The sequence below is a fragment of the Nuphar pumila genome, chromosome 2, assembly GCF_984573655.1.
Source record: "Nuphar pumila chromosome 2, dmNupPumi1.hap1.1, whole genome shotgun sequence".
NCBI classification, from domain to species: domain Eukaryota; kingdom Viridiplantae; phylum Streptophyta; class Magnoliopsida; order Nymphaeales; family Nymphaeaceae; genus Nuphar; species Nuphar pumila.
This window is the reverse complement of record NC_143250.1, coordinates 34,570,719-34,859,076: the sequence shown is the minus strand read 5'-3', so window position 1 is coordinate 34,859,076 and position 288,358 is coordinate 34,570,719. Positions and strand designations below refer to the sequence as shown.

Below are 288,358 nucleotides of genomic sequence, written 5' to 3'. Positions count from 1 at the left end.
GCTTATGAGTTAATTGTAGCATATGTATTATACTGTTGAGATTAACAGAACAATAACCCAATTAGATAATGCATGTTGATTTGCATAATAGTTCTTGTATGAAGAACTCTTGATTAATTAAGAATGATATAAGAGACTAAACAATGTAATAATTGGTCTTCCTTGGTTGCCCTCAGAAATGATGGGATCCTTAGATAGAAGTCATGAGAGACCGTGAGGATACTGAACATCGTATGCATTGCTTTCCCAAAAAAATTGATGATTGGTTTGTGTTCTCAGTCATGATTGTAGAAAACTTTTACCACTTTACTTGGGGGCGGTATGGTTTAGCTCAACTACAGTGATTGGTATACCAAGAAAAGTGGCATCGAACAATGATGATGTTCTTATCGTCTCAACATTAGGTGATGATTCCTAATGTTCCGATTTAAGGTGATAATTTTCGACATCGGTCGAGGAACATATGTGAGACCCAATTAATAAAATGCAATTGTGTAATAAGATACCATTGGGGACTCTCGATTTTAGTATTCACAGGTTCTATGCAAGGTGAAACTTAAATGTGTTGCATTAAGTAGGGACATGCATTCAAAAGCAATATTTGATAATTGAATTAAAAAGCCAAACATGAAAGTTGCATTGGTGTATGCATCCCTAAATGTTTACATAGCATATAGTTTTGGTTGTTTTAAATTAAACTGGTTTGTTTTGCAAGCATGTTTAAGTGTGAATTGCTTGTTAAAGTCTTCTTAAACTTATGTTTGATTTGATTTATGTTATCTTTCTTACTGGTAGATTTTGAGAGGGTCTTATACGAGAACTTCAGTTTTTACCTCATTTTTAAAAACCTTTTTCAGGTACTGAGACTCAGTGATGGCGAGACCAACTTGCTAGAGGGAGCGATGGTTTATGATTTGGTGGACTGAATTATGATCGTTTTAGTGGTTTATGGATTTTGGGAAACTTGTTGAACACAAAATGGAAACTATTCAATTAGATTACATTCAATTTGAATTTATAGTTTGAATAAATTTATGTTTGGAATGTATAATGGTTTGTCGATATAAAATCTGTAGTATGCCCTGGATCCTTGAGATATCTTTCCGCAATGTTTTAAAATAATTTATTCGTTAAAAAAACATTTTACAAAATTTTTAAGGGTCAATTTGGGATCGTTATAGAGTTGATATCAGAGCTGGTTAAAATTAACACCATAAATCAGAATCTTGCACTCTAGAAGCAGTCTTCGTATCTCTGATAAGAAGCATTTTGTGAATTTTGATTCATCATTTTTCCTGCAATTATGAAAATTGTTATTGTGCAATGTGAACTGTTATAATTAATCAATACATTATGATTAAATTTGTATGGTTGATGTTACTATTTTCTTCGATATCAGAATCAAGCCTAAAGGGGTAGGTTTGATCTATGAGTATAGTCTAATAACAAATTTGTTGTTTGGGTTAATTTTTAGATGTATACTCGTGCCCGAGCAAATGCTCATGAGAACTGGCACGAACAAGACTTCTTGATGAATGCCCTCAATAGCTTGACCGAGATAGTCACTACCCATATTTAGGCCCACATTGCTCAACCCACACCAATCGTGACCCCACAACATTCACAGCCCCTAATCCGAGTGTGGTGACGTATGAGAAGTTTATGAAGTTGGACTGACCAACTTTTTATGGGAAGGTCAACCCTGAAGCCGCCAAGAGCTAGGTCGAGGAGATAGAGCATGCGTTTCACGTTCTGGCTGTGTCGGAAGATAGACAGACTAACTTTTACACCTATTGTTTGAAGAGCGATGCCAAGAAGTGGTGGGGCACGGTTCAAAAAGTTAAGTTCGCCATGATAGAGTCCATATCCTGGAAGACTTTCTGAGAAGCATTCTTGGAGGCTTACTTTCTCTCGTTCGCTAGGAAAATGATGCAACAGGAGTTCCTCGAGTTGACTCAAGGGGGCATGAGTATGGTGAACTACACCACTAAGTTTCGGAGTCTCGAACGTTAATGCCCCAACCTGTTTGTTGATGACAAAGAGAGGGCATTGAAGTACTGTGAGGACTCAAAGATGGGCTGCGAGTTTGTGTGATGATTAGTCATCCTACTATGTTCAACAATGCAATTGAGGCAACTTCAGTCCTGCACAAAGAATGAGAGATATTCAAGGGAGGCCAGTCCAAGAAGACGGATGGCAGCAACAGTGGCAACGACAATAGTGGAGCTCGAAAGCATCCACCCACTGGTGGTAAGGCATAGTGGGCGTAGTCCAAGAAGTAGAAGACCCAACAAGGGAAGCACTAGAATCGCCATCAGCAGAAGCCGCCGCAGGAGGCAAAGGCTTAGCAAATGTGTCAGCAGTGCAAAAAAAGTCATCCTTTCGGTGTGTGCCCACTTTTTACCAACATTTGCTATCAGTACAAGCAACCAGGGCACATTACACAATATTGCTCAAATAAGCTAGGAGCTTAAGGCAACCAACAACAGCAGTAGAGGCCTTCATAACAACAGGCATAAAGGAAGACCAACGGGTGGGTGTACGTTGCTACAACTGTAGAGCGAAACGATCAGAGTGATCTTATCGAAGGTATTATCGTTATTGTCGATCATCTTGCACGTGTTATGTTCAATTCAGGTGTAGTCCATTCTTTTATTTCTTCTTTTTTTACTAGATTGCTTGACATTTCACCGTCTAGCATAGAGACTATGTTAGAAGTTATGTCTTTTTTGGAGGTATCAACTCGGTATGCTGAGTATCTTCCCACAGTTAAAGTAGTTATTAACGGGTATGAGTTGTCTGCCGATCTAATTTTACTCAAGATGACGTTTTACAATGTCATTTTAGGCAAGAATTGACTATCTTGACATTATGAGACTCTTTAGTGTCGAGGCAAGAAGGTGAGCCTATAGTGACTTGACCTATCAACGCTAGTATTTCAGGCAACAAGGCCTATTGGCGAGGTGAAGATCGTATCAACATTGAAGATTTTGAAGTACTGCAAGCACGGGTGTACTATGTTCTTGGCTAGTGTGCCTGTAACTGATAGCCAAGAGTTATCATTGGAGCAGTTGGATGTAGTTCATGAGTTTATCAATGTATTTTTAGAAATTTTATCAAGATTACCACCTCATCATGAGATCAAGTTTTTGATTGAGTTGATGCTTGAAATGGCATTGGTGTCGAGAGCGTAGTATCGTATGACATCAGCTAACCTTATGGAGCTAAAAAAGCAGTTTCATGAGCTTCTTGACAAAGGGTTTATTAGACTGAGTGTGTCTCCTTGGGGTTTGCCAGTCTTATTTGTTAAGAGGAAGAATAGATCCATGAGTCTTTGTATCGGCTATCGAATGCTAAATCAGGTAACAGTGAAGAACAAGTACTATTTGCCCATGATAAATGACTTGTTCAATCAATTATGCACAACAAAAGTGTTCTCGAAGATTAACCTTCGATGGGGATATCACTAGTTGCAGATCAAGGCAGAGGACATCCCAAAGACTACTTTTCGGTCTAGATACGAGAATTATGAGTTCTTGGTGATGTCTTTTGGATTCACAAATGCCCCATCGGCTTTATGGACTTGATAAATTGAGTCTTTCAGTTATGGTTGAATCAGTTTGTGATATCGATGATATCCTGATCCACTCAGAAAGCGAGGAGGAGCACAAAGAAAATTTGAGGATCATGCTAAAAATACTGAGAGAACACAAGCTCTATGCTAAGTTCTCAAAGTGTGAATTATAGCTATACAAGGTTATGTTCCTTGGCCATGTCATCTTGAGCAACAGTGTTGAGGTAGATCCGACGGAGGTGAAAGCATTGTTATCTTGAGAGCAGCCAAAAACTGTCACAGAGATCAATAGTTTCTTGAGATTGGCTGAATACTATCATAGATCTATCCAAGATTTCTCTCATATAGCTACCCCAATGACCAAATAGTTGCAAAAGAGATTAAAGTTTGTATGAACGCCTTGTTGTGAGGAGAGCTTCTAGGAGCTGAAGAATAGGTTGACTTCAACTCTAGTGTTGACTCTGCCATCAAGATCAAGAGGTTTTGTAATATACAATGATGCATTGGGAACCAGACTGGGCTATGTCTTGATGCATAACGGAAAGATGATTACTTAAGCTTCTCAGTAGCTGAAGGTGCATAAGAAGAATTACCCAACGCATGACTTGGAGTTAGCAGTTGTTATCTTTGCGCTAAAGATTTAATGCCATTACTTGTATATGGAGTAATTTGAGGTTTTCTCTGATTACACGAATCTCAAGTATATATTTACGCAGAAGGATCTAAACTTAAGAAAGTGCAGGTAGCTAGAATTCTAAAATTAAGAAAGTGCAGGTAGCTAGAATTCCACAAGGATTATGAGTTCTCCATCGCTTACCATCCAGGTAAAACGAATGTTGTAGTCGATGCACTTAGTAGGAAGACTTTAGTTTCAACCACCAATCTAATTAGGCAAAGTTTGGATATACTTGAGGAATTCATCAAGTGGCAGTCGTTTGTGGATGAAGTTGGGCATATGTATTGTGCATGAATAAGAGCACGACTTGAGATCATATATCATATTGAGGCATTATAGTCGGTTGATCTAGACTTCGAGAAGACGTGTGAGAGTGCTCAAAAGCCGAATACGCAGTTTCACCGTGAGGAAGACAAGACCATTATGTTTGGGGATAGATGGTAGGTTTCAAAGGCTCTTCGAGAAGAGCTGATCAGTGAAGCCCATAGATCGAAGTATTTTGTTCTTTCGAGTAGCACTAAGATGTCCAAAAGACTTACAAAGGACTTTTTGGTGGAACAAGATGTGGCAAAATATGTGTCTCATTGTCTTACTTGCCAAGAAGTTAAGATTTAGCACCAGAGGCCCGATGGGCTGCTACAACCTTTGGACATCCTAGAGTAAAAGTGAAATGATTGATATATTTTATAGTCGGATTATCGAGGACCCATCGTCAGCATGCTGCCATATAGGTAGTAGTGGATCAATTGACAAAGAGTGCACACTTTTGAGTTATCAGGGTGAGTCAGATCCTGAAGAGCTTGACAAACTTGTATATCGATATGATTGTTAGGTTACATGGTGTACCACTTTCGATCATGTCAGATCGAGATCTCCGCTTTATGTTACATTTTTGGCACCAGTTACAGAAGGCTACCAGATTGAAGTTCAACATAGCTTTCCATCCGCATATCGATAGACAATCCCAGAGAATGATTTAGACGCTCGAGGACATACTCAGAGCATACGCGCTGGATTGGGCACAAAATTGGGATAAGCATGTAAAACTTGCAAAGTTTTCATACAGCAATAACTATCATATTAGTATTAGTATGACCATGTATGAAGCTTTGTATGACAAGCCTTGCAGATCCCAAGTGTATTGGGATGAGGTCGGTCCTAGAGTAGTTGAATCGTCATAGATGATCCAACATTATTCAAATCAGGTGTGATTGATTCATGAGTGATTGATCGCGAAAAGAGCCGATGGAAGAGTTACGCCAATCAGAGGTGCATATAGCTCAGTTTCACAGTGGGGGAGTACGTTTTTGTTCGGATATCACCGACAAAGAGTGTTTTTAGGTTCGGGAAGAAGGATAAGCTTAGTCCTCGGTACGTGGGACCTTTTGAGATCCTTGAGTGGATTGGTGAGTCAGTGTATCGAGTGAGACTTCCACCTCACTTTTTCCAGATTCACAATGTCTTTCATGTCTCGATGTTGAGAAAGTACATACCAGACCACTCACATGTTATTTAATATGAGGTAGTAGAAGTACAACCAGACTTGATGACAGAAGAGAGACCGGTGGAGATTATGGATTGCTAGGAGAGGGTGCTTCGAAGCAAGATAATTTTGTTGCTGAAAGTGCGGTGGAAACATCATGGATTTGATGAATGCACTTGAAAACATGAGAATGATATGAACGAGCAACATCAACATTTATAGGTTTTTAAAATTAAACAAATATAATTTTTTCTTAAGTAATTATATTTTTGTTGTTTAGATTAAAATAATATATAATATATATCTAATAGAGCTGGCGCTAATTTTGGATCTCGATATGGATCATAGATCCATTGACCGAGATCCATGATCCATCTATGATTGAGATATATTGGTTACAAAAAAATAAATTATAAAAGTGATAAAAACAATAACTAGATTAATAAGATAATAGATTTATTTTAGAGTTTAGATAGGAAGGGACACTCCTTCCTTAATGAAATAGAAGCCTTTTATTCTAGAAAGGAAGGAACGTCTCCTCTTAAAGAGGGACTTCCATGTTATTTTAGAAGAGTGTGAGGTCCTTTGTAATATCCCATAATTTTCTTATATTTTTTATTTTATAAATATAAATTTTAATTAAATAATTATATTTTATATGTCTAAAATTAAAAATAATAAATTATTATATATGAGTTGACATCAATATGGGTCTAGACATAATCCAGAGCCAATTGACGAGACCATATATGAAATGTAACACCTGCAAATTTTACTCATTTTAACTTTTAAATTCAAGCAAAATTCAAGTTAAATTCAGGCAAAATTCAAAAGTTTAAGTTAAAATAGGACTCTAGTTAGATCTGTTATGAGTCGTAGATCTCGTAAGAGATATGATTTGACAAATTTGGATATGGGTTGGTTCAAAAAGTGTATTTTTCAAATTAGACTGACCTCTATTTTGGGTCTTTTTCATTTAGATCGGAGTCGATCGACCTATATATATATATAGGTTGATGTCAATATGAATCTGGACCTAGTCCAGGATCTATATTGACTAGTACCCATGAATTGGTTGAAATCCAAATGAATTTAGATTTGGGTCATGAGTCCAACCCAAACCCATATTTCATCCATAAACTTTTAAATTAAAGAAAAATTTAAAAGAATATATATATATTAAAAGTAGTTATGATAGGGTAGAGTTTTACTTTTGATAGAACTCTACCTCATATCTATCTAGAAGGGGGCGACACCTTTTAAGAAGATATCTCTTGAGGTATAAGAGAGAGATTAAGCCTCTCTCCAAAAAAAAACGTCAAGAGAGAGAGAAAAAAAAAGAGAGTAAGAGGAAAAGAGAGAGAGAGAGAGAGAGAGAGAGAGAGAGAGAGAGATGATTGTTGATCATGTTCCAGCTCATCAAAACCTATGTTTTCTTTGTGATTGCATGCCCAGTTCGATAAACTTTGTGGTGCGTTCACATGAGAATCTGGCCAATGGTGAATGTTGGGAATACACACAACCCTATTTTCTTTTGTGCTAAAATTAATAGTTCAATCAAATATTAGAAGTCGTGCTATGTGGGTGAGTCCATATTTGTCAGAAACAAATTGTTTTTTTAGTCAAGCTGTTAATATGATACTCACCAACTTGGTTGCATGTTTAAAAGTTATCGCAAATCCTAGAGTGATATCTAATTCATGTTTTGATGATTCTTGATTCATAACATGGTTTAAACTGTATTTATGCTTTATATTTAAACCAGCATCTGGATTTATGAAATTGGAAAAAAATCTATAATGCACATTAGATTTGAAATTCTGATTGAAGTGTGCAACCAGGATTTTTTATACATTAGATCTGATATGGAATTTCCAGATAAAGAGAATCTATATAGCTTTACATTGGGTAGATGACAGATAAGAAACTTTTGGGTTTTCTTTTATAATATTTATACAAACGGTCACACCATTTAGCATGCTGCTTGTTTTTCTTTATTAAGCATATTATGCTGTCAGTTCTTTATTGTGCAATTATGTTGATTAGTTTTATTAATTGGGCATATTACGCTGTTAGTTCTTTACTGTGCATATTATGTTGTGCATGTTATGCTGATTGTTTTTTTACGGTGCATACTAATACTATGTTGTTAGTTCTTTACTGTGTGGGGCTTGATGAATCTGAAATATATAAATATTCCCTTGTTGCTGCTGTGATTAAATATATCTCTGGTTTAGTCTGTGCCTTCTTCTTTGAATGAAATTCACGCATAAAGGAGCTTGATTTGTTTGGATCAATGACTGTTCATAATCAAATTTAGTTATATTGTTCAACCAGTGTATATATATATATATATATATATATATATATATATATATATATATATATATATATATATATATATATATATATATATATATATATATATATATATATATATATATATATATATAATGTGTTGTAGTCAACACATTCTGAAAATCTTTTGATGTCTGATTCTTTATCCAATGATTTGGTTATGCATATCATGTTTAACTTCTTGTTTTAGTCTAGAAATGCACAAATTCAATTATGTGAATTACTACATAGCAAATCCAATTTCAGTGCTTGTCATGTCTTTGGAAATATGGGTATAATAATTGTGGCTTTGCGTACATGAAATTGGTTTTATGCATGGGGTTTTCTTCCTTAAATATGAGTAAACCATTTTGTTAAATGGATTATAAATCAAATTTGAAAAGGTGTTTGAAAATTTTAAATTTTACCTATGTTATACCAAAAATATGATTTTTTTTAATCATGAAATCTAGTTGGTCATGGATATTTTATTGAATCTGAACTTAATGAGTGCTGAAATTGTCGGTTTAAAAAAGTTTAGATTCTAGACCAATACGATAAATTTGATTATGCTTTATAAAGTTTGCATTCACTCACTAGTCATGAATATGCTTTTGTATCATGTCTTGTGATTTGTAAATATTAAATTGTTTTTGTCTATGGATAATTGTTGTTACTGTGAGATTTACAATGTTATTTAATTTACGTAGTGGTTATGTGTGAACTAGAGATGGTTCTTTGGAAGCCAAAAATATGTTTTACTCATACAATAGTAAATTATAAAATTCATTTCAAAACTATTTTTATATTACTTTTGAATTAATTACACTGTTGAATTGATAGGGCAAAGCCCAAATTCGTTTTGATTTTGCATAATTATTTTTTTGCAAAGAACTTTTGATTAATTAAGATGGTAAAAGAGACCAAACAATATAATAAATTTCTTTTTTGATGTTTCCTTAAAAGGATGAGAACCTTGGATAGCGGTTATGGGACACCGTAACGATATTAAACACCGTGTGCATTTGTTGTTCCCAAGAACCCGATGTGTGGTTCATGTTCTCAGCCACGGTTGTAGGAAATTTTTAGCCACTTTGGCTAAGAGTGTTGTTGACTCAATTATAGTTATTGGTATACCAAGAAAGTGACGTCAATGGATGATGATTTCCTTTATGTTTCGACATTAGGTGATGATTCTTAATGTTTTGATTGATGATGATGATTTTTTATATCGGTCGAAGAATAAGTGTAGAACCCAGTAATTAAAAATACAAATTATGTGTTAAGCTATCATTGAGAACTGTCTTGAACCTCGAGAAACTTTATTTGTTTTAAACATTTGCGGGTTTGTAAGAAAGTGAAAATTAAATTTGTATGCATTAAATAGGAACATGCATGCAAAATCAATTATAATAATTTAACTTAAAAAGTTATTCATGCATCCTTAAAGGTTTAATTTAGCATGAAATTATTAATTGCTTGCTTGAACTGCTTAGACCGTAAGTTTATTTTGCTGATATGTGAATATGTATGCTGGTTGATATATATATATATATATATATATATATATATATATATATATATATATATATATATATATATTGAACCATATAACTAAATCTGATTATAAACAGAGTCACTGATCCAAACTGTGTGAACTTCATTCAGAGAAAAGGCGCAGACTAAACCATAGACATTTAATCAAAGCAAAAACAAGGATATATATATATTTGAGATTCATCAAGCCCAAACAAAATAGATGATCAAGATAATCAAGAACCCAAAGATTGATGGATTAACCCGTACGGTAGAGAACTAACAACATAGTATGCACCGCAAAGAACCAATCATCATAATATGTACAACATAATATGCACAGTAAAGAATTGATATCATAACCTGCCCAATAAAGAAAACTAACGTAATGGTATTCTCAACATAATATGCACAGTAAAGAACTGACAGCATAATATGCTCAATCAAGAAAAACAGCATGCTAAATGGCGTGACCCTCTGTATAAATACTATAAAAGAAAACCCAAATTTTTCTTATCTGTCATCTACCCAATGTAAAGCTATACAGATTCTGTTTATCTGGAAATTCCAGATCAGATCTAATGTATAAAAAATCCAGGTTGCCCACTTCAATCAGAATTGCCCACTTCAATCAGAATTTCAAATCTAACGTGCATTATAGATTTTTTTCCAATTTCATAAATCCAGAACCTGGTTTAAATATACAACATAAACACAGTTTAAACCATGTTATGAATCAAGAATCATTAAAACATGAATTAGATCTCACTTAGGATTTGCGACAACTTTTAAATATGCAGTCAATCTGGTTCGTGAGTATCATATTAACAGCTTGACTAAAAAAACAAATTGTTTATAACAAATATAGACTCAATTAGAATCGGCTAATAAGACCCACATAACACGACTTCTAATATTTGATTGAACTATTAATTTTAGCCCCCCAAAAAAAACAGGGTTACATGTGTGTGCACACACCATTGGCCTGATTCTCATGTGCACGCAGCATGCGCCACAAAGTTTATCGAACTGGGCACGCAACCATAAAAAAAACATAGGTTTTGATGGGCTGGAACATGATCAACAACCATCAAACAATGTCTGATTTGACCCATGCGATTCTCCTTTGTTGAATAAAGCAAGAGGATCATGTACCTTGCTTTCATATTTGCACAAACGAGGAGGACGTGGGAGACACTGTAGATGTTCTTCTTTCTCTCACTATTTCTCTCTCTCTCTCTCTCTCTTTCATTCTCTCATTTCCTCTTTCTCACTTTCTTTCTCCCTTTCTCTCTCTTTCTCTCTTGACGTTTGTTTATTTGGGAGATAGGCTTATCTCTCTCTTGTACCTCAAGGGATATCTTCTTAGAAGGTGTCGTCCCTTTCTTAGATAGATATGAGGTGGAGTTCTACCTTAGTTCTACCAAAGGTAGTTTATCTAGGTGGAATTTTGTTCTTTTACATGCTTCACTGGTTGATTGTGTATCAGGGTGCAATAAAGCTGCTGATGTTTGTATATAAAAGAGAATTTAGAGGAATTGGTGGATATCTCACTGATGCTGGTGAGGTAATGTCTTCTTTGTAGCTTAATGCTTATGATTGTGTTTGTGTTAGTCCTAGGATTTTAGGAACTATTGATGTGGACATTTTTGGATCATTTTTCGGATCACACAATTTCACTACAACAAAGCAGTAGATTAGCGACGACCACATTCCGTCGCTAATCCGTCGCTAACATGGTTAGCGACGGATTAGCGACAGTATGCTTACGTCGCGAATATTTCGACGCTAATTGGCGACGGAATTATTCCGTCGCTAGGTCCGTCGCTAATTGCGACGGAATAACGAGCGCTATATTCCGTCGCCAATCCGCAGGTACTAAACGACGACCACGGCTTGACGACGGATTTACTTCCGTCGCTATGCCGTCGCTATGCCGTCGATAGATTAATATGAATAGCGATGGATGGTTCCGTCGCTAATCCGTCGCAAACACGAAAAAAAATTAAAAAAAAATTATTTGAAAATTAAATACCGAGCAATTTCTATTTCCTGTACAATTTATATTTCCTGTAAATAAAAAACAAACCACACAAAAAATTTCATATAACAAGAATCTACAACAATTAATCGTTCCACCTTAAAATTAAGAAGTTTAATTATTTACAATTCAACAATTACAATTAGGAAACATAAAAAAAATAGAACTTCTTCAACACAGTCCTCTAATCATCGCCAAGATTTTTTGCGTCTTCTTGTTCATTGTCTTTATCTGTCCCTTCAGCTCCACTACGCTGATTATCGCTAGCAGCCTACACAAGAAAAGAACAGTCAGTATTGATAAACAAAATATAATGAAATAAATTACACACTATATGTGATTCTATCATGTGCTCATATGTGATCTAAGGCAATAAAAAAACTCTATATGTGATTCTATCATGCTCATATGTGCTCTAAGGCAGACAAAAAGTTTTATATATATATATATATATATATATATATATATATATATATATATATATATATATATATATATATATATATATGTGTGTGTGTGTGTGATTCTATCATGCTCATATGTGTGCTAAGGCAGTAAAAAAACTGAATATGTGATTATAGCATGCTCATATGTGTTCTAATGCAGTAAAAAAAACTTTATATGTGATTCTATCATGCTCATATGTGTTCTTAGGCAGGCAAAAAAACATTATATGTTATTATAACATGCTCATATGTGCTCTAATGCAATAAAAAAACTCTATATGTTATTATAGCATGCTCATATGTGCTCTAAGGCAGTCAAAAAACTGAATATGTGATTATAACATGCTCATATGTGTTCTTAGGCAGTCAAAAAACTGAATATGTGATTATAGCATGCTCATATGTGTTCTAATGCAGTCAAAGAAACTTTATATGTGATTCTATCATGCTCATATGTGCTCTAAGGCAGACAAAAAGTTATATATATATGTGATTCTATCATGCTCATATGTGTGCTAAGGCAGTCAAAAAATTGAATATGTGATTATAGAATGTTCATATATGTTCTAAGGCATCTAGAAAAACTCTATATGTGATTCTACCATGCTCAGATGTGCTTTAAGGCAGGCAAAAAACTATATATGTGATTTGATCATGCTCGTATGTATGCTAAGGCAGTCAAAAAATTGAATATGTGATTATAGCATGTTCATATGTGTTCTAAGGCATCTAGAAAACTCTATATGTGATTCTACCATGCTCATATGTGCTTTAAGGCAGGCAAAAAACTATATATGTGATTCGATCATGCTCGTATGTGTGCTAAGGCAGTCAAAAAATTGAATATGTGATTATAGCATGCTCATATGTGCTCTAAGGCAGGCAAAGCAAAAAAATTTATATGTGATTCTATCATAAATGATATATAGCATGTTCATATGTGTTCTAAGGCAGTAAAAAAACTCTATATGTTATTATAGCATGCTCATATGTATGTTAAGGCAGTCAAAAAAACTGAATATGTGATTATAATATGCTCATATGTGTTCTTAGGCAGTCAAAAAACTATATATGTGATTCTAGCATGCTCATATGTGTTCTAATGCAGTCAAAAAAACTTTATATGTGATTCTATCCTGCTCATATGTGTTCTTAGGCAGGCAAAAAAACTTTATATGTGATTATAGCATGCTCATATGTGCTCTAATGCAATAAAAAAACTCTATATGTTATTATAGCATGCTCATATGTGCTCTAAGGCAGTCAAAAAACTGAATATGTAATTATAACATGCTCATATGTGTTCTTAGGCAGGCAAAAAGTTATATATGTGATTCGATTATGCTCATATGTGTTCTAAGGCAGACAAAAAACTGAATATGTGATTATACCTGAGAGGGAACTGGAATCGAAGATCCCCTATCCTGAACAGCGGCCTTGATCTCATTTCGGAGAAAGGGGGCGACGGTGTATTGGAAGTATTTATTCAGTGATTCATTAATGATCTCGCGTACATCATCACCGGAAAGAATAGTCGGCTGCTTGGAGCTTATGTCGGCGCAAGAAGTCGGTGAGTCGTAACTGGAAGAACCAATAACTGGTGAAGTGTTCATATTACTCCCAAACCCGAACACGCGACTTTTTTTGGGTTCACCTGCTGCAGTCACCCATGCTGTAGGATCAAATGATGGATGCTGAGTAACGTCATCGCCATATCGCTCTACCATCTGTTGCTCATATGCCTCCTACAAAATAATGTTTAAAGTATTCATTAATAATTAATGATAACATTATGATAACTTGCATATATATTGTAATGATTATTAATAGAATTAATACATACCATTGTCGTTCTCGCCTTCTCTGATACGAAGACTCCTGTGGTCTTCCGTTTATGTGTTTCTACAAACACATCTTTATATGGTACACTGTCTTCTTTTTCTGCTTTCTGTGAAGTTAAATGACAAAAGATTTAGTACACAAGTTTGCAACAATACTTATAAAATTAATATTATATATTGATGAGTTACCATTTTCTTTAAGTGGCTCCCAAATGTCTTAGATCTACCTGTGTGTAGATGGGCTTCGGGCATCTTCGATCGATTTTGTGCAGCCTTCGCAGAGCGATTTCTAAATGCATCTCCCGTCCACTTATCGCACATTTCATCCCAGTAATCTCTCCTGATAGTAATAGGACCATGGCCCTTCCACAATAATGGATCATCTACTACGCCAGATGCTTTTTTTGCTGCAGTCTTCATAGTGTGCAGCATGTCTGCAAATCGATTGGCAGCCACCTTCTGCCACACCTTCCTTGCATCATTTTCTTCCACCGTAGTTGTGAAGCGATTCGAAGCCTACAAATATTTTCAGTCATTCTGTAGACATTGCTTAAATAAATTAACTATGAAACACATTAACTATGAGGAACAACTGTATACCATGAATGATGACCACAATCTGTCTAACACCTCCTTTGGGTACTCTTTCCATTGAGCAACTAGTCCTAGTAGATGTTGAAGAAGTGAATTCCTAATCTCCCGTACTACTTCTTGTGGCTCAAACCTCGTGCTGCACATGAATTGTTACACAGTAAATATCAATATAAAATATTTAAAAGATATGCAATAATTGAAAACAAAATACTTACGGTCGATTATCGATATACACTATTCGAATGAGTCTTCTTGTGCCAGCCTGAGAAGACCCTGTTTCCTGTGTTGGCTGTTGACTTGTGTGATCAACTGGTGTAGGTGGGTCGTGTACAGGTGCAACATCATATGTAAAAAAATACATTAGAAATTCTCATAATGCGCATTTGAACTAATCAAGCATCCAATTAGTTATATGATATACCTATCACAGGAGCCCGTGAAGATGAAGGCTGAGCCTGGCTACTACTGGATGAGCGACCACTATAACCTCCACGAACCATATTCTAATAAATAACATATGTCATACAATACATTCAAATAATTCACATCAAGTATTACAATGCATTCAAGTCATTCACATCAAGCATTGCAATGCATTCAAATAATTCAAATCATTCACATCAAGTATTGCACTAATTCAAATCATTCATTGCATAAATTATAATACATTCAGATAATTGAAATCATTCACATCAAGTATTACAATGCATTCAAATCATTCGTATCAAGTATTACAATACATTCAAATAAAATTTTTAATCATTCACACCAAGTATTGCAATACAACTCACATCAAGTATTACAATGCATTTAAATAGAGGTTTGTAGTATAAGATTTTGCTCACTAGCTTGAGAATTCTTTCTCGTCACTAGTTTGACTTTCTTCTTCTTCTTCTTCTTCTCCTTCTTCATTGTTTGCCCATCCACTTGGTACATCATTTGGATCACATTCCTCTATGAATGTTCCATCGGCCAATGGAGATATGACATACATATCATGCGCAACATCGTGACCATAAGCGAAGTCATAGACATCATCTGATTGATAGTAATCACTGTCTTCAGCTAACTTATCTTTCTGTAACTGATCATACTCGGGGTATAGTTTGGATTTCACCTTGCAAACTGCCCACCATTCATTTCTATCTGACTTTTTTATACTCGGATATGAAGTATAATAAACTTGTTGAGCTTGCGAGGCTAATATGAATGGTTCATATGTTCCAAACCTGGATTTATGATTCACCTCCACAATGCCTGAAGCTTTGTCGAGTCTTGTTGCAGTTGGATCAAACCAATGACACTTGAATATCGTAACCCTGTTATTCATGCCTAAGTAAGTCAACTCCATTATTTCCTCTATAACACCGTAGTAATCATGTTCATTTTCACCGTAGCTGCTACCCTTGACACACACGCCACTATTTATCGTTGATTTGTTTATACCGTAGTCTTTTGTATGGAATCAATAACCATTTACGATATACCCGTTGTAGCATTGCACAACTTTGGTCGGACCATTTTCTAAATCACATATTCCTTGATCTTTAACATCACCATGGCGAACCTACGCACAGACATAAACAATTATTGTGATCGCGATCAATTAAGTAACTTAGTGTTGTTTATAAGTACAAAATTTATGTTAGCTTCTTTACCAACTGTTTCAACCACTCCACAAACTTAGTTTTACGTTCTTTTTGTACTTCTGCATCAGTGAGATGTGAAACTTCGCTTTGCAACTCCAGATCAAATCATCTGCAAACCACAAATACTTATATTACCGAGCCATGTATCCACATATAGAACATAAAAGGATTCATAATTGAGTTGCATATACATATACTTACTCGATGTATGGGTCGATCGCTGAGCAATTAAAAAGAATATAGATGTGTGTTGCATCTTTCTCTCGATCTGTCAATAGCCTTGATCGGCAACTACCAAATGCATGCCCAAGTGGTTGAAATATCGACAGCTTGTCAGCTACAGTTACTTGTTCTCCATCATCGTTACGGGGCGGGCATGTGTAACGTGTTGGAATATGAGGTTCGAAGTACATAAATGAGAAATTTGAAATCTCTTCTAAAGTGTACGCCTCACAAATAGAGCCTTCTACTCTTGCTTTATTACGAACCTTTTTTTTTAGGTCGAACATGCATCTGACAAGAATATACATTTCAAATTTTAAATATTTGTCATTAAAGAGACAAATATAAAAAAACATATACCTTTCAAATGGGTACATCCATCGATATTGCACAGGGCCACCAACCCTTAGTTCATATGGCAGATGTATGATCAAATGTTCCATAACATCGAAAAATGCTGGCGGAAATATCTTTTCTAACAGACAAACAGTGGTGATGACAGAGTCCTCGAGATTCTTTACATCTGATACAACAACCTCCGATGCGCAGAATGTTCTGAAAAATCCGCTCAACTTAGACAATACCCCATATAGGTTTGTCTAACATATCATGGAATGCTAGGAGTATCAATCGTTGGATAAAGATATGACAATCATGGCTCTTCAACCCATATAACTGTCCATCGTCAATCTTCACAGCCCGAGCAATGTTAGAGACATATCCATCTGGAAATCTCAGTTGTTTCAACCATTGACATACATGTTTTATTTGATCAGGTCCGAGCACGTACTTCGCCTTTGGTTTCAGTACTTTGCCATTATACTCTTTGAGTTCCAATTCTGGTCTTTTACATATTAATTTTAAATCCATACGAGCCTTCGGATTATCCTTCGTTTTTCCTTTAATATTCATTACTGTATTGAACACATTATCAAACACATTTTTCTCTACATGCATCACATCCAAATTATGTCGTATCAATAGGGTCGGCCAATACGGTAGTTCCCAAAAAATAGATGTTTTCGTCTAATTGTGATCCTTCCCAAATCCACGAAAGGGTGTAGGACTGCGGGCATCTGTTAATACATCTGGAAAGTATCGCAATCTTCTTAGAATCTCTATGCCGGACAATCTTGAGGATGGACCTTCCGTTTCAGTTGTGCCTGCTTTAAATGCATTCTTTTGACGTCGGAACGGATGATCGCTGGGTAGAAATCGACGATGACACTCAAACCAGCAAGGCTTCCTTCCATGCCTCAATCTAAAAGCTTTGGAATCCTCCATGCAGTACGGACAAGCCAACCTCCCATGTGTGCTCTAACCAGATAACATACCATATGCAGGGAAGTCACTGATTGTCCATAGAACAACGGCCTTCATGTTGAAATTTTGTTTTTTGTGAGCATCATACGTGGTAACACCGTCATCCCACAGTACTTTTAATTCATCAACCAATGGCCTTAGATATACATCAAGATTTTGGCCAGGTGAGGTCGGACCAGGGATCAACAGAGACAAGAAAAGATTTGGACGTTTCATACACAAGCTTGGTGGAAGGTTGTATGGAGTTACAAATACTGGCTAGCATGAGTATGGAGTTGATCTACCCCCAAATGGATTAAATCCATCAGTACATAGACCGAGTCTAACATTTCGCACTTCCATTGCGAAGTTCTGATGAGTACGATCAAAGTGCTTCCAAGCTTCAGCATCAACAGGATGCGTGATCTTGTTTTCATCGTGTCAAACTTTATTTGCATGCCATCTCATGTGTTTAGCTGTCCTTGAAGACATATACAATTGCTGCAATCTATGAGTGATAGGAAAGTAGCGGAGCGACTTGTATGAAACTTCCTTTGATCTCGTGCTACCATTGCCTCTTGTCTTTGGCTTGAACCGAGGATGCCCACATGACAGACATGATATGTTGTTTTCCTGCTCCTTGAAATACAACATGCAGTGATTTGGACAAACATCAATCTTTTTGTAACTCATACCTAGAGCGTTGACCATAACTTTCGCACGATAGAAATTTTGTGGCAATTTCTCATCTTTGGGCAACATACTCTTCACAATCATGCACAAACGGTCAAAACGTGATTGACTCAAATTATACTCGGACTTCAAATTCATTAGTTGAAGAACTGCAGACAAGATAGTGTGACTCTCACAACCGTTCCAAAGTGGCTCATCAGCATCTCTAAGTAAATCATAAAATCTACTAGCTGCATCGTTTGGTGATTCTTCATCTACGACAGTTCTTACATCACTAGAACTCATAGCAGAACCCAGTTCTGTTCCTGCGGCATCAAATATCAAATTCATATATGGATTATCGTGCACCACATTCACACGTGCATCAAAATCGTTTCTAAATTCTTCTCCATGAAACGTCCAGTTCTGATAATCACTCACAAAACCCTTCCTGTATAGGTGATGTCTAACGCCATGAGGTTCTATAAATCGATTATTCTTACAAATCTTGCAGGGACACCTAATCCGACCTGTGGGATCTACTATACTGACACTTGCCGTTGCAAATTCAATAAAACTGTCAACACCATCCATATATTCATGCGATAACTCATTGTCCACTATCCTACGGTACATCCATTCACGGTTTGCAGTCATTTTGTCGTATGATGTTACGAATAGTATCCTAACCAGTTAAAAGAGAACCATCAGAATGCTATGATGAAGAAAATATCAAATTTATCATGCAATATATGATGTCATACAATCACAAGAATTATGATGCATGCATTGATAACTTAATATTTTCATGTGCAAACTATTCATGACACGATACATTCATTTGAAGCATGCTTTCAGTATACAATTTCACATGGAAGACATAATCAAATTGAAAGTAACTACATGTAAGCATGGATACAATCACATCAAACGTTGCAATACATCGAAATAATTCATATCAAACAAATGTCAAACATGTACCTGCAGCAAACACACTTCAATATCTCACTAACTACTATCATGCCTAGCATGGACTCCGTACTCAAAAAATAAGAACACTTCTATATTCATACATTAAAATCATGCTCAGCATGATCTCCGAACTCCAACAAAGCAGTCCTAGATATCAACAACTAAGTGAGTGTGTGAACAATAAAGTGTTACACTCAATAAATTAAATAACATGTGAAGGGATGACGGGGCACTTACTTACCACGGGGCACTTACTGAATAATAAAGTGTTTTTGTCACTTACTTACCACGGGTGGCGGGGCACAAGCGAGTTCCGTTGAGAAATCTGCAAAAAACAATGTGTTAAAATGAATATTTTTCAAAGCTCATAATGCTCCCCCTGCGTACACTCCCAGATTCCATATTCAATCTATATCTAGTTGTTTGGTACTCAGACCTCAATCAAACTGTACAAATGACAATTATGTTCCCAATATCAAAACTTGAACTTTAAAGGGATGATTATGATCACTGCTACTTTCTTTACACTCTTTTGAAGAAATTAAAACCACCAAGATAACTTGTCTGAAATGCCAAAGATACAAACTAGAGTGCTAGAAAAAAATGGACAAACCCTCAGTTCAAACAATAAATATGCATGCGGTGCTCAAATCTGTTACAATGTGAAGGCTGAAATGATGCCTATCAAGATGAAGAAGACAATGGGAATGGGTGCCCATTGTAAGATTGCTTATAACATATACAAACAAATTGCTTAAATCATAGTCATGCCACAATTGCATGATATAACAATGTGATGTTAAAGTGAAAAACACACGAATTGTAGCAGAAGCAGACTTATCTTAAATATAGCACAAATACAATTAGAAGGCACCTAACAATGAGCAGATACAGTCAACAAATCTCAAAATTTTAATATCCTGCATGATGAATCTTTTTTTCCTGGCCATATTGAAAGGCATTGAAAATACGAAAATCAACATAAAGTTCATGAAACACTGCCAAATCAGGAATGAATCAGGAGTTTATGATGTCTCAGTTATAAGCATCATAAAGTTCATACAACACTCCCAAGCCCGCAATGAATCAGGGTTAAAATGTCTCAATTAGACAACAGGCAAAGAAATGTCAATGTGTTGCAAAGGAATTGCAATCTCATCCATTAGTTGGAACTGAGGTTAAATCTACACATAACATCAAAGAAATAAGTTGATGTGCTATTGCAAAACATTGCTACAATACAGGAGAATACAAGAATTTCCACAACAGTTAAAATTTCGGTTTGTTTCAATCTTCTATCCAATAGTTACACGGCATACAGATAACACATGAGAACAAGCTGGTGCAACATACTGAGAACTCATAGAGGTTTTTTATTATAATGGCTACTATTTTATATGGTACCCAACAAACACTTGGAAAAGTAAAAATTTCCAATACCATCTCAACAATTAATTAACAGGGCATCTGATCATGATGCATGTTATCCCTTTAAAAGAAACCCTAAAACATCTCCCACCTCCAGTAGTGTTTGAGGGATTGAAAGAGCACAGCGGCTAGGTTAAAAAAGAAAATGCGATAGAGATTGGAAAAGAGGAAGCTACAGAAGGAAGGGAGATGACAGAATTCTTTACCTCGCTAAGGCAACACTGGATGCTCGTTGTAGTACCCAGACGAAACCTATCGATCAAACCCCATCGCTCAGACCCCTGTCGATCAAGAACTATAGAAACCTGACGATCTAACTCCGTCGCTCAAACCCCTATCGAGCAAAACTTGAACCCTGACGATCTTGCATCATGTACGGGATCGTCCTTTTGCGTATTCGAGGGTTTCAAGGAAGATGGTGGTGAAGGGATCAGGTGGATAGGAGAAGGTGAGAGGGTTTTGAGGAAGATGGTTCGCAGGTAGCAGGGTTTGCGAAGGATGACGGTAGTCTGGCGATGGAGGAGCAACAGTGGGGAGAGGGCGCAGCCAGGAAAGGGGAGCGGCGGCTGGCGAGCGGTGGACGGGGAGCGGCGGCAGGCGAGCGGCGGTGGCCGGGCGGTGGCGAGAGCCGACGGGCGGCGGTAGGGAGAGGGCGGCGGGCGGGAGCAAGACAGCGAAACAGGAAAAAGAGAAAGAGGGATGGGATTAGGGATTTACGCGACATTTAGCGACGGCTTAGCGACGGAATAATTTCATCGCTACGCCGTCGTAAATCAAAAAACCAAAACAGCGACGGAATATACTTTGTCGCTAAGCCGTCGCTAATTAGCGACGGATTCGCGACGACAGAGTTCCCTCTCTAAATCCATCGCTGAAATGGTGTTCTTGTAATAAGAATTAGCGACAAAAAATTGCAGTCACTAATCCGTCGCTAAGTAGCGACGGATTAGCGATAAAAGTTGTTTCCTCGCTAATCCATCGCGAATTAGCGACAGATTGTTTCTCTAGCTAATATGTCGCTAATTCGCGACGGAAAAAATCCGTCGCAAATTTCCGTCGCTAATTAACAATTTTCTTGTAGTGTTTCACAATCATCATCATGATATAAAACATGATATAAATCATAATATACAGCAAAATACAAATCATGATTTTTCAACAGATCGAAACAGAAACAAGGAGCAGGCATGTCGGGTTCCGCATTACACCAAAATTCAGACACAAGCAAATAGATAAATAGATGCAAAGAACATAATAGAAACAACAAAGACATGTTTAGATTATGTAAAAAGCTAAGGCGTACAAAAGTACTCTCCTTAGAGAAGATTCACCCCCACATACAGTGCAAACAGGGTTCGACGTCCTTCTCCCAGGATACAATAGCCTCGACGATCAGACCGGTGCACTCCGATGGATCGTCCTTCGAAGACAACCTCTACGAAACGAAGTTGCAGAAAAATCCTTTCAGGGAAACTCAGGAGAGAGAGAGAGAGAGAGCAACAGGGAAATAGAAAACCGCAGAGCTCTCCTTCAAAAATCAGTGTGTCTAGGATCTGAGTAACCCCAGCCCTAACCACGCTTTTATAACCCACGAACGGTTATGAAACGTGGAAGGAGCCCGTTACAGAATCCGAGGCGACGTGACCCGTTAACGAAAATCGAAGAGTCGAGATCCGTGAAAGGAATCCGAAGAGCCATAACGGGCACGGACTACGAGGAGTCGTGACCCGTTATAATTTCTCATAACCCGTTAAAAAATCCAAATATCCACAAAAACTTTGAGCAAAAAGATACTTTGGTCTTGATTAGATATGGCCCCAAAGGGCCAATTACCCAAACCCAAACCTGAGCCCGATCGGGCCCGGCTCGGCGGGCGGGCTCGCGCGCACGCGTGTGGTAGTCATCCCAACCTCTTGTTCTCAGGAACAAGTGTAAGAGTTTACATGTGGGTTATAAAGCCCACAACAAACTCAAACACCATCAATATGGGACTATTCCACGTCATCAAAACCAAATTTTCTCTAAAACAGCCCACGTTTCTTTTTTTGAATTCTTTCTCCCCTTCCTTCTTACACCTAACATTCCCCCACAAATTCAAAGAATGAAACGGGAGGAACCAAGATGCGAGATAAGACAATCTGCAACAGGACATATCATGCTTTCAGCAATGGTACCTTCCGGTTTGAACCACTACCTTAGTTGACTAACTTTACCCCCACAGGAACGAAGTGAACTGAAGTCTTGAACTTGAACCTTAGGTGTAGGAGTGTTCATTAGCAACAACACGATAAAGGTTCTGGTTGTAATCTTTAGGGGCGGCGCGTTAAAGGCCATGCGCCCGAATCCTGTTTCATGAGTGACTTCAGGAATAACCCAATTCCTTAAACTGCGGCCACACAGTCACACTCACATAGGTGGGCTTCTCCAAAGATGCACTGCTAACATCTCGCCTAGAAGGCTTTGAACCCATTCAGAGTTTTAACTCTTCCTTAACTTGCAGCTACAACACCTTTCCAGAGTAATCAGGGGAACAGACACAGATACATAGTATCTCATAAATAAGGTGCTATCCAGTTCACCCTATAGCTTGTTATTACCACATTGAACGTACTTTGTGGGATCTTCACTCAGATAGGTTGGGTTGCTACTGTAGATGAACTACTAATGGGTTTCAGTCTCATCCCCTCTCTGGATTTCAGGACTAATGACTTTTCAAGTCCTTTTGTTAATGAATCAGTTGTGTTCTCTTTGAATCCAACATAGTCCACAACAACCACTAACTGAGACACCAGTTCCCTTACAGATTTTATCCTGACTTGGATGCGTCTTCTCTGGTTTTGGTTATATTTTGTGCTTTTAATCTTTGCAATAGTGGTCATATTATCACAATGCATAGATATCGCTGGAATTGGTTTGTACATTAAAGGAAGTTCCTCAAGAGAAAGTGGGAGGATCATCTTCGATAAGGTAAGTGATAAAATCACTTTCCAAATCCTTGGTAATCTGTGGTCTCTTGCTCCTTCTAGGTTCAACCACTTTCTCAGATTCAATGGCTCTAGGATGAGAACAAGATGGTTCTACTCCTACATCTGTCATCCTTTCTACATGTTCGGGAATGAAACAAGAAGTTAAAGGTAAATCTAAAGAAGAAAGATTCTGAGGTACACCAACTTTCATGGGAAATACATCCTCAAAGAATGTAGCTTCTCGAAGCTCGACAATAGAGTTTACATCTATGCCAGATATCTCAGACTTAATTACTAAGAACTTATAGGCATAACTGTTCTCTATATAACCAAAAAATACAGCATCTATGGTTTTAGGACCCAGCTTCTTCCTATTGTGCTCTGGGACAAGTATCTTTGCAAGGCACCCCCACACTTTAAGGTATTTCAAGCTAGATTTCATATTTCTCCAGAGTTCAAAAGGGCTACTGTCCTTATGTTTCTGAAGAACTCTATTGAGAATATGACAAGCCGTATTCAGAGCATCCCCCCACATATAGGTAGGTAATCCAGAACTCCCAAGTAGAGCATTAATCATGTCAGTTAGGGTTATATCTTTCTTTCTGCAATCCCATTAGATTGAGAAGAATATGGAGCAGTAAACTCATGAACTATGCCAACAAATTTGCAATATTCATTGAGTTTATTAGAGGTATATTCTCCCCCTCTATCAGACCTCAGTCTTTTCAGTTTTCTACCAGTTTCTGTTTCTGCTTCATTCTTAAAAATAAGAAACTTATGAAAAGTTTCATCTTTTGATTTTAGCAGATACACATAACAATATTTAGTGTCATCATCTATAAAAGTGATAAAATACTTTTTATGATTTCTGATTAACACTCCATTAAACTCACAGATATCTGTGTGCACCAGATCCAATATTTCAGAATCTCTAACAATCGTATGGAATGGTCTCCTACATTGTTTTGCTTGCACACAAATTTCACATTTTTTAGTTTTATCAATAGAATGCTCAGGAATCATTTTCAAGTTCATCATGCATTTCACAGAATTGAAATTCACATGACCTAATCTATTATGCCATAAATCAGATGATTCTATATTATATGCAACATTAGACAATGAATCAAAAGAAACGTCATTTTCTAATTTGTCACTGCAAACATGTTCAACACGAAGTTTAAACAACCCATCATCTAAATACCCCTTGTCAATAAATGTTCCAGAATGTAAAACAACTTCATTACATTTAAAGTTAAATTCATAACCCTCTCTAACAAGACATGAATCACTTAGAATGTTCCTTCTAACTACAGGCACATGGTGCACTCTGTGTAAAGATAGAACTCGTTCTGAAGGAAACTTCAGATCCACGCGTCCAATCTCTAACACTTTTGCAGCCGTTGAATTGCTCATAGTCACGGATCTGCCTGCAGCAGCCAGGTATGAGACAAAGACAGACTTATCAGCACAAACGTGCACATTAGCCCCAGTGTCAACCAGCCACTCAGTTGGCTCATAAACGTGATAGATTTGTGGGTTAATAGAAACATACCCAGTACTGGTCCCAACGACCCCAGTCACCATGTTGACTTGAGGCGTTCCATCTGTGGTCCCATAAGCTTTGGCCTTCTTGGAAGGACATTCCTTAGCCCAGTGCTCAACCTGCCCATAGTTCCAGCACGGTTTATTCTTTGCCTTTTTCTGGATTTTGGCCTTAGGTTTAAACTGGTTTTTCATTACAGGTTTCAGTTTTTGTCCTTTGCCTTTAAAAGATCCAGTCATCATATTCACTTTAGGTTGTTCAGTTGGCATCACGACCTGTTTCTGACTCCTATGCTCTTCTTCAATGGCAATGGCTACCATAAGATCATCTAGAGAGATCTTTCCTCTATGGTGCTTGAGAAACATACCAAAGTCTACCCAAGACTTAGGAAATTTCTCCACGATGGTCATAACTTGAAACTTCTCAGAAAGTTTCATATCAGCCTCAGCCAAACTATGAAGCAACAACAGAAACTCGTGTGCCTGTTCAGTGACTGACTTGCCCTCTACCATCTGATATTTCAGAAACTTGGCAATCGAGTACTTCTCAAGACCTTGGTCTTCGGTATTGTACTTTTTGTCAAGTTGATCCCATAGGCCCTTAGCAATGGTAGACGATGAACAGTACACATCGAACAACGTATTGGATAGAGCCAACAGTATGCAACCACGACATATACTGTCCTTTTCTTTCCACTCTACAACCGCAGTTACCGCAGCAGGGTCAGGTTCAGTATCAGAAACTGAAGGGCAGTCGAGTTCCAGAACAGACAGCAGCCCTATCGTAGTGAACTAGATTTTCATGTGTTGCTGCCAACGCTTGAAATTCTGACCGACAAATGTTTCTAGCATACCAGACATGTCCACTTTTGGTATAAAAGCGAAAGAGGTCGACATGCTTAGAATATTCTCTAAGACTTTTGGATAATTTTTCGGATCACACAGTTTCACAATCATCATCATGATATAAAACATGATATAAATCATAATATACAGCAAAATACAAATCATGATTTTTCAACAGATCGAAACAGAAACAAGGAGCAGGCATGTCGGGTTCCGCATTACACCAAAATCCAGACACGAGCAAATAAACAAACAGATGCAAGGAACATAATAGAAACAACAAAGACATATTTAGATTATGTAAAAAGCTAAGGCGTATGAAAGTACTCCCCTTAGAGAAGATTCGCCCCCACATACAGTGCAAACAGGGTCCAGTGTCCTTCCCCTAAGATACAATAGCCTCGATGATCAGACTGGTGCACTCCGACGGATCCTCCTTCGAAGACAACCTCTATGAACCAAAGTTGCAGAAAAATCCCTTTAGGGAAACTCAGGAGAGAGAGAGAGAGAGCAACAGGGAAATAGAAAACCGCAAAGCTCTCCTTCAGAAATCAGTGCATTTAGGATCGGAGTAACCCCAGCCCTAACCACGCTTTTATAACCCACGAACGGTTATGAAACGTGGAAGGAGCCCGTTACAGAATCCAAGGCGACGTGATCCGTTAACGGAAATCGAAGAGTCGAGATCCGTTAAAGGAATTCGAAGAGCCATAGCGGGCATGGACTACGAGGAGTCATGACCCGTTATCATTTCTCATAACCCGTTAAAAAATCCAAATATCCACAGAAACTTTGAGCAAAAAGATACTTTGGTCTTGATTGGATATGGCCTTAAAGGGCCAATTACCTGAACCCAAACCCGAGCCCGGCCCGGCACGGCGGGTGGGCGCGCGCGCGCGTGTGTGTGTGGTAGTCATCCCAACCTCTTGCTCTCAGGAACAAGTGTAAGAGTTTACATGTGGGTTATAAAGCCCACAACAAACTCAAACACCATCAATATGGGACTATTCCACGTCATCAAAACCAAACTTTCTCTAAAACAACCCACGTTTCTTCTTTTGAATTCTCTCTCCCCTTCCTTCTTACACCTAACAGACATGTCTTGTGTATGCATGATTATATCTCACTGATGCTGGTGAGGTAATGTCTTCTTTGTAGCTTAACTTATGACTACATTTGTGTTAGTCCTTGGATTTTTGGAACTATTGACGTGGACAAGTCTTGTGTATAGCAACGTACCACCATTGAGATGCATTACAACCACACAAGAAAGTATGCCACATTTATGTTTTGAAATACTCTAAAATGTACCATCATCTTAACTTAATTAATTTATCTTTTACTTGGCGTTTGTGTGATTGTTGTTCACTTAAATTTTTGCAATATCATTTAAATATATTAAATTATGTAGTAATTATGAATGAACCACTAATAGGCAAAATGACAAGTTTTGAATGCATTACAATACTATTTCATTACACTGTTGAGATTAACGGAGCACTGACCCCACTAGATAATGCATGTTTATTCGCATAATAGTTCTTGTATGAATAACTCTTAATTAATTAAGAATGGTATAAAAGGCCAAACAATATAATAATTGTTTTTCTTTAATTGCACTCTGAAATGGTGGGATCCTTGGATGATGGCCATTGGAGATCGTGAGAATACTAAATGCCATGTGCATTGCTTTATCCAAGAACCCAATAAGTGGTTTGTGTTCCCAGCCACGGTTGTAAGGAACTTCCACCACTTTGCCTGGAGGTGGTGTGGCTTAACTCAACTGCAATTATTGGTATACAAAAAAAAAAGTGGCATCGAAGAATTATGATGCCCTTGTCGCTCCAGCATTAGATAATAATTCTTAATGTTTCGATTTAGGGTGATGATTCTCGATATCGACCGAGGAACATGTATAGGACCCAGTTAATAAAATACAATTATGTGATAAAATACCATTCGAGACTGCCTTCGACCTCGGGATTTGATCTGTTTTTAGTAGATGTGGGTTTTATGCAAAGTGAAACTTAAATGTGTTGCATTAAGTAGGGACATGCATTCAAAACCAATATTTGATAATTGAATTAAAAAGTCAATCATGAAAGTTGCACTGGTCCATGCATCTCTAAATGTTTACGTAGCATGTGGTTTTGTTTATTTTAAATTAAACTGATTTATTTTGATTTATTTTACAAGCCTGTTTAAGCGTGAATTACTTGTTAGAGCCCTCTTAAACTTATGTTTGATTTGATTTATGCTATTTCCTTATTGTTGGATTTTGAGAGAGTCTCGTAGAAAAACTTTGGTTCTTACCTCATTTTTAAAAACCTTTTTCAGATACTGAAGCTTAGTGATGGCGAGACCAACTTGCTGGAAGGAGCGATGATTTATGATTTGGTGGACCGTATTTTGACCATTTTATTAATTTATTGATTTTGAGAAACTTGTTGAACCCAAAATATAGACTATTCAATTAAATTATATTCAATTTAAATTTATGGTTTGAATAAGTTTATGTTTTGAATGTATAATGGTTTGTGGATATAAAATTTGTAATGTGCCCCGAATCTCAATGATATCTTTTTGCAATATTTTAAAATCATTTATTCGTTTAAAAAAAATCGCAAAATTTTGAAAGGTTAGTTTAGGGTTGTTACAAGCGGCCTCTGACATACAGATCTTGCAGTCACCACAAATGATCACCGACAAGTCCACTATCGATAGGGATGTGATCGAAGATCACCGGCCGGTGGTTCTCGACTAGCTTGGTGGCCGATGGGGGCCATAACTCGTCGCTGGTTTCTCCAACTAGCACCCACTGCACCAGACCTCCAGCGGGCCCACCGACGGCAGAAACACCACGGAACACCAATCGTTGAGGCTCTTAGACCGACGAGATGCCCGTCCATCAATGAGAGCTCTCCTCTCGACCTAATCATGGCTAATAAGAGGAAAGCGTTTGTGCCCTAAGTCTAATGGGGTTATCCCACTCGACGGAGGCTAGGGTGGGGTTTACCCACAAAATGACCCGTGTCGTCAGCCACTGAGCAACCACCCGTCAACCATCACTAGTCGGTGGGAGGACCGCTCTGGTTGGAGCCCCTCCCTGAGCCCAAACAGGCTCGTCGGGTGGGGGTCCTCGGTTACCCTAGGGTGGAAGGCTCCTAACTGACAACCCGAGTGGGAGAGTCAATTCAATTCAGAATTGGTTCATCCTCATACGCAAAGCGGGACCGATTATGTGGTCTCATACCTATTTCAAACAGATCTGGGCCCGATTCTAGCACAGTTTCACCATCTACAAACTGGTTTTCAGCATTTTCAATTCAATCCAAATCCAAAATCGACCCGGTTTGACCCAAATCTCAACCTCTCTAACCCATATCCGACCTAAAATACCCATGTGTTGGACTCAACCCTAAATCTTATAAATCTAAGCTCAATCCATGATCCAAACTTAATCTAGACCTTACATGTCCCAAGACCCAATCCCATCAAGGCACATGAGAAACCCACGCACTGAGTGTTTGACCTCGAAAGACACCAGTTTTCAAGGAGTTCAAGGACTGAAAGTTGCTCATTCTTATTTGGATTCTTATTTTTGGTTTTTTAGTTTTTTTAAAACTCTTTGGTAAACTCTATAAATAAGTGCTATTATTCTTAATTAATTATGAATAAAATTAATGAATTAATTCTTTTTTTGTTCTCTGTTCTTGAGCCCTAGTCCTAGAGGGAACGCCTTTTATCCTTCTCATCTTTCACATTTTTCTCAACAGCCCACTGAGAAGGATCGATACTCTCTCTACCTTACTGCCGCTCATATCTGATGCAAAACCTAACCAGGATCAAGAACAAATTTATCTCTTTTTCAGCACCAAAACTATCACGAGACTAGATTTGTAACTGTCTTCTAACATATCATGACAGATAGGTATATGACCCAAATTTTGAAGTGCTATTGAAGAACAAAAGAAAAATGAGTAGAATCGAAAGGAAAAACACATACAAGGGCTAGCTTTTGAAAGAAAGAAGAAAAAGAAGTCTTGAATCAACATTAACCAGTATTACCATATCAACCGCATTTTCAGGCCATAATAGAGGTCACAAAACAAAACTAGTTTCCTTATTTACATTTACAAAAAAGGAACCCTTGAACAAATGTTATAGCTACATGTACAAGGAATGAACTAACCAGCCCACACTTTTTTCTCCCAAAGGTTTGTTAAACGTCAGTACGCGGACTCTCTCCAGGAGCAGCTAGTTGCAGGTTATTCTTCCATGGCATCAACAGTTGGTCCTGAATCGTCGATTAGGACCTTCACTGCACATTCATTTCAAGAAAGAAAATTCTCACATGCCCATTCCACACTCTGATACAAGTCAAGTGATAGTAATGAACAGAGGATAGGATTATTTACCTTTTCCCCTTTTCTTCTTAAGCTTAAGTTTCACATTCTTCTTCATGAGAAACTTCATTGAAGATTTGTTGGTTTCTTGAGAAGTCCCTGTGACACAAGTTCATCAAGTTTAAGGTTAATTTTTTATGTCAAACATTTCATGCTGCAGGTCTGCAGTTGAACATCGATAAGCAAATCTCCATCTGAAACATATTTATTGAAACCCGCTTCACAGATCACAAACCAGTTCATACATCTGGAACACTGGCGTATGAAACACATGCAAAAGAAAAGAACACTAATTTGAAGTTTGAACACTTGAAAAGCAACAATGTGCAGACCACTCAAAAGTTTTGCTAATTTAATATTTACAAGCAAAATTGGAATCTAAAATAGAAAACACTACTTAGCAGCTGTACGCAAAAAAAAAAGGATATCCAAAGGAATAGCTTGATTATCACATAAGAGAAACAGATATAAAATCAAATGAAAAAATGCTGTACTGAAGAATTCTTTAGTAGCAACACCTGGACTGCATAAACCAGAAAGGGATATACATCACCATCATAAAAAAAAGGGGCATTACTTGTGTAAATGAGAAGCACCCGCAGGTAAGCTTCTGTTAATGTCACACACTAAAGCAGCCAACAGTGCAGGAAAATTTTCTCAAAAAACGAGATGGGAATAAAAGGTAACCTCCAGGGGATGCATTGTTAGATCACCTTGCATGCTGGGATCTCTTTTGCCCTCTAATATGCATATCTCCTCTTCATTAAATGAGTATGGGTAATCAGACCTTTACCCCTAGCCTCTCATGAAACATGAAGTTGTACTAAATGTACAACATGACAAGACGGGTCAAAGGCATAAAATACAATCAGCTGTTGATGTGACACTTCTAACAGCATCTCCTCATGATATGCATTAGATGAGAGTGTAAACCAGATACAGTTGACAGAATGCATTCTTCCCCACCATCAGATATAAAGGTTTGTAGCATGACATGGGACTCACCCAACAATGCTTTGAATTGAGCACCAACAGATAAAGGTTGGTGATATGACATGAGAATCACCCGGCTTATGCTCGAGAAAAACTACTATTAACATCTATGTCACATGGGTGCGGGTGCGGGTGCAGGTGCAGGGGTGCGGCAAAAAAAACAAATATATATATATATATATATATATATATATATATAGAAGGAGGGTCCGGGGGTTCCCCCCAGCGTGGGTCCCGCTGCGCAATCAGCGGGCGGGGGTCTAGGGGGGCCGCCCCTGGCGGGGGGTTATAGGGGGGCAGCCCCCCCCCCCCCCCCCCCCCCCCCCCCCCCAAAGATTTTTTTTTTAAAATTCTGCAGCCATTTCATAGGGCAATTTAAAAAAAACAAAAAAAAATGGACCAAAATGACTCTGGGTGCAGTCAACGCACCCAGGGTCGGGTTGGCCGCACCCGCGTCGACGTGGGTGCGGCACCTGTCTGGCCGAATCCCTGTGACATAGATTAACATGAAGAATCAAAACTTGCAAAAGGAACCTGAGCATGAGAATGGACTATATCATGTGAAGAAATCTTTTTACGAAAATTCATCACTTGAATGCTATGTTACTTGGACACCGACTATGTAGTCAAAAGCCTCGACTAGGCACCGATTAGTCCGCCTAGTCGGTTTAGGCTAAGTAAAACGCCTAGTCTTTGCAATTCCTAAGTGGGTACCTTAAAAGGTACCAATTTTGCCAATTATGCACCAACTAAGGAGCCTAGTTGGCGGCTAAGCTTTCTCTGCCTAGACACGAGGGCAATTTAGTTATTTATTATATATATATATATATATATATATATATATATATATGTATATATATATATATTTTTATTTTTTGTATATATATAATTATATGTATGTGCATGTTTGTGTGATTTGTTATGTGAAATCATGAAAACACGCCTAGTTATTATATTTATGTGTGTGTGTGTTACTTTGCTTTTGGGATTTTTTATGTGAAACATTGAAAGCATACACAATTAATTTTAGTTGATTATGTTTTTTATATATGTGTGTGTTACTTTGTATCTGATGACTTTTTCTATAAAAGCCTGAAAGCATGTTTAGCATTATGAATTATGTAATATGTTTTTTATATAAGTATGTATTATTGTGCTTCTGGGAAAGGTTGAAAGTATAGTTTGTTGATTATACTAAATATGTTATAAATAATTGAATATATATATATATATATTTGTTTGTGTACAATTATTTATATGTATATTCTGGTTATATATATTAATATATTTTGTGAAAGCATGTGTAATTTTGTAATTATGTAATGAAATCTCTTATTAGTAAAAAAATTAAACATATTTTTATGTATATTTTGTGTAATTTTTTATATTTAATTGGGGTACTGACTAGTCCCGCCTGGTCCTCGACTAATCTTTTCAAGAGTTATACCGACTAGGCACCGTCTAGCGCTTTTGACTACATAGGACATTGATACGGGTGTCGGTTGTCGGAACACGGAAAGAAGTGTCGGACATGGCGGGTCTTCACTTGGATACGACTATATATATATAAAAGAGAAAAAAAAGATATTTAAATAATTATGCAAACAAAACTAAGGGTGGCAATCGGGTCGGGTTGGTGGGTCAGAATACCTCAACCCGAACACGACCCGTTTAATAAACGGGTAACCCGACACGGTTAGCCCGTTTAATAAACAGGTCGGGTCAACACGACCCGATTACACGACACGGCGACCCGTTTATTAAATGGGTCGACCGGATAACATAGACACGATAACCAACCCGACACAAATATATATATATATATATATATAAACGGGTTGGGGGTTGACGGGTTCGTGTAAACGGGTTGACCCGCCTGCCTAACCTGTTTATTAAACGGGTCAAACGGGTTAGGCGGGTCGACCCGTTTACGACACGAACCCGTTTAAGCCAAACCCGAACCCGGTTAAGAAGCGGGTTGGCGGGTCGGGTCAGATTTTGCCACCCCTAAACAAAACCATAAAATATAAAATGCACATTCATTTCTCATTTGTAATTTGATCCTTGATGATTTACACAAATGTCGATGACATAATATAAACATGTAAGATTGTAAGTACAAAAACATATCATCAAGACTAATCAACAACCACACTTCTAAGGTAAAACATAGAGCAATAAAAACATATACTTGACCCTTCCTTGTTTAACAAGTGTCCACAAAGTTGGACACTCGTGTCCATGATGCACAAAACAGGGCACACTCATATGGACATTCGCTGGACACGGCATATCTAAACACATTTTAAGGTGTCGCGACACTCAACACAAGTGTCCAAAATTTTGGACACTCTTGATTTTAAAAACGGTGTCGGTGCGTGTCCAGGAGTGTCGGTGTCAGGAAGTGTCCATGTAATATAGCTTGTGTTGAGAATAGGTGGTTTTTTAGGTTAAGTTGTTCCTTATTAGAGGTTTTCTGAAATACTTTTTTCATAAGGTCTTAGTTGTAATTTCTTTGTTTTGCATCTCTCTATTTAATATAGAGAGAAGCCCTAATGAGGATTAAGTTTTTCTGTTTTCTTTGCACAGCCGTCTCTCTCTCTCTCTCCCTCTCTCTCTCTCAGGTTCGGTTCATCTTCTACATGGTATCAGAGCCACAGCCGATCGTGGGAACGTGATCGACTGTGAAGTGGGAGCGTGATCGAGATATCGACTGTGACGTGGGTGTGATCGTGCTCTACCAGATCTCAGTCGATTCATGGAGACTTTCATGATCATGATCAAACTTCGATCACGCTGAGTAATGATCTAATCAGGTCAGCACTTTAAATATTTTTTTTGGCATTCTGCTGGTCGTGGATGCCTGCTGTGGGTGTCGTATCATCTGCTGTGGGTGTCGTATCATCTGCTGGGTGGTATCGTATCATCTGCTGGGTGTGGATGCCTGCTGTGGGGGTCGTATCTCCTCGTCCTCGTCGTGGATGCCTGCTGTGGGTGTCGTATCTCCTTGTTTTCTTTTGTTTTCTCTCCTCGTGACTACCTACGCTGTTGGGAGTTTGCTGCGATCTGGTGGTGCCGAGTCTTCCTGCTGCTATGACGAGTTGTGTGTTGGTTCATAAGGTGTCGAAGGATATTCCTGATGGGTGGAAATAACAGAATTTTTTTTCTGTTGTCGTGAGTGTTGAATTCTCGTCGAGGTGTGTTCCTGCTGTTTGGGAGCAACAGAATTTATTTATTTTTTGTGGTCGTAAGTGTTGAGTTCTTGCAGAAGCTGATTTTGTGTGATATTTACTGGATGTCATGTCGTATATGTTGGAGAACAGCAAGTTTTGGTTAACAGTGTGTCTTGCGACTGCATTTTATCATGTGTGGTGATGTGTTTGGGTGCAGCAAGGATCGGAATTTCTGTGGTAACTACAACAACTGAATTTTTTTTAACTCCCTGTTGTGTCGAGTGTTGAAGTTACTCTTCTGTCATGGAAAATAGCAAATGTGATTTCATGCTAGATTGATCTTTATGTTGTGGAACAGCAGGAGTGGTTTCCTGCTGAGTTGAAGAAATTTTTTTTTAAACACTTGTTGTTCAAGTGAGTTTTTTTTTGTATGGCTGAAACGTCGAAAGGTGATTCCAAAATGGAACATATTGGGGAGTATAAGGCGTTTGACAACCCCTTCTCGTATGGCTCTTCTGTTAGGTTGAATGAAACCAACTATGCCAGGTGGTCCAGAACTTTTATGATGTCGGTATCTGGACATCGTCGAAAACATATTTTGTTGGAAGGCGAACCCATTGAGAAATTGGGAAAATATGTTACTTGGGATGAAGATAATGACATAGTTATGTCATGGATCATGAACAGTGTCGAACCCCATATTGCAGATGGATTGATCTACTATAATACAGCCAAACTAATGTGGGACAATCTTCGTGATACATACTCACAAGAAACGAATGTGAGTCGTGTCCTACAAGTCGAACAGGAAATATATAACTTGCAACAGGGAGATCAGACCTTGGCCCAGTACTATGCCTCTGTCAAAGCTGCGTTTGAAAGACTTAATGCTCACCGACCTTTGTGTTGCTCGAAGCAAAAGGATCATCAAGAACAAACCATGGTTGCTCGTTTTCTTACAGGTCTCTCTTCAGATTTTTCGGTTGCAAAAGTTCAAATGTTGACTGGTTCAGATGTTTCCACTCTTGCTGACGCTTACAATCGTCTGAGTAGACTTGCGATATCTCTGCCACAATCTCAGCCTGTGACTCAGACATCTGCTTTTGTTGCCCCATCTAGTTATGGCCGTGGAAATATTCAGAATATCAGAGGACGAGGACGTGGACGTGGTATGGGAGGCAGAGGAAAGCTTCAATGTACATTCTGTGAAAAATCTGGTCATTTAGAAGATCGTTGTTGGGATAAGCATGGTCGGCCACTCTTTTCTGCATCAAAGTCATATAATCCTAAAGCTCATGTTACTACTATTGAGGCAACTAATGCACAAGATAATATCACTGCAAATGAAAATAATATCACTCTTAGTCGTGCGGAATATGATGAGTTGATTGCTCTCCGACCTTTGAGTTCCAGTTCTCCTGTAGCTGGTATTGCCTATTCAACCGGGAATCATCTCCATCCGAATGATAGTAAGTGGGTTATTGACTCTGGTGCATCCAGACATTTGTGTGGAAATTCTCGTGTTTTTTCAGATCTAAAGGTCATTAAGGCTCAACTTGGAGTCTCATTAGCCGATGGGAGCTCCTCCCCGGTTGTTGGTCAGGGAAATATTTCTATATCCTCCTCATTACAGTTGAAAAATGCACTTCATGCTCCAAACTTTCCTCAAAGTTTACTTTCTGTTAGTTGCCTTATAAAAGAACAAAATTGTAGAGTAATATTTGATCCAATGGGTTGTCATTTTCAGGATTTGCTGACGGGGAAGAAGATTGGTGGAGGCTATGAAGAAAATGGAATTTACTACCTACATCATCCAATGGGTTCTGTTCATGCTGCATTGGACCATTCATTCAGCCCTGTTCAGTGGCATCGTCGTCTTGGTCATCCTTCATTGTCAAAGCTTCGGTCGGTCTTTCCTCAGATTCCTTCCACCACATCATTTCAGTGTGAAGCATGTCAGTTGGGCAAGCATCATCGAAGTTCGTTCCCTTTGAGTCAGAGTCAGTCGAGTAATAAAGTTTTTGAACTTCTTCATGCAGATGTATGGGGTCCTAGTAAGATTCCTACTAGGACTCAGTGTCGGTATTATCTTGTTATTGTTGATGATTTCTCTAAGTTATCATGGGTATTTTTAATAAAAGAACGATCTGATGTTCCAAGTCTTATCAAATCCCTAATTCTTGAAATAAAAACTCAGTTTGAATCTAGTGTCAAGATTATTCGCACTGATAATGCTCTTGAGTTTAAATCAAAAGATCTGTTACAATTTTACCAAGATCATGGCATCCAACCCCAAACTTCCTGTGCCTATACATCTCAACAAAATGGGGTGGCTGAGCGAAAACATCGGCACCTCCTTGATGTTGCAAGGACCATTATGATTCAATCCAATGTTCCTGCGTCATACTGGGGTGATGCGATTACCACTGCTTGCTATCTGATCAACCGCATGCCTTCGTCTTCTGTGGGTGATCAAATTCCATTACATATCCTAAAACCTAATGCCCCACTTTTTTCTTTCTCACCAAAAATATTTGGATGTGTCTGTTTTGTTCATAAACTTGGCCCTGACCGTGATAAATTAGCAGCTCAAGCTACAAAATGCATATTTATTGGTTATCCGAAAAATCAAAAGGGCTATCGATGTTATGATCCTATTTCTCGCCGAGAGTATGTCAGTGCAGACGTATCTTTCCTGGAATCCTCTCCATATTACTCTAGTTCCGGTTCTCCGATGCAGGTTGATCCAGCTGAGTCTTTTCCATTACCTATACCTCCTTTTCCTTTGGAATCTGTGCCCTCCTTACCGAACCAAACTTCATCCTCTTCCAGATTTAATAATCCTCCATTGGTATATGTGCGTAGAGCTCCACTTCCGCAAGAGCCTTCATCTTCTTCTTCTCCTGAGGTAAGTTCTACTGACAATAGTGTTCTTCAGGATGATGATAACAGGCCTATTGCTCTACGAAAAGGGACAAGACAATGCACCTTATATCCCATAGCTCATTTTGTCTCCCATGCCAGAATTGGACATAAGATGAAGTCTTTTATTTCAGCCTTGTCTGCTGAAACCATTCCTCTGAACTATCAGTAGACAGCACTTGATAATCGCTGGAAGATGGCTATGCAAGAAGAAATGAAGGCTTTGGTATCTCAGCATACCTGGGATCTAGTTGATTCCCCAGCAGATGCTGACATTGTTGGTTGTAAATGGGTATATACAATAAAGTACAAATCTGATGGTTCTATTGAAAGGTACAAGGCCAGATTAGTCGCGAAAGGATATACCCAGACATATGGAATTGACTTCTTTGAAACGTTTTCTCCTGTTGCACGGATGGGTACCATCCGTCTTGTTCTCTCAGTAGCTGTTCAGCATGGCTGGAACTTGTGTCAATTAGATGTGAAAAATGCATTTCTTTATGGGGATCTCTCCGAGACCGTTTACATGCAACAACCTCCAGGTTTTGAGGTTGAGGGGGAGTGTCATAAGGTGTGCAAATTGAGAAAGGCGATTTATGGCTTGAAACAAAGTCCTCGTGCATGGTTTCAAAAGTTGTTTGAAGTGATGTCAAGTTTTGGTTTTAACAGATCAGCAGCAGATCATACTCTTTTTATAAAGAAAACTAGCTCTGGCATCGTTGTTATGGTAGTATATGTGGATGACATCATTCTTACAGGAGATGATGTGAAAGCTATTGAAGCCACAAAAGCTCATCTTCACAAACACTTTGTTACAAAAGACCTTGGTTCACTCAGGTATTTTCTGGGCATAGAAGTTGCTAGAAGCCGTGAAGGGATGGTTCTGTCTCAACGGAAGTATGTTCTTGACTTATTAAAGGAAACAGGCATGTTGGAAGCTAAACCAGCAAATATTCCCATGGACCATAAAGTTCAGTTGGTTGAAGAAGGGTCAAAACCTGTTGATAGCAAACGCTATCGCTCCCTAGTAGGGAAGTTACTATATGTAACTGTGACCAGACCAGATATTGCTTTAGCAGTAAGCAAAGTTAGCCAGTTCATGGACAAACCAACTGAGGTACACTGGAATGCAGCCATAATGATTCTCAGATATTTAAAATCCTCTCCTGGAAAGGGGTTATTGTTTAAGAAAGGTGGAACTCTGGAGATAGTAGCTTATTCTGATGCTGACTATGCTGGATCTGTAGTAGATAGAAAGTCTACCACAGGATTCTGTGTGTTTCTGGGAGACAACTTGATTTCATGGAGAAGTAAGAAACAAAATGTGGTTTCCAGGTCGAGTGCAGAATCAGAATATCGGGCTATGGCCCAAACAACTGCTGAATTGATATGGGTTCGCACTGTTCTTAATGATCTCCAGGTGAAGGTTTCCTCTCCAATGACCATGATGTGTGATAACAAAGCGGCAACATATATAGCAAACAATCCTGTCTTTCATGAGAGAACAAAGCACATTGAAGTTGATTGTCACTATGTAAGAGATATGATTCAAGCTGGTCATATCACTACAAAATACCTAAAGTCTGAAGACCAAGTTGCAGATATGTTTACAAAGCCTCTTGCTAGGCCTAATTTTTCCAGATGCTGTGACAAGCTGAGCATGATAGATATCTATGCTCCAGCTTGAGGGGGAGTGTTGAGAATAGGTGGTTTTTTAGGTTAAGTTGTTCCTTATTAGAGGTTTTCTGAAATACTTTTTTCATAAGGTCTTAGTTGTAATTTCTTTGTTTTGCCTCTCTCTATTTAATATAGAGAGAAGCCCTAATGAGGATTAAGTTTTTCTGTTTTCTTTGCACAGCCGTCTCTCTCTCTCTCTCTCTCTCTCTCTCTCTCTCTCTCTCTCTCTCTCTCTCTCTCTCTCTCTCTCAGGTTCGGTTCATCTTCTACAGCTTGAATGTATTTGATTACAGGAATACAAATGATTATTTGAACTCAAACAACCAGAAAAGTGAAATGTACCTTTTACAGGCAGTTTAAACCAATTAAGTTATAAGGTCAAGTCAAGGATACCATACATTTGACACCCTGGGATGAACGCTTAGATATTTGACACCGAAGATGATAGAATTGGTTGGTGCAATTGCTATGGCTCACTAGACGTGAATACTTGGAATTGGAGACAAATAAATTTTATAAATACAGAAATTTGAAATGAAAGGCTGAATTTGACCCAAACTTCAGGCATTCGTATGTGTCCAAGTCTCCACTAACTTAATTCCTCCAAATGGCCAAATCACATTTCCATTTAGAAATATACTGTCCAATACTTAAGCCCAAAATACTCATTTCTCCTTCAAGGCTAGATACGCCAACTAATCATTTCAGATGGTCATTGGCAATCATCATTTTAAGATCAAGGCTACTTTAGCACACTGACCATCCCCATAACCCAAATCTGAATTTTATCAGGTACTACCAGTTGGATGTCACGATATTCCTTCATAGAAGACCAGAACAGTGTCAACAGACAGTATCTAGATTGCCCTAACACCACTTTCATGAGGAACAGATCATCATAACCAAATTATTTGGTCAAAGGCATTTATACTGAATGAAACAAGAAAACTGGTCCTATACATCCAATGTATTTTTTAAAGGATAAATATCCACTTCCAGCAGTACTGCTAGAGTGCATATGCTCAAAATCATACTTTTCATATCAATCTATATTTCCTTCTTTTCCTTTTCTTTTCATGAAACACAACTTACCACATCAGTCTATCTTTTGAGAAGCATTGACCAACCTATTTGTGGTTCATCTGACCACAATCAAAGCACACCACAAACCCAATCAACAGAATAAAAAAATATGGTAAAACATGGCCATATTTTTGTGAGACTAACTCGAGCAAAATGGTGAGTGCAGACCCTTAAGTTGGGGTTCTTGATGGTGAATAAGAAGTATGATGAAATTTATTTCATTGCAAGACATTAAGGGGAGCTAATTCCATTATAGATTAAATGAAACATCAAAATGAAATCATATTATCACATGAATGAAAAAATGCAATCAAAGCACACCACAAACCCAATCAACAGAATAAAAAAATATGGTAAAACATGGCAATATTTTTGTGAGACTAACCTCGAGCAAAATGGTGAGTGCAGACCCTTAAGTTGGGGTTCTTGACGGTGAATAAGAAGTATGATGAAATTTATTTCATTGCAAGACATTAAGGGAAGCTAATTCCATTATAGATTAAATGAAACATCAAAATGAAATCATATTATCACATGAATGAAAAAATGCAAGTATAACGACCTCAACTTATCATCGTGAAAAATGAATTTTTATTTTTTAAATAATTGCGAAAAACAAACCCAAGGATCCGAGGTCTCGCAGATTTAATAATTACCAAACCACATAAGAGATAGTGCATTGAATCAACAAATAAAATAACCAACTTTATTAACCAATGAAATGAATGCCATAAAAAACAGAAATAAATAAATAGTTTGTAACATAGAGCCACTCTATCAAGAACATCAGAACATGTCACACAAACTCGCAGGCTTCAAGTAAGCTTCAAGTAACAAGTCACCTATCACTGAGTTCTCGATCCTGAAAAACATTTTTGAAATATAGTGTAAGAACCAAAGTTCTTTATACGAATTCCTCTAAAAATCCAAATAGAAAGGAAAGAGTATAAACCAAATTCATGCATAAATTCAAAAAAATATAATAACAGTTTCATAATCAATTTATCATTCAAGCATTTAAAACAAGTACCATGCAATAACAATTTTCATATAAAACAGAATAAGTATGAATGCAAGAACTAATGCAGAACAGTAAGATGCATAATTCAATACACCTGCATGAATAACTTATTAAGTTCTTATCAGAGTTTCTTTTATATACATGTCCCTATTAAATGCACAGAATTTTAGTTTCACTTTTCATTAAACCCGCAGATATTCAAAACGGGCACAACTCCCAAAGTCCAAGTTAGGTTCTCAGTTGTAGCTTAACACAATTTGTAATTTAGTATTGGATTCCACACTTATTCTTCGACCGATATCAGGAAACAACACCATCCATCGGAACATTAGAAATCAACATCTAATGTCGGGACATCAGGAAAATCAGTATCAACTTATGCCACTTTCTTGGTATATCAATAACAACACTCAACAACACCGCCCTCAGGCAAAGTGGCTGAAATCTCCCTAAAACCGTGGTTTGAATGTGAACCACCACATCGGGTTTAGGGGCACAATCGCACATGGAGTTTTAGTATCCTCACGGTTTTCCCAAAACCACTATCAAAGATTCTCACACCATGGAAGGGGCATCCAGGAAGAAAATATATTGCATTGGTTGTCTCTTTTAATTTTTTTAACAAATTCAAGTTCTTTACACAAGAACCATTTTGCAAATCAACATGCAAAACCCAACTCGGGCCCTGACCCGCTACCATTTTTAACAGTGCAATTAAGTTGGAAAGCTAATAATTCCATAACAGATTTTGCAATGCATAAACAAATTTGAAGCAACACATGCTCAAGGCCCACATGGCCTACACTAGTTCACATCTAACCACAGAAGCATTTCAAGTGATATAAGCATCTTATGCAAAATTCTTAGTGAACATACTCGTACTTATTCAAAACATGTTCACAATGTGCATTCGATCACACACAACAATAATGCACATATAAATCAATTTGCATACGCATGCGAAGAGATGCTTGCAACATTCATTAACATGATCAAATTCATGCATAAGCTCTTTGACACGCACATGATCATATTCATGAAAACATCAAAATGAATTTTCGAATTTTCAATGTGTATCACATGAGTACTTGCAACATGATAATTGAATGTACAACATGCATAATTTATATTTAATACATGTATAGGTATTTTGTATCATCCGACACCATGGTATGCGATCAACCGCATATCGCTGTTGTGCTAAGACATGCAAGAGCATGCTGCCAGTAGTATGCTGTGCTGCCAATGTACACATCAAGGTGTTGTGAACAGCACCACGTGGCTACACACAGGGTGCAGAACTGCTGCCCCTAACCGCTGCCAAATGCAGCTGAAAACAGGCCGCATCCAGCAAGGTTATAAGCAGCCCAAAAACAGCATAAACAAAACAGAGTTTATGATGCATATAGCAACACCATTAACAGGCATGACAGGCACAGTTAGTATGCATAACAATGAAAACAGATTTGTATAACAACGAAACATTTTGTTATGCATAACAACAAACAGTTTGATAATAAGAAGTTTAGCAGAATAGTTAGACATTCAGATCAGCAAAGTAGTTTGAAACTGTAATATCGTGTGTTTTTCCTTCATGTTAAATTCTGAGATTTCTGAAAATTTGGCTAAGTATTTTGTAAAGTTGTTAAAACTTCGAATTTAGGTGGTGTCAGTTGAGTCTGGGCATGGCCCATGACCCATTGACAAGACCAAAACGAGGCAAATAAGATTTGGTAAAACTTTTTGTTTTTGACCTTTAAAATCAAGCGAAATTTGGGTTAAATTCAGGCAAAATTTGGAGGCAAAAATCAGGTAATATATCATTAAATGCGTCTCGAAATTATGAAAACATTGATATTTTGTTTTTCTAAATTTGGGCTATGGTTGGCCCAAAAATCACATTTTTTAAAAAATAACCCGTCTCGATGTGACCAGTTATGGATTGGATCGAATCTAATCCGTTTGACTTTGATCCTAGTTGATAAGGATATGAACCAGAGTTACCGGAAGCTCCCCTATAGTAGGGGAAGCGCGCTTCCCCGATACGCACTTCGAAAGCGCAAAACATCGCGCTTCCAAAATGCGTGGGGAAGCATCCCCTTTTTTGGGGAAGCGTGTCCTCCCCTGCTTCCCTCTTTTTTCCATTTTTTATTTTTTATTTTTCTTCTTTTTTCGCTTCCCCCTCGCTGCCTAGGTCGCTTCCGAGACGGTTAGTGACTCGCTTCTAAGTAGTCCACGCTTCCCGCTTCCTAAATTTTTAAAAGTGCCTCGCTTCCCGCTCCCGCTTCCTCGACTGGCAACCATGATATGGACCCAGTCTAAGACCCATATTAATTAAGATTTGGTCCAGGCTGAGATCCAATATGGATATTGAATTTGGATCTTTGATCCAGATCTAGATTCAAAATTCAAGTCCAACTAATTTAAAGTATTAAATTCAATATAAAAGGTTAAATTGAGTAAATTCCATTTTAAGAAGACTCCCAGAGGGGTGAGATACCCTCTGGAACGTTCTTAAAATTTTATTATTTAATAATTAAATAATAAATAATTAATAAAAATATATTAATTAATAGATTACAAATTTTAATTATCTGGATAAGGGAAAAATTCCACATTTGGTAGAACTCTACCTAAATAAGAGTTCTAGATAGATCCCAAATTAGTTGAAAAAAAAAAGATAAAATAAGAGATAATAAAAGGATAAATAAGAGTAGTTAGAGAGAGTATCCTCTATAGAAGGACTCTAGAAGGAACGTCACCCTCTCTCTAGAAGACCAAAACAAAAATAAAATTAAAAGGGTCTAACTCGCCCCTCTCTCTTGTTTTCTAGAGGGAGAGAGAAGAAAGAAAGGAAAAAGAGGAGGAGAAGAAGAAGGAAAGGAGGATCCTTTCCGATCGTCCGACGAAGCTTTTCCGATCTTTTTCTGTCTCTGATCGAAGGTGTGTGTTCCTCTATTAATTCGAACTGAGAGAAATAACCTAAATCAGGTTTATGTGATATGATTGGTGAAATAAGAAAGAAGGGGAAAATCTGATTTTTTTTTTTATGAATGTATATATATGTGCAAATTTCCTCTTTCATGAAGAACGATTTTCAGTATGTATCAAATTTTGATTTATACCCGTCGATCTTTTGATATCATGCATTGAGCATGTAGAGGCTATTTTATGTTCAAATCTGATAGGCATGTCGATTTTCTTTATATGCATAGCAAAAATTCTAATGGATGCAATAAAATCAGATTTGTTGAACTCGTGTGCATACCGTGTGTGTATGTATATTCATTAGTTCAGATCTGCCACGTGTGCATGTGGACAGATTTGTCTGATTGTACGTGTGGACAGATCTGCCGACAGTACACGTGGGCAGATCTAGACAGATCTGCCGATTTCATAGGTGCGCAGATCTGATCCAGATCAGATGAAAATTTTTCTTATGCGAATTTGACCAAACCATGTTCAAACACACCGATTTGAATCAGATCTGAAGAGTGAATGAGCTAGGCAGACTTGGTCTGCATCTACCGAATATATACATTTTTTGTTAATAAGATAAAAGAGATAAATAGTGTAATTAATTTTCTTTCTAGATGTCCCTTCTACAGTGTTGGAATCCTGGATGACAGTTTTGAGAAAACCGTGAGGATACTAAAACTTCATGTGCATTTGTGCCCCTAAACTCGATATGGCGGTTCGCCTCCTGACCACGGTTTTAGGGAGTTTTCAGCCACTTTGTCTGGGGGTGGTGTTATAGGCACAACTGTTGTTATTGGTATACCTAGAAAGTGGCATCAGTGGATATTGATTTCCCTGGTGTCCCGACATTAGATGTTGATTTCTAATGTTCCGATAGATGGTGTTGATTCTTGATATCGGTCGAAGAACAAGTGTAGAACCCAGTATAAAATACAAATTGTGTATTAAGCTACAACTGAAAACTTAAATTGGATTTCGGAAATTGTTGTGCCCATTTTGAGTATTCGCAGGTTTAATGAAAAGTGAAACTAAAATTGTGTGCATTTAATAAGGATATGCATACAAAAGAGAACTCTGATAATAACTTAATAATTTATTCATGCATGTGCATTGAATCATGCATATTTACTGTTCTACACTAGTTCATGCATTCTTACTCGTTCTGTTTCGTGTGAGATATTATTATTGCATTATCCTTTCTTTTAGATACTTGAAAGGTAAATGAATTATAAGGTTGTTATTTTTATATTTCTCTAAATGTCTTGCATGAATTTGATTTATGCCCTTTCTTGCCTATTTGGATTTTTAGAGGAATTCATACAAAGAATCTTTGATTCTTACCCAGTATTTCAAATGTTTTTCTCAGGACCTAGAGCTCAGTGATGAGGATGACTGTCACAAGGAACTTGCGAGATCGCGTGACTAGTTTTGATATTTTCTTGACAGTATGGCTCTGGATTATATTCACTATTTATGTTCTATGACATTTATTTATTTGGTTAATAAAGTTGGTTATTTGATTGATTGGTTCAATGTAAAGATCACTTATGGTTTGAAAGTTGTCAAGTCTTTGAGGCCCCAGATCCTTTGAGTGTTGGTTTTCACAATTGTTTTTAAAAAAAAATCCACTTTTCATGAGTTGAGTTGAGGTCGTTACAGAAACAACATCAAACAGTTTGTAGAATTGTGAAGTCAACTGATGATAGTCCAGCCAGCCAACAGTCAGCCTCTAGCATGACCAACAAAAAAAATATGCTCACAGAGTCCATATAAGGCATGAAAAATTCTGGTTATCAGTCCAATAAAGATGGGTTTTACTAAGAGTCCATAAATTCGTCTATCAAGACTACTTATTGGTCAAAAATTTAGTCCAATAACAGTCCACAATAAATCATGTTTCAATCTAATTTTTTTTTATTATAATGGTTCTCTATATGGTTTAACAAGTTTGATTATCAGTCCGAAAAGAAATAAATTTTGCATAGCATGCATGAGACACTTTACAAATCTGGGCAAGATTTGCACACATATATAGATATATTGCATATCTGAGATCTGCACACCGACTATATGTTGCAGATCTGTAACCTATCTGCAGGCGTGCAAGTATACATGTTGGAGGTCGGTTCACAGCAGAAAAAAAAATACAATTATCGACTGCACACATGATCCAATGACGAAATAGGGTAAGAGCAAGAGCCTGTACAATTTTAGTTTTGTGTCAAAAAGGATAGCAAAACTAACATATGTCGATTTCACATAAGAGAAAGAAATATAAACACATGTATTGAATTTACATCATAGCATATGTATTTATTTTCTTTTATGCTTGAACCATGAGATCTGATAATATGCCCATACAATGATCACTAAGATTGATAGGTCTGAATATGTTTACACACATCCATATCTTTCTTTTTGAACAAAAGTGATTAAAAACCTAGTCTGGGGCAAAATCGGCAGGGCTAAGAATTCATATATATATATATATATATATATATATATATATATATATATATATATATATATATATATATATATATATATATATATATATATATATATATATATATATATATATATATATATATTCAGCATGAAAGCAAGATTTAGAAGCAGAAAATTAACAACTCATATGTCAACTCAAGAATACCCCATGTTAAATCCTTGATTAAACCTAGAAATCGTTTGTAAGATTAATCCATCCAAAGATTTACAAAAACCAAAATTTTAAAACATGAGTTTAAACATGATTTCAAAAATCAGATTTCATTTTCCCCTTGAAAATCTTACATGAAATTGATTTAAACTCATTTCTCACCATTTGAACCTAGAGAGGAACCTGTACCTTAGTTTGAAAACGAGACTAGACCAAAAAATCGTCGGATATAGGGTGAAAAGGATGGGTTGATTTCTCCTTCCTCTTCTTCTTCCTTCCTCTCTTTCCCTCTCTCTTTTTTTTTCTCTTTCTTTTTCCTTTTCCTTTTCTCTTTCTCTCTCTCCAGAAAACGAGATCTAGAGAGAGACGAGTTAGACCCCTTATAGAGGTCTCTATCCTATAGAGGATAGAGTTCTACCCAATGTAGAACTCTATCTCTCTTTATTATCTTATCTCTCTCTTTTTTTTATTAGAGGTTTATCTAGAGGGTGACGCCCCCCTCCAAAAGATCTATCTAGGTAGAGTTCTACTCCATGTAGAACTCCACCTTATCCAATAAATAAAATTTTGAAATTTAATTAATTAATAGTTTTTATTAATTATTTAATATTTAATTATTAAATAATTAAGTTTTAGAATATTCTAGAAGGTATCGCCCCCCTCTGAAAGTCCTCTCATAACAAAATTCCTACTCAAATTAACCTTTAAATTGATTTTAAAGTTTTAAATTGGTTACATTTGAAACTTGGATCCAAATCCAGATCTAAATCCATATCCAAAATCCATATGGATCCCAACCTGGACCAAATCTTAGTTAATATGGGTCCTGGACCGGGTCCAAATCCATGTCAACTCGGATCAAACGGATCAGATCCAATCCAAAAAATGGTAAAAAATAAAGGTGGGTCATTTTTTTAAAACGCAAATTTCGAGACAACCTTAACCCGATTTTAGAAAAATGAAATACCAATATTCTCAAAATTACGAGACCCATTTAACAATATACTTACCTGATTTTCGCCTCCGAATTTTGCATGAATTTAACATGAATTTAGCTGGATTTTCGCTCGAATTTAAAGGTTAAGAACGCAAAGTTTTACAAATATTAATCGTCTCAACTAGGTCTTGTCACGCGGCCCTGGGCCACGCCCAGACTCAACTGACGTCACCTATATTTGAGGATATTTTTCATGATATTTATTGTATTCAATAAAGTACTTAGAAAAAATTTCAGAATTTTAGAATTTAAAAAGCCATATACACGATTTTACATCAAGCCCTCAAAATCTTGAAGACACCAACTCAGAACTACAAATAATATCCAAATACCGCATAAGTTCAAAGGCGCCTCTAGTAACAAGAAAGAAAGGGTGCAATAAATTGCATCAAAGGAAGTAAAACCAAATCATTTTAGCATATGAATGGAAAACTTATTGCCCCCCAAAACCACTAATTCAAAACTCAAAATAATACCTGGGTATAACTACGCAAATTAACCAATTCATGTACATTATAAAGACTAAATAATCCAAGAATCTCCAACTTTTATTCTCGATCCGCTTTCACACAATCTAAAAATGAAGGTCTACGCTTACAGCCACGAGAAGAAAGCAAAATGATTCTCACCTCCTCGCGCGTACACTTTTGGTCAAATTAAGAAAAAAACTGAAGAACCCAACAAAGTCACGAACTACCACAATCCCAAAGTGATACTCGAAAATCATGAGACATCACCACCCAGACTCCCCAAAAACGGGATTCCGTTTCACACCCACTTCACGAAATCACAAACTAAACACAACCCGAAAAAACACTAAACCAACAAGAAACGATACCTTCGGCGTCAACGGGCACCATCTCCGTCTCGTCCAGCGTCTCCAAACCCTTAAGCACCGCATCCTTGTGCTCCTAAAATCTCGAAAGACACCAACAAAAACAGAAAATTCATTAGTGGGTGTCACTCGTTTTCGAGTATCAGAAATAAAGACTCATACCTACAAAAGAAAAGAAGAAGAAGAACAGAAGATTGCTCACTTTCCACATCCGATTGAAGAGTTTCCGCTTGCGCTTGCCTGAAATGGAGAGAGGGACGTTCTTGATCTTCAGTTTGCGAGTGTTGGGATCTCCATGAGCCTTGCGTTTGAGCTCTTGAATGAATGCTCTCTTCTCCCGGAGGCTGTTTGGCAGAGGAGCCTTGTACTTCCCCATCTTTGCTCTGCAGCTCTCTTCCTCTCTAGCTGCTCTCTTACTTCTTTGTTGTTGTTTATCCTTTGCTCAGGGTTTTGGTATATTTCCCATCGTACATAGGGTTGTCAATGGATCAGATTTGATTCTGACCCGACCCGTACCAAATCCTAGGGTTAGGATTTGGTAATAAAGAAGGAAGCCCGATTAGAATCCGGGTCTGACCCAAAGGGTCAGATTAGAATATAGATCCGGGTATGGTTTTTGAAATTTCAAGTTTTGATTAAGATCCGTGAGTTTTCAATGTAATAATTATTAAAAACTGTTATTTTTCTGGATCTGGATCAGGTCTGGTTCATGTAATCCTTATAAGACTCAAGTTTGGTTTTTCCTATGATAAACCCGATTAGACCTATGTCCGGATCCAGTACCAGCACTTCAAAGTTAGATCCGGGTATGAACCTATCAGAGTCCAAACCAGATCCGACCCATTGATACCCTTAATTGTACACGTCAAATAAAAGTTAGGGTTTTGGTAGGGCTGTCAATGGGTAGGGTATAGAGTGAATCTAGACCCACCCAAATAACCAGTGGTAGGGATGTAAACGGTTTGGATTAGGACCAGATGTGACCAATACCTTATTCAACTAATCGGATGTTAGCTAAATGGATTCGGATCATGAAAAGCTTGTACCGTATTTACTTTTTTTACATGTAAACAAATTCCAATATCAATCAAAGTCGAATATTTTTGGGATTCTATAGCAAAAAATCAATACCATATCTGCGTCCGATTACAAAAGGATATGGTTTTGTCTTACCAAATGCAACTAAATGGAATCAAACTAGGTTGTGTATCGGATAAAATCTGATCCATTGACATCCCTAACCAATTGTCTCGTTCGGGTTCAGGTTTGTGCTTTGCCAAAACAATAAAATGAAATTTCAAAAATGCATATAAAATACTCCGGCAAGCCAGGTCGTATTGGATATCCTACAAAAGTCATAACCCAAAGCCAACCTGCATATTACTTGGGTCGGGTTCTGTGGACCCGAATAATATTCAAGTGGACATTTTGATGTGGCTGACAAGACAAAATATGGGCAATATTTAAAAAATATCGTGAAAAAAATGCAATATCTTGGCAGCAGTATACTGCAGTCAATGTGGTGATATTTTTAAAATGACAAGATATCGTTGCTTAGATGAATGTATCGTGAATATATATAGGGATATTGACATTTATATGACTTTCCGATAAAGAAGTGAGAAAAACAAAACAATTTAACACCACCACGATATTTTCATGGCCTATAAGTCCTCATTTAAAATGTTTGTAACATCACCCACCCCAACGGTTTGGGTCCGACCCAAGTCAACCAACTGAATCCAACAACTTGGTACAAGGTTACCCATTGACTTTCAAGTAGTGGACCGGAGCGGTAGGTTTGGCAGGCATAAGTCCAGCACGGCCAGGTCTCTTACTCCATGGGTGGGGTCGAGTTTGGTTTGGATTGGGTGGTTTCTCCATCCTTCATGAAAAAAAGCTTAATTTTAGGGGTGTAACCAGGTCAAGACTTATCAGACTCAATTTTGAATTGGGTCTAAAAATTAGACCTAAACCGGGCCTAATCTAACTCGGATCTGGGTTTTCGGTACAATTGAAAATTGTGGACCCCTATAAGTTAACATGTTTGGGTATTTATCAGGTCGGGTCTTCAATAGACTGCTTTTTAATCAGGTATAAGAATTAGATCCAAATCTGACCCATGGTTCGGGTCTGGGTATGACAGCAAAATGTAAACCCTTATGGTTTAACAGGTTCAGGGTTTCAGCTCAAGTCTTGATATGATTGGTATTTTAGACCTAATCAATACAAAAATATGTAAGTTAATAGACAACTATTTATTAAGAAGTTTATATGCTAAATATAAAAGGAATATTGTGATACCAAACCCAATAATTTCAAGTTCAAATAAAAAGACATCAACTATATATCATATTAAAAAACGGGTTTGGGTTCTAATATTGCGTCGGGTTTCAATGGGTTCAGTTTGGGTACAAAGCGAGTTGAGGTTCGGGTTTGTTCAAGAATAAAATGAGTTCAGGTATATAATCAGGTCTCATTTTATTCTTGAACCAACCCAAACCTGAACTCGCGTATATAATTGGGTCCCCACCCGGGGTATTCCCTCGCTTCGGTGAGGGTTCCTCGTCATAAAAAAAAGTAATCGGATCAAGTTCAGGTCTGTTCAATTTTACATTACGTGTAATCATTTGGGTCAGGTAAAAAACATGGGTCAAGTCCAAATAAGTTTGGGTCTTCATTTATAATACCCAAGACCCAACTTGTTTTTGTTACAGGTTTACATTTTGGACCTAATCTGAACTCATGGGTCTACTAAAATCAGGTTGGGCTGGGTATAATCAGTTTGGGATGTCAGGCCAGGTCGGGTATACCTGACCCAATTACACCCTTATTTAGGTTAGGTAAAATTTAGTAAGATTTCAAAACCCAAACCTGTATTGGACGCATAGTGACTTCAGGTCGAATCAGTAGAGGTGGTGCAAACGGATCAAAGCTTTATATTATTAGATCGATATAATTCACATTTAAATCTGGATGGGGTTCAAACAAATAATGTTGGATTTACTCGGATTCAGGTTAGAAGTTGATAAATAAATAGGTATGGATCGGGGTCTATCCCGATGCATATTATCTAGAGAATATGATTGTACTATCCTTGCAAAATGTCATACTTTTAAAAATGCCTAGCAATTTGACAAAATCTCCTGCATATCCAAAATCATTGATACCTGACTTTTTTAGGATATTTTTATCTTTCACATGCGAACTTGTTGAGGTTCACGCAATATATAGGTATGTTGTAAGAAGGTCACAACCTTTTAATAAAAAAGAGATTTTGCGAACATTCGCAAATACAATACGACCTTCATGAATATAACCTGCGAACCTCACTTAAGTAAATACTTCTCAAGTAGCTCCTCAAATGAACATTCGTAAATAACTGTTGTGAATGTTCTTGACTTTCACGCTCTGCGCCTTCTCGAATATAACCTATAAACCACTTTTAACTAAATACTCCATGAGGAGGTCCGCAAATCTTTGTTGGCATTTGCAAATACATGTTGTGAATGTCCTCACTCATTTACAGACGTTTTTATGACGTTAGCAAGATTATTCACGAACACCTCTGTATATGCAGATTGTGTCTCATTTGCGGACTTTTTGAACATTCGCACATTGGACATGAGATTTGCAAATTTTTTGATGCCCTTAAATGTGAATATTTTCATATTTTTGTAAATGTTTGTACGAGCATTAAACATGATGTTTCATTATTTAAAAAGTAATGGTTCACATTTTAGTTTTTTTTTTTTGCATTTTAGGACTTTGTTTGTGGTCCCCAACCCTTTTGACCCATCGTGTTTTCCCTAGCAAATTTTTACGAAGATTATTCGATATTTTTTGTGGCACTTTATTGGCAACTTTTTTAGCATTCGAGACATCATCAATGACAAGATATTCTCGTAAGCACATCTTTAATTGCCAAAACAATTATTTTTTAAAAAATTTAGCATGAATCAATTATTTTAACTGAACATTGACATGAATCATTTACTTTGTGAAAGAATTGCATTGTTTTCAAGCTATCTTTGCATGTTCAATATCCTATTCCATCTTTTTATTTATTTAATTTATTTTTATGTGAGTCTCCATTTCTCATTATGTTTCGTAATTTGGTATGCATTCGTTTTCATGTGGTTGTTTATTTGATGTGATTATGAGATTTACGCATTATTAAATTCTTGAGAAGTGTATTGATAAGATTTTTTATCATTAAATTTGTTGAATATAGTTGTTTATGAGAAGTGACTATGAACATCTTCATGCTTATGAGCATGTACTTTTTCATAAAACTCCCTTATGAAAATATTTACATGAGGAAGAGTTTTTGAAAGTTAGCCAAAGGTTTTTAGTCATATCCTATTTTACATAATTAAAACCATAGTGAACCAATCAATGTCAATTTTTATAATTTTTAGTATTTACTTTTTGTTGTTTAATATAATTTATTTTTTATCCCTATTGCTTCATGATCACCGTATGTCATACATATTTTTCTTAAGATTGATTTTCTGTTTAGATGATTGTATTATATCTAAAAAGGAAAAAAATATAATAGTGAACATTTTGTCTCTATTTTAATGAATATCTATTATCTGCTTTATCTTCTTACAATGCATATGATTAAACACATGTAATATTTGATGTCATTTTTAATGTAAAGAGTTGATGCATACTCTTGTTAGTTATGAAAATGTTTTTTCAATCATCAGTATGTCAATTTTGTTTTTATAAAAATATATTCATTTAGTGATTATAAAATGACGAATGAAGAGACTGTCATTAAGGCAACAATACCTATACTAACATCTGCTGATAGAATAAAGCAAATAATTCAACTGATAGCTTATCTGTTGGTTGGTCAGTGTAACACCTGCGATTTTGTTTTAGTTTTAACTTTTAAATTTAGGTTAAAATCGATTTTTAATTTAGATAAAATTCAAGAGTCTAGGTTAAGCAATGTTTTGGACTCAAACTAGGTTTCAGAAGAGGCTCAGAGGGGTCAAGCCCAACCCAGTGGGGGTGTCAGGCACGATCAATGCGGCCCGCAGGGGTTTAGGGGTGACTCAGTGCTATTTGGATCTTGGATGAGTTAGGTTCATATCCAAATCTGAGTTTGGATCCAATATGAATTTGGATCTTATGTTTAAATATGGATTTTTAAATGAATTTTGGAGTTGTATTTCTTTGTTTAGTTCCTAGATCCAACCCAAATGGAGATTGGATCTAGATCACACTTTTGAATCTGGATCGAGTTTTGGATCTAGATCAGGTTTTTGGATATGGGTTATTTTGAATCCAAACCCAAGTGGGATCCACTCCAGACTCTAAAAACCTCATTAGGAGGGTCTTTAAAACCCTAGAAGGATCTAGAGAGGGTGGAACACCCCCTTTAGTGGACCCCTCAACTAATTAAATAAATTAGTTAGAAATTAAAGATAAATTAATAGCTAATTAAATTAATTATTTATTTATTTAAGTAATTAGTTAGTGAAATTCTGAAGTATGACTCTTAGGGATGAGATTAGGTTAGTTTTGATAGGGTTTGGACTCTAAGGAGGGGACACCCCGTCCTTTGGTAGACTTTCCAATATAAAAAGAGAGAGAGAGATAGAGAGGACTCTCACCCATCTTCTTTCCTATTCTCTTTTTCTTCTATCTTAGGGTTTATCTAGCAGCCATTGAAGATACTTTAAGATGCTGGGATGATAGATGAAGGTGTTGGTGGTTTCAAAAATATGTTTCAGTTAGGGTTCATCCTACATGTAGCATAGATCGAATGCAAACGTATAAATCATGCGTCTTGCCGATTCTACGGGCTGATCCATGGTGGATCAGATTTGGAATAAGTTTGGAAAAGGTTTTAAAAGTATTTTAATTCATTATCACGCTTTAAAACAGATCTACAAAATTATTTTTGGTAAATTTATGCTTGGATGGCTAAATTAGAAAATTGAGTAATTTTACATAATTAAATCTTTGTTTTCAGCATGAATGGATGCATATTTTCTTTCTTGCATGTGTTTACAATATGAATCATGTCTCTGCAAATTTATTTTATATGTTTTATGGTGTTTTCACAAGCTAGCATCTTAAACTAAGTATTTTGTACAAGAATCATGATTTATTTTGATAGTTTAGATTCCAAAGCATGTATCATGATCATATGACATTTTTTTATGACTCTAGATGGTGTTTAGATACTTTTCATATGTTGATGCATGATTAAAAATCGATATTCCATGTGTATGCTTGAATTTTCTTAGTTTTCTCATAATTTATATTATATTTTCCATTCTATCTTGATTTTCTTGATCAATCTATCATGATAAAATAAATATTCTTAAATCGGATCACAAATAACCAAATTCTTTTATGGAGATCCAGACATCTGAGAGGTGTCTCAGAAAAATATTGGGCATTATTCGGGGTACAAAAGTGAGGGTTATGGCTGCTGCAACCCAAGACAAAAATTTTGTCATGCGTGTAGAGTCATTCTTTGGTAGTCGGTTTTGCAAAAAATCTAATAAATCCATGGTTTCAAGTTGATGGCTGATTTTTGGATATGTCATTCACATTATATGAATAGATCTAAAAATTTATGATTCATGCTAAATTAAAATGAGTCTCATGCATCATGGAGTGTGGTATGTGACATGTGATATGTTGTGTAAGTCATGTGAGACATGCATACATGGGGTTCAAATGTGAGTCAAGTTCGGTGGAACCAATGGAGTGCTTATGAATACCTCGTTTGGCTATATTAAACATGCTCATATACACACACACTTTAACTGGACTCTTGGTTGCTCTTTATTAGAGAGCATGTGCCTTGAGTTGGGTTTAAATGAGCTATGTTAGGACACCTCAGTGACTATAGGGGGTGTTGGTTCTTACCTTGTTAGGTCGTTGTTTGAGCTACCCATAGTGGAGCTTGGGCTATTGAGCCTGGTGCATAGTCAATCTAATGTATAGTTGAACCTATTGTAAATAACACTTAATAGCTCATTTGTTTCAGTAGCCTACTTTAAAGAGGGTATGAGGTACACTCGTCGACTGACACATTTTGAGGACATTGAAACCTCTTGGGCCTCCAATCGTCTGTGTAGGGGGCTGAGGCTGTCAATTTATCCTATATAGACAGTCAGACTATGAAGAGTAGGAATCAATTTTCTGGACCACTGTTAGGTTTTGTCTCTCGGTTAAAGATCGTTTCAGTGGATGTTTGACACAGTTTTTTGAATCAATGGGTTAATTAAAATATATAGCATAATAAATCCCCATTTGATTGTTGAGTCAGGATTAGGTCCTAAGTGTGTACCCTTTAGGAAAGAAAAAAAACAATGCATTAGATTAGGTTCACAAGTGGTTAAATGGTTCATTGAATATCGGCATTAATTTCTATGCATGTTAGGTATGATTTTTAGTTCATACATATGTGGGCATACATTAATCGGTTTGATTATTATTTTGACTACTAATGTTATTATGCAGGTATATCACTTGATGGTAAGAATAAAATATTGTGTAATCCTGCATGGTTGAATTATTATTATTGTGATCTTTAATTATGTTGAGTTTATATGTTATGACATGCTATGATTTGAGTGTATTGGGAAATATGTATGTTTTATGAATTTACATTCTTTTCATGCCTGTGTGTAGGGTGTTTTCCTATTAGGGTTGTGGCTAATGCCCCTATATTTTAATATTTTAGGCAACAAATAAAATAGAAGGAGATGACAGGAGGCTCGGGGTGGCGTCAAAATGGTCACATTTCTTTAGTCATGTTGGAGGCACTGAATGACTTTATTTACTTTATTATTTTTTTAAGTCTTATGAATTCTGATATTATAAGACTAGTATTTGATTTATTACAATTTAATTAATTATTTGATTCAATTATTATAGTCTTTTGAGTGTGTGTTGGTAATTGTAACCCACCCAAGGTTTGAACCGAATAAAAAAAAGAGTTTCTGTTGTGTTCTTAAAAAATCATGTAAAAGGATTAAAAAAAATCTCTAAATTTTTTTGTTTCAAAAATTGGGGCGTTACAGGCTTGATATCTGAGTCTAAGTTAAAGGATTTATGACTCTTGACCCACCGAGCATTTAGTCATCACTGTAAGTATGGTCTAGCTTATTCGTGATTTCTTTTGATATTATTGTTGCTTAAAAACTGTAGTGTGATGTGTGAACTTAGAAATATGCTAAGGACAGTAAATAGGGAGTTTAGTATAAACTCATTTTCTTATTTGTTATTTTTCACATAAATGGCTTGACAATCAAGGTGTAACGACATAATGAACACATTAAACAACCTTGTTGGGGTTGTCTAGCAGTAGGTCACTACGATGCGGGCCATGTGCAACAACTTACAACAGGTTGCCCAGGATAGACAACATCTACCAGTAGTAGGTGGTGGTACCACTTACAAGAAGTTCATGAATATAGATCTACTTGCTTTCACAGAAAAGAGGGATCCAGATTTGGCTGAGAAATGGGTACAGAAGATCAAGCAAATTTTTTGAGTATTAGAGGTTCTGAAGGACCGCCATGTCAGTTTCGGGACTTACAGGCTGAAGGATCACGCAGAGAGGTGGTGGGAGACCACACACACATTCTATTTCTAGAGAAGACCAGTCACTTGGGCTATGTTTCTAGAGGTCTTCAATGGGACATCAAAGATAAGAAGATGTAGGAGTTCCTAGACCTACAACAGACGAGTAGTCTTGATGACTACATCACGACTTTCTATGGGTTGGAGCACTATTGCCCCAATCTGTACACTATGGAGGTAGATCGAGCAATGAAGTTTGCTCAAGGATTGAAGTTGTCCCTTAGGATGAAGGTCTACATGAGTAGACCTAAGACGCTGAGCGAGGCCATTGAGGTGGACACTTTGCTTAATGATGACGAGGTAGAGACCCAGTGGTGCGAGTTTTATGAAAACGCTTTTTAAAACAATATTTTTATTCAAAATCAAGTAAAAAACAAACACCAAAAATATAAAAACCGGCTCACACGAGTGGTGGAGTCCGACTCGATCTTAGGGAACGAGCAACATTCGTATTCAAACACACAAGTATGTTATTCTTTATTGCCAAAAAGAAAATTCAATTAATTGAGTAAATAAGGGAAGAATGCATCCCTCTGCAGATGACTTTAATAATAATTAACAACCTTATTACAAACCCAAATAATTGAAATAAAAATAAAAACCTAATTCTAAAAGAAAGAGAAAATATGTTCAGTACTTGAGTCCTTGTCTCCTTGTGTTCCCTCCTTTTGCTTTTCTTATTTGCATATCACTTTGTGGTCCCTCTAAGGGCTCCCTGAGGGCACTTTTGAGGGCTTGAGAGGACCTCAGAGGGTACTTTTAGGGCACAAAAAGGGCTCTATTACACTTTCTAACACTTTCCTGCAAGAATCAAACACGCAAACGCAGCAAAATGATGAAAACTAAACCAAATATAAACTTAAATATCAACAAAAACTAAGATTTAAGGTAACTAACATCAAGCCACTAAATGACAAATTACCAAAACCACCTAACTACTAATCAAGAACACTTTGTAACAACTTGAAACTAACTATGCTATGAATATATGAATCTTGATCTAATTAACTACTGTGAACACCACAAATTTTTCAAAAATTTGTAAATATTCCCTTTTTTCCCTGGCCTCATTTTCTGAGTAATTGAGTCAGTTTAAATCAAAATTCCAATTTATTTCTCAGATTTTACTGAAATTAAATTCATTTTTATATCTGACTCGATTTCGGATCCGGATCCATTGTCAGAATCCAAATCAGAGCCTCATTATCCAATTTTTAAAACCAAATTCTCAAAATTGCCAAAATAACTTTTTGAAAGGCCCAGACAGTTTGTCCAGTATCCGTTTGGATCCATCATGTTATATTTCGCGATTCGAGGTTCAAAACTCGAATATTTTCTCAAAACCTGGATCCAAACCCATTTTCTGAAGAAATTTTCCAGAAATAAAACCCGAACTCTCAGAAAACCTTCCTTTTTTTAAAAATATTTGTAAATTCAGTTTTCCTTAGTTTTAGAACTCTATTTCAAAAATACCAAAAAAAAATATAGAAAATGAAGAAAAGAACAAAAAAAAATATCAAAATATAGTTTTGAAAACCTCATTTTTGAAAATATCCTTTTTCTAAAAATCCCTTCTTGAAAATCATTTTTTTATGAAGAAACCACTTTTTAGAAAAACTTGTAAAGGAGCCCTTCTTGAAAAAATTTGGAAAAAACCGAAGGGCCCCATTGCAAATTGCTTTTTAGGGTTTCTCTTTGAGAAACCTTCGTAAGGGGGCCTCTCTCTCTCTCTCTCTCTCTCTCTCTCCTCCATCGCCCACCGATGGACCTCCTTCTTCCTTCACCTTCGATCTTCAACGGCCCTTCTTCCCGAACCCTCCTTCTTCTCTTTAAAAAGAGCACTCCGGAGATCCCATTCCCTCATCCGTTTTCACCCCTCCATATGCATCCTTCTCTCTCTCCTTCAAGACCGCTCTCCACCCCAGCATCCCTCTGCTCTTCGCAACTCTCCTTCTCCAGCGGTGCCGAGGAGTCATCACTCCTTCTTTGGTCGAAGCCCAACAACCAGGATTAAGGAAATCAAGTTCCTCAAAGCAACTAGAGGAGTCCGATCGACTCCAGCCCTCTTTTGTGTAAACCTCAACAACAAAGGCGCAGTAAATAATCCCCTTTCTCTCTTTCATTCTTTCCTTCCTCAGTCGTTGTGTTTCAGATTTACCTTTGCATTTTTCTTATCATTATCATTCGTTTCTACTTTCTTTAACATCACATTGTGCATTTACAGTGATTTTGGCAAATCTGGATGATTCCCATTCCTTTTTTTTTCTATGTCCTGATGTCGCATTCTGTATTTTAATTCAATTTGAGAATTACATCTATGCATTGATAAATTTTGACTCCCCCTTTTTGATTTCTGGATTTTAGCCCCATTAACGCACAACCAGTGGTGTTGAGTTGTTTATACAACATTAAACCACCTCCGTGCAACAGTAATGGATCATTTGGTCCAACATTCTCTTTTATATTTATCAAATTTCTCTGGTTTACAGACTATCATCTGTTGATATTCAGTATTTTCCTATTATAATCTATGTTTGCAGTATCATATTATCCTTCTTTCACATTTTAATGTCTTGTTAATATCATTTTATGCTTTGAAATCCTGTCTTTCGTTGTTAGAACATAATCATCATTTGGGTTATTTTATTCATTAACACAATCCGTTGCATATCCCTGTTTCAATGTGCTTAAATTCTTGTTTTATTTTGTTTCTTTCTTTTTATTATCATTCTTCGCATTAATTCTTGTTTTGATCTATGTTGATTTCTGTTTTGCATGGCTATCTTTGTTTTGATTATTTTAACGCATATTGTTTCATGTGTTTTCGGCATTTAACATTTCATCATCGTGTTCCATGTTCCCTTCCTTATGTCAATTTCGATTTTCCTGTTTTATAATTATGTGTTTACATTTGATTCCCTATTTTGGTAAGTACCCGAGTATATCATGTTCACTTCCGATTCATAATGTTTCATTTATTCTAATGGCAATATGCTGCATCATTCGTTACGCTCCTGTCTAGATCCATCCAATCCATTGGATGCTCCTCGTATATTTCATGTGTTCTTCCTGCTTCATATTCCATGAGCAAGGAAAACCAATTACATGATTTGTCAAGCTGAAGAGGTCTTGGCCAAGACTGCTGACAAAGAGTTAGATATTTCTAATCATGTTGAAAAAGGCTCTGGTTTGCCATTAACACAACTTGAAGAAGCAACTCATTCTAACAATATCAATGACGTTGTTAAGGCAAAAGGATACCCAGAAGAATCGTAAAAGGGCAACAAAAATCCAAGGGCACAAGCACAAAGAGCTCATGCTTCTGCTGCTACTTCGACTACTAGAAATCCAGGTAGCAGTTATGGAGGAAACACTTATCTTGTTGATTATGAAATGAATCTTGTTCAGGGTGGTCCAAAAAGTGTTTTCGTAGCATGAATCTGGCCCCGGTTCATAGGGTGCATATGACATGCAGCATGCCCATGTGCGCCAATGAGTGTATGATGAAGCGTTTCCGTGATTCCTGTTGTTGCTTATCTTCAGAATGGTATCTTAGGCCACAACTTGCAATTTGAACCAGTCTGGGTCTGAAGTTGTTTGTCATGAACATCATCTTGGAGAAACAAATGCTTGCTGCAGCTAAATTTTGATGTTTTAAATGACGTTACCTGCACATATTAGTACATTAAATAAATCCTATTGTTGCTTATCTTCAGAGTGGCATCTTAGGCTACACTTGCTCCCTTCAAGAATTATCTTTAGATCATGGAGTTCAAAAGCTCAGGTATGAGATTTAATTTCTTAATGATATGTTGAGAATGAAATCATGCATAGAAAGCACTTCTCGGATGGATCTCTTCATGCTAAGGTACATTATTAGTAAATAAAACACAATCAATTTTGTACATTTACAGTTTGCTATTTTGCAGGCGCGTAGTCTGAATTTCAAGCCATGTTTTCGCTTGGGTATATCAAAACCCATTCGTGATTTTGGGACCATTTCTGGTATGTATATTCGCTGATATATAGTAAGTCCATATATTGAATTTCGCTAAAGGATATTTTATAATTTAAAAGGTATGGCTCTGCAAAGTTGGGTGCAGAAATCATGTATACATTGTAGATTTATGCATTTCCTGACCATTTGATCTCAATTTTCCTGAAATATGACATGCTGTGATCTAACTATTTATATAACTCAGAGAGATCAAAGGATTTATAATTGATAATCCTATTAGGGGACTATCATTTAGCTCCCCGATATCTCCGTCCCAGCACCACTGCGTCACACTATTTCCAGACCCATTCAGCAGTAGCTACCACCTGCCTGTATTTCTTTTGTTTTTCTTTTACTTTCACCCTCCATAGATTATACCTTCACCATTGTTGCATTTCACTTACCTGCTGCCACTGTAGCGGCAGGTCCTACACTTTGTTGCATATCATGTCTCCACTTAGCTCACCACACTGGCACCACAGTTCTCACAACAGCAACCATCCTAGTATATCATTAGCTCATTGTACCTAACTATTCCATCATTTTATACCTGCACTCACTGTGATCATAGCTAAATATGTCTTCAATCATTTTTTTTGTGTGTGTTTAAATATTTGTCGTTGTTAAGAACCACCTTGATAAATACTATGTGGAAGCCATCTTTGATCTGTTGTCATAGAAATTAGTGGCTTAACATCGTCAGAATCTACCTGCTAAAATAATCAAAGGTCATTTGTGAAGATCGATATAAAACAATTGGTTGCTGAAAGTGATTCACTGAACTGCTGTGATGAGATAAATCAATTTGGGAACTTGAACTGAGGTAAGTATTCACCTTGCTAAGGTTGATTATATGAAGTCAAAGGATCGATTGGCTGTATACTCATTTTTTGTTCCCTGTACTACCAAAATCTGTTGTACATCATTCTTTAATTATATTCTCTCGTTATACTCCCATTACATCCCATGAACATGTTGCATCCTCTTTTATCTTTATTTGTTATTGTCACAGCTGTAAACCATATGCTCATATTGGCATTAGATATATAAGTGCATGAATAGGTTTCACATAGGTATTAATATAGTCATTTCATCATCAAATACATCTGTTTATACTCCCATTTAGATAATGCATATATATTCTAAGTAGCTTTGGACATCATATACATCTATTTCTCATCATCATCTTAGGATATCATATATATATTTCCTCATTTGCTCAATACACTATGCCGATTTATGTTTTAAATGATGCATTGCATTTTCCATTAGCATAAAACATAGGCATGAGTATCTCCTCATTTGCATTTCTAAATTCAATGTGATGTTTGCAATTTCTATTTATATTTCTCTATCATCATGTGTTAACTCAGTGTTTTGCAGAAAAATATGTGAAAAAAGGTCATTTTGTTTTCTTAGCTTAGAAATTGTAAATTTAATTCCATTTTCCAAGTTGCAATACTTAGATGATAATAAATTTCCATTTCTTGCATTAGACTAAAATGTATGAGCATTTGTATATTTTAGAAATTGCTTGTTTCATCTCATTTTACCTTTTATTGCAAAATTTCATGGATGGGAACACGAATGGCACATACACCATTCTAATGAGAGGTAATTAATGATAAGCAAATGACTCACATTGATGGCCATAGTCAAAATGTGGGCAATGCTTAGGATTCTTATTTTTTATGGAATAACACTGGATCTACAGTGGATCCTCTTTAAAAATCATCATATTTTCAAAAAAATTCTTCCCTTATTAGAGTTTAACTTAAAATTAACTCAATATATATATCAAGGGCCATAGTCAGGATATATTGAGAGTTAATTTCATTTTAAACTCTATAATGGCACAAAAATGTGTTTTATTCTTCACTTGAATTTAAATATGATTATTATATAATATATTCAATGACCATAGTCAGAGATATATTATATCTTTAATCTTATTTTAAATTCACTTAAAAAATGAAATATGCTTTTCAAAATTCAATTTCAAAATTCTTTAATCCGTTTCATCATCTAAGATAGAATTACATCATCCTTTCAAAATTCTTTTTTTTTTTTAAATCCAAGTGATTTTTGAGATAATTTTTCAAAATACCTTTTTCATTTCTTAAATCAATTCTCATTTATAAATTCAAATTCTTTTTCTCAATTCTGTCTCATTTTAAAATTCAAATTTCGATTTCAAAGTTCAATTTGACTTTGAAATTTCAAATTCAATTTTACATTCAAAAATTCAATTTCCTATTCAAGTCCAATTTCAAAGTTCAATTCAAACTTTGAAATTCCAAATTCATCTTCAAAATTCAAAATCAAATTCAATTCAACATTTCAAATCAAAATTCAAAAATTCAATTTAACTTTGTAATTTTCATATTCATGTCATGGTTCAAGTTTCATTCTCTGCTTTCAAATTTAAAAAGCCAAATTAGATCCCTCAGATCCAATTTCAGGTTTCATCTGGATTGGCTAAATCCAATCCTATCTTCAAAATTCCATGGAAAATTCTCAAATCTGCTTCAGATTCAATACAGATTCTCAAATTCAATTCCAGATTTCTCAAAATCTGATTTTCCACTTCTTCAACTGGGATGTTTTAAAGATCCCAATCCAAATCCCATTTAGATCTTGAAATCCAAATTCCATCTTGGATTCTAAACTCAGTTCCACTTTAGATTCAGATCTCCAAAAAACCAATCTCATTTTGGATCCCAGACTTCAGATCCAATTCCATTTAAAGATTCCAGAATTCAACTTCATTTTTAGATCCCAGACTTCGGATCCAAATTCCATTTAGGATTCCAGATTTGGAATCCAACCTCATCATTGGATTCCAGACTTCGAATCCAATTCACTTTAGGATCCTAAATTCCAAATTCAACTCCATCTTGGATTCCAGACTTCAGATCCAACTCCATCTAGGACTCTAAAATTTTAGATCCAATTCTACTTTTCAAATCCCATCTTGGATTCTAGATCCAATTCCATCTTAGATTTCGAATTTAGGATCTGATTTCATCGTAGATTCCAGGTTTCACACCCCATTCTAAGTTTCAAATCCCGACTAGATTTCTTCCACCTTATCATTCTGATTTCAAAATTTTAATCTAGATTTCCACTCTATCTTCAAATTCCATTTTGACTCTCAATTCTAGAGTCCATATTCAAATTTCAATTCTTATTTCCTAAACTCCCTTTTTCAAATTCAGGTTCATTTCAGTTTTAATTAAATCAAAAACTTAAGATCTATTCTAAATCCTAAGTTAGAAAATCTAAACTTTTCTAAGTCCTTCTTCAACTTTTAAAAACCATTTTTTCTTTCCATTATCAAGTTCATCTCAGAAACACTTGGAAATTTCCAAATCATTTTTTCAAAAGAGCTTACATCTTTGCATTCACACAAGCATGATTCTCTGTGCATCCTTAGACTTAGAATAAATTCTTAGATAATAGTAAGGCAAAGCAAAAAGGTATAAATTCGATCCTTGGTTCGATTACCTCTGGTAAAGGCACCAGGAACGGTCGAACCTCGTATCGATGAGTGAGCCTCGTCTCCCAATTTTTCCCGCAAACATTTCAAAAACGGAGGCGAGTAATCTTTTTTAAATCTTTTCAAAATTAAGGTCAAGTGAGACCTTCGCAAAAGATTCCATCTCTCTCTTCTTTCTTTTCTTTTCTCTTCTCTCTTCTTTTCTGTCTTTTATTTCTCCCTTCAAAAAGGAGAAATAGGGATTAGAACGGATAAGAGAAGGAAGAGAGAGAATACAAGAGAGGAAATTTTTTGCGATGATCACAATTACCTTAATTGCTAAACTATGACTAACATAACTTACTATGGGTTGACGAGAATATCAAAATTCTTACCTACATTAACTATTAACAAAGAACAATTTTTTCTTACTACTATAAAACACATTAAAACTCTAATGAAATATTATCAGTTGGCTGGAGACATATTAATCTAATTAGTTTCTCACAATAAATTACTAGATGCCTATCTAGAGAAGTGCACAATCATAACTAAACAAAATAACTTTCTAAACTAAATTGTTAGGCACTGCAATGTCAACTAACAAGTAAATCACCTAACAAAAACTAAGATCTAGCTTAGCGTCATTCATGTTGAATGCTTTGTTAAAACTGAGCTATAGACTGAACACACAACAAAAAAACTTTGTGGCTGAATTAACAAACTGCTGAACCAACCAAAGTAATAAAACAATAGGTCAGGCATAAGTGCATAAGGAAAAAATGCTGATGTTTGATGCTAATAAAAATGACTTATATGAATAAAGTGATAAACATGCAGCCGACTAAAGATTTTAACGCAGACATGCCCACCAGCAAAGCTTTACCCTATGACCTAGGAATTAATGTTGGCATAATTCAATGTTTGTAACACAAATATTTCATTGACGCTGAATATTGTGTGTAATACCTAAAAAAACAAAACGCTGATTGCTTAATCTATAAAATATAAACTACATGAATACCTAATCTATGCAATGAGTTAACGTCTTACCCTACAACTATGAAGTAAAATAATGATTCACATAAACAACTAATAACTAACAACATATAAAATAAATTAATCAATAAACAACTAATGAGATTATCTAACGTATGCAATCAATAAACGATGAAAACAACGTCAACTACCTATTCTAATATGCATCCAGTTTATGTATGCTAAGTATGATGTATATGAACAAAATAACATTGATTATGCTATATGCCACGATGAGACGCAAAAAAAAATAAAATAAAATAAACGAGGCATGCAATGAATGCCCCTAAGCTACGAAGAAGAGGGAGAAAAAGATCACCTTGCGGCTCGCTTCCGATGGACTGGTTGAGAGAAGAATGGTTGATCCCAACTGAATGCACACTTCCCCGATGAAGAAGCAGAAGTTGTCGATGACGAAAGGGTTCAAAGCTTGAAGAAAAAGAGGAAGAAAAAGAAGGAGAGGAGAACAAGGAGAGAAAAAAATCGACAAAAGAGAGAGGAGAAGTAAGGGAAAGAGAGAAAAGGGAAGCAAGAAGGAGAGGAGGCAAGAGGGCTGCTGAAAAAAATGTTTTTTCCAGCCCTCTAAACTACTATTTATAAGTCTAATTAGGTTAAAACAAAGTTTTCAAAAGATTCCAAATATTTTCAATAATTTGCAAAACAAGGTCTCTTATGAAAACATGTTTTTCTAAAAATCGAAGCTTACTAAACTAATTAAAAATTAGCTAATACAAACCTAAGCTATCTAAACTACAATTAAGAAATTCTAAATCTAATAAAAACACTAAAAATGCAGAGAAAGCTTTGAAAACCCTGATTTTTTGATAAAATTCAATTCAATGTGGTTTCTCAAAACTAACAATAAAAATAGGTTTTAAAGTGATTTTAACATGAATCATTCATAAATAATGATTAATAAAATATGAGTATTATGCATGACCACCCAGAAGTTCCAAGAAAAGCAATTGCCACAGAAGTTCGGCGACCAAAGGAGATTTGGCCAAAAGAGGAAGTTTGGCGAGCAGCAGTCTGCACCACCCGCTAAGAAGGGCGCGAGGCCACCACAACAGCAGGACCATGGGACACCATGTCAGCATTTCCATTGGTTTCATCCTGACAGTTAGTGCTCAATGGAAACAAGTGCTTGCCTGAATTGCAGACAGAAGAGACACTTCTACTGGGAGTACCCGCAAAGGAAGTCGGACAGGGGAGATCAATCAGCTGGGAGTTAGCCTCAACAACCTCGACAGTAGCAGCAGTAGCAATATCAGCCACGCCAGCAGCAAGGCCAGAAGAAGACTATCGGCCCCGTCTATGTCACTTTCGCAGAAGAACTAGAGCAGGTCGCCGATGTCATCGAAGGTACCCGCCCAATTGCAGGCTTTAGTGCTAGGGTCCTCTTTGATTCGGGAGCGACCTATTTATTTATTTTTACTCGGTTTGCTTGTATGTTAGACCTACCTTTTGTAGTTTTTGGTTATGTACTTGAGATCATAATGCCTTCGAGTGATAAGTCGATTGCTCAAAAGTTTTTGCCTGAGATAGAGGTCAGTATTGTTGGGCAAAACCTACCTGCCAACCTAATTATTTTGGATATGATTGGGTACGATATCATCCTAGGGATGGACTAGCTCTATGTGCATTATGCTTGTATGAATTGCCATAATAGGAAGATCATGTTTATGCATCCAGATCACCCTATCTTAGAGTACCGAGCATTAAAGTCTTTAGAGAAGGTTAAGCTGATCTTAGCCTTAAAGGCTCAACGATGGCTCAAGAATGGTTGGAAAGCCTTCTTGGCTAGTATTACCTTGTTACAACCTAGACCGACCAACTTGAGAGACCTATAAGTGGTGTACGAGTTTGAGGATGTATTTTCTGAATAGCTACCCGGGTTACCTCCTACTCGAAAGATTGACTTCGCTATAGAGTTGGTGACTAGAATGGATCCAATCTCTAAAGCCCCTTACCAGATGGCACCAACTAAGTTGGAGGAGCTAAAGAAGCAGTTACATGAGCTGCTTGATAAGGGATTTATTCGACCTAGTGTTTCGCCATGGAGAGCACCAGTCATTTTCATAAAGAAGAAGGATAGATTGATGAGGTTATGCATTTATTATAGGATGATTAATCATGCGATTGTGAAGAATAAGTACCCATTGTCGAGGATTGAAGACTTATTCAACCAGCTTCAAAGAGCCAAGGTAAATTTAAGTTAGAGATTTTTTAATGTTTTACCCCAATTAATAGCGTAGATTTTGGATCTTTTAATTGTATTATTGATGTTTTGAAGGTATTTTCCAGATCAATCTACGATCTAAATATCATCAGTTGAAGATTAAAGAGGGAGATATTCCCAAGATGGCATTCAGAACGTGTTATGGGCACTATGAGTTCATAGTTATGCTTTTTGGGCTTATGAATGCCTCGACAATGTTTATGGATCTTATGAACCAGATATTTAGATTGTATTTGGATCAGTTTGTGATTGTCTTTATAGAAGATATCATAGTTCATTCGAAGAACATGGAGGATCACAAAGATCACTTGAGGATAGTATTACAGACCCTTAGAGAACATCAATTGTACGTTAAGTTCTTTAAGTGTGAATTTTGGCTCGAGGTCATATTCTTGGGCCATGTGAATTCAAAGGATAGAGTGTTTGTGGATCCTTCCAAGATAAGTGATCAATTTTATATCCCCAACTTATGTTAAGTTGTTGTTAGTTATTATTTTTGTCAGTATATTGAAGGTGGTGGCAGTACTGGATCGGAAGCCACCGAAGAATATCACTGAGATACGTAGTTTTCTGAGGTTATCAAGGTACTATATGCATTTTATTTAGGATTTTTCCTAGATTACCCTACCAATGGTCAAGTTGCTATGAAAGGGGACTAAGTTTGTATGGGACGCCAAGTGTGAAGAGAGCTTCAGGAGTCTGAAGGAGAAACTCACGACAACCCCAAAGTTGACCATGCCATCAGGGCAAGAAGAGTTTGTACTCTACACGGATGCCTCGAGTACAGGTTTGGGAGTTGTTCTTATGCAACATGGGAAAGTGATAGCCTATGCTTCCTGTCAGTTGAAGGTACATGAGAGAAATTATCCTACTCATGATCTTAAGTTAGTCGTGGTTGTGTTCGCATTAAAGATTTGGACGCACTATTTATACGGTAAGTAGTTTGAGGTATTCACCGATCATAAGAGCTTTAAGTATCTTTTACTCAAAAAGGAGTTGAATATGCAGCAACGTAGATGGTTGGAGTTCATGAAAGACTATGAGTTCACAATTGCCTACCACTCAGGGAAGGCAAATTCAGTAGAAGATGCCCTTAGTCAGAAGGTGAGCAGTGTCTTGTCTGGTTTGTGGAGTCTGACTGAAGACCTTATTGAGTGGAATCCTTTTGGATCAGATCAGAAAATGATTTCTTTATATAGCATGACAGTAAGGACAAAGCTGATGGAGCAAATTATCGAGAAGCAGAAAGATGATCCACAGTTTTTGCATATGCTAAATGACTTGTAAATTAAAGGCGACTTGTTGGATGAGGCTCATCGAAGCAAGTACAACATCCACCCTGATAGTACTAAGATATTCAAGGATTTACACAGAAATTACTGGTGGACTGGTATGAAGAGGGAAGTAGCTGAGTATGTCTCTAGGTACTTGACCTGTCAGCAGATCAAGATAGAGCACCAGAGGTCCAGCAGTTTGATGCAGCATATAGAGATCCCTCAATGAAAATGAAAAGGAATCACAATGGACTTTATGATTAACTTACCAAGGACCCGCAAGAGTAAGGATGCAATTTGGGTGATAGTGGATCAACTCACCAAGTCAGCCTATTTTCTTTTGATCAAGATCAGTCAGTCTTTGGAAAGTCTAGCAGACTTATACGTGCAAGAGATAGTGTGATTGCATGGGGTGCCACTATCGATTATATTAGACAGGGATCCGAGGTTCACATCCAAGTTCTAGGGACAGTTGCAGAAAGCCTTGAGTACAAAGTTAAAGTTTAGTACAACCTTCCATCCTCAAACAGACGGACAGTTAGAGTGAACGATCCAAACTTTGGAGGACATGTTGAGAGCATGTGTCCTAGACTGAAGAGGTGATTGAGATAGACATGTTGTGTTAGTAGAGTTTGCCTATAACAACAGTTACCACTCCAGTATAGGGATGGTGTCTTACGAGGCATTGTACAAACGACTGTGCAGATCACCAATCTACTGAGACAAGGTTGGTGCAAGGTCAATTGATACACCAATGGTGATTGAGCATTACACTGAGCATGTACAAAAAATACGAGACAGACTTTTGGTAGCTCAGAGTAGGCAAAAAAGTTATGCAAACCAGCGACATAGAGAGCTTACCTTCGAGGTAGAAGACTTCATTTCTGTGCGAGTGTCTCCTACCAAGAGTGTGTTCAGATTTGGTAAGAAGGGAAAGCTCAGTTACAAGTATGTATGATCGTTTAACATCCTAGAGAGAATTGACACAACAACTTACCGGTTAGAGTTACCACCTTAGTATTCACATATTCATAATGTATTTCATGTGTCGATGCTAAAAAAATATGTACCTGACCCATCACACATGATCCAATATAAGGATACTGAGATTCAGAAAGATCTAACCATTGAAGAACAACCTATTGAGATTGTTGACCGTAAGGAAAAGACATTGCAATCATACACCATTCCTTTAGTGAAGGTGCACTGGCAACATCATGAAATTGAAGAGTATACATGGGAGTCTAAGTCTAGCATGAGAGAGAAATACCCTCACTTATTCAATTAAGTACTAAATTTTGCAAACGATTTTTTTTAAAGAAGGTAGAATATAACACCTGCGATTTTGTTTTAGTTTTAACTTTTAAATTCAAGTTAAAATTGTTTTTTAATTCTGGTGAAATTTGAGAGTCTATGTTGGCTAAGCAGTGTTTTGGACTTAAATCAAGTTTCAGAAGAGGCTCAGAGGGGTCAGGTCTAGCCCAGTTGGGTGCCAGGCATAGTCAATGTGGCCCACAAGGGTTCAGAGGTGACTTAGTGCGATTTGGATCTTGTATGAGTTAGGTTCAAATCCAAACTTGAGTTTGGATCCAATATGGATTTGGATCTTATGTTTATATATGGATCTTTAAACAAATTTTGGAGTTATATTTCTTTGTTTAGTTCCTAGATCCAACCCAAATGAGGATTGGATATGAATCACACTTTTGGATTTGGATCAAGTTTTGGATCTGGATCGGGTTTTTTGATATAGGTTATTTCGAATACAGAACCAAGTGGGATCCACTCGAGACTCTAGAGACCTCATTAGGATGATCTTTAAAACCCTAAAAGGATCTAGAGAGGGTGGGATGCCCCCCCCTAATGGACCCCCTCAACTAATACAATTTATTAGTTAGAAATTAAAGATAAATTAGTAGCTAATTAAATTAATTGTTTATTTATTTAAGTAATTAGTTAGTGAAATTCTAGAATAGGACTCTCAGGGATGAGATTAGGTTAGTTTTGATAAGGTTTGGACTCTAAGGAGAGGATGCCCCGCCCTTTGGTGGACTTTATAATATAGAAAAGAGAGAGAGAGAGACTCTCTCCTATCTTCTTTTCAATTCTCTTTTTCTTCTTCCTTCTCTTTTTTTTTCCTTAGACTTTTTTCAGCAGCCATTGAAGCTTCTCCAAGGTGCTAGGATGGGAGACGAAGGTATTGGTGGTTCCAAAAATATGTTTCAGTTAGGATTCATCCTACGCATAGTATAGATCGAATGCAAATGCATAAACTGTGTATCTTACAGATTCTACGGATTGATCCTTGGTGGATCAGATATGGAATAGGTTTGAAAAAGGTTTTGAAAGTGTTTTTAATTCATTATCATGGTTTGAAACAGATCTACAAAATTGTTTTTGGTAAATATATGCTTTGATGGCTAGACCTAAAAATCGGGTAACCCAAAATGCATAGTTTTGTGTTCCTATATAATTTTAGATGATTAAAATTTTTGTTTTTAGCATAAATTGATTTATATTTGCTTTCTTGCATGTGTTTACAATATGAATCATGTATCTGTAAATTTCTTTTATGTGTACTATTATGTTTTCGCAAGCTGGCATCTTAAACTAATTATTTTGTGCAAGAATCATGATTTATTTTAATAGTTTAGATTCCAAGGCATGTATCATAATCATATGACGTCTCTTTTGTTACGACAATGAAGCCATACATGATACTTCAAGTGTAAAAGCCCCATTTAAAACAAAAATTTGTTGTTTTGGACCCGGGCCGGGTCGGGTCCGGACCCGACCCGGACCCATTTTTTCTTTAGGGTTTTAAGTAACCCGGCGCAGAATCCCGTGCGCCGCCCCCTCCCCTCTTCCCCCCCTTCGTTTTCGGGTTGATTGGGGAAACCCACCGAGGTTTCCCCTTTCATCACCCCCCCGAGCTCTTTATGAGCATCGCTGGAGGGCGAGGGGAGGCACGCCTCCCCTCTCGAGCTTCCTCCCCCACGCCGGTCTCCTTCCCTGCTGCGCTCACCGCCGACGCCGGCCACCACCCCCAGGTACGCCGTTCTTCCATTTTCTCCTCCCTCTTCTCTTTCTCACCCCCTCCCTGTCACCTCGCCGGGAGGCCGGCAGGCGGCTCACAGCCACTGCCGCGGCCTCCCACCGCCTCCCTGTGTCACCGGGGCCCCGACAGGTGGCCTACGCGGCCCCTGTCGTCCCCTTCTCCCTCTGCGATTCGCCGGAGTGCCGGCAGGGGACCGGTGGCCCCTGCGGCACCCCTTTTTGCTACCACCTTGTGGCTTTCGGCAGGGGCTGGCCCCCCTGCCGTCCAGTGCTGTCGGCAGGGGTTGGCCCCTTGCCGACCTGTGCTGTCGGCAGAGGTTGGCCCCCTGCCGACCTGTGCTTTCGGCAGGGGCTGGCCCCCCTGCCGTCTAGTGCTGTCGGCAGGGGTTGGCCCCTTGCCGACCTGTGTTGTCGGCAGGGGCTCAGCCCCTGCCACTTTATGCTGTCGGCAGAGGTTGGCCCCTGCCGACCTGTGCTTTCGGCAGGGGCTGGGCCCCTCTGCCGTCCAGTGCTGTCGGCAGGGGCTCAGCCCCTGCCACTTCTCGCTGTCGGCAGGGGCTCAGCCCTGCCACTTCTTGCTGTCGGCAGAGGTTGGCCCCTGCCGTCTGGTGCTTCCGGCAGGGGCTGGCCCCCTGCCATCCTTATGCTTCTGGCAGGGGCTGACCCCCTGCCATCCATTGCTGTCGACAGGGGCTCAGCCCCTGCCACTGTGTGTTGTTGGCAGGGGCTGAGCCCCTGCCACTTCTTGCTGTCGGCAGGGGCTGAGCCCCTTGTTATCATCGCAAAATTTTTACTTTTTTGCGATTCAAACTGACCTTTGAAAAAGTTTTTTGAAAATAACTCGCCTCCGTTTTTAAAATGCGGGAAAATTCCGTAGAATGAGACTCGCCTGTCGGTACGAGGTTCAACCATTCCTGCCACCTTTAACAGGGGTAATTGAACCAAGGATCAATCTTATGCTCTACTCTATTCAACTTGTCTAAATCATATTCTAATTTCTAAATGCACATAGAATCAGGCATGTGCTATGAATTTTCAGAAAATGCACATTTTGAAAAATGATGTTTGCTTTGAATGATTGAAATATCTTGGAAAATCGTGAATTGGGATTTGAAATATACTTCTGAGAGAAATAAAATCGATTTTGAGAAATCCTTGACATTTAGTGAAAATCGATTCTGAGAGACTTGGTTTCTCTGAATTCAAACTTGGAAATTAAAATTCTAACTTAGAAAATTTGAATTTGGAACTTGAGAAATACTTGAAATATCCTTTGAAATTCAATGTTTTTGGGAAAATCGATTTTGCTATAAGACTTAGGAGATTTTGAGAAAATGAACTTCTTTGAATTGAAATTTGAATTGGAATTGGCAAATGCATGAAATGAATGAATATGATTTTGAGGAATTGAGAAATACTTTTTGTATTTTGAGAAATGCAGTGCAATTTTGAAGTTAACCTAAGAGTGTAGGCTGAATGTGGCTAATGTGAAGATCATAAATCTAAGTATCATTCGTATTCTGACTATGGCCATAAATACAAATTCCACCAAGTTTATAAACTTCATAGAAGCTAGTGCATGTGCCATTCGTGTAGACCATGGTGAATTTGTAAAAATATGCATGAATCATCATCCATCACACATTAAAATTATAAAAATAAACTATATGCAATGCAACCTAATCTAAGCAGGAAATATAAATTCTTATTCCAAAGTTTAATTACAAATTACATCACTATTGAAATTTAAATACATGAAAAATAAAGTCTTCAATGTACCTGCAAAACTAGAAAACTTGGTTAATGAAAATATGTTGGCTTTTCTAGATTTATCCAACAATATCAGAAAATTATTGGATTTTGCTAGATATAAGCCTTTTTGCCATGATTCCCTTAAATCAAAATGATAAAGTATGAAGAAATAATAAAGGTAAAATATGAAATTTCGAAATTGGGGTCAAAATGACCAAAATACCCCTAATAACAAGACTATGGCCTTGAAATTAGGGTTTTTAGAAAGATATTTTGGTAAAATGCAAGTTTTGAAATTTGAATGGAATAAACTCAAACCAAATATGCTATGACATGATTAAAAATATGAAATTAGGGTTAGGGATTTCGAAATTTAGGTCAAATGACCAAATTGCCCCCAATAGCAAGACTATGGCCTTGAAATCAGGGTTTTTAGAAAGAGATTTTGGTAAAAATTTGGGTTTTATGACCTAAATGAAATCAAATAACTACAAAATTAAACCTAAAGTATCCTAAGATGCTTATGAACATAATAGAATCCTAAAACCATATGCTTATGCACGAAAATCCATTAATATCACAAATTTTGTGATTTTTGCAGTGTTTTTGGATCTTTCAGGAACCTGGTTTTGCAATTTGCTTAATTCAGCCATCAAATGGATTCCAAAATCCAAAAAATTGGTACCTGCACTTGTTATAACCCTAATGTCGAATTGGAATTATAAAAATAATTTTTTTGACATTAAATTAATCCGAAAATTGCATTAAACCCTAAAAATATGCTATTTTTGACCTAATTCACCAACCAGTTTCAATCCAAGACCTGAACTAGGGGTCAAATCTCCATGGAAATTTATGAAATTTTACAGAGACTAACTAGGAAGAAAAACAGAGATTTCCCAATTTACAGATCGGAAAAATCATCTCCGGTTAGGGAGAAACCCTTCCAGCAATCTGAGCTAAAATATATCACTTTTAACAGTGATTAAAACGGCTACTTCAGATTGAAAATACAGACATAAATAGCAATCCTAAACAAAAACCTCTAAAATTTTAGTGGTGAACAGTAGACAGAAAAATAACAATACTCATTTTTTACAGATCATGAATCAGATCTGTGGTTTGGGATTTATGACTAACACAAGTCTGATTAGGGTTTTGGTAAACCCTAACGAGTTTTAAATTTAAAAACAGATTCCCTAAAAAGGGAAAAATACTAAACAGTAACAAAAAAATCCTAAAATTTCACAGCAGACAGATCTACTCAATATGAATCCATATCACTTTACAGATCTAAAATCGGATATAAGATGAGAGAAATATTATAACAGCAAGTTACCTTCTTGATTTTAACCACGATTTTAAAAGTTTAAAAACCCGATTTGATGTCTGATTTTTTTGACAGAGTTCCCGAGATCCAAAGCCTCTGATTTTTCTACAGTAACTCAATAACTCATGCATGCACCACATATAAAAAAATCAGAAATAAACAATGAGAACTTCAATCCGAAATAACATTATCTTTACTGTTCTAAACCTAAAACACACAGAAATTTAAGAAACTTGAAAAACCATGCATTAACTAATGTAAATCAATAAAATAAACCATAAAACAGTAAATAAAAATTATTTCTATGCTATAGAACGTAAAACAAACATGAATAAACCATGAAAATAAAATAAAAACAGGGAATCAATGGCTGGAATTTGATATCACCTTTAAAACATAGATTTAACCCATTAAAAGGGGTAAATCATATATTTTATTGGTTAATAATGTAAAGAATCATATTAAAATTAATTCTAATGGATTAAAATCTTTGTAAATCATCCAAAACAGGGTTAGATCACCTTCTTGGATCGTTCTTGCTGATTCTTGATGGTTCTTGAGGTTAAACCATGGTTTAATCCATGAAGGTAATGGTGCCAATGGCTAAATCATGCTTAAAACAATGAAAATATTAAATAAAAACTAAAAATTGAAGAAAATAATTACCTTAAGGTTGCTGCAATGAAGGAAGGGCTGGAGAGGAGAGAGAAGCTCCAAGAATCCAATAGGAGAGAGATGGAAAAATTGACCCCCCTTATGCATCTATTTATAATAATTTTTTTAGGTTTAAAAATTGACAATTTTGAAAATTTTGGACTCTAAAGGGGGGGGGGGGGGGGGCGATTTTTGGGTGGAGTTACCTATATGCCCTTGACCTAAATTATCCTAATTAATCCCTAATTAACCCCTAGCTAAACCTAAGAATCCCCTAAATGTGGCACCACTTGGCGTTTTTCCACATTGAGTTTTTAAAACACCTTTAAAAACCTTTAAAAACCTTTAAAAACACTAGTTTTAAAAACTAACTTTCAAAAAATGAGTTTTTCAAAATGGTTTTGACTCTTCTAAACCTCTAACACTAACCAATACATCAACTAACCCTAATCTAGCCCTGACTGACTCGAATATGGCGCCACCCCGAGTGAGCCCTACTTGAGTTTTTCAAAAAGCGATTTTAAAACTTGAAATTGAAGGAGTTTTCAAAAGGATTTTCAAAAGTAATCTTAAAATTAGAATTTTTGAAATGGCATAGGGTTCTAACTGAATTAGAATTCCTCTGGATATGGTGCCAACTGAGTGGGTCCACATCGAGTTTTAGAAATTTTGAAATAAACACTGAAAATGGCTTTGAAAAGGGGTTAAAATCGATATTTGAAATTCAAGATCTTTGAAAATAGGGTCTCAAGCGAACTGGAACTCCGGGTTAGAGTCCTGAACTCTTAGGACTCTGAGATTTTAGATTTTAAAAGCCAAATGAAAGAATTTTCAAAAGATTTTATCAAGAAATGATGAAATAAGTCAGAAAACACAGTCAGGATTAGACTCCTAACTCGACCGAACTCTAAAATAGAGTCCTGAACTAACTGGACTCTGTAAAATGACCTAAATTTTGAAAATAATCGAAAAAGACTGAAAATGAAAGTAAAACAGACTTAAAAACAGACTCCTGACTGGATTAGGACTCTGAGACAGAGTCCTGATCGGACTGAAACTTTCAAAAATTTGAGAAATTTGATGAATAGAAGAATTCAGAAGCGACACCACCTCAATGGGTCTCATCTGTGAATTGAAATCGATTAAAATTTGAATTTGAAATGAATCCAGATTGTTTCCTTGAGAAAATATTTCGAAATATAAAGTCCTGGGGTTGGAAAATGACAGAGTATTGAATAAAAACCCAGGTTTTGAAATTGATTTTGAAATAAAGCTTTAAAATTCAAATCTGGATTGAATGTTTTGAAATAGGAGTGCTGGATCTCGAAAATGCTATGCAATGACATGCAATGCTATGCAATGACATGCAATGCTATGCAGAATACATGCAATGATCTGTAATGACTTATGAAATGGACAAACACTGGGTGAGGGTGAAAATTTGGGGTGTTTACACCCCTGCCACTTGGTGGCTGTCGGCAGGGGTTGTTCCCCTGCCGCCACGCTACTTGTTTTTGACAGAGGGCTCAGTCCTGTCTCCCCGCGGCTGTCTGCAGGCAAGGGCTCGCCCTTGTCGTGTTTCGGTTTTCGGCCAGCAGGGGCACACCCCTGCTGCCTCTCTTTTTCTCCTATAGGCAGGCTTGTTTTTCTACTTCTCCGCATTATAATTAACATAGCACTGTTGCAGACCTCGCATCGGACCCCCGCTCTGGCTCCGCGGCCCGAGCCTCGTATCATCTACACGCGTAGACGCACGCAGCTGCACGACATCCCGAGGTAGGGGAAAGTCGCACGAATAGTATGTATGAACAAAATAAAATAAGACTTCTGAGATAGAATAGTTATTTTGCATACTTGCGTATCTGAAGAAATATTGACTGGTCAAAGTTTACTCTTTGTGATTCTTTTGAAATTGCATAATGTAAATTCTTTGGGTAGACTCATCAAGTAGTTTAATTGGCTTGCCTGTTTACGTGTAAGATTACTTAACTGATAATTGTTTATTTTGCATGCTTATTCCTTTGAAACTGCATACTTAAGGTAGACTTTGTGAATAGACTCAGAATGCACTGCAATTGCTATTGTAATCGAACCTTAAGGCAGGTACGGTATGAATTTTATGTAAAATCATGGAGTGTATTGAAGTGTGAAATTTACACTTTATTGATTTTAAGTGTGATAATATCGGCCTCCACAGGCCAATTGCTCAGAAAAGCAAAACATGTCATGTAGGAACCAAAGAAATCATAAAACATTATCGTAGTTGTACCTCTAGGAGGGTATGATCGTACTTTTGGACAAGTACGTCCCATGTGGGTTACGATGGTGGGTTGATGAGGTTGTAGCAACCTCGATGAGTGCAATTAGCACATTGCTGAGATCACATAAATGGTGACCATTTCGCCTTCACAGGCAAAATGCTCGAGTGGGTCTAATGGACCAGAGCATGTAGGATGGGGCGGCGGTTAAGAAACCCCCGTCGTACCCATTCGATCTTCACGGTTCATCAAGGGAGAGGATGGATGGTACAAAGACTCCGATGGACAGGTTGTTAACAACCACCCCACGAGCAAAAGATTCGGTTTTCCTCAGTCATCGGAGTTAGGGGAATTGGGATTACCATAAATTATCCTAGGTGGTAATTCCCAGGCACTTCTGCAGAAGTTGGATGCATCCATGGGCCACGAATGCCTTTGGGGATTTACTCTCTTGGTCACTGACCGTCCCCTTAGGAGAGGACTCAGTCAGCCATCCGGGTTAATGAAAACACCTGACATAATAAACCCCCGGATCGGTCTCGGCTGTTTCTACATTTCGCGTCTGTGCGTACCCACAGGCCAGTTAATATCAGAACTTAAAGAATATATTCATGAATAGTTGTAGATGGCTAAGACTTACACTACTTCAACTAACATCTCTTTGCACTTATTACATTTGTTAGAATAGACTATAATTGTTTTAATTGCTTAAATATCATAACTGCTTATCTCATGAATGCCCTGTTTTGTTTTATTCTACTTATCTGTTTCGTGCACCTACTGGTTTGTTATAAAACTGACCCATTTCATGGGCAGGTGAGGAGTAAGACTTTACTGGCAGCCGATGGCGTGGTGCAACATGGATCAAGATTTGTCTTCTTTCTGCTGGCGGCTTGGCTCTGAGACTTTTTGGAGTTTTCTTAGATTTATTGAACTTTGGAATAAAATGCTCATTTTGTAATAAACTGCAGATTTTAATCTATTGCCTTATTTCTTAAATTCCTTTAAGTTGTTGTACATGTGAATGATGGTTTTTCAGCTAACGTACCCAAGATTATTGACTTGTGTTCCTTTCTAAATGTCTTCCGCTGTCGTTTTTAAAGTTCAAACTTTAAATCTTTGAAAGGTTTTTCGATGAGGTTTTCGAAATCACAAGTCGAAATTTTGGGGCGTTACAACTTGGTATCAGAGCCAGTTCAGAAAGAGGTGAATCTTGACTATTGAGCATCCCCATCGCGCTGTAAGTAAGTCTTTGATATTTTATAGAATGTTTAGACTAAATTATATTCTTGTTTTATTCATAGTACCGTTGGATATATGGATCCGTTTACTGGTTCTAATGGTAGTCGCGGTAGAAGCACGCGTAGTGTACGTGGCCGTTCCGTAAGGGAGAGGGGCGTACGTGAGATGTTCAGGGCTGGTTACTGGGCTAACCGCCCTCCTCTACCCATTTTTACGAATGAGCAAGGCTTCCCACTACCGATCGCCTACCAGATACCCTTGGCAGCAGCGTGGGCTGAGGTGCATGCTCGAGAAGGTGGTTTTGCGCCTTCACACGTTCGGGTGCACCATCAGACACCACAGAAGTCATCGGGAGATTTTGTTCCCCCTGAGTTAGCAGAGGAATGTGGTTTCTGCGGAGAAACAGGCCACACCATGGATGCTTGCCTCCACAAGGCTGAGCATGACGGCAAGATCGCAATTTCGACTACAGGCAAGCAACCGCCCCCTCCAGCAGACCCAGTTGGCAGTGTATCACCCACATACACACCTGCGACGGATTCTTCAGATTATAGCCTTGGCTCACCGGAATATACTCCGGCGACGCCCCTTTACGGGCAGGAGCCCTCCTACGAGGAGCCACTTCCCTTCACCCCTAAGCGCAGATTCAGGCGCACGGGCAATAGAAGGGAATATCTTAGGAAGTATTCTAGTCGTCCCTAAGGGGAGGTAGCACTTACCCAGTTTTGTTGGAGTCTGTGAATTCATTTATAATTATAGAATAAAACTTTTGCTCATGTACCAGCACAGCTGGATTCTAAATATTTGACTTTCGTAATAAAGATTTATGTTTTTGCCTTTGCTTCTATACTTATGCCTACTTGTACGTCTTCAGTATTTTTGACTTTAATCTTGGTGGCTTTTTAAGGATGGCGGGAAACTCAAGCCACAACATGGCCGATGAGTTGCGTGAACAGAGGGGATTCATGATGGATACCCTTAACTCCTTAGCTGAGGCGATTCGTAACCAGGGTCGCCCCCATCAGGATCCAGGTTCCCTTGTTGGGAATGCACCAACCGCCACATATGAAAAATTTCTAAAGCTGGACCCTCCTACTTTCTCTGGCAAGGTTGATCCTGACTTGGCGGAGAGTTGGGTTAAAGAGGTGGAACGGGTGTTCCAAGTGTTGTCCGTTCCTGATGATAAGAAGACAATGTTTGGGTCCTTTCGTTTGAAGGACGACGCTCGCGAATGGTGGGACACTACGCGGGAGGTGCAGTTTCCGGGTGCTGAGGTGATTCCGTGGGAGGCCTTCCAAAGGGTTTTTCTCGGAAACTATTTCCCTCCTCATGCGAGGGAAAAAAAGAAGGTGGAATTTCTGGAGTTGTGCCAAGGAAGCTTAAGTTTGAACGAATATATCGCCAAATTTCAACGGTTGGAGCGCTATTGTCCTCACCTATTCGTGGATGATCATGAGCGGGCCGGGAAGTTTATTCGCGGACTGAAGGAAGGACTCAGGCATAGGGTTCTCACTAGTATGCCCGCGACTTTTTCTGCGGCAGTAGCAGCAGCCACCCTACTGAACGAGGATTGGGAGCGTTCAAAAAGTGTGCAAGCCAAGAAGTCAACCACGTCAGGTGGTGAGCAGAAGAAGACCTTTTCCGGCGGCACAGGGCAACGACCACCTTTTCCAGTAAAGACTGAAGGAGGGAAGAAACAGTTTCCTCCAGCAAAGCGCCAACGACAGCAGGGCAACCCACCGTCCAAGCAACCGTCGGGAGATAACTGCCCCAGGTGCAAGAGGCCTCATGTGGGACAATCTTGTCTGCGGGACACTGGCGGATGCCTGTACTGTGGCAAGATGGGTCATTTCATACGCGACTACCGGAAGAAAGTAGCAGATGACCTCAAGCGAACCGGCAACGTATCTCAGCCTCCTCGACCACCTCATCAACAGCAATAGCGAGCACAACCAAGCAGTGGCAGAGAGCCGGGTCGAGTTTATGCAGCCGCGGTCGAGCAATTGACCAAAGGAGATCTCGTTCAAGGTATCATTCTTGTTGCTGATCAAGCAACTTTTGCACTCTTTGATTGTGGTGCTACACACTCGTTTGTGTCAGAAAAATTCGTAAAACAATTGCATATAATGGTAAAAACGCTTGATAATGCATTAGACGTGTATAACCCCATTGGGAAGAACACAGTTTGCACCACTTACATAACTGAATTGGATGTAGTGGTGGCAGAGCGGCACTTGCCTGCTTGTGCTATCCTGTTGGAGATGACTGAATTTGACGTCATTCTAGGCATGGATTGGTTGCACAAGTATCATGCCAAGAACTTTTGCCGTGATGGCAAAGATCGTTTTATCACCTCCAGGCTCTTCGAGAGTAGAATTCAGAATCCCCAGACCTGTTCGAGCAAGCCAGATGATCTCGGCGCTTAAGGCACAGAACTTCTTGCGGAAGGGATGCACTGCCTTTTTGGTTAGTGTTATCCAGTCAGATCCAATGCCCACTCCCATCAGTGAGCTAGATGTTGTTCGCGATTACCCCGACGTTTTTCCTAAAGAGCTGTCGAGACTTCCACCGTCTCGTGAGGTAGAATTCAATATTGAATTGCTACCAGGTACAACACCAATCTCCAAAGCACCCTACAGAATGGCGCCAGCTGAGCTTGAGGAGCTGAAGAAGCAGTTGCAGGAGTTGTTGGATCAGGGATTCATTCGCCCCAGCGTTTCTCCTTGGGGAGCTCCTGTGCTCTTCGTGAAGAAGAAGGACGGGACTTTGCGGTTGTTCATCGACTATCGAATGCTCAACCAGGCCACGATAAAAACAAGTACCCATTGCCGCGTATCGAAGACTTATTCGATCAGTTGCAGAAGGCCAAGGTTTTCTCGAAAATCGATCTTAGGTCCGGATACCATCAGCTCAGAATTAGGAATGAGGATATTCCTAAGACAGCCTTTCGAACGAGATACGAACATTACGAGTTCACAGTCATGCCGTTTGGACTGACCAATGCCCCCGCAGCTTTTATGGACTTAATGAATAGGGTGTTCAAGCCATTTTTGGACACCTTCGTGATCGTGTTCATCGACGACATCTTGGTGTACTCAGAAAGTCGAGAGCAACATCGAGAGCACCTAACAGTTGTGTTGGAAACCTTGCGAAAGGAACGATTGTATGCCAAGTTCTCTAAATGTGAATTCTGGCTCGAGGAAGTCATGTTTTTGGGACACATTATTTCTAAGGAAGGAGTGTCCGTGGACCCTGCAAAGGTGGAGGCTGTACTTGGTTGGCAGCAACCAAAGAACGCGCGTGATATCAGAAGTTTCCTTGGACTAGCGGGTTACTACAGAAGATTCATTCAGGATTTTTCTAAAATCGCGTTACCCCTGACAAAGTTACTGAAGAAAGAGGCTAAATTCTTATGGGACGAGAAGTGCGAGGCGAGTTTTCAATTATTGAAGGAGCGACTTACCAGTGCTCCTATTTTGACCTTACCTTCTGGTAAAGGCGGATTCGTGATTTATACCGATGCCTCTGGGTCAGGCCTAGGGGCTGTGCTGATGCAGAATGAGAAAGTGATCGCGTACGCTTCTCGACAACTTAAAATTCACGAGAAGAACTACCCAACTCACGATTTAGAGTTAACTGCGGTGGTGTTCGCACTGAAGATATGGCGACATTACTTGTATGGGAAGCAATTTGAGGCATTCACCGATCATAAGAGCCTTAAGTATCTATTTTCGCAGAAAGAATTGAACATGAGATAACGGCGTTGGCTTGAATTCCTCAAGGATTACGACTTCACCCTTTCCTACCACCCAGAAAAGGCGAACGTAGTGGCGGACGCCCTCAGCCGCAAAGCACCAGAAGTTTCGATTAATGCCTTATTCGGTGGATGGAGGTTGGTCGAAGACCTAGCCTCTTGGGAACCTTTCGCAATCACTCATGGTTCTATCGGTTTATCCCACCTTGTTGCTCAACTTGAGCTACTAGCGAGAATCATCAATGGGCAGAAAACTGATGCGCGCTACGAGAAGTTGAAGGCTCAAGCGATTTTGGCAGTTACACCTTTTCGTCTGAAGGAGGATGGAAGTATATGGTTGAAGGAGCGCCTTTGGGTCCCTGACGACCCGATTCTTCGAGATGAAATTTTGGCGGAGGCCCACAAGTCTAGATACACCGTTCACCCGGGTAGCACGAAGATGTTCAAGGACCTACAACGCAGTTATTGGTGGAACGGTATGAAGCGAGACGTGGCTGAGTATGTCTCGAAGTGTTTAACGTGTCAACAGATCAAGATCGAGCACCAGAGACCCGGTGGGGTCATGCAGCAGACAGAGATCCCTTTATGGAAGTGGGAAGATGTTACCATGGACTTTATAGTCGGTCTTCCGAGGACGCGGAGGAAGCATGACGCGATTTGGGTGATCGTCGATAGACTCACCAAGTCGGCTCACTTCCTACCTATCCGTCTCAACCAATCATTGGATAGTCTCGCTGATCTCTATGTTAGAGAGATTGTGAGATTGCACGATGTCCCAGTCTCGATTATCTCCGATCGTGATCCTAGATTCACTTCAAGGTTTTGGGGACAACTTCAGTCGGCGTTGGGCACAAAGTTAAAGTTTAGTACTGCGTTTCACCCTCAGACGGACGGGCAGTCAGAGCGTACGATTCAAACCTTGGAAGACATGCTTCGAGCCTGTATGATGGACTTGAAGGGAGAGTGGGATTCCCACATCAGTTTGGCGGAGTTCGCGTATAACAACAGCTATCATGCAAGCATCGGGATGGCCCCATACGAAGCTTTGTATGGGAGGCCATGTCGTTCACCTGTTTACTGGGACGAGGTTGGCGAACGAAGTTTGGAGGCACCTATAGTTTTGCAACACTATACTCAACAAGTGCAGATGATTCGAGAACGACTCCGTACCGCTCAGAGTCGGCAGAAAAGCTATGCAGATAGACGCCGACGAGAGCTTACCTTCGATATTGGTGAGATGGTTTTTGTTAAGGTATCTCCGACGAAGAGCGTATTTCGGTTCGGGAAGAAGGGAAAGCTAAGTCCTAGATACGTCGGACCGTTCGAAATCCTGGAGCTGATTGGAGAAGCAGCTTATCGCGTGGCGTTACCTCCGCAGTATGCTCAGATCCATAATGTTTTTCACGTATCCATGTTGAGGAAATATGTTCACGATCCATCGCATATCATTCATTATGATGATGTGGACATTAGAGGGGACTTGACATTCGAAGAAAGACCAGTGGAGATCGTCGACCGTCGTGACCAAGTGCTTAGATCAAAAACCTTTTCCTTTGTAAAGGTTCGGTGGCAACAACATGGAATTGACGAATGTACTTGGGAACCTGAGAACGATATTAGGGAAAAATATCCTGACCTGTATTTTGATTCTTCAAGCTAATAAAGATTTCGCGGACGAAATTCTTTTAAGAGGGGTAGGATGTAAAAGCCCCATTTAAAAAAAAAAATTTTGTTGTTTTGGACCCGGGCCGGGCCGGGTCGGGTCCGGACCCGACCCGGACCCATTTTTTCTTTAGGGTTTTAAGTAACCCGACGCAGAATCCCGAGCGCCGCCCCCTCCCCTCTTCCCCCCCTTCGTTTTCGGGTTGATTGGGGAAACCCACCGAGGTTTCCCCTTTCATCACCCCCCCGAGCTCTTTATGAGCATCGCTGGAGGGCGAGGGGAGGCACGCCTCCCCTCTCGAGCTTCCTCCCCCGCGTCGGTCTCCTTCCCTGCTGCGCCCGCCGCCGACGCCGGCCACCACCCCCAGGTACGCCGTTCTTCCATTTTCTCCTCCCTCTTCTCTTCCTCACCCCCTCTCTGTCACCTCGCCGGGAGGCCGGCAGGCGACTCACAGCCACTGCCGCGGCCTCCCACCGCCTCCCTGTGTCACCGGGGCCCCGACAGGTGGCCTACGCGGCCCCTGTCGTCCCCTTCTCCCTCTGCGATTCGCCGGAGTGTCGGCAGGGGACCGGTGGCCCCTGCGGCACCCCTTTTTGCTACCACCTTGTGGCTTTCGGCAGGGGCTCAGCCTCCCTGCCGTCCAGTGCTGTCGGCAGGGGTTGGCCCCTTGCCGACCTCTGCTGTCGGCAGGGGCTCAGCCCCTGCCACTTCGTGCTGTCGGCAGGGGTTGGCCCCCTGCCGACCTGTGCTTTCGGTAGGGCTGCCCCCCCTGCCGTCCAGTGCTGTCGGCAGGGGTTGGCCCCTTGCCGACCTGTGTTGTCGGCAGGGGTTGGCCCCTGCCGGCCTGTGCTTTCGGCAGGGGCTGGCCCCCCTGCCGTCTAGTGCTGTCGACAGGGGTTGGCCCCTTGCCGACCTGTGTTGTCGGCAGGGGTTGGCCCCTGCCGACCTGTGCTTTCGGCAGGGGCTGGGCCCCCCTGCCGTCCAGTGCTGTCGGCAGGGGTTGGCCCCTGCCGTCTGGTGCTTCCGGCAGGGGCTGGCCCCCTGCCATCCATGTGCTTCCGGCAGGGACTGGCCCCTGCCATCCTTATGCTTCTGGCAGGGTCTGGCCCCCTGCCATCCATTGCTGTCGGCAGGGGCTCAGCCCCTGCCACTGTGTGCTGTTGGCAGGGGCTGAGCCCCTGCCACTTCTTGCTGTCGGCAGGGGCTCAGCCCCTGCCACTTGGTGGCTGTCGGCAGGGGTTGTTCCCCTGCCGCCACGTTCCTTGTTTTTGACAGAGGGCTGAGCCCTGTCTCCCCGCGGCTGTCTGCAGGCAAGGGCTCGCCCTTGTCGTGTTTCGGTTTTTGGCCAGCAGGGGCACACCCCTGCTGCCTCTCTTTTTCTCCTATAGGCAGGCTTGTTTTTGTACTTCTCCGCATTATAATTAACATAGCACAGTTGCAGACCTCGCATCGGACCCCCGCTCTGGCTCCGCGGCCCGAGCCTCGTATCATCTACACGCGTAGACGCACGCAGCTGCACGACATCCCGAGGTAGGGAAAAGTCGCACGAATAGTATGTATGAACAAAATAAAATAAGACTTCTGAGATAGAATAGTTATTTTGCATACTTGCGTATCTGAAGAAATATTGACTGGTCAAAGTTTACTCTTTGTGATTCTTTTGAAATTGCATAATGTAAATTCTTTGGGTAGACTCATCAAGTAGTTTAATTGGCTTGCCTGTTTACGTGTAAGATTACTTAACTGATAATTGTTTATTTTGCATGCTTATTCCTTTGAAACTGCATACTTAATGTAGACTTTGTGAATAGACTCAGAATGCATTGCAATTGCTATTGTAATCGAACCTTATGGCAGGTACGGTATGAATTTTATGTAAAATCATGGAGTGTATTGAAGTGTGAAATTTACACTTTATTGATTTTAAGTGTGATAATATCGGCCTCCACAAGCCAATTGCTCAGAAAAGCAAAACATGTCATGTAGGAACCAAAAAAATCATAAAACATTATCGTAGTTGTACCTCTAGGAGGGAATGATCGTACTTTTGGACAAGTACGTCCCATGTGGGTTACGATGGTGGGTTGATGAGGTTGTAGCAACCTCGATGAGTGCAATTAGCACATTGCTGAGATCACATAAATGGTGACCATTTCGCCTTCACAGGCAAGATGCTCGAGTGGGTCTAATGGACCAGAGCATGTAGGATGGGGCGGCGGTTAAGAAACCCCCGTCGTACCCATTCGATCTTCACGGTTCATCAAGGGAGAGGATGAATGGTACAAAGACTCCGATGGACAGGTTGTTAACAACCACCCCACGAGCAAAAAACTCGGTTTTTCCCAGTCATCGAAGTTAGGAGAATTGGGATTACCATAAATTATCCTAGGAGGTAATTCCCAGGCACTTCTGCAGAAGTTGGATGCATCTATGGGCCACGAATGCCTTTGGGGATTTACTCTCTTGGTCACTGACCGTCCCCTTAGGAGCGGACTCAGTCAGCCATCCGGGTTAATGAAAACACCTGACATAATAAACCCCCTGATCGGTTTCGGTTGTTTCTACGTTTCGCGTTTGTGTGTACCCACAGGCCAGTTAATATCAGAACTTAAAGAATATATTCATGAATAGTTGTAGATGGCTAAGACTTACACTGCTTCAACTAACATCTCTTTGCACTTATTACATTTGTTAGAATAGACTATAATTGTTTTAATTGCTTAAATATCATAACTGCTTATCTCATGAATGCCCTGTTTTGTTTTATTCTACTTATCTGTTTCGTGCACCTACTGGTTTGTTATGAAACTGACCTATTTCATGGGCAGGTGAGGAGTAGGACTTTACTGGCAGCCGATGGCGTGGTGCAACATGGATCAAGATTTGTCTTCTTTCTGCTGGCGGCTTGGCTCTGAGACTTTTTGGAGTTTTCTTAGATTTATTGAACTTTGGAATAAAATGCTCATTTTGTAATAAACTGCAGATTTTAATCTATTGCCTTATTTCTTAAATTCCTTTAAGTTGTTGTACATGTGAATGATGGTTTTTCAGCTAACGTACCCAAGATTATTGACTTGTGTTCCTTTCTAAATGTCTTCCGCTGTCGTTTTTAAAGTTCAAACTTTAAATCTTTGAAAGGTTTTTCGATGAGGTTTTCGAAATCACAAGTCAAAATTTTGGGACGTTACATCAAGTACAAGGTTTTGATGATGAGCAAGTGGAATCAACTGTATTTCAGCTAAGGCTATCAAGAAATTAAAGAATTCGATGAAGAATCTTTGAAGACTAGTGTGTAAATGTTTTATTCATTAAAAAGTCTTAGATTCTTGTAAGAGCCTTACTTAGAGTGCATATTTAGGTTGAATTTTACCTGAAATGTCTTTAGAAAAACTTTTCTAAAAGAAACCCTCTTGAAAATCTTTTTAGAAAACTCTTTTCTTAAATTTTCGTGTTTATTAGTCGACCAATAGACTTACTAGTCGACTAATCCTTTCGCGCCATATTTTCTAGAAAGTCATTTTTGTCAAATTAGTCGACCGAATGTTTTATCAGTCGACTGGACAGAATGTCTGTTTTCTGGAAAATTAGAAGCAGTCGACTAATGGTTTTATCAGTCGATTGAACAGAACATGTGTTTTCTGAAAAAATTAGCAGCAGTCGACTAATGCTTTTATCAGTCGACCAGACAGAATGCTTGTTTTTCAGAAGATTTTAGCAGTAGTCGACTGAAAGGTTTTTCAGTCTACTGATGATATTATCAGTCGATTAATTTTTCTCTAGTCGACTAAGTTTCAAAAGTTCAGATTTTCAAACGACTCGATTTACAGATCAGTCGACCGACGATAACTGTCAGTCTACTAATAACTAACTATTAGTCGACTAACTGATGTTTCAGTCGACTAATTTTGTCATTTTCCTGAAACTTCAAAAAGGCGTGTCTTTTCATTTTTTTTAAACGTTTTGATCATTCAAAATGGACTGTTTTGACACCCTTTCATGCTCTCAACGTATGGAATTTTTTAACTATAAATATGAGTGCATTTTACACTCAAAAGAACAAGAATTCAATCGATTTGAATCATTTACTTCTTGCTTTTCACTCCTATTCATTCAAGTATTTGTTTTCTCACTCACTTGATATTTTCACTTCAGTTTTTCACTCAAATCCCTTTGAGAGATAGTGAATTCGTGAGTAGAGTATTTCAACAACCTCAAAAGCCAATTGCATCTCATTTGCATTCAAAAGAAATGCTCATAGGTTGTATTGTAAGTTGTTACTTATTTTCTGTAAAAAGAAGGACTCCTTGGTTTAAAGGAGTTGTTTGCTTTCAGTAGGGTTGTTACTGAAAGTGGGATCGGTTTTGGTCTGTGTGATCTTGTTGTTAACAAGGTTGATAGTGGAAATCTCAAGGGGGTTTTGCTTGGGGACTAGATGTAGGTCGGGATAGACCGAACCAAGATAAAATCTTGTGTTCTTTGTGTGATTACTTTTCAAATTGCAAAATCCTTTAATATTCCGCAGATTATTTTTAAAAGCACTATTCACCCCCTCTCTAGTGCTCGTTGCCTCGATCCTAGTACACTTTCATGTTTATGACTGTGGATGGTGTTTAAATACTTTTCATATATTGATGCATGATTAAAAATTGATATTCCATATTTATGCTTGAGTTTTCTTATTTTTCTAATGATTTATATTATATTTCCCATGCTATCTTGATTTTCTTGACCGATCCATCATGGTAAAATAAATATACCTCTCAAATCGGAACACCAATGGCTAAACCCTTTTATGGGGACCTTTCAAACATCTGAGAGATGTCTTAAAAAAATATTGAGACTTATTGGTGGTACGAAAGTGAGGGTAATGACTGTTGCAACCCAAGACAAAAATTTTGTTTTGCGTGCAGAGTGATTCTTAACAGTCAGTTTTGCAAAAAATCTAATAAATCAATGGTTTCGAGATGGCTGGCTTTTGGATACGTTATTCACATCATATGAATAGATCTAAAAGAAATAAAAGAAAAATATGTTTTATTTTCTATAAATATTAAAGGCTTACACAATTCATGAAAAATGCAAGATTTTATAGAAAACCTGTATTTGGAATTGTTTCAGGCAGGGTCTAATCTAGAAAATCTAAAAAAATCATATAATGGAGTTTTTCTACAAACTCAGATGATTCTTAAATCTAACAAGCATACATTTTACCAAAAATTTTGGCAAAATAAAATCCCTATCGGATTGGGTCTGGTGACTGCTTCTTTGGGAAGCAAGATTCTCGCAGGTTCTGTCAAGAACATAAAAATAATTTTGGGTCCATAAATTTTCACGGGCAAATGAAATCATTTTTCTGAGATCTACCACTTAAAATTAAAAGTTAATATTCTCTTATATGACTGTAAAATTTTTTAGAGTTATATATGTTTGTTTTGATGGTCTGTCAGATCCGTGAACAACATACAAATTCTGATGTTATACAGTTCTTGAATTTGGACAATAACTTGACTTATGAAATTATTTTTCTAAGATCATGTGCTTGATTATGATATAAAATGTTAATCATGTATACATTAATGTTGAATTTGCCATGAATATGTTGTATGTATGCATGTAGATTATTTGAGCATGATGGCATATGAGACTGCATGTTAAACATGAGAATTAAGCATGATAATTAGATCAAATGGTATGCATAATCATGCATGTATTATTCTTTGAAATTCATAGTTCATGCTAAATTGAAATGAGTCTCATGTATCATGGAGTGTGGTATGTGGCATGTGATATATTGCATGTCGTGTGAGACATACATACATGGGACTCGAATGCGAGTTAAGTTCGGTGGAACCAATGGAGTGCTTGTGAGTACCTGGTTTGGCCATGTTAAACATGCTCATATACACACACACTTTAACTGGACTCTTAGTTGCAACTTATTAGAGGGCATGCACCTTTGAGTTGGGTTCAAATGAGTTATGTTAAGACACCTCAGTGACTGTAGGAAGTGTTGGTTCTTGCCTTGTGAGGTTGTGGTTTGAGCTGCCTATAGTGGAGCTTGAGGTTGTTGAGCTTGGTGCAGAGTACACCTAATGTATATTTGAACCTATTGTAAATAACACCTAATAGCTCATTTGTTACAGTGGCATACTTTGGAGAGGGTAGGAGGTATACTCGTTGAATGACACATTTTGAGGGCATTGACACCTCTTAGGCCCCCAGTCGTCGGTGTAGGGGGCTGGGGCTGTCAATTTATCCTAGGTAGATAGTCAGGCTCTAAGAGTAGAAATCGACTTCTTGGACCACTGTTAAGTTTCTCTCTCGGTTAAAGACCGCTTCAGTGGATGCTTGGCCTAGTTCTTTGAATCAATGAGATAATTGAAATATATAGCATAATAACCCCATCTGATTGTTGAGTGAGGATTAGGTCCTAAGTGTGTACCCTTTAGGAAAAAAATAATTCATTAGATTAGGTCTATAAGTCGTTAAATGGTTCATTGAATATCGGCATAAATTTTTATGTATGTCATGTATAATTTCTAGTTCATGCATATGTGGGCATACATTGATCTGTTTGATTTTTATCTTGACTACTAATGTTATTATGCAGGTACATCACTTGATGGTAAGAATGAAATATTGTGTAATCCTGCATGGTTAAATTATTATTGTTGTGATCTTTAATCGTGTTGAGTTTATATGTTATAACATGCTATGATTTGAGTATATTAGGAAAGATGTATGTTTTATGAATTTGTATTTTTTTATGCCTGTGTGTAGGGTGTTTTTCTACTAGGGCTGTGGCTAATGCTCCTATATTTTAATATTTCAGGTAACGAATAAGCTAGAGAGAGATGACAGGAGGCTCAAGATGACATCAAGATGGTCACATTCCTTTAGTCTTGTTGGAGGGACTGAATGACTTTATTTACTTTATTATTTTTTTAGTCTTATAAACTTTGATATTAAAAGACCAGTATTTGATTTATTGCAAATTAATTAATTATTTGATTCAATTATTCTAGTCTTCTCAATGTGCGTTTGTAACTATAATGCGCCCAAGGTTTGAACCGAATAAAAAAAAGAGAGTTTCCGTTGTGTTCTTAAAAAATCATGTAAAGGGATTTAAAAAAATTCTCTAAAATTTTTGGTTTCAAAAATTTAGGCATTACAATCAATCTTACTATGAAGTACAGAGGGAGCTTGACATGTGGATAGAGAAAGAACCTTCTCTATGGCCAAAATTATTTGTGACCAACATATACCCCAATAGATGGAGCATGAGTAAGAGTAGGCCCATGAAATTGCGCTCAAATAAGAAGCAACCAACACATTTAGTGGCCAAAAGTATAGAAAAAGAAAAGGTTGAGAAGCTTGTGGCTCAAATCATGTGTTTCATTCCGGAAGCATTTAAGAAGGGTGATTCATGTGTGTACTTAGTTTTGAAAAAGTTAAAAGTGTCATTGACTGAGTGTGAGGTTGTTGCTAACCTCAATGCTCGGCTAGAAGAGGAATAGTGTTGACATTGTGAGGGTGGGAATGACGAATAAGGTATGTCAACAAGGGGAAAATATCATGATTAAGGTGGAGAAGATTTTGAAAAAGGTAGAAGATGGAGATAATGAGGTGGAAAATGATGTTGATGATCCTCAGTCAAAGAATAAGAAGAGTGAGGATCCTTTTATAGAGGATGTACCATAGCAAAAGGAGTAGGCTAAGGTAAAGAGTGCACTGACAAATATTGAAGAGTCTGAGGAGGTGGAAGATCATCCCTTAAAGTTGTAAGTGCATGCTTTGAGGAAGATTTCATAGTGGCAAAGAAGATCCAGTGCTTGTAGATATGTACTTTCTTCATTAGTTACTGTATACAATATGTTTGCAATCAATTTAAATATTACATTTAATCATTTATTAAATTATTATATATATGTGTGTGTGTGTTTATGTTGATTTTTGCAATTTAATCTTTGAAATGTTATATGTGTGTATGTGAAGCAAGCATGTAAGATCATTATTTTGAATAAATAATTCATTGATTAATTTATCATATATGTGTGAAGCATGTTCATAAAATAACTAGTCTAAGTATAAGCATACATTCATTAAATTGTCATATGTGCGTATGTGTGTGCATGTGAAGCATGTTTGTAAGATAACTAGTTTGATTCTTGTAATTTATTGACTAATTTGGGTGTGAGTTTGAGTTTGAGTTTATATTTCAAATGGATTTTGCATTGTGAATTTAATGTGTAAGATAATTAGTTTGTAAGATTATAATTTGACGTTAGAGTTGAAATTGAATTATGAGTTTGAAGTTGAAATTGAAATTGAATTTTATAAAAATGATATCTAGATTATGAACTTTGTATTTTGAAAAGTTTTTACTTAAATTTGGATTTAAAATTTTAAGCTTTGAATTTGAACTTACAACTAATTTGAGTTTGAATTTGATTTTCAAATGAACTTTAAACTTCGAATAAAGTTTGAATTGTGAGTTTAGATTTGAATTGTAATTATGTGCTTGAATCAAAATTTAAGTAATGAACATGAACTTAAATTTGTTTTTGAATTTAAATTTGATTTTGGGTTATGAGTTTAGATTTTCATATGAAACTTGAATTTAAATATATATTTTAATATAAAAATTAATTTGTATTTTAATTTATAATTTTAATTTTAATTTTGAAATTGAGTTTGAATTTCAACTTGAAATTTTTGCTTAGATTATAATTTGAATTGCGAGGGTACATTTGAATTATAACTTTGGATTTGAAGATCTTAGTTTTGAATTTTAAAGTTGCATTTAAAATTGAATTATAACTTTAAATTTAAATTTTCATTTAGCTTTTAAATTAAGAATTTGACTTTTAATTTGTATTTTGAATAGTTTTTACTTAAACTTTATATAGTGATTTTTAATCTTGAAACAAAATTTGAATAGTGAGTTTAGATTTAGACGTAAATTTGAATTTCAATTGTGTGTTTGGTTTTGAATTTGAAATATGAATTTATATCAAAATTTTAATTTTAAATTATATATTTTCTTATAAATTATGATGTTTAACTAGTTTCATGCAAATTGAATTATGATTATAGGATTCACCAGCTCAAGAATCAGGGGATCCAACATGCCTTATGTATCGATTCTATTGGTTTCAAGTACATTCGTAACACTATCGAAGGAGCCCAAAGACTGGCAAGATCTAATGTATTTTTTAAAATTCTTGGAGGTCACACAATGAAAAATTCATTATACTCATAGATTTCATAATGTAGTTATGGAATTCGACAACCAACACGTTTAAAATCTTTAATTTTGAGATGACCATCACCTTGAAAGATGTTACGTGCATCACTGAACTGAAGTGCCATGGGGAACCAGTGAATGTACCTTGGTTTAGAAATTTGAAACACCAATATAAAGTTTTATTGCGAGAATCCGATGATGGATTTGAAGGTGAAATATAGAAGTTGTCATGGTTGAATAAGACATATGATAACAACAAGGTGAGAAAAATGAAAGGGAGGATACCCTGTGTTAAATGGGCTAGAGAAGGAGTTGAAGGTATTCTTTCTCTACTTCTTTGGCATATGTTTTTTTATCGACAGTGGTGGAAAAGTTGATTTATGCATCATATGTACAACTGCTGCAAGACTTGAATCACATCAATGAATTTGCATAGGGAGCATCTTCACTTGAACACTTGTATACAACATTGAGTTAAGTGAAGTATGAAAAATATCTGATCTACATGTTGGTGTTATTGGAAGTATGGATATTGATTTGATTTTATTAATATGAAAACATGATTTTGTTATCTTTATGTACTAATTTGTGTATTGCAAAACATTATTTGTCTCTTTCACTCAGGTCGCCTTGGTTTACGCATCACCTTTGGTGGATATAGTAAAATAAGAGTCAATAAAGCATTGGATATTATCTGACATTGAGGAATGAAAATGTATGATATGCACGTAGATACGATTTAACTTTGAAGTACTCATCATAGTAATTCTCTAGTACCTTACCTTAAAAAAATGTATGTAACCGCATGTTCGCATGAAATCCTACTTAGTTGTCACTCTTCACAAAAGCATTGCATCTTCTAAAGATCAACAGTGTAACTGTCAGATCGGTCGCGAGCCTCGTACAAATATCGATGATAATATACAACGACCACACATAATTGTTGTGCCTTTCTTTTTCGTGCATCTACATTTTCTTGTACCTCAGACACAATGCTAGACATTTTCTGCTTAATATTCTTTCTTTTCTCAAACAGTGTCATCAACATGAAATGAAGTGTAATATCGTGTATTTTCTACCATGTTAATTTATGAGATTTTAAAAAATTTGATTGTGTTCTGGTAAAGTTGATTAAATCCTCGATTTTAGGTATCATCAGCTGAGTCTGGGCGTGGCCCATGACCTATTAAAAAGACCTAAACGAGCTAATTAAGATTTAGTAAAACTTTTTATTTTTGACCTTTAAAATTGAGCAAAATTCGAGCGACATTTGGGTTAAATTCAGGCAAAATTTAAGTAATATATCATTAGATGCGTCTTAAAATCATGAAAACATTGATATTTTATTTTTCTGAATTTGGGCTATGGTTGGCCCAAAAATTACATTTTTAAAATAATCACATGCCTCAATGTGACCAATTCTGGATTGGATCAAATTCGATCCTAGCGGTTTGATCTAAGTTGATATGGATCTAAACCCAGTCCAAGACCCATATTAATTAAGATATGGTCTAGGCTGAGATCTATATGGATACTGGATATGGATTTAGATCTTGGATCTAAAATCCAAGTCTGACCAATTTAAAAGTTTTAAATTCAATTAAAAATTTAAATTGAGTAAAATTCTATGTTAAAAAGATTCCCAGAGGGGTGAGATACCCTCTGAAACTTTTTACAAATTTATTATTTAATAAAAAATTAATTAAATATTAAAAATTAATTAATTTCAAAATTTTATTTTGGATATAGTAGAGTTCTACATTTGTGGAACTCTACCTATTATGTAGGGATTCTAGAGGGAGGTGTCACCCTCTAGAAGTGCTCAAATATGGTTAAAGTAAAATAGTAAAAGAAATAAAATAAAATAAGAGAATAAATAAGAGTAGTTAGAGAGAGATAGAGTTTGACATTTTGTAGAACTTTATCCTCTATAGAAGAACTACAGAAGGGGCGTCACTCTCTCTCTCTCTCTAGAAGACTAATATATATATATATATATAAGAGACTAACTTGCCCCTCTCTCTAGATTTCACTTTCTAGAGAGAGAGAAAGAGGGGGGGGGGAGAGAGAGAGAGAAAGAAGAAGGGAAAAGAAAGAAAAAAAAGAGAAGAAAGGAAAAAGGGAAGGAAATAAGGGGAAAAAAGGAGAAGGATCTCCTTCCATTTTAGGCATCCAAAGAATTTTTTCGTTTTCGACAAAAGGTACGGGTTCCTCTCTTAATTCGAGTGGGAAGAAATAGTCTAAATCCAGTTTATGTTAAATTTTAGTGAGAAAAAGGAGAAAATCTGGACTGGAGTACATATATATATATATATATATATATATATATATATATATATATATATATATATATATATATATATATATATATATATAACAATGATTATGTATATATATACATATATATGGATCGATTTTTCCTTTCTTTTTTAGCCTATATATATACATATATGTTGTTAAATCAGCCATTTATTTTCTTTTGGCATGCATATGATTTTTTATTTTGTGCTTATAATTTTCATGTTTTAAAGTCGAATCTGACCTGCGAGTTATTTTTCTACGTAGTTCTTAGTTGTAAATATGTTTTGTATATTTTTTTAAAAACTCTTAAATTTGATCTGCCACTGTCCATGTGGACAGATCTGTCTGGCTGTATATGTGAACAGATCTGCCGATTTTCATAAGTGCGTAGATCTAGTCCAAATTTGTTGATTTTCTTGCGTGTACGCAAAGCGAACTAGACCTGTCACAAGATCTTTGTGTGTTGTTCCCAAACTGTTGTATGATTGTGTTTGTAAGATTGCTATTAAGGAATACGTTATGCGTGGAACTAGTGGCTGTTAAAAATATTAGATCTGAGTTTCTGATAAGATGAACAACATATCTATTTTTTTCAGCATTATCATAGGTTCCACATTAATGTCGTTGTGTTGTAAGTATTTTTATCCAGGCTAATCTTTTTATGACTAGTCGACTGCCTATATGTGATGATTTTTCAAAAAGAAAAGAAAAAAATTAGTTGGCCATGAACGAAAGTAACTAGAAAAACAAATTTGCTATACTCAGTTGTGTTGATTTTTATTTTAAATCTGTTGTTTTATTGCCCGAGCTCATAACCGATTCCTGTGTGGGTTATGATTAGACTATTCATAATTGTTGTAAACCATGATATAGTTGTTACTCTGTTGGTTGGATGTTGCCACATGGGTTGGCATCAGAACAACCTTGAAATCATGATTATTGATCTATGTTAGCACTCTGTTAAAATAATTTTTGTATGCTGTCATGTTTAGGCTGAAATTTTTTATTTGTTCTTAATGCTGCCAAATGAGTTGTTGTGTTCTATTGTGATATATATGGGTTGTTGTAGGGCATAATAGTGCTGCACATTTTTGTGTAAGACAGTATGTTGTCCACAATGTGTGGCTGAGAAACATGCTGCCAACAACATATTAATGCCCAGGGATAACATGTTGTCTTGTGCATGGGTTGTGGCATAAGTATGAACCAGTTGGTATGGCATGCTTCCAGAACTATGTAGTGATCTTCAAATCTGATCCACACTAATTTTAGAGTATTTGTTGCATATGTTATTCATTAGATTACCCTGAGACAATGCTTATGTCAAATGCATGGAAAGTTATGGAAATTTATTGTATGCATGAATATAATTATGTGCATATTTGAGAGCTTATGCATAAAAATGGATAATAAAAAATGTATGTTGCAAGTATTTGTTCATATGCATATACAAATTGTTTTATATATACATTCTTGTTGTGTGTGATTGAATGTGAATTGTGAACATGTTTTGAGCAACAATGTGTGCATGTTCACTAAGAATTTTGCATAAGATGCATCGGTGGTCAAATGTGAACCACTGTAGGCCATGTGGGCCAGAAGCATGTGTTACTCTAATATTTGTGTTTATGCATTACAAAATTCACTCTTGATATTATAGGTTTTCTAAATTAATTGCACTGTTAAAATTATGGTGGGCTAGGTCCTATATTGTGTTTTGCATGTTGATTTGCAAAACGATTCTCATGTAGAGAATTTGATTTTTGTTAAAAAGATAAAAAAGATAAACTGTGTAATTAATACTTTTTCTTCCTTGATGTCCCTTCCACAGTGTGGAAATCCTAAATGGTGGTTTTAGGAAAATCATGAGGATACTAAAACTTCGCGTACGATTGTGTCCCTGAACTTGATATAGTGGTTCGCCTCCCATCTATGGTTTTAGAGAGCTTTCAGCCACTTTACATGGAGGTGGTGTTGTAGACACAACTGTTATTTTTGGTATACCAAGAAAGTAGCATCAGTGGATGTTGATTTCTCTGGTATTTCGGCATTAGATGTTGATTTTTTATATTTTGATGGATGGTGTTGATTTTTGATATCAGTTGAGAAATAAGTGTGAAACCCAGTAATAAAATATAAATTATGTGTTAAGCTGTAACTAAAAATCTATCTTGGACTTCAAGAATTATAGTGTCCATTTTGAATATCTGCGGGTTTAATGAAAACTGAAACTAAACTTGTGTGCATTTAATAGGGACATGCATGCAAAAAAAAAAACTCTTATAATAACTTAATAAATCATTCATGCATGTACATTGGAATCATGCATATTTAGTGTTCTGCATTAGTTCATGCATTCTTACTTGTTTTTGTTTCATGTGAGAAATTGTTATTGCATAACAACTATTTTCAAATGCTTGAATAGTAAATGGTTTATGTGATTGTTGTTGTTATATTTTCTCTGAATATTTGCATGAATTTGATTTATGTTGTTTCTTGCTTATTTAGATTTTTAGAGGAATTCGTACAAAGAATCTTTGATTCTTACCCAGTACTTTATATGTTTTTCACAGAACCTGGAGCTTAGTGATAAGGATGACGGCATCGGAGAGTCTACGAGATCACGTGACTTATTTCTGTTATTCTTGGATAGTATGGCTCTAGGATTTTATGCTTTATTTTAATTTTGTTCTCAGACTTTGATTATAGATTAATAAAGTTAGTTAATTTGATTGGTTGATTCAATGTAGAGATCCCTTGTGGTTTGAAATGTTGTTGAGTCTGTGAAGCCCTAGATCCTTGGGTTTTGGTTTTCCACAATTGTTTAAAAAAATAACACTTTTCACGGGGATGAGTTGGGGTCGTTGCATGAAGTCTCTTCAGATGAGGCACTAGAAGCTTGTCACATATGAGGAAAATTGATGAATTGAAGTACTCTGCTATATTAGATGTCAAACACTTGTATTTTTTTTTTCTGAAAAGTGAGATGTAACGAAAAACTTTGGTTTTACATTGGTGACAATATAATCATATGTGATTGTATCTTGCTCCTGATTCTTTTTAAGAAAATAGTTTCATTGTATTTTTGTGGCTGCTCGAGTTGTATTTCACCAAAGTGCACTGAGTAATAAACTAAATTTCTTAGAAAAGTTTTTTGTCAAGTGATTCATGGAATATCCAACATGATATCTAGGAAAGATGTAGGGGACAAATACTTTAACCTTGAGTATCTATATGAGATAATAGTAAATTATGTTCGCTCACTAAATTCGTCGAAGTGTCTGAATTTGTGCCTTAAAGACTCCAAAAATCATGCTGATGACTCTTTGAACCCTTTATCTACAACTGCAAATACTACCAAAAACATATCACCATAAGGATCAATATTATGAGTCGACAACAATATACTCAGGTATTTTCCTTTTATGAATGTGTTATCTACCATAATAACTAGAGGACACACTTTTAGAAAGTCATTGATGCATAGACGAAAAGATAAGAACACATACTTAAATCAATATTTCTTATTAGTCTTAATGAACCCTATTGTTTCTAGGTTTCTTGTCATCAAATAATCTAAATAGGCAGGAAGCATGTTGAAGGAGTCTTCATATAAACTATATACCTCTTTCTTCGTGTATTCACGTCCACATCATGCTTGTTTATAATTAATCTCTACACCTTCTTTATGACTGATGTCATTGATGATTTCTCTTTGAGTCATCTTTGGATTATCATGCAGGCATTTGCGAATAACACCTACAATCCATGCAGTAAATAGTTTTTTTTCACTTGAAGGTTATACAATGATCCACCACATATATGCTCTCTTTTAATCTTCTTTACTTGAAAGAATGTTGCTTTATGTACTTTTGTGCAATGGATATTTTAAGGGCAATCACCCATAGCCAACAAGTTCTTTTTTGTGCATACAACAATCACTCTAATATTATCACTCCTCACAAATTTTGATTTATAGTTATTCTTTATCACATGATCTTTAAAAAACTTATGACGGTGCTTTAGATAATTAAACATTTGCTCGACAACAATGTCTTTATTATTTAAGCTTATTGTTAGCCATTGTAAAGAGTCTTAATCATTAAGTTTTTTGTTACGTAACTCATCAATCAACTAAGATGCCTCAACTTCAATGATTTTTAATTTATCTTCAATGTATGAGAATCCATTAAACGAGAACCTATTCAACCACGTCTCATTAGTATAAAAACATAAAACAATTCTACTGCCTAATAAATGCTTATATATATTGTACAACATACCAATGATTCAATTTTTTAATTGTCATTATTCATCCTCACCCGACATGATATAGTCTTCATCATCATCATCATCATCTGATTCTCCGCTATCAACATGATCATTGCTATGACAAATTGATTTTTCAAGTGCACAAACTAAATCAAAAGTCCTTGTATTTATCACTTCATTTGCCTATAATGCAACATTCATGCATTTTTAAATTTTATAATTAACCATAAAAATAACACATTCATCATCATACCTACATCTCAAGCATAAATTATAAAGTCCAACAACTTATACCTAGTTATGTCATCTACCCCAGAAAGTTGGATGTTATCAAAATTACTGCAGTGAAGATCAACAACATTGGTCTGTTGACGTAGTTCTACATCCTGTGTAGTGATCCTTTGATTATGTACAACACTAATTGTTCGTAAAGGTTCTTATTGCTTGCACATCAGATATCTATATCCTTAATTAGTTTGAGCAACTTTATGTCCTCCGTGTGTATGTTAAGAACATCAATATCACCCATTGTTTGGGATAATTGAATGTTCACCAAAGGAGTGAGCTCAATAGATGGTGTTTGAGATAGATACACAGTTTTCATAAAATTCTCATCATTTTCATCATTAATTGCTTCTTTTATATCACTTTCAACTGCTTCTTGTTTAGATACAAAAACAAATGCTCATTATTTAACTTTGTGAGTACAAATAAACATCACTACTAAATAACAATGATTCTACATCATCATCGTCCAAAACATTTATCTATATTTGTTAGTAGTCTACATTTGAAGAATAACTATACCGAAGGCTTAACAACTCTTTCACATATCTGATTCTATGAGACATCAAAACCATAAATTTCTTAAAGCTATTATTTTTAGAGATCATTATAGATTTCCAATTAGTGTGATTAGTACTACGATAGTGTACTTTAACTCTTTCAAAAATCATCATTAATTGCTTACACCAAATACACAATATATTATTCATCTAATAAAAATAACATGTGCTAAAAAAGTCATCCATATATCTTTCATACATTCAATTAACAAAATTACTCACAACAATCACTCTAAAAACCAACTACCTACAAAAACTTTAACTCATATTAAATGCTTGTGCACAATTAACCCTAACCCCATCTCACTAATTGAATGCTTGTGCATAGTCAACTATAACCTCATTATCTCAAGACAAAACCATCAAATATTAAATAAATGATAAAAAAATAAACATAAATCATCTATAAAACCAATATATATATATATATATATATAAACCCTAAATATAATAAAACCTAAATAAAAAATCTAATGCTAAATATTAAATGCAATACATGCGAACATACATAAATCTTTCACGACAACAATTAAACACAAATAATACAAAGTTTTATTAAATATATATCTAAAAAATATATAAGAATGCAATAAAATAGTAATATATATATATATATATATATATATATATATATATATATATATATATATATATATATATATATATATATATAACTCACTTTAAGACCTAATCAAAAGACGAAAAAGTTAACCAAAAGGATGCCACAACCTCAACGGAATACTGTAAGATGATTTCATAGGAATCACCACAAAGGGGAGAAGGGGAGAGAAAAAATGGTTAAGGTTCTAAAGAGAAAAGGGTTAGGGTTTTAATGAGAAACAAATAAAAAAAAACTGCAATAACTTTATATATGAATCAACAAGCATGCTAAAGTTGAAGATATTCGCAACATATATTTGTGAATGTTAGTAGACATTTGAAGACCTCCTTGAAGAATATTTAGTTAAAAGAGGTTCGCTGGTTATATTCACAAAAGTCGTACTATATTTGTGAAGGTCTCATCAGAGTGCAAACGTCGAGGGCATTCACAATAGGTATTTGTGAATGTCAATGAACATTTGCGAACCTCCTTGAGGAGTATTTACTTAAAGGAGGTTCACATGTTATATTCGTGAAGGTCATACTATATTTGTGGAGGTCTTGTTAGAGTGCGAAAGTAGAAGACATTCACAGCAGGTATTTACGAATGTCACACACATTTAGAGAGCTACTTGAGAAGTATTTACTTAAGTGAGGTTCATAAGTTATATTTGCAAATTCATATTGTATTTGCGAATATCATACTATATTTACGAATGTTTGCAAAATCTCTTTTTTATTGAAAGGTTGTGAACTTTCTATAACGTACCTATATATCGTGCAAGCCTCAACATGTTCGCATGTACGAAGGGAAAAATGTTCTAAAAAAGTTGAGCATTGGCGATTTTGGATATGTGAAGAATTTTGTCAAATTGCTAGGTATTTCATGGAGCCCGGCATTTTTACAAGGACAGGATGATCATTTTCCGTATTATCTATTTTACGACCAGCTTTTTGCATATACAATATTAAAGAGGGTCAGACCATAAATGGATCCAGAATTCAACCATGTATTATGAGTTGGATCTTATCCCAAACTAGAACCACTCATTGAAAGTTGGGTCAACCCTCACCCGACCCGTATCTGACCTGTTTTCAACCCTCTAAACTTGATTTTGTTTTGAGATGAGTCACATTCTAATATTATTATTATTAGTTTTTTTAAAGACTAGCTGGGGTTACGCAGACCCCCTATCAATTATACAACTATACCATTGGGTTTTGAGATGAGTAGAATCTTATTATGTTTTATTTAACTAATTAACACCACATAGAATATATCGTACCAATCGAATACAAATAAAACATGGAGTAGTTAGAAAATTACATAAACTTCATCCGGTAGTTGGCTGCTACTAAACTAGGACCACACCTGAAACGATAGCCGACTATGGTCAGGGTTAGAGGTGGGCACTGGGCCCGAGCAGTCCACTGGCCGTTCTGGCCCAGCCCAGCCCAAATGGGCCCATGGACCTAATGGGCGGTCAGTGGGCTGAGCATTTGCCAATGTACTGGCCCGAACTGAGCCTAAGGCCTGGCCCATCAATTGATGGACCGGGCTTTGACCAGGCCAGCCCAGTCCATTAGCGGGCTGGGCCAGACCGTTGCCCATCCCTAGTCAGGATTGGTTTGGTTTAAAATTTGAATTAACCAACTTGGTCATGGGCTGGGTCAGGAGCCTTTGCAACCTTACCTTTGGGTTGACTCAGATGTCACATGGTGGCCCATTTGACTCAACTTAGTGCAGCTTGACCGGACATTTCAGTCCCAAGTTTAGCTAGTGATATTGAGTTGACTCAGATATGGCATGGATGCCGGCATCAGACTCGACCGGGGCAAGTTGACTGAATGCCTTGTTCCCAAGTTTAGTTGGTGACCTTTGACTTGACTCAGACAGCTCAATCAGACTCACCTTGACATCAACTCGGGCAGCTTGATCAAACAACTGAATTCCTTTTCTCACATTTTCAAAGCCAAACTGAGTGCCAAGTTTAACAATTTAGACTTTGAACTGATTTAGTTTGGTCATGTCCAAAAGCCAGTATTCTAAAAAATGCTTGGTTACCTGAAGCATGCACAATCACAGCTGAGAAAGTTTAAACTGTGATTGTTGGTCACAGGGTCAATATTGTGACTAACTTTCACAAGATTCAAGCAAGAACAATCACAACTTGTACTTTCTCATGTTCCACTAACTGTAATTGCGATGTAGAATCACAGCATCTCAAGGAAATTGTAAACATGTCTTAAGGGTGTGTTTGATACTCGAATCTGAAATCTAAGGGATCTTCTCAGGTTCGAGCCCTTCCCATCAGATTTCAAATCCACTCCCCTCCCTTTTATCTCACAAAAGTGAGGATCTCAGATCTGAGGTAGCCACGGATCTAAGATCCAGTGCTTGCAAAACCTATGATCTTAGGCTCTATTTGGCAACCAGAGATGGGAGGGGAGATGGTATTTAATGAGAGTTCAATGAATAAGACCTACCTCCACAGGTTTGGGAACCCTGTTTTGGGAGATGAGTGGTGTTGTGAGGATGTAGTTGATAACTCAAACCTCATCTCTCATTTTCTTGATCACTCCCATCACCTCTCTCCTCTCCTCTCCAACACTAGCTCCCCAACACAGCCTTAATGCCACATCAACACCACATCAATGTGATTGAGGCACCTCAGATTCGACTATTTGAGGTCCATGGTTTCGAAAGGCACTGAAGTGTTTGGAAAAAGTGAGTAAGAAACAACAAGCAGAAAATGACATAAATATATAGTTAAAACTAGTTCTCTTTACTTAAAAATAAATTTTAAGTATTTTCTATCAATAATATTCATTATATAGGTATATCATGTGATAAGAAAAAAAATTAGAAATAAGAAAGTTCAATCCTTTTAACATCAAAAGTTGAGAACATTTGTAACAAGACTAAAATCGTTTTCATGTTTAGTAGAAGCAAGCTTTTCATTTTCTTGAAGCGAGAGAAAGGGTATGTTTGGAAGCAAGAAAAACTCTCATAGGAAGAGAAAATGTTGCCTATGAGAAGTTTTGATATGATAACTTTTCAAGCATGAGAAAAACAAAGTGGGAAAATGTGAAAAATGAGAGAGGGAGGTGGTGGTGATGATGAGATGGATGGTGGTGATGGTGAGATAGATGGTGATAGTAGTGGTGGTGAGATGGATGGTTATGGTGATGGTGAGATGGATGATGGACAGTGGTGGTGGTGAGATGGATGGTAGTGGTGATGGTGATGAGATGAATGATGGGTAGCGGTGGTGGTGGTGGAGAGATGGATGGTGGTGAGTGTAAAAACAAATTTTTTCTTGGTAGAAAACATTCCTCCACGAGGGTGGAGAAATGTTTCCTATCAAAAAGCAAACTTTTTAGAAAAATTCTCGCCAAGAGAAAGTCTCTTGTTTGAAAAGGTTGAAAAAATGGTACAATTTTTCCCACCTCGTATCACTTTTCCTGCATCTTTCTCACTTCCAAACGTGCCCAAAGTTTTTATGATTCCCAAAATGAGCTTCCTGATAAACAAGCTTCCGAGGTTTCAAGAAGCCTTCAATAACTATATGGATATCCACTAAAATTGACTTGGGAAACTTGACCAAACAACTTTAGTCCAAGTTTTCCAATGATCATAAACTTGACTCTGCTACTATGCGAAGGTCCACTTTGACTTCGGGCTGAATCCAAGCCATATATCCAAAGTCATGGCAAAAGCTGGATTTCATGTCCATGGATCGAAGACCATCAAGTGGCCCAAATTTATTACCACCAAGTCAATGACTCAATTCCAGGATCAACCCGTTCCAATTAAGAACTGAAAATTTACTGTCTAATACTGCAGCACATTCAACTTTTACCAATAGAATCACAACAAACTTGTTAGCATCCCAAACTAGTAGAGACTACTGTTATCAAGTTACTAAGAGGAAAAGTGAATAAAGAAAAAGCTCTCTCTCTCTCTCTCTCTCTCTCTCTCTCTCTCTCTCTCTCTCTCTCTCTCTCTTCCCAACAAAAAATGCAACGAACAGAGCCAGAGGATTTACGTTTAGGAAGTCCGAAATTTTCTAGTTTTCAACCAAAACATTTAAGAGATTGGCAGAAATTTCTTTTAAGGACAGTTAAAGAGACGAAAATTTAATAGGTCTGCATCCTCCCAATCTATTCCAAAATCAAAATAGTGAATATATTTTTGTTGAAAAAAAACATTAAAATAAATATATCAGAAATGGCATCATAAGTGAATTGGTATTTTTCACGTCCCACTTCTCAAACTCATTACATTAATCACTACAGAATCTCGTGATGCATTTGTCAGTTGGGAAAATAGAATTTATAACATGCACAGATTGGAACCTTTTAATTGCACCAAATAGCTCTTCCTTTCTCATGTTGTTTCAGTTCGTTTTCACACTTATGATTTGTAACTCTAGAAAACCCTGGAATTTATCTTAGTTACACACAACACTTAGAGAAGCCATTTAATTGAGCCCCTCGCTGCTAGGGATGGTAACCCTTAACTAGCGGTGCTTGGGATGTTCAGGCTCGGCTCGGCTCGTTGAGGGTATAACCCAGCTCAAGCTCACGAGCTGAGCAGAGCCGAGCCCAAGCTCGTTACAAGCAGAACACGAGTTGGCTCATTTAAAAAAAAAGTAAATGTTTTTTAAAGCTTGATAATATATAAAGTATATAATATATGCATAATACATAAAATATATGTAATACATATATAAAACATATATAATAGGCATAATATAGCCAAGCCGAACGGTGAACTGCTTGTCTTGTTTAACAGCGTTACTCGCCTCCTTCCACCCACCAAAAAATTCTTTAATAGAAATGTTTTAGCTACCTTGTAAACAACATGAATTTAGAGCAAAAAAACATAAAGAACTTATCAGAAGAGATGCCAACAACTGTATGAATACATTTATATGTATACATGGACGTGTAGCCAAGAGAATACCCCTAAGGTACAGACCTGACCTTCACAAGATTTTGGCCTCTATTTCCTCCAAGCTAAGCCCTTTAGTTTCAGGTACATAGAAGATTATGAAGATCAGAGATAAAATTGCTATCACCCCAAAGCCCGCAAAAAGTATGCCAGCTCCAAGCAATTCCTGCAATTGTGTCAAATTTCCAAAAGCTTAGTATTTGGAAAGAGAAACGGTGGCTCTAAGCAAACATTTTGGACCATCTTGAGCCTGGCTTCAGTTGAGCTGACTCAGATGGCCCAAAAGAAACCGAATGTTTTGAGCCATCCTAAAAGCAGCATCACAACTCCTGCCTGTGTGGAAGGTCCAACTGCTCCTTCAATGAACAAATTCAGTAATTTTGTCATTGTAGCCACTGAAAAGATTCATAACAAGACCCACAACTTTCAGAACTCTTCTGTTGTGGCAGAAAGACCACACAGATTTGACCCTTCATTTTGAAAGAAGCTTGAAGGACTTACTTTTGGCCATGGATATAAACAGCCGTTAGATTTGCATGCAGCAGTAGTATGAAAAACAATCTAGCCTAACAAAATTTTCTTCTGCAAGCCCATGTATAATTATCGATGAACTTCTGCAAGCCCATGTATGATTATCGATGAAAAATAAATAGAGGTATTCAATGGTAGAAATGGACAGCTGTTCACACCCTACATCTATGACACACAGACACTTAACATGTGTGCCCCGTGTTGTCACCGCATGACATAAGACACACCATGGATATGGTCAACATTGCATCCTTAACTTCAATCTATATCTGCTTATGTTCTTTATTGTCTATTTTCTACTTGAGCGTTTGTCCTTGTAAAGTTCATCCTTAGTTACATATTACAATTTAATCTTTAATTTGAACTTATTATCTACAACAACAACAACTACGCCTTCATCCCAAAACAATTGGGGTCGGCGATATGAACCAACAAAGAAAATCATTCTGGGTCTTCCACATGAATCCTTCTCCTCCATTCATTTCTATCCAATGCCATGTCCTCGGTGAGGTTCAAAGCATTCATATCCTTTCTTATCACCTCCATCCATGTCTTCCTAGGCCTACCCCAACCTCTTTTAACTAATATATTTTCCCATTTCTCCATCCTTCTAACTGGAGCATCATTAGGCCTTCGTCGAATATGTCCAAACCACCGTAAACGATTCTCTCTCATCTTATTTTCAATGGGTGCAACGCCTACCTTCTTACGTATCTCCTCGTTCCGAATCTTATCTTTTATTGTATTTCCACACATCCATCTCAGCATACGCATCTCAGCTACACTCATTTTTTGAATATGATGTCTCTTGGCAGCCCAACATTCCGTACCATATAGTAAAGCGGGCCTAATAGTCGTCCTATAAAACTTTCCCTTCAACCGCAATGGCATTCTACGATCGCACAACACTCCAATTGCATTCTTCCATTTCATCCACCCAACCTTTATCCTATGATTTACATCTCCATCAATTTCTCCATACTTTTGAATGATAGATCCCAAATATTTGAAAGAATCATCCACCGGTATTTCTTGCTCACCAAGCTTCACTACACTCCCATCTCTATTTCGTTGCTTACTAAATCGACATTCCATGTATTCTGTCTTACTCTTACTCAACTTAAAACCTCTTGCTTCCAATGTCTGTCTCCATAATTCTAACTTAGCATTAACCCCAGCTCTAGACTCATCAATCAAAACAATATCATTAACAAACAACATACACCACGGCACATTTTCTTGAATTGATCTCGTAAGCTCATCCATCACTATAGCAAATAGGAAAGTGCTTAAAGCAGATCCTTGACGTAACCCAATCGTTATAGGAAAATTGGTTGTCACCCCTCCACAAGTGCGGACATTGGTTACTACTCCTGCATACATATCTTTAATTATACTAATGTACTTAAGAGAAACACCTTTCTTGATCATTGTCCACCAGAGAACGACCCTAGGTACTCTATCGTAAGCCTTCTCCAAATCAATAAAAACCATATGCAAATCTTTGTTCCTCTCTCTATTTCTCTCAATAAGTTGTCTAAAAAGATATATAGCTTTCATAGTAGATCTTCCAGGCATAAAACAAAATTGATTCTCCGATATCATGACAACCTTCCTCAACCTAGACTCAATCACCCTCTCCCAAAGTTTCATAGTATGACTCATGAGTTTTATACCACGATAGTTTGTGCAATCTTGTATATCACCCATATTCTTATATAGAGGTACCAAAGTACTCTTCCTCCACTCATTAGGCATCTTATTTGTCCGCCAAATCTTGTTAAAAAGATTTGTCAATCATTCTAAACCTTTCTCTCCCAAGCATTTCCAAGCCTCGATAGGTATACCATCTGGGCCAACTGCCCTTCTTGATTTCATTTTCTTCAAAGCCTCTGCAATTCCTTTCTTTTGAATCTTGCGCATGAAGTCACGATTCATCTCATGAAAAAGAATGGAAAAGTCTCCAAGATCCTGAGCATGACTTTCATTAAATAGCTTATCAAAATAATATTTTCATCTCTCCTTAATCTCCTCATCTTTGACTAAAACCCTTTGTGTTTCATCTTTGATACATCTAACCATACCCAGATCCCTCGATTTCCTATCTCTCATTTTTGCAATCCTATAAATATCCTTCTCACCCTCTTTGGTATCCAACTTGTCATAAACCTCCTTATATATCTTATCCCTCGCGTTCTGAACTACTTTTTTAGCTTCCTTCTTTGCTATCATATACTTCTCCAAATTCTCATTATCACGACTTTTACTTAGATTTTTATAACACTCTCTTTTAACCTTAATAGCTAATTTGACATCCTCGTTCCACCACGATGTATCCTTACCTAGCGGTGCACCGCCTTTAGACTCACCCAATACCTCCTTAGCCACCTTTCTCATGCCACCCGCTATCTTATTCCACATAGATTCTGAATCCTCCTCGAGACACCAATCAACTTCCTTAACTACCTGCTCTACAAACATTCCTTGTATAGCTCCTTTCAGTGCCCACCACTTAATTCTAGGATCTATCCTATGTCTATCCCTTTTGCGGCATTGTCTAATTCTAAGATCTAAAATTAAGACTCTATGTTGTGTAGCTATACTTTCTCCCGGTATAACCTTACAATCGATGCAACAACCCCTATCTCTCTTTCTAAGTAGGAAAAAATCTATCTGACTCGTATTAACCCCACTTTTAAAGGTTACTAGGTGAGTGTCACAGGCCTATTTCCTTCAATGGGCCAGCGCGGCGCGACGGTCTTTCCTTACCGCCGCAAGCCTACTCGTCAGCTCGCTTGCCGGTCGCGGAAGCTTATGATCAGAGTGCAAGAGAGCAAGAGAGAATAGAGGGAGAGAAGTTGTAATCACAAGAAGCAATCACAACGAGGGTGAACAAAAGAAAGCTCAACGCATTTAATTCATTCACAATTTTGCCCGCAGGCTATTACAGTTCAAGCATACGGGCTGCCCCTTCGGGGTATTGATTCACCTGAACCGGGCAGCTTACATAAGACTCAACAAAAGCAAAACAGACTCTAGCGCAACTGTACACTGTAAGTCGCAAGGGAACATGCTCCCCCCTTCAAATCATGCGCCGTCCTCGGCGCCATCTGTTTCGTGGTAAGCCCTGACTTCAGCCGGGTAGCGGCTGTTCATTCGAAATGCAGGCTCCCACGTTGGTTCCGCTGTTTCCTCCCACTGCACCAAGTATTTCTTCGCTTGCCCCAAGTAGTTGACCTTGTGGCGAAGGATCTGACTGAGGTGCTTCTCGGCCCGTTGTGCTGTCGGGGCCCTCTGCATGATGGGAGCGCGTTGCGGCACATTGCGTTCCGAGTCTCCATCATCTGGATGGAACTGCTTGAGGTTGCACACGTGGAACACCGGGTGCACCTTGAAGTCTGGGGGCAACTCCAGCTTATATGCCAGCTTGCCCACCTTCTTTGTGATGGTGAAGGGTCCCTCATACTTTCTGAGTAGTCCGCGGTGCCGCCCGCGGAAGATGCCTGTGCGACCAGGATATAACTTCACCAACACTTGGTCCCCAACCTGAAACCCTGCGGGCCGACGGTGTTTGTCCGCCCACTTCTTCATTCTCTTCGCCGCTTTGTGTAAGAATGCCTTCGCCAACTCATTCTGCTCGTGCCAGTCGCGAACAAACTGATAGGCGAAGGATGGCCTTCCCTTTTCTTGTGCGGCAAGAGTGTGCGGGGTCAGTGGCTGCTGCCCCGTGGCTATCTCAAACGGGCTGTGGCCTGAAGATTCGCTCTTCTGCAGATTATAACAAAACTGTGCCACATCAAGGAGCTTCACCCAATTTTTCTGATTGGCACTAACAAAGTGCCTAAGGTACTGCTCCAGTATCCCGTTGATGCGCTCTGTCTGCCCATCTGTCTGCGGATGGAAGCTTGTTGAAAACAGCAAATCAGAGCTAAGTAACCGAAATACTTCACGCCAGAACTTGCCCGTGAAGCGAGCATCGCGATCGCTCACAATGCTCTTTGGTATGCCCCAGTGCTTCACCACATGCTTTACGAACAACTCTGCAGTCTTCTCTACAGGGCACTCCTTGGAAGCTGAGATGAAGGTGGCATACTTTGAAAAACGATCCACCACGACTAAAATAGAACTGAGGCCCTCTACCTTTGGCAGACTAACAATAAAGTCCATAGAGATGCTTTCCCAAGGACGTTCTGGAATTGGTAGAGGCTCAAGGAGACCGGCAGCCTTCTGGTTTGTCCCCTTATCTTGCTGGCAGATGAGGCATGTCCGCACATACCCCTCAACATCGTCTCTCATCTGCGACCAATAGTAGCCGCGCTCAAGGAGTGCTAAGGTCCGCTCCTGACCAGGATGGCCGACCCATAGTGTATCATGGCACTCCTTGAGTAGCTCTCGGCGAAGGCTTCCCCACCGTGGTACAAAGATGCGTCCCCCTTTTGTTACAAGGAGGCCATCCTGTAGCCAAAATCGCCGAGTCTTCCCTGCCTGCGCCAGAGAAACAAGGTGTTGTGCGGTCGGATCCTGCTGTGTACCCTCGCGGATACGGCTCAGCAATGCACCCTCCAAATGCACTTCAGAAGGCTCTGTGCGCGCAACAGCTAATTCAGCCCTACGGCTCAAGGCATCCGCCACAACATTGGTTTTTCCAACCTTGTACTCTAAGGCAAAGTCGAACTCAGCAAAAAACATCTGCCATCGAGCTTGCTTGGGCGTCAACTTCTTTTGCGTCTGAAATAGCTCGTGGCCACATTGTCCGTCTTGACGACGAACTCGGCACCCAAAAGGTAGTGCCGCCAGGTCCTGAGGCAATACACAATGGCGGTCATCTCACGTTCGTGCACTGTGTAACGCCTCTCTGCATCCTTCAGCTTACGACTCTCATATGCGATCGGATGACCATCTTGCATAATAACTCCGCCAATGGCAAAGTCTGAGGCATCCGTGTGGACTTCGAAGGGTCTCGAATGATCAGGCAGTCGCAGCACTGGCTCTCTCACTAAGGCTTTCTTCAAGCCCTCGAAGGCATCTTGGCACGCTCCTGTCCAGAGCCATACCCGATTCTTCTTCAACAAATCTGTGAGGGGCACAACAATGAGGGAATAACCTTCGATGAAACGCCGATAATAATTTGCCAAGCCGAGGAATGACCGCAATTCTGGCACTTTGCTTGGCGGAACCCATTCCTGGATGGCCCTTATCTTCTGCCCATCCATCCGCAGCACACCACGCCCCACAACGTGGCCAAGGAAGCTGATCTCCTCCTGCCCGAAGAGACACTTCTCTCGTTTAACACAGAGGTCATTCTCCTTCAGCACCTGAAACACTGTTCGCAAGTGCCCGACATGTTCCTCCATGTTACTGCTGTAGATCACGATATCATCCAGATAGACTACCACAAACTTGTCTAAGTAAGGGTAGAAAATCTGGTTCATTAAAGTCGTGAACGTGGCTGGAGCATTTGTCAACCCGAATGGCATTACTAGAAATTCGTAAGCACCATAGCGGGTGACACAAGTTGTTTTCGGCTCATCACCTTCGGCAATCCTCACTTGCCAGTAACCCGATCGCAGATCTAGCTTGGAAAAGATACGGGCACTGCCTAGCTGATCGAACAAGTCTGCTATCAATGGCAATGGGTACTTGTTCTTCACCGTGACCTTGTTCAAGGCCCGGTAATCCACACATAACCGTTTAGAGCCATCATGTTTCATCTGAAAAAGGACCGGGGCACCAAATGGGGCTTTTGATGGACGAACAATGCCTGCGTCCAACATCTCGTCTAGCTGCCTGCGCAGCTCCTTCAACTCTGCTGACCCCATACGGTATGGAACCATTGCGGGAGGCTTTGCTCCTGGGGTCAACTCAATCTTGTGGTCGACCTCGCGTCTTGGCGGAAGACGCTTTGGCAATTCCGGAGGCATCACCTCCCGAAACTCCTCCAATAGCGGGGCTAGGGTCGGCGGCACTGCTGCTTCTACCTTCCCTTCATCTGCACGCACTGCAACTAAGAATGTCTGCTCCCCATGCTTGACACCCTTCTTCAGTTGCATTGCTGATAACACTGAAGACTTGCCTTTCTGCGTAAGGCACTGCACTGTGTGGGACAGGTCTGATCCCATGATCGTCAACGTGTTAAACTTTGGCAGCATCATCACATTCTGGCTTCGCAGAAACTCCATACCCAGAATCACCTTAAAATCGTCCAGGGGCACCACAGAGAAGTTGGCTTTGCCGACCCAACTCCCCAATTGAGTAGCCACATCTCTTGCTTCACCAAGAATGGGCTTGGCCTCAGAGTTTACTGTTTTGATAGTCCTCTGCTTTGGCCCAGTTTTCAAGCCCAACCACTCTGCCTCTTCCCGCGAGACAAAGTTGTGTGTGGCCCCGGAGTCTACCATTGCCGAAGTAGACTTTCCATTCATAATGACTTCTACGTACATAAGTTCCTCACTGACCTGCATGTTCTTAGCTGCGCAACTTCTAGCTGCATTAATCGATCGCATGGCGCCCATCCTCAGTTGCATGGTCTCAGTGTCACTGCCTTCAGTATCGCTGCATTCTTCATGTGCAGCATTGGCTTGCCCGTCGTCCTTTACAAGGCGCTTTGGGCATTGCCGGGCGATATGTCTATCACCACAGAACCAACATGTCACAACTGCACCCTTGTTGCTGTTGTTATGCTTTGTGTAGTTCTGTTTCTTTTCGGATTGATGGCGTGTCGACGCCTCACCTTTATCGTTGCGCTGCTCATCCTTCTTGCCTCCGTGGTCAGGCTTCTTCCCAACTTTGGTTGATGGGGTGAAAGGCTTGCGCTGAGTGTCAACTAAGCGCTCAGCCGTCACATATGCATCTTCCAAAATACGAGGGTTACTCCTTTCCACTTCAGACTATGCCCACGGTTGAAGTCCCACAATGAACCAGTTGAGCATGTCGTCTTCTGGCATGTTAGGTATCTCCAGCATAAGCTTCTGGAACGTTCTGACATAGTCTTGCAACGAACCAGTATGTTTGAGCTCACGAACCATCCGATAAGCCTGTCTCTGCGCATTTCTTGGCATGAAGTAGTTGCGCAACTCTACTTTGAAGTCGTCAAAGGTGTCTATCACACATTGACCCCTCTCCATGTCATTGCGTTTCCGCCTCCACCAAGCGATAGCAACACCATCAAGTAAGGCCGCTGCAGCCTTGATCCTCAGATCTTCGAGGGTCACATTCTGGATATCCAAGTAGTCTTCTACTTGGAACAAGAAGTTCTCAATGGCCTTGCTGTCGCGAGAACCATTGAATTTTGCGGTTCTAGGTACATCAATCCTTGATGGTCTCTCACCATTTCCGCCATTCAGGGTCACCGTCCGCTGCAACGTACGGTTCCTCAACTCAAGATCGGTCACTGTAGTTGTCAACGAAGTGACCTGCCCCATTAGTAAGTTCACCTGCTCTTGCAGGCTCGCCACCACATCATTCAATCCATTGAATGATTCACATGCGCGTGAAATCGCTTCATCATGCGAAGTCACATCTTCCACCAGCTTCTTAACAGTTGCAGCCAACTCTTCTTGGCCCCGAGGTGAACCCATCTCCTCAGCTCCCGCAACTGCCTTGCCCTTGGTGTTGCGCAAGTGTTGATAAGGCGCCACGATGTCTTGCTCACAAATCGCAGCCTGTCGGCGTGTCTGTCGACACCGACTCCGGAGTCCCTTCCCCAGCACGAGAACGGGCTCTGGTACCACTTGTCACGGGCCTATTTCCTTCAATGGGCCAGCGCGGCGCGACGGTCCTTCCTTACCGCCGCAAGCCTACTCGTCAGCTCGCTTGCCGGTCGCGGAAGCTTATGATCAGAGTGCAAGAGAGCAAGAGAGAATAGAGGGAGAGAAGTTGTAATCACAAGAAGCAATCACAACGAGGGTGAACAAAAGAAAGCTCAACGCATTTAATTCATTCACAATTTTGCCCGCAGGCTATTACAGTTCAAGTATACGGGCTGCCCCTTCGGGGTATTGATTCACCTGAACCGGGCAGCTTACATCAGACTCAACAAAAGCAAAACAGACTCTAGCGCAACTGTATACTGTAAGTCGCAAGGGAACAGTGAGACTCCCTCTTCTTAAACCAAGTGTTTGCTAAGATCATATCATAGGACAAACTAAAATCTAAAATCCTTTCTCCACTATCGTTTCTTTCTCCTATATCATAGCCTCCATGGATACTCTCAAATCCATCCCTACTAATGCCTACATGCCCATTAAGGTCATCGCCGATGAAAAGCCTTTCTCCATAAGATATCCCTTGTACTACTCCATCTAAATCTTCCCAAAATTGACGCTTAGTGGAATCATCTAAACCTACTTGAGGTGCATAAACACTAATAATATTAATAATATCTGTACCTAATACTAATTTAATAAGTAAAATCCTATCACCCTTCCTACGGACCTCAACTACATTATCTATAAACTCACGACTCATAACAATCCCTACTCCATTCCTATTCCTATTTATTCCTGTATACCAAATCTTATATCCCCAAGGTTCTATCACTTTTGCTTTCTCACCTACCCATTTGGTCTCTTGTAGACATAAAATATCAATCTTTCTCCTACACATAACATCTACTAACTCTACCAACTTACCAGTTAAAGACCCTATGTTCCAAGTGGCTAACCTAATTTTATGGTCTTGGACTAACTTCTTTACCACCACCCGTCCAACAAAGTGAGGGAACCCTTACCTATTTGACACCACACCCGGGCGCCAGTGTGACCCGTCGCTTCCGGGCGACGACCTAGCAACCCTTGCCCATTTATCACTGCCTCCGGGCCTATAGAGTACAACGCGTCGCTCTGTAGGGAACGCCCCAACGAAATTCTCATATTGGTTCATATTCATAGGGTATGACTAAGTTTTTATGCTGGCTGTCACAGGCCTACCGCAACCCTCCTTTATCCGGGCTTGGGACCGGCAGTGTATAACTAAACAGTTATACACAGGCGAACTTATTATCTAATGCTTTATATATATATATATATATATATATATATATATATATATAGAGAGAGAGAGAGAGAGAGAGAGAGAGAGAGAAGGTGGTAACCGCTATAACCATTTCTAGCTAACCACCCAGCTAACCAGGCTTTCGAAAGGTTTTTCCATGTTTTCCTTAAATCTGACCATATAGATGTGTTCTACATGCTTGATTTTATAGGATTTTGACTCTTGGATCATCCGATTCGATATGCAGGTAGGTTTCTATAAGGTTTAAAAAATCATCGGTCTAAGATTTTCATAAATATTCAAGGCTTAAAAAGTCATGTTTTTTATCAGAAAAACATGACGCAAGCGTCGTTTCCTAGCAAATTGACTATGTCAGAACACATCTGTACGGTCAGACTTGAGTAAAACATGGGAAAAACCCTTCAAAAGCCCGGTTAGCCAGAAAAGTGATTAGCAACTACCACCTTCTCTCTCTCTCTCTCTATCTATCTATCTATATGGAACTATTGAGCTGGAAATCATAGGTTCAAGTTTTACCGACTCACTCTGACTACATAGACGTGCTTAGGATGGTTTGTTTGCTATGGATCAAACCTTGGATCGTGTTATTTCGATCCAAAAATATAACTTTTTGACTCATGAAATTTTAGTGCATTGTGGACTTAATTTTTGAAGCCCTTAAAAAACCTGCGTATGTGTCACAATCATATGATTCAAAACTCATTTCCCACTAAACAAAAACTTGTAGATCGTCACATCCATAGGATTTAATCTACAAAAGAAATCTAAAACCTATGATTTCTAGCTCAATAGTTCCATATAATTCCGTGTCTACAATAGCACCAAATATTAACCCATATATATATATAAAGTTGAACACAGCTAATGTTAAACATAACTAGTTTACACACACACACCAGGCATGTCGCTATGTCTCGTACTCATGTCCATATCTATGTAACATAGACTGTATCCCCTGATATGCAATCTCAGGAAACTCCCTTGAAGATAGCCATATCCTCATATATATTAACTATTAAGCATATCCATGTGGGAAAGACAAACAAAAGAGGATGAATTATTAGAAATTGTAGGTAAAAGGCATTGAGAAAAGAGAAGTTAGAGAAGCATACCCTTAGAGGGGAGAAAGCAAAGGTCACCAAAGCATTAGCACCAAAATTCACAAGCACCGCTATGCTTAAAGCACGTCCACGAAGGCGCAAGGGGAATATTTCTGATATCAGGAGCCAACCAATTGGACCAAATGATAACTGCAAGACAAGATTTCACCATGAATGACATCACAAGAGGTATGTATGCTTATTAGCTAATTTCCTAAATTAAAGCCTTAGGCTAGCAGCTGGTAAACTCTTAACACTGATTAAATTGCACTGCTTTAGTTACAGATTAGTTCTATAGTAGTAAACATTTCGACTTGACAACAAAATGAAAGGGGTCTATCATGGTACTCGCTGTAAAAGAATGAAGAAATGTAATGACCAGAAAGAAAAGGATTGGCAAAATTAGTGTGAGGTTTGAGGAGCAAACAAATAAAAAATATAAAAAAAAGTTTTTGTCTGAATATTTAACAGATCATAAATTTATCATTTCCATGCCAAATCGGCATGACGAACAGGTAAATGCACTATATTTTAAAAAAAAAATTGCATGCATATAGAGAGCAAAAATTAATTCCTATCACTTTCTTTTTCAGAAAATGCCTCTTCAGCACCCCCAAAGAAAAAGAACATATGCACATACACACAACGAAATCACCTGCAGTCCAACCAAAAGCTTGCATGTAAATTGAAATTGATATTCTAGCACGTGCTTGAAAATGCTAAAAGTTCCAACTTGGAAATTACACAATGTTGGAGACAAATATTTGGTTGAAGAGAATCAGAAATTTGCACCACCATGCAAGAAACCAACCAAATCTCACTATGAACTTCAAGAACTGTAGACAAAATCGATAAAATACTGACAAAGAGAGATGGAAGGTAAAATCAAGGTTACCGGAAACAATATAGGACATGGGGAAGCATGCTTTCCCGAAACGCGTTTCAGAACCGCAAAACGCGGCGCTTTCGAAACGCACGTGAAAGCGCCCATTTTAAATGGGAAGTGCACTTCCTATTAATGGGAAGCGTGCTTCCTAATTAACTGGAAACATGCTTCCCATTAATGGGGGAGCTCACTTCTTGATATTGGGAAGAATTTCCATTTTTTTAGGGCTTCGACAGTTTTAGCCTTCAATTCTTTTTATCGAGAAAAATAAAAGAGTTTGTTTTTTAAAAGGGTAAAATGATAATTTTGAGTTCTTGTGAAATATAAATAGAAAACCGAGGGTTTGGGTATTTTATTCCCAAACCTTACCCTCTCTCTCACTCACCCCCTCCCTCTCTGACGACCTCCAGCGTGCTCCGGCGACTACCATGGGTTTCTTCAGGTACGTTCTCTCTCTCTCTCTCTATCCCTCTCCCTCTCTCTTGCTCTCGCTCTGACTCTCTCTCCGTCTCCCGCTCTCTCACTGTCTGTCTCTCTTGCTCTCTCTTTGTCAGCATTGTTTTGTTTTTCTATTTTTTTTGTTTAATTTGGCTAAAATGGTTGGTCTAGTTCATGCTAGGTAGTGATGCATTCTTTCTTTCTTAGTTTTGCTTGTGCTCTGATTAGATCGTAAAAAATATTTAGTTGTATGGATCCTTGTGTTGCTTCTTTTTCCTTCTGTTATTTTTCTTGTTTTGTGTTTGTATGTCTGTTATTTTTCTGTTATTTTTTTTCTTTCTAATCTGTTTCTGGTTGTATGTCTTGCTCACGTTCTTCGTTGTTGTTTTTTCCTTCTGTTATTTTTTTGCATTTTGAGATAAAATCCAGCAAATTTGTCAGTGTGTAGTACTGTGTGTATAAATGATTGTTCTCTAAGCTGATTTAATGTTCTATTATTTGAGAATTTGGATGTTGATAGCAATTATCATTTTTTAATCTTGAAAAGATTTATGGTCCCCTCATGTAATTATGCTTCTTAATAAAATTTATTAGTTTTCTTGATGTATTATTTATTAAATGTTTGCAATAGGTAGGGGTGGGCAACGAGCAGGACAGCCCGATGGGCCAAGCTGACCCAGCCGACCATGGGCCAGGTTTGGGTCAAGGTTTTAGGCTTGGGCCCGTTAGCTACTGGGTCGAAACCCGGATCGCGGGCTACCGAGCCGGCCCAACGGGCCTAAGATATTTATTAATTTTTAATAATATAAATTTTTTAAAATTAATCAATTGCTAGTAACTCAGTAATTATTATTATTTACCTAATTAGTTGCATTAATTTTATGAAAACTAGTAAAATAATTAGTTGGGTACATAAGAGCTTGTTAATTATTTATTATTTACCTAATTAGTTGCACTAATTAGCTGGGTTTGGGCCGGGCCAGGCTGAGCTCGGCTCACTTCACATTGGCTCATTGGGCCGGTCATGGGCTGCTCTTCAAACCCGAACCCGTTAAGAACCGGACCAAAGCCCGGCCCATTAGTAAATGGATTGGGCCATCTTATATGAGTTAAGCCTGATCATGCAGAGCGATACCAAAAAATTAAATACCAAAACAACTACTAATTTAAACTTTCTAAATCGTGGATCTGAAGCAGATAAGAGTCCATAAACCCTGCATGACACAATACACAGCCTTTTAATAAAATCGTGTCTATGCTATGGATAAAAAAATTGACAATAGTATTAATCACACACACACACACACACACACACACACACACACACACACACATATATATATATATATATATATATATATATATGTAAAATCGATCCAACAAAAAATGATTCCAGATTTTGTAAAAATTTATAAATCTAGTATGGAAATATACAGATTTGATTTTCCTTCAAATTCATACTTGATTTAATCCATGCTACTCTTCCCACTCATCCGAATAGAAAGAAGAAAATGTACCTTGATTTGAAGATTCGCGGAAATCTTAGAGGAAGGAGGAGACGTTGAAGGCTTCTTCTCTTTTTCGCTCTCTTTTTTCTTTTCTCTCCTTATTGACATTTTTTTCTTCTATTTCCTTTCTCTCTCTCTAAGTGACGATTTTAGAGAGAGAGAGTCTCTCTCACTCTCTTATAATAGAGAGATTTCTAGGGTGTGGGTGACGCCCCCTTCTAGATGGGTAGGGGTAGAGTTCTACCCAAGGTTGCCAAACTAGGAAGCGGAAGTGGGAAACGATACCGGAAGCGGAAGCGAAAAGCGATGCATTTTAAAATATATAGGAAGCGAGAAGCGAGGAATAAAAAAAAAGAAATATAAGAATTGAATGAGAATCAAAATAAAACACAAATAAAAACTAAAATAAAAGTGACTAATATTAAATTTCATGATTTTTTAGTGTAAGAATTAAATTTTTAACAAAATCTAAAAATGCTGACTACCAATTTAGCGAAAGCACATAAAAATGAGTGAGAAGAGTCAGAGAAAACACATAAAAAGCATGAAAAGTTGAGTAAGAGAACATATAATAAGAATAAATAAAGCGTGTGGAAAGCATAGGAGAAGCATGGGGGAATCGAGGTTCTCATCAAGTTTCAGAAGCGAGTAGTATCGCGCTTCCGAAGCGAGTTTCCGGGAAGCGAGCTTCCCACCTATCTAAGAAGCTTCTGGTAACTCTGGTTCTACCCAAGGTAAAACTCTACCTCTACCTACCTCTTAGCTAGATTTATCTCATATTTTATTTATTTATTTATTTATTTATTGAATTATCTTGTGGAAGTTTCCACATTAGGGGTGGGGGGGATGCCCCGTCTAGATGAAATACAAGTCCTTGTCAACTCCTCTTTAAATACATACTTTACCTTTATGTTTTTAAAGTTTAAATTCATTTTTATTTTAAAAAGGTATGGATGGATTATGGGTCCGGGTTGGACCCATTATCCAAATCCAAATCCATATCCATTTCCAATTGGATCTTAGCCCATACAAGGCACTAGTCAATATGGATCCTGAACTAGGTGCAGATCCATATTAACATCAATCCAAATATAACCGAAGCAGGTTGAGTCTGATCCAAATCGAAAAAGACCCAAAAATAGAGGTCGGTCAAATCAGAAAAACACATTTTCTGAACCAACCGATATTCAAATTCGATAAAACTGATCTCCTATGAGATCTACGTTTTAAAATGGATCTAACTATGGTCCTAGATCCATTTCACTCCTGAATTCCACCTAAATTAAACCTGAATTTTGCTCGAATTTAAAGGTGAAAATAAATAAATTTTACATGTTTTTCATATCATTTTTAAATATGTTCAATGAGCCCTGGACCACCTCCAGACTCCTATTGGTGTCAGCCATATTTAACAATTTTTAAGCAATTTTGACATATTCAATATGAATATTTATTTAAAAATCACATTTTCAAGCTGAAAAATATGGGAAAAATTACGAAATATTACAAAATATATCCTGCATTATTAGCAGAAGACATCTATGTTCTAACCAACATATACAATCTCTGGCAAACCAAATTAAAAGGCTGCAACTACCAATGAAAGTGGATACATTCAGTGAGGTGTCCTACTGGACAACTGTAACTCACATGTTCCCAAGGGCACAAAAATAAATCCAATGAACAACTAGCAATGTTTCTGACATGTTACATGAAGTCGATTAGTTAAAACAACTACCAGTAAAAGAATAACTACAGTGTAAAAGCTATGTCACAGGGACTCAGCCAACTGGGTGTCGCACCCGCGTCGACGCGACGCAATGCGGGTGCGGCACCCGGGTGCGGTCAACCTGACCCGGGGTGCGGTCAACGCACCCAGGGTCATTTATGTCCAACTTTTGGACTTTATATATATATATATATATATATATATATATATATATATATATATATATATATATATATATATATATATAAAGTCCAAAAGTTGGACATATATATTTTTGCCGCACCTCCACACCCGCACCCATGTGACATAGTGTAAAAGTAACTGGAAACTGCTTTGCCATACCTGATAACAGCTGACATACAATAGCAATGCAATTACGGCTGCAACTGGTATATCGTTCAGGAAGAGGTAATACCCCGCTAGCATGAACAATGAGACAACCTAGCATGAAAACCAAGTGAAACATTCAGGAAGATTAAGAAGCAAATGCAACATGAAGTCAATATTAAGGCTGTAGAAGAACTAGCTTGATCGGAGATGAGCACCTCAAACACAATATATTACAGATATCAAATGCCATTAACTACAAGTAGTCAACCATGAAATACACCACTTGTCATGTATATCCGCAGGAAATCATACCTCAGACCAAGAAATAAAGGACTTACAATTCCACTAACACCCGTGATTAATAATGGTCTTCTTCCCACCTTGTCAACAGCGATGACAGCAACTCCAGTTGCAACCAACTAACAGGAGACAAAACAGATGAAAAAGGGGTCAGATGATGACATTAGAAAAGTAGGTATCAGACATAATTTTCTGTCTTTTAACCAGAATGGTAAGAGATAGAAGCTCAATACTTAACCATGAACTGAATACAAAAATATAATATAACAAAATTTTGCATACTGAATAATATAGTGAATTCTGATTTAATGAGGAACCAATTTGTGCGCCTTTCACTCAATCAGAACAGTATCCTTTTATGCATATACAACAAAAAAAGGAAGTCATGAGAAGTGCATAATCAGACTAGATGACCAATTTCAATTAAAGGAAAAAAGAAAAAGGAAATGAATAGGACAAAACCCCCAGGACTGTGACTTACAATTAGGCATGGAAAGAACAGAATTAATTCAACATAATGTCTCAAAGATCTGAAGATTTTATTCAAAGATTGCTCACTTTCTATGTAGTATTCATTGATGACCCACACAATACAGTTGACATAAATAGTCCAACCAGATTGGAGTTTCATTGACTCACTGAAACTTGTACCTTTGTTGAGTCTAGCAACTTACATCCAATCCATATAAGTTTATCTTGGATCCTTCTAGGTCCCACTTAGAATAACAATAGCAAACTTGAGTACCTTGTAGATTGAACCAAATAAGATATGGTCCTATGGACTTGCTTAGGTCTAACATGGATACATTGGGTAGCAATTATCATAAATTGGATTGAGTAGAGGACACGATCCAATCAACCCACCTGACTTTAGAGTTTGTCACGCCAATACATAGATCAAAATCTTGGGTAGGAGTTTAAGACTATAGTCAGGTGCAACATAAGCTCATATTAGAATAGACATGGCTAGATCCAACACAATTGGCTCAGATTCATATCCAATATAGATTCATTTGACCCATAGAAACCACCCATCCCTAATAATTATATCCAGTTGTACTTGAATTTATACCAGATCTAGGCTAATTGAATTGGATCTCTTCAAGTCAAATCAAAGGACCCGTCGATAACTGAGTCTAAAAAACAATTTTCCTTTTAGACCTATCTCAGTCATAAAGCTGTCTATATTTACCTATTTATAAGTAGCATTCAGAAACGTTTAAACATTTGACAACTGTAACAACCTTTTATTTGTCGTCATTTTTTACAAATAAAATTCATAAATGGCATTACATTTAATATTTATGAACATAAATACATCCAGAAAGAGTCCACAAATTGGCTAGGGAAGTCCATAAGCAATTAAAGAGTACAAACAAGGGGAGCTGAAAGAAGAGAAGGCAGCAATGTGCATCATACAGGAGACAAGGAGCAAAAAATAACAAGAAAAATACCACAGGCATCTGTATCAGTTTCAGAATAAATACGGTTCACCAAGTTGTACCTTTACCAGGCCCAATCCACCTCAAAATCAGAGTTTGATTGTGGCTCAGAATGAATGCTCGTTATATGCATGACACATGCAAGTCGAACGTTGTTTTCGATGAGCATTCATTTCTTCTATATATATCATAAAATAAAGTTTCCGAAGAAATTCCAAATTTTAGAAAATGACCAAAAGTGACTGATACTATGTCCCCCAAACATGGAAACATCTGCATCAAAACTTTCTTCTCTGTACCCTATGCCGTGGCTAGGGAGACAATGGTTGCCAAAAAGCTCATTGACAAAAGTCTAAAGATGTCAGTTTGGTCATGATAAAAAGCGTATTTGCTGCTGAAGATGTCGAAAGGTCTAGCAACCTTAGATCTTCAAACAGGAAGGGACCAAATCAAAGATTTGATGCAGATTGGTACAAAAAGGATTCTAAGAGATGCCCTTCATACTATGTAACACGGACTCTTCTAACAGGGCACCGCACCTGCATCGCACCCACACCCATGCGGGTGAGACACTTGGACACGGCTTCCTTTGTGTCAGGTGAAGTCAACCACATTGAGGTCCATTTCTGTCCAAAAGTAGATTCAGATAACCCTAACCAAGTCCAGTTTTATCAATATTATATATAAATACATAAATGCATTGCACACACATACACGTATGAATACATATATCTATTATACATATATCGGCGCCTACCCACAAGTGTGGTGTTATTTTTTATTGATGAGGAATAGCAATTGTAGATTGTTAATTTGATTTATTGCATGAATTTATGCATGATAAATTGATTATATGATACTTGTTTTTATTTCATTAGTGTTAACTTAAAACTGTTAAAAATTATACATATGTATCCTCCTCGCACCTCCGCACCCAAGTTTTTTTAAAGTATCGTACATCTGCACCCGTATCCGCACCCGCACCTATGTGACATCGCCTTCATAGGTACCTCCCAAATTGTGATCTCCTGACCATCCCTTATCCGGTAAATGGTAGAACTTCACCCAACCAAGGATAATATTAGTGCCAAAGATAGAACCGATAGTCAACAGATTAACAATAGAAGGCTTGTAACGCCCCAAAATCTCGAACTTGTAACTTTTAAGAAAAAATTGAAACTTGCCAATCAATCATTTTTCAAAGTTTAAAACGGTAGTTCAGCGAAAAACAATATTTGAAAGAACAAGTCAATGGACCTTGGGCGCATTACAGGCGAACTTTCCTTTACACAATGGATTTGTATCTCCATACAATAATTGAAACCATATAGATTCAAAACAAGGTTTTTGATAATTAAAGCTTACACAAAAGAGGAATTTCAAAAGAAACCCTTTTACAAAATTACAATACGTGCTCAGGAGCTGGGATCTTGATATCATCACGTCACCGCGTCATCACCTGCCGCATCAACCTAATCATCACATGTATCCCATAAAACGGGTCAAACTTATAAAAGACTGGTAGGTGCATAGATAACAAAAATCAGAACAAGACTAACATATGAGTTGTTTCTTTTGCGATGTGCAGTTTTAGAATAAGTAAAATGAGCATGGTAATCTCTTTTTGATAATTAACTGACTTGAGGGTACGCACAGGATAAATGTAGAAACAACTGAGATTGTCTGGGGGTTTGTTATTCTATGTATTTTGATACCTCGGACAACTAGATAAACCCGCTCCTAAGGAGACGGCTCATGACCGAGAGAGAATTTTTCAAAAACATAATTGGCAAGGGATGCATCCGAACTTCTGCAAAAGTCAATGAGATCTACCACGGAGGATAATATTTGGTAGCCCAGACCCCTAACTCCGATGACCGAGGACACTGAGTCATTGTTACTCGAGCGAAGTTTTTGTATCATCTCATCCTCTCTCTTGACGGAACCAAAGAGACGAATGGGTATACCAGGTCTTATTTTAACTAACGACCCATTTTACATGCTCCATTTTTTTAAACCAAATCGAGCATCTTGCTTGTGAAGGCGATCATTTTCATTTATGTGAATTTCTTTTAATCATTGTGCATTGTCGTACTACGAGGTTACCATAAACCTCCAGTCCAATCATCGTATTACTAACATGTCGTGCATGTCTGATAGTACCACTACGATGAGAAAGATATTGGTTTCTTAGAAAGAAACCCAAACATTATTTGAAAATTTCAATATCCTGTGCTTTAGGTCGGGAAATATCCGAGTCAATTTGGATACCGAAAAGAAGGGCCAGACGTACGTACCACAGAGGGCTACATAATTGAACCCTTTTTGTTATGTTGGTTCAAAGAGAAAACTCAGTTGCGAATATGCAAATGCAAAACACTTGTTTTGCTTTCGAGACATCGGAGAATGTGAGCTTGAAATCTCACAGGTAAAAATCTATCAAAATTTGAGTTTCGGTGAGGATGCACAAATCTGTCTTTAAATACATACTAGCGTAATCTAAAGTAGGCAGGAGTATGCAAAAACTAAGTACTTTATAAAATTATATATGTATATAGAATACATACATAGTAAAACATAAGTTTGTGCACACTACAGTGCGGCGGCAAAATAAATGACATGAAGCAAGACCCGATGTGTGAAACCACACATCGAGCTAAATAAATTGTGTAAGCGATGCCCGATGTACGAAACCGTATATCGGACTAAGTAAATTGCATAAGCAGGAGCCTGTGCACATTATAGTGCGGCGATAAAGTAAATGACATAAAGCAGGGCTCGATATGTGAAACCACACATCGAGCTAAATAAATTACAGAAAGCTGGAGCCTGTGCACATTATAGTGTGACGACAAAGTAAATGACATAATTTAAAATGGACAAGAATACCCAAAATTGTGTCTTTGAGTTAAAAGCATATATATATATATATAATGTAAATATAATATGTATGAGTTAGAAGTATTCTAACATTGTTCTCATATGCAACTTTTTCCTACCTCGAAGATGGTCCGAATCTCTGACGATTCCGAGTATAAGTTCTTAAAGGCTCGTGCCTCGATAAGTCTCTCATTTGTTGTGCTGATGTAGAGCGCTAAAAAGGATTCTATTGTATTGCATAAAGAATGATGTTAAAACCTTATTTTAGCGGATGAGGCGATGATTGCATCACAGGGGTCAAACCCGAACCTAGTTTGAGCCGACCGGACCAAGCCGGGCTCGGTATAAGAAATCGAGTCGGCTTCGCTAGCAAGCCGAACCGGATGGAACAAGGCATAAAAAGTCTTGTTTGGTTCGGCAAGGAATCGAGTTGATATTTGGTGCGCACGAGTCGGGCCGAGGTACTGGACCAACCCGAGCTGCACTCGGAGATAACCGAGTTTTGCTTGGCTCGACCATGCTCGAGCCAGCAGCAACACTAGGAGTTGTTTGAGCGCAACTAGAAAAGGGGACGCAGGGAAAGAGGGCTCGGTTATTACGCTGAGCCGGGTCTGGCCCCCAAATGAGACAGGACTGAGCCTAGGCTCGGTCCTTCTACTGAGGGAACCGAGCTGAGCTCGGTTCAAAAGGAGGGAAGCCGAAGGCAGTGGCTGCCGTGGCCAACTGTCAGCACCGAGAGGTCGGCGGCCAAGCCACTGCCGGAGGTATTGGCTGCGGTGACCACCAGTCAACATCGGGAGGTCGGTGGTCAGCCCACTACCGGAGGCAGTGGCCACCGCAGCCGACTGACAAAAAGGGGAAAAAGGGAGGACAGGCGTGGTGGCGTCTGTCTTCCAACTAAAAGAGCAAGGGATGAGGGAGGCTGGTGGCCAAGCCACTGTCAAAGGCAGTGGCGGCTGTGACCAACTGAAAAAAAAAGAATGGTGGTGGCAGCAACAGGAGGCGGCATTAGCCAGCCACCCAACAGTGTTGCTACTGCCATCCCCAGGGAGAAAAAGGGGCGGGTGTCGGTGGCTCAGCCCCTCCATCCGGCCAAACCAAGCGAGAGGGAGACAGACAGACGAGGGGGGCGTCGGGTGGAGGTGGCTCAACCCCTCTATCCGGCCAAACCAAGTGAGAGCGAGATTAAGAGAGAAAACTTACCGGCTGGGGCGACGAGCTCTGGCGATCAGATGGGAGTGCAAAATTGGTGGATGGTGGTGGCCACTGGAGTAGCTATCGGTGATGTCTCTCGTAACACTGAGAGAGCCGAGTGGGGGAGGAAAGAGGGAAGTTGGACGGAGGAAGGAGGGGAAACCACCAGTGGTGGTTTTCGGTGACCAGAGAGACGGGAGGAAAGACGAGGGTTGGGGTGGGGAAGATGTAATGAAGTGCCAATCGAGAGAGGCAAGAACTCCAAGAGCAAGCACGGAAGCACGCACATACACAAGAGGGCACACAATAAACCACAAAAGGTGGTCAAGCACACAAAGAAGAAAAAAATATATTTCATTCACTAAATGCTTCACAAGAAGCTTAAAAGATACATGGGGCCATGCCCCTTATTTATACACAGCAAGGGACCCAAGGAGGGGCTCCCATAGGGACGTTGGAGCCCCTCCAACGGTCATATTTATGACCGTTGGAGGGGGGTCCAACGTCTCTATGTGGGACCCCCTTTAACAATAAAAAGAAATAAATAAAAAACAGAAAAAGGAAAAAAGAATAAGAAAGGAAAAAGAAAAGGAAGCATATCTAGGATATGCGTGTACGTGTGAAATGACATAAATACCCCTATCGGGTATTACAATATAAATATATATATTTATATATATAGATAGACATATAGACATATATATGTCAATATATATGTGTATATTTCATAATCTAAATATATAAATATATATATATACAACATATTTTAACACCCCCCCTCAAACACACGGGGAAATCACCGAGAGTTTGCTAAGGAGAAAGAAGAAGCGAGGCGATGGCAAGGCTTTGGTGAAGAAATCCGCCAGCTGATATTCAGTAGGAACATATGGGAGTTGAATGGTGCCCCGTAAGAACTCATCACGAACATAATGACAGTCCATCTCAATGTGCTTTGTTCGTTCATGAAAGGTGTAATTGCTAGCAATATAGATAGAGCTCTTGTTGTCGCAACACAACTTTGAAGGAGTTGAAAAGGAGACACCCATATCTTTAAGCAAGCGTCTTAACCATACAATCTCAGTTGTGGTAGTGGTCATCGCACGATATTCTGCTTCGGTAGACGAGAGAGAGACTTTATGCTGCTTCTTACACCTCCATGAGATAAGTGAATCACCAAGAAACACACAATAACCTGTGGTAGAAATACGATCATCGGGGTTACCCCCCCAATCGGAGTCAGTATACGCAAGTAAAGTAAGAGGTGAAGAAGAGGATAAGAATACTCCCTTAGTTATGGAATTTTTCAAGTATCTAATAATCCTCATTACTGCTGCCATATGAATAGTAGAGGGAGCAGTCTGAAATTGGCTTGCACTATGAACTGCATGAGAAATGTTGGGCCTGGTGATAGATAAATATGTTAGAGATCCAATCAGTTGACGGTAAGGCGTGGGATCTGCTAAAGGAGTGCCATCACTGGCTCTCATCTTGACATTGATGACTTCTGGAGTCTTCACCCTTTTGTCATCTGTCAGCCCAGACCTAGCAATAATGTCAGAGGCAAGCTTCATCTGAGATAGGACATACCCCTTGGGGGAGTATGCAACTTCAATACCTAAGAAATACCTTAGAAAACCCAGGTCAGACATATCAAAATTTTTCTTAAGAATATTTTTAATAAGGTCAATACCTTTCTTATCATTACCTGTGATAATCATATCATCAACATATAACAATAAGATAGTTATGTATTCATTAGAGGATTTAACAAACAAAGCAGTATCGGTGTAACATGAAGAAAAGCCATTATCAAGCACTACTTTGCTAAAAAGATCATACCAAGCTTTTGGTGCTTGTTTAAGACCATAGAGAGCTTTGTTCAACTTTAGAATATTTCCTTTCCCAATTTCAAGACCCGGCGGAGGATCCATAAGAACTTCTTCACACTGATTTTCATTTAGGAACGCATTTTTAACATCAAGTTGATATATCGGCCATTGCTTAATAGAAGCTAGAGCAATTAAGGTTCGTACACTAGTCATCCTAGCTACAGGAGCAAAGGTTTCTTCATAATCAATCCCATATTCTTGGGTGTAGCCTTTTGCAACCAAGCGAGCTTTGTATCTTTCTAGAGATCCGTCACATTTGGTTTTGACTTTATATACCCATCTACACCTAATTGCTTTTTTTCCTAGTGGTTGAGGAATAATGCTCCAGGTTTGGGCTTTATTAAGAGCCTCTAACTCAATTTTCATAGCTTCAATCCAATGTGGATGATCTTTAGCTTCCTTAAATGACGAAGGTTCATGGTATGAATGTATTAACATAAGGCAAGACCTATAATTCGGAGAAAAGGATTCATAAGACACAAATTTTTGTGGTGGCCTACTAGTACGAGAAGATCTCCTAGGTGGATTGTTGTCAATAGATTCTTCTAAGGAGAAATCTTGAGAGTATCTGTCAATAGCAGGTTGATGTTCATTTCCTAACCGCCGGGTATATACATTTATATCATTTAGACTTTCATTTTGGGAACCATTATCTTGTTGTGAGATATCATTATAGTGTAAGATGCCATCACAAGTATTATCACAAATAATTGCCTCAGGGGATTCAAGTCTAGGAGCTAAGTCAAATAGAAAAGAATAATCAATGTCTTCCCTAGATGTGTGGATATCGAAACCATTTTGTTCTTTAATGAAGTTCACATTTCTTGACACATACAATTTATTATTTCGAATATCATAGCATCTATAGCCTTTTTTATTCTCACCATAGCCAATGAATACACATTCAAGAGCTTTAGGAGACAATTTATCTTGTCCTTGACTAAGTACAAAACATTTGCATCCAAAGATTCTTAGTCTATTAAAATCTGGAGTAATTTGAAATAGTTTTTCAAAAGGTGAAATATTTTTTAAAGAGGAGGAAGGCATACGATTTATAAGATATGTTGCGGTAAGAAGGGCTTCGGCCCAAAAGTTTTTGGGAACTTTTTTAGACACAAGAAGAGTTCTTGTGGTTTCAATTAAATGTCTATGTTTCCTTTCCGCAAGACCATTTTGTTGCGGAGTTTTAGGACAAGAACGTTGGTGCACAATTCCATTTATTTTAAAGTAATTTTGAAAATCTTTAGACATGTACTCTCCTCCCGAGTCCGATCTAAATATGGCTATATTGTTTTGAAATTGGTTTTGAATAAGAACATGAAATTCTTTAAAATTAGTGAAGACATCGGATTTATTTTTAATAATGTAAACCCAAGTATATCTAGTAAAATCATCAATAAAAGAGACATAGTAAGAATAACCTTCTTTGGACATAACGGGTGCCGGCCCCCATACATCGGAATGCACAAGTTCAAAAGGTCTTTTTGACACAAAATTACTATGTGAATATGGAAGAGAGTGAATCTTTCCAAGAATGCAATCATTACATGTAAATGTATTTGTATTACAAAATTTTTCCAAAAATGGAAAGAGATTTAACTTGGAAATACTAGGATGTCCAAGCCTCTTATGCCAAGTCTCAATATCTTTAGTTTGGACATGATTACAAAATGATTTGGATGGCAAAGACAAAAAATCCATATAGTAAAGATCCCCTCTTCTATGGCCTTGCCCAATCCGCTTCCCGGACCGGAGATCCTGCACATAGCAATGAGTAGGTGAAAAGGAGACATTATACTCAAAATCGGTAATTTGAGACACGGAAAAAAGATTTAGGTTAAGTTTTGGAATAATACGGATTTTGGGAACAAAAAATTCTTTATTTTGGTCATAGATTTTCTCAAGATTTCCAATGCCTTCAACACCCAAGGATGTTCCATCGGCAGTGGAGACGTATGATTTAAATTTATTGAGACTTGGTTTTGACAAAAGTGATGCATTTGGGGTCATATGAAATGAGGCACCCGAGTCAAGAATCCAAGAGGTCATACCTGGAAAAGAGGAGATGGCAGCGCCGGACGTGGAAGGTGAAGACGCTGATGAAGAGTTCATCTTTATGAATTGTTGGAGAGTTTCAGTTAGATGAGCGATGGACTCCTTTATGTCTCCATCCTTCTTTGAATCTTCATTGGCGTTTGGAGGAATTTCACCAACGGAAGCCACCTTCTTTTTGAACTTGGGGCAATCCGGACGAATATGGCCCGGTTCATTACAATTATGACAAACGATTTTCCTTCCTCCACCACCATTATTCTTCCAAAAATGTGGTGGTTTATATGTTCTTACATTGTTGCCGGGTCTAGACACGGCATGAACTTCATCAACATCTCGTTTTAAAGCCAAACGAGTTTCTTCTTGACATAAATCGGCTAAAATATCACTTAGAGGAGTAGAGGCCCTATGAAGAAGGGATCCTCTAAGTTGCTCAAATTCGGGGCGAAGCCCATGAATAAATTGAAAGAACCTTTCTTTTTCCATTTGCTCTTGCCTCATGGCAATAGCACTACCTTCCCATTGAGGTTCGAGAAGGACAAGTTCATCCCATAGAGAGGATAGGGCACTATAGTAGTCCCTAATACTCATATCACCTTGCTTGGTAGCCCTTACCTTCTCTTGAAGAAAAAAGTGTCTAGCAAGGTCCCTTTGAGTGTACATGCCTTTCATAAAAGACCAAGCTTCATTAGCCTTCTTGAATTTGGCAAGATTTGCACAAATCTTCAATTCGACATTGTTCATGAACCATGCTAAGATTTTAGCATGCTCATTTTCCCAATCTTCTATTTTAGAAGAATAGTCAAGGATAGCCTTCTCCTTTTCTTCTTCATTTAATGCTTTTTCCTCATCACCTTCAAATTTAGTCAACTTCAATTGTGGTTCCGGAACGGTTCCACATACATAACCCCAAAGTTTCTTACCTTTGAGATTGTTCTCCATTGCGGCTGCCCACATGCGATAATTGGTCCCATCAAATTTGAATGAGAGATTGATTTTTGCATCCTTGTTTGCCATTTGTAGAAGAAGACTATGAAGGCAAGAAAGAGAAGGATATTGCTTGTCAAAAGAGGATCCGATGAAGCTTTTTCAACCAAGGCTTTGATACCATGTAATGAAGTGCCAATCGAGAGAGGCAAGAACTCCAAGAGCAAGCACGGAAGCACGCACATACACAAGAGGCCACTAGAGGGCACACAATAAACCACAAAAGGTGGTCAAGCACACAAAGAAGAAAAAAATATATTTCATTCACTAAATGCTTCACAAGAAGCTTAAAAGATACATGGGGCCATGCCCCTTATTTATACACAGCAAGGGACCCAAGGAGGAGCCCCTCCAACGGTCATATTTATGACCGTTGGAGGGGGGTCCAACGTCTCTATGTGGGACCCCCTTTAACAATAAAAAGAAATAAATAAAAAACAGAAAAAGGAAAAAAGAATAAGAAAGGAAAAAGAAAAGGAAGCATATCTAGGATATGCGTGTACATGTGAAATGACATAAATACCCCTATCGGGTATTACAATATAAATATATATATTTATATATATAGATAGACATATAGACATATATGTCAATATATATGTGTATATGTCATAATCTAAATATATAAATATATATATATACAACATATTTTAACAGAAGAGAGGGACGAGAGGGAGTCAGGGGAAAAAAGAGAGGCAGGGGTGAATCGAGGGGAGAGAGTCGAGAGGGAGTCGGGTTTTGTAAAAAAAGAACCCCCCCTCCTGGGGAGTCAACATTCCACCCGAATCCGGGTTGGATCCGATCGGATCCAACCTGGATCCAATTCTTTTTTTTTGAAAACCCCTTAAAATTTATGAAGTTTACAAGGCTGACCATAGCCATCTTACCAGAATCTCTCGAAATCATAATATCCACCAATTAGCTATCTAACGAAACCCTTCTAACCCTCAATCTTTCCCAACTCCAGACTAATTCTGGGTACTGCACAAGCACTTACAAGAAAGCCATTGAACAACATACTCTAATTGCATCTAGAGCAATTCAAACTCCTCCATCGGTCGTAGAGAACACAAGTATTACTAGTGTTGTAAGTATCATATTGTATCATACGATACGATACTATACGTGTTGTAACTTTGACAGAAACTGATACGCGATACGAGGGTGTATCGTATCCATATCAGGTGTATCATACGATACACCCTCGTATCGACCCGTATTGTACGATAAACCTTTAGCGTGCTTTAAAAAAAATGAAAAATATTTTTTTACATTTTGGGTTTTAAATACCTCTTGAGGGTCGACTCCCTCGTTTGTATAAAGGCCACTAGGGGGAACCCAAGCACCCTAAGAGTTGTGAGAGCAATTTGGAGGCCAATTCTGTAATATCTCGCAAATTTTGCCTAATTTTAAAATTTTAATAAATGTAAGCTTTATTTAAATAAATATATATTATTATTAAATTGATTTAATATATAATATATATGTGGTTAACGAGATATGGATCTTGGACCATTTAGGTCGAGATCTGAGATCCATATGAGGCAGGATGGATCCGGATATGGATCTTGGACCCTTTGGGCCAAGATCGAATATCCAATTGTAGTTGGATAGATAAGACTGATAAGTACTAAAAAAAATAATAAGATGTATATAATTAAGAGTTTCATAGTGGAAGGACTTTTATTTCCCTTGGGAAATAAAAGACTTTCTATTTTAGGAAGGGACGTTCCTCTCTAAGAGGAGTCACTTTTGTTTTAAACAACTCATACCAGCCCTCCTCAATATTAGTTTTGAAAGAAAAAGGGAGGAGGTTGAACCGAGTAGAGAGAGAGAGATGAGTGGGGAATAGGCTGCAGGCTAACGTGTTCTCCCCTTCTTCTCCAATGCCTCCTTCATCTTCCTCTTCTTTCGGTGTTGCTCGAATCACATAAGGTACGGGCCCTCTCATGGTCTGACACGTGAGGAACTAGCATATATCGATTCAACATAGGTTTGGTTTAAAAAAATAAAATTTGTTGGATACGGACGTTTTGATGGTGGGGTTGATTTTATGAAATGTGAAATTGGGATTTCTGTCCACCAAAGGCTGTATTTTAGGTTGAGGCAAAACCAGCATGTGTTTGGATTGTTTGGTTTCTGATGCAGAACCTCTATAATCTGACGTTGTTGTTACTAATATTGGATTCCTACACTGAACATGTGTCACGTTCTGCAAAGTTCTTAATTGGAGTCAATCTATAGATGTGGTGATTTTATCTTTACGTGTATGGTCCTATACTCCTTAATGTTGGGCACGAATCAGAAGTTGATAACAAATGGTCACCGTGGTAGTCAAAACAAGACATTGACGATTCTTTTTTTTTTTGTGTTTATGGATCTTTTTCAGAATCCTGAATACTTCTAAAGTTGTGAGAGAGATTAATTTTATTGTGTTAGGCCCAGATGCTTCTGTAGAACATGTGCTTTTATGAGGATACAGGTGGTATTTTAGATCTTTACATGTTTAGATGGGTTCTGGTCTGTCCATGTAAGATTATCGACATATCCCACTCTACGTTGGTTATTTGTTTATGGGTTGTTTATCGCTGTTTACTAGATATTTGGTTCAGATTGTCGCTTAATATGTTCTTTATTATGAAAAGGATTCTTTCACTGGTGCTTCTACTATTCATTTTTTTCTGTACTTTTCGCGCCTTGGTTTCAAGCATGTACTGTGCCTGATTTTGTCTGGTTCTATTGAATTTTGAGTTGCTTATTTTGCAATCTTGTGCTTTAAAGTTGCATTTTCCCATATGAGTGATCTTGCATGCCTGCAACATAGGTAGCTCTTAGTTCTTCAAAGTGGTAAACTAGAAGGGAATGTTAGTTTAATAAAACCTGTTTTTTTTCATAATAGGTTATTAAATATGATTTTTAGCCGGTTAGCCTTATGTTATTAAATATGACCTTTTTGCCGGTTAGTTTCAAGCTAAATAAATCCGAGTTTTGAACGGGTAGTCTTGGGTGAATAAATCTGAAAATTTTGTTGTAACTCTGGGATTTCATTTAATAAATCTGAATTTTAGTTTAAACCTGATTAAACCTGGAATTTAAGTAAAGGGATTCGAGCTTTGGTAAATATGGTTTAAATCTGGATTAATTAAACAAATCTGAGTTTTTGGTTTAAATGTGATTTAAATCGGGATTTAATTGGATAAATTTTAAGCTGTTTAAACATGGAAATATGAATGTAATTAGGTAAATTTAAGTTTTTCGTTTAGATGTGACTTAAATCTGATTTTAATTGAGTTTAAATTTAGTTTAAGCGTGGGTTTGAAACTGGGGTTTAATTAAGTAAATCAATTTTTTTGTTAAATGATTTAAATCTGGGATTTTAAATTAGGTGAATCTAGATTTTTGTCAACCACGATTTAAAAACCTGAGATTTTAATTAATAAACTAGAAGTTTCGCTTAAATAAGTAAAATTTGAGATCTGGTATGTAAATCAATTTAATTTTGCCGGGTATGATTATAAAACTGGATTGAAGGTTTGAAATTAAAAAAAAAAATTGATGTTTTTTTTGTTATGGTCCATGAAAGCTGATTGATCCAATTTGGTTCGTAATCCAAGTGGTCCTTGGAATCTAATTTTTATTAGATTCATAATCTGGGTTATTTTAGCTATGTTTAACCAGGAATATAATTATGTGTTTTATCACATGTGATATGATGCCAATATACGTTTGTATATTTTATTCGGATGAATGAGATGTTTGGATTTGAGTATGTGTATTATTTAAAGGACACCGATTGTGGGGTGGCTTTGGTTGAACCACTCGTAAGCCGGTTGAGGCTAGGTTTTTGTGCCTTATTATTAGGATAATAATTGTGAAATGCATTGATATGATATTTTATTCATGCTTATAAATTAATCTCACATGTGGCACAATATTGCTCTGTTTTGACCAAGCGGGTTAATGACCCAATGGATTGATGCATGAGGATGTGCATGTTTGAATTGTTGATGCATGATAATGTGAATGTTTAATATTATAATGAATGATGATATGCATGTTGGAATTGATGATGCATGGGGAGGTGCAAGTTATGTATGAATGAGTAGTAACCAATGTCCGCACTTGTGGAGGGGTGACAACCAATTTTTCTATAACGGTTGGGTTACATCAAGGATCTGCTTTAAGCCCTTTCCTATTTGCTATAGTGATGGATGAGCTTACGAGATCAATTCAAGAAAATGTGCCGTGGTGTATGTTGTTTGTTAATGATATTGTTTTGATTGATGAGTCTAGAGCTGGGGTTAATGCTAAGTTAGAATTATGGAGACAAACATTGGAAGCAAGAGGTTTTAAGTTGAGTAAGAGTAAGACAGAATACATGGAATGTCGATTTAGTAAGCAATGAAATAGAGATGAGAGTGTAGTGAAGCTTGGTGAGCAAGAAATACCGGTGGATGATTCTTTCAAATATTTGGGATCTATCATTCAAAAGTATGGAGAAATTGATGGAGATGTAAATCATAGGATAAAGGTGTTAAAATGTACCTATTATATATATATATACATATATATATATATATATATATTCTGTTTATTACATCAATACCCGATAGGGGTATTTTTGTAATTTCACAGTTGTTTTAGAAAACAACTATTTTTTCTTTTTTTGAACAAATGTAATTTTTATTTTTTATTTTTTCATTTCTTTTTTTATTATTTTTGAGGACCAAAAGGGGCTCCAACATAGAAGTCGTTGGAGCCCCCAACGGTCACAAATGTGACCGTTGGGGGCTCCCAACGACTCTATGGGAGCCCCCTTTTGGCTCTCCTTTTGAGGCCCTTTGGCCCTCCTTTTTCCTCCTCCTTCTCTTGTATAAATAGGGGTGATCCCCTTGTGTATTTTCATCTTGGAGAGCTCCTCTCTCTTTTCAATAAGAGGCTTTGTATATTGTTGCCTTCTTAAAGGCTTGTGCTTGTATTGTCCCTTCGTGGACTTGTGATATTTTCTCTTTTATTCATTGTTGTATGTGCTTGTATGCACTCTTTATATTTCCGCAATATCTCATTACATGGTATCAGAGCCACTCGATTCTTGAAGGAAAGGTGTGGTTCGTGTATCTCCTATTTTGGTGGACATCTTCTCACTTCTTGGCAACATCATGGAGACAAAGATTGATCTTTCTTTCAAACTCAATGGAAAGAACTATATGATGTGGGCATCGGCAATGGAGAATAATCTCAAAGGGAAGAAACTTTGGAGTTATGTCATGGGGACCGTTCCGGAACCTAAGCTTATGCTCACAAAAATGGAAGAAGATCAAGAAAAAACTCTTGAGGGAGATGCTCGTCTCAAGGCCATTGAAAATCATCAAAAGGAAGTAGAAGATTGAGAAAGCAATCACGCAAAAATCCTTGCGTGGTTTATGAACAATGTGGAGCTTAAGGTATGTGCTAATATAGCTAAATTTCGTCGAGCCAATGAGGCTTGGTCCTTTATGAGGGGTATGTATACCCAAAAGGATCTTGCAAGAGCATACTTCTTGCAAGAAAAAGTTAGAACCACCAAGCAAGGTGATTCTAGCATTCAAGACTACTATAGTGCCCTTAACCCACTATGGGATGAATTGGCTCTTTTAGAGCCAAAGTGAGTTTCTATGGAAGATGTTGATTTAAGACAAAAACAAATGGAACAAGAGCGATTGTTTCAATTTCTTTTTGGGCTACGCCCCGAATTTGAGCAAGTGAGATCCTCACTTCTCCATAGATCTATTTTTCCTCCTATTGAGGATGCTATTGCCGAAATCACTCAAGAGGAGACAAGGCTTGGCATGAGTAAGCATGTTGATGAAGTCCTTGCCGTATCCAAACCGGGTAACAATGTTAGAACCTATAAGCCTCCTCATTTTGGGAAACAAGGGAACTACAATGGAGGAAGAAAAATGATTGTTTGTCATTATTGCAATGAGTCGGGTCACATTAGACCCGTTTGTCCAAAGCTTATGGGAGCCTTCAAGCCTAAAGTAGCCTCTCTTGAAGAAACCACCTCCAAAGAAGATGAAGGCAAAAACAATGACATTAAAGAAACTCTTGGACAAATATCTATGGCTCTCCAACAAATGCTTAAAGTTTCTTCCTCCACATCGGGTGCGGCCATTGCTTCGACATCATCACCCGGTACGTATTCTTGGATCCTTGATTCCGGAGCTTCTTTTCATATGACCCCTCATGAGAATGCACTTAGTGAAGTTTGCATCAATTCAAAAGACTCTTGTGTCTCAACGGCCGATGGAACCTTTTTGAAAAATTTCAAGTATTGGCTCTTTTAAAGATTTTCAAAATTTTTGTGTTCCAAAAGTAAGAGTTGTTCCCAAATTAAATTTAAACCTTTTTTCGGTTTCTCAAATTGCCGACCATGGATGTGAAATATCTTTCTCATCTAATGGTTGCTTTGTGCAGGATCTCCGGTCCGGGAAGCGGATTGGGCAAGGCCATAGAAAGGGAGACCTCTATTATATGGACCACCTTGATCTCCCTACAAACTTTTTTTGTTCTTATGTCCAAGAAAAAAAATATGGAAACTTGGCATAAAAGACTTGGTCATCCAAGTTATTCCAAAATGTATCTCTTTCCTTTTGGAAACAAATTTTGTAAGGAAAAAGAAATTAATTGCAAAGATTGCATTTTTGGAAAAATGAAGTCTATTCCTTTTCCAACTAGATCTTTTTTCTCATCAAGGCCTTTTGAATTGGTGCATTCGGATGTTTGGGGTCCTTCTCCGGTTATGTCTAAAGGGGGTTACTCATATTATGTTACGTTTATTGATGACTTTACTCGGTATGTTTGGATTTATTTCCTTAGTCATAAGTCGGAAGTATTTACTTTCTTTAAAGATTTTCATAAAAAGGTTCAAAATCAATTTCAAAGTAACATATCTATTTTAAGATCCGATTCCGGTGGTGAATACTTATCTCACGAATTCCAAAACTATTTAAACCAAAATGGCATTTGTCATCAAAAGTCATGTCCTAGGACTCCTCAACAAAATGGCCTAGCGGAAAGGAAACATAGGCACATTATAGAAACCGCTAGAACATTGCTTGTGTCTAGAAATATTCCAAAAAAATTTTGGGCGGAAGCCGTTCTTACCTCAACCTATCTAATCAATAGAATGCCCTCTTCTAAGTTAAAAAATGCTTCTCCCTATGAGAAACTCTTTAAGTTTTCACCCGATTTTAATCGACTTCGTATTTTTTGTTGCAAATGTTTTGTCCTACTACATAAAAGGGATAAGTTATCTCCCAAAGCAATTGAATGTGTATTTTTTGGATATGGTGAAAATAAAAAAGGGTATAGATGTTATGATTTTAAGAATGATAAACTATATATTTCAAAAGATGTAACATTTCTCGAAGAAGAAAACGGTTTTGATAAAATAGAAGAGACAAATGAAATCGATAATGTATTCTTATATGATCTTATTGATGACATACAAGAAGATTCTCTTGAAAACATAGATGACACTCACGAGGTATCCCCTCTTGACATAACATTCTCAAATGATAATAATTCAAATACAAATGTTCATGATAACAATGCCAATATAAATGTTTACTCAAGAAGAAATCAAGAAAAACCTATTAGTGCCCTCGAAAAATACTCTCAAATTTCCGAATCCATTGAGGAACCACAAGTTAGGCACTCTTCTAGAATATCAATACCCCCAAATAGGTTTGTCTCCTATGACTCTTTAACTCCCAACTATCGGGCATGTTTGATAACTCTACACTCTTATTTTGAACCAACCCACTATAATCAAGCTAAATCTATACCTCATTGGGTTGAAGCAATGCAAGTTGAACTAAATGCTTTAAAAAAGGCCAATACTTGGGAAGTAGTTGATCTACCCTCACACAAAAAACCTATTGGTTGTCGTTGGGTCTTCAAAGTTAAAACTAAAAGCGATGGCTCGTTGGAACGATATAAAGCAAGATTGGTTGCTAAGGGATACTCCCAAGAATATGGTATTGATTACGAAGAAACATTCGCCCCCGTAGCTCGTATGACAAGTGTCAGAACCTTAATAGCTGTCGCATCAACCAAAAAATGGCCTATTTATCAACTTGACGTAAAAAATGCTTTTTTAAATGGAAGTTTAAGTGAAGAAGTTTATATGGATCCACCACCCGGAATAAATATTAAGCAAGGTCAAACACTTCGGCTTTTAAAGGCATTATATGGTCTTAAACAAGCTCCTAAGGCTTGGTATGATCGTTTTAGTGATATCATGATAAAATTAGGATTTCATTCTTGTTATACTGACACTGCTCTTTTTGTTAAAAATGCAGGTTCTAGTATCGTAATTTTGTTGCTTTATGTTGATGATATGATTATCACTGGAAATGATCAAAGTAGTATTATTAATGTTAAAAATATGTTAAAAGATAATTTTGATATGTCTGATTTAGGTTTTCTCAGATATTTTCTTGGAATTGAGGTTGCATATTCTCCTAGAGGATATATTTTGTCACAGATGAAGCTTGCTGCAGATATATGTTCTAAGTCTGGGATTTCTGATGATAAGAAGGTAGAGACTCCCGAGGTTATTAATGCCAAGTTACGGTTAGAGGATGGGGTTCTTCTGGAAGATCCTACACCGTACAGACAACTCATTGGGTCTCTTACATATTTAACCATCACCAGACCAGATATCACTCATGCGGTTCACTCAGTCAGTCAATTTCAGCATGCTCCTACAACCGTGCATATGAGTGCGGTTCTCCGAATCATTCGCTACATTCGGAATACCATCAATAAAGGGCTATTTCTATCCTCCTCTTCCCCTTTGAATCTTCTTGCTTATACTGATGTAGATTGGGGAGGTAATCCCAATGATCGAGTCTCAACTACTGGTTTTTGTGTCTTTTTAGGGGACTCATTGATTGCCTGGCGATGCAAGAAGCAGCAAAAAGTTTCACTGTCATCCACTGAAGCTGAGTACCGGGCAATGGCAACCACAACAATGGAACTTGTATGGCTTCGCAGTTTGCTTAAAGATATGGGAGTTGATATTACTGAAGCCTCCAAGCTGTGTTGCGACAATAAGAGTGCCATCTATATTACAAGCAATCATACTTTTTATGAACGTACGAAACATATCGAAATGGATTGCCACTATGTTCGTGACGAATTTTTACGAGGAACTATTGCTCTGCCATATGTCACTTCAGAATATCAGTTGGCAGACTTCTTCACTAAAGCTCTTCCGGCTCCTCGGTTCATGTTTCTTCTCGGCAAACTTTCCGTCCTTTCCCCGTAAAGTTTGAGGGGGGGTGTTAAAATGTACCTATTATATATATATATACATATATATATATATATTCTGTTTATTACATCAATACCCGATAGGGGTATTTTTGTAATTTCACAGTTGTTTTAGAAAACAATTATTTTTTCTTTTTTTGAACAAATGTAATTTTTATTTTTTATTTTTTCATTTCTTTTTTTATTATTTTTGAGGACCAAAAGGGGCTCCAACATAGAAGTCGTTGGAGCCCCCAACGGTCACAAATGTGACCGTTGGGGGCTCCCAATGACTCTATGGGAGCCCCCTTTTGGCTCTCCTTTTGAGGCCCTTTGGCCCTCCTTTTTCCTCCTCCTTCTCTTGTATAAATAGGGGTGATCCCCTTGTGTATTTTCATCTTGGAGAGCTCCTCTCTCTTTTCAATAAGAGGCTTTGTATATTGTTGCCTTCTTAAAGGCTTGTGCTTGTATTGTCCCTTCGTGGACTTGTGATATTTTCTCTTTTATTCATTGTTGTATGTGCTTGTATGCACTCTTTATATTTCCGCAATATCTCATTACATGGTATCAGAGCCACTCGATTCTTGAAGGAAAGGTGTGGTTCGTGTATCTCTTATTTTGGTGGACATCTTCTCACTTCTTGGCAACATCATGGAGACAAAGATTGATCTTTCTTTCAAACTCAATGGAAAGAACTATATGATGTGGGCATCGGCAATGGAGAATAATCTCAAAGGGAAGAAACTTTGGGGTTATGTCATGGGGACCGTTCCGGAACCTAAGCTTATGCTCACAAAAATGGAAGAAGATCAAGAAAAAACTCTTGAGGGAGATGCTCGTCTCAAGGCCATTGAAAATCATCAAAAGGAAGTAGAAGATTGGGAAAGCAATCACGCAAAAATCCTTGCGTGGTTTATGAACAATGTGGAGCTTAAGGTATGTGCTAATATAGCTAAATTTCGTCGAGCCAATGAGGCTTGGTCCTTTATGAGGGGTATGTATACCCAAAAGGATCTTGCAAGAGCATACTTCTTGCAAGAAAAAGTTAGAACCACCAAGCAAGGAAGATTCATCAAAAAAGGAAGATTTCAAAAAAAGGCAAAGAAAGCAGATTCTTTCATTCCCAATGAAGTAAAGTGCTTTAACTGCAAAAAGGCAGGACATATCAAGAAAGATTGTCCTCTTATCAAATTCAAACCCAAGGACCAATTCAAGAAGAAAAAGGCATTTCAAGCCTGTTGGGATGATAGTGACTCCTCTTCCGATGAAGAATCAAATGAAGAAGTCGCCAACATGTGTTTTGTAGCACAAGAAGATTCGGTAAGTCAATTTGACTATGATGAGTTATTTGAAGCATTTAATGATTTATATGCTAAATTTAAGAGTCTTAGTTCTAAAAATAAAGAGTTAAAAACTGAAAATTTAACTCTTGACTCTCAAAATAAAGTGTTACTTCAAGAAATAGAAGATCTCAAGAAGGAAAATTCTTGCCAAGCAATTGAGATAAAAGAAATTGGAGTTAGAACCAATCTCTTACAAAAGGAAATATCTAGTCTTAAAGAAAAGTCAAATGATCTTCTTTCTATAGTGACCAAATTCACAAATGGTCAAGAGAATCTAGAAAAACTTCTTGGTTCTCAAAGATGCTCGGTTAATAAAACCGGATTGGGATATAGCTTCTTTGATACTCAAAATAGACCAAACTATGTGGTGAAAAATCAAAGACATTATTCTCAACCTTTTGTTCATAAAACTAAACTTTCTAGTTCTAATAAAAATGCATCTAGAAATGATTATTCTAGAAATGTTTATTCTAAATCCTTTTATAGAAAGAATATTTATTATCAAAGGAAACCAAAATCAAAATGGATATGGGTTCCTAAGACTAACTCGCATGGACCCAAAAATAGAAAGGGGTCAAATGCTCTGTTTTCTGATTTTGTTGTAGGTACACAACATAAGGAGCAAATGGATATTGGACAGCGGCTGTTCCAAACATATGACTGGAAGGCCGAAGTTATTTTTCACCCTCCAAAATAAGGATGGAGGAACCGTCACCTTTGGTGACAATAACAAGGGAAAAGTGATAGGTATTGGTAATATTGGTAATCCAAAATTTCCCTTGATAGAAAATGTTCTTTTAGTGGATGGTTTAATGCATAATTTAATATCTATTAGTCAATTATGTGATAAAGGTTTTCATGTTTCTTTTGAAAATGATTTATGCTTAATTTCTGATTTTCAATCTAAAAAGATCATTTTTAAAGGTAAAAGAAGAAACAATGTGTATGAACTATATCTAGATGAATTACCCTCTTTTAATGAAAAATGTCTTATTGTTTCAAATGAAATTCAATGGTTATAGCATAAGAGACTTGGACATGTTAACTTTAAAATTATTTCAAAATTATCCAAGAATGATCTTGTAAGAGGCCTACCTAGAATACCATATAAAAAGGATCACTTATGTGATGCTTGTCAAAGGGGTAAACAAATCAAGAGTTCTTTTAAAGCAAAAGATATAGTTTCAACAAAACGTCCTCTTGAACTTTTACATGATCATGGTGGGGAATTTGAAAATGAATCTTTTCTAAAGTTTTGTGATTTACATGGTATCTCTCACAACTTTGCTTTTCCTAAAGCGGCTCCACAAAATGGAGTTGTTGAAAGAAAGAATAGAACTTTGCAAGAATGTGCTAGAACCATGCTTCAAGATAAAAATTTACCAAAATATTTTTGGGCTGAAGCAATTAATACAGCATGTTATGTCTTAAATCGTGTTCTTATTCGACCAATTTTACATAAAACATGTTTTGAATTGTATTATGATCGTATACCAAAGATCTCATATTTCAAAATTTTTGGTAGTAAATGTTTCTTGTTAAATACCAAAGATAATCTTGATAAGTTTGATTCAAAATCAGATGAATCAATATTTCTTGGATATTCTTCTAGAAGTAAAGCATATCGTATTTTCAATAAAAGAACATCTTGTATTGAAGAATCTCTACATATTGCATTTGATGAGAATTGTGAGCAGGTTATTCCTCTAAGCGAAGAAGAAGAAGCAATACTTCAAGAAGAACCCTTGATAGAGAGTACTTCTCAAGAAAATATTCCTCTTCAACCGGTTTGGAAAGAAGTTCCTAATCATCCACATGAACAAGTTATTGGTGAAATAAAGAGTGGTGTCCAAACTAGAAGGCAGTTAGAAAAATATATTGCAAATGTTGCTTTCATATCTAAATTAGAACCAAAGAATATCAATGAGGCATGTGATGATGTATTTTGGCTTTTAGCCATGTCTGAAGAACTTAACTAATTTACTAGGAATGATGTTTGGGATCTAGTTGATAGACCAAAGGATCATCCAGTACTTGGAACAAGATGGGTCTTCCAAAATAAGCTGGATGAAAATGGTGAAGTCATTCGTAACAAAGCAAGGCTAGTGGCACAAGGCTATAATCTAGAAGAAGGCATAGATTTTGATGAAACCTATGCACCAATGGCTCGATTAGAGTCAATTCGTATGATGCTTGCTTTTGCTAGTTACATGAACTTCAAGTTATATCAAATTGATGTTAAGAGTGCATTCTTAAATGGACACATCAATGAAGAAGTTTATGTAGAGCAACCTCCAGGCTTTGAAAATGAGAAATATCCAGAAAAGGTCTACAAATTGAAAAGAGCTCTGTATGGACTCAAACAAGCACCAAGAACGTGGTATGAAAGACTACGAAATTTTCTAGAACAATCTGGTTTTTTCATTGGTCGGGTAGACTCCACTTTATTTATTAAACATTTTAATTCAGATATTCTTATTGTGCAAATTTATGTTGATGACATAATATTTGGTTCTACTAATGATTCGCTTTGTAAAGAATTTGCTAAGGCTATGAAGGAAGAGTTTGGAATGAGTTTGATGGGCGAATTAAACTACTTCCTTAGACTTCAAATAAAGCAAACTGAAGAAGGAATCTTCATCAATCAGGCTAAGTATACAAAAGAACTTCTCAAGAGATTTGGGATGGACTCATCGAAATCAAGAAGGAATCCTATGAGTACAACTACTTCTCTTGATAAAGATGAAAATGGTAAAAGTGTAGATACTAAGCTCTACAGAGGTATGATCGGATCTCTATTATACTTAACTGCTAGTCGACCTGATATTATGTTTAGTGTTTGTATGTGTGCAAGATTTCAAGCTTATCCAAAGGAATCTCATTTAACTGCAGTAAAACAAATTCTTCGTTATTTGAAAGATACTTCAGATTTCGGTTTGTTTTACCCAAAATTATCTTCCTTTGATTTAGTTTCATATAGTGACAGATTTTGCAGGAAGTAAATCTGATCGCAAGAGTACTAGTGGAACTTGTCATTTCTTGGGAAATTCCTTAGTCTCTTGGTTTAGTAAAATGCAAAATTCAGTATCACTCTCAACAACTGAAGCTGAATATATAGCGGCTAGTTTAGCATGTTCACAAGTACTTTGGATGAAACAGACCTTAAAAGATTTTGGTTTGAATTACTCCACAACAACTATTTATTGTGATAACACTAGTGCTATAAATCTTTCGAAAAATCCTATTCAGCACTCAAGAACTAAGCATATTAAAGTCAGACATCATTTTTTAAGAGATCATGTGTTAAAAGGAGATATTTCGTTAAATTTTATTTCCACTAAAGAACAACATGCTGATATCTTCACTAAACCTCTTAAAAATGAAGATTTTATGAGAATTAGGAGAGAACTAGGTATTTGCTCGTTTTTGGATTTATAAAAATGCTGATTTTTGAACAAAATCTCAAAATCGCACTATATTAGTCGACCGACAAAATTTTAGTCGACTGGTGTTTTATATTTTGGAATGTATCGCACCATATTAGTCGACCGATATATTTCTAGTCGACTGATGATATTTTTAGAATAAGTCGCACTTTTTAGTCGACCGATAAAGTTTTAGTCGACTAAATTTTTTTTTAAAAAAATTAAGTGAAGGGACCCGACACCCCTTGGATTTGTTTTAAAACCCGTTTTTTTTTTAAAAAAGAGGCATCGTTTCACTTCGTACCTTTTCGTTTTTTCTTAAAAACAAAACCCTTAAACCCCTCTTTCTCTCTTGCCTCTCTCTCTTCCGAAAAACCCTCGGAGTGCCGTTCGACTTTCTTACCGTAACAGAGAGACGCCGGAATCTTCTGGCCGTAATCTTAAAACGCTGGAATCCTCTTGCAGTGACTGGCGCATCTTCAAAACACGCCGGAACTCTCTTGCCATGTTTTAAAATAGAGATACGAGTTAAAAGTCTATTTTGCTTATGCTATTTTTGCCCTTACTCTTTTTGATTCTGACAAAGGGGGAGAAAAAGATAAAGATAGCATTACATTGAAATTGCAGGAGATCTTGAGAAAAAGATGATAACAATTACATTACAGGAGATCTTGCATGAGAAATGCAAAATTAAGAGAAAAAGAAAGCTTTGAATGAATGTATTTCTAAATGCATGAAGAAATGATGAATGGAAATGCAAACCAATCAATATGTGATATATGTGCTTTAAATGTGCTAACTTTTAATGTTTTGCAGCATATTGATACGGGGAGTAAAATCTCCATCTATGCATCTAAATGCTTCATCTTTGATTAAGTTTGTCATCATCAAAAAAGGGGAGATTGTTACGACAATGAAGCCATACATGATACTTCAAGTACAAGGTTTTGATGATAAGCAAGTAGAATCAACTGCATTTCAGCTAAGGCTATGAAGAAATTGAAGAATTCGGTGAAGAATCCTTGAAGACTAGTGTGCAAATGTTTAATTCATTAAAAGTCTTAGATTCTTGTAAGAGCCTTACTTAGAGTGCATATTTAGGTTGCATTTCACCTTAAAAGTCTTTAGAAAAACTTTTCTAAAAGAAACTCTTTTGAAAATCTTTTTAGAAAACTCTTTTCTTAAATTTTCATGTTTATTAGTCGACCAATAGACTTATCAGTCGACTAATCCTTTCGCGCCATATTTTCTAAAAAGTCATTCTTGTCAAAATTAGTCGACCGAAGATTTTATCAGTCGACTGGACAGAATGTCTGTTTTCTGGAAAATTAGCAGCAGTCGACTAATGGTTTTATCAGTCGATTGAACAGAACATGTGTTTTCTGAAAAAATTTAGCAGCAGTCGACTAATGCTTTTTATCAGTCGACTGAACAGAATGTTTGTTTTTTAGAAGTTTTTAGCAGCAGTCGACTAAAAGGTTTTTCAGTCTACTGATGATATTATCAGTCGACTAACTTTTCTCAAGTCGACTAAGTTTTAAAAGTTCAGATTTTCAAACGGCTCGATTAACAGATCAGTCGACCGACGATAACTGTCAGTCTACTAATAACTAACTATTAGTCGACTAACTGATGTTTCAGTCGACTAATTTTGCCGTTTTCCTGAAACTTCAAAAAGGCGTGTCTTTTCGTTTTTCAAACGTTTTGATCGTTCGAAATGGACTGTTTTGACACCCTTTCATACTCTCAACGTATGGAATCTTTTAACTATAAATATGAGTGCATTTTACACTCAAAAAGACAGAGAAACAATCAAATTCAATAGAATTATATTGAATTACTTCTTGCTTTTCACTCCTATTCATTCAAGTATTTGTTTTCTCACTCACGTGATATTTTCACTTCAGTTTTTCACTCAAATCACTTTGAGAGATAGTGAATTCGTGAGTAGAGTGTTTCAACAACCTCAAAAGCCAATTGCATCTCATTTGCATTCAAAAGGAAGGCTCATAGGTTGTATTGTAAGTTGTTATTTCTTTTGTGTAAAAAGAAAGACTCCTTGATGTAAAGGAGTTGTTTGCTTTCAGTAGGATTGTTACTGAAAGTGGGACCGGTTATGGTCTGTGTGATCTTGTAGTTTACAAGGTTGATAGTAGAAAATCTCAAGCGGGTTTTGCTTGGGGACTGGATATAGGTCGGGTTTGACCGAACCAGGATAAAATCTTGTGTTCTTTGTGTGTTTGCTTTGAGATTTGCAAAATCATTCAATATTCCGCAGAAATTTTTAAAAACACTATTCACCCCCCCCTCTAGTGCTCGTTGCCTCGATCCTAGTGCACTTTCAAACCTCACCAAGGACATGGCATTGGATAAAAATGATTGGAGGAGAAGGATTCATGTGGAAGACCCATAATGATTTTCTTTTTTGGTTCATATCGCCGACCCCAATTATTTTGGGATGAAGGCGTAGTTGTTGTTGTTGTTGTATGGGGAGGTGCAAGTTATGGATATTGGGATCCATTGTGTTCTTGTGGAAAGAAAATATAATATTTTAAATATAAGAAACTTGAACAATGTAATAATTGGATGTCTTGTCGTCTAGGGTGAGGATGCTCTGGCGGTGTCCGTTCAAGGTGAGGATGCTTTAACGGTGATTGGCTAGGGTGAGGATGCTTGATGATGCCAGTATGGCAACCTAGGGTGAGGATGTCCTTGTCATCCCGACATTGGGTGAGAATGACCGATGTCCCGGCTTAAGGTGGAGATGCTGAAGGACATGTGTGGGACCTAATTAATAAAATTAAAATTGTGTGTTTGAAATATAGTCGGGAACTACCTTGGACCTCGAAGATTTGACTCAACTATTGTAATTGTGAGTCTTATAAAAGATAGAACTTAATTGTGTTAAATTGAGAAGGGACATGCATTCAAAAGCGATACTTGGTAATTGAACTTAAAAAGTCATTCATGCATGTTGCGTTGGTTCATGCATACTTAATGTTTAATTTAGTATGAAATGACTGGTTGTTTGATTTGAATTGCTTATATTGTACGTATGTTTTAAATGTGTGATGGTTGTTGAGCCCTCTTAAACTTATGTTTGATTTAATCTATGCTTATTTTCCTTACTGTTGGATTTTGTGAGGGTCTCCTATGAGAACTTTGGTTCTTACCTGGTTTTTAAAAATCCTTTTCAGGTACTGAGGCACCGTGATGGAGAGATTAGCTGGCTGGAGGTCACGAGGGTCATGATCCGATAGCCCGGGTTCTGACGTACTCGAGATGTTTTGCTTTAGTTTTGGAAAATTATGTAAACCCTCGGTGGGAACTATTTGATATAAATAAATTTAATTTCAATTTATAATTTGATTTATGTTATGTTTGGAGTTATTATTGGGTTGTGTTAATTAAATCTATAATGCACTCTGGGGTCCTTGAGATGTTTTTCGCAATGTTTAAAAAAAATTTATGTATTTTTCGAGAATCAGTTTGGAGTCGTTACAGATTTGTGTGCAAAGGAGAGGGCTTTTGCGATTTTCTCAAGAGTTTATTTCGTCGAGCAGGCAAATGTCGTGGTTTTCGACATTCATACTACTAGGACTTAAGTTTGTTATTTGTGTGTAAACTTGTCAAATATCTATATGCCTATATTTTTATTTGATGGTTAATTGGTTATATTTTATTTCAAATCTTTTGATGTCGTCTTCACATTCATCTTATAGAGATGATCCTGCAAGACAATATTGCAAAAACATGAATGATGTACCACGACTAGGGTCATCATTGAGATGTTTGTTTTGTGGTGCTATTATTAGAGGTGAGCGGCATATATTTAAGCAACATATTGCAAGTCTTCGTCAAAATGTACGTCCATGTGATTATCAATCTATTCATGTCGCTTTTCGTGTTGATGTTATTGCTGAACTAGAAGAAATTCAAAGAAGAATTCTATAAAAATGCAAAGGACTTCCAAACATTGTTTCAGATTCTGAAGATGATGATGACCTACTTGCCAAAAAAATGGCCAAAGATAAAGAGATCATCACGCGGCAGTTGGATGCAACAGTGAGGAATTATTGTCCTAATGTTTGAAAAATAAGCTCTAGAAGATAGTTTAGTTTTAGGATCTTTATAGCTTAGAACTTTAGATATGAAGATTGACATGTAAGATGTTGGTTAAATGTAATGTTTTTAGTTATCATGAACTCTTCTTAGTAGTTTAGTTATGACTTATGACATTTTAGTATGACTTGGATGTGAATTTAATATTGTTAGTTAAGGCTTTAATTGTGTTTAAAATTTAAATTATGTACTTACCTTTTATTCACATTGCCAGTTATCAATTGCATGCTTTGTTATTGTAGCAGGAGAAGAAGAAGAAGATGATGATGATTATGATGAATGAGGTTTTATAATAATATTTTGTTTTTGTTTTTGTTTTTGTAACATGAAAGTATGAGTCTTGTATCATGTTCTTAATTGCAAGAGTCTTATGTAGCTCATAGAGACATAAATGCTTCATATGTAATTTTATGGATGTATTTTGTGAAATTCATCATTGTTTCATGTGTTATGATTTTTTAAAACTTTTGCTAATTTTTTCTTATTTTTCTTGAATTTTTTAAAAAAATTGAAATTTTTTATTAAAAATTTATGATACGTTTACGATACGATACTGGCTAATTTTCGCCTAACCGATACGGGTAACGATACGATACTTACAACCTTGAGTATTACACTATCTTGAATCCCATAGATATTTTCTAACTCGATCTCAATTCTTATCATACTCCCACCTCCGTGTTGAGATCCTCCTTTTAGATCATTAGGTAAAGGTGGGGTCTATGTAATCGGGACACGTCAAAATGGTTGGCGTACCCATGTCGACACGGGGGTGGGTACCAGACATAGTGCAAGTACGTCGTGGGTCGGGTCCTGCACTGCTTCGGGTCTGGTTCAACCCAAACTTAGAAGAAGAAGAAGAGGAGGAAGAGGAGGAAGAGGAAGAAGAGGAGGAAGAGGAGGAGGAGGAGGAGCAGTTGCGAAAACCTGCCCTAACCCCCTCTTTCCCCTTTTCCTCGGGTCGGATCTCTCTCTCTCTCTCTCTTCTCCTTTCCAACTTTTAAAACACCCCGGCTCAAGAAGCAGTCAGGTGTTACCTGAGTCTGATCTAGGTTAGATTCAGATCTGACCCAGATCCAAACCTGGTTCTGATCCAGGTCAAAATCAACCCTGATCTCACCCAGATCTTAATTAGGCCTGGGTCTGATCCAAGTATGAATCAGGCCTGGGTTTGATCCAGGGACCTGAGACTAACACAGGTCTGAATCAGGCCTGGGTATAAATGACGTGGATCTGTTTAGACCCAAGACTAATTCAGACTTCGGTCAAAGCAACCCATATTTGGACTAGACCTGGATCTGTTTTGATCCAGGTCTGAGTCAGACATGGGTCAAACTTAAAACTGACTATATATATAGTCATGTCCCCGTACCCTCATTTTTTTAAATTGTCATGTCGGACCCTCCGTACCTGCACCCGTACCCAAGTGACAGGGTGGGGTTGATTTATATCCCCTCTTACAATCCAATTTACCTCAAAACTACATCACAAATAGTGCCCCTTTTTGTGATTGTTAATGTAATATCATGTATTTTTTCATGAATTTTAAATTCAAAAATTTTGATTTTTAAATTAAGTATTTAATGAAATTGATAAAAATCATAGACAATATATTAAAATATAGGTGGCGACAGCTGGGTTTGAACGTGGCCCAGAGCCCACTGACAAGACCTAAATGAGCCAATTATAGTTTGTGAAATTTTTTGTTTTTAATCCTTAAATTCAAGCGAAAATCAAGCAAAATTCAGAGGCAAAAATTACGTATTAGATGCACCTCATAATTCTGAGCACGTTGGTACGTTGTTTTTAATAATTTGGGTTACGGTTGAACCGAAAATCGGGCTTTTCAAAAAATAACTCGCCTCTATTTTTTTTTTCTAGATTGGATCGAACTGGATCCGCTCTATTTGATCCAAGTTAATATGGATCTAGACCTAGTCTAGGATCTATATTGACTAGGATCTGGTCCAGGTTGGATCCATATGGATTTGGATCTTGAATCCAAATCTGGATCTCAAATCCATCCAAAGCAATTTTAAAACTACTTTGAATTTAAAGTTTAAAAACAACTTTAAAATAGAATAAGGATGAGGGAGAGTTCTACCTGTGGTAGTAGAACTCTACACCATATGAGCTTCCATAACCCCCTTGAAATATTCTTTGAGAATATTAATTTAAATAAAAAAATAAATAAAAGAGATAAAATCTCTAGAGAGGATGTCACCCCTGTTAAAATGTGATGACCCCCATGCTCACCTGTGCAAGAAGAAAGAAGAGTAATATGGAAGAAAGAGGCTGCAGTTTCACGTCTGAACGACTCAACGTGATTTTCCATACCATTAGGTTATAAGTATGTAACTAATACAATTTTAGGGTACGAAAATACCCTCTAATGAAAAGGGAAAATACAATATTACAGACATCGGATCCGGTAAACAGGTCGAGTTTGGTACTGTACGAACTTGACTTGGATCCAAGATCCAATATCGACTTCTTTTCAGCCTCCCTCAAGTTGTACATGGTCCTGGACCATGAACAACTTGCCTTTCAGCATCCAGAATCTGGCCTTTGTCAGCTCTTTGGTGAATATATCTGCAACTTGCTCTTCAGTTCGCACAAAAGCAGGTTCAATCTCTTTTTCTTCAACCTTTTTCCTGACAAAATGTTGGTCTATCTCAATATGCTTTGCTCGGCTATGATAAATGGGATTAAAGGACATGTTAATAGCACATTGATTGTCACACAACAATAGTGATCGTGCAATTGGTTCTCCCATCTCCGCTAGGAGATGTCTTATCCATGTAGCCTGAGTGGTAGCAGCAGCCATTGACCTGTGTATTCAGCCTCTGTACTTGACCTAGCAATGGCCTTTTGCTTTCTACTACTCCAAGTGATCATGTTCGATCCAATAAAACCACAATAACCAGACACTGATCGTCGCTCATCCGGATCACCCGCCCAATCAGCATCAGCATAAACAGTAATTTCATGTGCACCTTGATTTGATTTGCTTTTCCTATACACCAACCCATCACCAACTGTCCCCTTTAGATATCGTAATATCCGCTTAACTGCCTCAATGTGTGGTATATGAGGTCGATGCATAAATTGGGACACCTGATTAACCGAATACACTATATCAGGTCTAGTAAATGTCAGGTATTGCAGCATGCCAACTATGCTACGATACCTAGTGGGATCCCCATATAAATCTCCTTATTCAGAACTCAGTTTCTGATGAATGATGCTTGGAGTTGACAATGACTTACAATCCCATGTCTGGCCTACTAAGAATATCCATCGTGTATTTGTGTTGAGTGAGAGTAAGAGTATCGCATATCTTATCAACTTCAACTCCAAGAAAATAGCGCAGATCTTCCAAATCTTTCATTTTGAATCACTGATTTAATAACTTCTTTACTTCCTTAATATGGTCTCTTCAGTTCCCTGTGATAATGATGTCATCTACGTATATCAATAGAAGAGTGGTGACATCTCGTTCCTTGTAAATGAATAATGAGCGATCTAGAAGAGACCGAGAGAAACCATGCTTCTGTATCTCCAGCAAAAAACTCTTGAACCAAGACTGAGAAGCCTGCTTCAATCCATAGAGTGTTCTTTTTAACTTGCATACATACTGATTGGCATCTTGTTCTGCATATCCAGTGGGTTGTTCCATATAAACTTCTTCTTTTAGATCCCCATACAAAAAGGCATTTTTGACATCTAGTTGGCTTAATGTTCATCCATGTTCAACAGCTAGACTCAATACAATACGAATGGTCCCCATCTTAACAACAGGGCTGAAGGTTTCATCAAAGTCATGTCCTTGTTCTTGTGTAAACCCTTTGGCTACAAGTCTAGCTTTATATCTTTCGATGCTCTCAGGTTTATATTTTATTTTATACACCCACTTGGACCCAACCACATTTTTATTTAGTTGTCTAGGCACAACTTCTCATGTATCACATTCTTGTAAGGCTTCCATTTCCTCATTCATCGCTTCAACCCATTTTCTAGAGTTTGCAGCTTGATAAAAAGGGAGAGGCTCATCCTCTTTATTTACAGACGTTAGGAACAATTGGAAATCCAAAGAAAATTTATTATAGCACACCCACCTTTCAAGTGGATGTTGGGTCCGAGTAGATCTTCTAGCATCCAACGTCTGTGGAACAGAGGTAGGAGAGCCAATGTCTGTGCAAGGAATAGATGGAGGTTCCTTCTCTTGTCGGGTGTAGACAACACCTTTATACCTTCCTGATTCCAAATTTTGAGTAGCAACCTCCTCTGATTAAAGTGCATCTGCTGATTCCTCGCATGTCTCTTTCTAAATGCAAATTGTAGGACAATCATCGCTGTTATTGGAGAAGAGTTCTGAATTTAACCATGGATACTACACCTCAACATTGTGACTTGGATTAGTAACATTGGGACTTGGGTTAGCAAACTGGTTGTCAAAGTTCATCTCATCAAAAACAATATTTCTTGATATTTTGACTCATTTGTTTAATAGATCATAGCACCTATAACCCTTGTAGTCTTCAGCATATCCCACAAACCTATACTTCAAGGCTTTGTCCTGAAACTCATGTCTCAATGAGCTGTCAATATGAACATAACAAACAGATCCAAAAACACGCAATTCGTGATAATCAGGATGTATACCGAACAGAGAGAAATATGGCGACATGTTCTCTAAAATGGTCATGGGCAGCCAATTTATCACATGGACGGTAGACTAAAAAGCTTTCGTCCATAGGGTGATAGGGAGATTACTGTTGTACATCATGCTCATCGCACTCTCAACAATATGTCAATGCTTCCTCTCAGCAATCCCGTTTTGTTGAGGTGTATGTGGGCAAGACACTCTTCTCTTTATTCTATTATATTGAAGGAAATTAACAAAGTCACTAGAAAAGAATTCTCCTCCTCCATTGGAAATTGAGAATGTCATTGGAGAAATGATTTTTGACAAAAAAATGGAATTTTTGAAACAACCCAAAAACTTCTGATATGTGTTTCATGAAAAATATCGAAGTATAGCGTGAATAGCTATCAATGAGAATAAGATAATATCTACTACCAGAAACAGAAGCAATTGGGGCAGGGCCCCAAACATCAGAACATATGACCTCAAAGGGCCTTGAAACTCTCTTATTAATTGAATTGAAAGGCAAAACACGACTCTTACATAAATGACAACTAGGACACTTTATATCACTTGGTTCTGAACTCAGGCCGGACTTAGGAATGAAATTATTCAAGACAAGTTTTTCAATAAAATGATGGCACAATGACCCAAACGATTGTGCCAAAGATTTGGCGTATTACACTCAGAGACAACAAACACACATTCGAAAGAGACCAATGATGAACACTGATGAGGCTTCAAGGACGAACACGCAGAATAAGCAGAGGAAGATGGATCTTCTTGGAAGATGTACATGTTGCATCTTCTTTTTCCCTCAACGAATATCTCCCTTGTGCGAAGATCCTTGACATAAACAGAAGAGGGAGTAAATTCAACTGAGGGATTAACATCATCAACAAGTTTTGAGACAGATACGATGTTCTTCTGAATGTTAGGAGCATGAAGAACATTTGAAAGATTAAGAGGACACTTAGACATGGGTATAATGACATTTCCAATGGAGTGATGAGAACCATCTCTTGTGACTATGCTATTTTTACCAACATAAGGAGTAAGATTCAAGAGCTTACCTGCATCACCCGTGACGTGGGTCGCTGCTCCAGAGTCGACGTACCAAACGCCCTTTATCATTTTGCTTCATATTCAATCCTGCCAAGGCCGCTAATAACAGCTCTTTTACTTCTCCTCCATCCATTTTGGCTTCTGTTTGTGAGGGTTTTCCCTTATTATTTTGAGGATTATACCAACAATTTGCTTTAATATGCCCTCTCTTATTGTATAGAAAGCAAGTAGGAATAGGCTTTTGGCCCTGTATATTGGGTGTTGGAAGAAGCCTGCGACCCCTAGAAAGATTTCTCCCTTGTCCTCCTCTTCCTCGAAAGGAATTTCCTCCTCTTCCTCTACCATAAGTGTAAAACCCAAGTTTTTGAGGAAAAAAAAACTTTTCGGACCGGGTTGGATCCAGACACTACCCGGATCCGATAACCCATTAGGGTTATAACACTCGACGCAGGGGCGAGGGTTTTATTTTAAAACCTCCTCCCCCACGCTGCTTTTCCCCCCTTCCTTCTGCCGAAAAGGGAAACCCTTTGAGGTTTCCCGATCTGTCGCCCTCCCCATGTCTTTAAAGCGAGATGCAGAGGCGAGGGGCCTCACACTCGAAAGGCCCTCTCACCTACGCCTTCTCTCTCGTTTCCCTCTTTCGCCTTCCCGCGAAAGTCATCGGCAACACCACTGATCCCCCCTCCCGTCCGGCGTACCTCGACGATGCCCACCCTGTTGCGCCTCCGAGCAACGACGTCGACCCTCGCAAGTAAGACGTTATCTCTCTCTACCTCTGTCTTCTTCTCTTTCTCCCTCTGATTTCTCTTTCCCTTTGTTTTCCTTCCCCCTCTCTTGTTGCTGAAGGGCTGGCAAGAGGCCGGTGACCCCTGTTGTGCCCTCTCTCTCCCTATCGCCTGAGCTTTTGTAGGTAGGGGCTTTGCCCCTGCCGACTGTGTTCTTTTCGGCAAGGGGCAAGGCCCTTGTTGACTGCTATTTTCCCGGCAAAGGCAAAGCCCCTACCGACTGTTTTTCAACAGGGGCACTACCCCTGCCAACTGTGTTCCGGCAGGGGCAAGGCCCTGCCAACCGGTTTTTTTGGCGGGGGCTTTGCTCCTGCCGATTGCCTTTTCTAGCAAGGGAAAAGCCCCTGCCGACTGTCTTTGTAACGCCCCAAATTTCAACCTTGCGAACCTTTTCAGAAAAACAGGCAAGAGACTAGAAATATCTCTTTCCTTCAGAGTTTGTTTATGAAATCAGCAGAAGATTTTTCTTTGATAAATCATAAGGCAAGCTGACAACTTTGAGCACGTTAGCTAAAAGAACCAAAACTCACAAGATTCGGATATCCTAAGGGAAATCCGATACAAACCCAAGCGTCCAGGACGCGAGCTAAGAGCAAGAAGAAGACATCCTGAAGCCATCTTGCAATCGCGCCATCGCCCGTAGAGTACCTAATCACCACCTGTACCCATAGAATGGGTTAGTTTTGCGAAAAACTAGTAGGTGCACAAGAGAGACTAACAGGAAACTGAATTAAGTACATTTAATTCAGTAGGCTACGCAGTTTAAAGCAGATAGGCAGTTAAACAGGTAAGCAATGCAAGCAGATGAATAGTGCAAACGCATAAATAGTACAAGCGAATAAGTGGTGCGAGCGAGTAAGTAATGCAAATAGTAAGCAGTTCAAAACAAGTAAGCAGTTCAACTGACAAACGCAGCATACGACTCAATTGATCGTAGGCTGTGAACTACCACGCAACTAGCTTGTTCTCGTTCCTAGAACGAGGTCTCTACATCTAATCACCATCAGGACATCGTTTGTCGCTCACTACTTCTAACAAACGCTTTGTCCTGAACAACCTTAATCTATTCTCATCTCTCAAAGTCTTACGCGACTAACTGTCACTGGTTATGACACACTAAGGCGTCATACTTCCTCAGAAAAGCCCACCTTTCCGTAGAAGGTCCAAAACATAAACACTAACTCAAATCACTAACGATCTGATTGTCACACCTGAGTCAAGCATGTAATCATGCTAAAACAGAAAGCCAAAATTATGAATTCATAGTTGGCTATCACAAACAATCTCAGAAGATCGTCACAGCTCACCATAACTTTCTATGGTAAGCAAAAACACAAGATCCACATCGGATCGCTCGGTCTGGGAGATATACGACCTGACAAGGAATTACCGCCCTAGAGGGTATACTTGGTCTTAAACCATACACTTCCTCACAAGAGTTCACCGTCTTTGCGGCTACCCGTTCGTGGACAATGTACATCCTCAAAAAGATTTTACCGCTCTAGTCGAGTCACCTGATCTTGATCATACATACCCCCACAGCGAAACCTTTGGGAAGTCGGTCCCCAACACATGCCATATCCAATGAAAATCATTGTGATACACGCATCAACACAAATGACCGCTCTCGGGGTCAATAGCCACTAATACAAACGACAAGATCAACGCCGGATCACCTGGTCTGGAAAATGTATAACCTCACAAGGAATTCCGCCCTAGATGGTATACCTGGTCTTGGACCATACACTTCCTCACAAGAGTTCACCGTCTTTGCGGCTACCCGTTCGTGGACAGTGTACATCCTCACAGAGAATTTATCACTCTAGCCAGGTACCTGGTCTTGATCATACACGCCCTCGCAGATAATCCTTTGGAGATCAAGTGCTCGACAGACACCCCACTCAGTGATACATGCATCGTATCACTTCACATACAAACATATAATCCTACGCATCGTGTTATTGCCATAAGGAATATTGCAATCCTCAAATAGGCCCTCAAAGCATGTGTAAACAACACATGAAAACGCGCAAATATGGCAATTCAGTTGATTCTATGGGCGAAGGGTAACTAACTCTACCCGTCAGCCAAACAAAACAATTGAATAAGACAAGCACTCATAACAATGCTCGTAAAACATATAATTATCATAAAATGGCTCAGTCCATCAACAAGTAATTAAATTAATCGTAAGGCATAAATCATTACATCACAAGTCATTCATAAGCAATCATACGGCAACAGTTATATCACAATAAGTAAGCAGCTTATAAGACAAGCAGCCACATCAATCTTAGTTGCCACCAGTTCGTAGATTACGAGTTGTATGCAATCACATCAATCATAAGAGATGCAAGCCAACAAGTGTTACGCTACAATAAGCACCAAACAGTTCGACCAAGGGATAAAGCAAGTCACATGCTATTATTATAAGCATTTAACTAGTATGAGAAGCTCCTTATTACTCCGCAAAGAACTACGTAAGCAGTTTAACCGACTAGAGTAACGCCTTGACAGACGTGCACAACTCAACGAGTAGCATACTGAACAATCGAGCAAGCAAGCGAATTAGTAGTGCAAGCAAAACAGTAGTGCAAGCGAATCAGTAGTGCAAGCAAATCCGTAGTGCAAGCGAAGCAGTAATGCAAGCGAATCTCACGACTCAACGACCAATGTGAACAGACCTTATGTTTCGATAATTACGAACTTGCGGGTACGCGCAGGCAAAACGTAGAACCAACTAAGACTAGTTCGGGTGCCTGTTATTCTATGTATTTTCAATAACCCGAATAGCTAGTTGAGTTCGCTCCTAAGGGATGACTTTAGCCGAGAGAGTATTCCCCAAAGGAGGCTGTGCCACGGATGCATCCAACTTCTGCAGAACTGTTGAGCTAACTAATGTAGCCCCTTTCCCCTAACTCCAATGACTAAGGAGGCCGGATCGTTGTCTGTAGGGTGGTTGTTAACAACCTGTCCATTGGAGTTTGTACCGCTCTGTCCTCTCCCTTGATAGACACAAAGAAGTGAATAGGTATGTTAGGGGTTGCATAACTAATGACCCATTCTATGTTGTGGTATTTAAACCACTCGAACATCTTGCCTGTGAAGGCGAATGTGAGGCCATTTATGTGATTACAACATTTTGCATTTAGCGTTATTCGAGGTCGCACGACCGTCTCATCCGATCATCGCAGTACTAGACGTGTCGTGCACGACTACAAGTACTCTAGGATGAAGGGGTATAGTTCGTCAATAGAAGCCTCAACAGGAGTGTTTCACAAAGATGTAAAGTTTATCAACTTTACTCCATCTTTTGAAACAACAGTACCTTGTGCCAACATTATGCATGTGATTATCTCGAATCACATCCGCTATCGGGGTATCTATATGTCTCGCATGACTCGATACCGGCCTCGATAGACGGGATACGGGTTTCTCAACAGAACACCCGCTAAGAAGTTCGCTCGAACCTCCAATTCGGGATCACCCGAAATATGCCAAAAAGGCGACCAGAACCAGTCAGTCGCATCCTTCCAAATGCTTCGATTTGGAGCAGTCTTTGATGCTTTTGCGCAGCTCCCTGAAATCTCAAGTCGACTCTGCAGGATTGCACACACGAACAGCCAGGATCCCTGCGAGGTATCCCTCTCCTTAGACGAGGATGTGTCGCTCGCTCCCGACTGAACTCTTGTTGAAAGAGGGAGAGGGGTAAATGCCCCTTGCATCCTCCACGAGGATGCCTTTAAGGCATACGCAAAGATCAAGAATCTGCACGTCATTTGCAATAGCAAGGCAATACCAACACATATGCAAAGGCAAGAGCTTAGGCGCAAAGCGCGACGACAAAGTAAAGGCGGCAAGCAGAAGTGCAACGCAACCCCCCGGCACAACGCGCAACGGCAAAGTAAAGACCGCAAGAAGGAGTGCAACGCAGAACCTTTGCGTGATGCACGACGGCAAAGTAAAGGACAAGGATCGCGAAACTGTGTCCTTGAGTTAAATGTGTACTCATATAAATATATATATATATATGTGCATATATATTTATTTAATTATCTTTTTTAATTAATTGAACTCAATTCAATTGTCCAAGTCTTATGTGCAATCTTCCCCTACCTTTGAGAGTTGCAAGCTTGCTGTCGTCCGCGGATGTACGCAATTGGCGGTTCGGGTCGCAGAGCGCGAGCAGGATCCGTCGTACGAGCTGCAAAAGTAACGATCTTAGCAAGCTAATACCAAAATAGAAAGTCAGGGGCACTATCACCGTCCTGACGTAAGGGAAGCAAAGGCAGCGGCATCGTGCACATGCGCACCTGCTATAAGCGCAAGAAGCAGGGGCAAGGACTGCGAGTCCCTGTTGACTTGCTATCAGCGGACTCCGAGGAGGCAGGGGGTTGCACCCCTGCCCTCATAAAGCGAGGGAGGCAAGGTTGCGCCCCTGCCTGTCAACAACGAACGGAGGCCTGCCTGATGCAAGGGAAAAGCGAGGCAAGGGGGGTTGCCCCGGCCAGCCGAAAAACAACAAAGGAAGGGGCGATGCCCCTGCCTAACGAGAAAAGAGGCACAGGGAGGGCTCGACCCCCTCCCCTGCCGAACGAAAGGGCAGAGAGGGGGCTCAGCCCCTCCCCTGCCAAACGAAAGGGCAGAGAGGGGGCTCAGTCCCTCCCCTGCCATAACAGAGAGCAAGGAGGGGGCTCAGCCCCTCCCCTGCCTAATAGGGAGTAAAGAGGAGGGGGCCGAGCCCCTCCTCTGCCGTAACAGGAGGCAGGGAGGAGGGGCTCGACCCCTCCCCTGCCGTGACAGAGGGGACAGAGAGGAGGGGGCCGAGCCCCTCCTCTGCCGTAACAGGAGGCAGGGAGGAGGGGCTCGACCCCTCCCCTGCCGTGACAGAGGGGACAGAGAGGAGGGGGCCGAGCCCCTCCTCTGCCGTATCAGGAGGCAGGGAGGAGGGGCTCGGCCCCTCCCCTGCCGTGACAGAGGGGACAGAGAGGAGGGGGGTCGAGCCCCTCCTCTGTCATAACAGGAGGCAGGGAGGAGGGGGCTCGGCCCCTCCCCTGCCGTGACAGAGGGAATAAAGAGGAGGGGGGCGAGCCCCTCCTCTGCCGTAACAAGAGGCAGAGAGGAAGGGGCTCAACCCCCCCCCCCACCTTATCGGAGAGCAATGAGGGGTGTCGTGCCCCTCCCCTGCTAAAAGGGGGCACAATGAGGGGATTTGACCCCTCCCGTGGCCACAGAGAGAGGTGAGGGAGAGAAAGAAGAGACTGAGAGGAAAAAGAGGGGAAAAGAGGGGCGTACCTGGTGGTCGCCGGCGGCGGCAGTGGCGGAGGGAGGTCGTTGATGGCTGCCATCGATGCCTGCAGTAGCCAAGACAAGGGTGGTGGCCGGCGGGCTGACAACGCAGAGGAGCGAGAGAGACCGAGAAGCGGTGAGGGAGAGAGACAGCGAGGGGAGAGAGACCGAGAGACGAGAAGGGGAAGGAGGTTTCGAGAACCTCCTCCCTCAGTCGCTGCGTGCTTTTAAAAGCACGCAGCCGACTGATTTACCCAGGTCGGATCCGGGTCCTGATCCGGCCCGTATCCAAACATTTTTTTTTTGGAGTTCTTACAGTCTTCCTCGGCAGGGGCCAAACCCTTGTTGACTGTCATTATTTGCGACAGGGGCTTTTGCCCTGCCAACTGTCTCTTCTGGCAGGGGGCGTGCCCCTGCCATTCGTTTTCCTGCCTCCCGGTATGCTCTCAAGGAGGGGTTTCGCCCCTATCGACAGTTAGCATGCCGATCCATTTGATCGGCAGGGGCTCACCCCTCTCCTTTCCGTCAGACCGGCAAGTAGGGGTTGTGCCCCTGCCCTTTTTTTCTACTTTCGAGCAGGCAGGCGGGCAAGGGTTGCATCGTGCCCCCTCGCATTGCTGTCGAGGATCGCGGACAGGGGTTGCGCCCCTATCCCCTTTTTCGGTCAAGGGTCGCACCCTGGCCCACCCTCTTCCACTTTATAGGGTCGACCCCAATGCAGTCAATGCTTTTTGTGTTTTAATAATCACATTTGTTTGTTTGCAGTTCACACGACGAAACCCGCTCATGCCCCTCCGTCCGTGTCATACATCACCTACAGTCGTATGCACGCGCGACGACGCAACCTCCCGTGGTAGGGAAAAGAGAGGAAATGAGGAAGAAGAAGAGGGTTCCTCTTCTCCAACAACCCTTGTTCCACCATCATTCTTCTCTATTTTTCGTTTTTTATCAAAGGTACGAGTTCTTTCTTTTGATTCATGTGAGAAATCGAATATCGATTCAATTTCCATGCAATATTTAGTGTAAATCCATGGTTAAAGAGTGATTCTACGTGTTCAGTCTAGATTACATGGATAAGGATCCATAGATCCTCTATTATATGGGTGTCTTCGGTTCTTTACACATAAAAATTCTGTGTACGAGGTGTTTATACAAAAACAGATTCATATTGGGTTATGATCAAGATTCATGCTACTTTAATTTGTGTTTTCTGTTCTTGGATTGGGTTCTCACTGGCTGTAGTGTGAATGGCTTGATTGATGCTTATAAAATTGAATTTTTGGCATAGTTAAGATCAATGCTTAGGTGGTGAATAGGTTTGCAAAATTGTTTTCAAGTTCATTGACTCAGCAAATTGCATATGGCTATATGTGAATTCTCATATGGAAAGTGTTCATATTATTCCCTGATGTACATATGTTAAAGGTTTATTATTTCTTTCTACGCATGGGAATGTATGGACATGTGCGTGTATTCAAAACATGGATCATGAAAGTTTATTGTTGTTGCACTCGCATGATTATATACTTGTATGCATGTTTGTTCAGAGGTGAATCAAGGAAAAATGATATTTCTCTTGTGCTTAAAATCAACATGTTATGCTTAATTAAGACATTAGTGCAATGTTGTTTGCATATGCTTGTGCATACATGGAATTGGTGTATTTTGGCACGTACCTCATAGCGTGCGTGTTCACATATTTTAAGGTGAATTGGTTCATGAATAAAAGAATGCATTTGACTTGAGTATGCATCCGAATTGATCAAAGACATCCTTATGAATATTTTTGTGGCATGCACATTATACATGTTTGCATTTCTAAATTTGCATATAAATTTCCAAAAGGTGTGGTGTACATTTATTTTGGTTCTCGAGACATGTCAAGATTTGAAATTATTTATATGATTTGACTTGATGTGATATGCTTAGGCATCATACTATGTGAAGATTGTTTCAAATGCATGCGCATACATGAATTGATGTGTGTACATAAATGCATAAGTTGTTCACTTGTCCTAATTGAGATGATTCATGAGTGAATGCATGTATGTGGAATGATTTCGTAAAGGCACATGCACATGAATGGTGAACACATGCATATGAATGTGACATATAATGCACATGGTTAAATTGACATATATAAATATGCATTTGGAAGCATATTGACATCATTGCATACATTGCAAGTTGTTATGGTTTTTGGTATGATGTATGATGCATCGATGGTCTAAATGAATCATCACAGACCTGGAGAGCCTTGAACTTTGGTTGCTTTTTCTTTAATTGTTTAAATGCATCGCAAAAATCACATTTATATTATGGTTTTAATTGCGCTATTTTATTGTTGCCATGGATGGTAGACCATGAAGAGCTGCGCACGATGATTTGCGAGCTTATGGTTGCATGTTGATTTGCAAGCCTATGTTATTAATTTTGCATGTTGATTTGCAAATGTAATTTTATTGCACTATATTGCACTGTTCTATGTGTTTTCAGAGGCGGGAGTCCCGTGATGGTTCTCGCAGGAGTGGATGTGAGCTTTTTGCCTTGTTTTTGCATGCTGAATTGCAAAACTCAATAATTGGCTTTTAATAAAAAGATAATGAATAAGAAAAGTGTAATATACATTATTGGATCTCTCATCTAGAGAATGAGAATCTTAGAAGTACAGTCTTGGAGAAACTGAGGATGCAAAAACTCCGTGCGTTTTATTTTGTCCCCTGAACCCGATATTGAGGTTCCTTCTCCTGTCCACGGTTTTAGGAAGAGTCCGCTACTTTATCTAGGGGTTGTGTGTTTGACATAACTGTTGTTTTGGTACCAAGAAAGTGGCACTTGTGGGTGTGGGGTGTCCCTTGTGTCCCCGACATTAGATGTGGAGGTCTAATGTTTCGATGGATGGCGCTATTTCCTGATATCGGTCGAGGGCTAAGTTTGAAACCCGGTAATAAAATACAAATTGTGTGTTAAGCTACCCTGAGAACCTAACTTGACCTCGAGGATTTACCCGCCCGCGGGTAACGGTAATTAAAAAGAGGAACTTAAATTGTATGTATTTAATAGGGATGTCTGCTATGCATTAGAACATGCATATGTTATCTGTACCCTTAATTGTTATATATTGATGGATGCATGATGTTTAATCTCTAATGTCTTTCTTATTTAAATTGTGATCCATGCTATTGCTCAATGATTTTTCGTGCTTAGAAATTATTATCAGTTGCATGATTGCTTAATTGAAATTATGAAGTTGGCATAATTGCTTTCCTCTAAATGTTTGCATGAAATCGTATTTGTATTATTTTATCTCACTTGTTTCATTAGAAGTACCTGTGCTCAGGATTTCGATTTTGACACCCTACTTCTATGTTTTTTTCGCAGTCGCAGGTGATCAGTGAAGTGACTGACTTCTGAGAGAGTTACAAGTGTTACCTTCTTGCTGAACGGTTCACAGAGGGACAGTGTGACTCAGTTTTTCGTTATTTACTTTTATGCCATTTAAAATAGCTCTGATATGTCTTTTACAATTATTATTAGATGCTCTTTCTTTTATGATTAATAAATAATTAGTTGTCATGGGTTGTGATGATAAGTGTAAGCTCTATTGTGGTGTGTAGTTATCCAAGGACCTCGGGTCTCTGGGATTGTTTTTCGCACTTGTTTAAAAAAAATTGCACATTTTCAAGGGGTATGAGTTGGGGTCGTTACAATAAGTTAGTCCAGTGCTCAGCACATCTTGAGTCCCTGACTGCACATAGGTGTTCTCATTAAACCCTTTCAGGGTCATCTTGTACTGCAGTAGCTTTGCACAAAGATCTTCGAATTTTGGAAGTTCTGGGAGACACAATAAAGAGATTACCAGAACATGATAATCGGGCCTCAATCCACTCAAGGTCTGTCACAATAGCCAGTTGATCTGTTATGCCTTTTATCTTATTCAAGTACTCCATAATGGACATCAAATCTTTCTTCAACATTTGAAATTCTCGCTTGAGAAACACGATCCTCGCCTCAGAGATCTGTGACAGCTCTTTGGCTGAACAATCATCGAGAATAACCACAAAAACTTCTTGTGAGAGTGTAGAGGTGATGTATGCCACTAATGCTTGATCTCTTTTCACCCAAACAACATAATCTGGATTTCTGACAAGAACAGTAAATGATGCCCCTTTATCATCTCTTTTCTTGCGAAATGAACTATGGAAGGGTTGAGATCTGTAACGACCCCAACTCATACCCCTTAAAAAGGGCAGAATTTTTTTTTTAAACAAGTCTGAAAACAATCCCAGAGACCCAAGACCTTTACAGTTCCACTCACCATTGGATAACCAACCAACCACAGGGGATTTTATACTCATCTTTCATACCAAACTAAAATCAAACCAACTTTATTCATTCAAATGCAAAGAGCCTGAAACATAATTAATTAAAAGTAAAAAAAGCAAAAGGAAAGAGCCACGTCGTCCAAAGAATCTGCCCTGCAATCGTGTAGTCCCCTCGTGAAACCTTCAGAAGCAAGTCCTCCCCACTAGGCATCTGAAGCTTGCGAAAAACACAAAAACTAGGGTGTCAGAATCCAAAGAATTCTGCGTACGAATCCCTCTAATCAATAAAACAAGTAAAAAGAACATAAATAAGATTCGTGCAATATTTTAGAGGAATGCAGTTATGACAACTTCATAATTTAAATAATCATTTAAGCAGTAGAGATCAATTGTTAAACAAGATGGAACAATTATCATCAATAGAGAACATCAATTATGTAATAAAGACAAGTGTCATGCAATAGAGAACAATTATTAAGCATGAAGGAACATTTAATAAATCACAGGGACCACAATTTATTCAATACAAACATTTGGCATACATTAGGGAACAACATCATGCATCCACCAATATATAACAATTAAGGGTACAAGTAAATACGCATGATCTAATGCACAACAGGAATATGCATGATTTCAGTGCAATACATGAATAATTTATTATCTTAAATCAAGTTTTCTTTCATATGCATGTCACTATTAGGATGCACACACATTTAAGTTTCTCTTTTTAATTACCATTGCCCGCGGATACTCAAAACGGGTAAAATCCCCGAGGTCAAGTTAGGTTCCCAGGGTAGCTTAGCACACAAGTTGTATTTTATTATTGAATTTCAAACTTATCCCTCGACCAATATCAGGAAACAACACCATCCATCGGAACATTGAAAATCAGCATCCAATGTCGGGGACACCATGGAAATCAGCATCCACTGGCGTCACTTTCTTGGTATACAAAAACAACAGCTGTGTCTACACACCACCCCGAGGCAAAGTGGCGGACTCTCCCTAAAACCGTGGACAGGAAAATAACCTCAATATCGGGTTCAGGGGCAACAACAACACACACGGAGTTTTTGTATCCTCACGAACCCCAAACCGCTAAGCCCAAGATTACCTTTCTATAGAATGAACATCAAGGGATCACTAATTACATTGTTCTCTTTCTTATCTTGTTATTAAAATCAATTCCATAAATTTGCAAATCAATATGCAAACATAAGCTCGCAAGTCAACATGTGCAACTCTTCAGTCTATCACCCGTGGCAACAATAGAACATTGCAATTAAAACCAAAATGTCAAATATGATCTTTATAATGCATAAACAAGTAAAATAAGGAGCACATCGGCTCAAGGCTTCTACAGCCTATGATGATCCATCTTGATCATCTATGCATTCATATGCAAAAATCTTAAAGAACATGCCAATGCATTCTTTTCATATCACATGTCCTCCGATGCACAATCATGAATGTTAATTTAGAGATATGCATGGAACAATAATATCGCATTTGATTTTTTTGCCCTGCATAAAACAACTAAAACAAAGAGCAACACATGCTCAAGACTCACACAGCCCCTCATGATCCATTTGATCATCAATGCATTCATATGCAAGAATCATGAATATCATACCACTGCATTACTTTTGAGTGTTTCACAGTGCACATTTATATGTCATTTAAAGATGTGCATAACACAATAATATCCATATACATGTGCATGAGTTCGCAGCTTCATGATCATTGCATGCTTTCACTCAATACCCACATTCATGTCCAATGCATGATTTCATTTAATACATGTATTCATATCAAATGCATGCTTTCATTTTGGAGTCCTTTAAATTGAAACATGTGGACATTCATACTATTACTTATATGCAAAACACGACGATTTCAAGAGTACACGTGTACATAAGACCGATTGTGTATTAACACTTCAATTAAGCATGGTATACAAGTGCGCAAGCATGCAAAATTTTCATCCTTTTACATGCATACCAATAACAAGTCTGGGAATTAATCACATAATTGAATATGTTCACCTTATGCATGCACTTGAAACCAAACTTAAAATGAATATTGTTTGCACCTGTATTACCAGTTTAAGCCAGTAAAAAAGAAAACCTTTCTTATCATGTATTTAAAATAGACACTCTTAACCAGAATCTGAAAATTTAAAATACCCCACACAATTTTTTTTATTTTAAAAAAAAAAAACTCATTCAAATTGGGCCTGCCAGGCCTGTACCAGTCCAGCCAAGAGCCGGACTGGTCTTGACAGGGCCCATCCTGCCCAGCCAAGCCACTAGGCTGGACAGCCGATTGGCCAGCTAGGACCAGGCCGGGTCTGGTCTGACCAGACCCCAGCCAGACCTAGTAGGACTTAGCCTGTCAGGCCAGGTTCAGCTGGCCTGACAGCCAGCCCACTAGAGACCCGCATATCATTATATGTAAAGTTCTTTTTTTTTTTTAAACTGACAGAAGAAAACTAAAATAAGCAGATTCATAATCAAGTTTTCATGAATATGCAGATTTACTTTCAAGTGTTCATGAATATGTAAATTCATATTTAGGTTTCTACGAATATGCAGATCTACAGTTATTTCTGGATTTGCATATCTTTATATGAATATGCTGATCCACAGTTAGCCCTCTGCACATCCTTATCAGCAATTAAATTATCTATATTAGAGTGTGCAACGTCACTTTTAAGTTTGTATGAATGTGGGTGAACAAAAGATAGTGACACCAATTTTAAACAGCATTTTCAAAAAGCCTAAAAACTAACAAATACACAGATATACTGTGTTTCATATGTGCGTGTAAGCATAAATCTGAAATAGGATACATTTTCAATACAAAATCAGATTCTAAACCATTAACATACCTAAGCAATGTGGATAAATTGTATTCCCATTTCCTTTTCCAATAAAAAAACATGCACTTAATAAATTGTATTTACTACGAAATAAAATTCTATTTTGATATAAAAATAAACAATGTACAAAAATTTCTTTTGCTAGATGCATATATACAAAATAACATTCATAAGACAGGATTCAAAAATCCTCATTCATGTATTTTAGAGTGAATATCCAGATTCACTCTTTTTCCATGAATTTCTACCAAAATATTGCATGAAAATCTAATTTATATTCAATTTCTCAATTGAATCAAGAGAGGAAACCCGTACCATGAATCCGAAATGAAGAAAACGATGGTAGATATTGAAAAACGTGAGTAAATGGTTGGAGATGGCCCAAACTCCTCTTCTTCCTCCTTTTTCCTCTCTTTTCCTCACTTTATCTCTCATCCTCCTTTTTTCCTTCTCTTTCTCTTTTCTCTCTCTCTTTTTTGGAGTCTTTTCATAGGCCCCGTAGGGGAGGTCACCCCTCCCTTTTTCTCCAACCCTCTCTAAGAGAGTTTTCAAAAGATGAAACTCTCTCTCTCCCTTTGTTTCCTCATTTTTTGGAAATACTACCAAATGTTGACTTTTCAAAACAAAAACTTTCAATCCTTTTAAAACACTTTCCTAACCTCTCTTAAGCTAGAATAAGGACTCTTTTAAAGAGTCCTACTCAGCCCTAAAAATAAAAATTAGGAATTAGAATTATTTATTAAATATTAATTAATTAAAATTATCTAAAAACTTTCAAAAATAGCCAAAGTAACTCTAAAGGCTTCTTAACTATAATAAACCCCAAATTAAGGCTTTATATTGAATTTAAAGTTGGAAAAACATTGGACTAGGATTTGAATCTGGATCTGGATCCAAGATCCAAACTCATACCCAAAACAAAAATTGAAGCAAGGCATGTGTCAAATCCAGATTTAAGTAGGACCTACATAGAACCCAAATCCATAAAAATTCAGATCATAGGCCTTGGATCCAATCCGATCCAACTCTGGATCCATTTCGACAAACTGCTCAATTTTTAGAAAACGTGATTTTCGGGGCAACCAGAATCCGAATTCAAGAAAGTAAAACACTGTTGCACTCAAAATTCCGAGACGCATCCAACGACATACAACACTAATATAAAATTCTAAATTTTGCCCTAAAATAACACGAATTGAGCTCAAATTTCGCTTGAATTTAAAGGTCAAAAATAAAACTTTTCTCACATTTCGATTGGCTCGTTTAGACCTAAAAAATGAGACATGGGTCAAACCCAGACTCAAAAGCATTGATCTAAAATCAAGGCTCAAACTATTTTTCTCCCAAACTTGGCCAAATTTTTGAAAAACATCTCAAAATGGCTAAGTGTAAAAGTACGCGATATTATAAGATCGATCCATCAAGATGACCAGAGAGATCTTGGCTCCTTATAAAAGGAACGATCTGCCTTTTCCAGGTCAAGAAGTTAGAATTATTTAGTTTTTCGGAGACCAATTGATTAAGAAAATTTGAAGAAAGGCTTGAATGCGTAAAAGATGAATCCATTCGAAAGAAAGAAGAAATTTTTTGGACCAAATTTTTTTTTGCTCACGAAGAGAAATCAGTCACTCGAATATTTTGTCCTCATTTTTTTTTTGAAATTAGGTCAGAAAAATTATATTCGGGTATGATCAGAAAACATTAAGAGAAAATCTGATCAAAAGTGACTCAACGCAAAAAATCATTACAGATCATTCTAGATTTGGCAAACTGTGAAACAAAGATATAAATATTTTGAGATGAACAATTTTGTAGATTAAGGCAGCACAGGAATTGATTATGGAGAACCGATTATTCAGGCCAACAATAGAGAGGAAATTGACGATTGTTCACGTCGAGAAAGTAAAAAATGAGAATCCCTTTCAGTCAGCAAAATCAAAACTTTTAGATTAACGACAACCTTTTTAGAAAGAAGAGAGGAGATCAGATTTGAGAGAGAAGACAAATGGAAGAGAGGAGATCAGATTTGAGAGAGAAGAAGACAGATGGGTATTGACGTCCTTACCAGATGATAAAACAGAAAGAAAGGGAAAAGTTGCAGAAATCTGATTCTAAAGAAAGAATCAGAGAAAGGAATCTGATCCTAAAAGAGAGGATCGAAATTGAGAAAGAAAGAAAAAGGTGGGAGAAGGTGAGATATTGGCGTCCTTACCAGGCGGAAAATCAGAAGAGAGGAAGGGGCAGAGAACGAGATTTGAAGAGGAACGACTTTTCTTGACTTGAAAGTTCAGATCATCTCCTTGGTCATTCTTTCTGAACAACAATCTCAGGCCCAGTTTTAACGCTGCTCTGATACCATGTTAAAACGTGATGACCCCCATGCTCACCTGCGCAAGAAGAAAGAAGAGTAATATAGAAGAAAGAGGGTGCAGTTTCACGTCTGAACAATTCAGCGTGATTTTCCATACCATTAGGTTATAAGTATGCAACTAATACAATTTTAGGGTACGAAAATAACCTCTAATGAAAAGGGGAAATACAATATTGGTACTGCACGAACTCGACTTGGATCCAAGATCCAATTCTGACTTCTTTTCAACTCCCGCATTAGAAGACCTGAAAAAATGTATACAAGGGTTTAATTCCTCTCTCTGTCTAGAACTCATTTTCTAGAGAGAGAAAGAAAGAAAAGAAAAGAATTTTTTTTTCTAAAGCATCCATCGATTTTCTAAGTTTCTTCACACTTTGAATCAAGGTACGGGTTTCTCTCTAGGTTCTTATGGGAAGAAATAGTTTTAAATTTGGTTCATGTGCAAGTTTAGATAGGAAAGAGAAATCTGATTCAAAATTATGTATGTATACATGTATTTTTTTGAGATTTTGATTTCCCTAGTGTGTTAAATCCTGAAATACTCATGTCTATATCGATTTTTTAGGTTTGACATGAGCATGCCATCAGTTTTTCCTTTTTAAGCATGTGTTCAACTTTTATTGATTTTGGGTATGCAAATTGTAAGACATACATGTTGATTTCTTTATATAGCTCTTTTATGATATATATATATATATATATATATATATATATATATATATATATATATATATATATTTGGCCTATCAATTTTGGCATATACTGATTTTTTTTGTTCATGTTCAAAAGAAAATAGATATACATTGTTGGATCATCATATGCGCAAACCCGATCAGATTTGACATCATGTTGTGTTTTAATAGCCTGATCAGACCTGCCGATGGCTATGTGTGGACAGTCTGATGCTGATCAGACCTGCCGATTTGCTTAAGGTTATTTTTGTTGGATCAGATTTAACTATATGGTTGTTTATGTTAACTCCAATGGATTCGACTATATGTTAATTTGATTATATGTTATATTTGATGACCGTTATCTGATTTAACAACATGATAATTTGATGGCTGTCATCAAATTTAGCAATACGTTGTATTTGTTGACTGTTATCGGAGTTGATTATGTGTTATGGATGACTGTTATCAAATCTGATTTTATGCTATTTTGTTAGCTGTTATCATATTTGATTATATGTCATCTTAACGGCAGTTATCAAATCTGATTGTGATACTATTGATGATTGTCTGCCGGTTTGCCCATGTTATTCTGTTGGACTTTATCAAATCTGATTATGTTAATTTGATTGGTTGTCATCAGATTTGATTTCATGTTATTTTATTGACTGTTATCAAATCTGATTTCTTGTTATTGTGTGATTGTTATCAGATTTGATTTAAGGTTATTATTGTGGACTGTTATCAAATCTGATTATGTATTTTGATGACTGTCATCAGATTCGACTACACGTTATTTTTTATGACTGTTATCAAATCTGATTTTTTATGTTACCACGTGTACTGTTATCAGATTTAACTTTATGTCATTTTGTTGACTATTATCGAATCCGATTACATGCTAGTTTGTTGACTAATATCAAATCTGATTATGTGTCATGTTGATGATTGTCATCAGATTTGACTATGTATATTTTTGGATGGCTGTTATTGATCTGATTATGTATCATATTAATGACTGTCATCAGATTTGAATATGTTATTGGACGACTGTAATCAGATTTCAAAATATGTATTTGAAGACTGTTATCAGATTTGATTCCATGTTATTTTGTTGACTGCCATCAAACTTGGATATATGTTATATTGATGTTGGGACCAGGTCTGCACCACGTTGAGTGTGTGCAATCTGAACCAAATTTGCCTTTTTCGTGTGTGAGCAATCTGGATCAGATTTGCCATTTTCTTCCCATATGCAATCTGATCAGGTTTGCCACTATTTGGGCATGCACAATATGATCAAATTGGCCACGGTTGGCAGTATGTTGGATATTGATTCCTAACAATGTTACTATGCTCAGACCCGTATTCATGTTGACTGCAGGGTGATATATCTGATGTAATTTGATTGTGCATGTTTATGCATTCAAACAACATACTGCAAATGTGTATCTTATACACATAGAATTCTAAAGTTTATTCTGATGTTCGCATAAATATGGTTATGTGCATGTTTGGGTGTTTATGCATGAAATTGATCATGATAATATGCGTTACAAGCATTTGTTCGCATGTGTATGCGTTTGGCGTTATGTGCATTGTGAACATGTTTCGAAACAATGTGTGTATTGCATGTTCACAAAAATTTTGCAAAAGATGCATAAATCACTTTTGAGATGCTTGAGTGGTTAGATGTGAACCACAGTGGGCCGTGTAGGCCAGGAGCACGTGTTGCTCTACTTATTGATTTTATTTATGCATTGCAAAATTTAATTTTGAAAATTATTGGTTTTCCAAAATTTAATTACATTGTTAAAATTGTGGCGGGCCAGGGCCCGAAATTGATTTTGCATGTAGATTTGCAAAACGATTCTTGTGTAAAGAACTTAAAATTGTTTAAAAAAGTAAAAGATACCAAACAATATAATTAATCACTTCCATGATGTCTCTTTCACAGTATAAAAGTCTTGAATAGCGATCATGGGGAACCGTGAGGATACTAAAACTCTGTGTGCGATTATGCCCCTGAACCCGATGTGGTGGTTCACCGTCCGGCCACGATTTTAGGAAGATTTCAGCCACTTTGTTGGAGGGTTATGTTGTTGACTCAGTTGTAGTTTTGGTACACCAAAAAAGTGGCGTCAATGATTGAGAATTTTCATTGATGTCCCGGCATTAGGTAAGGATTACTAATGTTTTGATAGAAGGTAATGATTTTTTATATCGATCGAGGAATAAGTGTGGAACCCAGTAATAAAATAAAAATTGTGTGTTAAGCTACAACTAGGAACCTAACTTGGACTTCGAAAAATTTGTGTCCGTTTTGAGTATCCGCGGGTTTAAGAAAAAGTGAAAACTAAACTTGTGTGCATTTAAGAGAGACATACATGCAAAAGCAACTCTGATAAATAACTCAATAAGTTATTCATACATGGGCATTGAATCATGCATCTTTACTATTCTGCATTAGTTCATGCATTCATGCTTATTCTGTTTTACATAATAATTGTTATTGCATGATGTTTGTTTAAATGCTCGAATGGTAAGTTAATTGTGGAAATTGTTATTGTGATATTCCTCTGAAATTTATGCATGAATTTGGTTTATATTATTTTCTTACTGTTTAATTTTTTAAAGGAATTCGTACAAAGGACTTTGGTTCTTGTTTTAAAAAAAAAAATTACAGATCCGAGTGCTTAGTGATGGGTTGACTTGTTAACGGGAGACTGTGAGCCTTGTGTAACTAGTTCGGGGTTCCCTGGCAGAGTCGCTTATTATGTCATAAACGATTTTACTGTTTCAATTATTTGACATTTATTTATTGATTAATAAAGTTTGATTTATTCTTCGTTGATTCAATGCACAGTTTGTTTGTGTTTGGTATATTAAATTTGTGAGACCCCGGATCCTTGGGTTTGTTTCTTATATATATATATATATATATATATATATATATATATATATATATATATATATATATTTCTACTATTTTTATGAGGATTAGTTGGGGTCGTTACAGTTAAACTCTGCATTGAGCCACTTTTACCCTCATACTTGCATATGGCTTCAACATGTATGGCATGACATCGTAAGCTAGGAGATAGCCCCTTTTGGATAGCCTCTTAATGCCACCATAACCATCCACGTGGAAAAGGAGAAATGATTGTATTTACAAGTCCATAAGAGGCTAACAAGCCATTAATAATGTCAGTTGAATATATTTCTAGCCCTTGCAATGCAACTGCAACACTAGTTAAAGAAAAACTTTGGAACTTAAACATCATTCAAATCTTACTTTATAGTAACAATTACACTAATTAGAACTGAAACCTAAAATACCAACGAGCTTCAAATTCATTTAAGCATGTTTAGGCAAATCATCGACTAAAGATATCAATTCATGCATCAAGGTATTATGATCAAACGTTAACAAAGAGTATTGAAACACATAATTCACCCATGAGAGGATTATTCACTCAACGTGAAACCAAGTGCTTTTATCCCACACTAAGCAATTAAATAAGAATATACATACCTTCAAGAAACCAAGAAGTATGGAGACCCGAGTAGACTCAGAAGCAGCAGAAAAACCTGCACTCTGTCAGCAAAAGCAGAAAAGATGATAAAATAAAGTCCTAGATCACATGATTTGTGAACTTGACTTATCCCTGAAAACAGATAAACTAATTTTTTAAGAACTATAAAACTACCTGCAGTATTGTTGCTGCATAATACAATACACTTGGTTGCCCTGTGACCTGCCATTTGAACATGTTATATGTGTCAACTAAATGCTTTCCATTTGTCTTGAGAATAAAAGATATTGCTCACCAATCACAAAACTTGCAAATATATGATTGTGGAACTATTATGATGCAAAGATAAGGTAACAGTACCTGCTGAAAAAAGACCACACCACCGCCAATTACAAGAGCCTTCAAGCACTTTCCTTGGAAAACTTCCCTGAATGTAGCCTGTTTCTCTTCTTCCATAAAAGAAAGCTCAAGCAACATTTCACTTATACGTTCTGAAGCTGTACTGCTAATAGGTTGACCTCTTAGTTTGCAAAAAGCACAAATCGCTCTATCTTTAAACTCCTCTGTTTTGTCTTTCTTTTGCATGGCACAAAGAAGCAACCAACGTGGTGATGGTGGCAACCACCATATTCCAAAGACCATGATAATGGATAGTGGAATACTTGTAGCATACATATAGCGCCACCCTCCAACCAAATCTACTTCAACACTACCAATAGTATAGCCTAACTGCACAGTGCAAAGAATCTTTATTAAGAGATCTTATTACTTAAAAATTGAGGAATAACTTGATGACAGCTAAATACTTGAAACACTTACAAGCATTCCAAGAACTATAAAACATTCTTTAAGAGAAATAAGTAATCCGCGTATTTGCATTGGGGAAGTCTCTGCAATGTACATAGGAGCTGCATGCATAGTCTGCAAAGACAAGAAAACACAAAATAAATATGCCATACATGTATATCAAAGGAAAAATGGGTAAAGATAACCATAACCATCTCAAAATGCTATCTTTGTACAAGTAGATGGGTATTCCAGTGAACAAATTAACAGGGCCAGAGCACTCATTGTAATATCTCTTAATTCTTCCAGCATTTTAAAGTATAAAATATAAATTTTAAATTATATATTTATTTTTAATTGATAAAATCGTGGAAACTATGTATTTAAGAGGTGAAGTCAGCGAGGTTTGGGCATGGCCTAGAGCCCACTGACAAGAGCTAATTGAGTTCATTATCATTTGAGTTCATTATCCTTAAAATACTATTTGGATCTTCGATAATTGGATCCAGATAAATACCTAATAGTAGATTTTAATTTTTTGGTTCGAATCCTTGATATCATGGTTAGATTTGATTTTGGATCCAAAACTTATTATGTGGATCTGTGAATTTATAATCAGATCTTAAAGGAGAAAACTTTATTTATGATCCAAAATAGTTTATTTTGGAGCCATATTCATCTACTGAAGGTTTGGATCCAAATTATATCATTTGGATCCATAGTTTTAATCGTGTAATAAAGAGAAAAGTTTCAGATCCAGGATCCATAAAGGGACCATATATATACGTACAATATCATAAAAAAATAATAAACATAACAATATAATATGTAAATACTAAATACTTATATATATATACCCAAGTTAATAAATGGATCCACATTTGGATCCATCTGGATCCAACGTGCGGATCCATATATCGGGCAAGTTGTGGATCCGCATCACAGGTGAGTCTCGGATCCAACTCATGGTTGGATCCCGGGTCTTGCACCCGGACCCAAGCACCGCCCCGCATACGTAAAAAAAAACAAAACGATATGTTAAAGGGTTCAGCAACTACAGGGCTGAACCCGATAATGGAAAGATGGGGGAGGCGTTAGGGTTCAAAACCCTAACGTTGTGCGAAATCGGAAGAGGGGTATGCACAGCCGCCGGGAGGAGACTCCTCCCTTTTCGGGAACCCCTCTACAAAAGGGAACCCCGAACCCCTTCTCTCCCACCTTCTCGCTCTTCCTCCCACTCTAGCTCTCTCTCTCTTCCCCACCTCTACTCTCATCTCCCTCTCGTTTTTGCGCGCACCAGCAGGAGCAACCGACGCCGACGATCTTCCCGACCGCGACAGCCACCTCCTCGTCGCCGAAACAGGTAGGTTTTCCTGTTTTTTTTTTCTTTTGGGTATTGTGGGTCAAGCATGGAGTGCGGGTATAGTGAACAGGGATTTAAGGGTGTTGTAAATCCCCAAATCATGGGAAAGGTTTTAATGGTTGCCGTAAACCCCAAATCGGCAGATTTAAGGATTTCGGCTGCTACGAAACCCAATTTGAGGAAAGTATGTCATTTTTACCCTGTGTGTTTACCCAAACCTCATTCTGAGTTGGGACCGGATAGTGGTTTCATTCATTTTACCCCGGTGTGTTTCGTTTTGTATGTCATTTCCTTTTTGTCCATGATGTTAAGTGAATAACGATAGGTGCATATATATTCTAATGCAGCCTGTGTCAGTCTGTGTGTTGAAATTTAGGTTCTGAAACCTGTTAATCTAGGTTCAACGAGTATAATAATGAACAAGTCACTCGTTCAGAGGGTTCCTATTTGGGAATATATGTTAAACCCCCTTAAACGAGTCCTGACTCGCGTATGTGTAACTCGTTGAAATGAGGCAGAATGGACTGTGGTGGGAAATTATCGAGCTTGGGTTGGGGTCTTGATCCTCGGTTGTACTATCCGTCTTCGTTTCTTTTTTGTTAATTCCTGCTAGGACTGACCCTTAATTTACTTTTATGAACCAACCTTCGTCGCCTTGTAGATCTCGGGCTTGAGCTCTTGATTTCCACTTATAACTACAGGTCGCATTAACTTTCTGTTTCTCAGCCCCTTGCAGTGTGAGGATCAGTAGCATATCCTGCTACTATTATCATGTTTTGGCCTTCATGTCTGCATGTATAAATGCCCTTGCCTATGTGTGTTTATTCACGCACCTGTGGTTTTTGTTCCCTATTTCCTATACTTGTTGTTGGATATGTGAAAAGTAATTTCATGCACATTTTAGAAGTTCCTGTCAGATTCGTTGAATTGATCTGCTTACTTATGCGTGTATTGGCGGGCGCATTTGAAGAAAACCGATGCAATTATGTAGACCAGTCTGGGTACTTTCATGTGCTATATGTTGCATATTTAAGAAAATGTATGAGTGTATACAGTGATGAGTCCCCAATCTTGGATCTTATCTACATCTGAACATGCAAGAGTTATCTATTACTGAGTACGCCTTATTACAGATTTTTGTCATTACAGGAACCCTGAGTAAAATCCTATGTTCAGCTCTTGGGTACTTCCCAAACAAAAAAAAAAAGATAGAAAAGATGAACTATACCCTTGGAAAGTTTAGTGGTTGATGATAGCCCCCATAAAAATAATAGCAAATGGACTGTATAGGGAATTCATGAATTCAGGGAGGGCATAGAGTACTATAAGTTATTATCTATGAAACTTTACAAGGTCCTTTATATGATTGACTTGAAAATGTATATTTCCTAGAAGTGAACTAATAACCGAACCTGTAGGTCGGTTGCGGTTGCCACTTGAATTACTAAGTCTGGGAATCAGGGGTTCACCATTTGTACCCTGAGTTAATAAAGTCAATGTAAATTTAATGCTTTTGGCCGACTGGTTTAAAGGTACCGGGGCATCGGTGTTTGTGCTGTAAAATTTATAACATGAGAAATATTTGATTTTTGTTAATATGTTATTGCTTTGGTACGGGTGCATACATGATATGAATGTGTGCAGTCCTGAAATTTCAATTTTTATATCCGGGTTATGTTCATGTGTGTGGATGTTAACATATGTTATGAATGAAAAGTTTCATGTGCCTACATTTATAGGACATGTTTAGTTATTGTGCATTTATGAATTGGTTTCAAGTACATGTGCATACATGAAATCGATGTGTGTTTGGCATGTACAATCATGCATAAATGTTCTCTTGTACTTATGAATCATGAATGAATGCATGTGTGTTAAGTGATTTCACGAAAAACAAATTCACATGGATGGTGAACACATGCATATGACCGTGGTAGCTCATGCACATTGTTAAATTGGTATGAATGAATGCGTATTTGGAATCATGTTGGTATCATTGCATAAATTGCATATTGTTAGGATTTTTGCGTATGATGCAGCGATAGTCTAAATGAATCATCACAGGCCTGGAGAGCCTTGAGCTTTGGTTTGCTCTTTCTTTAATTTTTTAAATGCATCGCAAAAATCACATTTATTTTTATTGTACTATATTGCATTGTTTTATGGGTTGCTACGGGTTGCGGTCCCATGAAGAGCTTGTCATGCTGTTTTGCAAGCTTATGTTTGCATGTTGATTTGCAAATTTATGAAATTGATATTATTGCCGTATTACACTGTTCTCTTATTACCACGGATGGTAGACCGTGAAGAGCTGCGCATGTTGATTTGCGAGTTTATGGTTGCATGCTGATGTGCAAGCTTATGTTATTAATTTTGCATGTTGATTTGCAAATGTAAAAAAAATGAATTAATAATAAAAAAAAAGAATGTAATATACGTTCTGGGATCTCCCATATAGATAATGGAGATCTTAGAGTTCCGGTCTTGGAGAGATACTGAGAATACAAAAACTCTATGGGCTTTATTTTTGTCTCCTGAACCCGATATTGAGGTTTTTTCTCCTGGCAACGGTTTTAAGGAGAGTCCGTCACTTTGCTTGGGGGTGGTGTGTTCGACACAACTGTTGTTTTGGTATACCAAGGAAGTGGCACTTGTTGGCGTGAGGTGTCTCTGGTGTCCCCGACATTAGATGTGGAGGTCTAATGTTCCGATGCATGGTGTTGTTTCCTGATATCGGTCGAGGGCTAAGTTTGGAACACAGTAAATACATTACAACTTGTGTGCTAAGCTACCCTGGAAACCTAACTTGACCTCGAGAACTGTACCCGTTTGATGTATCCGCAGGCAATGATAATTAAAAAGAACTTAAAGTTGTGTGCATTTAATATGACATGCATACGAAAAAGGGAACTTATTGAAAGATAATAAGACGATTCTTGTATTACACATAAGTCATGCATATTCTAATTGTTCTCTCAATCATTACATGATGATGAGAGTATGATGTTTACTTCCTAATGCCTGCTAAAGGTTTGTTACTTGCTTCTGCTTTAATGTTTTTGTATGCCTAGCACTTATAATTGTTGCATGGAAAATTCCTTAAATGTTATAAATTGTCGGCTAAATTTTATACATGTTACGGTTGTTGTGTAGTTTTCTTTTCTTGTTTCTGTATATGCTGAAAATCATACACGACACCCACATCACATACTTGAAACATGATGTACCTGCAAGAAAAATTACAATAATACCTACTTAGACAGTTGGAGCCTAATTTCTATAAATATATCATTTTTCAGGTGAAGAGTAGAGCTTATGAGTGGTTGCGGGATGAGGCATCAGATCGAGATTTTGGATTTACTGTTTCAGGGATAGTTTGAGAAACTTTGATGTTATTATTCATTGATAATGAAATGAAATAATTGTTTTGGTTTTGCTTCCCACTGTAATGTTCCGGAATACTTAACCTTATAGTATTATTTGTTTTCGTTGTTTCAAAAAAAAAAACCCTCTGAATTTGGGTTAAGATTTCGGGGCGTTACACGTATAAACTGATTTGAGCATGAGTTTAGAGAGAAAAAGGAAAATCTGATTTCAAATATGTATATATATTTCATGATTATCGATTTCTCTTAATCATGCAATCTAAATATATATATGTATATATATTTCAAGGTTGTAGATTTGCCATGTTCATGCATCTGAAATTTATATATATGTATATATTTCAGTTTACGGTGGTTTGAACATATTCGGCGAAGGCCTAATGATGCTCCAGTTAGAAGGATGGAGAAATGGGAAAATATATTAGTTAAAAGAGGTCGGGGTAGGCCTAGGAAGACATGGATGGAGGTGATAGGAAAGGATATGAATGCTTTGAACCTCACCGAGGACATGGCATTGGATAGAAATGATTGGAGGAGAAGGATTCATGTGGAAGACCCAGAATGATTTTCTTTTTTGGTTCATATCGCCGACCCCAACTGTTTTGGGATGAAGGCGTAGTTGTTGTTGTTGTTGTATATTTCAGTTTGGTCGATTTCCCTGCTCATGCATCAAAAAAATTATGTGTGATTCAGATCTGTCTATCTTCTTGCTCATGCATCAAAAAAATATGTGTGATTGAGATATGTCTATCTTCTTGTTCATGCTTATAAGAATATGCATGTAGATCAGTTTCATCATTTTTTCTTATTCATGCATACTGAATATATATATGTATATATATATATATCCGGATTTATCGAATTCTCACGTTCATGTATATTAAAAATATATATGTATATATATTCTCAGATTTGTCGACTTTCTTGAGCATGCATCTGAAAATATACATGTGTTTCAGATTTTTTGTCGATTTTATTGTGTATGCATCTGAAAACATGCTTGTAAAGTAGATGTGTCGATTTCATACTCACACATATGTGTTTCTGAAGCTACCGATTTCTTGCTCATGTTTCTGAAATATGCATATGCAGCCCAGCCCTGTAGATTACATGATTTTGCAGAAACAAATATGTATATGTGCATTTCAGTCTGTTGATTATTATTGGATTGAGTTGTATAGTGTTTACAGTTGAATATCATTGTTATATTTTTTTCAACAGTTGTTAACAGGTTCACGCAGGTCTAGCCAACCCATGTACATGAATCTGATCATGTACATGGACCAGACCAGCATGTTGAGATGGTTATTTTTGCAGGTCGATCCATGTACATGAATTTGATATCAGGCCAATTGCTGATATGAGTATTTATGTTGGCCGATCAGTGTACATGAATCAGCCCAGTTGAATTTAATTCATATCTAGCCAACTGTTTACTTTTTTTTTTTTTTTGCCCAGCTGAATTTAATATATGACTGGTCGACCCATGTACATGATTCTGATCATTTACATGGATCAGCCAACTATTGAAATGATTATTTATGGCTGGCCGACCTATGTATATGATTCTGATCATGTACATGGATCAGCCCAGCTATGAATATGATAATTGATGTCTGGCCGACCCATGTACATGAATCTGATCATGTACATGAATCAGACCAGCTGCTATTAATGCATGTCTAGCCGATCCATGTACATGAACTTGTTCAGCCCAGATGATGATATTTGTGACTATTCGATACATGTACATGATTCTGTACATGAATCGGACCAGCTATGGATAGTTTTTTGATGGGCCAATACATATACATGGATTTGATCATGTACATGAACCTGACTAGCACATTGATATTTTCTATTTTGCCAATTTGTGCGCATGAATTGAGCATGTACATAAATCTCATCGATACTTGAAAAAATTTTGCATAGTCGATTTACGTACATGAAGATGGTCATGTACATAAATCTGATGGGAATATGTACTTTTTGATTTGGTACATGAATCTTATCCTAAACCGATTAGTTTGCAATTGTGCATATCATACGCAGGAATCTGAAAATAATTAGATGTTTGCATGATTGTGATCATATGCATGTTTGGATGATTATATGCATGAAATTGATCATGAATGGTGAGGTTTGTAAGCTTCCATTTGCATATGTATGTACTTTGATAAATATGCATTTTTTTGTATTTTGAATGTGTTGGAAACTATGTGTGTTTCATGTTCACTGACATTTTGCAATTGGCATAAATAACTTTTGAGATATATTAGTGGTTATGTGTGAACCACTGCAGGCCGTATAGGCCAGGAGCATGTGTTGCTCCAATGTTATTGATTTATTTATGCATTTGCAAAATGACTTACGAAAACTATTGGTTTTCTAAATTTAATTAGATTATTAAATTGTAAGGGTTACGACCCGAAATTGTTTTTTCATGTAGATTTGCAAAACCGTTCTTGCGTAAAAAACTTGAAATTGATTTGAAATGGTAAAAGAGACCAAACAATGTAATTAATCTCTTCCTTGATGTCTCTTCTACAGTGTGAGAATCTTGGATGGCGGTTACGAGGAACCATGAGGATACTAAAACTTTTTGTACAATTATGTCCCTAGAACCTGATGTGTGGTTCACTTCCTGACCACGGTTTTAGGTAGCTTTCAACCACTTTGCTTCGGGGTGGTAGTGTCGACGCAGCTGTAGTTATTGATATACCAAGAAAGTGGCGTCAATGGTTAAGGATTTTCATTGATGTCCCGGCATTAGTTGAGGATTCCTAATATCGGTCGAAGAACAAGTGTGGAATCCAGTAAATAAAATACAAATTGTGTGTTAAGCTATGACTGAGAACCTAACTTGAACTTCGAGAATTTGTGCATATTTTGAGTATTTATGGGTTTAAGGGAAAGTGGAAATTAAATTTGTGTGTATTTAATAGGGACATACATGCAAAAGAAACTCTGATAAATAACTTAATAATAAGTTATTCATGCATGTGCATTGAATCATGCATATTTTACTGTTCAGCATTAGTCTATGCATCTCTGCATATTTGATTCTGCATGATATTTGGTTGAATGCCTGAATGATAAGATAATTGTGGTAAGTTATTGTTTGTGATTTTCTCTGAAAATTTATGAGTGAATTAATTTATGTTATTTCCTTACTGTTTGGATTTGTAGAGGAATTTGTACAAAGACTTTGATTCTTACCTATTTTCTTAAACATGTTTTACAGACACAGATGCTCAGTGATGTCTTGGACTGGCTAGCCGAAGGATACAAGACTTGTTATAGTGTTTGGGTTCTGACCAGATTGCTTGATTTTGATATAGTCGATTTTGATATTCTTAGACTTTTCGACTTATTGATTAATTAATAAAGTTGGATTTATTACATCAAAATTGATTCAATGAATGGAATGGCTTGTGGCTTGGTTATATTAAATTTGTGATGTACCCCGGGTCCTTGAGAGGTTTTCCGCAATTGTTTTAAAAAAAAGTCAACTATTTTCGAGGGCCAGTTGGGGTCGTTACACTCATGATGTAAGAAAGAAAAAGATGAGAACAGTCATGATTCAACAAAACTAATTCCACAAAAATAGAAATAGACTTTAGAGGACTGCTTATCCCAGATTTGTTAACGACTGAAAATGAGATGGTAGATATTTGCTCATAACAACCAATTCCCACTACTACTAGAATTCGATGATTCATGACAAACAATGTAATGTAAACTGGACAATGGCAAAAAAGCATTTTGCAGTTGAACTAGCAATAACAAATCACAAACACAAATATGGCGAGCAGGGCAAAAAGTTTACAAAGGGCCAATCAAACCAATTGCATTTGTAACCAATACAAAAATTCTGATGCATGAGAACTAAGACAGGCAATGCACAAAGACAGAGGTTAGAGACTGCTTCAAAGCAATACAAACTGGAACAAGTAATCTATGCTAGAAATAAAATAAATAAGACTTCTAAAACGTGTAAAAGAGCGGGTTATCCCCCCAAAAAAATGATGGAACAAGCCACATTGCCCACTTGAATGAAATATCACAGAAGCCACAATTTTACATATATTTCCATGAAGACTAGGAACTTCTGCATCCATTAAACTGTAACGACCCCAACTCATCCCCTTTGAAAATGCGGATTTTTTTTTTCTAAAACAGTGCGGAAAACTTCCCAGAGACCCGGGGTCCTCACAGTTCCAATTCCAACTGGATAGCCACAAACCACAAAAGAACTTGCAATTGACATCCATAAACTAACCCTTACCTTTATTCATGAATTAAAAACTAATCTCAAAAATAAAGTGTCTGACTCAAGTAACTACTGATGACAATAAGCAAATAACAAGAACACTAGACTGAAAAACCAAAATAAAGAGTCACTCTGTCCACAAAGAAGACTGTCAAAACTCGTTGTGACTCTCGCGCCCTCGCAGTAGCTGTCGACTTCACTGATCACTTGTTCCTGCGAAAAACCAACGAAGTAGGGTGTCAGAATCGAAATCCTGAGCACAGCTACTTCTTAATGAAACAAGTGAGATAAAGAGGGAAGATGAGATATCATACAACAATTAATGGAAATACATACAAGACCGTTTATAGCAATTGAGAATTTATTCATGCAACAATCATAATTGCTAAGCATGCACAGACAGTAAAGTAGTAGCATCTACTAAAATTTCAGCATGCAACAAGAATTAAACATTCAACACTTACCCTCATGTATTGAGGAAGGAAACCATTAAAGTATGCATGATCTAATGCATAACAGAAAAAATGCATGTCTTTTGTGCAATGCATGAATCATTTTATTATCTTCCATTAAGTCCTTTGTTTCCTTATGCATGCCCTATTAAATGCATACAACTTTAAGTTTCTCTTTTTAATTACCGTTGCCCGCGGATACACCAAACGGGTACAAACCCCGAGGTTAAGTTAGGTTCCCAGGGTAGCTTAGCACACAATTTGTATTTTATTACTGGGTTTCAACTTAGCCCTCGACCGAATCACCTTCGGAACATTAGACCTCCACATCTAATGTCGGGGACACAAGGGACACCCCACGCCCACAAGTGCCACTTCCTTGGTACCAAAAACAACAGCTGTGTCAAACACACCACTCCCGGGTAAAGTGGCGGACTCTCCCTAAAACCGTGGTCAGGAGAAGGAACCTCAATATCGGGTTCAGGGGACCAAAATTAGCACACGGAGTTTTGTATCCTCACAGTCTCCCCAAGACCGGATTTCTAAGATCCCCACTCTCCAGATGAGTGATCCCAGAAGGTTTATTACACTGTGCTTTATTATTACTTTTTATTAAGATTTAATTTCTTAAGTTTTGCAACATCATATGCAAAAAGAAAGACAAAAGCTCGCATCTACCTCGCAAGAGCCATCACAGGACTCCGGCCTGTGGAAACATATAAAACAGTGCAATAAAGCTGAAATATTTATGAGGCATGATCTTTGAAATGCATTGAAAAGAGTAAGGGAAAATATTCCCACAGCTCGGGTTTACCAAACCCTCGATGATTCATTTTGATCATCGGGACACTAATACAGGGATCACAATTTCAATACCATATTTAATTTCTAAGACATATCAGAATTAAACTATGGACGAATTATCATCTCATTCTAACCATTCAAGTTCAAATAAAAGATGCCTATTAACATGATAATTTTGATGCAAGACTTTATTAAATAATATCAACGTTATTCTGACCATTCCAGTTCATTTAAAAGATATCTATCAACATGATAATGCTGATGCAAAACTTCATTAAACAATATCAATTTATTCTAACCATTAACATTAAAATAAGAATGCCTATCAGCTTGATAAATCTGATGCTAATTTCATTAAACAATATCAATTTATTCTAACCATTAACATTAAAATAAGAATGCCTATCAGCTTGATAAATCTGATGCTAATTTCATTAAACAATATCAACTTAGTTTAACCATTAACATTAAAATAAGAATGCCTATCAGCTTGATAAATCTGATGCTAATTTCATTAAACAATATCAACTTATTCTAACCATTAACATTAAAATAAGAATGCCTATCAGCTTGATAAATCTGATGCTAATTTCATTAAACAATATCAACTTATTCTAACCATTAACATTAAAATAAGAATGCCTATCAGCTTGATAAATCTGATGCTAATTTCATAAAATTTCATATCGATATATGAAAACACAAAATGGGTCAACAAAGATGGATCAGAAGCTAAGAAAATATTTATATTCATAATGGAAGATTAGGATAGGTCACAAAGAGAGTTGACTTGATTTAGGTTGAAAGAGAAACATACACTGTATGTATCACAGATACGTACATGCATCATAGTGATATATTCATGTATCAAAAAAATACAAATTGAGACTTGTTATTGCTAAAAAAAAAAGCATGATTAAACATGATGTGTAGAAAAACAAATCAGCCCAGAAGGCTTGTAACTTCAATCTCATCCTTCTCTTACTGTCCATATCTTAATCCAACAGCTTAAGCATCTTTTTTTTTTTGTAAAGATGAAAACACCCAGCCCAACCCAGCCGACCCTGTCGGAAGGGTCCCAAAAGCACGCACACAGGTCCAGTATGGACCTGTGTATGCTGTCAAAAGGACAGCAGAAGCTACCCCACCAAAACTGGGTTTTTATACTGCATAAAGCTCTGTTTCATTTGTTGAGAACACACACCTGCCCAGCCCAGCCGACCTTGTTGGCTGGGCTTAACAGCATATACACAGGCCCAGTGTGGGCCTGTGTATGCTGTCAGCAACCAAAAGCATAACTAATTTTTGCACAACTGAAATTTCTTCTTTTTTTTGTGTAAAAAGATACCCAGCCGACTGCATACCTGGGCCCCAAACCATGCAGGAAAAGCTTTTTAAATCTGTCTTTTTTTCTTCAATACAACCAGAGCACAGAAGGTGCAAGGGAGTAACAGTGGAAACTATTCTCCATGAGATTTCCATCGACTGCTGCATGAAAATCAAACCTCCACCGATGCCCCATTTGAATCAAAAAGAGGTACCCGTACCTTTTTGAAGGGTATTCCGGCTATCGGATGCTGGGGACGCGAAGACACGGTCGGCTGGGGTTGCCCCTTGTTGTTGCCGTGACAGGGAGCTCGCTGGAGGGCATTTGATGGCTGTCGCAGCTTTCCGGCGACCTCCTTTCCTCCGGCGTGTGCGCACCGAGCAGCGAGAGAGATGGGGAAAGATGGGGAAGAGAGAGCCCGAGTGAAGAGGGCATAACCCTCTCTTCACCCCCCTTTTATCGACCCCAGGCCCCCTCCTTCCTCGCCGAGATGGGAGGGGGAGGTCGGTTACGCCTTGCGTAACACCCCCTTCCCCCCTCTCCTTTCCTGCTAGGGTTTATCGGGCAACCCTTATCGGGTTGCCCTTTCTGTTTTAAAAAAAAAGGCTGTTAGTTGGGGTGGGGCTCGGGTCCGAACCCGGGACCCGCAACCCGGCCCCAAAACAAAATGGGTCCACAAGTGGATCCAAATGGATCCACTGTGGATCCTCGAATTAAATTAAAATTTTAAATTAGAAAAAAAAAAATCATTTATCTATTATTACCCTTTAAATCAAGATTTCAAATAATCAATCCTAATTACCCCCCTTTATGGGTCCTGGATCCGTAATGTGGATCTAGGCCCAAATTGAAAAATTTGAAATATTTTCAAATAAGAAATCTCGGGTTTTACATCCCTACCCCCTTAAAAGAATTTCGTCCGCGAAATTAGCACGTACCAAATAAAAGAGGGTAATGATGACGCATGTCTGCCTCAGGCTCCCAAGTGCATTCATCTAGCCCATGATGCTGCCAACGCACCTTTACAAATGGAATCGTCCTACTGCGTAGTACCCTTTCCTGGCGTTCCACAATCTCTATCGGCTTCTCGTCCGTTGTTAAGTCAGGTTGTACCTCGATCGCCTCATAGTGAATTACGTGTGAGGGGTCAGGCACGTACTTTCTCAACATCGAGACATGAAAAACATCGTGAATCTGCGAAAACTGAGGAGGAAGGGCTACTCGATACGCAGTCTCTCCGACACGTCCAAGGACTTCGAAGGGTCCCACATACCTAGGACTCAACTTGCCTTTCTTCCCAAACCGGAAGATACTTTTCGTAGGCGAGATTCGAACAAACACGTGATCGCCTACCTCAAAATTGAGCTCTCTACGCCGTTGATCGGCATAACTCTTTTGCCTACTTTAAGCTGCAATCAACCTTTGTCGAATTAAACGCACCTGATCGGCATAGTGCTGGACGATTTCTGGAGACTCTACTGCTCTCACTCCAACCTCATCCCAACAAACCGGTGATCTACACGGTCGGCCATACAGTGCTTCATACGGGGCCATGCCAATACTAGCATGAAAGCTATTGTTATAAGAAAACTCTTCCAGCTTCACATGTTTGTCCCAATCTCCTGCCCAATCCAAAGTGCACGCTCTCAGCATATCCTCGAGCGTTTGAATCGTTCGTTCCGACTGCCCGTCTGTCTGTGGATGGAAAGCAGTACTAAACTTCAAGGTAGTGCCAAGGGCTTTCTGAAGCTGGCGCCAAAATCGAGATGTGAACCTCGGATCCCGATCTGACACTATCGAACGAGGCATTCCGTGAAGCCTAACAATCTCCTCTACGTAGAGATCGGCCAAGCTTTCCAAGCTTTGACTAATCCTGATCGGAAGAAAATGAGCACTCTTTGTCAACCGATCCACAATCACCCATATGGCATCTCGTTGTCGTCGGGTCTTAGGCAGCCCTACGATGAAGTCCATTGAGATATCATTCCACTTCCATTCTGGAATCTCAAGAGGCTGCAAAAGTCCACCTGGTCTCTGGTGTTCAATCTTCACTTGCTGGCAAGTAAGACACCGAGATACGAACTCCGCGATGTCCCGTTTCATCCCATTCCACCAGTACGTCCTCTGAAGATCTTTGAACATCTTGGTGGAACCAGGGTGAACGGAATACTTCGACCTGTGAGCTTCACTCATCAGCTCTTCCCGTAACGCTTTTGGAACCCACCATCGGTCCCCGAACATAATGGTTCCGCTCTCCTCCTGGCGAAACTGCGCTTCTGGCTTCTGAGCACTTTCGCACAACTTTCCAAAGTCCAGATCTTCTGATTGGAGTTCCTCAATTCGATCTATGATCTCTGGTCGGGCCTGCATCCCGGCACAAAGGATGCGCTCGGAGTCATCAGAAAAAGGTTGCCATCGTACGAACTCCTCGACCAGATTCCAACTGCGTCCAATTAAGCTAGCTGCTGTGATTGACGTCTTTCTACTAAGCGCATCAGCCACCACATTCGCCTTACCCGGATGGTAAGCGATGGAGAAGTCGTAATCCTTTAGGAATTTCAACCACCTATGTTGCCTCTAATTCAAGTCCCTCTGGGTGAAGATATATTTGAGGCTCTTGTGGTCAGACATGACCTCAAACGTTTCCCCATAAAGGTGGTGGCGCCAAATCTTCAACGCATAAACTACTGCCGCTAACTCCAAGTCATGCGTGGGATAATTCTTCTCATGCACCTTCTAATGTCGGGGATACAAGAGACACCTCACGCCCACAAGTGTCACTTTCTTGGTACCAAAACAACAGTTGTGTCAAAACACACCACTCCCAGGTAAAGTGGCGGATTCTCCCTAAAACCGTGGCCAAGAGAAGGGACTTCAATATCGAGTTTAGGGGACCAAATTAAGCACATGGAGTTTTGTATCCTCACAGTCTCCCCAAGACAGGATCTCTAAGATCCTCATTCTCCAGATGGGTGATCCCAGAAGGTATATTACATTGTTTTTAATTATTATATGTTATTAAAAGCCATTATTTGAAGTTTGCAATCCAACATGCAAAAGCAAGGGCAAAAGCTCGCATCCACCCCTGCGAGAACCATCACGGGATTTCCGCCCGTGAGGACAACCAAAACAGTGCAGTAGTGTGCAATACCAACCAGTGTGATTTAAGCAATGCAATTAAATATTTAAGAAAAGCAACCAAGCCCACGGCTCTCCAGGCCGGTGATGATTCATTTAGGTCATCAATGCATCGCATACCAAAACCAACCATTGTATCATTTATCATGCAAGACTCATGTTCCAAATGTGCCCTCAAAGCAAAATTGTTCATAAGCATGAAATTGCTTAATTCATATGCATCTTTGCCCTGTGAAATCATGCAGCATCCTACATATATCCATGCCAATGCATACTGCCTTGAGTGTGTGTGTGCACGTGCAAGTATGTATTCCCATCAAGTGTGCATCCTTGTATTAAATACACAACAACAATGACCTGGCAATGCATGACAGCACAACATCCATACGTTTAAAGTGCACAACTACAATAATGTAAGTAAAATAAAATTCTGCATGTATAAAATTCATATTTCCTTCTGTCAAACCATATAATCCAGCACATGTTTGAGTTGCTGGTTGGGTATGTCAGCCCCGGACCGGACAGCCTACTGGCCGGCTAGTCAAACCAGTCCAGCCGACCCTGTCGGCTGGCCCTATCAGCACATACACAGGTCAGCCACCGTGGTTGTACCTGTGTATGTCTGATATCAGATCAAAACCCAGTTATTAATGGATAAAACCCAAATTCAGAACCCTTGGGAGCATTATATATATATATATATATACATATATTTTTAATAAAGGAAAACAGCATGATATCCTTATACTTCAATGAAATTTTCAGAGTTACTGGAGATATTTACATCTGACAACAGGGTATGATGGTAGGATGCTGTTAATACTTCAACGAAATCAGAAATGAATGCATAAATAGGAAACATAACAGTCCAAGTACAGGCATCATGGATAATGTTTGGGGTCCAGTATGATATATTTTTTTTTTTACTTGGGTCACAGGCCAGCACCTTGCCGACTGGGTCGGCTGGGCCTGCCTCGGTCCTGCCTAAACCAGCACCCTACCCAGCCAATCACTTGGTTGGGCCTGTCGGCTCGGCCAGCAGCTGGCAGTCAGCCGAGTGCCACTCGGCTGGCTGCCAGCCAGCCAACAGCCGGTCCCAAAATAAGAAAATAGAAAAAAAAATTCTTAATGCCATGCCCAGTCCAGCCAACCCTGTCGGCTGGGCTCAACAGCATATACACAGGTCCGGTTTGGGCCTGTGTATGCTGTCAAAAACGACAGCATAAGAATTCACATAAAATTGTTTATTAGTGACATTATATATCCCTTTTTTTTCACAAACCATAAAAATTACATAAGGTGCGAGTGGGTGACAGTGGAAATCGTGGGTCCACTGTTCTCCATGGATTTCCATCAAAGGTTGCATGGAAATCTAATCTCCACTCGATGCCTCATTCGAATCAAGAAGAGGTACCCGTACCTCGTTTCACAAATTTCCGGTGATCGAAGACAGTCTTTACGAGAGAGAGATCGGCTGAGGTCGAACCCCCCCACTGTTGAACTCCGGTTGAAAGGAAACAACGAGGAGGAGAAAGAAGGAACGCCGTTGGACGAGGGTGGCGCGTATGCCTGCCGCGGTTGGGAAGTTGCCGGTGATGGAGCTCCAGCAACATGCACGAAAACGAGAGGGAGAGTGAGAAGTTTGGGGTAAAACAGAGAGGTAAGGGGAAAGAGATACCCGCCTGCCCTTTTGAAGGAGCAAACCCTCCGAATCTGGCGGAGACCGTTACCCTCTCGCCGGAGGCTGCGGCCCACCTTTTTCCCCTTTTTCCCTCACACAATAGGGGTTAGGGTTTTCTTTCAGCGCCCTAACCCCCCCCCCCCCTTCTTTCTTTCCCCCCTTTTCAGAAATATCGGGCAACCCTTATCGGGTTGCCCCCCCCCCCTTTATTTGCTCGTTACACAGGGGCGACCCGGATCCAAACCCGGGACCCGGTAACCGACCCCGAATCGGGTCCACGCCTTACTCCCATCAAAAATGGATCCGCAAGTTGGAACCAAATGGATCCAACTGTGGATCCTCGAGTTCGCCCTATATATATATATATATATATATATATATATATATATATATATATATATATATATATATATATATATATTTCTCGTTTTATTACAAATATTAATATTATTTTAGTATAACGTAATTATTTATGCATAATTACCCATTTATGGGTCCTAGATCCGAAATATGGATCTTAGGTCCAGATTGCATTTTTCCAACCATAAAAAAAACAAATTAATGGCAAAACTTACGGTTTTTACAACCTTGTTGTTGATATACGTTGGTGATATTATAGTTACAGGGAACTCCATGAATCACATTGAAGAAATAAAAGGACTATTAAGTCAAAGGTTTAAGATGAAAGAATTGGGAGATTTGCGCTATTTCCTTGGAGTCGAGGTAGACAGGAAGGATGGTTACCTAACCTTGACACAACATAAATACACGCTAGATTTATTAAAGAAATTCGGTATGCAAGACTGCAAGCCTTTGTCTACACCGAGTGTCTTACATCAAAAGCTCAGTTCACAGGATGGAGATTTGTACCCGGATCATACAAGATATCGAAGTGTAGTTGGCATGCTTCAATATCTTACCTTTACTCGCCCTGACATTGTTTATTCTGTCAATCAAGTGTCGCAGTTCATGCATGAGCCACGAACAGGGCATATGGATGCAGTCAAGAGGGTGTTGAGATACTTAAAAGGTACTATTGGAGATGGGTTGGTGTATCAGAAAAGTTGGAAAAAAGGAAGCATGCATGATGTCATGGTCTACAGTGATGCAGACTGGGCAGGAGATCCTGATGAAAGGAGGTCGGTTTCCGGATATTGCATCTTTCTCGGGGAGAACCTAGTATCCTGGAGCAGTAGAAAACAAAAAACAGTGGCTAGATCAAGTACTGAGGCTGAATATCGATCAATGGCTGTTGCAACTGTTGAAGCTACTTGGACGAGACATTTGTTGAATGAATTGGAAGAACAGATTTCCAAGTCTATTTTATTGTGTGACAATCAAAGTGTCATTAACATATCCTTTAATCCTATTTTCCACAGTAAGACAAAGCACATTGAGATAGATCAACATTTCATTCGACAGAAGGATGAAGACAAAGAGATTGAACCTCATTTCATTTCTACAGAAGACCAAGTGGCGGATTTGTTTACAAAGGGTTTGACGAAAAACAAATTTTGGTTCCTGAAGAACAAGTTGTCCATGGTTTAAGACCATGCACAACTTGAGGGAGAGTATTAAGTGTCGTATGCTGGTTTGAGAGTTTGGGCCTGGATCCAGTTTGGGTCTGACCCAGACCCAAACTGGGAAATCCTATTGACGTGTTTACTGGGGCACGCATGTAATTTGTAACTTATTCAATTGTAACCTAATACCTATAATGCTTAAATACATTAAGCCAGGCCACGATAATACATTGGAAAAGAATATCGGCAGCCTGTGTGCAGTAAAATCGACTCAGCGTCTATCTTCTTTCTCCCTTTTTCTTCTCACCTTTCCCTCTTTTGCAGATCAGCCCAGGAGGAAACTGAAGTTCTAACACAAAGCTCCGGGGACATGTTTACTGTTTCGAGCTAAAGTGACTCGTTGGTCCCCAGTCCTCGGAGTTGGGGGACCCAAACTACCATTATGTTCTAGGTGGTAGCTCTTTGTTATTCTGCAGAAGTTAGGGATGCATCCTGTTTTGGTTTTGGCCTTTGGGAGTTTCTCTCGGTCACTGGCCGCTCCATTGGGATTTCAGTCACAGTTAGAATGTTCGGGTTAATAAAACAACTTTGAATAATATACCCCCGAACGTTCTCTTCTGTGATGGTTGCCTCGGCCCGTGTGTACCCGCGGGATAAGAAAAGATAAACAACAATTAGAACATTTCAGGTATCACAGTGAGTGGTGTTCTAGGGAGACATGTTTATATTTTTTTTAGCATGTTTTGGGTTTGTGTCCTGAAATGTGTAGATATGAGATAATCAAATTCATATTGTGATGGCTACATGAATGCTATGCACGATTGTTATTATCGTTGCAGAATATGCTTTAATTGTCTAATGCCTTACTTGCTTAATTATTGTCTTTACATAAAATGCTTTAATTGCTTAATTATAATTGCTGCATAATTTGTTTGCCTACCTAGTCATATGTCTATATGTCTGTTACTGCTGCTACATTGTATTAATTGTGTGATTCTTAATAGGCTGAAAATTCACACATGACAACCACGTCACGTACTAGATTCATAATATACCTACATTAAGAGTACAGTTTTTCCTACTTAGACGTGGTAGTCTAATTCCTATAATTTTCATCATTTTCAGGCAAAGAGTAGTTCTATGAGCGACACGGGATGAGGCGCAGACCAAGACTTGATCTACTTGTTCCCTAGCGGTCCTACTTTCTTTTAGATGGAAAATTTTTGTCTTGAGACTCATAATGTGAAAAACTCTGATGTTGGATTCTATTATTATTGAAATAAAAATAAATAGTGTGGTTTGCTTTTACCTTCCTGTATCGTTCTGAAATGCTTAACCCTGGAATTTTTAGTTGTTTCCGTTTTATAAAAGAAAAAAAAAACCTCAAAAATCTGGGTTAAAATTTCGGGGCGTTACATCAATGGTATACTTATGTTGAGTGAGAGTCATCTCTTCAGAAGTACTATCGATTTCAACTCTAAGGAAGTATCGTAGTTTGCCAAGGTCCTTCATTTTGAACCTCTGATTCAAGAGATGTTTGACTTCTTCAATGTGCTCATTGGAATTACCAGTGATGATGATATCATCTACATATATCAACAACAGAGTAATTGTGTCTTGGTTCTTAAATATAAATAAGGAGTGGTCAAGAAGAGATTTCTTAAAACCATATTTTTGTATTTCAAGAGAAAAGCTGTCGAACCAAGATCGAGATGCCTGCTTCAATCCATATATTGCCCTTTTTAGTCTGCAAACATATTTTGTAGGATTGTCTTCTGCGTAACCAGTAGGTTGTTCCATGTATACTTCTTCTCTCAAATCTCCATGAAGAAAAGCATTTTTCACATCAAGTTGGCTAATAGTCCATTGATGTTCAATAGCTAAAGAAAGTATGACTCTGATTGTCCCCATCCTCACCACTGGACTAAAGGTTTCATCATAATCATGTCCTTGCTCCTGTGTAAAACCTTTGGCTACAAGTCTCGCTTTGTATCGCTTTATAGTCCCATCTGGTTTATACTTTATTTTGTACACCCATTTCGAACCAACAACGTTTCTGTCAGGTGGTCTTGATACGACATCCCACGTACCACATTCATGTAGAGCTTTCATCTCCTCATTTATTGCTTCAATCCATCTTCTGGAATTTGATGCTTGAGAGAACGTTGTGGGTTCATCTTCTTTATTCAAGGCTGTTAGAAAGAGTTGAAAATCTAATGAGAAATTTTCATAACTGACCCACCTTTCAATTGGATGGTGAGAACGTGTGGATCTTCTACTAGCAACGATGTTGGATGTAGAGGATGTGTCCATGTCTGAATTGACTATGGTGGGCGGCTCTCTTTCTCGTCGAGTTTAGACAAGGCCTTTATACCTTTCCGGATTCAAAGTTGGGTCTGTATTTTCATGAGCAATCATTTCATCAGTACACACAGGTTTTTTATCCTTTTGAGTGCAATTTGAGCAAACATCACTAGCTCCTGGGAGGAATTCATAATTCAACCAAGGATAATAAGCCTCAACTTTAGGTTTTGATTCTGAAGAACTAGTACACCGACAATCAAAATTCAATTCATCGAAGATGACATTTCTTGATATTTTGATGCGCTTGCTCACAGGATCATAGCACATGTACCCTTTATAGTCATCAGCATAACCCACAAACCCGCACTTCAGGGCCTTGTCCTGAAACTTATGTCTCATTGAATTGTCAACATGAACATAGCATAGACAACCAAACACATGCAAATCATAGTAGTTGGGATGTACACCAAAAATAGACAAGGAGACTTGTTTTCCAAAACAGTCATGGGCAATCAATTTATCACATGAACTGCAGAATGAAAAGCCTTTGTCCATAAAGTGATCGGAAGACTACTGTCATGCATCATGCTCATCACACTCTCAACAATATGGCGATGTTTCCTTTCAGCAATCCCATTCTGCTAAGGTGTGTGTGGGCAAGACACCTTTTTCGTTATCCCGTTACTTTGAAGAAAGTTAGTAAAGTCAATCAAAGAGAATTCACCTCCTCCGTCACATTGAAAACTTAGGATGTTTTCAGAAAATTGGTTCTTGACAAAGGAATGGAAGTTTCGGAACATCTTGAAAGTCTCAGATTTGTGTTTCATGAAAAATATCCAAGAATAGTGAGAATAACTGTCAACAAATAAAAGATAATATCTAGTTCCAGATATGGAAGCAACTGGAGTAGGCCCCCAAACATCAGAACAGATAGTCTCAAAAGGTCTTGAAGCTCTTTTATTGATAGAATGAAATGGTAAGACATGACTCTTACATAAGAGACAACTAGAACATTTATTGTCATTGACATTTATTTCTAAACTTGACTTGGGAATGAGGTTATTTGAAACAAGCTTTTCAATGAAACTACTACTGCAGTGACCTAGACGACCATGCCAAAGATTTGGCTTATTGATTTCAGAAACACTGAAAACACAGGCAGGATTTTCAGAAGGCAACGATGATTGGAGCTTCAAGTTTGTGTCTGCAGAGCGAATATGTGCTGAAGGATCTTCTTGAAAAACATACATATTGCCTTGCCGTTTTCCTCTAGCGAACGTCTCCTTCGTGCAGAGATCCTTGACAAGAACAGAGGAGGGAGTAAATTCAACTGAGGCTTTGATATCATCAACAAGTTTAGAAACTGAAACGATGTTTTTCTTGATATTAGGAGCATAAAGAACTTTTGAAAGGTTGATGGAAGATTCGGGCAAAGGTATAATGGAGTTTCCAATATGAGAGACAGAGTGGTGTGATCCATCTCCAGTAACTATACTACTTCTACCAATGTAAGGAACAAGTTTTAGGAGCTTACCTGCATCACCAGTAACGTGAGTCGCTGCGCCAGAGTCCACATACCAAGTACCTTGCTCATTTTGTTTCAGATTCAATTCTGCTAAAGCTGACAGCAATAATTCCTTCACTTCTCCGTTGGTCCTTGTACTGTCTGTGCCTCTTTTTGCTTCAGTTTGTGTTGATTTTCCTTTATTTAGGGGATTGAACCAGCAGTTAGCTTTGATATGCCCCTTTTTATTACACAGAAAGCAGGTAGGAATTGGCCTCTGTCTTTGTGGATTGGTATATGTGTTGGGTGTAGGCAATAATCCACGACCTACTTGACCACTTCTCCCTTGTGCTCCTTTTCCCTTGATATCATAGCTTCCTCGTCCTCGTGCATAAGTAACCCTTGTAGCAAGAACTTCTTGTGCCCCAGTATGCATAGATGGTTCTTCAGAAAATCCCTTCATGTTCATCTCATATTGTAACAATTTTGCACGCAGATCTTCAAAGTTGGGCAGCTCAGGTAAACATAACAGGGAAGTAACAATCATATGATAGTCGTGTCCCAATCCACTGAGGGTTTGCTGTACCAAATCTTTATTAATTACTGTACTTCCAACAACTGCTAGTTGATCTGTGATAACCTTCATTTTGTTCAAGTATTACATGATGGTCATGGAATCCTTTCTTAACATTTGAAATTCTCTTTTAAGAAACATAATTCTGGCCTGAGAAACCTGTGAGTATGTCTGAACAAGTCTGTTCCAAAGTTGCATGGCAGTGCAGTCATCTGAAATGGCTACAAGTACCTCTTGTGACAGTGTAGATGTAATATAAGCAACTAGCGTTTGGTCTCTTTTCATCCAAGCCACAAATTCAGGATTTCTAACATATATTGTAGTAGATTCCCCTTTTATGTCCCTTTCTTCTCGTGATATGAACTCAGGAGGAACTGGAATAGATCCATCCAGATGTCCAGAAAGATCCTGACTCCTAATGAAAGGTATGATTTGCCTCTTCCAAGTCAAGAAGTTACCATTGTTTAATTTTTCAGACACGAGTTGACTGAGGAAACTTGAAGAAAGAACCGACTGGCTAGGAAGTGAATCCATGTTTCACAGTATTAAGAGTGTGTTCAGCACAATCTGTTTCTATAACTTTTTTTTTTTGGTGCAGAAACTAATTCAGATCAATGGCTATCAGATTTCTGATTTGAAACAGAGATTGAATATCTGTCAGATTTCTGATTTGTATAAGAAATTTAATATAGGATATGAAAATCACAAAAAAATTTGTGAATATGAATTCCCACTCGGTATTGACGCAAGGCTTTCAAGCTAAAGGAGATAAAATGGTAGAAATGGGGGTGTAGCTGGATCAGCTAGATCAGATCTGATCAAGGGTGCAGCTGGATCAAAAGTAGGGCCCCGATTGCGTGATTAGATCACACTGTGATCAAAACGATGAACAAGGTATATTCAACAAAGGATTTGGGTCGGAAATCTGGGCTGAGTCACTCAGTCCTCTGAGTTAACTCAGATTAGGTAGGGATTAACGTCAGACCAGTCCACGTTGTGGTTTGATCAGATTTGATTAACGTCAGATTTGATCGAGTTCAAGGGACAGAAAAAGAGTATAGATAGATCTGATTTTCGATCAGATCTGAACAATATCAAGAAGAAAAGAAGATACTAGGTCAGACGTAAACAGGGAAAAGAAAGAAGAAAAAAAAACAAACGAGATTGGGGTGACAGAAAAAGTTTTTCTTGACTCAGAAGAGAAAATCGAGAAGAGATAGATCTTTCAGACGTACCTTGGAGATCGATTCCAGTTTCAGCTGAAGCGTGGCTCTGATACCATGTTAAGTTTTCTATATTCAGGTCGTTCCACGCGTGAGAGCTGAGAAACAGAGAAAGAGAGAGAGAAAGGGAGAGAGAGAGGCTGGAGAAAACCGATACACTATATTCTTAGGGTCGGCTGCTGTGTAAACCCATTTATATTAACATGCTATTACAAATATTAGGGTACTAAAGTACCCTCATTACAATGAAATAAATTACACAATGCCATTAATGAGAAGTTAATGTCACGGGTCTGGATCTCTAGATCCACGACCCATAACAAGGGAAAACATTTCTTTTCATATCACTCACCGCATCAGAGTCTCAAGAAATGTGTTTGATGAAACCATTGTTCAGGACTCAGGAAGTGTAGATGGACACAACGAGGCTGTTGAGTGGTATCAGTCGTGGCTTGCCACTGAGTTGCTTAACTAGATAGAGACGTATGATGCTTCCCCGCGTCACAAGTCATTTGTTGAACCGAGTGAGACCGGCATTGAACCTCAGATGGAAGAATTGAGAAATGTGCAGGTTCCTAGCATGTCTACTTCAGATGCCGCAAAATTTCAAGGAATCGTCTATGTACGATGAAACAAGAATAATGATCAGCCAATTGATGTGCAGCCCAGACGAACTGGAAGAATTCGTCATCCTATTGAGAGATAGGTCAATTATAACAACTTCTCTACAGATCTGCAATTATTTGTTTCTCAGATTGAAAAGCAAGATGAACCTGTCAGTTTCTCGGATGCATACATGTCAATCAAGTAGATTGAGGCTATAAATGAGGAGATGGAAGCCTTGCATGAATGTGGAACTTGAGAGATTGTCCCTAGACCCTCAGACAAAAAATGTTGTTGGTTCTAAATGGGTCTATAAGATCAAGTATAAACCTGATGGATCCACTGAACGCTACAAGGCGAGACTTGTAGCCAAAGGCTTTACTCAGGAATACGAGCAAGACTATGATGAGACCTTTAGCCCTGTAGTCAAGATGGGAACAATTCAATTAATTTTATCTTTGTCGGTTCAGTATGGTTGGACTCTCAGTTAGCTCGATGTCAAAAATGCATTTTTGCATGGCAGTCTGAAAGAAGAAGTGTATATGGAGCAGCCCCTGGTTATGCAGAACGCAACCCCAACACATGTTTGTAAATTACGAAGAGCCATTTATGGACTAAAGCAGGTCTCTCGTTCTTGGTTTGATAGCTTTTCTGTCGAAGTTCAACGACATGGATTCATTCGATCTTACCTCGATCATTCCTTATTCATTTTTCGAGATCGTCAGGTCAGTACTTTACTCCTCATATATGTAGATGATATTATTATCACTGGGAATTCTGATGAACATATAGAAGCTACAAAGGCTCTCTTGAGTCGAAAGTTTAAGATGAAAGATTTGGGGGTTCTGCGTTATTTCTTGGGAGTTGAAGTAGATCGGCGAGATAGATATCTTTCGTTAACTCAACACAAATATACCTTGGATTTACTGGATAAGGCAGGTATGAAGGACTGTAAACCTCTGTCCACACCTAGTGTATTGAATCATAAGCTCAGTGCTCTAGATGGGGAGGCATATAGAGATCCCAGACAATATCGCAGCCTCGTGGGTATGCTTCAATATCTCACTTTCACTAGACCAGATATTGTGTACGCAGTGAATCAAGTCTCGCAATTCATGCATGATCCACGCACAGAACATATGAATGTTGTCAAGAGAATTCTTCGGTACAAAGGGAACACTTGGGGATGGCTTGGTTTATCATCAATCTAAGACTAAAGGAGAGCAACATAGACTAATTGTGTATGCAGATGTCGATTGGGCTGGAGATCCAGATGACAGAAAGTCAGTGTCTGGCTATTATATTTTTATTGATGGAAACTTAATAGCATGGAGTAGCAAGAAACAGCGTGCAGTTGCACGATCCAATACTGAGGCTGAGTATAGGTCTATGGCAGCAGCTACAGCAGAGGTTACATGGCTGAGACATCTTTTGGTAGAATTAGGAGAAACCATTCTACCCACTACTCTTTTGTGTGATAATCAGAGTGTCATCCAAATTTCCTTCAATCCCATTCATCACAGCGGTACAAAGCATATAGAGGTTGATCAACATTTTATTCGGCAAAAAGTAGAAGACAGGGAAGTTGAACCTGCTTATATTCGGACGGCTGATCAGTTGACGGATTTGTGCACTAAAGGTCTTACCAGCATCCAATTTTGGTTCTTGAAGAGCAAGTTGTCCATGGTACATGAGCATGCACAACTTGAGGGAGGATATTAAGACTGACTGGATCATTGTACACATTACGGGTTTGGGTCTGGACCCGAAACCCATGTATTTATCTCAAAGTCATTGTGTTGTTAGTATTGGGTCTGAATCTAATATAACATAATGTAATATCCAAACCCAACCTATTTTCAATATAAATATAGCATATAGGGCACGATCCTGTGTGTTGATGATCGTACCACTCGTTGCTGCAGTCTCTCTCTCTCTCTCTCTCTCTCTCTCTCTCTCTCTCTCTCTCTCTCTCTCTCTCTCTCTCTCTCTCTCTCTTAGCATCAACCCAATGTCAGTGGATACATTCTTTCAGTAATCACCGAAAGTTTGTTGAGAAGAAACGCAAAGAGATGTGTGGCCAGAGCTTATGTGAGCTTATATTCTAATGTGACATATGGAAACTCAATAGTTTTTCTCAAAAATTCATCACGAACATAGTGACAGTCATCGCAATATGTTTAGTATGCTCATGGAAATTGTGGTTGTTGGCAATGTAAATTACAGCTTTATTATCACAACACATCTTCGAAGGTTTGGACATGTCAACTCCCATATCTAAGATTTCGTAATCATACGAGCTCCATGGTTGTTGTTGTCATAGTTCTATATTAAGCTTCTATTGATGATAGTGATACATTTTGCTACTTTTTGCATCTCCAAGCAATTAATGAATCTCCTAAGAAAACACATAAACCAGTAGTTGAGATTCTATTGTTGGGATTTTCTCTCCAATCTGCATCAATATAAGCAAATAAATTCAAAAAAGATGAGGATAAGAAAAGCCCTTTAGTTACCGCATTCTTTATACATCTGACAATTCTTAACACAACACGCATATGTATTGTGGTTGGAGCATGCTAAAACTAACTGGTAGAATGAATATCATGGGCTATGTCTGGTCTAATGACAGATAAGTAGGTAAGTAACCCGACTAGTTGTCGATAAGGTGTTGGATCTTCGAGAAGAGTCTCATCTTCAAGCCTTCATTTTGCATTGATTACCTGAGGTGTCTCCATTTTATTATCATCTGAAATGTCGGACTTGTCAGAAAGATCAACCCGCAAGAGACAAAGGTGAGGTAAAGAGAGAAGAGAGGAGTCGGCGGCAATAGGGTTTTCCCTTTTCTCTTATTACTTATAAGTATTGTACAGGGTATAACATTACACAAGTAATAAAAACAAATTACAAATATGCCACCGCCCACGCATCCCGAGGTGGACCCTTGGAATATGGTGCGGGTCGGATCCATGATCCAAAACTAACAGCCTCCCTCAAGTTGAGTATGGTCTTTGATCATGCTCAACTTGTCTTTGAGTGCCCAAAACTGATGAGTGGATAATCCCTTGGTAAAGATGTCAGCAACTTGCATATCTGACCGAACATATGCAGGTTCAATTTCTTTTTCTTCCACCTTTTGTCTAACAAAGTGTTGATCGATCTCGATATGCTTCGTGTGACAATGAAGGATGGGATTGAAGGCAATATTAATAGCACTCTGATTATCGCAAAGAAGCATAGAGGACGAGATCGGTTCTTGTAATTCTTGCAGTAGATGTCTCACCCATGTAACATCGGTTGTTCTTGCTGCCATTGCACGATACTTTGCTTCAGTACTAGATCGTGTCACTGCCTTTTGCTTCTTGCTACTCCATGTTACAATATTATTGTCGATAAGAATGCAATACCCCGAAACTGATCTGCGCTCGTCAGGATCACCAGCCCAGTCCGCGTCTGTGTAGGTAAATAGTTGATGCCCTGACGTATAAGTTGTGTCCTTGGTATACATCAAGCCATCTCCAATCGTACCCTTTAAATACCGAAGGATCCTTTTTACTCCTTCCATATGTACATCTGTAGGAGCATGCATAAACTGTGAAGCCTGATTGACAGAGTATGCTATGTCAGGCCTAGTGAATGTTAAGTATTGTAACATCCCTACAACTCGACGATACAAAGTAGGATCATGATAAGTAGTGCCTTCTTTAGCACTTAGCTTATGATTTAGAAGGCAAGGTGTGCTAATTGGTTTACAATTCTCCATCCCTGTAGCAAGTAAAATATCAATAGTGTACTTATGTTGGCTCAATGTAATAGTCTCATGTCGACTATCAACTTCCACACCCAAAAAATATCGCAAGGGACCCAAGTCTTTCATCTTGAATTTAGCCATCAGCATAGACTTAACCCAAGATATGTGAACCTCATCACTCCCGGTAATAATGATGTCACCAACATATATAAGCACCCAAACAATAGCTGAATCACTTTTGAATATGAATAATGAATGGTCTAGAATACTTTTAGTGAACCCATGATGCTGGATCTCCGTGGAAAAACTTTCAAACCAAGATCGAGAAGCTTGTTTCAAGCCATAAAGAGAGCGTCGAAGTTTACAAATCCAATTGGATGGATCATGCATGCTATAACCAGGTGGCTGCTCCAATGTAAACTTCTTCCTTTAGTTCACCATGCAGAAAAGCATTTTTAACATCAAGTTGACTAAGTGACCATCCATGTTGTAACGCCAATGCAATGATAATCCTGACGGTGCCCAATTTTACTACTGGGCTGAACGTTTCATCGTAGTCCTGCCCATACTGTTGTGTGAAGCCTCGTGCAACCAGACGAGCCTTATAGCGCTCAACACTGCCATCCGGTTTGTGCTTGATCTTGTATACCCATTTGGATCCTACAACATTCTTGTTATCTGGCCTTGGTACAATTTCTCATGTATTGCATTCATGCAATGCTTCCATTTCCTCATTCATCGCCTCTACCCAGGCACGGGAATGTATAGCCTCATGAAAAGAGGAAGGTTCTGTTTCTTTGGACACTCTAGTTAGAAATGTTTGAAAATCCAAAGAGAAATTGTTATAACTTACCCAGTGATCTATAGGATGTCTAATCCGAGTGGAACGTCGTAGAGGAGTCTCATCATTGACTGGATGAGCTCTACGAGAATAAACAAGACCAGAAAAATGTGAGGATGTTGTTGTAGGAGGAATGCCTTCCATATGTGGTTCCACATCGAAAGTATAAGGTTCATTGTCTGTCAATAAAGAAGAATCCTCATAAGGCAACGAGTCATATAAAGTGAGTCACTGAGCCAATGATCATAACCGTCCTGTGTATCTGTGGAAGATGAACCCAGAGTGTCAAAATTTTCATCATCAAAAACAACATTTCTAGATACCCGAATTTTGCCTGTATGAGGATCATAACACCTGTATCCCTTATAGTCATATGCATACCCAAGAAACTTGCACTGTACAGCTCTGTCTTGAAACTTATTTCTCAATGAATGATCAATATGAACATAACATACACAACCAAAAGGATGTAGTTCTTCATATGATGGATGACAATTATAAAGAACAAAATACGGAGAATTATCTTCAAGGATGGTCATGGGCAACCTGTTGATAACGTAAACAGCTGTATGGAAAGCCTCTGTCCAAAGAGAGAAAGGAATACCCACAGTGTGCATCATGCTCAAGGTTGTCTCAACAATATGCCTGTGTTTTCTCTCAGCTACTCCATTTTGTTGAGGGGTATGAGGGCAAGAAATGTTACGTGTAATGCCATGCTCCTTCAAATATTCACTAAAATCATGGGATATGTATTCTCCCCCCATCACACTGGAAATATACAACATTGGTATTGAATTGGTTTTGGACTAGTGTATGAAACTGTTTGAATAACTTGAAAACTTCAGGTTTGTTTTTTATGAAGTAAATCCAACTAAATCGAGTGTAAGAGTCAAGAAAGAGTACATAGTATCGAGATCCAGAAAGAGAGGCAGTGGGTGCAAGACCCCAAACATCTGAGCATATAATCTCAAAAGGCTTTGTTGCTCTTTTATTGATACTATGAAAAGGAAGTACATGACTTTTGCATAAGTGACAACTTGGACATTTTGACTCTAAACTGATTGTGGGTATTAAACCTTTAGCAGACAACTTGTCAAGAAAAACTTGACTACAATGACCCAAACGGAGATGCCATAAGTCTGGCTTATTAAGTTTCAAGACTCTAGATGAAGAACTATGATCTGTAGATCGACTCAAAAATGTTGGAAAGGAAGAAGCTGAAGAAGTCACGGCTACGGAAGACGACGTCTTCAAAGGCACATGAGATTCTTCAAAGACGTACATGTTCCCGCGCCGTTCACCTTTAGCGAGTGTCTTCTTGGTGTGAAGATAAACAAAAGAAGGAGTAAATTCAACAGAAAAAATTGTTTCATCAACTAATTTTGACACAGATAGAATATTCTTTTGAATAGCAGGTGTGAGTAAGACATTTGACAAGGGTAATTGAGATTCAGGCAAAGAAAGGGAGACATTTCCAGTGTGAGAGATGGGGTGGTGAGATCCATCTCCTATGACTATAGTGTCATTTCCAGTGTAAGGAGTCAAGTGAGAAAATTTAACTGCATCAGAAGTAACATGTGCTGCTGCCCCTGAATCAAGTTCATCTGATTGAAAGTAGTCATAAGGATATTTTGTACGTCCTGTGGAAGAACCTGTCCCTGAGGAGTGTGTGCAAACGTCTGAGTTGTCTTTTGCCCTGGCCTACTATCTGGCCTCCCTGTTTTGTTCCAGTTCTGAAGATTGTACCAGCAATTTGCTTTAACATGTCCCCGCTTATTGCATAGAAAACAAGTAGGAACACGTCCCCCCTCGTGGTACACTGCCTGAGCCAATACCTCCTCCACCTGGTGTAGGTAGTAATCCTCCTTTCTTCATAGGTGTTCCATTGGGACGAGGAGGAGTAAATAAGACTCATGTTTGAATAGGTGTATGTGCCATCATCACAGGATGAGCATCATCTGACGCGTGTTCCTGATTTAAACTGACCTCATATTGCAAAAGCTTAGATTGAAGATCATCAAAACATGGAAGAACTGAGACAACCTGGAGTGTCGTGCAAAACATGTGATATTCAAGTCCAAGGCTACCTAATACCTGTTGTACCATATCCTTATCTGATACAGGACTTCCAATGGCAGCTAACTGATCTGTAATCACCCTGACATCCCCCATGAACCCTGTAATAGATTTGTTTCCTTTTCGCATGGATTGGAATTGCCACTTGAGTTGCAAAGCCCGAGATTCGGAAACCTGAGAAAAGAATGAGCTAGTCCATTCCACAACTCGGCAGCAGATTGATCATCAGAAATAGTTTGTAAAACACGATCAGAAAGTGTGGAAGTTATGTAAGCAACTAATGTTTGATCCCGTTGTACCCATATGTCATAAGCAGGATTGGTGGTTCGAAGTTGACTTACCTTCCCATCTTCACCTGTTATTTCTTGCATGATATGTGTAGGTGGGGCCGGTGATCGGCCATCTAGATGCCCATAAAGACCATGACTGCGAATAAAAGGCACAATCTGACGCTTCCAAAGTAAGTAGTTATCATGGGATAACTTGTGGGTCATGAGGTGAGTAAGAAAACTAGGGTTCAACTTGGAATCCATGGATTATATGAAGAATGAGATGCAATAACAGATAGGAAATAGGAATGGGATGATACCAAAATAGAATGTTGAATGTCGACTGTACTGACAGTGTATTGAGGGAAAAACAACAATGTTGTGTGCTGAAAATAATATCAATGCCTTCGTCACAGAGAAGTAGTGACGTGCGAACCAGAAAAATATTGGACAGAAATATTTTTGGGGAGAAAATCAAAGATTCGGCAGACTGGAACAGAATATTAAGACGTGCGTACCAGAAAATTATTGAAAATGAAAAGAACCGAAAGAGAAACTAGAATGATGTGAAAGAGGATTAAGGTAAAAAGAGAAAGAAATAAATCTGATTAAGGAAAAGGGACAAAAATAAATCCTACGTCCTTTAGAAGCACGTGCTGGTCCTTATAGGTCTTCTAGATGATTGATTTCCGTGCCTGTGCTCTGATACCATGTCAGAAAGATCAACCTGCAAGAGACAAAGGTGAGGTAAAGAGAGAAGAGAGAGAAGAGGGGAGTCGGCGGCAATAGGGTTTTCCCTTTTCTCTTATTACTTATAAGTATTGTACAGGGTATAACATTACACAAGTAATAAAAACAAATTACAAATATGTCACCGCCCACGCATCCCGAGGTGGACCCTTGGAATGTGGTGCGGGTCGGATCCATGATCCAAAACTAACATGACTTAGCACAAATATCAGCAACAAGCTTCATTTGAGAAAGAACATACCCTATAGGAGAGTAAGCAACTTCAATACATAAGAAATATCATAAAAAACTCAAATCAGACACATTAAAATTTTCTTTTAAAACAATTTAATATCAATAACTCCATGTTTGTCACTTTCAGTTATAATTATGTCATCTACGTACAGTAGAAGAATAACAACCTTAGAATATGTATTTTTGACAAAAAGAGCAGTGTCAGTATATCAAGAATGAAAACCCAGATGAGTCATTACATTACTAAATCTATCATATCCGGCCTTAGGAGCCTGTTTAAGATCGTACAAGGCATTTTTAAGTCTAAGAGTTTCACCTTTTTCAATACCAAATCCCGTCGAAGGGTCCATATAAACCTCATTTAATTTACCATTGAGAAACGCATTTTTAACATCAAGTTGGTATATGGCCCATTTTTTAATAGATGTCACGGCTACGAGGGTCCTAACGCTGGTCATCCTAGTTATCGGTACAAAGGTTTTTTATAGTCAATTTCGTATTCCTGGGAATATCCCTTGGCCACTAACCTATCTTTATATCTTTCTAGGGAATTATACCTCATTGGATTTACGAAATTTTGCAATGTTGGCACATATTTTGAGCTCAACATTATTCATAAACTATGCAAGAATTTTTATATGATTACTTTTCAAATTTTCTACCTTAGATTGATGATCTTGAATAGCTTTAATATGAGCATCTCCTTCTAAAGCTTTCTCTTAATTTCCTTCAAGTTTGGTGAGCTTGAGTTGAGCCTCCAGGAAAGTGCCCATCAGATATCCCAAAAGCTTATTTTCTTTGAGGTTATTTTCCATTGTGAATGCCCACACGATGTAGTTGGAACCATGTAGCATGAAGGAGAGATCAATTTTATGTTCAAGCTCCATTTTGAATGACAGAAGATATAGAGATAGAGAAGTGAGGAATGTGAAAGTGCACATCCACTTGAATCACAGTAGTCACCACAAACACCAATTTTATGTTCATGCTCCATTTTGAATGATAGAAGAGATAGAGGAGAGGAATGTGGAAGTGCATATCCACTTGAATCACTGTAGTCACCACGAACACTTTTGGATGGTTTTCCAAAATCAAGAACACTTGATGGACACTTTCCACAAGACCAAGTGCACTATGGTTCTGATACCATGGAATGAAGTATGCGAAATTAAATCAAAGTACAAAAGCACGTACCCAAGTCCATAAATGGATAATACAAAGGCATGAAGGTACAATACAAGCACAAAAGTGCACACAAAGACTTCAAAGAGTCTTAGGACAAGAACAAAAGTAAAAAAATATAAGCTTTATTGAATGGACATGCATAAGAAAGCATTAGAATACAAGAGGGGTTAACCCCTATTTATACAAGAAAGGAACATGAACTCTATTGGGAAGCTCCCAATAGAGTTGTTGGGAGCCCCCAATGATTACAAATGTGACCGTTGGAAAGTCCCAACGACTCTATGGTCCTTTGACCATAGAGCCCATGCTCTACTACATAGACTTTAAATAATAAATAAAATAAAATAAAAAGTAAAAATAAAAGAAAAGATAAAAAACTTAAATTATGGAAAAGGACCAAAATGCCCTTCAAGGGCAATACAAATAAATAACAACTACATATATATGATTATATATATAACCTATTTTAACATCTGCTGCAACAGTGCAGGCATGATAACTGTTGCTGACATCAGCACACCCTACTGACATCATTTCTGGTGCCTTCTTTTAGTGTTGTGCTTTGATTTCTCAAGCCCTCTTTCTCCATTTTCTTTATTTCTTTAGTTACATCTTTCTCTTATCATATCAATCTCTGTAACTTATGCTCCTTTTTTCCCTTCTTTTCCTTTTTCTATCCCTCTTATTATACCCCATCCATCTTACTATCCCAATTATTTCTTCAATCTTTCTTGCCATCTATAACTGTTGCTCCCTTTATAGCAATAATATGATGCTATGTTTGGGAAGAAATCTTGCCCTTCTACCTTTTCACGTCATGTGCTGTTTACAAGTAACAATAATGCTTTGAGAGGTGGAAGAGGTAGGGGACGGAACACATTTTGAAGTACAGGATGAGTTCATTTCTGTAATGCTGGTCACAGTATTCGTCTCATGTCAAATCAACAATCATTGAACCCTAGACATGGTATATGGCTTATGAGCAGATAGTGAGAATCATGAAAAAAAAAACTGATAAATAAATATTAACCTAGTGTAACATAGATAATAGATTGGCTCTAACCAGGACAAGCCCACCCACCCCCACCACCCCTTCAATGATGAACACCATAGTACTTGAGCAACTGCACTTGAATGGAACAAAGCATTGTCAATGAGTAGAAAAGACAAGGGAGTCAGCCTAGAAACATGCATAGTTGCACTTGCCCACAAGGGCTCCACTCATCTAGTAGGGGTGACTCATGAAAGTCACCAAGCTGAATGCACGTCATGAGTTCAAAGCCCATGGGCATGCATCCCTTGCCGCAATATCAAAGCTTGGTGTGCTCCCTTGTGGGCAAGGGGACCTGGGTTTTACACCAATGGCCTTGCAATCAGTGAGGTGGTTTGCACTGATTATCAAACAAAACATGCATAGTTGCACTTTGTTCAATAAGACCATTGTTTGACTTCAACAACTAAAAAATCAATGTTACTAATATAAAATTCTCATATTAAGATACTTCAATAAACCAAGCACAACTGCACCCCACGAATGCATAGCTGTTTCAAGAACTAGGATAAGAACATTAAGCATAGAATGGTTAAAAATGTTAATATATTTTTAGTAAATAATTGCATGTCTGATAGACAAAGGGAATAAGGAAAATTACCAGTCCTATTCCTATACCATAAATGAGGCGCCCAATCATCAGGACAGCAAAATTGGGTGCCAGTGCAGTTGCCAGGGCTCCAATGATGTACAACATAGAGGAGACAATTAACTCCCTTCGTCTACCTTCAAATAAAGCTTTTAGCTGTTAGAATCTATCAAAAATGTGGGATATATGATTCAAAATACTGTGCTAGGCAAACAAAGAGGGAACTAACCTAAGAAATCTGCAACATTGAATGCTACAATTGATCCAATCAAGGCTCCATACACTGAACCACTGACCTGAACATCATTCAAATTCAATTATAAAAGTATAAATGCAAAAGAAAAAAAATCTGACAATCATAAGACTGCTTAAAGAAACTTCATAAAGGCGTAAGATAAGAAGATGTGCAGTTGCATTCTTATACAAGGACAGGAACTCACCACAAGCCCAAGTTCCACCGAAGATAAATTATACCATGTTGTTCCACTCAACTCAGCAGACTACAAAGCCATGAAAACACATTATAAAAATATATAAGTAATTTTTTACAACAAAATTCCATCTGCAAATAACTAAAGAAAAGATACAGTGAGCCTCTCTCTCTCTCCATGTTCTGTGAGCGGCGTAGGATATGGAGAAGGGGTTTGAGCTGGTTGCAGTTGTGTTGTTGCATGGATTAGAAGGCAATAAAAATACTGGACAAATCTCTGTCTGTCTCAATTACAGTAAAAAAGAGCTTGCCACACAAAATAAATACATGGCGCCCCCTTCTTACTTGACAACATCATTTTACTTAGCTTCAGAAGAAAAGGCCATCCCCAAAATTTGAGACACGACTCATACAAGCACAGAAGTAAATTGATAACGTGTAACATGCTTCATGCCAACAAAACCATCTAAGGCCAAAACTTTGTCAGTAAAGCAAAAGCGGCAAATAGGCTGCATATGAACTGCAAAAAAAGGAAGTGCCAAGACAGCAAAATGATCCTATGAAATTATGAATAAAATAAATGTTGTGCCATTCATGTCAGAAGGAGAGAGCAACCAAGTCCAATACTAGCTACAGTAAGCAATGTCAACATTCTGTTACACAAGAAAATTTTTGCACAAAGATGGAGTGAAATGGGAAAAGCCGCTCACACCATAAGGTCTAGCATTGGTCAAGAAGGGTATCATCTTCCATGCAAATAAAAGTGTGTTATTATTTAGTGTTAGTTTGAGTTTAATGCATCTTTTCCTTTTCAAACCAGAGATAATCCAATAAACATTATGTTAAAATATTGTGTATATATTTATACCTAACTGATATATATATATTTATACAATATATGTATATCAGGGGTATTTTGGTCATTTCATAATATATATTTTAGTACAGTCCATTAGGGACTGTGAGGACTTTTTTGTTTTATTTATTTTTCTGTTTTTTATTGTAAATCCAAATGGACTGTTGGGGTGACAGTCCAACTAGTCGTTTGACTGCCTCCCTAAAAGGCATGTGAGGCTCTATAAATACAGCCTCACCTCTCCACGCAAACTTATGCTTTTCTAAAGCATTTCAAGTGCTAATATAATATTTATTTTTCTATTATGCTCTTGTGGGCTTTGTGCCTTTGTGCTCTTGTGGATTTTGTGCTTTGTGTATCTCTTTTATGAGATTGTCATCGGTCCATTAGAGACCATATTATATTTGTGCATTTGTGTAGCCTTTGGTTGGCATTGTAATTGTACACTCTTGTTTCATTACATGGTATTAGAGCTAGGCACTAGGAGTAGTGAAAGTTATCTTGGGATTGCTCTCCTTGTGGTGGTGCTCTTCAACCTTTAGTCCTCAACCACTCCTACACAAGTCTTCTTCATTATGGGACAAAGAGATTCTACCTCCGTTATCTCCTACAAGCTCAACGAAAACAACTATTTGATGTGAGTGATCGCTATGAAAAATCACATCAAAGGTAAAAAAAACTTTGGGGTTTTGTTAGTGGAACCATTAATGAACCACAACTTAAATTGACAAGAAGAGAAGGAGATCAACTCAAAGCTCTATCCGAAGAAGAAAAAGAGAAAACTTTGCAAGAATATCAAAACAAGTTGGAGGATTGAGAAGCTAGCAATGCTCAAATTCTCTCATGGTTCATGAATACCATGGAGTTCAAAATCACCACCATCATCATCAAATTTAAAAGGGTATGTGATGCATGAATTTTCCTAAAGAGCACCTTCATCCAAAAGGATATGGCTAGGCTATATTATCTTCAAGAATATGTACGTAATACCAAACAAGAAGATAAAAGTGTAAAAGACTTTTATGGTATTTTATCTCCTATTTGGGATGAACTAGCTATGTTAGAACAAAAAGGGGAAGGTTCGGCTATTGAAATGAGAAAATTACAAGTTGAAAGAGAAACCATTTTTTCTTTTCTTTATGGTTTCCGACCAGAATTTGAACAAGTTAGGTCATCCTTGCTTCATAGGACTTCGACTCCTATAAGTGCTCTTGCTCAAATTTGCCAAGAAGAAACAAGACTTGGAATGCACAAGTCTAATGATGAAGTTTTTGTCGTATCAAGACCCAAAAATTTTGTAAAAACTTATAAACCACCTCACTTTGAAAGAAAATTTAATAGAGAAGGACATAATGGGGGAGGATACAAAGGAACTTACAATGTCAAAGGTAAAATTATTTGTCATCATTGTACGAAACCGGAGCATATAAGACCCGATTGTCCCAAGTTCAAGAAAGTGACCATCGTAAGTGAAGAACCTCAAGAATCAAAGAAACGGAACAACTTCAATGATTTGACAAATGCCTAAATAGCAGAGGCAGTCTCACAAATTCTTAAAATCACTCCTACATCTGGCTCTGCCATCTCTTCTTCTCCTCCGGGTAAGTCTTCTTGGATTTTGGATTCGAGAGCCTCTTTTCACATGACTCATAATGAGTCTCTATTATTCAATTGCACTAATTCATATTTTTCATGTGTATCAACCGCCGATGGTACTTCTTTAAAAGTTAAAAGTATAGAAAACCTCAATAATATCTCAAAAAACTTTTTTGTTCCAAATGTGAAGGTTATTCCAAAATTAGATTTAAACCCTTTTTCGGTATCTCAAATTTTTTATTATGGGTGTAAAGTATTCTTCTCATCTAAGGCTTGGGTGCAGGATCTTCAGACAAAAAAGCTGATTGGGCAAGGCTATAGAAGAGGAGATCTTTACTATATGAATTTCTTATGTTTACCCAAAAACTCTTTTTGTAATCATGTCAAAGACATTAATTTAGATCTTTGGCATAAAAGGTTAGAACATCCAAGATGTAAAACCCGAAATTTTTATTTTAAAAATAAGTTAAATTATGCAAATTGGGCCTAGATCCAGTTTCGGATCTAAGATCCATAAAGGATCCATATGTAAATTGTATCATATTTAAAATATATATATATGTGTGTAATTTAATAAATCAATAAAAAGATTTATAAGATTATGCAAGGGATCCATAGCTGGATCCATTTGGACCCAGCCTATGGATCCACTTTGCAATGGGTTGCAGGTCCAAACTTGTGGACCCTAGTAATCAGGTGAACATGCACCAGGTCCCGGGTTCGGACCCAAGTCATGTCCCTTGTAGTAGGTAGGTTACGAAAAGAAAAAAAAATAAATGTTTACTTTTAAAAAAAAAAAAACAAGAAAGCTCTTGGACCCGGGTCGGACCCGACCCGGATCCGTAACCCGATAGGGTTTTTTAAAACCCTATATCGGGCTGTTTTTGTTTTAAAAGAAGGAAAGAGCAAGAATCGTGCCTAGGGCACGATTCCTGCCCTTTCTAAAGGAGGAAAGGATGGAAAGGGGGGGGGGGGTCGGCTGGCGTAACCGATCCCCACCCATCTCGGCATGGAGGATGGAGGGGTTCGGCGATAAAAGGGTAGTGGAAGAGGGTGGTCTCCCCCTCTTCCCGCGTCTCTCTCTTTCTCTCTTCCCTCATCCCTCTCTCTTTCGGTCTGGGTGCGTGCGCCGGAGGGTGGAAGATCGCCGGAAAGCTGCAGCCACCAGCAGCCCTCTTCTCCTGTCCTCTTCCCTTGCGTGCGACCATCACGACACCGGAGCAGTCGAGGCCGGTGGAATAGCTCGCCTCCTCACGTCAGCCGCAACCCCCAAAACGTTGGATTGTAGAGGTACGGGCTCTCTCTTTTGAAATCGGGTGAGAAAATGGGTATGGACTGGATTCCATGTAATCTTTTTGGGAAATATCATCCTGAAATTTCTGTTTTTCTCTTTTGGGCTAAGTGGATTAGATTAGAAAAAATTTAGAGGTTAGAAATTTTGGCACGTTACATCCAATGTTTTACACTTTGGTTTTTCCTATATCTGGCCCTTTTCTAGATGTTGTATGACTGGTAGTGTAGAAATTATTGGACGCATATATTGTGCTGTAAAAGTTTACGGTATCGCATGAAAAAAAAAAACACCGTGAGCATGCACCTTCAATGGGGTGTGGCTGTGTCTTAAGAAAAATAAAATAAAATCCATGTACTTGTGCTCTAAAGGCAGTGCCTTGCAGGTGCGCCTGTAGACCAGTCAAATTCTAAATGAAATATGCTTTCTTTTTGGGTCTTGGATTCAAGGCTTTTGCCTAATCCTGCTATGTTGTGTTTCTTGTGTCCTCTAATATTTTTGTCGTCTTTGCCATTCACATATGAAATCACGGTCCAGATTTTTCATGATTTAAGGTTTTATAAATACTGAAAGGTTAGAACGATTTACATTAAGATTGGGGAGAAGTTCTTATCTACATATAAATCATTTCTGTAAATATGACTCTTCAAATCTTAATGTGGGATAATACCTAGTTAAAATTATTGCAAAGTAGCTGACTTCTTGTTGTATTATATGGAAAGAAGTTGGTGTACCTGTTTTAGTTTATGCTTAAAATTTTCAAATTTGAATGAGGCTCACTGTCCACTTAGTGTAAAATTTAACTGCATGAGAATTATCTATCTTGACATATGGGCAATATTTCTTTTTGGATTTGAAATACAGTATGTTTATGTACTTTCTGTTTTTGGTCTTAACTTACTGAAATATCTAAATGTGCATGCACTGGGCAGTTGGATTAGTTGAGAACAAATCCTGTCGACATCACAAAGGATGTCCTTTAGTTTGATGTATTTTTAACTGGGCCTTGTTATCTGTGTCATACCCTGGTTTTTTTTTCTTTGTGGGTCTCGCTGCACCTGCCAAGTGCTGGCAGATTCCACCTGAAAAAAAAAAAAAAAAAAAAGTTATGTGCTGAGCTGTGTGCATCAGCAGGTCCAGCCTACCGGGTTGGCTGGGTGGGGTTGTTTTTGTGCCAAACCCAGCTGATCGGGTTGGCTAGGTCATTGCTTCTCAAATAAGACTACATTATACCTGTGTTAGTCCAGCTTTGCATGGTTATATTGTTCTTTTTATATATATTTGTAACGACCCCAACTCATCCACTCGAAAATGCGGAATTTTTTTTTTTTATTCCCAGAGACCTGGGGCCTTTACAGTTCCACTCACCGCTGGATAACCACACACCACGATAGAGCTTACACTTATCTTCCAAACCAACATCAAAATCATTATTCATTTATTGAAAAACTGATAAACATGTCTAGAGACACTTGCATAATGAATTACTGAAAGTGCAACATCAATTAATAGAACCAAAAAGGAAAACAAAAATAAAGCCATGATGTCCCTCTAAGATGTATTCATCAAGTGCGTAACACCCGTGACTTGCCCAGACACCAGTCGCTTCAATGAGTTTCTGCTCTTGTGAAAAACCATAAAAAGGAGGGGTCAGAAATCCAAAGGATTCTGCGTACAGATCCCTCTAATGAAAATAAATGAGCATAAAGAACACAAGTACAATTTTATGCAATTCTCCTTGAGGAAAAGCAATTATTACATCTACTCAATCCAACTTAAGCATCCATGCAACATCATTTAAGTATGCATAAACTTTCATCAATAACAGGTATTCACTTCGAGTAAGCAGGGTATTCTACATACATTAAAGAGTAACCATCACCCATCAACAACATATATCAGGGAAAAGAAACAGACCATGCCTGATGTAATGCATAGCAAAATTATGCATGATATATGTGTAATGTATGAACACCTTATTTTCTTTTATTTAAGTTCATGTTTCCATATGCATGCCCTATTAAATGCATACAATTTTAAGTTCCTCTTTTTAATTCCATCGCCCGCGGATACACCAAACGGGTAAAATCCCCGAGGTCAAGTTAGGTTCCCAGGGTAGCTTCGCACACAATTTATATTTTATTACTGGGTTCCCACTTAGCTCTCGACCGAATCACCTTCGGAACACTAGACCTCCACATCTAATGTCGGGGACACAAGGGACACCCCACGCCCACAAGTGCCACTTCCTTGGTACCATAACCTCACAGCTGTGACTAACACACCACTCCCGGGTAAAGTGGTGGATTCTCCCTAAAACCGTGGCCAGGAGAAGAACCTCAATATCGGGTTCAGGGGCAACAACGCACACGGAGTTTTTGTATCCTCACAGTCTCCCCAAGACCGGATAACTAAGATTCTCATACTCCAGATGAGATATCTCACAATGTATATTACACTGTTCTTGTTTCATTATATTTTTATTAAAGTCGATTCTTTAAGTTTACAACCCCATATGCAAAAGTAAAGTGAAAACCCGCATCCTCCCTTGCGGGAACCCTTACGGGACTCCAGCCCGTGAGGACAACGGGAACAGTGTAGTAGTGTGCCCTACCAACTTGTGTGGTTTGAGTGATGCTATTAAACATATCATTTTTACATTCTCACTACGTGTACTACCTCCATCACATATGGGTATCCACCAATACATATCTCCTGTGAGTATGTGCACGCGAATAAACCCCGCAATTTCGCATACTTATGTTAAATGAGACATCAATAGTCTAGTAGAAACATGACTATACATTTTACACGCATACTCATAACACTACTCATTCCCATCAAAATGTACATCTATTAAAAACTCATACTCCTCCTGTCAAACCGAACAATATATCACTGAAGAAGAATAGCAGGAATCATATATTATTTTATTTTTTTTTATTTTTTTTTTAATAAACAAATCCAGCCCATCCGACCTTGTCGGCTGGGTCTGACAGCATATGCACAGGCCCGGTCTGGGCCTGTGTATGCTGTCAAGACCTAAACAGCATAAAGAAAATCCCCTTTATGAAATTCTGTATATATATTATTTCTTTTTAATCCTGCGAAACCCAGCCGACCCTATCGGCCGGGCCCAACAGAATACACACAGACCCAGTTTGGGCATGTGTGTGCTGCGAGTAAACAACATCTTACATGTTTAACAACTATTTATGTATATATTTTCCTGTAACATCTGTACCACAAGCCAGCAAAATCAAGTCATTCATCACATGGAATAGACTACAGATTTCTCTCTAATTTAACTGTACCATGAAGACATTATTTCGATAATATTCAATCATATGTAAGAAAAATAAAGAAAGCAAGAGTGTGAATGGATAACATGATTTCAAGCCCATCTCAAGCGAAACTCCATCCTGAAAGAACATGAACTGTACTATCAGCCTAGTGTGATCTCAGCCCACGACAACAAGGTAAAAATAAGCAGGCCAATATACACACTTGAAGTCTTAAACAAAGCACAAGCTGCATTGTGAAAAGGCAATCCAACATAGGTTCATAAACACCCATTACTTGGTGGAACAACTCAGCGTGAACCCGACACGGATGTGTCCCTAATCATATGTAGAGTTCTCCCCCTACTTCCATTTAGACTATTCCAGAATATGCAAGAAGCTACACAGGGTTTTATCCATGGGTCCTAACATAAAAGGAATCCCACTACCGATACCCAGCCCATAGCCCCTTAAGAAAGTTTCTTAACGTAAGCCCACAATTCCAAATTTTTCCTTTACAGACAAACAAAAATTATCACTATTGAAAAACATGCACAGGCTGATCAAATTTATGAAACATACAAAAAAAGAAATGACTAACGTCACATTCGAGTCAAAGATGTCAATGCACTTATCAATGCCAAGCAAGAACATCAGAATACTGAACCTAAAACCCCTTGTTTTTTTTTTTGTTTTTTTTTGTTTTTTTTTTGCTTTACCTGAGATCCCAGGCCAACACCCAGCCGATTGACTGAGTCGGTTGGGCCTGCCCTGGCCTTGCCACAACCAGCACCTGTACCCAACCAACCGGGTCGGTTGGGTCCCTGCCAAAACTAACACCACGCCCAGCCGACTGCGTCGGCTGGGCCTGTCGCCTACCACCATCAACTAAAGTGATGACCCCAAATCCCCTTTATTTTTATTTTTCAGGGTTTCCATCCTAAGGAAAAACACAAAATCGAACCAGGGTTTCGATTTCTCATCCATTTCCATGAGAGGGGACCCGTACCTCTTACGGTGATTTTCCGGTGGCCGGAGACGGCTGTCGCAGAGGGGTGCCGACTGGTGACGCTCCTTCCAACCGCCGTGAAGGGAGATGCTCGAGGGGCCCTTGACGCCTGTGGTTGGCCGGTGATGGGCTCCTTCCTCCGGCGTGCGCACACACAGCGAGAGAGAGAGAGAGAGAGAGAGAGAGAGAGAGATCTTTGGGGAAACAAAAAGCGAGAGGGGGAAACCCACCCGAGAGCCCCCCCCTGCTTTTGAAAGGGATAGCCCGACAAGGTCGGGGCCGAACCTCCCGCCGGCGGCTGCACCTCAAGGCCTCCTCCCCCATGCGATACCGTTAGGGTTCTCTCTCAGAACCCTAACCTCTGAGTCCCTCTTTTGCTCCAGACTTATCGGGCAACCCTTATCGGGTTGCCCCTTCTTCTACTTTTTTTTTTCAGATTTTATCGGGCAACCCTTATCGGATTGCCCCTTACACTTATAAGCCCTGTTACACAAGGCTCGGCTCGGGTCCGGACCCGAGACCCGTAAGCCAACCCCAATGATATGGATCCACAGTTGGATCCAAATGGATCCAACTGGGGATCCCCAGATTAACCTTATAAAAAAAAAGTTTATTTTATTATTTTTATTTCCTTTTTGGTTGACACTATTTATAACTGCTTGCCCCTTTATGGGTCCTAGATCCGAAATGTGGATCTAGGCCCAAATTGCCTATTTTATTTTTTTGAAATATTTTATAAGATAAATAAAAAATTTAGTAGCAACATTTTTCGGTTTTTACAATATTCATGTGTAAGTGGTCATTTGCTTCATAATTGTTAAATTTCTTAGTAGCATAATGGATTTATGTCATGCATCCTGTCATACCTATTTACACGGTGATTAAGAGGCATATGGACGTGCAAAGATTGTTAGCAATACACCCATGTAATCGGTATGACACAAACGTTAGGGGTGTTATCATAATTTAGCTAAACATGTAAATGTTTTCGGTTGTTATCATACAGGCTGTTTGCCAAGGCTTAAACTAAAATATTTTAGGCTGAGTTAGATTAGCTTGTGTAAGGTTCAGTTCTTGAAATTTTCATATTTATGCTTACCTGATATGCAGACCTATGTGTGTAAGAGCATGACATGTTTTGTTTCCATGCATCTCACACATTAAGCTAAAATTAAAGTATTTGGTACAAAGCTACATCTTATGCATATCGCACACTAACTTGATGTATTGACACGTGCACCACCACTTGAATGTTCACATGCTGATTAAGATGTGTAATTCCATCAAAGTGTGTATGTGACATGAACATGTACGTTAAAGCATGCATTGACATGAATGCATAGGTTAAATAAAATCATACATGGGATATGAGCATGTGTATGGAATGAAAGCATTTAATGGAAGCATGCATCTTTAACTTGTACATGTGCGAACTCATGCATATGTTTATAAATTTATTGTTTTATGCACCAAAAATTTGTATACACAAATGAGCACTGAAAAGCATGTGAAAAATAATGCGTGGAGGCATGCGATTCATGATTTTTGCTTATGAATGCATTGATGGTCAATTGGATCATCAGGGGCTGGGTGAGCCTCGAGAACCAGTTGTTCTCTATTTTAATTATTTTTTATGCATTGCAACAAATCAAAGGTGATATTATTGTTTTACCACACTGTTCTATGTGATCACGGGCTGTGGTCCCGTGAAAAAACTTAGCATGCTGATGTGCAAGCTTATGTTATTAATTTTGCATGTAAATTTGCAAATGTAAAGGAAATGAATTAATAACCAGATAAAAGAAAGTAAAGAACAGTGTAATTCACTTTCTCTTTGATGTCCCTGCTTTAGCGTGGGAATCTTGGATATTGCGGTTTAGGGAAAACCGTGAGGATACAAAAACTCTGTGTGCGTTTTGTTGCCCCTGAACTCGATATTGAGGTTCTTCTCCTGGCCACGGTTTTAGGGAGAATCCGCCACTTTACCCGGGAGTGGTGTGTTAGTCACAGTTGTGAGTTTGTTTTAGTATACCAAGAAAGTGGCGTCAGTGGATGCTGTTTTCCCTGGTGTCCCCGACTTTGGATGCTGTTTTCCAAGGTTCTGATTGATGGTGTTGTTTCCTGATATCGGTCGAGGGCTAAGTTTGGAACCCGGTAATAAAATACAAATTTTGTGTAAAGTTACCCTGGGAACCCTACTTGACCTCGGGGTTTGTACCCGTTTGGTGTATCCGCGGGCTACTGTAATTAAAAAGAGGAACTCAAGGATGTGTGCATTTAATAGGACATGCATATGGAAAGAGGAAAACTTAAATGGAAGATAATAAATGGTTCATGCATTGCACATAAATCATGCATATTCTTGCTATGCATTAGTTCATGCATGTTTACCTGTTCACTTGGTTGTTTATATTGATCATTGTATGATGTTGACCTCTTTTACCTTTAATTGCCTTATTGATTAAGTTGTGATCAATGTTACATATTTCGTGTTCCCTCCTGTTAAATGTTTAATTATGCATGAATGGTTAATTGACTTAGGAATTGATTATAATCGTATTCCTCAAATTATTACATGGATCTTATTTGTGCTCTTTTTCTTATTTGATTCATTAGGGAAACCTGTACGCAGAATCCTTCGGATTTCTGACCCTCTTATTTTATTGGTTTTTCCCAGGCACAGGTGATCAGTGAAGTCGACTCGCTTCTGAGAGATACGAGGGTCACATTTGTTTCAGACGGCTTCACTTACGGACAGAGTGGCTCTACTGTTATTTTCTTTTAGTTCTTCTGATTTCCTGCAATTTGATATTTCACTTTTGACATGGAACATATTACTCTTGTTGATTCATTAATAAAAGAGTTCAATGGATTAGTTATGATTGATAAATGTAAGTTGCTTTGTGGTGTGTGGTTATCCAACTGAAATTGGAACTGTAGGGACCCCAGGTCTTTGGGAAGTTTTCCGCGACTCTTAGAAATCAAAAAAAAAAATCGCATTTTTCGAAGATAGGAGTTGGGGTCGTTACACAAGTATATCCAAATTATCTCATTTTCATTTTGTAAGGATAAAGAACTTATATGTGAAGATTGTATACCTGGAAAAATGCAAATGATGCCTTTTGGATTTAGAACCTCATTGACTAATGAAATCTTTGAATTAGTGCATTCAGATGTACGGAGGTTCCGCTCCCGTTATGTCAAAAGAAGGTTATTCATATTATATTACATTCATAGATGATTTTAGTAGACATACTTGGATATACTTAAACTCAAATCCAAAGTTTTTTGTGTTTTAAAATTTTTCATAATCTAGTTAAAAAATAATTTAAAACAAATATTAAAGTCTTCCGCTCTAACTCAGGAGGAGAGTTTCTTTCGAATGAATTTCAATTCTATCTAAAAACTCATGGTATTTTACACCAAAAATCTTGTGCTAGGACCTCCCAACAAAACAGTATTTTCGAAAGAAAGCATCGACACATTATTAAAACTACTAGGAGCCAACTCATTTCAAAGGAAATTCCAAAAAAAAATTGGGCCAAAGTTGCTCTCGCTGTGGTATATTTAATAAATAGAATGTCTTCTCAAACTTTGAAAAACAAATCCCCTATTGAAAAGCTTTTTAAAATCTCTCTCGATTTGAATAGACTAAGGGTATTTGGATGTAAATGTTTTGTGCTTCTTGAAAAATATAGCAAACTCTCTCCTAAAGCTATAAAATGTGTTTTTCTTGGATATGTCAAAAATCAAAAAGGCTATCAATGTTATGATACAACAAATGATAAACTTTATGTCTCTAGAAATGTAACATTTCTTGAAAAAGAAAATGGATTTGATTTTGAAAAACCTAAGGAAGAATCTGAGTATGCCTTTTTATTTGATTTGTTACCTAAATCAAATAATGAAATTATTGATAATAATGATATTGATAATTTTAAGTCTATTAATGAATCAAATAAAGAAAGAGAACCAACTCATAATCTCTTACAATACTCTAGACGAGATAATGGGGAGCATCGATGTGCTTTTGAAAGGTATAAACAATCAACAAATGTTGAAGAATCTAGCGTTAGAAGATCTGAACGAATATATAGGCTTCCAAATAGGTTTGTCTCTTATGAATCCCTTTCTCCAAACTATAAGGCTTGCCTTCTAGCAATTCATTCATATCATGAACCATCTAACTACAAAAAAGCAATGTTGTTAATACCCGGAAGGAATAGGTACATTTAATTGAATTGGGTCTAGGACCCGATATCCAATCCGTAAAGAAATCAATAAATGGGTGTTAAATTATACTTATAATAATAATTTTTAATTAAATAAATAATTAAGTATTAGTTAATAAAAAAATCTTTGGTCTTAGGGTCGGACCCACAGTTGGACCCACAAGGATCCAACTGAGGATCCGTTAGTTCAGGGAGACCCAGATCCATGCATATGTGTGGATTGGGTATTACAGGTCGCGGGGTTTGGACCCGGACCCGAGTACGATTTTTAATATACGTGAGAGAAAGAATCGTGCCCTAAGCACGATTCCTGCGTTCAAGAAACCAGAGAGGGTGAAAGGGGGTTACGGAGAGCGTAACCAACCCCTCGTTTTTTGGAAGGAGGGAAGGGGGAGCTCGGTACAAAAGGGGAGAAATCCCCTCAGTTAGCCTTTTGTTCTCTCTCACTCAGTCTCCCTCCCTCTCGTTCTGACGATTGGTGCGCACGCTAGAGGAAGGAGCCCATCAGCAGCAGAGCTTCGGCCATCCGCACCTGTCAAGGGTCTTGCGAGCATCTCCCTTCACGACAGTAAGGAGGAACGCCATTAGTCTGCATCTCTCAGCGACGACAGCCTCCGGGCACCGGAAAATCACCGTAAAAAGGTACGGGTATTCTTGGATTTGGGTGAGGGATAGAACATGGGTTCGATCTTGTATGAGGGTTTGAGAAGAGAGGCCACGGGAATATTATTTCAGGTTATTATTCGTGTTTTCCAAGAAATCATGGGGGGTGTTTAGGGGTAGCGATCTTCGTTGGGGAACGATGTCGGTCCAACCCTAAACCCTAAGGTTCCCAAATTAGGCCGACATGGGGTCAGTGAAGGGTGTAGACAGTCGGTCACGAAAGCCCCAGTTTCTTGCTTGGAATATCCCAGATTTGGGGGTTCTCTAGCTGGAAATCGATGAACACCGGTTGGATGAGTATAGGGTGTTTTGATCTAGAGATTTTGTTGAAATTTCGTACCCTGTTAGTAGTAGATTACGGTATACATACCATGATTTTTCTCTGGTTTATCTGCAATTGTCTATTCTTGAATATAATGTGGTAATGGTAATTTAAAATCAGGAAACTCGATGATCTTGCGTGTGGATTTAGATCTTGATTCTTGCTATTCACCTGAAAACCTTGGTTGTGGGATTGATTCTTGTTATTGCTACACGCATGAAATCTTGTTGTTTCTAAACTTAAATATTGAATTCTTGAAATCAAAGAACCGATGGAAGATTGTGGTTGTTGTTTCAATCTGTGTATCATATTGTAACAAAAAAAAAAGAAAGAAGGGGAAATCTGTATGGCCCTCAACAGAATCCTGCTTGGGAATGATATAGTTAGAAATCCACTTTCTTTGGGTTGTTTCAATGTTGAACATGGATAAAGTTTTTTTATAAAAAGAAATAGGTAGGTGCAGAGGCTCCACTAATGTTGTAGCAGGCATAACAGCAGCCTGATGTGTTGGACACACGGACTGAGTACCTATGGTTGCCATTGTCACCATTATTCCTAATGTTGTTACTGTTCCTTCATAATCAGCTGCTAGAGTGTTTGTTTCTTTTCTCTCTTTATGAAGGTGTCTTTCTTTTGTTGTATAGACCCTCAGTCGTAGGTGAACAGAGTGTTTGTTTCTTTTCTCTCTTTATGAAGGTGTATGCAGTTTAGCATGATCGGTGGATTTGCTGGATGATCCACTCCAGCTAGTCCAGACGGCAGTCTAAACAGTATGGACTATTTAGACAGTAGGATGAGGGCCCAGGATTGGTAAGCCCGACCACTCCTCCTAGTAGGTGCTGGAATTTACACATTTGTCGGTGATGGATGAATGATAACATTGCATTTCATGATATTTAAATGTGAGCATGATTAGAATATTGATGTTTGTGTTAAGCATGAATGTTTGTTGAACATGTGGAATGTTACATGAAGGCATGCATTGGTTAACATCCTCATGTGCATATATGGGATCAATGTGTGTTTAAAATGTGATATCATGCATGGATTGTTCTCATGAACTTATGAATGATGGATGAATGCATAAGTGATAGGTGGTGTCAGGGAAACACTTGTACATGGATGGTACATGCATATGGGTGTGATAACTCATGCACATTGTTAAGAAGGTTTTGTTTTCACATTGACTGCATCACTTACACAACATAAGATGGTATGGCACACTACTACAATGTTCATATGGTACTCGTGGGCGGGAGTCTCATACGAGTTCTCGCAGGGGTGGATGCGAGCTTTTCACTTTACTTTTACATAGGGTGTTGCAGTCTTAAAGAACTGAATTTAATAAAAACATAATAAAGAACAGTGTAACTTTTGATCTGGGGTATTCCATCTGGAGAATGGAGATCTTAGAATTCCAGTCCTAGGGAGACTGTGAGGATACAAAAACTCTGTGTGTGTAAATTTGGTCTCCAGAACCTGATATGAAGATTCTTTCTCCTGGCCATGGTTTTAGAGAGAGTCTGTCATTTTACCCGGGAGTGATGTGTTTGTCAAAGTTGTGAGTTTGTTTGGTACCAAGGAAGTGGCACTTGTGGGAGTGGGTGTAATGAAATAAGCGGAAGAAACCAAGAATGCTAAAGCATTCACTATGTCCCACACGGACAAGTGCAACAAGCACAAGAGAGGAAATCCACTAAGGGATATACAAAGGGCCTTATAAAAAGGCTACACACATGAAAAATAATATCACTATTATTGAAGAGGAGCTCTCAAGAGCAATACAATATACATGGGGGGTTCCCCCTATTTATAAGAAAAGGAGACCAAAGGGGCTCCCAATAGAGTCGTTGGGAGCCCCCAACGGTCACATATGTGACCGTTGGGGGCCCCAACGACTCCATTGTGGGGCCCCTTTTCGGTATCCAAAAAATACAAATTTAAAAATAAAAAGAAAAATAAAAAATAGTGAAATAAGAGAAACAAAATAAGTACCCCTATGGGGTACTTTGTGAAATGACCATAATACCTGTAACGACCCCAACTTCTTCCTTTTCAAAAATGCAAGAAATTTTTTATTTTTTTTTATAGAAACCTTCCCAAGGATCTGGGGTCCTCACAGTTCCACTTTCCATTGGATATCCCATCACCACAAAGTACTGACAATCATCATCAATGAGTAGCAACACCAACCATTTATTTATGAACCGAAGTAAATTGTTATTACCATTCTTCATACAATCAAAGAGTACAAGAATTGAAAAGAACCATGGAGTCAAAAACAAACATAAAATCCCTGTGCCACTGCCGAACTATCCAACTCAAAATGTGAACCTCGTCCATCCATAGTGAACAGCTCATCTCTCACTGCTCTCCATTTCCTGTAAAATCAACGAAGTAGAAGGGTCAGAACAAAATTCTGAGCACTACTAATTCAAGGAAATTAGGTGAGACAAAGATCATGAGTAAGATTTCATATGTTGGTTTGAGTGAGTGCAGATACAACCAACATGCAACATCCAATCATGCATAAGTGTAACAGATTTTTCATACTCACGGCTAAAGGACAGTAAGACAGTAATACATAGCAATAATAAAACATTTCAACATGCTTTTAAGAATTGAATTGCATACATTTACCATATCATGAACTAGAGATCATTTCAATTGATGCATGACATAGTGCAAAGAAGAAAATGCATGACTTCCTTATTATCATACATTTACATTTGAGTTTTCTTTCCATATGCATGACCTTATTTAATGCATACAACTTTAAAATTTCTCTTTTAAATTTCCATCGCCCGCGGATACACCAAACGGGTAAAAACCCCGAGGTCAAGTAGGTTCCCAGGGTAGATTAGCACACAAATTGGTATTTTATTACTGGGTCCCAACCTAGCCCTCGACCGAGTCACCCTCGTAACATTAGACCTCCCCATCTAATGTCGGGGACACAAGGGACACTTCACGCCCACAAGTGCCATTTCCTTTGGTACCAAACAAATTCACAGCTGTGACCAACACCACCACTCCCGGGTAAAGTGGCGGGTTCTCCCTAAAACCGTGGCCAGGAGAAAGAACCTCCATATCGGGTTCTGGGGACCAAAGATTCACGCACACGGAGTTTTTTGTATCCTCACAGCCTCCCCAGGACTGGAAACTCTAAGATCTCCATTCTCCAGATGGAAGACCTCAGATCAAAAGTTATACTGTTCTGTATTATGTTTTTATTTAATTCAGTTCTAAATTCTGCAACACCCTATGCGAAAGTGAAGTGTAAAGCTCGCATACACCCCTGCGAGAACTCATACGGGACTCCCGCCCACGAATACCCTGTGAACAGTGTAGTTGTATACCACCATCTTACGTTGTGTAAGTGATGCAGCCAATGTGGAAACAAAACCAACTTTCTTAATAAAGTGCACAAATTACCACACCATATGCATGTACTATCCATGTACAAGTGTCTCTATGACACCCCCTACCTCTTATGCATTCATCCATCGATCATAAATTCATGACAACAATCCATGCATGATATCACATTTTAAAACCCACATTGATCCATATATGCATATGAGACTTTAAACAATACATACTTCCATGTAACATGCCACATATTTCAACAAGCATTCATGATTAAGACAAACAGCAGTATACTAACCAAGCTCACATTTAAATATCATGAAATGAAATGCTATCATTCATCCATCCATCAGAATGGTGTAAAATCCCAGCACCTACTATAAGAAGTAGTTAGGCTTGCCACACTCGGCCTTTCGTCCTACTGTCTAAGTAGTCCACATTACTTAGACTGTGGGCTGGACTAGCTAGATGAGATCATCCAGCACATCCCCTGAGCATGTTACTGCACACATATTATCATAAAAAGAAAGAAAAGAACAAACAGTCCATTCCCCTACGGCTGGTGGCTCTATAACGAAGAAAACACCATTAGTAGCCGACTGTGAAGAGACAATAGTAGCATAAAAAAAATGCTAATAAGGGCAGCCATCGGTACCCATTAAAGGTATCCAACGGTCAGGCTGCTGTCCTGCCTGTTACAACATCTGTGCAACCCTTATACCCACCCTTTTCTATTATAGGATAACAGATTTGACATAGCAACCATAATCTTCCATTATTTTCTCTAAATTTCAAGAATACAAATGTGTAAATTCAGACATAGCAAAATTCTCATGCATGCAGCAATAACATATTTAACTTCATCGAGTTAATGGCAAGAATCATGATCTAAATACACCCTCAACTTCATCTAATTTTTCAACTTTTAAACTACCATTTCCATGTTATATTCTAAGCAAATATTTTCAGAATACCAAAGAAAATAACAGGTTATATATAGCGTAATCTACTACAAATTAGAGCACACGAGATATAGCAAAAACCCCTAGCTTAACGCACTCACACACACCCAGCCTGTGCTCATCGATTTCCAGGCTAAAGAATCCCCAAATCCGGGGTATTCCAAGCAAGAACTGGACTGCCGTAACCGGCTGTCTTCGCCCTTCACTGATCCCATGTCGGCAAAAATGAAAATCCTAGGGTTTAGGGTTGGACCAGCCTTATTCCCCAACCCGGATCGTTACCCCTAAACCCCTCTTTTCATTTCTTGAAAGAAAAAAACCCCGTAACAGCCCGAAATCCTATCCCCATAACCCCTCACATGGAAGATCCGAAACCCCAATCTCACCGATTTGGGGTTTTAGGTTTAGGGCTAATGTAAACCCCCAAACCCTACCCTCAAACCCTCATACAAGATCGAACCCACGTTCGATCCCTCACCCATTTCCGAGAATAGCCGTACCTTTTTACGGTGATTTCCGGCGGCTGGTGGCTTCCGGCGTGAAGAGGTGCAGGCCGATCGTGTTTCCCCCCTACTGCCGTGAGGGAAGATCTTCGCAAGCCTTGACAGGTGCAGAGGGTCGAAGCTCCTGCCGTGAAGGGCTCCTTCCTCCACTGTGTGCGCACCGGTCGTGAGAGGGAGGGAGGTCGAGTGGGGGAAACAAAAACCTGGATGTGGGGGCTTCCCCTCCTTTTTAAATGCCGAGCTCCCCCCCTTTCCACCTCCTTCCGAGAAAAGAGGGGTTGGTTACGTTCGGCGTAACCTCCCCCTTTCACCTTTCTCGCCTTCTTGAAATGCAAGAATCGTGCTTGAGGCACGATTCTTGATTTTTGTTTCATAAGGCTTGCACTCGGATCCGGGTCCAAACCCTGCGACCCGTAACACCCGATCCAACATGTGCATGGATCCGGGTCTTTCTGGGCTAATGGATTCTCAGTTGGATCCTTGCGGGTCCAACTGTGGATCTGACCCTAATACCTCAGCATTTTCCTAATTAGATTTATTATAAAAATCCGAATTTTACACCTATTTATTGATTCCTTTATGGGTCCGGATATCGGGTCCTAGACCCAAATCGACTAAATATGCCATAATTCTTCCGGATATTACAATACCCCTATCGGGTATTATGGTACTATTACATATGTTTTAACAGTGGGGTATCCCTTGTGTCCCCGACATTAGATGTGGAGGTCTAATGTTCCGAAGGTGATTCGGTCGATAATTAAGTTTGAAACCCAGTAATAAAATACAAATTGTGTGCTAAGCTACCCTGAGAACCTGCTTAACCTCGGGGATTTTACCTGTTTGGTGTATCCGCGGGCAATGAAAATTAAAAAGATGAACTTAAAAATGTATGCATTAAATAAGGGCATGCATATGGAAAGGAAAATAAAACTTAAAGGTAAGATAATAAGGAAATCATGCATTTTTCCTTCTCTGCACTAGGTCATGCATAATTTGAAATGATTTCTAGTTCATGATAGGGTAAAGGTATGAAATTCATTTCTTAAAAGCATGTTGAAAGGTTTTGTTATTGCTATGTGTTACTGCCTTATTGTTCTTTAGTTGTGAGTATATGTAATCTGTCATATATATGCATAGTCAGATTTTGCACATTTGTTGTATCTGCACTCACTCAAATCAACATATGAAATCTTATTCATGTTCTTTGTCCCACCTAATTTCCTTGAAGTAGTTGTGCTCAGAATTTTTGTTCTGACCCCTCTACTTTGTTGGTTTTTACAAGAAATGGTGAGCAGTGAGGGATGGATTGTTCACTAAGGATGGACGAGGGTCACATTTTGGGTTAGACACTTTCGGCAGTGGCAGAGTAGTTCTCTTTTTGGTTCTTGGCTTCATTGTTATCTTCAGTTCTTGTACTCTTTAGTTGTATAAAGCATGGTAATAACAATTTACTTCGGTTCATAAATAAAGGGTTGGTGTTGCTACTCATGGATGGTGATTGTCAGTTCATTTTTGGTGATGGGATATCCAATGGAAAGTGGAACTATGAGGACCCCAGATCCTTGGGAAGGTTTCCGCATTGAAAAAAAATGCATTTTAAAAGAGGAAGGAGTTGGGGTCGTTACAGGCGCACTAACATAGTGAATTGAGTCTGAGGTGCACGCCTCATGAGTTATGAGGTGTACGCCTCAAGGAAAGGTGTGCCTTACTCTGAGGTGCTCATTTAATTCAGGTCAAATGGGGGCTTAAGCCCTCATTTGACTCAAATTTGGGGGCGAGACCAACCCTTATTAGGGTGGGGCCTCTCATCTTTCTCTCACTCCTCTCGCTTCTCATCTCTCCCTCCTTTCTCGCTTCTCGATCCTCCCTCTCTCTCATCTCTCCCTCCTGTGCTAGACTCCCTCTCTCTTTGTCTACATTTTGTCTCTCGCTTCTCTACTCCCCCTCGCTCTTGTGTCTCGCTCTTCTTCTTCTTCTTCTTCTTCTTCTTCTTCTTCTTCTTCTTCTTCTTCTTCTTCTTTCTCCCCTCTTCATTTTTGTTGAATAATTCTGTGAAAGCGTGCATAGACAGACTTGTTGAATAATTCTTTACCTCTAAGTTTTTTATGGTCTTTTATGATTATCATGGTATGTTTGATGTATATCTCATTAGCAAAGTTAGTTTGTAGGAAAATATTTTGCATGATCCTTGCTCATTCTTTAGCTATTGTTGTGTGTTATTATTGCTATTTCTTTTGTGTACCTATTTAGGTTAGTCTTTAGTGCAACTGAGTTTTTCAGTTCTAGAAGCATTTAACATATGTTCTATGTCACACGGACTCGGTTGGGGAGGTGACGCACCCGCGTCGACACGTCCCGACACAGGTGCGACTTCGGACACAAAGCAGACTCGGTCAACAGGTGTCGGACTCGGTCAACGCACCTGGGCCGAGTCCGTCCACTTTATAGATTCGGTCAACTTTGACCAAGTCTATAAAGGTCCATTTTCAAACTCGTTTTGGATCTGGGTCGGGTCAGGATCCAGACCCAAATCCAAAATGTTACCTACGTCAGGGCCGAACCCTAAAGAAGGGTTTACGACAGGGGGAGGGGCTTACCCTGTCGATCTATGCCTCCCCCCAGCCATCCGGTCTTCATCCCCTGCAGTCATGCCGGTGACCCAGACCCCGAGGACCGTAGCCACAGGCAACGTCAACCACCGGTCTCAGGTATGCCTCCTCCCTCTTTCGTTCTTCTTACTCTTCGTCCGGCAAGGGGCTCCCCCTTCCTCCTTGTTTTCCGGCGGGGGGCTCCCCTGCATCAGATGTATTTTCCAGCAAGGGGTTGCTCCCTGCCTCAGATGTGTTCAGGTAGGGGGCTCCGCCCCCTGCCTCAGTTTCTCAAACATAAGCCCAAAAAAATCTTTGGGGGGCGCTGCCCCCCTAAGCCCCCCCCCCCCCTGCCCGCTGACCGCGCAGCGGGACCTACGCCGGGGAGAGCCCCCCCCCCTCCTGTAAGGGCAAAAATCTGAATCAAGCTCCACAACTCATCACCCCCTGCCTCGTTCTTGCCAAGTTGGTGCCTTTTGGGGTCTTTGTGTTTGCTTTCTCTTTGCCGCAGTAGAATTGTGTCCCTACTCGGTGTTAACAGCTCAACTGTAAGGTTCCTTGTGCATCTTTCACACTCACAAGCTTCTTTATGTGTTATATTTTGGTAGGTTTGTGTTGTTAAGAATTACTTTTTTATTTTTGCTGTAAAATTTACAATCTTTATGTGTTAATTTATTGTTATATATAATTTTATATATATTTAATATATATATATATAGCCGAGTCTTCGTGCCCAAAAATTTTGAAATTGCGCCACACTCGTGTCGCACCCGTACCCGCACCCATGTGACATAGCATATGTTCTATTGTTTGGACCTTGGAAAAGTAACTTTTCATTTGATGCTAAGGTTATAGAATTTTCCTATACTCATTGCCGATTGCTATTTGAGCTTTTTTGTTTTACACTTATCAACAAATTGTGAGGATCTAACTTTCTGTTACAGCTATTATGGTTAGCAAATCTGTAACTAAAGTTTTAATCCAGAAAGTCATGAATCTTTTCCCTGGCTATTGGATTTATTTTTTCGTATGAGTTGATTGAGGCTATTTGTAAACTTTTGATTATTGTTTTACATCTCTTGCAAGCAATAGTATAAAGTAGTAAAATACGTAAGCTGGAAAAGGTTCATCATCTCCTTATTTGTGTTTTTGTATGTAATTGTAATTGATTGTTCATTTGTTTGTTTTTATAACTCTAAATTGTAATTGATTCTTTGTTTTAGTCTTTTCTTATATGTAATTTTTTCAGTTGGAAAATTTATGTATTTGTAGATATTTTTAAATATTTTTTTTAAGTCAAAAAAAAATTTGAGGCTTACGCTTTACTCCTCGCTTCATTATTTGGTGGAGCACTACGCTACGCCTAAACGCTTTTCACAACATTGCCAAGGACTCTTGGAGAGATTTGGGCTGACTACTTTTATGAAATATTAAAAGTTATATGTGGTTAAGATCTTCGTGATCTCATGGATACCTTGTTATTTTTAAAATTTGAATTGATATATAATTGAGCATGAATTCTTCTTATGGGAGTTATCACTTTTATGAATGTTTTTAAAAATAGTTATGTAATTGTGTTGCTTCTTAGTCTCATAATCCTTCAATGAACATTATCTTGCATGTTTTTGCATTTAACTATTATCTATGTCACATGGGTGTGGGTGCGGGTGCGGGTGCGGGTGCGGGTGCGGGTGCGGGTGCAGGTGCGGCACAATTTTAAAATTTTTGGACACGGGGACTCAGCTATATATATATATATATATATATATATATATATATATATATATATATATATATATATATATATATATATATATATATATATATATATATATATATATATATATATATATATATATATATATATATATATATTATTATTTTAAAAAGTGCACAGACACAACACAGTCTGTGTCTATGACTGTGCACAGTCACACTTATTATTATTATTTTTTAAAAAAGTGCACAGACACAACACAGTCTGTGACTGTGTCTGTGCATAGTCACAGTTATTATTTTTATTTTTTTAAAAAGTGCACAGACACAACACAGTCTGTGATTGTGCACAGTCTGTGACTGCAGCATTGTGCATTGTGCACTCTTTATATTTTTTTTTGAATAAAAAATATAAAAAAATCATTTTTTTAGGGACAAATGGACATTTTTGGACTCGGTCAAAGTTGACCGAGTCCAAAATGTGGACGGACTCAGCGTTGACCGAGTCCAGGCCGAGTCCGAAGTCACACCCGTGTTTGCACCCGTGTCGGGGCGTGTCGACTCGGGTGCGGCACCTCCCTAGCCGAGTCTGTGTGACTTAGACTAGTATGTTTTGTTTTGCATACTTGGTATTAATAAAATATTAAATTGAGAATTATGAGAGCCTTCTCGTGTACCCCTTTGTGGGTACCTTCCATGGGCGCACCAAGCATATAAAGATGGTTTGTCACTATGTTCATGAAGAGTACCTTAGAGGGACAATTGAGTTGTTGTATGTCAAGTCAAAATATCTGTTGGACGATTCCTTCACCAAGGCATTGCCTTCACCTAGTTTTATGATTCTTCTCAATAAACTTTCGGTGATTACACTGTAAGTTTGAGACGGGGTGTTAAATATATACATATGTATATACATATATATTATCTTTATGTGTGTGTATATATATATATATATTATATATACATTTTTTATATTGTATTTAGGAATCTTTTATGTATTTTTTATTTTTATTTGTTCTATTTTTTATGCCCTTCAAGGGTATTTCTGTATTTTGCTGGCTAGCCGTTGGGCTAGGTCCAACGATTAGTTAGCTAGCTGTTAAACATAGCTAACAGCCATCTCTCTCTTTCTTTGTATATTTTCTCTCCCTTCACTTGTATGTATATTGGGGATGATTCCCCTTTGAACTTATGCTTCTCTTGAGCATTTCAAGTTAAATAAAATAATATTTTTTATTATTGTCTCTTGCCCTTTAGTGGCTTGTGCTTGTGTATGTTCTTGAACTCTTGTTCTTGGGCTTAGTGGCTTATGTATATTGCCCCTTGTGGCCTTGTATTTGTACACATTTTTGTTGTCTTCTTGCTCTTAGGAAGTTTTGTTTTGTGTACTTGTTTTTGTATTTTTCATTACATTTAGAACAGCAATTCATGAAAAAGATGTACCTCATAAATATTTTAAATAAGAGTACAAGTCCAGACGAGAATTCAAAAGGTGGGGTCATCCCTAATCATGTAAAAACAAAATTGAAACACTCAACCTCTTGCAACTGAACAGAAACAAAAAGATGCCATATTAAAATTCAAAAAACAACAATAGTTAACCAGCTACAGTGTATTTAAGTTGTAAAGCAGAACCATACTACATAACATGGAAAACTTGTAGGTTATGCCACAGCGAAGTGTACCTCAAGAGAAATGCTTGCCCCAGATGTAGCACCAATATCATAACCATATAATAGTCCTCCTAATGCTGGGAACAAAAACCTAAACCACATCCATAAATTATATAAGCAGTGAACAGAGAATAAAATATGGAATTGATTAACTCAATAATTTGTTAAGGTAAAATATCATAAAAGAACAAGATGGAGTTTGTAAATAATAAATTTCAGTACTGCCAACCGACCAGGTTTTTGGCAGGAACCAAGGATACACAAGTTCCAATTTGCAGCCCCTGAATCTCAAACACTTAGCTGAAGGGAGTAGAGTCGTGCAGAACAGAAAGAATGGTCTGAGTGAATTTATTTCCAAAAAGGTGCATAAGTGCAATGAGTTGTAGATTTTGTCCAACAGGCTGAATAAGCAAGAATCTTAAGGGAATAATACATTAACATAAACCTAACTGCAAGCCCTGCAAATTCATGGAACAAGCAACAATGCTTGAATCACAATGAAAACACATATCAGCACCGACATTATAACTGTAACAAATTCCAATTCGCAATATGAAAATTTCTATCTCAACCAGCCCGCACCAAGTCCGGATTTGCATTCTGGTGCAACCTAGACGCTTTTGAGAGGGTCTGACCAACCTAGGTGTTCGACAATTGCCCCAGGACGTTTCTGCCTTGTGTGCAGTAGCCCCGTGCCTAATCGGCTGTGTGCGCACTGGGCGTTACCGGTACTGTTTACCGCACCTCTACCCCCACGTGGTTTCTTTGGTAGTCGAGCCCCCTAGGCCTGGTCCCAATGACCACGTCAGGCCCTGTTAGTACCGTGTCTCTACACTGAGCGCCCAAGCCCTTTTTGAATCCGTTTTTGTCCTGGACCCGTTTGTAATCCAGGATACCTGAGACATGATGCAGGCACACAAGATGATAGGGGAGTTATGTACGGAGCTTCAAGCCGGTGATGACCAAGTTGACCCAGGATCTTGGTGGACTTCACGAGGAAGTGAGTATACTCAATGGAAAGGATCTTGGTGGACTTCACGAGGAAGTGAGTATACTCAATGGAAAACTGGACGAACGATTCCAACGAATCCTCACCCTTCTAGAGACTAACCAGGATCGAAGGAGGAACGATCGTTCCCTAGTACGGACCGAGGAATCCAGTTCGGGCGGCCAGGGCTCAGGTTCCTCCAACGAACCCTATAAGGCTCGCCAACCCTGATTGGAGTTCCCAAAATTTACCAGAGCCGACCCTACAAGCTGGTTGTTCCGAGCTGAGCAGTACTTTAGGCTCACCAAGACCCCTAAAGAGGATCAGGTTGGATTAGACTCGGTCTACATGGAGGAGGAGGTCATCCGTTGGTACTACTAACTCGAAACCCAGTTGGAAACGCCTTCGTGGAAGAACTTTTCTAGAGTTCTGGTGATATGTTTCAATTTGTTTGCCTACACCAATCACCATGTTACGTTGTCCAAGATCCACCAGCAGGGTTGCGTCATCGACTTCCAGGCAAAGGTTGAGTAACCTCATTACCAGATGGTCCCAAGAATCGTTGATTGAGACATTTATTGCGGGTCACAAGTCAGCCTACAGATCGAGGTCTAGGCAGCGAGGCCCATATCCCTAATGCAATGTTTCGAATTGATACGTGTGGCCGAGGAGAAACTCTCCAGGATGAGCTTGCGTTGGACCCATACCAGCGAGACGTCCAGTGAGAGATTCACGCCCCCCAGTGAATCCGACCTCCAACAGATCTTCGATTCGTCCCTCACGCGAGTCTGTTCTTCAGCAAGCTACTGTCCAGGCCACGAATCAACTGGCGCAACCTGGGAGTATGACAGAATCGCACTCCGAGGTTCAGGTGAAGCGGCTCTCTCACGAGCACATGAAGGAGAGCCGCAAGAAGGGCCTCTATTATCACTATGACGAGGTATGGACAAGGGACCATAAGTGCAAGGTCCTGAATCTATACCTATATAATAGTAAGGTCGAGGATGGAGCACCCAACGATACCGAGTTGTCTAACTCGGGTGATTTCATACCACGCACTAGCCGGTGCGGAGGTACCGCAGACCATGAGGGTGCTAGGTAAAATCGGTCAGTTGTCTATTTTCATGTTGATAGACACTGGTTTAATGCACAACTTTATGTGTGAGCAGGCTCCAAAGAAGGGCAAGTGTAATATCGTGTACTTTAACTTTGAGATTTCTAAAAAAATTGACGAAGAACTTTGAAAGTTGATAGAAATCCTCGATTTTAGGTAGAGTCAGCTGAGTCTAGGCTTGGCCTAGGACCCATTGACAAGACCTAAACGAGCCAATTAAGATTTGGTAAAACTTTTTATTTTTTCCCTTTAAAATCGAGTGAAATTCAAGTGAAATTTAGATTAAATTCAAGTGAAATTCAAAGGCAAAATTCAAGTAATATATCATTAGATGTCTCTAAATTCTAAAAATATTGATATTTTTTTCTAAATTCAAGCTACGGTTGGCCCGAAAATTGCATTTTTTCAAAAATGACTCACCTCGATGTGACCGGTTCTAGATTGGATTGGAATAATCTCACTTTTATATGTTAATCTCATATTTTTTAGAATAATCTCATATATTTTAACTTTTGTAGGTTAATCTCATATTTTCCAGTTATGTAATCAGTTTCTTAGTATATTTTAACTTTTGTTGGTTAATCTCATATCTTTTCCAATTATGTAATCAATTTTTTAGTTACTTTTATAAGTTAATCTCATATTTTTTAGAATAATCTCATATTTTTTAGAATAATCTCATATATTTTAACTTTTGTAGGTTAATCTCATATATTTTCTAATTATTTCAGTTATGTAATCAGTTTCTTAGTATATTTTAACTTTTGTTGGTTAATCTCATATATTTTTCAGTTATGTAATTAGTTTTTAGTTACTTTTATATGTTAATCTCATATTTTTTAGTACATATTTGAGATTTTATATTTCTTATTGGTTGTTATTTCATCACTAAAGTATTTATTTATTTATTTGTATTTTTAGATATTTTTATAATTTTTTAAAGTTTTCAAAAAAAATTCAGGCTTACGCTTTACGCCTCGAGACTTACGCCTTGCCTTAGTTTTTGGTGGAGCGCCTCGCTACGCTTTAACGCTTTTCACAACACTGGTTTAGAGATAGAGTTCTACACTCGTAGAACTCTATCTCCAAGCCATATGGGGACTCTAGAGGGGCGTCACCCTCTAGAGGAGCCCAACCATTATTTAATACAAAAAAAATAAAAGGGGTTAAGAAAGAGAGAGGGAGGGAGAGAGAGAGAGAGAGGAAAAGTCATGGGAGAGAAGAGAGAAAGAAAAAAGTGGAAGCAAAGAAGGAAGAAGAAGGAGAAGGATCTCCTTCCATTCCGGGCATCCGACGAATTTGTTTACTCTTTTCCGTCTCTAATCGATAGTACAAATCCTCTTGATTAGAAAGGGGAGAAATAGTCTAAATCCCGTTTATATAAGATTTTAGTGGGAAAAGGGAGAAATCTGAATTGGAATACATATACGTGGGTCGATTTTTTCCTTCCTTTTATTTTCTTTTTTATTCTTTTAAGCTTGTGTATATATATGATGTTAAATCAGCCATTGATTTCCTTTTTGGCATATATACGATTTCTGATCTCATGCTTATAGTTTTCCTGCTTTAAAGCTGAATCTATCCTGCGTATTATCTTTCTGCATATTTCTTAATTCTGCATATTTTTAAAAACTAAAAAAAAAAATCAAATCTGCTATTGTACATGTGGATAGATCTGGACAGATCTGTCTGATTGTGCATATGGACAGGTCTGTCCAACTGTGCATATGGATAAATCTGGACAGATCTGCAGATTTTCAAAGGTGTGTAGATCTGGTCCAGATCTGCTAATTTTTTTTTTTGCACTCAAGCAAACCATGTCATTCGTAGGGCCCAATATATATATATATATATATATGTGTGTGTGTGTGTGTGTGTGTGTGTGTGTGTGAGAAACCGGATGGAGATATATTTAGTCCTTCGAGATCCAAATCAGACCTATCGCAATTCCAGACTGCTGTTTATAATGGTTGAAACATTATGTTTTAAAACTGTCGTTAAGACATGTTTACATGGGCTGAAACTCATTGGTTGTTAATAGAACTTTTGAAGGATGTATAGCAGATTCATTTTTTTTAGCATAATCATAGGTTGCATAATATTGTATTGTACGACCATCATAACTGTTTTATCAAAAACTGCTATAAAAGCGTATATACATGTGTTAAAAAGCGTTGGTTGTGAAAAGGAAAGAAGTGAAACTGATTTTTTGCTATGAGATATAACAACGTATATTACATTTTTGTTTTCAGCACTTTTAATGTTTTGTGACTGTCATGGTTGTGTTATATTAAAGCCATATCAAAACTGGCTTGGACATCAATACATGATCCGTTAAAATTATGCTTTGATTCTAGACATTTTCAAACTGTTAGAACTGTGCACAGCCGTGTATTCCCAGCATGATGTATTCTGCATTTAGTGGCTGGTATGACTGTGCACAGCCATGTATCTTCCAGCATGTGAGTTCTTTGCGTAAACATGCAAAGCTATGTATTTTTCCAACATGTAATTTCTTTGTATAATCATGCATCAGCAGAGTATAGTTTCAGCATGTTATTCTCTTGCATATATGTGTGCTAAACATGTGATTTATCCGGGTTTCATTGGGTTGTTGTAAGGCATACCAATGCTGCACATTTAGGTGCAACATTGTCCGCTGTTTGTTGCCTTTGGCTGCATGTTTCTGAAAAAGTCTATTTGTTTGTGTATTGGCTGTGTATTCTTTACTTGTATTTGTTATTTTGTATTCTGGGTCTGGATAATATATCAGACCCGACACATATTGTAAACGAAGGATATATATACATGTTTTAGGTCACGATTTCATTATTGAAAATCGTGACAGCCGCAGCTCCTCCTTTCTCTTTCATCTCTCTTTTCACGCGTGACAGATCCTAGTGAAATCTAACATGGTATCAAAGCAGAGATTCATCTAGGGCTTCGAAGTTGTTTCCAGAAGGTTTGACCTGAGAGATCGACCTGCATCCAATCAAGAGGTTTTCTTCTTTCACACTTTTCTTCCATCTTCTTCTTCTTTCTTTCATTTACTCCTCTACTATTTTTCGCGCCTGAGTATTCAGATTTGACGTGAATCTGCGTTAGACCTGAAAGGCTCCATTTCTTCTTTCTCCCAGTTCTTCTTTCTATTCTCGTCTCACGGTTTGTCTTGAATATTCAGATCTAATTGTGTACATGCGTCAGATCTGAAATATTCAATCCTTGCGTCAGATCCCAAATTTTCTTGATCATGCATATTCTCCATCTCACACTTCCTCATTCTGTCAGATCTGATCGTGAATACTCTTGGTCTCGCAATTCCTATTTCTGGCAAACCTGGTCTGAAACAATCGGATCTGATCATCCATCAATATCCTATCTGGAATACCATATTTCTTGATTGCTGAATCACGCAAATTGTTGCGCCTACAAATCGTTGTGTCTACAATTCGTTATGCCTACAAATCGCTGTGTCTACAAATCATTGTGCCTACAAATCGTTGTGCTTATAAATCGTTGTGCCTGCTAATCGTTGTGCATGAAATACACTTGTTGTCAAATTCCATATTCACGAAACTCTTTGTTCTTGAACAAGCATAGTTTCCATTTGCGATTTATTAAAGTATGTTCAGCGTGAGTTGTTATGCTCCCTTTCCTGCATCTCTCACAGCCGTAAAAAAAAAACAAGAAAGGACGACCAAGCAGTGGACCGTGCATCTAGTGAATACCTTGTTAACTTTTAAGCTATGGACTCCTCCCATTCTTCCCACTCTTGTCTCTCTTCGAGTTTTCTCAATCAGCTTGTTTCTGAAAAATTGACTATCTCAAACTTCTTGATTTGGAAAAGACCGATCATTCCTTTTATAAGGAGTCAAGGTCTCTTAGGTCATCTGGATGGAACCGCTTCAGCTCCACTGGAATTCATTGCGCGAGAAGAGAAGGATGATAAAGGGGCAATCTCAATTGTTTATGTCAAAAATGCAGAATATCTCAACTGGAAAAAGAAAGATCAGTCAGTGGTATGCTCTCTCAAGAGGTACTTATTGCAATTCCTGACAGTAGCACAATCATGCAACTTTGGGAGAGACTGGTTCAAACATATTCACAAGTTTCTCAAGAAAGAATTTCAGCTACTGAGAAAAGACTCCATGACTATCATGGAATATCTAAACGAGATAAAGACCATCACAGATCAACTTCCAGTTATAAGATGTGTTGTGAGCGACAGTGATATGGTGCAACAAAACTTGAGTGGATTGGGATCAGAATATAACATGATTGTTACTTCATTATTGTGTTTGCCTGCTCTTCCCACCTTTGATGAGCTTTGTGCTAAATTAATTCAATATGAAATGACCCTGAAAGGCTTTTCTGAGGATAATCACTCATATGAATACCCAAGAGGTCTTTGTCACAGAAATGACTTATGGTCGAGGACGAAGGCGACAAGGGCAAAATGGACGCGGGGGACGTGGATTACTTCCTACACCCACCCTTAGGGATCAAAACCCATTCCCACATGCTTCTTTTGCAACAAAGGGGGCATATCAAGGCGAATTGTTGACATAATCCTAAAAATAAAGGAAAGTCCCATCAGGCAACATCCAAAATGAAGTCCAGCAGTACCAAAGACAGTGGAGAGATTAAAGAGTTGTTAATATCTGCCTTGTCGGGATTGAATCTAAAGCAAAATGAATAAGAAACTTGGTTCGTTGACTCTGGGGCAGCAACTCACATGACCGGTGATGCAGGTAAACTTTTCAAACCTATTCCCTATTTTAGAAAAAGTAAGATTGTCACTGGAGATGGATCTTTCCACCCTGTTACTCACATTGGAAAGTCTATCATCCCTATGTCACATTCTACTCTTGAACTCTACAATGTCCTTCATGCTCTCAATATCAAGAAAAATATTGTCTCTATTTTTAAACTTGTTGATGATAATCATGCTTCAGTCGAATTTACTCCCTTCTCTGTGCAGGTCAAGGACCTTCGCACGAGGGAAACATTCACTGAAGGAAAGAGACAAGGCAATATGTATGTCTTTCAAGAAGACCCATGTCATTCAGCCTGTCTTGCTCACCCGGATTTGAAGTCTCCATTAGAGTTATGTCTTTCTGAAAATGTTCTGAATGTAACAAGCCTTCTCTATGGCACAATCGTTTAGGACATTGTGGGAGTCATTTTATTAAGAAACTTGTTTCTAATAATCTCATTCCAAAAGAAAGTCTCAATGTGAAAGAGAGAAGTCAAAAGTGTTTCAGTTGTCTTTTATGCAAGAGTCATGTATTACCTTTTCGTTCCATTAATAAGAGAGCTTCAAAGCCTTTTGAGATAATATGTTCTGATGTATGGAGGCCTGCTTCAGTCATCTCTTGATCTGGAAGCAAGTAGTATCTAATTTTTGTTGACAGTTACTCTCAATACACCTGGATATAATTCATGAAAAATAAGTCTGAAGTTTTCCTTTTGTTTCGGAACTTTCTGTCCTTAGTGAAAAATCAATTCTTTGAGTCCATTCAATTTTTCCAATGTGATGGAGGAGGAGAGTTCACGTCCAGTGACTTCATTTCTTTTTTTCAAAATAATGGGATAGGAAGAAGAGTGTCATGCCCACACACGCCACAACAGAATGGGATTGTTGAGCGCAAACATAGGCATATTGTTGAAAGTGCGATGAATATGCTTCAAGACAGTCATGGACAGAAGCTTTTCATTCTGTTGTGCATGTGATAAATAGATTGCCCATGGTTGTTTTAGAAAACAAGTCTCCTTATCACTGCCTTTTTGGAATTCATCCTGATTATCATGACTTACGTGTTTTTGGATGTGTTTGCTTGATCAGTCCTTGAGAAACAAGTTTCAGGATAAGGCTCAAAAGTGTAGATTTGTGGGATATGAGGATGACTACAAAGGATATAGATGTTATAATCCCATTAGCAAACGCATCAAAATCTCGAGAAATGCTGTTTTTGATGAGCTGGACTTCGATCATAAAATTGAAATAGGTGACATGTCCTCTACCTCAGTTGAAGTTTATTACCCTTGGCTGAATTCAAAGCTCTTTGATAGTTCGAATGAAGAATGTCATTCGGACTGTGTGCAACACGAAGAAAAAAGTCCCAAGATCATTGGTACATCGGAATCACAGAGCTGTGAAGCACCACCACCATTGGAATCGGGAAGGTATAAGGGTATTTCCTACACCAAACAGAGAACGGCTGCTTCAGGACTCCTAAATCGAGCTCAAGAGGCTGCACCTACCTCCTCACACACCCTTGACGTCAGGAGGTCCAGTCGCATGTAACATCCTATTGATAGGTGGGTTAGCTACAACAATTTCTCCATGGATTTTTAACTCTTTTTTACTGCTCTCAACGAGGATGAACCTATTATGTACTACCGGGCAGCCACTTCTAAGAAATGGGCAGAAGCCATGAATGATGAAATGCAAGCCTTGCATGAATGTGGAACCTAAGAAATTGTTCCCAAACTACCTGACAGAAATGTGGTAAGATGCAAATGGGTCTACAAAATAAAATATAAACCAGATGGGACCATTGAACGATACAAGGCAAGTCTCGTAGCAAAGGGTTTCACACAAAGAAGTAGGACAAGACTATGATGAAAACTTTAGTCCAGTGGTGAGAATGAGAACGATTTGAATCATTTTTTCCTTAGTTGTTGAACATTGATGGACACTAAGTTAGCTTGATATTAAGAATGCATTTTTGCATGAAGATTTGAAGGAGGAAGTTTACATGAAACAACCACCTGGATACTATGAGGAAGATTGTAAGACAAATGTATACAGACTAAAAAGGGCTATCTATGGTCTAAAGCAAGCATATGCTTCTCTCTTGAGATTCAGAAGCATGGCTTTGCTCACTCCCTACTAGATCACTCATTGTTCATCTTTAGAAGGCAAAATGTGATCACCTTATTGCTAATTTATATTGATGACATTGTCATCACAGGAAACTCTGAGGATCATATCAAAGAAGTAAAGAAACTACTGAGTGAGAGATTCAAAATGAAAGACCTTGGAGTCCTGCATTATTTTCTTGGAGTTGAAGTTGATAGCCGAGCTAATGGGTTGACTCTCACCCAACACAAGTATACGATGGACATTCTAACCAAAGCAAGTATGAAGGATTGTAAACCTCTAGGGACTCCAAGTATTCTTCACCAAAAAACTGAGTGCCCATGATGGAGACTTGTGTCAGGATCTCACCAGGTACAGCAGCCTAATAGGAATGTTACAGTATCTCACATTCACTCGACCTGATATTGTTTATTCAGTCAATTAGGTGTCCCAGTTCATGCATGAACGGCGTACTAGGCATATGAAGGCTGTTAAAAGAATACTCAGATTTTTGAAAGGCATAGTTGGAGATGGATTGATATACTCTCCAAAACCATTTGGCAAGGACATGCGCGAGATTATTGTATATTGTGATGCAGACTGGGCAGGGGATCTAGATGAACGAAGGTCTACATCAGGATATTGCATCTTCATTGGAAGAAACTTAGTATGCTGGAACAGTAGAAAACAAAAGGCCATTGCTAGATTAAGTACTAAGGTTGAGTACATATCCATGGTTGTCGCTACTGCTGAAGTCACATGGGTCCGACATTTGCTAACTGAAGTGGGAGAAGTGATATCTCGGTCTATCTTGTTGTGTGACAATCAAAGTGCTCTCAACATGTCATTCAATCCGGTTCATCACAGTCGTGCCAAGCACATTGAGATAGATCAACATTTTGTGAGACAAAAGGTTGAAGAAAAAGCGATCAAGCCTAAATTTGTTAACACTGAAAGACAAGTTGCAGACATATTCACAAAAGGCTTGCCCAAGGATCGTTTTTGGAGACTTAAAGGCAAGTTGTTCATGGTTCAAAACCATGATCAACTTGAGGGGGGGTGAAAAAGTCTATTTGTCTGTGTAATGTCTGCGTATTCTTTACTTGTATCTGTTATTTTGTATTCTGGGTCTGGATAATATATCAGACCCGACCCATACTGTAAGCGAAGGATATATATACATGTTTTAGGTCACTATTTCATTATTGAAAATCGTGACAGTCGCAGCTCTTCCTTTCTCTTTCATCTCTCTTTTCATGTGTGACAAATCCTAGTGAAATCTAACAGTTTTTGCATGAGAAACATGTGCCAACAGTACGCTACTGTTGTTCTGCGCTTTGCGACAGCATAGCTATGACTCGGTAGTTATGTTAATATCACGAGGATGTCTAGTTTTGGGTGCACGTGAATGACAAAAGTGTTTATTGGTTATGTATGATCATGCAAATGAATATTATGTTGGCATAAATGTGCATATCATGAACACAAAAATTCTGAAGTTATTTTGATGTTGCACTAAAATGATCATGTGCATGTTGAGATGTTATGCATACAATAAATCATGAAATAATGCATGTTATAAGCATTTGTTAGTACGCATATGCAATTTGTATTGTATGTGTCGAGCCAGGTCTCGTGTTGTGTTTTCAATAGTTATGTGCGCATGTTACTGAGGATTTTGCATAAGATGCATCGGTGGTCAGATGTGAACCATTGTAGGCTATGTGGGTCAGAAGCATGTGTTGCTCCAAGATTAGTGTTTATGCATTGCAAAATTAACTCCTGATATTTTTTGCTTTCTAAATTAATTGCATTGTTAAAATTGTGTCGAGTCAGGTCCCGTGTTGTGTTTTGCATGTTGATTTGCAAAATGATTCCCATGTAGAGAATTTGGCTTTTGTTGAAAAGATAAAAGAGATAACAGTGTAATTAATATTTTTTCTTCCTAAATGTCCCTTCAACAGTGTGAAAATCCAGGATGGCGGTTTTGGGAAAACCGTGAGGATACTACAACTCTGTGTGCGATTGTGCCCCTGAACCCGATATGGTGGTTCACCTCCCGACCACAGTTTTAGGGAGTTTCAGTCATTTTGCCTAGGGGTGGTATTGTGATACAGCTGTTGTTATTGGTACACCAAAAAAGTAGCATTAGTGGATTTTGATTTTTCTGATGTCCCGACATTAGATGTTAATTTCTAATGTTCCAATGAATAGTGTTGATTCATGTGTGAAACCTAGTAATAAAATACAACTTATATGTTAAGCTACAACTGAGAACCTGTATTAGACTTCGGAAATTGTAGTGTTTGTTTTAAGTATCTACGAGTTTAATGAAAGTGAAACTAAACTTGTGTGCATTTAATAGGGACATTCACGCAAAAGAGAACTCTGATAATAACTTAATAAATTGTTCATGAATATATATTAGAATCATGCATATTTATTGTTCTGCATTAGTTCATGCATTCTTACTTCATGATGACTGTTTTCAAATGCTTGAATAGTAAATGGTTTAGGAGATTGTTGTTATATTTTCTCTGAATATTTGCAAGAATTTGATTTATACTTTTTCATGCCTATTTAGATTTTTAGATGAATTCGTATAAAGAATCTTTGATTCTTACCTAGTACTTCATATGTTTTTCACAGTACCTAGAGCTCAGTGATGAGGATGACTATCAGGGAGCCTAAGAAAGAGTGTGACTTACTTCTGTTAGTCTTGGGCAGTGTGGCTCTAAGATTTCAAACTTTAATTTAATTATGTTCTAAGACTTTGATATTTGATTAATAAAGTTAGTTATTTTTTATTGGTTGGTTAAACGTAGAGATCCCTTGTGGTTTGGAATGTTGTTAAGTCTGTGAGGCCCCGGATCCTTGGGTTTTGGTTTCTGCAATTGTTTAAAAAAAAATCCACTTTTCAAGGGGATGAGTTGGGGTTGTTACAGCAAATGCATGACTACACCCCAACATCCCTTCGAGATGGTGGCTGGGAACAACAGCAAGCTTAGGACCATTGCTCTTTGCCCTGGAGTTCAGCGGGAGATCCAAGGAACGATCCTGACCACGGACATGTATGTAGTGCCGATCAAGGGGCATGGTCATGGTACTAGCAATATAGTGCTCAAGTCATTGGGTTCGAGTAAGGAGGACATCAAGTGGAGATCTGAGCACCTCTTCGATGACCTTCTCTATGGTGGAGTCTAAGTAGCTCACCAAGGTAGTTCGAGAGGGCATGTCCCAAATGTTCCTCATGATGGTGGTAGAGGGGGTACCCCCGAAGAGACCCGGATTGACTTGGAAGCCTTGCTACACGAGTTTGGCACAGTGTTTAACGAACCGAAAGACCTTCCGCCCTCTCGGTCTCATGACCATGTGATCCCTATTAAGCTCGGGGCCAAGCCGACTAATGTACTGTGAAGAATTCTTGCAAACAATCAAGTTTTCAAATAACTTGATAATTCAAATACTCAAGACACAAAATAAATGCACAGTTTTTATAAGCTTTACACCACAAAAGGAATGCAATAAATGCACAGTGTTTATAAGCTTTAAACCACAAAAGAAGTGCAATAAATGCACAGTGTTTATAAGCTTAAGGAGACAAATCCTTATTGAAATTCAATGTTTACAATGGGTTTACAGCCCTTATTTATAAGCTTTAGCAACTCATAAGAGCTGTTGGGCTGATTCCCAACAGCTCTAATTAGAGCCCTTGGGAGTCAGCCCAACGTCTCTTATTCTTACCTTGTACAAGAGTCAGTGGCTGATTGTTGTACACTGTACAGAAATAGTACATAAAAAAAAAAAAAGTTACAAAAATAAGAAAAATTAAAAAGAAGAATTACAATCATATTCAACAACATGAATATGCGTAAAATGACTAAAATGCCCCTATAGCTAATACAAGAAAAATATATATATTATATATATAAGTAGATGGATACATATACATGTATATGTATCTTCTTTTATATATATAAAATATATATTATAAAATACATGGTCTTATGGATTACAATTTAACACCCCAATACATTGTCTTATGGATTACAATTTAACACCCCCCTTCTCAAACTTAGGGCATAATGACCGAAAGTTTGCCAAGAAGGAAGTTGAATCGCGGAGAGCACAACGATTTGGTGAAGAAATCTGTCAGCTGATATTCTGAAGTTACATATGGAAGATCTATGAATGTGTGGTTTTTGGCAATATAAATTGCACTCTTGTTATCAAAGCATAGCTTGGTGGGCCCTTCTACATTAATCCCCATATCTTCTAGTAGTTGATGAATCTATACAATCTCCATAGTAGTAGTCGTCATGGCACGATATTCAGCTTTTGTTGAGGATAGAGACACTTTTTGTTGCTTCTTACATCTCCATGAAATCAGCGAGTCTCATTTTAACACCCCCCCCCCTCAAACTTTGCGTGGGAAAACGAAAGATTGAAAAAAGTCTCAAGACTCCAAGAGGCTTCGGTAAGGATGTCATTGAAATTTGCAACTGCCTTCCTCCAATTGTCTTTTAATGGTGAACGCATTTCTCGATCTATCCAAGGTACTTCTTTTTATCTCATCTCCAAGATCATGTGGAATAACAAAAAAACAAAACAAGTAAAAAATATCTTTGCACTTTACTCAAATTGAACATTCCTAACAAGATGAATTAATTAAAACCATATCGGATGATTCACCCACAAAACAATGGTGCAAAAATATAACTTATGCCTAGTAATTTGAAGCACATGATAGGATAATTACTTTAGCATGCAAAAAAGATTTTAGAAAACCAATATTTCAAAATCATATATCATGTCAAAGAGAGAGTGGAAACGAATTACAAGAATGCATAATGCTTTCACAAGATCTAAAAATGGACAAAACACAACCCCACAATGGGGAATAAAGCAATGGTCCGCCATGGGACCCGATAAGAAGCTTATAAAGAGGCATAAATTTAATGGGTGATTTCAAGAAAGAGACGCACAAGAGCATAAAAAGGAGTGTATAAGATACAAGAGTTCAAAAGGTTTTAAGTTCACTTAAGAGACAAAATCATGAATGTTATTTGAGTAGAAAACCTTACACATTTAGGAACATCTTACTCAAATCATTTTGCATAACAAACACAAAGATGGCCAAAACTATAAGTGCTTAAAAAATATTAATTTAATTTCAAAATATGCATATCAATGATATGATTCAAAATATGAACGAAATTTTATAAATTTTAAAAATAGTTCATCAACTACAATCAACTACCTCATTAGTCCTCCAAAAACCATAAATCAAGTGTATAAGCAACAAGAACAAAAACATAATTATAATGTCATTAAAGGCCAAAGAAAAACACACACAAAGGTGTGTAACAAAACCTCTTGTCTACATGTAATAATATTTGAAATGAGTGTAATAACGACAAGAACAAGAGCATACACGCCAACATGGACCAAAAGCATCTTTTATCTTCGTACAAAGACACTAAAAAACAAGTATGTTCAGCTACTAGAACAAGAGTATTAAGTCATCCATGGGCTAAAAACACAATACATCTCTTGTCTACATAAAATGACACTTGAAATGAGTAAAAGAAGCCAACCATAGGATACATCTCAGCAACTAGAACAAGGACACAAATGCCAACATGAACTAAAATCACACATCATAGTGTGAATCAACATGTTTTGTCTACATATAATAACACTCAAGACAAGTGTGTTCAGCTACTAGACCAAGAGAACAAAGCCAACAAAGGGCTACCAACACACAAAGATGTAATTAAAGAGTTCTTGTTTATATATGATGACACTTAGATAAGAGTTATAAAAGGAGAAGACTTTTGAGGCAATAAAACTTGTAATAACAAACATATAAATAAAACCTTGAATAGAACAATATTCGTGAAAGTATCTTTAACAAGATACTACAACCAATAGAACAATATTCTTGAAAAAAATACGTGCACATAAGCACAACAAGAACACTTGAAACACTTGTGCACAAAAAGCACAAAACACGAACTCACAAATATGCAAATGCACTCATAAGATTCATAAACAACAAAAGGTTGGGCAATAGTCCCAAAACCCTTCATTTTAATATACCTTAAAACATTTAAGGTTTCAAACACCATATATCCATCACATTTATATATAAATAAGAGCATCTATAAGATCAATGGCCAAAGAAAGAGAAAACGAGTGACACACTCATAATTAAAGATCATATAACAAATCATTTTAGAGTCCCAAGGTGCCCATAACTCACCTCAACAACCATCTTTAATATGGCAAGTGGACAATCTAAAATGACATAACACAAGGTGCCCATAAGTCACCTCAACAATAATCTCTAATATAACAATAAGGCCATAAAGAAAGGATTGATACATCATATAACTTGTGATGGATAAAAATAAATGCCATAAAAAGGCAATGAACACTTAGGAAAATCATTTTTCAAATATGTGGTTTTACAAAGAGGGTCGATTCAAAGGTCCAACATAATTAATCACAACAATATGCCTTATAACAATAATTTTGCATAAACACGAAATTATGTTCAATCATTATTATTATCAAAAGACTTAATAAACACAACATGAAATATTTAAGCAATGTCATGTGTGAGAACGGACTTGGAATAATCCAAGAATCAAATCAAGCTTTTATAAATTGCAATTATATGCATACCAAGACGTAGAATGGCAATAATCTTAAATGAGCAAATTTAGGACAACATGTAACAAGATATTGCGGAAGCACTTACAATGATAAAAGAAATAATCTCACAAGTCCACTAAGGAACAAAACAAAACACAAGCCCTAAAGAAGGCAATATAAACATCTCTTATTGAAAAGAGAGAGAGAGAGCTCTCAAGCATTCATAAAGATGGTAATATTTAAAAAGTCTCATAAAAACCAATATTGTTATTTAAAAAGAAGCTTATAACAATCATGAAATCTTCTCAAAGAGCATATACTTATAAGAAGATTCACAAGGATCAAAAGGCCTCTCAAAGAGAGATCCAATACAAAAAAAATCCCCAAATGAGGGTACATACGAAAGGAAGAGGGAGAACTTCATTAAAGTGGAGAAAATCCCAACAAAAAAGAATAATAGGATTGTGTTATGGCATAAATCTATAAACAAAAATAATATTATTAAAAACATATGACTTAATAGATTATAACTAACTCCTAATGTAATAAGTATTCAACAAACATTAATGAAGACCATAAATTTTATAATAAAACATATTCTTGAAATTGAATTGAAGAATGTAAAGAGAAGAACCATATTTCATGAGATCATTTTTAAAACTTAATTCAACTGGTATTATAAAATGCCTTCTTAATCAAATATTGCTCATATGAAAAAGAACTCATTAGGTAGGAAAATCAAAAATTAATAAGAAATTTTTCATAGTTAATATATGTCAATCATTTTTCAAAGACACATGATATTATGAAAAAACTCATATAGGACATTTTAGTGGATAAACACATACCTTTAATACGAACCAACAATTATGATGAGAGTATCTGAGCAATGCTACATATCTCACAAACATTTTACTTTTAACATAACTTTCTTAAAAGACTTATTTTTCAAGAAAAGACATACGAAAAAGAATAATATACGAAAAAATGTTCAATGGAATGTTAAGAACCCAAACTCATAATGACAAGGAGAACACATGCAAAACATATTTAATTCTTCATAATGCACAATACTTAAAGAAATATAATGCATACCAAATAATTTTAAGAAACAAAAAAGAGAAATGAGAACTTCACCATTTTTCTTTAAAATTTCTTGAATAGCACGCTTCCCAATGCAACAAAAAATAACTCGATCCCAACCTTGCTCTGATACCATGTGAAGAATCCTTGCAAACAATCAAGTTTTCAAATAACTTGATAATTCAAATACTCAAGACACAAAATAAATGCACAGTGTTTATAAGCTTTACACCACAAAAGAAGTGCAATAAATGCACAGTGTTTATAAGCTTAAGGAGACAACTCCTTATTGAAATTCAATGTTTACAATGGGCTTACAACCCTTATTTATAAGCTTTAGCAACTCATAAGAGTTGTTGGGCTGATTCCCAACAGCTCTAATTAGAGCAGTTGGGAGTCAGCCCAACGTCTCTTATTCTTACCTGTGTACAAAAGTCAGTGGCTGACTGTTGTACACTGTACACAGTCAGCTACTGACTGTGTGCAGAAATAGTACATAAAAAAAAGATAAAGTAAAAAGAAAAAGTTACAAAAATAAGAAAAATTAAAAAGAAGAATTACAATCATATTCAACAACATGAATATGCGTAAAATGACTAAAATACTCATACAGCTAATACAAGAAAAATATATATTATATATATAAGTAGATGGATACATGTACATATATATGTATATGTATCTTCTTTTATATATATAAAATATATATTATAAAATACATTGTCTTATGGATTACAATTTAACATGTACGTCCCTACCGTTATGCACATGCTCAAAAACTAGAGATTGAGCAATTGGTGAGAGAGATGCTCGCGGATGGGATCATACAGGCCAACAAGAATTTGTATTCTTCTATGGTTCTGATGGTGAAAAAGATGGATCTTTGTGGTTTTGCATCGATTATTCGGCCCTTAATCAGATTACGATTAAGGACAAGTACCCTATCAAGTAATCAACGAGTTATTGGACGAGATTCACGGAGCCCACTACTTTTCGAAGTTGGATCTCTGATCCGTCTACCACCAGATCTGCATGGCCCTGAATGACGTTCTAAAGACTGTGTTTCAGACGCACAATGGCCACTACGAGTTTTTGGTGATGCCTTTCGGTCTCACCAACACTCCAGCAACGTTCCAAGGCCGCATGGATGGCGTATTTCAGCCCTACCTTCAGTGATTCATATTGGTCTTCTTCGACGACATCCTAATCTAAAGTTCTTCATGAGAAAACCATATGTGACATCTGTGGATTGCCCTAGAGACCCTCTTAAGCATTGATTGTATGCTAAACAGACCAAGTGCAACTTTAGGCAGGCTCATGTCCACTATTTAAGACATGTCATCTCAAGCCAGGGTGTGGAGGTGGACCTCGAGAAAGTCAAGGCATTGCAAAGCTGGTTGGTGCCCCAGTCTCTCAAAGAACTGTGGCTATTTCTCAGCCTTACCAAGTACTACCAGAAATTCGTTTAGGGGTAAGCTCAATTGCCCATCCCCTGAAGTCCCTACTGAAGAAGGGTGCCTTCGATTGGAGCCTCGATGCAACTACAGCCTTCGAGTCCCTGAAGGAGGCCATGACTCGGGTGCCTATGTTGCGTGTATCGGATTTCACGAAGACCTTTATAGTTGAGACCGACATGTTTGGGCAAGGTATAGGGTTCTCACATAGCAGGAACACCCCCCTAACCTATTTCAATAGAAAAGTGGAGCATGTCCACGTACAAGGAGTTCATGGCCATCATCCTGGGCATGGACAAATGACACTCGTATCTGATTGACCGATACTTTGTAGTTAGGACAGACCATAGGAGTCTCAAGTTCATGCTCGAACAACGGGTGAGCACTCCCACCCAGCAAAAGTGGGTCTCAAAGCTCCTCGGGTACGACTTTGAGATCTGGTACCACAAGGGGACCAGTAATCAGGTGGTTGACACCCTCTCGCGGTGGGGACACGAGGATGAGTTAACGTGTCTCAACATGACCACAGTTACTTACCCGTTCTTGGATGACTACTAGCAGGAGCACGAGGTACACGAATTCCTCTCTTCAATCAAGGCACAAATCCAAAGAGGGGAGGCTCCCAGGTTTGAAATATGGGGGAATTTGGTGATGCACTGTGGGCGATTAGTAGTTTTGTCCGGATCCGGACTTACGACCCTTCTCATAGAGCATTACCACGCAACTCTGACAGCAGAGCACGAAGGAGTCCAGCGGACTTATCGAAGATTGAGCAAGGTGCTTACGTGAAAGGGGATAAAGAAATAGATGCGGCAGGTTGTGGGACATTGTGACGTGTGCCAGCGAGTCAAATACGAGGCAGACTCCTCCGCAGGGTTGTTACTGTAACGCCCCAAAATTTAACCCAAATTTTTTAGGAAATTTTTTTTTCAAGACAGCAGAAATATTCAAATTTAAACAAGCTAAGCATTTCAAGCGCATCGCAGGAATCCTCAAAGCCATTACCATTTATTTCATTTCTAATAAAAGGTTTAAACATAAGGTCAAAATTTATGAATGACTGATTGACATAATTAATAATAGCCAAATTAACTTTTGACATCCTGAGAACACAATAAATCATATATCTTGGTCCGCACACCACCCCGCAACCGCTCTTGATCTTTTACTCTTTTCCTGAAAATTAATAAAATAATTTGTATCAGACTACAATCAGTCTGCGTAGGAGAATGCTATGATCTTGCGGATGTACTAATGTAATAAGTATGCAATGTGTTTGCTTAATTATAGACAGTGAAGCATGTTACTAAACATGGTATAAAGAAACAAGTAACCTGGAAGCAATTTATTGCATATCATTATTCTAACTCACAAAAACATAACATGAATTAACATCTAATTAAGTAAACATTAATTTAAATACTTAATCACATGCTCAATTATCTAATCACAAGTTAACAAGTTCAAATACAAAGCTCACAATGTTTTGTCTGATTGATAAGAAGTAAAATTTAATGTTTTCTCTTGAATTATCCTGCGGGTACTTGCAGGCCAAGGCAACCGTAACATAAGAGAACATTCGGGGGTTTATTATGCATTGGTGTTTTATTAACCCGAATGTCTAACTGAAACTGAAATCCTAAGGGAGCGATTGAATAACCGAGAAAACCTCCCAAAGGCCTAAACAAAATGATGCATCTCTAACTTCTGCAGAAGAACGTGGAGCTACCGCCTAGGACAAATTTGGTAGCCCGGGTTCCCTAACTCCGAGAACTAGAGACCAACGAGTCATTGTCGCTCTAAGCAAGAAACACATGTCTCCGAAGTTGTGTACCACCTACCCTCTCCAAGGTAAGCCTGAATCTGAGTGGGTTGCTCTCTTATTAATTTTGTATTATTTGATTGATCAGGGTTTTCCCTTATCTGAACCCAATAGCTCAAAGATACCGGGGTTCACAAAAATTAATATTTATGAATCATACCCAAGTAGTGGTATATTCTCAATCATTCATACCTTAAATAGGTATGTTAACCCACATTTATCTTTAAAATTGTGCAAACCCACCCAGAGTGCTCCGGTATATTAAAACCGTCCAGCACGAATGCCCCAGTACCTTTAAACCAATCAGGCAAAAAAATATAAAATTTACATTGACTTGTATATTAACTATATAAACTCGGGGTGCCAATGTTGAACCCCCATATTCCCTGGCCTGATGAAGGTCGAGATAGTGGCTTATCGCTTGAACCTTCCCGCAGGAGCCCAAGTACACCCTGTGTTTTATATCTCACGTCTAAAGCCATACAAAAGAGAGTCGCCCGACGAGCATCTAGCCCTGCCCAATCTCAAAGATACCTTGTCTCAAGCGTTCAGGATTCTTGGGAAAAGAAGGCAAAGAAAGGAGTCACTTAGTTACTGAGGTGTTAGTTCAATGGTCCAAAAGTGTAGTTGACGAAGCAACCTGGGAAGAGAAAGATCGGACAACAACTCAGTATTCAGAGCTCCAACCTTGAGGACAAGGCATGTTTGAGATGGGTGGATTGTTACGAACCACCCCAGACATGTTTGATCCAGAGGGCCGCCCCAGCACAGGATCTGTTTCAAAGAAACTGCCCAGCCTAGAGTCTCATGCAGGCTGAGACTCTAGAGGAAAACCCGTCCAGCTTGGAGTCCTACCCAAGCAGGGTTGTGGTGGTCGACCAGCCTAGAGTCTCATCTAGGAGACTCTAGGCTGGGACGTCTCCTTGGTTTTTACCCTTTTTGTAATAACCCCAACTGACCCTCGTAGCAATAGTGAAAAAAAAATTTAAACAATTACGAAAACTAACCCAAGGATCCGAGGCATCACAGATTTAATATACCAAACCACAAATCAAACTGTGCATTGAATCAATTGAAGAAATCAATCAAACTTTATTTATTTATTTATCAAAAGTCAAATATGTAAGACATAAAAGAAATCTTTTATATCAATAGAGTCATCATATCAGAAACCATAACACCAGTCACACTGCTTGTAGTCTCCAGCGATCTAGTCAGAACATCACTAAGCATCCGTGCCTGTAAAACAATTTTAAGAAAACGGGTAAGAACCGAAGTTCTTTTTACAAATTCCTCTAAAAATCCAAACAGTAAAAGAAATAGCATAAACAGATTCATGCATAAATTTCAGAGGAATATCACAAACAACAATTTACAACAATCAACTCATCATTCAAGCACTTAAACAAAATATCATGTAGAATCAAATATTATGCAAAGCCAAATATGCATAAATGCATAAACTAATGTTGAACAGTGCATGATTCAATGCACATGCATGAATAACTTATTAAGTTATTTACCAGAGTTGTTTTTTGCATGCATGTCCCTATTAAATGCATACAAATTTAATTTGTATTTTTCCTTAAACCCTCGAATACTCAAAACGGGCATAAATCTGAGAAATCCAAGTTAGGTTCTCAGTTGTAGCTTAACACACAATTTGTATTTTATTAATGGGTTTCATACTTGTTCCTCGACCAATACTACAACTGAATCAACACCACTGTCTCCAGACAAAGTGGTTGAATCTCCCTAAAACCCTGGCCAAGAGGTGAACCACCATATCGGGTTCAAAGGCTCAATCACACTTAGAGTTTTAGCATTCTTACGGTCCCCATGACCACCATCAAAGATTCTCACACTGTGGAAGGGACATTAAGGAAGAGATAAATTACACAGTTTGGTCAATTTAAACTTTTTAAATAATTTAAATGTTCTTTACACAATAATCGTTTTGCAAATCAAGATGCAAAACCAATTTCGAGACCTGACCCACACAATTTAACAGAGCAATTAATTTTGGAAAACCATTAAATTTCTAAAAATAAATTTTGTAATGCATAAATAAATTTAACAACAATTGGAGCAACACATGCTCCTGGCCTACACGGCCCGCAGTGGTTCACATCCGACCACCAACACATCTTAAAAATAATCTATGCATCTTTGCAAAATTTCAATGAACATGCAAGACACTCACAGTTTCCGAACATGTTCACAAAGCACATTCAAAACATACAAAATGAATGCATGGTAAGCCAAGCATGTACTCATGTCAATCGATACTCGAAGAATACATTATCATGATCAATTCTATGCATAAACAACAAAACATGCATATGATCACAATTATGCAAACATCGAATAAATTTCATATTCATGTGCATGATATGCATAACTGCAAGTAGATCAAATCAAAATCATATTTATGTATCATCTCAGAAAGAATACAAACATCAATCTTAAACATATACATGACTGAACTCATGTACTCAAACAACTATGCAGAAATTTCTATCGAGCCAACAACTGGAGTTGATCCATATACATGATCAAATTCATGTACATAGGTCAACCAATGCTGAAAAATACATATTTTCAGCATGCTGGCTGATCCATGTACATGATCAAAATCATGTACATGGGTCAGCCAAACCCAAAACTATGCTCATAACAGCATGTACCATGTGCTGGCTGATCCATGTACATGATTAAGATCATGTACATGGGTAGACCAAACCATAAAGCATGCATATATCAGCCCGCACAACATGTTGGCTGCATATATACATCAATAAAACTAAAACCTATGATAATATGCAGATGCATGAGCATGTACTTCAGCTAATATAAATAAAAACATCGTATTCAGATGCATTAGCACGTGGCTGGACAGGTCTGAATCAGAATAAAACATGGACTCAAATATATAAGCCTGCAGCCAAACAGATCTGAAATGAATTAAACCTGTACTCGGCAAATCCGGACCAGATCTACGTGAACATATGCTCGGCAGATCTAAACTAGATCTATATATGTAAACACGGCAGATCTGAATCAGATCTATAAACATGTGCACTCGGCAGATCTAACCAGATTTGCATGTGTAAACACGGCAAATCTGAACCAGATTTGTGAACATGTGCACTCGGCAGATCTGACCAGATCTGCATGTGTAAACATGGCAGATCTGAACTAGATCTGTGAATATGTACACTCGGCAAATCTGACCAGATCTACATGTATAAACACGGCAGATCTAAACAAGATCTGTGAACATGTGCACTCGACAAATCTGACCAGATCTGTAATGCTTGAAAACTTGGCAGATTTGAGACAGATCTACAAAGATATACATATTCTGCAGATCTGTACCAGACCTGCATATATATATATATATATATCAAATCTGTATGCATACGGAACACGACAATTTGAATCATGAATTATGCACAGATGTAAATCTGGTTCAATGAATATAAATTCAGATGCATGTACATGTGAATTAATAAATCTAAAGCAGTTAAAACTTATTTAGAGGTATATTTTTATATGCATGCTTTCGAATTTGCCAAGATCTAAAACAAGATATGTATTTAGATGCATGATGATGAAACTCGGCAACCAAAATGTGTGTGTATATATATATATACATATATATATATATATATATATATATATGTTCAGATTTTCAGAAGTATAAAACTCGACAAATATGATCATGGAAATATATGTATATTTTCAGCATACATGAACAAGAATATTACCAAAATTGCACCACGCATATATTTTCAAGTGTGTCGATAAAACCTGAACTACATGAATATTTTCCGATATGAAAAAAAAAATCGACATATAAGTATCGACATGCCTATTTTCTTGATGTAAAATCGTCAAATATGAATGTGTATATGCCTATACGTGTGCAACATGAAAACGACATGTATATTTTTCAGATTTTTGATGCACAAAAGAAATCGCCATTCATAAGAATAAATCTACATATACATATATATAAATTCGACATTATGTATATATATATATGAAATCAGATTTTTCTTTTCCCTCTAATACCTATACATAAATCGAATTATATGTATTTTTTCCCGTAAGAACTTAGAGAGAAACCCGTACCTTGATCGAAGTTCGGAAAAAAAATCAAAAAAATCAATGGATGCCTTAGAAAAACTGTTTTTCTTCTTCTCCTTTTTTTCTTTCTTTTTTTCTTTTCTCTCTTTCTTTCTTTTTTCCTCTCTCTCTCTCTCCTCACACGATTTTTCATTCGCTTGTTTTTCCCTATCTCACTCTCTCTCTAATTCTCTCTCTCTCTCTAGAACACGAGTTCTAGAGAGAGGGAGACTAACCCCCTTTTTATATTGGTTTTAATATTTTATTTTATTTTATTTAAGCTATTTTAATCTAGAAGGGGTGACGTCCCCTTTGGAGCTCTCTTTTAGAGAGAGGTAGAACTCTACCTCTTCTAGATATTATCTCTTTTTATCTTAATTAATTACTTAATTATTTTATTTAATTTTAATATTCTAAAGAATATTTCAGAGGGTCTCGCCCCCTTCTGGAAAGTCCTATGGGGTAGAGTTCTACCCCAAGTAGAACTCTACCTCATCCAATTTAAATTTGAAGTTGATTTTAAAGTTTTAAATTGGTCATAGATGGATTTTGGATCCAGATCTAAGATCCAAATCCATATGGATCTTACCTGAACCATATCCTAGTCAATATGAATCCTGGATTGAGTCCAGATCCATATTAACTTGGATCAAACGGAGCATATCAAGTCATATACAATCTAGAAAAAGTAAAAAATAGAGGCGAGTCATTTTTTAAAAATGTGATTTTCAGGCCAACCGTAACCAGATTTTGGAAAAACAGGTTGCCGACGCGATCAGTGTTCCGAGGCGGATCTAACAGTGTTCATACCTGAATTTCGCTCGAATATAAAGGTTAAAAACAAAAAAATTCTCAAATCATAATTAGCTCAACTAGGTCTTGTCAACCGGCTCTGGGCCACGCCCAGACTCAGCTGATGTCACCTATAAAATAATATATTTTCTCACAATTTTAATTATATAATTTATAATTTATACTTTTTTTATTTCAAAAATCATGGAAATATATACTATATTACACTTTTTCCCTCATACAACCTTATATATAATTGTGTTCACTTAGTTGATTCTTTAATAAAGCTTATTGAGTTTAATCTCTAAACTTCATTCTGGTTCTAGTTTGGTTTGCCTTCATAGGGAAAGATTTTTCTCCCTCACCCAGCTTTCTTCCCCGCTCGTCGCCACCAGTTGCCTTCGAAGCTATGTCACAGGGATTCGACTAGCAGGGTGCTGCACCCGCGTCGATGCGACTCGACGCGGGTGCGGTCAACCCGACCCTGGGTACGTTGACCGCACCTAGGGTCATTTCAATCCATTTTTGGATTTTTTTTTTTAAATTGCCCTATGAAATGGGCTGCGGAATTTTTTTTAAAAAAAAATCTTGGGGGGGGGGGGGGGGGGGGGCTGCCCCCCCTATAACCCCCCGCCAGGGGCGGACCCCCCTTATATATATATATATATATATATTACATTTTTTTACCCTGCCACACCCCGCACCCGGGTTTTTTGGAAGTGTCGAATCCCCGCACCCATGTGACATAGCTTCGAAGGGAACGTGTTTCTCCTTCCTCTTTGTCGTTGACCCTGCCTTTCCACATCCATTGAGCCAGCCCGGGAGAGACGTCTCTCCCTCTCCTTTGCTACTCCCATCAGCCTTGACCATGTCCCCTGCCCTGGGATCTCTCTCTCTCTCTCTCTCTCTCTCTCTCTCTCTCTCTCTCTCTCTCTCTCTCTCTCTCTCTCTCTCTCTCTGCCAATTGTGCCCAGACCGTGTCCCTCTTCCCTGGGACACGTGCCCCCCTCTCACTTGCTGCACGCCTGCAGCATGTCCAACGGCTAACCGGACACATCCCCTGCCCCTTCCGTGGCACGACTTCCCCGTGAGCACCTCCTTTCCAAGTTGCACCCCGTGATCAGCGAGCTAGATACGCAGGACTGACCCCCCTAGGGAATCGGGTCCTAACAGGTTGACCACCAGAAAATGAGTTATGACAAAAGAAAAAAAAATCAACTGTGTCTCGACCATCATCAATGGCAGTCATACGTTCCTCCATTTTTTCCAGAACTAGTCCTAATTTAAAAGTTTGAAGTGAGAGACATCTTCAACTTGTACGAAAGAGAAAAATAAATAGGTAGACAATGCTAGTGGTATCCAGGCCAATGACATCGAGGCTAAACCAACTTTTCAACAACAACAAAACAGATAGGTTTTAAGTCTCCTACAGACTCAGAATCTTTGAATGAATTTTTCTCAAGACATCCCTACACAGAATTGCTCTTCTACAGCCATGACTATAACAGAATAACATATTGGCATTATGTACCGACTGGAAACACCAATACAATATTTGGGAGAACTTTCAGTTATTTTGCTGTCAGAAGAAGTCAGATCCAGAAAGGAATGGTGCAGAATGCAATGATGCACAAAGAAACTCTTCATGAATTAGAAATGCATATGACAACGTTGGAGGAGTTTTCTCATGGAGATAATCACATTAAAAGAACCTGTGGGAAATTCTGTCAAGAAGAAGTACAATTAAATATTTGTCTTTGTTCTTTTCTTTTAATAGTGACAAACTCACAATGTATGTGTGTGTAAGTGTTTATATATATATATATATATATATATATATATATATATATATATATATATATATATATATATATACTGACCATTTTCAGATCAGCAATGCTATTGGGTTTCTTCATCGCTAGCAGAGAAAGGGCAAATTGGATTGCAGGTGCGTGTGTGAGTAGGGATGGCAGTGGACCGGGGGAAAGCGGGGGCCCGCCTCGCCCCGTTTGGACCGGGGATGAAGGGTATGAAACGGGGGTGGAGGCGGGGACGAAGGTTAAAATCCATCCCCGTTCGGGGATGGACGTACACTTTTCCCCGCCCCGCCCCGCCCCGCCCCATCCCCACCACGATCCCCGCCAGGACCCATCCCCATCACTTTTCCCCGCAATATCCCCGCCCCGCCCCGCCCCGCCCCGCCTCATCCCCGTTTGAACCGGGGATGGAGGACATGAAATGGAGATGAAGGCAGGGGTGGAGGTTAAAATCCATCCCCGCCGGGGATGGAGACGGGGGGATGGAGGTTCTAATCTTGAGGCGGGGCGGGGGTGGAGACCTTGTCCCCCGCCCCGCCCCACTACCATCCCTACGTGCGAGAGAGAGAGACCCTGTTTAAAGGTTATGCTTTGAAATGTATTTAATGGATTTATCCTCAATAACTTCTCAAAAAAAAAACACCTTGAATTCAATTACAGATATAAAATTCAATTGATCATATTTAAAAATTTTCGTGGCAACGTCAATACAGGAAGAACAGACTTGAATAAAGATCTTAGCGGAGCTCTAAAAGTATGTACACATCAAAGCTAATATAAATGCATAAATAGAGTAAGAATTAAGAAAGCAAGACTACAAATGGATAGGTTTGTGCCATTGTTTACGTGGAATTGATCATCCCATTAAGACCACGAATCAAGCTCTCCATGATAGAGGATTACAGAAAAATGCACAGGAATAATTTGCCTTTTTGGTCCAAGACACCAAAAATCTGTCTACTTGTCTAGTTTGTGTTGGACATTAGTTTCAAACCTACCTTATGGGAAGCAGCTGGAAATCTTCCAGTGAATAATAAGGTTCTGTTTGGTAGCTAAAAGTTAGGCCTGGTTGTAGATATGGGTAGGAGTTGGGTCAAACTCCTCTGAAGTGCCTGTTCAGTAAAAGGAAATTGGGAAGGCATTTTAGAAATTGATGAAGTAGCTGTTAAAAATCACCCAACACAAAAGAGAGTTGGCAGATGAGATATTTGCCAAATCCAGCATTAAAGACCTTTCATTCTTCCATCTCCTCAAATCCTCCTGACGCTTGTCTCCCATACATTTTCTAAAAGAAAACGAGATTTTGGATTCTATAATCACTGTTAGAATCAAACCTCGTTCAGCAAACTGCAAGGTCTATAATCCAAATCATACTGCTGATATCAAGCAAACTGAACATTCCAGATATTGTATGGTATAAAAAATGACTATTACACAGGTAACACATCCTCAAACTCAAGATAGACCAGATAAACTACTCATACTTTTTTGGAATAACTCAAACCCAACAACAACCTGATAATTTGCAGAGATTTTTGAGAACTAAAGTTTTGGACAAGGAAACATCTAGGCAATCTTAGCGTGATACCAGATATGAGAAAAGAGCCACATGACTAATCTTTCATTTCCTGAATTCATGAACAACCGCTTTCGGTAGCAAAGAACATGAGTTGCGGCTACTTTTGGTGGATCACACATGCTAGACGAAAGGAAAGAAATGCAAGTGATGTTAACCACGGAAATGCCCCCTAAGCAGTAGAAATCGTTTTCCTCTATCTTTTGAAGGGCGATACATCATTATGAGGTCATTGAAACAGTTTTCCTTTTTTTTTATAATCCAAGGGAAAAAAACCCATCACCGACCACACATTGGCTGGCCCGCGGCTGGTAAAACCCTTGAGGTCCCCCCTGCCCACCGGGGAGTACACCCAGCTTCGACCTTGCAGCAAGGGAGGTCAACTGGCTCGACACTTCTAAACAAGCATCGACTAAACCACCAACCAATACACAATTCAAAGAATCTACAAATACATCACACAATTCATAAACTCGAAACTTCAAAGAACTACAGTCGATGTTCGCAAACTACAGCTTGCAGTTCAAGAAAACCAGTTAACGGAACCGATAGTTTCCAGAAATCAATGCTTCCAATCAGCCCGCGGCACGAAGCGCTATAGTTTCTCCCGAATAAGTTAGCAGGTTCAAGTACATACAATTCTCTTTCTCATGCACAATCTTGTACCGTTAACGCTAAGTCGTTAAACATCCAACAATCCAAGCAAAACTAGCAACGAAACACTCATCGCACACGAAAAAACCACCAAAAACAATGAGAATAACTAAGGATCGGAGGACGTACGGAAGAATCGCGGCGCAGACCGAATAATCCTCCGTCACGGGACGATGATCAGCGGAGACGAGCGGCTCCCTCACGCCATCCATCTCGTCCTGGGAAGAGCTCCCGCCCTGCGCAACAAACAAAAACGAACAAAAGAGTCGAAAGCCAGATTTAAATCCTTCAGAAAACGCCTCAACCGATCGCCGGAGAAGGATCGGGAAAGGGAAAAGCGACTCACGTCCTTCTTCAAAATCGGCTCGAAGAAGGAGAGCTTGGGCTGCTCGCGATCGGACGTCATCCTACAGCAAGAAATTTGAGGGGTTCTTCTCAGGTTCCTTCTAGGGCAAGCTGGAACAGATAGGGAAGGGCCGCCCTAAACTCTGCCCGTGAGACGTCGCAGGGAAGCCGGAGCAGCGAGAACGCGCGGGAGGGGAAAGGTATTTATAGGGAGGAGGAGGGTGACGTCACGCGCTCGCCTAGTTTGGGTTCGGACCGACGTGTCACGAGACGCGCCAAAGAAAGAGGACCACCAAATTAAATGTAAAGCGGCCGTTGGGGCCATGTTAAACATGGTGACGATCATGATGATAATTTGGATGAAAAGAAGATGCCACTTTTAAAATATTTTATCAGTAGAATAAAAGGCTGATAATGAAAAAAGTTTGAAAGGACGCAAGAATAAGAATAATTCATGTTGTTCTTGCTTGCATAAGCTAATATATTAGGCTTAAATTAACAATCTTAGGTTACTAAACTTCAAGTTTGTATTTATTATTTCATTGTCACTTCACTTAGAATATTATAATGCATAATTTCGTAAAAGATAAAGGCGGTAATTGAATCCAAATATCATCATCACAATCATACCGGCTTTAATGCATTAAAGCAACAAATTACTTCAATAACTATCAAATTTGATATATTTTTTTACCTTCAAAGTTGTCATATGAAGGTAATTTTTTATTTTTTAAATTTATTTGTTTTTATATAATATAGTACTTATCAAGATGACTAATGAATTATTAATTTATTGTTTGTAGACTGAAATAGATTGATAGGAACCAACGACGAGTGCATTCTATAAACTAGTAGATCATGTTTATATCTCCAGAGCTATCATACGATGATAAATTTCTTATTCTCTAAGTTTATTTTTTTTATATAGTATAATGTTTAATAATTTTTTTTCTATAATATAATACTAAATATTTTTTTCTTTGAATTGATGTTTGAAGTGTATGTTTATATTTGAATGAATGTATGATATCTTTATATATATATATATATATATATATATATATATATATATATATTGATTTTAAATATATACATATATATAGATATATATATTTATTGAATTGAAGTTGATATTCTCTTGAATGTAAAAAGATATTTTGTTAATGTTATTTTTATGTTTTTTCATACTTTCATAAGAGTGCAAAAAAAGATGAAGGCATTATCGAGACTTCAATTGTATTATGATTAAAATATTTGTAAGTTATAATACTGAATTTTTTTACTACTATCATCACTATTAATATTGTCATAATTGTTTTTTTTTTATACATTTTATTTAAGATGTCAAATTGTACTCATTCTTAAAGTGTGTTTGTTGAAGGTTTGGAGAGGATGCAGGGGAGAGGGTTGGAGAATATATATGTTTATATTTTTAAGTGTGTCTACTGTAAGATTGGAGAGGGGGTTGAAGATGATGTGTTTGTTTTTTGAAGTGTGTTTCTTTTTTTTAGTATATGTTTATATTTAAATATATATTTCAGAATGTATAAATACTAGTGTATATTTATATTTGAATTGACGTTTGAAGTTTATGCTTATATTTGAATGAAGGTATGTTTGAGGGAGTTGGCTAGGATAAATGTTTGAAGAGGTTGGCGAAGTGTATGTTTATATTTAAATGTATGTATATTTGAAGTGTATATTTGAATAAATATCGTTTTGTTTAATGTAATGTAAAAAAAACAAAACTAATATAAAAATTTTATTTTTTCAAGTTTAAGGCCTATAACAACAACATTCTCGTGTTGTCGTTATAGACGACAACTTATAAATGTCGCCGTTATTAATCAACAAAGTTAAAAAATTTATTTTTTCAAATTTAAGGCCTATAACACCAACATTCTTGTGTTGTCGTTATAGACAACAACTTATAAATGTTGTCGTTTCTAATCAACAAAGATTAAAAATTTTGTGACATTTTTTTATCGCCTTTATAGACCCATATCCGCGATAAATAGAACAACAATGGCGAGAAAGGTCGCCACTATTGATCGTCATCCTTGTAGTGAGGTCTCTATGCATAAGACGGTTTCTTCTAGTAAAAAAAAAAGTTGATCCCAAGCTCTACATATATTGATTTTTTTTAATCATTCCTACCTTACAGCTGATAACCAAAAACATCCATGCCTTATTTGATTTTCCAAAATCATCTTTACATTTCAAAATGTTAGCACAAGCGCATTCATCTGCCATATGAGATCTAGCTCATTTAAAAGTGGTGTTGCCATGGTCGGCCAAAAGAGAGGGATGATTTTGAGAAAATGAGATAAAAAAAAATACTTTCGAGTTTGCCCTTTTTTTTATGACGAGAACCCTCCCAAAGCAACTAAAACCTTGAGTGGAGCCCTACAACTACCCTGCGTTACATGGCTAGCTTTTGAAAGCCTCTGACACACCTTTTCACTAATGGGTTTTTTGATCTGGTGGCTTCATCTCAATGTCCTGACAACCACCCCACTGGCCACCCAGACTACTCGTGTGGTCATAGTTTTGGGCTTGCCTTACAAGAAATAAATGGTTAAAAAGAAAAACTCACATGTTAACCATTTTAAATTACATTTAGAAGTTGAAGACGATGTTTACCTTTCATATCTAAAGTTCCAAACTGCCATCCACCATTCTTGCAACAAAACACTACCTTCTTTCCTAAACTAAAATTTGTTGCACCTTACTTTCATGATGTGTATGTTTACAAGCATCTTATTTTGAGCTAACTTGAGCAGCAACTGAATTATGACAGGGCTACTTGTAGATTTGATTACAGTAGATTCTGATTCTGGTTACACGTGTAGAGGACTGTACGGATTGGGTAGCTATGCCCTCACTTTCTAGTCTCCTAGATGACGGAAATGGGGGCCACTGTACCTAAATTTTAGGGCGCATCATAGTATAATTTCATACCGTACCCTTCTGCCGCCTACACGTAGATATTAATTATTATTGGGCGAAGACTCTTAGACACGTTGGAGAAGGTAAGGTGTTAGGTACCTAACATATATATATATATATATATATATATATATATATATATATATATATATATATATATATATGAATTACTCTTCCAAACGTTGGAGAAGGTAAGGTGAGAACCATAGTGACAAATATTGCGAGATTTATGAAAATCTCGCGATTATATCTCGAGAAATTACCTGAAAGTTTAAAAACGGCAATTTCTTGCAGGAATTTCAAAATATCGTGAGATTTTATGAAAAAACATAAATACCCTGATTGAAATATGATATTTATGTTTTAAATGGCCATTTATCATGAAAAAACAGTGTGTGTTTTTAAATAATTTTTATTAATATTTTCTTATAAAATTATTTGTTATATTTTTTAATTTATTTTTTTATTGCCAAGATTTTGTCAAAAAAAAAAAAGAGTTATGATTTTTTTTTAATTTATCACGCTGTAATGCATCTCTTGTCTAGGGTTGGTGAATGAGCCAATTCAAGCTTGGCTTGTTTTTGTTATGAGTTGAACCGAGAAGATCAGGTGCAATACGATTGCACACATATTTGTATATTAAGCACCTGATCACCCTCCATCTTGGAGACAGGCCCTGTCAGTTATGGGGCACAAGGCCTGATGGAGGGCAATCAGGTGCTTAATGGGCAAATTTTGTGTCATGTAATCGCACCGGATCCAGAGGTCAAATGTTGGCACATTTTTTTTTTTAAATATTGTTTTATATGTAAAAGTAATTGGATTTAGACTCTAAACCTATTGCGCCAAACTGAAGTTGACTTGTTTAAAATGAAAAATATATTGTTTTGAAGCTGAAAGAAATAGAGTTTTAATAAACATATTGCTTGCAATCCAAACAAGTCGACTATTTATACATTATTTTATGTGCTAATAAATATAATCGAAATATATTTATTACCACTTAAAGAGTCAATACGAGGATGGTCGAACCGAACACTTGTTCATATTAGACTTGCCAAGCTTATTTTTCAAGTTTGAATGAGCACTTTTACAAGCAGGATCCATGGGAGCAGGCCCATTGAGTGACCCGGTTCTTGGCGAGGATTCTTTGTCTTGCCACATTTGTCGATTTGCGTGGCAGCAGCCTAAATTATTCGGGTTAACCTATCATTGTTTTAAAATTTATACACACTGGGGTCAGTTTTTCACAAGAAAAAGTAAATGACCAACCAGCTGCATAAAAAAAAATTTAAAAAACTAGGTCGATTGCTGGAGAATTTGCTCACATGCCAACAAGAACATTTGAAGTGTAGGTAAGGCAATTGCCATTAAAGGGAGGGTGTTGTGTGTTCTCCCCGAAACACAAATTCGCGTGTTCCTGTGTGTACAGAGAAATATCTTGGGACCCGCGATAATTCATATGCCAATGTTGCCCATGATGACTTTATAATAAAATAACATATAAAAAAGGTAGATATGCTTTTGACAGAAATGTCCTCCCGTAAGATAGATATGTGTTGAACGAAAATGTCCTCTCGCTTCCCGTATATAGATTTGCATGTTCCGCCTTTGTTTTTAGCTTGTGCTACAACACATGGTCGCCTTCTCGTTACTGCCTTGTGTTAGATAGAAAACTTTTCCTAGTTCGTTCATACCTCATGGAGATAACTATAAATCGAACAATTGATTCGATCATTGGTGGACATCAAAGGGGGATTTGTCGGCCATCTCTTTTTACAGTATTCTCTTCTTCTTCATTTTTGTTAGTCAGTATGGAAAAAAGCAATGAAGCACAAACATTTCAACAAGTGCCATTAAAGCGTCGTGAGTACCTTTCCATGTCATCATGCTATTGTTGAAGAACGTATGTCATTGTGAGTGTCATTAAGGTGTTTTGTTATTCCAGATAGATTTTATCGTTTCAACGGTTGAAAACTTAAAAACATTTGTAAGACGTTGAGACCTGTTGACAAGAATGCTTGGTTACAGATGCGAGCAAGGGTCTTTACCCCATCTGGTATCGTCCATTCACTCAGTATATGCAATGTAACACAAATTGCGTTTGTAGTAACATGTATATCGATTTGTGAGATATTGTTTCGTTTGTAATATATTATGTTGAATTGTCATATATCGATTTGTAAGATATTATGTGTTTTATAGTGTCAATTTGTGAAATATTGTTTTGTTTGTTGATATCAATTTGTAATATTATGTTGAATTGTCGTATATCAATTTGTAAGCTATTATGTGTTTTATAGTGACAATTTGTGAGATATTGTTTTGTTTGTTAATATCAATCTGTAATATATTATGTTGAATTGTCGTATATCGATTTGTAAGATATTATGTGTTTTCCATTATCGATTTATGAGATATTGTTTTCTGTGTTAATATCGATTTATAATATATTATGCTGAATTGCCGTATATCGATTTGTAAGATATTATGTGTTTTCTATTGTCGATTTGTGAGATATTATTTTCTTTGTTAATATCGATTTGTAATATATTATGTTGAATTGTCGTATATCGATTTGTAAGATATTATGTGTTTTCTACTGTCGATTTGTGAGATATTGTTTTGTTTGTTACTATCGATTTGTAATATATTATATTGAATTGTTGTATATCGATTTGTAAGATATTATGTGTTTTCGAGTATCGATTTGTTAGATATGGTGTTGTTTGTTAATATCGATTTGTAAGCTATTATGCTTAACTAATCAGTAGTCATTGTTATATGCATCTTGAATAAATCATAGTAAACGTATGTGCTGGCTAACACAAATTGATATTTTGCACATGATATTGTCTAGCATATCAGCTAGTTGCAGTGAAGATGATGTATCTCAATCATTGGGAAGTCATTAAGCAACGAACATCCGTACTATCGACGCACCTGAAAAATTGAATATGTGCACTAATAATGCACATGATAAGAAGGGTGCATGCATTGGATTCACTATTGACTTGAATATTCCAGCAGCCGAAATGCAAGTCGATAATGAAGTAGACGATCATGACAGTCCACTTGACAAAGGTGCAGGCACCTCAAGTCTACATGATAATACACCTGACTCTGTTTCCGTAGAGGGAATGCAGTTTAATAATGAAGAAGCTGCATACAAATTTTACAATGATTATGCCTTAAAACTTGCCTTCAGTGTTAGAAGGTATTCTTGGGCAAAAAATGCACAAGGTGTCGTTGTGAGAAAGACATATGTTTGTTCTAAGCAAGGTTGGAAGAAGTCAAGTGAAAATCCAACAAGGAGCAAGTCAGATTCAAGATGCGGTTGTCCAGCGAGAATGGTGTTAAGAAGACTTCTGAATGGGAAATATGTAATTCGTACTTTAATCAATAATCATAACCATGAATTAGCCGCTTCATTTATGACACATATGTCAAGGTCACATCGTAAAGTAAATAAAGCGCATGTTGTAATTGCTTAAATAGCTGATACCATCGACATTGCACCAAGGAAGACATACAATTTCTGCGCGCACATAGATGGTGGTCGCGAGAATGTACCATTCACACCTATGGATCTAAGAAACCACTTGAGAAGGAAGAGGTCAGAAAACATGAAGAATTGAGGAATACGTTCTTTGGTTGATTACCTAAAGAAAAAAATCAAACATTGACCCAGGTTTCTTTAGTGCAATGCAACTGGATGAAGATGAGTATGCTGTGAATATGTTTCGGGTAGATTCAAAGTCAAGAGTGGATTATGAATGCTTCAATGATGTGCTTATTTTTTATATGACAGTGAAGATTAATACAGAACAATGGGTATTTGCGTAGTTTATCGGAGTGAACCATCACTCACGGAGTTGCATATTAGGCGACACTTTTTTGTATGACCAGACCAAGGAAACCTTTGAGTTGTTGTTCAGAGTATTTACACAAACAATGAATTTGAAGCACCCTAGAGCTGTATTATAGATGGTGATCATGCAATTGCAGCTACAATGTCTTATGTATGACCATATGCACATCATCGCCTATGTTTATGGCATATCTTTCAAAATGCAGCAAAGAACATAGGACACATTTTTAATCAGAAGATATGATTTGATAAAAAGTTTAGATAGTGTGTATTTGAGAGCATAGACGAGGTCACCTTTATGTCTGATTGGGAGCAAATGATTCAGATGTATGACCTTGAAGACTGTGTGTGGTTACAACATTTATATGCAGATAAATAGAAATGGGCATTGGCATATGAAAGACAATACTTTTGTGCAGGTATGATAAGCATACAAAGAGTTGAATCTATGCATGCCACACTAAAAAAAACATTGTATTCATGTTTAACAATGTTTCATTTCATAGAACAATATGAATTATTTATAGACGGTCTTAGACAGAATTAGCTTGAACAATATGTGAAATGCTTCAACACCCGCCCTGTAACTTTGGGTATGAAAATATTGATGCGACCTACAGATCTGTATACACTAATTGTATTTTAATAGACTAAAAAGAAGGTTATACAGGTCATGAATTGCAACATAGAAGGACGTATGCAATATAGAAATATGCACAAATACCATGTTGTATGATATGACGAAGAATATCCAAAAAGGCAAGAAGCACAAGTTACGTACAATGTTGACAACAAAATAGTTGAATGTACGTGCAAAATGTTTGATATCAAAGGTATTTTATGTCGTTATGCATTAAAGGCACTTAATCAAGAGAGGATACAAGAAATACATGAGTCATATATAATGCGAAGATGGACGAGACAAGCATAAATTGAACTGCTAGAGACAAATAAAGTCAGTCCATCTAGTATTGATGGGAAGTGTCAGCTAGCCTCCCGTTACCAACAACTATGTAGGTCATTTATGCATGTTGCAGATTTGGCATCAAAAAGCGAAGAAGCCTGTGTATGTATGAGAAACATGTCAAGAGAATTACTTGAAAAAGTGCAGTTAATTTACCATGAGTCTATTGCAGCTCGTGAAGACCAATCTAAGAAAACATGATCGAACAAGGTTGGTGAAAATCATGCTTCCTCTGACCCTTGTGAGAAGTTGCACCTAAGCCTAAATATCATCTTCAACAAGTCAGGAGTAAATGTTGTAGATTATAATGGAAATATTCACCTAGCGAAGGGTATCAAAAGGAAACTTGCCTTCGATCGCAGCTGTCGGAGGACAAAGGGTGCACTGGAATTGGTTGGCAAGAAAATGTCTAAGAAATAACCAACCCCTAAGCAACCAAACCCTTCGCATGAACATGTATGCAATACAATATATTGCTTCTCATGTAAATTATATTACGTGCAACCTATCAATATCTTACTTGTGTAATTTCAAACATGCAACAATACCATACAGACGTGCACTACAATGTTGGAACCTGCAATCCACCCGACCTCTTTGAATGCAACAATGGCATGAGTATGACAAGTCTTTTGGTATGTAACAATTTTGTGAGGATGTTAGCATTTCTGGTTGAACTTAATGTAGTGTCTGATATTGTTCTGTTTTATGACAGGCTCTATTCAATTCAAAAGCGAGCAATACAACACAAGAATCGCGTGTGGATTCTTCAGCTTCAAAATAGTTGTAGCATTTAACTTTCATATCTTACAAATCGTTGTAATGTTTAACATTCTATAATTCTTTGTTGTAGTTCTATAATTCTTTGTTGTAATATTATAATAAAAATCATACTACAAATATCATAAAAATTGACACTAGAAAATACATAATATTTTACACATCGATATACAACAATTGAGCATAATATATTACAAATCGCTATACGAAAATTCAACATAATAGCTTACAAATCGATATTAACAAACAAAACCATATCTCACAAATTGATACTCGAAAACACATAATATCTTACAAATCGTAAAAGGGATTAGCGATGTATGTGGTGTACAAAGGCTTATACTGTTCACCCTTCATCAATGAAAATCCAATAAGCTATTAGAGACGTGTACTGTTCATAAATCGTTGTGATGCTCACCCTACGTGAATGAAAATCGCAAAAGGGATTAATGATGTATGTGGTGAACAAAGGCTTGTAATGTTCGCCCTTCGTTGACATAGACATTGCCCGTAAAAGCGATTAGGAAATATCGTTGACATAGACAAAGCCCGTAAAAGCAAATCGTGATAGCACATAGCCTTCATACGTCATTGTGTAAATCGCGATGGTACGTGTCATTCAATTAAACAAAGCTCATTGTCTAAAAGACAGGTGTCATTATGTAAATCTCAATGGTATCACGATTTATACAATGACGTCTATGTCGGCCACATCTGAATAAAAATCACACTATGCATGAGTACAAATCGCAGTAAAATTGCACAATCAATGTTTGTGCCAATCATTTTAGACTTTTATCAATCATTATGTAAATCATGATAGGAACACAACTCGTAAAAGCAAATCACTGGCATTTTCACGCTACAAAACGCTAAACACTTGTTTGATTTTTATTTTCGAATTCCTATCATTACAATGATTTGTTTAGTGGCATTTGTGTGATACACTTATACATAAATCGATATTAACAAAAATATCATATCTCACAAATCGACACTAGAAAACACATATAATCTTACAAATCAATATACGATAATTCAACATAATATATTACAAATCGGTATATGGCATTTCAGCATAATGTCTTATAAATCGATATACGACAATTCAACATAATATATTACAAATCGATATTAACAACCAAAATAATATCTCAGTAATCGATACTAGAAAACACATAATATTTTATAAATCTATATACGACAATTCAACATAATATATTACAAATCGATATTAACAAAATAATATCTCATAAAAATTGATATAATATCTTAAATTGTTACGGAATTTACATTATTGCGATTTGGGCGCTTGAGGTGGTGATTTACGTATTCAACACACGTTTGCCAGGTTCATAATTTTGGTTTATGAATCAATGTGAATTTTGTACACGATCTTACAAAATTTGTTACAAATGTCTGTACACAAAAAATTTGGAAATTAAAAGTTGAACAAAAAATTGCTATCTCTCTCTCTCAGTAGTAGAACGTAACCCTCTTCACGTTATCCTTGAGAACAAGTAGACGTTTAAAATGACTTCCTCTTACTTCTAGGGGCCTCGTGTCCTTCGTAACTTTTTAGGTAATCTTGCAGTCTGGGTTTTTGCACATTCCTCAATTAAAAAATCCTTTAATTCTTTGCATAGTTCTTTGCGGAATCCAGGTATATCATCTTGAAAAAAAAAGCGAAAATGAGAATGGCGTGAGTGTATTTCTGGTGGAGGCAATTCCTCATCGATGAAAGTTTATTTTTCTGTAATAAATGGGAAGTCGGTCCGCTGCATGTGCATCTGAAGCAGCTGACCAAGAGTTGCGCAACTTCTTTATTTTTTTGGACTTACTTTATTTTCCGATTGTTCTGGTTTGAGAATAAATTACTTGTGGTTGCAGTTCCTGAAAAACTTAGATGAAGTCGACAACTGGGCATGGGGTGATGCTATGCTCGCATACTAATACAATCAACTTTACCGTGCGAGTATGGGTACAAAAATCGTCGAGGGGTTTTGGCCATTTATTTAGGTATTTGTTTATTACATATTTAGTGTTTGTGGACTAAGCTCGTTGAAGGTTGTAGTCTTACTAATATATTGTTTTTGTAGGCCTGGACTTGGGAGAATATTGTCGCCTTGCGTCCTCAATGTGGTCCTGCAGTTTGTGGTTTTCCCATGTTCTGCGAGTGGGCTTCAATAAATGTCAAGTGCGAAAATGCTCAATTCATTTTAGATGGGCTGCAATTAAATGAGGTAAATGGTTTAAAATCGCTGTAATGTTTAGCATTCTTAAGTAATCATCGCTTTATGATTTTGTCTTCTTTAGTACAAATCGTTATCTCCTTTGCATCTACCTTTTATTAGCATAAAATGTTATATGGTTTAACATTCTTAAGTAATCACCGCTTTAGGATTTTGTCTTCCATATTAAAAATCGTTATTGCATTCGCATCTAACTTTCATTAGTGTAAATCATTGTAATGTTTAGCATTCTTAAGTAATCATCGCTTTAGGATTTTGTCTTCTCCATCACCTTTGCATCTAATTTTAATTTTTGTAAATCATTATACTGTTTATCATTCTCAAGTAATCATCACATTAAGCATTTTGTTTTTCTTAGTATAAATCGTTATCACATTTGCATCTAACTTTCATTAACATGAATTGTTGTAATGTTTAGCATTATCAAGTAATCATCGCATTCGGCATTTCATTTTCTTTAGTAAAAAACGTTATCACATTTGTATCTAACTTTCATTACTGTAAATCGTTGTAATGTTTAGCATTCTTAAGTAATCATCGCTTTGGGATTTTGTCTTCCTTAGTACAAATCGTCATCGCCTTTTCATCTAATTTTTGTTACCGTAAATCGTTGTAATATTTAGCATTCTTAAGTAATCATCGCATTCAATATTTTGTTTTCCTTAGTATAAATTGTTATCGCATTTACATCTAACTTTCATTACCATAAATCATTGTAATGTTTAGCATTCTCAAGTAATCATCGCATTTGGCATTTCGTTTTCTTTAGTACAAATCGTTATCGCATTTGCATCTAACTTTTATTATCATAAATCGTTGTAATGTTTAGCATTTTCAAGTAATCATCGCATTCAACATTTCATTTTCCTTAGTATAAATCGTTATCACATTTGCATCTAACTTTCATTACCGTAAATCATTGTAATGTTTAGCATTCTCAAGTAATCATCGCATTTGACATTTTATTTTCTTTAGTACAAATCATTATCACATTTGCATCTAACTTTCATTACAGTAAATCGTTGTAATGTTTAGCATTCTTAACTAATAATCATATTCAACATTTTATCTTCTTTTGTACAAATCGTTATCGCATTCAGCATTTTACATAAATAATTATGTCTATATCTAAACCACAATCTCGATTGTATAGGTTGTGTAGAGACCTTATGAGGATGAGTAGGACGAGGACGATGAGGTTGTTGTCGAGGCTGTGAGACTGTCTGTATGCGATATTTGGCTCTTTAGCAAATGTGAAGTCGAGATTCAGCATGGTAGTCGAGTACTCCTACAAGCTGGCTTGGGACAGTTGATACCAAAATTGCCTGTGGCATTGAAAATGAAGATGAATAGTGGTGGGGCCACAAACGTGAATTGGCACAAACGCTTCAGGAAATAATTGGATAGCTGGAACAAAGGAGGTGTTCGTGTCATACCATATGATTATAAGGAACGATAATATGACCCCAACTATTTCAAACAATATTGGTAACCCATGCGTAGAAATTGACAGATTGAGGAGAACAACCTGAAAGTGAGGTCACTCTTGTCCTCAAACATGCGTGACGTCTTTATAATGAAGTATATTGAAGCAGTATACTATGGACGAGCACCATAATTCACTGTTGTATGTTGTACACTTAAACATGTTTTATTAACATATATTATTGATGATTAACATTCCAAGAAGGGCCGTGCAAATGTTCCTTGGGTTATAGTTTGAATCCCGTGTTAGGACAACACTTTCATGGCACTTAAGACCCGTAATCCGTGCCACATCTTCTAGGGTCATGGTCTCATCTCAAAACCCTCAAACTGGAACATGTTCGTCTTATGGTTCCACTTATTGACCAAATGGGTCATGGTGTTCCAACAATTTTCAAAATAATGTTGATCCAAAAGGTTGTCGAAGTGCATATTTTGTAATCGGTCATTCTGATATTCACTCAGCTTTTTGAACCATGACAGAACTACAGGCCACTGACATCACCCTCTCAACTTTTTACATGTTACTCTGCTTCTCTTCTGACCTGCCTGTAACACAAAATATCAAATCACAGTTAATCGCTATATATAGTAATCACTATCGCAGTAATTGCTATACAAAGTAATTGCTATTGCATTAATCGCTATCGCAGTAATTACCATACAGAGTAATCGCTATACATAATAATCGTTATATAGAGTAATTGCTATATATAATAATCACTATACATAGTAATCGCTATACAGAGTAATCACTATACATAATAATACCTACAACAGTACACCGCGACATACAATAGCAATTAATGTACCTTGGTCACACTTTTCTTCTTTTTATCCCCTTCCTTCCTCTGCTTTTGTACTTCTTCCTTCCTTTCGTCCTTCGCGACAATCGTATGTTTTTTCCTTTCTTTTTCCTTCTCTTCCTCGTCCTCCTTCTCCTTCCTTTGTCTTTCCTTCTCTTTCTCTCCTCATTCTCCTTCATTTGTCTTTCCTTTGTCTTTCTTTCTCTTCCTCGTTCGCCTTCTCCTTCTCCTTTCTTTATCTTTTTTTCTCTTCCTCATCCTGATCCTTTTTCTTTTGCCTTTCCTCTTCCATCTTCATCATTTGGCTTTCCTTCTCTTCCTCCTCCTTCTTCTTCTTCAATTGTCATTCCCTCTCCTCCTTATTCTTTTTTTGCCTTTCCCACACCTCTGCCTCCTTCTTCATTTGCCTTATCCTCCTTTGCTTTTAAAAAAATTCCTGCTTCATCAGTTTTATTTCCTCCTCCTTCTTCTTCAACTACCTTTCCCTCTCCTCCTCCTCCTTCTTCTTCCTTTGTATTTTCTTCTCTTCCTCATCCTCCTTCTCCTTCCTTTGCTTTTCCCTCTCCTCCTCCTCCGCCTTCTTTTGCCTTCGCTTCTCCTCCTTCTCCTTATTCTTCATTTGCTTTTCCCTCTCCTCCTCCTCCTTTTGCCTTCGTTTCTCTTCCTCCTTTTCCTTATTATTCTTTTGCTTTCCCCTATCCTCCACCTCCTCCTTCCTTTGCCTTGGTTTCCTTTGCTTTTTTTCATTATCCTCCACCTTTCTTTCATTTTGCTTGTCTTCGTCATCCTTCTTCTTCTTTTTCATCATTGGATTATCATCTTCAATATCTGACGAATTAGGCTCCCATCTATACTTTACTAGCAATTGCTCCATTTCTTTATCATTCTCAATCTTCATTATTTTGTAGTACGCTTCTACTTGCTCATACAAAGCATATTCTTGGACGATTACGTCAAGAGTTTTCCCCGCTGACGATGAAGCATTTCTTCTCTTAGAAATGTAAGCCTTTGGAAACCTGCACAACACAAAAACTTACTGAGACGACAAAGGGTGATCCAGCGAAAGAAGATGAAGCGTTAGAATTTTTGTAGAATGTTTAGGGAGAAATATTGCGAAGAACTCTTTTTATAGCCGAGGAGTTTAATGCTTATGGGATCTGCCAAAGATTTTTTGTCGGTTCACATTTTTGGCAGTTCATGTCTTATAATAAAAGATTTTATAATGATGTCATTGTCGGCCACAAAGATCTGCCTTTGTTGCAAAAATATTGTCATAGTATAACGCAATCGGATATTCAAATATCATACAAATCGATATGGAAATTACTGTTGATAGCTTATAAATCGATATTAAGAATAAAATAATATCTTAAATCTATATTAAGAATCGACATAGAAATCAATATTAAGATTCAGAACAATATCTTAAATCGATTTGAAAATTCGTATTCATATCTTAAACATCGATATTTAGAATCAAAATAATATCTTAAATCGATATTAATAATCAAAACAATATCTTAAATTGATATACAGAATCATGATAGAAATCAATATTATGAATCAAAACAATGTCTTAAATCGATATTAAGAATATTATGCTGAATTGCCGTATCGATGATTAATATATTATGCGATATGTATGTCGATGTGTAAGATATTAGGTATTTTCTAGTATCAATTTTTAAGATGTTATACCATGTATTATCATATCGCGACCTACAGAATGACGTCTATGTCTACCACAACTGGATGGAAATCGCTATTGGCATGAGTACAAATCGCGATACAATTGCACAGACAAATCGTTGTCTCATCTAGCCTTCAAATTTACACCTCGTTTAGGGTTTAGGTATAATGTTTAGGATTTAGGTTTAGGGTTTAGGGCTTAATGTCAGCGTTTAGTAAGATATGACACAATTTGTAAATCCTTTTATTTATCATTCTCAATCCTTATTATATAAATCATAAATCATTGCTGCTTTAAATGTATAAATCAAAAATCATTAAATATATAAATCATTGTTGCTATAAATATATAAACATTTTGTACATATAAAGACTATGAACTATCATGATTTGCCTTTAAGAGCTTTGTCTAAGCGAACGATACGTTCCATCGCGATTTACAAAATGATTGATTCATAAATGGCAGAAAGAAAACTAAACAAATCACGATTTGCTTTTACGAGCAATGTCTATGTGAACGATATGTCCTACCGCGATTTACACACTGACCGACTCATAAAAGAAGGAAAAGAAAAACAATAAACAAATCGATACGATATTTATACTTAATAAACTACAAATCCTGACTTAGTAGCAAATCAATATCACTGCACGATAATTGATATAGTGATTTGCTTGATGCCGATTGTCCTTTCGTGAATTAATTTTATGAGCTTTGTATATGTGAACAACATGTTCTACCACGATTTATACACCGACTGATTCATAAAAGGTGGAAAGAAAAATACAATAAACAAATCGACACAATGTTTAGGTATAGTAAACTATAAATCGAGTTAACTTCAACGATACATTACAACCACATTCATTACAAAATATATGAGTGTTGCACATTCTTTGCTTCTCATGCAAATATCCTCAGTTGAACATTCTTTGCTTTCAAAGTGTTGCACACTTTTTGTTTTCAGAGATCCTCCAATGTTATCACTTCTGGCACCGAGTTCATATTCCAGCTAGCAAAAGCTCTCTCTCTCTCTCTCTCTCTCTCTCTCTCTCTCTCTATATATATATATATATATATATATATATATATATATATATATATATATATATATATATATATTCGATCGGCACATAGAATCGCTTTGCAGCAGGAAATGAGCGCACTCTTGAGAATATGCTTCACAAACTTTAGCTCAGGCACTCACCGCTAGAAGGAACCGATTCTATGTGTATATTTGTCATGAAGTATATCAAAGGTAGGCAAATATTTTTCCAACTACAAATTATGGTTTGCGAACAATAGAGGGTCCGACAGTAGGAATAGATCAAATAGATGAACATCAACATCACCCCCTGTCTATCATGCAGAATATTTGTGCTTGCTCTGGTATGGCGGCAATGATTGAAGATGATTATGGTCATTATATTCTATGTAAGCTTCAATATACTTCACGACAAATACACCATAGTCATATGTGTCATGAATATATCGATGTATACATAGAAGATAACAACCATAATCATCATCGAAGATTATACAGATCTTTCCTCACGGCGTGAAACAACTACGTTATCAACATCAAAACCCATCTATCAAGCACAGGTAGAAGGAACACAGAAGAACAAAAAAGAAAGAAAAATACAAGGGATAAGAAGAAGAAGGAGAAGAAGGCAGAGGAGAAAAAAGAAGAAGTTGCGCTGCCACAGAAAAGAAGATAAATAGCTTAAGGTTTTATATATGGACAACGGGTCGGGTAAGGTTTTACATAGATTAGGGTTTTACACAGATCTATATTAGGGTTTTACATAGAATAAGGTTTTACACATGTGTACACAAATCAACACGACGTTTAGACTTAGTAAAGTACAAATCAATTTACAACTTGATAACTATTAAAAAGTTGCAAATCACTATCACTGTTATATAGAGGAAGTATTCTATCACGATCTGTACAACAACAAGCATTAAGTTAAAGTTGAAAATCATTATCACTGTTTTATAAAAGAAGTGTTCTATCAAGATCTGTACAACAATGGACCTAAATCAGAAATAATTTATCCTATCGCGATTTGTGTTTATGTGCTTTGTCTATGTGAACGATATCCTATAGCGATTTGATTTTATGAGCATTTTCTACATGAACGATATGTCGTATCACGATGTACCTGATGACTGATTCATAAAAGGCAGAAAAGAAATAGCTGTAAACAAATCGACACAATGTTTAGACTTACTAAAGAACAAATCAACATGATGTTTAGTGTTTAGGATTTAGGGTTTAGGGTTTCGGGGTTCGGAGTTATGGTCTAGGTTTTAGGGTTTAGGATTTAAGGTTAAGGGTTTAGTAATTTATTAAGGGTTTAGGGTTTAGCGTTAGGGTTTAAGGGTTTAGGGTTTAGGGTTTAGGATTTAGGTTAAAGTATAGTAATAAATCGACACGACGTTTAGACTTAGTAAAGTACAAATCAATTTACAACTTTATAACTATCACAATTTGCTTTTACGAGCGTTTTCTACGTGAACGATATATCGTATAGCGATTTACTTGATACAGATTCATAAAAGGCGGAAAGGAAAAACAATAAACAAATCAACACGATGTTTAGACTTACTAAAGAATAAATCGACACGATGTTTAGGGTTTAGGATCTAGGGTTTAGGGTTTAGGGTTTAGGGTTTCAGATTTCGGGTTTAGGTTTTAGGGTTTAGAGTTTAGGGTTTTGGGTTTAGGTTTTATGGATTAGGGTTCAGGGTTTCAGGTTTAGGGGTTATAGTTTAGGGTTTAAGGCTTAGGGTTTAGTAATATATTAAGGATTTAGTGTTTGTCGTTAGGGTTTAGTAAGATATTTAGGGTTTAGGGTTAGATATTTGTAGTATGTAATTGAAACCCGTGTGTGGGGAATAACAATTGTAGCGACATGAGGTGGCCATTTGCGTGTTCAAATCGTTGCTCATTTAGGGTTAGTATAAATCGCTATTGCATCCAACATATAAATCGTTCCTACTTTAAACGTACAAATGGCTGCTTCAAACTTACAAATCGATGTAGAAATTGCACCCTTCATAAGTAGATATCATTGTAACGTTTGGGCTTCAACAGTAAGCCTCGTTGTACGATTTAGCAAACTTACAAATCTTGGTAACTTTATATATCATAAATCGCTACTGCGTTAAATGTATAAATCGTTGCTGCTTTAAATATCTAAATCATAATTCATAAATCGTGTCAATTTGGCTTTGTTACCAAAATATGTGTCATTCATTTATAAAAGAAACATCGTTTCACATCCCACTCGTTGTCAAAAATCGATATGCTTTGTGAGACCTGTATTCCGGTTGACGATTTATGAGATTTACGCAATGACGTCTATGTCGGCCACAACGATTTGCCTTTGTATAGAAAATATTGGAACAGTATAACACAAATCGTGGTTGTAGTAATATACTATTGATTTGAGAGATACTATTTTGTTTGTTAATATTGATTTGTAAGCTATTATGCTTACGTTTATCGTATAGATTTGTAATATGAATAAACGATTATGTTGAATTGTCGTATCGATTTGTAGTATATTATGTGATATGTACATCAATTTATGTGTTCAAATTGTTGCTCATTTAGTGATTTCTATTAAAATTGTTGCACTTTATTTGAAGTATGAATCGTTGTAAATAGATATTGTGTTTGCTAGTGTCAATTATTACGATATTTATCATATGAATCGCGTCAAAACATGCTAATACTATAAATCGTTAGTTTTATTGGCATGGTAAATAATAACTCGAAGATCATTACAAATAACTGAATGACATTGAATGTTGAACAAAGTTTATAAAGTTTGTATACTAAGTTTATAAACTCCAATTTATTAGACTCCTCACGAGTGATACCTTATCATGCTTCCAACCACCTTATCATGCTTTGTCATGCTTCCAATCACCTTTCCTTTGGCACAATCAACCCATTCTTTGTAAAGATCATCAATTATTTCTCTTCGATGAGTATGTACAACCATTACAAATGAGCTCGTTTGCTTGCAAAGGATATGTGGGATCTGAGCCCTCATACAGAGTTGTCAAAACTTCTGCAGAAGAACATAGAGCTACCAGCTGCAAAGTATACTTTTGAATCCGCTCTTGTCGATTTAATATCTGATAGATCCTCAGCTGCACGACAAAGGGTGGTCCGATAACAGACGACGATAAAAGGTGGTCTGGCAGTAGAGGACGGTAAAAGGTGCTCCAGCAACAGACGATGGCAAAGGGTGCTTTTGCGGCAGCATACGACAACAAAGGTTGCTCCTCCGGAGGTGTAAGGGTGATCCGAAACGGAGAGGGCGACATATTTTGCGGGTGAGACTCTTCAAGCAGAGGTGTTTACTGCTTATGGCGAAAACAAAAGGTTATCCTCCATTTTCTGGCTGGAGGACATTTTGGTACATTACTCGAAACATCGTTTCATAGCGCTAATGGCAAAAAAGGATACTTAAGCCTTTGCAAACACACCAGACTTCGATGCTAAGTGATGCAGACACACACGAGGAAACAAGCCCCACGTGCTTACATACGTGCCACTCATTCAAACCCGAGAACACGCACCTGCGTGTTCCGGGGGGGAACATATAACCTGCTTCGACCATTAAGGTCTAAGTCATCATTTGAAAAGCCAAAGGTCTCCTTTGGATAACACTAAAAAACCTTGGTCGGGAGGTAGGCCCTCAAAGTTTTAGGCCAACATGGACAGAGGCCATGGCAAGCTGAGCCAACGCAGCTAGGTCTCTACGCCTGGGGCGGTTTCTCTGAGTTAAAAAACACACACTAAAAACCCATTTTTCAATTGGGTTTTTGATAAAAACCAAGTTTTAGCATCAAAGCAGGGTCTGACATGTGTTTAGATGACGCCAGGTTTTAACGTGTAAAACTGCATTTTGGAAAACCTAACCTAGCATAGGTTTTGCATTCAAAACCCAGTTTATCGGACCACCCTATGTCCCATCTACCTCCCAATGTTCAAGCCACACTCCTCTTTGTAAGAATGACTTTAGGGGCTTGTTTGAAATCTGTAGCTGGGATGGGCGTTTATGGAGTTTATGCATTTGAAGAAGTGAGAGCTGCCAAATCCATAATTTAGTGTAAATACAAAGGAGAAAGGGTGTCACTTCCCATCCCAAATGCATAAACGTCCGTCACAATGCCGAGATTCCAAACAGGACCACCAAGGTAGTTTGACCAAGATTTTACCTTGAGACCACCAAATGCATAAACGCCCATTCCAGCACCGAAATTCCAAACAGGCTCTTAATGCTGTTGGCTATTTTAAGGCAGTTGTCTAGTGGCTGGAGAACTGAAGGCCAACCATATCCATTTTTTATCCATTTTTTTCTGTTGAACAATGACTGAACATCGATAACCTTTTTTTTTAAAGCTTTGTCGGCTGTTTTGCAGCCAGCGGCCATTTTTCAGCCAACCATTAACTGCAAAATGGTCGAGCCAGGGTGGTATAAGATGTCATTTTTCGGCTAGCAGCTGGCTGGAAAATGAAAATGAAAAATCCAAATCAATGCCCTAAACCCTAAAAAATATCAAAGGTTTATGCTAATTGAAAAAAACAAATAAAACCCTTAATATTCTACCAAAATCAATGTTTAATGCTAATTGATGAAAAGGAACTAAAACCCTAATTAAAAATTCATGTAATTTAAAAAACTAAATAAAAAACGTAAACCCTAACAATATGTCATGATAATTGAAAAAAAAAACCAAAAATCAAAACCCTATCAAGCATTTTGAAAAAAAAAACATAGAAAGAAGAAGACTCAGCCACCAGGCCAAAGGGGTGTAATGTAGAGGTCGTCAGACAATGGACAATTTTATAGAGAGAAAGATAGATAGATAGATAGATAGATAGAGAGAGAGAGAGAGAGAGAGAGAGAGAGAGAGAGAGAGAGAGAGAGAGAGAGAGAGAGAAAGAGTCAAGGCATGGTGTTTGCACCACTGAACAACATATGGGCAGATGAACTACAGAGAGAGCATTCGACATCGGCGGGGGGGGGGGGGGGGGAGAGAGAGAGAGAAATAGCTGGGTAGCTTGAAAAGGGTCGGGTCAGTTGTGCCCACCCTGATCCGACCTTACACAGGTGTCAGGGTGGGCACTGCGCACCCTGACCTGATACTTCTCTATTGGAAAAAAATTCGGATCAAGGCGGCCAGAATGTGGCTCCGCTCCTGTTCTCAATGTCGTTCTCCCAAACAACCCACAATGTGACAGTTTGACAAAATTTAAACCCATATCCACAACTCATGTATCTCAGCTACCACCAGCTCCCAAACAAAGACTATTAGACTTTGATATTGGTCTCCTCTAGAAACAAAATATTTTGTTACATTATTTATAAAAAAAAGGGTCATTTGCTTTTGTATACATCTAGGCAAACCATATCAATTTTCACTTTCAAGTGGTCCCATGTCTGACACCAATGACTACTTAAAAAGAGAGGGTGGTGTATGTTCTCCCCGGATGATTCACTGAATCCCACGTCGGTGTTCGGGGCTTTGAATGAGCACCACGTATACAAGCAC

General features: G+C 38.0%; 2 protein-coding genes across 2 annotated transcripts; both read right to left on the bottom strand.

Moving 5' to 3' along the window:
• Positions 1-30,154: 30,154 nt before the first annotated feature.
• On the bottom strand, positions 30,155-49,299 carry LOC149845224 (uncharacterized). The gene is made up of 4 exons (XM_089997512.1): positions 49,078-49,299; positions 48,879-48,951; positions 30,549-30,635; positions 30,155-30,451 (listed from the first exon to the last, which is right to left on the bottom strand). Exons 1-4 carry the CDS (start codon positions 49,249-49,251, stop codon positions 30,399-30,401), a joined length of 387 nt encoding a protein of 128 aa, XP_089853638.1. The 5' UTR covers positions 49,252-49,299; the 3' UTR covers positions 30,155-30,398.
• A 58,044-nt stretch (positions 49,300-107,343) lies between these two features.
• Positions 107,344-267,157, bottom strand: LOC149845223 (D-xylose-proton symporter-like 2). Its single transcript, XM_089995619.1, has 14 exons — positions 266,981-267,157; positions 266,764-266,870; positions 237,691-237,769; positions 213,625-213,684; positions 213,414-213,480; positions 213,197-213,321; positions 178,317-178,418; positions 177,858-178,226; positions 177,672-177,719; positions 177,497-177,559; positions 123,328-123,408; positions 123,002-123,100; positions 118,111-118,248; positions 107,344-107,621 (listed from the first exon to the last, which is right to left on the bottom strand). Exons 1-14 carry the CDS (start codon positions 267,038-267,040, stop codon positions 107,490-107,492), a joined length of 1,530 nt encoding a protein of 509 aa, XP_089851745.1. The 5' UTR covers positions 267,041-267,157; the 3' UTR covers positions 107,344-107,489.
• Between the last annotated feature and the right edge of the window lie 21,201 nt (positions 267,158-288,358).

Bases quoted from the DNA above. Each gene is read 5' to 3' on its own strand.
- LOC149845224 (XM_089997512.1), bottom strand. From the start codon at position 49,251: ATGGGGAAGTACAAGGCTCCTCTGCCAAACAGCCTCCGGGAGAAGAGA. The intron at 48,952-49,077 runs GTGAGCAATCTT...TCGAGATTTTAG, and splicing joins TCTTCAATCGGATGTGGAAA to GAGCACAAGGATGCGGTGCT. The intron at 30,636-48,878 runs GTATCGTTTCTT...CTTGTGTCACAG, and splicing joins GGTGCCCGTTGACGCCGAAG to GGACTTCTCAAGAAACCAAC.
- LOC149845223 (XM_089995619.1), bottom strand. From the start codon at position 267,040: ATGACGTCCGATCGCGAGCAGCCCAAGCTCTCCTTCTTCGAGCCGATT. The intron at 213,481-213,624 runs GTGAGTTCCTGT...AATGATGTTCAG, and splicing joins CGGTGGAACTTGGGCTTGTG to GTCAGTGGTTCAGTGTATGG. The intron at 213,322-213,413 runs GTTAGTTCCCTC...CTTTATTTGAAG, and splicing joins CAATGTTGCAGATTTCTTAG to GTAGACGAAGGGAGTTAATT.